Below are 265,795 nucleotides of genomic sequence, written 5' to 3' on the forward strand. Positions count from 1 at the left end.
TGGTGTGATCTTCTAATCGCCCTGGTGTCTGGCTGCGCGTAATCAGCAGCCAGGCGATTTGCCTCAGCCTCCCACCCCGCCATAAAGGTCTCCCCCTTACTTTCACAGAGATTGTGGAGCACACAGCAAGCAGAAATAACAATGGGGAGATTTCTTTGGCTGAGGTCAGAGCGAGTCAATAATGAACGCCAGCGACCTTTTAAACGGCCAAATGCACATTCTACCACCATTCTGCACTTGCTTAGCCTGTAGTTAAACAGCTCCTGACTCCTGTCCAGGCTGCCTGTGTATGGCTTCATAAGCCATGGCATTAAGGGGTAGGCTGGGTCCCCAAGAATAACTATGGGCATTTCAACATCCCCAACGGTTATTTTCTGGTCTGGAAAGTAAGTCCCTTGCTGCAGCCCTTTAAACAGAGTAGTGTTCCTGAAGACGCGAGCGTCATGAACCCTTCCCGCCCAGCCCGCGTTGATGTTGGTGAAACGTCCCTTGTGATCCACAAGTGCTTGCAGCACCATTGAAAAGTACCCCTTGCGGTTTATGTACTCGGTGGCTTGGTGCTCCGGTGCCAAGATAGGGATATGGGTTCCGTCTATTGCCCCACCACAGTTAGGGAATCCCATTGCAGCAAAACCATCCACTATAGCCTGCACATTTCCCAGAGTCACTAACTTTCGTAGCAGCACCTGAGTGATTGCTTTGGCTACTTGCATCACAGCAGCCCCCACAGTAGATTTGCCCACTCCAAATTGATTCCCGACTGACCGGTAGCTGTCTGGCGTTGCAAGCTTCCACAGGGCTATCGCCACGCGCTTCTCAACTGTGAGGGCTGCTCTCATCTTGGTATTCTGGCGTTTCAGGGCAGGAGACAGCAAGTCACAAAGTTCCATGAAAGTGCCCTTACGCATGCGAAAGTTCCGCAGCCACTGGGAATCGTCCCAGACCTGCAACACTATGCGGTCCCACCAGTCTGTGCTTGTTTCCCTTGCCCAGAATCGGCGTTCCATGGATAGAATCTGCCCCATTAACAACATGATCTCCAAAGCACTGGGGCCTGTGGTTTCACTGAATTCTGTGTCCGTGTCCATGTCCTCATCATGCTTGTCGCTGTGCTGCCGCCGCCGCTGCCTCCTCGCCTCGTTTTTCTGGTCCTGGCTGAGCATAAACTCCACGAGAACGCGCGAGGTGTTTGCAATATTCATGAGTGCTGTCTTGACCTCAGCGGGCTCCATGCTTGCCGTGGTATGGAGTCTGCAGTGTTCACCCACCCAGGAAAAAAGGCGCGAAAATGGTTGTCTGCCGTCCGTTGCTTTCATGCAGGGAGGGAGGGAGGGAGGAAGTGAGGCTGTACCCAGAACCACCTGCGACGATGTTTTTTGTCCCATCAGGCACTGGGATCTTAACCCACAATCCCAATGGGCGCGGGAGACTGCGGGAACTATGGGATAGCTATGGAATTGCTACCCACAGTGCAACGGTGCAGAAATCGACGCTAGCCCCGGTACTTGGATGCACACCACCGAATTACTGTGCTAGTGTGGCCGCACTCATTTCGACTTTATACAACCTGTTTCTCAAATCCGAATTATCTAAATTCGGATTAATCCCGTAGTGTAGACATACCCTCAGAGTGAAGGAAAGGACATGGGAGTGGATTCTCTGCACCAGTCAGGTGAAAGATACTTCTAGAAGTAGGACAAGAAGCTGTAGCTGAGAAAGGTTTTAGGAAAGAGATGGTTTGGGGGGAAGGATGGTATAACCTGGAGAAGAGGGAGGTCTGGAAGATAGTATTTGAATTGACATTGTTAGGTTTTTGTTAATAAACATGATCCCAAGAATGGGACTGTCATAGGGAGACTTGGCCCTTTAAGAGGTTAGGGCTCAGCTACACCCTGTGCCAGGCTCAGCCCCCTTTCCCAAGTGAAGGGAATAAGTTCCTGGGTCACATGGTAGAAGATTGTAACACAGAGCCAGACCTGCTGGGATATAAAGGAAAATCTGAGGCCAGGCTAGCGAGGAGAAAGGAGTAAAAAGGTCTTCCTGGCTTTCCTGATAGATAGCATAAGGACCACAATCCTGCAGGGAGCAGGCTAGAAGCCGGTCTGCTGGAGGAAAGCCTCAGCAGAAGAGAGCAGAAAGACTCTCCTTAACTCTCAGCTGTAGGGTTTTGGGGATGAGAATTGCAGGAAGTGGACAGGCTCCTGCAAGAGACCCTGGGTCCGGGGAAAAGACCATGCTTATATGTGGAATTTAGGGCTTGTCTACACTTCCAGCACTGCAGTAGCGCTTAGTGAAGACACTACCTATGCCGACGGGAGAGTTTCTCCAATTAATGTAGGTACTCCCCCTCCCTGAGAGGCGGTAGCTACCTTGACAGGAGAAACCCTCTCCTTAAAAATGTGCATTTATGTGTCATTTTCATCCAAATGCACTTTACATGCTAAACAGATTATGTAAGACACTTATTTTTGCCCATTTCAGGGTTTCTTGTATTAAACATAGCAGCAATTTAATAGTGCACAGGCACAATGCTGAAGCTAAGAACCTTGTCTCAACATAGAAGCTGCACCAGCTGAACTAAATTTGGTTTTAAAAACTGGTTTACTTAAACCACAGCAAATTTCTTTGTGGACATAGATCAGTTTACAGCTGGTTTATATTGATTTAGATTAAAATTGGTAAATCTCTGATGTGCCCATACAAGGGGTGGTACCAGTTTATCTAAATCAGTTTTTAAACTGATTTAAGTTAAAACTGTTGCAGTGTAGACAAAGCTAAAGAAGATGGAGGAATGAAGGAACTTGGTAATAGGGACAGTGGAAGAATGAGTGGAGAGAGAAGTCATGGACACTGATGGAGAAGAGAGGGAGGCAGGTTGGTGATAAAGTTGATGAGGTGGTGGACAGAGAGAGCACTTAGATACTGAAAGGGTAGCCTCTAGTGAAGACAAGGTCAAGCAAGTGATCATTTTGGTGAGGTAGAGTGCTGATTCAGCTTTTAAAAATATCAAAAGGAGGTAGACGGCTAATAGGTCAAATGGGACACGGAGGTGGCAGTTGAAGTCATTGAAGATAAAGTTGTGGGATAAAGAGAGAGCTAGGTGTCAAAGAGGAACGTGGTTGAGGAGTCAGGGAGACAGTAGATTAGGAGTGAAGAGTATGTTAAATGGAGTTGTTTGAAAGAGGTGGAGTTAAAGCTATAAGAACAGTGAAATGCAAGAAAGAAGCAACATGAAGGTAAGGCACAAGACTGGGAGTTAGGCAACATGGATTTTGTTTTTGGCTTTGTCACTGACATGCTGTTTGAACTCTGTGTAGACAAGCTCTGAGGCAAGTCACTTAGCCTCTTTGTGCCTCTGTTTTCCATCAGCGAACTGGGGATATTTACCTGTTTCACAGGGATGTTGTAAAGCTATATTTGTCAATATTTGTAAAGTGCTTTTAGATCCGCTGATGCAAGGACAAAATAATATACTGCTGCTAGATTATGGCAGAATTTAAATTCTTATAACTGAGTGGGGAATGTGTTTTTGTAGTCAAAAGATCTATTTTAAAACACAATTACTATTTTGTCAGCAAAAATTATTTTTAAGAATATTTTTCAGTCAGCCTCTCTATCTTAGGTAAACAAATACGCTTTATGTTTTTCTGCTGAACAATCTACCAGAAAAAAAGCACAATTTAACTAACAAGCCTGTATTTTATGAGGGCTGCCTTTTTTCATTGTTAATGTTACTAGCCAATACAAAAAGAGGTAATGGAAACCAAAAATGCAATGTTATGTTCAATTACATATCCAGTAGGTAAAACAGTGATTTTGATATTGTTAGGTGCTGGACAAAACAGTATAATGTCATTTTGGCTGATCTGGTACAAATATAATCTATTGATGATTGAAATTCAGTCTGTTCAAATATAAAAGTATCTGAAGGCCTAGAGGAGCACTATAAAAGCCTATATATTCCTTTCCCATGATAACCTGGCAGGAGCAGAAAACTTACTTGCAAAAATCTGTGGCTTTTATCAGTTCAATGAGTCCCCTACTTTCTCTTGTTTGTTATGGAGGATAGCAACACTGTGAAGTGGAACCTTCAAAACCTGTGTTGGCCAAGGTCTGCAGAAATACATGTGGACTATATGAATCTCAGACGTAATGAGAACTCCTCTGCCATCTAAACAGGTGGCTTACAAGTAATGGCAGCATGGCTCTCAACGTTGACATGCAGTCCCTATCCTTTATGTATGTAGTCTCTGAAAGCACAGATGAGGAATTAAGGATGTTTAAGGTAATATCTTACAATGTGTTTTGTATCTTATATTCTGCTGCATGGAGAGGGAAACATGATGTGCAACACCCCTCATGAGCTTTGTAGAGCAAAGCTCTTACATAGCAACTGCAGAAAGTCAAAACAAAACAAAAGCTATTCCATAGCGGCCATTCCCCATACACTTATATAGCCTATAACAGTGAGCCTTGAGCCTCAGTATCTACACAAACAACAAGGAATCTGGTGGTACCTTAAAGACTAACAGATTTATTTGGGCATAAGCTTTTGTGGGTAAAAACCTCACTACTTCAGATGCATAGAGTGAAAGTTACAGATGCAGCCAGATGATATAAGGCCTACATAAAGCCTACCAGGGCTACTACCCTGATACTTAGTATCTACACAGCTATTTTTAGCATATTAAATATGAACAATATGAATATGTTGAGGTGGGTTTGGAGACTTGCCACTGTGGGCTGTGTTCTCAGACGCAGCACCAATTAATATTACTAGGGTCCTCCTATTGCCTCCCTATGCGGTATCACATAAGCAGAAAAGAGCACATGGGCCAAAATCCTGTGGGCTAAATGGCAGTAATGGTAGCTGGTCCCAATGTCACGGGACACATTATTATGAAAAGGAACCTGAGCACTTCAGACCTTTCTTTCTGGGGCAAAGATCTAAAGCTGTTTTTCTCCATGTAGCGGGCAACTGTTACTTGTCTTTATTCCCATTGTTAACTGAGGCGGTGCTAAGGGTACATGTACCTTTTCTTCGTGGATTTCCATAAAGAAACTTTTTTTAAAGTTATGTGATTTAGCAAAATTTCAGGATGTACACTCCCAGTGCAGTGTGGGTGAGCGGGTATCTTTGCATTTACTCATGTAAAAGGACTGTTAGATGCTTCCACAAGTGCTCAGCAGGAAAGCACAGCCGCTTCAACCCCAATAGGTTTATGGCCTGACTAGTCCATCTCCCGGACAGAGCGGGGTGGGGACATGGATGGGCAGTAGCGGAGGGTGCAGTGAGACAGGAAAAGCTAGGGGCTGAGGGTGCTGAGGTAGAGCACAGGGATGGGTAGTGAGGGTGGCTGTGAAGTGCAGAGAGATGTAGGGGAGGCGGCTACAGGAGCTGGTGAAGAGTGAGCGGAGGGGGGGTATCGGGGGTGACTCTCGTGCCCTGAGCGGCCCCCCGTGCCCTTTGACCCCGGGGAGGCGGGGCCGGAAGGCGCCGGGCAAGGGGCGGAGGCTGGCGCCGGCACGGAAGGAGGCGGTCGGCGGACGTGGCCCGGCTTCTCTCTGTCTCTCGCGCTCTCTGGGTCTCTCCGCGCCGCCATGGTCGCTGCTCTGTGCCGCGGCGCCTCCCCCCGCCCCGGCCCGGCGCGGCTGCTGCTGCTGCTCGGAGGCCTCCTGTGCGCGGCCCCGGTGCGGGGCGACGCGGACCTGCAGCCGGACCCGGACCTGGACCCGCACGCGCGGCACCGTTACAACGCCGAGATGCTGCGCCACGGCGCCCAGAGCGCCCCGCACTTCGTCATGTTCTTCGCCCCCTGGTAACCGGGCCGCGCGCGCGGCGGCGCGTGTCCCTGTTGACGTGGCAGCGGCCGCGGGGGGCGGCTCCTCGGGGGTCACGCGGGCGGGCTCAGGGCAGGTGCCGGTCGGTGCTGAGCCCGGGATACACAGCTCGCCCCCCCCCCCCCCCCCAGTCCCTCCACACGCACACCGGGGCTCGCCGGGAGGGGCGGGGGCTGCCGCGGGCCGGGCCCGGTGTTGCCTGGCCAGGGCTGGAAGCCACAGCACAACCCGCCCCCACGGTGCCTACGTGGCCTTCCTCAGCACAGGCCCCAGCAGTACCTCCTAGTCCTAAATGTGTCCGTTCTCAACAGCAGCCGCCCCGCCAGTCCCCGTGGTACGGACGGGGGAGCCGAGTCGCGGGGAGGTCAGGTGAGGTGTCTGCACAAGGGGGAGTTCACCTGCAGAGCTGGCCCGGTGGGGCGCTCTGAATGCTCAGCCAGGGCGCCCATGTGGGAAGTGACTTATCCAAGGTCTCACTGGAAGCCTGTAGAAGAAAAAAGAATCGAATCTGGGTTTTTTGAATTCCAGGTTAACACCAGCCCCTGGGCCATCCTTCCTCTCGACTTGTCTTAGCTTTTAGTAACGTCTGGAGACAGGCCCTAAGAGGGCAGTGTAATAACCCTTTTTTTGTGCATCCTGTTTCCTTGAATCACTTTTGAAAGGGGGCTGATGGAGCCTCACTCCTTTTACTCATTAATGTAAAAGTGTAGTAAAAACCATGCTGATAGAGTTGACAGCAGCTGACTGAGCTTCCAAATGAAGTTTTCCAAAACTGACTTCTAATTATTCTGTAGGTTTTCTGTTTCCTCCTTTCTCCACGAATACGAACAAAGTAAATGGCATGCATTTTGTGTGTGGTTCTTAAGAAATACATCATGTTCCAGAGAACTTTTTTGGTATCATGAACTCCTAAATTCTAATCCCAAATTTACCACTGTGTGACATTGGACAAGTCAGGGATGAGCAACCACAGTTACCCTTGACTCTATTTGGAGTTGTGGGTGCTCAGCATCTCTGAAAAAACAGGCCCTTGTCTGTCTGTCTCATTTTACTCGTCTGAAAAATAGGGATAATACTTTCTGCAGAGTTATATTGGGGAGTATTAATGTTTGTGCAGCACTCTGAAAATACGAAGAGCTATATAAGTAATAAATGTTATCTGTTGCTTGTGAATGTCTTCAGTGGGACGCATTGTATTTCATTTTAGTCCTGTTGGGTATTCATATTTGGCTTACTAGTCATTTAATTGGGGGTGCAATGGATGTCTGAACTCTGCTATGGAGTCTTCGAAGGTAGAAGTCAAAATAATAATTATAGACAGTCTTCTCTCAGGACCTCCTTTTTAAAAATGCCTTTTTGTGTCTGGAGTTATTGATCTTTTCCAGACATCAAATGGCTTTCTTCTTGATTAACCACATGATTAATTCATGTGAGAGATGGTCTTGTGCCATCCTCTACATCCAAATCCTTATGTAGACATATTGGCAAACATGTATGGAGAAACCTGCAATATTTACAGAAATATTAGATACACTGACATTTTCAGTGAGTGGGTTTATCTTAGAGGTTAAAGCTTGCAAACTTTGGACTTTATTTTGTTTTTAACATTTGCCAATTCATAGCTCTCTACAGGGTGTCAGTACTTTACTTCATCAGTGAGCCTTTTGACTTGGAGATAACCTGAAAATAGCATTCATCTTGTTGGTCTCCGTAGAGCAGTAGGTCAGGTTGTGCCTCTTGATACTACTAAATTCTTGGTTCTCAAATTCACACTTAGGAACAAAGAGCAGAAGTGTTTCAGTTGCTCTCAATCTACCCTCTTCCAGTAATAGGATATAGGGGAAAGGGCAGTTTTTCAAGAAGCCAGACTTCTTAAGGGCTTATAGATCATAACTAGAACTTTGATTTACATTTGTAAATGTAAGTGGCAAGTCATTGCAGAGCATTGAGAGTAACAGTCGTGCTCACAGCATCCCCGCCCACAGGAGGTGAACAGCAGCAGTCTAGACCAATTGACACTTCTGAGTGATCTTCAGTGGTAGCACTAAGAGCTCAGTGATACAGTATGAAAATGACAGACATATGACCACATAAATACAAGACTGATCAGGATAAGCTTTCTTGAATTTGTGGTCTTTTCTGACTGGACATATATTGTTTCTTCATATTACCACCTGTGCTAAAAGCATTTCGGAATTCATGGGAATAACTGACCAAGGCATGATTAAAATCCATCAATGAGATACCACTACTCCATGTCATAATGAGGCTGCAGCAACCAAAAAACCTGAGGCTGCAGTAGTCAAAAAATCAGTTACATTTGGAGAAGAGCAGGAAAGAGGTGGATGTAAATTTGGGCCCACAATTTATCAACCAACTCCATAATGTTACTTTCTTGTACTGGATTGTCAGTGTGTATGAACAGCTACTGTTTGGTCAATTTTGGTTTACTGACTCAGAGTTGAGCATTGCTTTCTCCTTCCTTTATACAAATTGAAATTTTGAAGTAACTTCAAAGGGGAGTGCATAGCAAACTTCAGGCATTTAGGAATAAAGACATTAAAAGTAGGGGTTTTGTTTTGTTTTCCAAGCCCCAAACATTTAGAATTATGGGAATGCAAGGTTTAGGTACCTCACACAGTATCAGCTCTGTCCTTATATCTGTGTACACCTTCCATTCATTCATAAGATAGGCTTATCACTTGTATCCCTTGCACTTTTGACATTGAGCCATACACTACTAGTACTGTCACAGTACTGTCTTACACTTGAAGTACTAATAAATGCACTAGGCAGCCACTATGCAAGTGTCATCTTTACTAGCAGATTCTCTTCCTCCCTCAAAGAGCTAGGTATACCAATATCCTGCTACTTACTCTTCTTTAGACCACCAAAACCATGTCCTAAATCCAACCAACCTTCTCAGTAATAGTCAAGAAACCACAATGTGTGTACACACTCAGCAGCCAACACCATTCAATATAAACTTCAAAGCCGCAGAAAAGTTATCCTGTCAAACTCCACAGTTTTACAAATTCTTGAACCTATCTGATTGATTCTTTATTAGATGAAGACCTAAGGGAGTACATCACTAAAAAACAACATAAGCCAGTGTTCAATCAATGGATTACAGCCGTGGTTCTCAACGAGGGGTACACCGAGGTCTTCTAGGGGGTACATCAACTCATCTAGATATTTGCCTAATTTTACAACAGGCTACATAAAAAGCACTAGCGAAGTCAGTACAAACTAAAATTTCATACAATGACTTGTTTATACTGCTCTATATACTATACACTGAAATGCAAGTACAATATTTATATTCCAATTGATTTATTATATGGTAAAAATGAGAAAGTAAGCAATTTTTTAGTAATCGTGTGCTGTGACACTTGTATTTTTATGTCTGATTTTGTAAGCATGTAGATTTTAAGTGAGGTGAAATTTGGGGCTACGCAAGACAAATCAGACTCCTGAAAGGAGTACGGGTAGTCTGGAAAGGTTGAGAGCCACTGCCTTACAGAATGGGGAAGCACAGTGAAGAATTAAAGTTGTTTGGGATACCTTTGCTACATTTTCTTACTCAAATTCTCCCTTAATTACCAAATCTCATATGGCATTTGAAGTGTCAGACCTTTTTTGGATTATTTTATAGTTGAGTCCAGAATTAGCCTTCTAATTGAAGCCTTGTTACAGTGTTAACTATGGAGATGCAGCAGTCTCTCTGGGTAAAGATTGAGTAATTATTTAAAATAAATTTTGGATTACATTCTAGTTTGGGGTCTCGATGACTACAGAGCCCCTATAATTTCCTTTTTAGTCCGACAAAGAAGTTAATTTCTTGGGCTACATCTACACTACAGTCAGGATTGACACTCTGAGATTGATCCGCCGGTGGTCGATTTAGCGGGTCTAGTAAAGACCCAACAGATCGCTCTCCAGTCAACCCCTGTACTCTACCCCTGATGAGAAGAGTAAGGTAAATTGACGGGAGAGTTTCACGCCCTCCCCTCCCCCATCTCATCCCTACCCCGGCGGATTTGTGTCTCCAGAGGTAACATGCTTGTTAACAGCAAAAATGTTTTTAAATAAATAAATAATATATAGAGGTGAGAAATAACAGACCTCAACTCTATTGTCCCTCTGCAAATTTGTGTACACAAAGTTAATCTCTTACACCCCTCTAAATGTGCAAAGTTTCAAAAAGTTCAATGAATAGAAGATTGTTGGGGGCGGAATAGATCTGGACAAGTAGAAGAAGTCTGGAGATAAATGTGAGAAGCAAGGGACATATGCTTGTTTTGTTAAAATAATATATGTTTGCTGTTGAAGAAAAAAATCCAGAATACTTAACATTGTTGTTTCAGTTAAATAAAGCAATTTAAATGTCTGTCTGGTGATGTTCTCCTCCTAATACAGCATGGCAAGAAAATCCTCCAAATATTAATGATTAACCTGTTGAATTGGAGATAATTCACCTCCCAGTGACTTCATAAAATATCTGCTTCAGTTACCTTGAAATAATGAAATAACCAAACAATCATTCATTTTCTGATATAGGTGTAATACTAATCTGAAAAGTTTTCAAAATGAATCACTGTTTATAGTGTGTACCTTCTAAAAATGAAACCTACATCTATCTTTGAGTTGTGAAGAATATGTATTAAGGTTATAACAACCAGCAAGAATGTACTTTTATATTGAAAACCATGATTAAATCGAGTCTTCCTGACTAGTGATTTAAATCAAATCCACCCTGACTAGATTTATTGATGATGGAGTTTTCTTTAATTGTACAGTGTTGGTCTTTTATCTTGATGTTCAATAAGATTTCTGCCATCTGGCTAAAATGCACACAACCAAAAACAGTAGATTTAAATGTAACATTTTGGCAAAGGTAATTTGAGGTTTGCATAGAGGCTGGTTAGAGTTCTTTAACCTTGTTAAATTCTGGATTATCTACTATGCTTTGCAGTAAAAAGTGATTGTATCATTCCTCCAAAAGTCAGGTGTTCATTTGGTGTTCATGAAAATAAAGGTTTTCATAAGTACCAGTTAGAGCAAAACACAATGTAAATGGCTCCTGGTGCTCGCTTGTGCAACTGAACTGATTCACTAACTACCTCATACTTTCTAATCCTGCCTGAGGTCCTCTCATCAACTTCTAATCATCCCAGGTAGTTGGTGGCTTCGTGATTTTTTTTTTTTTTTGGTACAAGTATCAACTAGACTAGGATGAGACACTTCTCTCTTCTTTCCCGATTTTCACTTGAGACCCAACTTAGTCAAGAGGTGAAAACAGTATCCAGAGGTGAAAATCTTGACAACTACTTCACCATGCCATTTAGCTATCACAAGCAATGTTTCAGAATGTGTAATTGTACGAGAAGTTTTTAGTAGTATAGTGGAGAGCCTAGGTTTAAATCAGTTTGTTATAACAGAACCTCATGATGCAGGCAAGGTGCACTGTAAGCTGAATGGAAGGAAAAATATTTAAAATGTAAAACTGTCTCATATACACAAATATATATACGAAGTCTGATTACATGAGACTAATTTGCAAACCGTCTAAAAATATTGCTTTCTAGTAAATGGGATTGTTTTTTAAATGGGAGTTCTGTAGGGAGTAAGAGGCAACTGCCTGCAAACTTCCTTATTGTTGTGTTAATTGTTGCATAAAAAGTAGACTTTCCAGGACTTGTCAAGAGCAAACAAAGTTGAGAATATTTTAATTAATCTAATATTTTTTTAATGCCTGTAAAAATCTGGAACAGCAAGATTGGCCATTCAAAATAAGTTGACATTGGTTCCTTTAAATAGTTTACCGTATTTCTGGTGTTAGTGTTTTTGACAACACCAGTTTGTATTTGCCAATAGTATGAGATCTGATTTTCAGTTTTGGGGGAATTGGAATGGTGTTTTCAAGAACTGGTAAATCTCTTGATTGGCTGAACATTTCTAACACTTTAAATTTGAATTAGTATGTTATGGGATGCCAAGCAGTGGGAAAGATTACTTGAATAATTAACTATTCCTTTGAGAGAAGCAAAATAGCAATTATTTGTTCTGAAACCTGTTTTAAGTCACCTTACTTTGTGTGCATATGTTGAATATTTTGAGACTCATAAGATATCACTATGCAAAGGCACTTGTTCCTGTTTATAACATATTAAGATTAGCATCTCTTCAGGACTTTGAAACAGAACTGTTCTACTTCACTGATTTAGGTATTCCATGGGTCCCATGAGTCAAACACAAGTGACCTTATAAAAAGAATACAAACCATTATCTCCTTACCAGACACGTAAAAACATGGTGCTTCCAAATATGTAAAAACATAAAGAACACCAGGTATCCTCTCATGGTGTTCTTAGAAAGTTGAGAAGCTGAATGCTCTCTTTTCAGTATCCTCATTAATGTAATAGTCTTTTACAATGAACCTGGCAAGACTTTGTAATGCAAAAGTATTTCTCTAATCGTCAGGGCTGTTTTTAGATTTTTTTGTGTGAATTTTGTGTCAAACCTGCTTACAAGGTTAGCCTTCTTCAATAAAAGGCAACTCTACAGTATTAACTGTTGCTTAACACAGTCTGTTTTTATATGGAAGAGATTTCTGATTTTTCATTCCTCTAACATGTTTCAAATACATCAGATCCCACCCATGTGTATGTATACTTTTCCCATAGATTCATTCATATCTAGTCTTTATATTTACATTTAAACCTAAATTTGTTAAATATAGAGCATGCATACAAATCAGAACAGTGACCTTATTACTGAAATTTATTTTATCTTTTGCTCATCCTGTTGTAGGTGTGGACACTGTCAACGTCTGCAACCAACTTGGAATGATCTGGGAGACAAATACAACAACATGGAAAATCCATCAGTCTATGTTGTAAAAGTGGATTGCACTATAGATATTCCACTCTGCTCTGAATTTGGAATCCGAGGATACCCCACGTAAGTACAAAAGGATATGTGCTTCTATTATTTTGTATGTTTTTCCACAGTCCTCTGCCAATTTGTTGAGACCAACTTCTAAGTTATGATTTTTGGTGGTTTCCTTTATAGCTCTTCAGTCTTTAGAAGATAAATTTAAGCTCTCATCATGTTACCAAGACAAGATGAGCTATAACGTCTCTTTTTTTACAACTTGGAAGATGGCTATGTTTTAAACAAGGTTCAGAATAGGCTCTCCTCCCCCTCCTCCTCCCCCTCCCCCCGAGAACTTATCTTTGAGATGGTAACATAACATACAGCAGTACAGTACTAGTTCAGAACTATTTTAACTACTTTAAAATAATTTCAGTTATCTAACTGTATATAGCACAACCAATGTAGTGTGTATAAATGGTCTTTTGTGTGAATTTGGTACTCATAAAACTGATAGATTAATAACACCATCTGAAGCCAGGCACATATTGATGCTGGCGCTGTGCAAGTTTCTCTACATGGTTTAGCTTTAACAGGGCTTGAAAAACTTAGCAGCTACTTATGAACTCGAGCACTAAACCTATTATCTTTTAAACATTTCCTATTATGATAGATGAGGGTGAGCAGGTTCCACCAGTAAGGGCCAGGGTAAGGTCTTGGTGAGAAGGCTCGCATCTTGCCTCTGAGCTGCAGGAAAAGAATGTGAGCTGGAATTTCTACCAGATAAACAAGCCTTTGCTTAAAGCGCATCAGTCCAAACTCCAGCACTCCTGCTAGCCTAGTGCTGGACCTCTCTTTAGCAGATTGTCAGTTGTGTAGCTTTGTGAATAAATGTCCTACAATGGTAGGGTAGCAAAAAAAACCCCAAAACCTAAGGCAGCAAGTTTCAGAGTCAGGGTCAACTGACTTGGGCTTGTGTTGCACGGCTAAAAATGTCAGTGTACATGCTTGGGCTGAAGCCTGGGCTCTGAGCCCTCCCCACTTGCTGGGTTTCAGAGCCCAAGCTCCAGCCCGAGCCCAAACTTCTACACTGCTATTTTTAGCCCTGCTGTGTAATCCTGAGTCAGTTGACCCAGGCTTCGAAACCTGCTGCTGCGGGTTTTTTTGGGTTTTTTTGCTATGTAGACGTACCCATAGAGACCCCAAAAGCTTATGGTCAAACCTTAGGGTCCAAATACTAACTTTTCTCAAGAGGGGAAACATCATAACAATTCACTGCTCTGCCTAGTCAGTTGCACAAATATTGATATTTATGAAGATGGATCAGCAGAGGTTAAAAATAGTTTACTGTTTTTGTAGTTCGTATTAATACAGACCTTATACCTTATCAGTGCCTTATAACAATTGACTATTCCCTCTTTCTGAATGGAGTTGTCATCACCACCTCACTGCCAGAGCATTTTAATTAGGGGGTAGGAATTGCAGTAAATATTAGTACAATAAATTTGGAACTGTAATCTTGGAAATAATGGGGCAATAGGGCAAAGTCTAATAGCAGTTGGCACAAAGATGAGTTAGGTCCGAGCTAACTTTGACATACAAATCTAATAAAATGTATGTGATCAAGACTGGCAGGACAAGACTTCGGCTTTCAGTGTTGGCACAAGGAGAGAGAACAATATACCTACAGTGTTCTAAATTCTGCATATAGGACACACCAATAAGATGGTACCTAATTCCTTGTAAATCTGTGGTACACAAAATTCAAGGCAGATTCCATTCCATAAACAAAAAATAAATTTAAAAGTGAACTCGATTAAGCTTCGTCAGGTTTGCTATCTTCTACCACCCCTCCTCTGCCCCACACACAATCCTTAAAAAGCATGGAAACAAATTATGGGACATCTAATAACCCTAATCCTAATAGCCATACAGCATGTTTCCAAAGACACTGACAGATTCCACATCAGGACAAGGAACTGCCTTCTTCCTCCAAGTGATAAAGTAAATACACGCCAAACAGCCATTAATCTCTTCTTCCCACACAACCTTAGTTATGGACTCATGCTTGCCCCATAAACACGTAACATATGCACGCTCAACCTGTGCACATACGTCAATATAATATTTGCAAAGGTATTATTCCTGTAGCTGTAGAGGTCTGAATTGGGGATCTGAAAGTCAAACTTTCATGATGACCCTTGAGGAAGGGTGTATGTCAGTGGCGGGCAAGCTGCTGCTAGCTCATGCCACTTCCCGCTGCTCTCATTGGCTGGGATCGGCAAACCGCGGCCACTGGAAGCTGCAGGCGGCCGTGCAAATGTAAATAAACTGTCTCGCGGCCTGTCAGTAAATTACCCTCACGGGCCACATGCAGGTCGCAGGTTGCCCATCACTGGTATATGTCTTAATGGTTGCACAGAATAGAATTCCTGTTTTTTCCCATGCTCTCTTTTAAATGAGAAAATATCCTTAAAGATTTAAAAAAAAAAAAAAATCAATTATGCTGTCACGTACAACAAAACACTGTTCCATGTTTCAGTCATTTTTCACACATTACAATGGCTTTTGTCGCAAATTGGCAGGTTTGAAGATTGAGAGGTATGCTAGGAAAGTGCTTATTGAAATGGGAGTTCTGTTCCCTGGGAGCAGCTTCAGTCCCAGTGGAAACAATAAGAAGTAGCGGGCATTTTTATTAGGTGCACCATCACTTCCCCACTAGAAAAATAGTGATTATCTTTATTGAGGACATGAGTAACTTCACGGTCATTGGCTCATTAAGTGCTTTTGTAAGTTATGGAAAATGGCATTCATTTTGAGTCAGTAAGTACTAATTATAATGGGTAAGATAGAAGAAAAAAATTGTGCATTTGAGGATAGCTGGTACTGGGCTTTATCTACAAAGAAAGTGTGAATGATAAACCAGCGATTTGTTAATAAAAGGCTTGTTCATAATTACAGGGTGAGCTGTGCCTTAAGCCCCTTTTCAGACTCTCTTGAGTGCACCTCTCGAGGGAAAGGCTGTGTTTCCTTCACCTCTGTCAAGGGTGCAACAGTGCGGTTTAACTACTCTAGGAATGGATCCTTGGGTCATTATGCTGACAAACGATGTTGCTGGATTCTCAGTATCTCCCCTCCTCCCCTTTTTTCCAGTGTGTGCTTTTAACTGTTTATGGTCTTTTGTACCTCTAGGCTTTGGCTTTGGTAAAACAGCTCTGTCACTTTTGGGTAGCCTGGAAAGAACATCTTCTCTATTACTAGCCCAGCTATTGTTCCCTTAGCTCCCTCGATGTTGTTTTTACCTCTAGTTGTCTTATCTCTGACCATTGCTTAATTTCCTGCTTGGTCTCCAAACAGAATACTATCAAGCAGGTAAACTGAGGTACATATATGCATACAAATCCTTGTAATACAGGTATCTCCCTCATTCTCCACAGGGTCACATGATGAAATTTTTAAAGGTCTGATTTTAAAATTAATTTGAACTCTAACTAAGTAACAGATTTAGTTGAAAATCCTCAGGAAATTCAGTCTTTACATATTGGTTGTATACTGTACAGTTGGGGAGGAAGATATGCTGTTATTTTCATACGAAACAAAGAGATTGGATATACAGATCTAAGTGGGGGGAAAAAACTGAACCTCATCTTAATAAAATAATAGAGGTGCTACTACGCCTGTAGGATCATTTAAGCTAACTTCTTGATTTCTGTTAGATTCTACTCCAAACTGTTATCAGAAGATGTATGAAAGGGAGAGATAAGCAATTCAGATTTTATAGTTCTTTTCTTTATTTTCTGTTGACTTCTTAAAGGGACAATATCAACTTAAAAACCACACACCTTTCTGAATGTTTTTTAACCTACTATTGTACAAGCAATGTACAATACTATAAATGAAAACGATAAAGGGAGGATTTTTTCTTATTTTAATTTGTATGAATTGTGCTTTTAAAAACACTATTGCATAGTGGTTTTTTTTAAAGTTATAAGAGCTCTGAAGAGAAAAACAGGAGAGAAACATTTAGAAAAATGTGGTTGTAAAACCACAAAAAATAGCAAGGGAAGTCAAGGACAGGTGTAATAACTGAAATGAATTTTAACTCACTTTAAAAAAAAAAAAAAAAAAAAAAAAAAAAAAAGGGATGGCATCCCTTTAAAAATTCCAGTATTTAAACAAATATGATTTCCAGTTTTAAGTTACACATATATTTAGTGGGAAAAGATTTAGGTATTTTGTTAAACAGATTTTACAGCAAGTATATATTTATATAATCAGAAAGACTGTCTTTGCAACTCCCCACCTATTTTCTCACCTTGTTCATCTGCTTTAAGCTACTTTTAATCAGTTTAATACAGCATGAGAAGTGGCATGTGATCAAGGACATGCATATTTGGCATGGCACAAAAAAGTGTAGAGAAATTCCTGGAACATAAGCTTTTTGTTTTTATGCATACTGAAAAAAATAACTGCTTTTTTTTTTGGTAAACTGGAAAATAGGATTCAGAAGCATAAACAGGGATTAATCTCTGAATTATTCTTTCTAGCATTTTATTCACCATTGTATGTTAATCTAAGGACATCTTGGAATGTTCACACAAAATATGGTATTTCTATCTGTGCTAAGTTTAAAGGAGAAGAACAGAGTTCTGGTTAGTTACAGGGCCCAGTTCTGCATCATGGAAATCCAGGGAATGTTTGATTTTAATGATAGGCTTGAGGACTGAGTATGCTCTGAGCTCAGTTATGATGTTATCAGCAAAAAGTTCACTTATTTCCAAAGAATGTTTCTTGTTTGTATCTATTTGAAAAGTTTTGCCTTACCTCTTTTACTGTTTCAATGTTTCAGCCTAAAGCTGCTTAAACCAGGCCAAGAACCTGTGAAATACCAGGGTCCTAGAGACTTCCAGGCACTGGAAAGCTGGATGTTGCAGACACTAAATGAGGAACCAGCTGTAAGTGAACAGGAAATATTCCCTTCTTCCAGAGTCAGACTGATTTCTTGAACTATAGGGGTTAGGTTTTGCTTTCCAAGAGGAAAACCTCGTAAGAATAAAAATTGGATGATGATAACAAACTGGAACAGTGGCCAAATAGCCGTCAAACACGTGATTAAAACTGGCATCCTTTGGGTTGCCCTTTGTTTCCTGTATTTAAAACCAAAATTCATAATCTTATTTCAAGGAAGTATTAGCCTCTTGACATTTAAGATGGGATGTCCTGGTACAAGTTCAGTTGACACGTATAGGCCACAAGTACTTTGTCTTGACTAGGAAAAGTGGTTTAGCTAATACAAGCTAGGTAAGATCAGCATAAACAATCTTTTTCCTAATGTAAATGCAAGGCAACAATTATTAGCTGGTCATGCTGTAGTTTAAAGCAGTGTCCGCCGCTTGTTCAGGGAAATCCCCTGGCGGGCCGGGCCGGTTTGTTTACCTGCCGCGTCCGCAGGTTCGGCCGATCGCAGCTCCCACTGGCTGTGGTTTGCCGCTCCAGGCCAATGGGGGCTGCAGGAAGGGTGGCCAGCACATCCCTCAGCCCACGCCGCTTCCCGCAGACCCCATTGGCCTGGAGCAGCAAACTGCGGTCAGTGGGAGCCGCGATTGGCTGAACCTGCGGACGCGGCAGGTAAAGAAACCGCCCGGGCCCACCAGGGGCTTTCCCTGAACAAGCGGCGGACCAGCTTTGAGAACCACTGGTTAGAGAGGAGTTAAGGCTACAACTCAACCAGCAAAATTGAGTTACAATGTGTTGCCCTATATCTACACAAGGAAAAAGCTTGAGTTTAGGTCTGGCTCATCTAGCATATTAGATGAGACTGGTGTAAACTTAAGCACTTTTCCTAGTCAAGACAAAGCCACAATGATTGCTGAGCTCAGTTGATTAAAAATACACAGTTCTGCTTAAACAAGATCCATGCTAATGTAACTTTTAAAAATTTAAACATCAGATGCAAAGAAGTTTTAGCAGTGTAGTTTCTAGTAATGTTTTTTTCAGCTCTGAGCTAGTTCCTAGAAAAGTGTCTTTTTTCTGTTAAGTCACTGACTTAATGTTTGTGACTGTTGCAGCTTAGTTATAAGATGGCTAAGTTCTAGTTTGCTCCTTTTCTAATATTGCTGGTTCTGTGGGATTGGGAAAGAGTGCTCAGAGTGGAGTCTTGAATAGCTTGTAAATTATAGATAGCTGAAAGACCTCAAATTTATGTGATGGCACATATGGTTTCTGTGACAGGAGTGGGCCTAATGTGTGATAATTAGGGCTGCAGATTTGTCACTGCATTTAAAAAAATAAATAAATAAAAAATCACAGAGCAGTCATGGTAATCTTAGAAAAAGTCACTGGTTTGGTGACTGCTCTGTGATTATTTTTTTTTTTTTTTTTTTTTAAAAAAGCCCTGACAAGTGAGGGGGCACAGACTACCCACATCTGCACCCTCTGCCCCCATAACACAACCCTAATCCCAGCCTGGTACAGAGACAGGGTCTAAGGAGTGAGGGGTAAGCTTGGGGCTGGAAAGCAAGCCTGCCCTGCACACTCACCCCAGACACAGGCAGCTCCTGTATCCTGTGGGGCTGGGTCCCAGAGTTGAGAGGAAGCCTGCACTCACCTCAGGCATCGGCAATGGTAGCTCCTATGTCCTTTGGGACTGGGACTGGCTCCCTGCTCCATGTGTTGTGACCATGTGGGCATGGTTGCAATGCCATTCATGTTCAGCCTGTGCCCCGTCATGACGTAGGAGTCAAGCCTGAGTGGCATTGTGACCCCATGCACCTGGTCGCAATGTCTGGTGCAGAAAGCCAGGCCCAGCCACATGGGACAGGAGCCTCCACAGGTGAGTCCTGGACACACACATAAGTCACAGACAAATGGGAAAATCACATTGTGACTTTTTTTCCTGCCATGACAAACCTGTAGCCCTAGTAGTAATGTTTTATAAATAGTGTAGGAGCTATTGTGTAATAATCTAAGAAGATTGAGATGTTCTAGTTTTATAAAGGCTGTATGTGATCTGGTCACTCAAGGAGAATTATTGTATATTGAATTGTAAATCTTTCCTGTATTAAGCTACTTGTTGATGTAGCTTAATAGGGGACTGTGGGAAGAACAAACAGGAAGGCAGTGCAATGGATCTTCAAATGAGCAACCTACATCCAGACACTTGGGATGGGAATTACAGGACTATGTGGCATACTTCCAGGCTCCAGTCTGAAGTGACCCTCCTTTCTTGCCAGACTGGGAGCTACAGAGCAAAAGTACGGTAAATAGTTAAAAAGGATTTTTCAGGAAAAGAGTGGATTGAGAGTCAATTGTCAGTGAGCTCTGACAGAAAGAGAAGCTGGAAGGCAGTCTCTGTGCAGGAATCTGAAGGAGATGGACCTTCTCATGTCCAGGTAATGATAAGCCTTAGGGGAAAATAGGCATATGCATAGGCTGGCTTATCAGAGAAAACATATCTTAAAAACAATATGCTTTTTCTGTATAAATAATACTTTGCTTTAAAGAAGCTGACTGCCACTCTTATTGTGCCCTGAGGGAACAGAACTGCAGGTTCTTCTTCGAGAGATGTCCCTGTGGGTGCTCCACTACAGGTGTTGGTGCGTCCCTGCGCCTTCGCCCGGAGATTTTTGCAGCAGTACTCATAGCGGCCACGCATGCTCAGAATCTGCCCCCCCGCTGTGACTCTAGGGTAATAGAACGCATGCGTGGCCGGTCTCCTCAGTTCCTTCTCAACCGTCCCCGGCCTGAGACGGAGCTCAGCAGACTCATTAGAGAATCCTTCACTATTGCCTTAATTATCCTTTAGAAACCAGTTTTTTCTGTCAGTTTTCTCTGTTAAAATAGTTACTTACCCAGTTTATCTTAAAAAAAAAAAAAAAAATTTCCTGTCAGCCGCGGCTATGCCGGGCTCCACCGGTTTCAAGCGCTGTGCTATTTGTAAGGAAGCTATCCCGTCATCGGACGGGCACTCAAAGTGTATAAAATGTTTGGGGGAAGCTCACATTCCCCAAAAATGTGCCCACTGCTGTAAACTCAACTCCAGGGCACGGAAAGACAGGGAGCTTAAACTCAAACTGCTCCTGCTTCAAAAATCTATCGGGTCAGTTTCAGACCCAGGCATTGAAGCCGGCTCCGCTACCCGACACAGCCCCCCCCCCCCCCCCTCAAAAAAGCTCAAGAAGTCTACGAAAAAGGGGCACCTTTCCTCACCGAGCAAGACTATGAGGCATAAAGTTTCTCCAGGCAGATCAACGATCTCTCTGCCTGTGATTCCTCGCCTCAGCAATTTTCACGAGCCAGGCTCCTCCGGAACAGCGCAAAAGCCGCCTGAGGCTTCAGCGCCGCCGAGAAGCTCCGGTGCCGAGGCATCAGGCTTCCAGTTGCCTGCCTCAGGGACGGCACCGTTCGGCACCGCGAATGAGTCGGTGCCGACATTCTACAGCACGCCTCACCCGAGGCAGCCCGACATTTCTCGCCCGGCACCGACCGCGGCACCGATGCCTGCGGGGCATTCTGACACACAGATCACAGCCAGAAGCCCCGATCGCAGGAATGCTCTTGTGCAGCAGCCTCTGTCGGCTCAGCTTTCATCTCCCGCAGGAGCTGCTTTCACTCATTTTACCCAGACAGCTGATCTGCTAGTATCACCTACCTTGCAGTCTCTGCTCATGAATGCATATTCTGTTTCGATGCCTGAGTCAGGATCTGAGCAGTTTTCCTCCAGTGAGGAGGAAGCAGATCCACAGGGAGTTTTTTCCCCATATCATGACTCCCAGCCCCGGACCCAGAGCAATAAGGGCTATGGAAATACTACCTCATCCCACTCTCAGGACCCTGCCCCTTGGGGGATGAACCCCTGGATGGCACCACCTATGCCCTACCCGCCACCATGGCAATACTGGACACCATGGACATCATACCCTCGGGAACACATGCCCCGTGGCCATTCGACCAGGCGCAACACTGATCCAGTGCCGTCTCCTAATGCATATGCTAGTGACACGAGACGCCTGGCAACACAGCCACGTTCCCAGGATAAACCTAGCCCTTCTCCTGGTCCAACAGATCCGGAGTTAGCACCGGAGGAAGCATTACTTCCCCTTCCTCCCACTCCCTCTGATGAATATACAAAATTCCAGGACCTCTTTAAGAGAGTTGCTAGTGACCTGAACATTAACTTGGAAGTGGTTCCCGAACAACAGCATGAGCTAACGAACATCCTACAGCCCCCTTCTTCCTCCAGAGTGGCACTTCCAATTAACGCAGCCCTTTTAGAACCCGCTAAGTCCATCTGGCAGACTCCAGCGACAAGCCTACCTACCTGCAAGCAAGCGGACAAGAAGTATTTTATTTCTCCAAAGGACTCTGAATTCCTTTTTACCCACCCAGCACCAAACTCATTGGTAGTGGACGCTGCGAACCAGAGGGCCAGACAACAGTATTCTCGTTCTGCCCCACCTAACAAGGATAGCAAACGACTGGACCTGTTTGGTCGCAAGGTCTATGCATCCTCCACCCTCCAATTTCGCATAGCTAATTATACTGCAGTCCTGGCAAAATACGACCATAAAAACTATAATAAGTTAATGGACTTTATTGATGACATTCCAGAACAAAGAAAACAACAGTTCAGAGCTATAGTTTCTGAGGGCCAAGCCATTTCACGCACCGCTCTCCAAGCAGCCCTCGATGTAGCCAACACAGCGGCAAGATCTACCGCTACAGCGATAGTCATGCGACGGGGCTCATGGCTCTCCTCTTCCTTTTTTCCTCGCGAAGTTCAGAACACAATTGAAGATCTTCCCTTCGACGGTGACAAACTCTTTGCTGCTAACACGAATGAAGTGCTTCATTCAATGAAAGACTCCAGAACAACCCTCCGGTCTTTAGGTCTCCAGACACCTACGGCAAGAAGACGACAATATCGATACCAACCATACCACCGGCCACGTTATCCCACATTTACACAACCTTCCCATAGACCGCAGGAACAGCAACAGCCGCAACGTCCACGACCAAGATTCCAGCGACGTCGCCCAAACTCTACAGGGGCGCCTCAACCCCCACCAGCTAATAGGCAGATTTGAAAACTTGGTCGAGGGTTTAGAAAGCAATGCCCTCACTTCAGCCGGCACACCAATCTTTGGACACCGCCTACGACCTTTTTTCCAACAATGGAGGAAGATTACCTCCGACAAGTGGGTCTTAGAGGTAGTTACAATTGGATACGTCATCCCCTTCCTCTCCTTACCTCCCACCCACCCACCCTCCCCGTCCCTCTTCAGGGACCCTTCTCACGAGCAGCTACTCCTCCAAGAGGTGCAACATCTCCTTCATCTGGGAGCAGTAGAAATCGTGCCAGAGCGACACAGAGGGAAGGGTTTTTACTCCCATTATTTCTTAACGGAGAAGAAAAATGGGGGATGGCGACCAATCCTCGATCTCAGGCGGCTCAACAGATTCATCAAAAAGCAAAAGTTCAAGATGGTGACCCTCAATACCATAATCCCAGCGCTGGAGCAGGGCGACTGGTTTTCTGCCCTCGACCTACAAGATGCCTATTTCCACGTCACTATACATCCGGCCCACAGACGTTTCCTCCGATTTACCCTTGGTTCCACACATTTCCAATACAGGGTACTCCCCTTCGGACTATCTACAGCCCCCCGTGCTTTTTCCAAACTTCTAGCTGTAGTCACTGCTCACCTCAGGAGACAAGGGGTAATAATATTTCCGTACCTCGACGATTGCCTCCTCAAAGCTTCAACATTCGACGAGGCGCTCCGGTTCACACGACTCACAGTCGAGTGCTTTCTTTCTCTCGGCCTACAAATAAACAGAGACAAATCCACATTACGCCCCACCCAGCACCTTCAGTTCATAGGCGCAGACCTCGACTCTCGGACCGGGCTAGCATCGCTCCCACCCGATCGCTACAATTCCATAAAACAACTGACCACAACTATTCGCAACAGCCCTCAGGTAACTGCCCGAGACTGCCTGCAACTACTAGGTCACATGGCCTCGTGCACTTTTGTCGTCCAGAATGCACGCCTACACATGAGGTGCTTCCAAGCGTGGCTGGCAACGGTTTACAAACCGAATATGCATTCTTTAAACAAGACTCTCTCCCTGCCTACTCCAGTCAAAGACTCGCTACGTTGGTGGACCGTCCACTCCAACCTTTGTTCTGGAGTCCCGTTTCTTCAACAGGCTCCATCACGCATTCTGACCACCGATGCATCTATGACAGGGTGGGGTGCACATATGTCTCATCACACAGTACAGGGACTATGGTCACCAACCGAGACCTCCCTGCACATAAATGTACTAGAACTTCGAGCCATTCGCAACGCGTGCCGTCACTTCCTGCCACTAATCAAACATCATCACGTACGCATAATGACGGACAATTGCTTGCATGTTTTACGTAAACAGGCAGGGCGGAGCTCGTTCCCATTCGCTGTGCACAGAGGCTATGAAGCTCTGGAATTGGTGCATTGTGAACAACATCCGGGTATCAGCTGCTTATCTTCCCGGAATCATGAACACCACAGCGGACGAACTGAGCAGACGCTTCCCATGGGACCACGAGTGGGAGATAGACGAGAAAACCATTCACAACGTATTCAGCATCTGGGGTTACCCAACAATAGACCTCTTTGCAACTGCAAAGAACAAGAAATGTCTCAATTTCTGCTCCAGAGCAGGACTGGGCAAACATTCCCTGGGGGACGCATTCATGATCTCATGGCACCGAAACCTATTCTATGCGTTTCCCCCGATACCAGTTCTCAACAGGGTTCTGATAAAAATACGAACGGATCGAGCCAAGGTGATCCTCATTGCCCCATCGTGGCCCAGACAACCATGGTTTCCCTTCCTCACCAGAATGTCAATCCAACCACCAATCTCCCTGCCGCTTATTCCGAACCTTCTATCTCACAGCACGGTCGTTTTCTCCACCCCAACCTGTCCATGCTTCACCTCAAGGCCTGGTTCCTACGTGGTTCTCCCAACGCGAATTAGATTGCTCCGAACAAGTTCAGGAGGTGCTCCTACATAGCAGAACGCAAGCTACTCGCAAGACCTATCTTCAAAAGTGGAAACGATTCACACATTGGTGTTCTGCCAAACATCTTTCTCCTACCTCGGTACCTCTTCCGTTTATATTGGACTATCTCTTGGGCCTTAAGCGATCCGGCCTTTCTTTCAGCTCCATCAGGGTCCATTTAGCTGCTATTACGACTTTCCACGACAAAATTGATGATACGTCTGTCTTTGCTCACGCTACTACAAAGCGTTTCCTCAAGGGCCTACAAACCTTATATCCAGACATTAAACAACCGACCACCCCCTGGGACCTTCATCTGGTACTGTCTGCCCTAACTCAGCAACCCTTCGAACCCCTAGCCACGTGCTCCCTTTTACACCTCTCCATTAAAACAGCGTTTCTAGTGGCAATTACTTCTGCCAGACGGGCAGGAGAAATAGCAGCTCTCATGGCTCATCCACCATATACGATATTTTTTAAAGACAAGGTTACCCTCAGATTGCATCCCAAATTTCTTCCAAAGGTTCACTCATCATTCCATATTAATGAACCCATACACCTCCTGACTTTTTTCCCGAAACCACATGCAAACTCCTTTGAAGCCTCAATGCATACACTAGATGTTCGCAGAGCCTTGTCATTCTATTTGGATAGAACCAAACCCTTTAGAACCTCCTCTAGACTTTTTGTCTCTGTTGCAGAGCGCTCCAAGGGCATGCCTATTTCTACCCAGAGACTCTCGAATTGGATCTCCCAGTGTATCCGACTGTGCTATCAGATGAAAGGGGTTGCACCTCCAGATGGCATTAGAACACACTCCACTAGATCTCTGGCTGCCTCCATCGCGTTCTTACGCAAAGTCCCCTTGGCTGACATTTGTAAAGCAGCCACCTGGTCATCTGACCATACTTTTGTTAATCACTATGCCCTTATTCAAGGCCCTTTATCTGACATACGCTTGGGCAGGGCGGTACTCTCGACGGCGTTCCTACCAGATCCGAAGTCCCTACCTCCTTAAGATACACTGCTTTTAAGTCACCTGTAGTGGAGCACCCACAGGGACATCTCTCGAAGAAGAAGAGGAGGTTACTCACCCTGTGCAGTAACTGACGTTCTTCGAGATGAGTGTCCCTGTGGGTGCTCCACTACCCACCCTCCTCCCCTCTACTTCGGAGTTGTACTCTACTACTCCGTGGTAGAGAAGGAACTGAGGAGACCGGCCACGCATGCGTTCTATTACCCTAGAGTCACAGCGGGGGGGCAGATTCTGAGCATGCGTGGCCGCTATGAGTACTGCTGCAAAAATCTCCGGGCGAAGGCGCAGGGACGCACCAACACCTGTAGTGGAGCACCCACAGGGACACTCATCTCGAAGAACGTCAGTTACTGCACAGGGTGAGTAACCTCCTCATCTGAGCCCAAGTCAGACCTGCTGAGATAATCACATTTGATACACTGGGAACTGCAGCCAGGGCCTAATTTGAGAATGGGATAAACCTGTGGTTCTCCCACAGGTCAGGTGATAGGTGGAAGTTTGAGGGGATGGGAAGGTACACTTGAAGAGACCAGGATGGTGGATCACCAGGAAGAAAGACCAGGTGCAGTTAGCCCAGTAACTGAGATAGTTGCTTTCTGTATAATAGACTCACATGTCAATTTCAAATAACCGCTTATTACTGTCCACTTGACACAGACCTTGATACAGAATAAAGATGGAGTAGGAAATAATTTGGGGAATTTGAAAATTGACAAATGGGGATTGTCTCCATTTACACTGCCACATGGAAGCATTACACATGGAGCATTATGTAAGGCAGACAAATTGCCATACAATTCATTTAGTGTATATCAGTTGCATAAGAAATAGTAATTACTTTTGTTTCTTTTTTAATAGGAGCAAGAATCTGATCTGCAACCACCAAAACTTCCGGAACCTAAACAGGGAATGCATGATCTCTCAGCAGCCAATTTCAAGATGCATATAGCAGAAGGTAATTTAATTATTTTCTTGTAATGATGATTGGTACAGATATTTAGATCTAATTAGTGAGAAGCCTGCAATATTTGCTTGATCTTGTGAGGTATATGAGAGAAATGGTGGGCTAGTCTTTAAAAGTACCTTTCTCCCATCTTCTTACCCAAAAATCTGTAACAAGTGGAAAGATAACTTACCAAAAAAAACCCAGTTTTATTACATATTATATGCAATAAATATATTAAAGACATTAGGGTTATGAAATCAAGAACTCAAAAGTTAGGAAATCACAGTATTAAGGTTGCACAAGCAATCTTAAATTCATCCTCTGGTGCATATGCATTATGATAGTCTTCAATTACATGATTGCATACAATTTTTTTCCCCCCACAGGATCCTAGCTTCATTTAGTACACAGGATGGACAGTGCTCAATTAATGAGCCACCCTGCACTATTTTGTTTTATGCTCATGGTTCAGTGTGAGAGTCTAGGCTTTATTTACTGTGTATTATTCAAACCCTTCTATGGAAATACAATTATTTATTTCCTCATGGGCTCTTGTATGGCACTCATCACTACAGTATCTGCGTGCTTCACGAGCATTAATTTATCTGTACATATTCTACACAGTCTACATATATTCCAGCTTCTGCTATGAATGGAGAGGTCCTACAGACAACAGTCTCTTTTACTCCACAACCCTAATGCATCCCTAGAGCAAGTACATCCTGTACACCAGGGGTTCTCAAACTGGGGGTCAGGACCCCTCAGGAGATCGCGAGGTTATTACATGGGGGGTCGCGAGCTGTCAACCTCCATCCCAAATCTCGCTTTGCCTCCGGCATTTATAATGGTGTTAAATATATAAAAAATGGTGTTAATTTATAAGGGGGGTCGCACTCAGAGGCTTGCTATGTGAAAGGGGTCACCAGTAAAAAAAAGTTTGAGAGCCCCTGCTGTACACTGAATGAGACAAGCATCTTGTGGAAAAATAGTATGTGATCATGTAATTAAAACCTGTATCATAATGCTTATACACATGGAGGCTGAATTAAAGTTGTCTGTGCAACCTTAATTCTGGGATTTTCTGTTTTTTTTTTTTTACTGGTTGACTTTGCACCTTAACATTCTTTTAATAGTTTGTGTGTACAATTTCCTAGGATTTAAAAAAAGCAAACTGAAAAACAGAAATTCCATCATGTGGGATTATATTGACACTCACTTGGCTCATTGGTAGAGTTGTGATCTTTAGATCCACCACATACACTCCTGTCACTTGAGCTAACAGAGTAATTGATAGCAGTAGTAGGTTGTCATCTTATATGTGGCCCAGCACTAGAAGGGGATGAGACATACACTTTGCCGTTGGTTTCACAGATATTATCTGACCGCAGAGGAATAGTGAGACTCAGGAATCTTGGGTTCCATTCCTGGCTCTGAAGGGGAAAGTTCTCTAGTGGGCACAGACTCTTTTGCTCATTTCTGACAAGCTTGACCTCTTCTGCCCCGTCTCCTCTAATCTGGCCCTCCCCAACGCCTATCTCTCCCCAGCTCAGGCTTCTTATGCTAATCCCATTCTTCCCTACATAGCCTCTGCTTCTCATTCCAGTGTCATTTTCCTTGCCTAATCAGTTCTAGCTTCCCCCCTCTATGTTTGCTGTCCGGTTCCCAGTGCCCCCCTTTCGCATACCGAAGTCCAGTCTTCTAGCTTAAGCAGTCCCACCTCCTAGCTTTTTGTCCAGTCTGTCTCTCCTTGCTCTCTCTCCCCTTCTCCCCCCCTCCCTCCCCCGTTAGCTCTGAGTTCCACTGTCCCTTCCTGGGCTCCTCATCCAATCTCTCTCTCTCTCTCTCTCTCTCTCTCTCTCTCTCTCTCATATATCCCTGGCTTTTTGTCCCAGTATCTTGGTTCAGCAAGCCTCAGCTCTCCCCATGAACCACAGTCCTCATCCCATCTCAGTGTTCCTTTGCCTAGCCAAGTAGTTCCCAGTCTCCGCCTGTCTCCAGTTTCCCTCACCAGCTCCCAGGGTCTCCACCCCATGTTTCCTTTACTGGCTCCTCGTCTCCTTGCCCAGCTAGTCCCAGTTTCCAGCATCCAGTCATAATTCCCCCCCTTCCAAGTCCCACTCTTTCCAGACTCTCTGTGCAAGTCTGCTCCTTTCCCTCCTCTCTGGTCCAGTTTTTGTCCAATCTGCATTCAAATCAGAAGGCTTCCTTTCCTACACTGGTTAGGTGCCAGCAGGATTGAGTCATTGGGACCACGGGAGAGGAGTCCAGTCACATGTAAGAGCTGCAATATGCTCAGTGAGGATAGAATCTTCAGAGATTTTATATTTATTCTATATTTAGGTTGCATAATACTTTCAATTATGAAAGATTCTTGTAACTTTACGAAACTCTCTAGCACCTCCACTGTTTGGAACAGGCCTTTGAAATTCAACACGGACAACACCCTGGGGCTAGAGAGATGACTTTTTCTTGTCCCATGGGATTCCATTCAGGTAGCATTAGAGTGGGCAGTCATGGAAGGAGAGCTAGGTCAGGCTCTCTCTCCTACCCCCCCCCCCCCACCCCAGACACAGCCTATTGCCCCAGTGGTCCATCCCTGCCCTCTGGGGCTATCACGTGGGTCAGGAGTTCCCCCAACTCCATGGTTTGGGGAAGGGAGAGCCAGACTGGGCTCCCCTCAGTCATCCCTGGACCTAGCACACCCTGAGCCCCATGCTCCATCCTAGGATAATAGCCTTCCTCTATTGCTAAGTAATGTAGTTATTTCTGTAGTTCAAGTGATAGAAGTCTGTGATGCAGTGCTGAAGGTTCTGGATTCCAATCGATTTGAAAAACCTAAGAAATTGTAACCTAAATAATTTTTTTTACCTTTACCTTTTTTTTTTTTTTAATACAAAGTCCAGTACTTGAAAGTGAGGAAATACCAGATTTAAGATTGCATTATAAGACTGTTTTTAATTACATGATCACATGGTATTTTTTTCATTGGATGCCTGTCTCTTTCAGTGCAGAGGGTAGACACACAAGGGGGCAGAATTAAGGTTGCATGGGCAACTCTTAAGTTTGGCATTTCCTAACTTGTGAGTGCTTTGTTTTGCAAACTAAATAATCTTTTACTGTGGTTTTATATATCTAACATTGTGCATACACCATAAATTTTTGTTGTTGTTGTTGGGTGCAGTTTTGGTATTTAAAAAAGTAATAATTCTGATTGTACAATCTACATCATCATTGCATTAGCTACTTATTCTAAATGAGAAATGTCAACTTGGTAAACTTTAAAAAAAAAAAATCTAATGTTTCAGTTTGGAAACCACATACTAATTAAACGCTTATATTGTCTGGACAAAAAATACAAATTGATAGTTTTCCAGTAAGGATTGAAATATGCCTCACAGTAATGGCATTGTTTTTTGTGTGCAATTTCTCACCCCTTTTTAAAACACTAAAGCACATTGAAGCTTTCACTGGTTCATCATTTTGTGGGGACAACACAGAATGATGTGAAATGTCAAGTTATTCATGGCTGATGGACCATAAAAGAGAGAACAGGGGGCAGCAGTGATAAGTGGTGGGCACATTTGCTGCACTTGCCAACTCAGAGGTTCATTGCAGATAAAAAGCCACTGGACTGAGTCATTAGATTCCTTACTTTTTAGATCTTTGTTTATATGGTTCCTGGTTAAGAAACTAGACTACAAAGTAATAGTGAGGCTACTAATTGAATAAAAATATGAAAAAGGCAACAATCCAAGACAGAAAGTTGTACCAATAAATCTTATTTTCATCAATCTTTCTCTCTGCCTCTCAGGTTTTCTTTCAAACATTTAAACTAGAATGGAATTACAGTAGAACCTGCCTACAGTGAATCTCCATTTACAGTGAAGTTCTTCTGTTAGTAGGAGCCTTTGCGGGGGGGGGGGGGGGTGGGGGGGGGGGGAAAGGATGGGGGAAGCAGTGAAAGAGACTTCATTATTATAAGAGGTTTCCATCCTTTCGTTTCTCCAGTGACTACACTTTTTCCATGTCCTTGCATTAAAAGCATTTGACGTTCTTTTCTCTGTATTTAGTTCCTTTTTATTCTGTGTTAATATGGAGTTGCTTTGATGTTGTTAGTTCTTCATGCTCCTGACTCTACTGCTACGGCTACACCAGAGAGTTTACAGCAGAGGAGCTGCAGTGATGCCACTGTAAGCTCTCTAAGCCATCGGGAAGAGAGCTCTCCTGTCGGCTTTACTGCTCCAGCCCCGTGAGTGGCGTAGCTATGTCAGCGGGAGAAGCTCACCCACCGACATAGCGCTGTCTACACTGACGCTGCTCAGGGGTGTTTGTTTTTTCACACCCCTGAGCTACATAAGTTACACCGCAGTAAATGCTAGTGTAGACATAGCCTAAAGCACTGAGGCCCGTTTTTTTTTTAAAGTTATTTAGGCATTGCTGTCAGAATGCCTAACTGATTTAGGAGCTTAAATATCATTTTCAGAAGGGATATAGGCACTTAGGAGTCTAAATCTTGTCAACAGCCAGTGGGATTTAGACTCTTGGTGTCTAAATTATTTGTTATTGACAAATCCATGTTTGCTATTACTTATAACCCTAGCTATTTCTCATATCTTTTAGGTGCTTACTAATTGATCTTTTTTTTTTCCAGTATCTATCCGGGTGTCAAAGTTAGGCTGCCTGGTCTATAATTCCCCAGGCCCCCCTTCCCCCCACCCTTTTTAACAATAGGAAATATGTTCGCCCTTCTCAAGTTTTCTTTATCTAAATATTCTTTAACCTGTTTTTTCCACATTTTGACTTGTGTTCCTTCCCCCATTTTGTTAATATTAATTGTGTTGAGTATATGGTCGCTATTAACCTTTTTAGTGAAATAGGCATTAAATACCTCAGCCGCCTTGATGTCCTTATTAGCTCTCCTTCCCTGCTAAGTGGAGAGACCTACGCTTTCCTTCATCTTTCTCTTGCTCCTAATATACTTACAGTACCATTTGTTACTACCTTTTATGTCCCCTGTTAGGTGCAACTAATTTTGTGCCTTAGCCTTTCTGATTTTGTCGCTACATGCTTGTGCTGTTCTTCTGTACTCCTCCTTAGTAATTTGTCCATTTTTCACCTTTTGTGGGATTTCTTTTTTATTTTCAGGTCATTAAAGAGCTCCTGATGGAGTCATGTTGGCCTCTTACCATTCATCCTATATTTCCTTACATCGGGATAATTGGCAGTTGTGCGTTTAATATTGTCTCCTTGAGAAATTGCCAGCTCTCCTGAACTCCTTTATCCCTTAGGTTTTGTTCCCATTGGACCCTATGTACCAGGATTACATGACAGAGATTTTAAAAGTCCTTGTCACAGAGAGCTTGCAATTTTAACTTAAATAAACACAAACATGAAGATGACAGAGGATCAATGCAGGGAAAGAAGGAGAGTTAATTCAAATAGAGTTTTATAGCAACTGAATTGCAGTCACTTCTGTATTTAGAAATGTATTCAATGTTTGAGCTTTCTCTTTAAATTATGCTGTTTACTTTTTGACCTTCTGCTGTTTTCCACTCTTCAGCAGTATAGCTGACTCACGTGAATTCTTGTTAGAATAAGGAATTTTAGCAAATGGTTAGATGAAAATTATTATGCTTTTAATAAACATCTAACTTTGGCAGTGTTTTTTGTGAAGATGTATGGATGGAGGAAAGACACGAACTATGCACTGATGTGCTTGGATATGACATTGAAAAACTAGCTCCTGAAATATTCGTGGCTGTGTTTAGTTTACGACATTTCAAACTAACTGTAAATATAAGTGAAGTACTGTACAATGGATACCATTTACAAATTAATGTTTACTGCACTACAGTATTTTATCTTTACTATTATATTTTCAAAATTACCTGTACTTAGGCTGGGAAATACCATGATAAATTTATAATTGGTGGTAAATAGATAGTCTTTAATGACAGCCACTGTTTCAGGTACATATGAATTGAGCCTTTTTTTTTTTCTTTTCTTTTAAAGGTAATCACTTTATCAAATTCTTTGCCCCTTGGTGTGGCCACTGCAAAGCTTTGGCTCCAACCTGGGAACAGCTGGCCTCAGTTCTTGAGCATTCTGAAACTGTCAAGATTGGCAAGGTAGGTTGAAAGCTCTTATTAAACTTGAAATATACCTCCTTTGGATGAATACATTAGTCAAGTAGCACGCTACTCATCCTATATAGTCTGTAAGCCAAACTTTATTTACTCTGTTTTGTCACTTGATAAATCATTTCACCTTCACAGATCCCATTTTAATTTTGAGCTGGCTATTTCTCTTATATGCTACATGGACCCAGATATTTTATTTATCCTGATGAGATGGCCAACTCTGAATTGACAAGACCTATTCATTTTAAATAAGGGCATGCCAGAAACTTGTCTGTACCCAGATTACTGTGTTTCAGAGGTATGAACCAACAGAAAGGGTGAATACAGTAGATGTTGAGAGGAATATTTTCAGTTTTGATTTTTGTATTGCACTGCCCTTGTCTGTTGTCAGGGCTTCATCAGTTTCAAGATTTATTTTCAGTAGTAAAAATTACTCTTCCTCTTCCAATATGCTGTATCCAACTGGATAGCTTTGTAAATTTTAGACCCAGTAAAGGCATTCATGATGCGTTGTTTCTCATCTATTCATATCCACTCTCCACCCCCCAAAAAAAAAATTAGTATAGACTTTTGGGGGACTTCTGTCTTAAAAACTGATATCTTGTCCTGCTTTACTATTTCCCTTAGGGATGATAACCAGATTCTGTGGTGTATTTACCATGGGAGCTTATTATTTGTTCCTGAAGTGACTTCTATGCAGAGGTATGCAGGTGGTCTGGCAACTGCAGTTACTCACTTTATTTGCTGACCCATGCTGAAGTCATGCTGGTGTCTAACAATCTGAATCCCTCAATGTTATCTGATGGTGCTAAATGTATAGAGACTAACTTTTTTAAACTCTTAAACCTTCAAAGGTATTAACTTGGTATTTAAAGACCGCTGCCATTAACGTCTAAGTAAAACTGTTAATGATGAAGCTGCAGTCTCTCCTTTCTCTCTGTAAGAGTAGACTTTTCTTATGGTGTAGATCAGAGTCTTTTGAGAAATTTAAATATTTTGAAATCTGGCAACACAACTGAGATTGCTCAGAATAAAGTACTAGAGGATTTTGGTCCTTTGATACTATCTGTATGTATTAAAAGCTGCATGTAGTGATTACTTTTTGAGCATCTGGAATGTTTGCGTGAGCTATTTGGTGCAGTTATTGCTTGGTTTAAGTATGTTCTTACTACAGTATTACCCAGTCTCTCTTCACGTAGAGCGTTATAAGTCCATTGTTTTCAAAAGTCCTGTTTTATCCAGTGTTCTATTTTGCATGCTTTAGCATTTTTTATCCTAATAAAGGCAGTCTTGTCTCAATGCCTACCCAGTTTTGTGTAACAGGATGCCATGAAAGTATTAGAAACTTGTTTTGGCTCAGACTCTGATTCTCTAAGTAGGCAGGAAACATGACCTTCATGTAATCCAGGTGAATGTCAGTAGCACCTGTTACTTTTTGCCTGTAGTCTGCTTAGTTGTCCTCACTTCAGTGATCTGTGGCGCAAAGTTCCTAATGTTAACTTTAAAAATCTAAGTGTTATCTCAAGCAGATGCTGAAACCATGCACATGACATGTAGATTATTTATTGGCTTATTAATTGGATTTGTAAATCAGGGTATGTCTACACAGGGATTAAAAAAATTGCTGTCCCAGGTCAGCTGGCTCAGCTTTCTGCTTTGGCTCTGGGCTAAAAAAATTGCTGTGTAGACATTTGGGCTTGGGCTGGACACTGAGCTCTGGGACCCTCCCCCCTCACAAGGTCCCAGAGCTCAGCCTCCAGCCCAAGTCCAAATGTCTACACAGCAATATTTAGCCCCACAAGCCCAAGTCAGTTGACCTGGGCCATCCACAGCTGTACCGCAGGTCTTTTATCCCTGTGTAGATGTACTATCTGTCCTTACAAATTGGCTTGTGGCAAAATTAGAATCTAATTTGAATTCCAGTTGCTCAGCATTTGGAATTTCCCTTGTATTGAAGTCAAGTTACTAGCTGTTTTGCTTTCTGATGTCAGAGTACTCCTGTATGATTTAAAAAAAAACCCGAGCCAGTAAATCCTTGTACTGAAAATTTAGTTTCAAACTCTTAACATATGAGTATTGGGTGCCCTGCTGCCCAGGTTGTAATTTTTTTCACTTTGCAAATACTGAATGCTTGTTCTAACTAGCATATTAAATCATAGTGCCTTTGTTCTTTTCTGCTTCTGCCTCTACCCTCCCTGAGCAGCTTGAGAGAGATTTGAAACACAGACTTAAATGGCTTTCAAGACAAGACTTGTAAATTATTTCAATTAGCTTCTGACAAACCTTGCCTTTCTCTGTAGATACATATTGAGAGATATTAAATATAAAGGGTATGATGCTGTGATTGGAACAGCATGGATTTTATTCCATATGAGTGAATGATTATAACTATTTTAAACTTTAGGTTGACTGTACACAGCATTATGAAGTCTGTTCTGAAAACCAAGTTCGTGGATATCCCACCCTCCTCTGGTTTAGGAATGGTGAAAAGGTGAGGCCGCAAATACAGTATGAGGTCAAACCCTTTCTTCCTCTGTGAAGACAAGCAGGCTTGTAGAACGTTCTTGCATGTTGGGAGAAGTTGGCTTATTTGAATATATTTGAAAGCCTCTTTGTAAGAGATGGAAAGATAGACGATATGAATGGGGCAGTGTTTGGGATGGGGTGATGACTACTTTTGTTTGTGCCATAAATAAAACTTCTAACACAGTTGTGCATTCTGGTCTGCAAATAACCAAAAACAATAGATTGTTCATAAACCAGGGATAGATATCTCAAAACATATTAACTTGTGAGAGAACTCTGGGTATATTTTCATCTTCCAACTTTATCCTTACATGTAAAAGTGTCTGGAAGTACAGATGAAATAGACAAAATACAAAGTTAAAAGAGGGAATCCCCCTTCCCCCCCCCCCCCTTCCCCCCATTTTGCCTCTCCAGATTCACATTCATGGGTATTGCATGGCCCTGGAGTCATCAGCTCAGAGCAGTGCCTGTTGAATTCACAAGTCTGAACATTTGAAGTGAGGTTATAAGAATCCTGTGGCTCCAGTTGCCCAAATTCAAAGAATTGCAAGAAGGACTTTGAAGAGGTTAGGGAAATGAGTGCAGATCTGCAGAGCCAATACATTTGAACAGCACCAAATAAGCTTTACTGTAAGTAATATTTTCCTCCTAGAGAATTGTCTCTGCAGATCTTCACATCTGGGAGATTTACCAGAAGTAACTCTAAAGGAGGACTAATTAAACAAGAATTACAGAACTGCTTTCAAGCATTGGAGTAAGATTCAAATGAGTGAGAATAGTGCTGCATATGAATAGAGCTGAAAGTGTTAGCTTTACAAATTAAGTCATGCTTATGTAGTCTATTAAATTAATCTGCCTTAGAGCTAGTGGAATGAGTTCTAAACTTGTTATTCAGGAAGACATCAACTCGATTGCAACAAGTCTAAACACACAGAATAGCTCATTTCCAAAGTATTTTTAGTAATTCATTTCTAGATTATCAGAAAAGATGTGAACAGCCCTAGGTAACTTTCTAACAGATATCATTGCATCTAAATAGTTATCACTCTGTGTCAAGTTTACGCATCTATTTTCCCCAAGTAACTGGTATTAGGAAGAAAACTGGAAGGTTTGTGTTGCAGTACAAATTAGTCAACTATCACCTTAAGTAAAAAGTTTGGGGTAATGATGTGAATCTTTGTGGAGCATAACCACCAGGGTGGTCATCAAAGCCTGTAACAGAATCTTCACATCTGCTCTGAACTTCTGGAGGGAGAACTACAGCTGGGAATGGTGATTTAAGCTGACTGCTGTCTCCACAGCCCTAACAGCAGAGACCAACACAGCAAAGGCTCTTAAACACAAGGGAACATTCTGACCCTCCAAAACAATTTCCAAGATGCATTATGTTGTTGTTCCAAGAGAGACTATTAGTGTCCTCAAATAATAGTAACAAAGAGTCCTGTGGCACCTGATAGACTAACAGATGTATTGGAGCTTAAGCTTTCGTGGGTGAATACCCACTTCGTCAGACGCAGCTTATGCTCCAATACATCTGTTAGTCTTTAAGGTGCCACAGGACTCTTTGTTGCTTTTTACAGATCCAGACTAACACGGCTACCCCTCTGATACTCAAATAATAGTGTATTTCATCAGCACCACCACACTTTGATAGACATTACAAAGAGCTATGGTCACTTCAGAGTAGGCTTTCCTGACAAGATGGGTCTATTTTTTGAACTACTTATCCATTAGTGAAGATAAAGTTGCTCCTATTCCCTTGGATCTTTCAGCTGCTTCCAAAATCAGAGGCTAAGAAGAAAAAAAATGAAAACTCTGCTGTTATGCTTGGTAAAGATGAGTCTCCTTTTTAGCCACTGCCCTGGTGAATTACAGATCTCTGGCAAGGTCAAGTTGGCCTTTATCAACATCATGCTGTTCCCTCATGCTGAACTCCCCTCAGAATCAGAAAGATGTTTCTTTGGACAAGTATGACAGCCAGAAATAAAACTTCCAACCATTTGACCCAGCAACTCCTGGAAAATTTTATAGTTGTCCAATGGGAAGGTCATAATACTGTTCAATAAGGGGGGGAACTGCTTCAGTCAGTTGAGCATCATTGTCGTCATCTTCCTCCTCATAATAGAAATTTGACATCGTGTCATCAGTACTGGAAAGAGGTAGATAAGGTCTCCAAGGGTGGTGGTGGAGGAAAAAATGGGCAGAGCTCTGCCCTGCTGAAATGGATAAGAATGAGCAGGTACAGACTTCTCATGTGATCTTTGGTGTCCCTGGTTTAGACTGGGGATGTGGGAGGAGGCACAGAAGAGGCCACAGCTATTTGGACATGGACTATATGAATGGCAAAGATAGGTCTGCAGTGTCCACCAAAGGCATAGGAGATGACTAAAGAGGCATGTCTTTTTCATTCTCAGACGGTATAGGAAAGTTTGTAAACAGTACTTTGAAAAGATATTCCAAATCTAAGGTACATCTCATAGCTCACACCTGAGGGGGCTGAAATTGACCCCAAAGACTTCTGGGACTTATTGGAATCTGAGATTCCAAAACTGAAGCCTTGTCAAAGGAAGTATTAGACTTAACCAACAGAACACAGTGACAACAGATCAAACTAAAGCATAGAGACTAAATCCAATAGTTTGCTGTATTTTTTCTTATACGCTGTTTACACACTGAAGATAATCTTTGTAACCCTGAGAGCTAGAAACATGGGCTAACTTCTTTTAGAAATGAGGGGCCAAGATTTTGAGTGCTCCTAATTCCATGTTTTACTCTAGTCAGCTACTTTTTAAAATCTTGAATCTTTCTTTTAAATGAAAGTTTAGGTTCTAAAGTACAAGGGAAGGATTCCATGGCAAATTCTGAATCCTTGGAGTAAACTTAGTGTATATGTTTACAGACCACAGAGCATTTTATTTTGAATATGCATATTACATGCTCTATTACAGATATTTACCATGTTTATCTTTAGATAAAATCTAAAACTTCAGAAAACTCTATTTGCTAAACAAACAATATGTATTTTCACAAATGATTTGATTAATTGTAGGCTGACCAGTATAAAGGAAAGAGGGATTTGGATTCATTAAAGGAATATGTCGATTCTCAGCTACAAAATGCCAAGAAAGCCCCAGATGCTGAGAAGCCATCTGAAGTTCCACAGCAGCCTGCAGAACCCACTCATGATGAGGTAAGTGGTACTGTGCTGTAAAATTGTATCAAAAATCTTTATACCAACAGCTCTACTGCCACTCCGTCATTTACCACAAAGTTTTTGATGGCTAAAATGATAGCTTAGTAACCTGTAAACAATAGCTTTGTAAACCTTGCCAAAAATGTTTGCATGCAAAACTTTTAATAAAGTTAGTATTTAATATTGTAGTTTAGCAGTTGCTGTTGAGAAATGTATAACCTTAAGCCTTTCTGATGCTTTTACTAACCTGATGCATTGGAAAACTCTGAAGAAAAAAATCTGTCCATATGTCATTATAGTCACAGTAAATTGTTTAGCTAGTTGCATGTATATCCATCTATTGATAGATTTTAAAAAATGAACTTCATTTTTTTGTCTACTAAATTGCACCTTGTGTGTCTTTCACATAGTCAGAATCCTTGTGACATCACATTTGGTTGCTGTGGAGATGATTGTCACAAACAGGATTCTGACCTGAAATAGGAAAGAGACAGAAGGAATAGGTGAGCATCTGAAAAACGAAGTTACTGTATTAATAAGGAAAGGAAGGATGGAGGGGAAAAATCCCACAGAAGGTGGGGGAAGAGCAAGAATTGCGGAGGGAAACATGAATGTGATAGTGTGGCAGATTATGGCAGTAAAAGTTTTGAGTTTGGAATGACTGCATTAATTGTGTGTTGGAGCTACAGGGAGTCATGCAGATTGCCAAGCAAATGGTAATAAAAATCCATTACTACTGTATGTGGTCATACTCCATCACTTTAGGTTTTTATCTTTTTTTTTTTAAAAAACAACAACCACACACTTCTGCTTTTCATCTTTGGTTTTTATTGCAACTAATGTGCAAATATCATTGAGAAATTGTAACATCCACAAGTACAGCCTAAGTTGGATTTATATAATATTTGTGGTTTGCGAAATAAGTGTTTGTTATGCCCACAAAATGTGGGATGGTAGTGAACATATAAAATTATAATACATGTGGAGATTATTTGTTCCTCTGGTAATTTATAGGTCAAAGTTTAATATCTAATTTTCAGATAAAATCAAGCTTAATAAAATAATTACATGTAGTTTCATGACCTAACAATATTTTTTGTAAATGTTGTTAACCAACATCTTTAATACTGTAATGTTGAATTTCAATGTTTTATCTAAGATAAGGCTTTAGTGAATTGACTTTTTAGATTTGACTGTTTTAATATAAAAATGAGAAATAGAGAGAGGTTTTTTAATTAAACTTACTGATGTCTTTTCCTCTTTGATTTTTGTTCTCTTAAAGTAAAAGTTCCTTTTTTATTGGGGTAAGAAGTAGTATTGCAAGTTCCCTCTTTCATCTATTCCCAGTTGTAACCTGAGACTTTTATAGAAAGTAGATTTGGTCAGTCATCACAGACTTATCATTTGAAGCTCGCCCTCTCCCGCACACAATTTTTAGAGCAGAGGTTTAATCCTTATTTGGTAGACTGAACTCAGTTTTATGTCAATTCAAACGACTAGACTACACATAAGCAAAATGCTGTCTTTTTTTTTTTTTTTTAACCACTCTCCTCTCACCATTCAGCTACCACTTACTAAAAAGCGTGTATGAAATCCATACTTGGTGAGGGTTTGCATTTTACACTTGACATGCAAATGTTTGTTTCTAGTGACGAGTCTGTTTACATCACATAAAGTAACAACACAGTAGGAGAGCTTTTAAAGATATCAGAATAGCCTAGACAGCTCACTTAATTCACACATTGGTATTTTTTTAACCCTTCAGATTGTTAGCTCAGTGATTCCATAGGAAATTGCATGACAGCATATGAAAATGAAGTTGAAGGTTCATTAGCTGCTAGACACTTAGCCTTTCAGATACTACAACGTTATATATTTGGGTACACTGCATTTTCCAAAAAATGGGTGAAAATGACCTTGAAATATTTTAATTTCTTTGCATATAAGGGAAAGATGTCATTTGGGGGTTAGCAGTGTCCTACACTGCTAATCTTATTGAATAGATATCATGGTAGTGACAGCAACAGGTTTGTGAGTTTCTCTTTAACGTATTTCAGGAATTCAAAGGACTGATTTCTTATACAGTTTTGAATTATGTTTCTCTTAACAGGCTACAGTCCTGTCTCTCTCTGAAAAAGACTTTGACCAAACCATTGCTAAAGGAGTTACCTTTATTAAATTCTATGCTCCATGGTAAGTAGTTTTTGTATAAATTGTCCTGAATTATTGGTATTTAGCTTTTTTTTTCATTATTTGGTGTGGGTTTTGTGCTCCTATATCATTTTTATTTAGATATATAAAATGCATTAAATCTTAACTTGTATACAAAGCTTGAATGATTAAATATTTATAAACAAGCAGAGTGGCAACAAAATTCTTCCATCTATTGTCCCCCGAGAAAGACTGGCAAACCCCACCGTGCTGCATACCCAGAATCAAATCCAGGCTCTGGCAGACATGAGGGGAAAGGAGGGAAGTGACATTTCCTTTGAAGACTCACCACCTAAGAATGCCTTGACTTGGTTTAAACTGGCTGTTGCTTGAGCACCCATGGTGATCTCAGTTTTCTTGGAATCACACCAGGATAGAGGTGCTCTCTGCATCAGAGCAGGGCCCAAACAGTTTAGGACTTCTGAGGTTAGAAACTTCACCTGGAAATCAGTTGGGAGTCAGTGCAGATCATGGAGCACAGGTATAATGTGCTGCTATTGGAGTCCTATTTAATATCTTGTAACCAGAGTGCAGAGCTAGCTGCAATTTCCAGGTGATCTTAAGGTGAAGTTGCATGTAATGCATGTTAGTTACAGTAACTCACCCTTGATGTGACCAGCATGGATGACCGTGGAAAGGCTGCATTAGGGTTGCCAGGTGTCCAGTTTTTGACTGGAATGCCAGGTCGAAAAGGGACCCTGGCGGCTCCAGTCAGCACCACCGACTGGGGCATTAGAAAGGCTAAGGCAGGCTAATCCCTACCTGTCCTGGGGCACCGCACTGCGCCATGAAAGCGTCCAGCAGGTCCAGCTCTTAGGCGGGAGCGTGTCATGGGGCTCCGTGCCCTGCCCTGAGCATTGACTTCGCATTCCCATTGGCCAGGAACCACAGCCAGTGGGAGCTGGGGGGGCGGTGCCTGCAGGCAAGAGCAGTGTGCGGAGCCTCCTGGGCCTCCCCGACTTAGGACCCCAACCTACTGGCCGTTTCCGGGGCGCAGTGCGGAGTCAGGACAGGCAGGGAGCCTGCCTTAGCCCTGCTGACTGGAGCTGCCTAAAGAATGCCTGCTTCCCAATCCCCTCCGCTCCAGCCGTGAGCCCCCCCAAACTCGGAGCCTCCTCCTGCACCCCCAGCCCAGAACCTGTACCCCAACCCACAGTCCCCTCCTGCACTCCAAATCCCTTGGCCCCAGCCTGGAGCGCCTCCTCCTGCACCCCAAACCCCTCATCCCTGGCCCCACCCCAGAGCCCTCACCCCCTCCCACATCTCAACCTGCAGCCACCTCCTGCACTCCAAATCCCTCAGGCCCACCCCCGCAGCCTGGAGCCTGCTCCTGCACCCCTCATCCCCAGCCCCACACCAGAGCCTGCACCCCCCACACACCCCAACCCTCAGCCCTCTACTGCATTCTGAATCCTTCGGCCCCACCCCCCAAACTGGAGCCCTCATTTCTGGCCCCACCCTGGAGACCCGCACCCCCAGTTAGAGCCCACCCTCTCCTGCACCCCAACCTCCAGCCCAGTGAAAGTGAGTGAGGGTGGGGGAGAGCGAGCCACTGAGGGAGGGGTAATGTAGTGAGTGGAGGCGGGGCCTTGGGGAAGGGGGTGGGACCTAGTGTGTTCAGTTTTGTACGATTAGAAAGTTGGCAACTCTAGTCTGCATGCAGTGGAAAAATTCCCACATGCTTAATTGATATTTGGTATCTGCTTGTTACTGGAATGCCCAGCACAGCTGGTTCATGCAACAAGCCCCCAGTGTTGCAAATCTGTGTAACAAGCATATCACTCCTCCCCACACCTGACAGGAGTGACAATTTCATTACTTTCTTCCACAAACCTACAAACTTCAGTCATATCTAGAGTGAACCTCAAGCAGCTAGCTCTCCTTCCTGTCCCCATCTGTTAGTGGGCTCCACCTCACTGGCGCTGTGTTGGAAAAGATGGAAAAAGCTGAATGTCATTGTGTGTAGAAGACAATGTAGTTCAAATTTCCTCACACATCCTCCTATTAACCCCCAAGATGCATTGAACAGGAAGGGGTGATGGAATAAAAAACTATTATACTTGTTGTATTGAAGTTCTAGTAGTTCAGAGCAGTAAGTTAGCCATATGTAGTGCAGCAGTACTAGGCAAATGCAACTAACAATTTAATATGCTCAGCAATCTCAGATTTTACTGTGGTTTATTTTGAGATGAGGAAATACTTTTTGTAAATGGTAAGAATAGCATCATGGAATTTTTAATTTGTACCTAGCAGAGTGAGTGATCACGCCTCTCAGCATGGCACTATTCCCTATTTTTACACTGCAGTTTCAGCACTGGCTGTGAGCTCAAGTCATGGTGTGGGATCCATAATCTACTGACCCTGATACGTGAGAGCTACTCCTGAGCCAGGCTGAGAGTGATGGGGTGCTTCTGCTAGAGGGCCACTAGTGTTACCCTATTATGCATGAGAGTTACTCTAGGGAAGAAGAGAAACACAGTAAATTAAATTGTAAAATCAGAGTAGAACTGCTAGAAGACTTGTCATGGCTTCTTCTTACCCAAAAGATCAGCTTCTTATGCCTATTCAGTATTAATATAGATATTTGTATACTAAAAAACAGTGCTTGCCTTTGCTGTGTTGCCTTCTGCGCTCATTCCCAGCATACTCTGTTGCTACTTTCTTGTATCTTGTCTGAAACCAGATTGTAAGCTCACGGGGCAGTACAGTAATTTTTATACAGTGGTGATTCTTGGCATACTTTGGGTTTTGTAAAATAACTTTCTGACTTCGGTGTCAAAAATTAACTGCTTTTTTACTCATCACTGTAGACTCAATGCAGCTAAGAGGAAATGAGGTGAATTCTATTTAATATATATCATAAGTGGAACTGTCTACTGTTCGGCTTATACCTGTGCAGCGCCACTGAAGGCAGATGAGGTTGCACAGGACCAGATTTTGCCTACACAACCTTTTATGGGCTACGATGCACAAGGAGGAAAGAATTTGGCTTGATGATTCAGAACCCAGATGTAGTTTGCAGGGTTGGGAATTAGTTTTCTGAGCTCAATATAAAGAGAATTGAGACACAAAAGTGGAATCCCAATAAGCCCTTTTTAGTTACTTTTCAGAGTAAAACTGCACTTTAAATACCTTCCCCTTGTCTCACTGGATTCTAAAAAGGGCACTGGTGCATGGGGCAAACTCCAGAAGAATGCCAGATGGCAGTTGAGGAAGGGTGTATTAAACATACACTACAAAGAATCAACCTATTAGCTGCTGCCAGAGAATAGATTGGTTATCACAAAGTTGTAGTTTAGGAAACTGTTTGCTACATTCATGTAGTTGATATCCTATTCTTAGCTCAAAAATCATGTCTGTGTATACAATTGTAGTTCATTGTATATAAATGACCTTTTTCCTTTCCAAGTAGATTAATTTGTGTTTGGCTAAGCAAATACTATTAGGTTGAGATCTACTTTTGCCCTTCAGTTTATTTTAGGTAAATATTAACATTAAGTTGCACGGTAGGTATGAGACCATCTTGTCTTAATTGTTTTTGTGCATGGTCAGTAATGCTTTTACATTCAGTGTATATTAACAGAAGAGTTCAAATATATACTTGTTTTCTGAATTATAGAATTAAAACTCTAGCAGAGACTTATCACCATCTTTGTCGATGCCTGAATCAAACCTTAAGATACTCATGGGCTTCTGTAACCACCAACCTAAGGTGCAACTGAGGCAGAACAAAATGATTAATGCATATGTCTTTAAATTCTAAAGTGCTTTTTTTAGGGATTTGTTTCTTGGAGGCACTATAGAATTCAAGTTCAAAATTTGAACAAAATACTATAATAATCTGGTGGTGGCTATTCTTTTTTTACTTTTAAAATAAAATCTAAGGTAAAGACTTTTATATAAAACCTACATCTAGAGGCCCACATTCTACTGTTATGATAGTGCAAATTAAGTCTCACTTGAATGGAGTTACTCTAAATATACAACTGTGTAATGCAGATCAGAATCTGGCCAGTATGTTACGTTTGTCTGTAGAAAGCAAAAATCACAGGCAAACAAACTGCTTATTTCCTGATTTAGCCAATACTTACAGTGGAAGTGGTAAAAACGATAACCGAAGCAACTGCTATGTGACTTGCCTGAGGATGGTATGGGAGAAGAGAATCAATTTTGCAAAGAGGACAAAGCTAATGGGTGAAGGATTGTTTTTAGTTTTCAGGAAGGTTAAATTTAAGATGGAAAATACATTAAGCTACTTGAGTCCACTTTATTGCAGAGTTTAGGGTTTGAGAAACATTATGCATTTTTCATTAGCATTAATATAGGAACTTCAATTTTACAGTGCCAGGAGGCTACATTATTAAAAGGGGGGTGGGGTTGGGATAAAAACTTTTGCCAGGAAAAGAGAAGTCTCATTTATGTCATAAATTTTGTACAATATGACTTAACAGACACACCCCTTGAGACGTTACTAATCAATCCGTGTCTTGGGTTAGCTTTGATGGGAGAAGGGGAAGTGACATGGTGGAGAGAATTAATGTACTGTACATGCCTAGTAGCTTATTTAAAACTTTAGAAGTGTAACCTTTTAAACAATGTAACAGTTTGTGGCTTGATATAAGCAACTTTATTTAAATATATTCTGTGATCTTTTTCATGATTGCTTTTACAAGCTTCTGGTGGGTGAGAGATGTTCATATGCTATTTCACATAATACTGTACCAGAAGAGACTACATAAAAGCCAGAAACTATTTTAACCTTCAAATCATCTAGCTTATTTCAAATACACCAGTGATCCACCTTGTCCATTTACATAATTGTCATTTTGGCCCATATGATTAAGAAGGTAGGAGAGAGCACATTGTATGGATATCGTGATAAAGCAGCTGGGGCCTACACTGGAAGATGTCTGCTGAAGACATGTCTGTCTGTTTCTAGGTGTGGTCACTGTAAGAACTTGGCTCCAACTTGGGAGAACCTCTCCAAAGAACAATTTCCAGGTTTGACAGATGTCAAAATAGCAAAAGTAGATTGCACCATCGAACGTAATGTCTGCAACAGATTTTCTGTAAGTGTGGATGGTTTAAAATGAATTGGATAATCTTAAATAATTTGTACCCCAGGTTGAAGTCTCCAGTAGTTGGCCCAAGCGGCAGTTCACTGTAAATTTAGTGATCCTGTCACCGCACTCACATCAGAAGTTACTCTTGTCGTGCAGGGGGGAAAGAGAGGGATGGTTGGTTACCTGATCGTTAGGAAAGTCCCTGTGCTAGTGAATATTTAAATATGTTATACAAAGTGGAAAAGCTTCAACAGGCAACAGAGAGAGCCCCACTGCAGTGGTTAGGGCACTCACCGGGAGATGAAGATAGCAGAGCAGGAATTTGAATGCCTTAGTATGCTCAATTCTTTCTTTTTTAGGTACCCAACTCTCCCAAGCAATGTACAGGGAGCCTGGTGCCTAACACAGGGCTGTTCATTCCACTTGATGGCAGAGGGCCTAAAGTTAAGCACTGCGAAGCATACTGTTTGGGGTTTGGCCCCTAGTCTTTAGGGTGGCTGCTGGTGTTGCAAGGATCCTACTGAAGTGACATGTTTTTTGCTTTTTCCCCCCTCTCTTAAAGGTGAACGGTTATCCAACACTGTTGCTTTTCCGAGCAGGGGAGAAAGTCAGTGAACACAATGGAGCCAGAGATCTTGAAACGCTGCATAAGTTTGTTTTGCGTCAGGCAAGGGATGAATTGTAAAACACACATGGATACTTCTGCCCTGACTGTTCTTGTACACTAATGGGGAGAGTTAAATCAAGTTAATGTTATTGATTTTCAAAAGGTGGGGTTGGTTTTTTGTTGTTTTTGAAAACTGAATGTACTGACTTGTGGTATCTTCCTTGTGTGTGTGTGTTTTAAAGCCACACCGTACTGACTTTTTCATTGTTTGTCAAGGAAAACTGGTAACAAGTAGTTACTGTGCAAATTGAGTATTTTCAGCATCAGTATTACTACATTTCTACCTTCCCCTGTGGAGATATAAATGGTTTCCTTTGAGCCTAAAATAGATGAGGAAAATCAAGTTAAGGGACTGGGTAAACTATTTTTGTCTTCAGGTTGAATTTGGGTAAAGGCTTGCTACCAAAGTACAGCTTACAAAGTGCTCACCATTACTAGAAAGGTACAAGCTACAGCTGTACTAATAAATGTTGCCTTTTCAACTGAAGCTAAAAACTCTGTCTTAATATAGCAGCTGGACAAAAAATGGGAGGTTGAAAAAGAAAACACACCCCTTTGGAAGATACCAGGCTTGTTTCTTGTTAATATTTCTCTAGTCATGGGAGGCTGTAGCCATAATGAAAGTAATGGTACTTTTACTATGTGCCTGAATATTACTGATGCCATAGCAGATGGGGGATTTTATAACAGTTCAAACAGGACACTTCTCTTCAATGCTAGAGGAGAGGATGTTGTCATAACAACCACTTAAAGAGGTAGACATCTCTTGGAAAATAATTAACACCTTTAGAAACAAATGGTTGCAAATAATTTTCTGTACCATATTTCTCTTGCCCCAGTTTACTGCTAGAACCACTCATCTGACTTAATCAGCAGGAGCAGATGAACTCATGGTTTATTTAATAAGCAGACTGATACTTCAAAAGTGTTTCTTGTTCCTTAATATGAGAAGCAAAACTCCTCTTCAGTACCACTGCTGTTCAGTTCTTGTTGCTACCTTTGAATGGGAGGACCATACACTTCGTTGCCTTGAATGATGATGACCTGATTGTGTGAGGTGTTCTAATACATTAAAGCCAAAGAATTTACAATGCAGACACCGTTAGTTTGCTAATGTAGTTGTATCTTTTCTTCTAAGGGGCTAAATTCTGCCCTCATTCATTGACATCTCTGGGAATTACATAAGTCAGCACTTTGCTCTAAGTCAAGTTGTTGTTTCGTGTCCATATGTAATAGTGAAAATTCTCTTTACATCAGTAACTTACTTTTTCTGGCAAGGACCACAGGTTCTGTTCAAACTAAAACTGGGTAAGCATGGAAAGTGTACAATGAGGGCTAAATATTGTATGGCAGATGTATTAGATAAACTGTATAGACGTCTGCCTTAAAGGAAGCCTTTATTAATGTTTTTTAAAACTCTTGTGAAGCACAATCTCATGAGTAGCCCAAGCTTTGGCTCATGAGTTTCTTGTATAAAATCAAAGTAGTACAATTGTTTACACTGAGACTTTCTAAATAAAAACTTTTTTTAAAAAGCCCAGTCTTTCTATAAATGTTACAGCACAATGATGACAATTGCAATAAATTATAGCTTGTATTTACAAGAAGCTTTTTTAAATGCAAGAGTTAGAGGTAAGTGCATTTAATACAAGTTTAACATTGATCAGAAAATTCATTGTTACTATTAACATTGGGAATAAAACTAGTCTATTAGAAGCTATGGCTAAAATGTGAATATATCCTTTAAACCAACTTCTTAAATGCAATTTCCTTTTTGGCCAGATAGTTTTACATAAACTGCATCTTCACTAATGTGCCCACTCTCCAACACAGGAGCTGCTTCAAAATTTATGTATAAACTTACAGTTGTAGAACTGTCCTGATTGCAGCCTCCTCTGTGGTGGTACAGTTGAAGAGCAAAGAATGTTTGGAATAAAACAGAACAGGCTTAGTTGATGCATCGTGCAGGAGTTATAGAATCTAAACAAAGTGGGAAGCTGCACAAGAACAAATTTATAAATTCACTGCCTAGTTAGAACATTCATCTCAAAAAACCAGGCAGGGAGTGGCTTTGTCCTTATGTAACTAATACATGGTGCAGTTAAATATCTAGTCAAGTCTATGGTTCAGCATATGTGTTTGGAGAATGCAGAGGGTCAAAGGCTTGCTTTGGCACAACTGAAGTTGCTGTTTATCAGGTTGGCTTCTGGAAGAAACCACTCATACTGATGTAGCAACTATTCTTTAAATAGAAGGCACTTCCTAACGTTGGGGTTGTCCCAACGTAAAATGCATGATGGTAAGGTATTAAAAGCATAATTTCTATATTTTACTACTACAGCTTTGCCTTTTGTCTGCAGGAGACACTTTTTCAAGGCTTATATGTAGCAGATGCTGGTTTGGTAAAACTGAAGTGCAGACTGACCAACTGACGAGGTCAAGCTCCTGTTTTAAGTTTCTGCTACTCTCAGGGGAGTTTAATACCATACAGGGAATGATCGAAGCTAACAAAATTTGTAGGGACTGATTTCATTTTTGCGAGCCTTGCAGTTCATGTTTTTGCAGATCAGAAAGGCTGCCATGCTGTAGATCAGTTTGTAATGGGAACAGGTGCTGGATTTAAAAACTAACAAAGTGAGTACACATCAATGAAGAAGTACCCTGCTGCTTCCTCTCATAAGGCGCACACAGTGTGTTTTAGAAGTCTGTTTCATCTCAAGAGCATTTGTTGACTTTCTCCAAGATCAGGTAGGTGTAATCTAGAAGTTCATGTTAGAATTGCACAGTCAGTCTGGCTGAAGAATGTTTGTGCATCAGTGACATCCACACGCTCTTACTACCATATTCCTATATTTTTTCAAAATGACATTGGAGTTATCATCAAAGTAAAGAACTGATATGGCATTTAGTTTGGTAGGTGCACAACAGGGTTTGGGAACGTATTCAGGATTCATAAGATGAACCTGTTTCAAAAAAAGAAAACAATTTGATTGTACCAACTAATCTGATCTCCAACTTCACTTGTAGTTTAGCACAAGTCTTTCTATATACTCACCAAAGTTTGTACAATGGCATGATTGGTGGCATTCATGTGTGCATTGAGTGGGAAAGAACATTCTCCATCACAGTAGTTTGCTGCATAGCCTTTTGGTGCAATTATCCAATCCTTTGTTAGGAAATAAACAGAAAATATTTCAGTGGAATTAAAGTTGCTTGTTCGATTTTTGTAACAGATGGCATATAGAGGTAACAGTATACAATTAAGCCTGATTAAAACTTGTGTCAACTGTTAATGGAAAATTGGGGTTTTGTCAAAATTGTCACCTTTGCATAGAAAACATTATTTTGATCAAAAACAAAAATTTGGATTAAAAAATGGCACCACACTGCCTTATACTTCCACTCTTGGGGTTGGGCTCTCTAGCTGGAATTGCATCTCCCATGATATACAACAGCCAGGGACTCTTATGCTGCACTCCCTGTACTCACCAAAAGGGGGTGAAAATGTATCCTAGGAAATTTAGTCCAGCCAGAGAACATCCATAGAGAATGGGAGCATAGGGCACCCATCAGCCACTGCAGTGCCATTTTTAATTTGAAGTATTTCAGCTTTTGGCTTCAAAGTTAATTTTTCCATAGAAAACTTCCCACCAGAGTCTTAGTTTTCATTGAAGCTCTGCACACAAAGTTCTGACCACCGCTGTATAATCTGATACTCAAGAGAAGGTAATAAATGTGGCATTTTGAAATGGTAGCATATAATCTGAGTGCTGTAGAACCAAAACTTACTTTTCTCACCCTTGAAGAAACATGATTGAAATGCAGAACTACTGCTTCCTACCTGTACCCCATTTGCTTAAGATATTAACATTGTATAGTAAGTACACACACCAGTTCTATCTTTTGCTCAACATTCAGGAATGCTGCGTTTAAAATGAACCTCATCACCTGTCACCAAATTTAAATGCACATAGTATCACTTTCCTGATACATATTTAAATTCAACTTGTTTCTCCAGCAACCAGCTATTCCAAATCAATATCTACTTTAGTTTGAAGAGACAGTAATACTTATCTAAAAGGACAGTTACCGCTACTGTGGAAGCTACCTGTTATAAATTTGACTGTTGGGTGCTGATTTGCCAAACATACAATTTGCATTAAACCTTGGGCTCAAGGTTTAGAATAAAAATAGTAATGACCTACTTAAGAAGTTACTTGTAGATGTTAACCACTGGCACATGCTTGATCAAGGTATATAGCCTTAACTCTCCTCATCGTGTGAAGAAACCAAAAGCTTTCTTTGTGAAAAACAAGCATCTAGCCCTCATGCGTGTGAAGAGAAACTTAAAAACCATGACCTAAGTATAACAGGTGCAGTGGGAGAAGCAGCAGCCTCCATGACCCAGTGAAGGAGCTACCTGACCTACATCCCCCCCCCTGTAACTCAATCTGCTGGGAGGAGGAGGAGCTTGAAAGCCCTGCTGCTCACACACAGTTCATCTGCCTTCTCTTGCTGCCCTAGGGTCTGCTCCTTCAGCTTCACAGATCAGATTTAAGGGGAAAGGAATGGTACTTGTGCCACCCACCCATAATGCTTAATTTACAATGTCACACTTGGTAACGGTATTCTTCATATTATAGTCCCCCTCCTCAGCTGGTTTTGAGCAGCAGTGAAAGTTAATATTGACCTTTAAAACATCATAGGGTCTGGGTTAACATGACAGTGAGATGAGTTTGGGCAGTTCACACCTCCCAGAGCTACTGTTTCAGGGTGGCTGCAGACTCAGTGTATTGGTTACATGCAGGTCATATGCTGACGGTTTTCTGATAACTTTACTTTTAAAGATAAAGGGGGACTCTGAACAGGATGGCAGCCTCCAAAAGTAGTTCTGGGTTGTGATCCATTCCAATTTAAGCCTTGACTACACCTTAGTACATTGGCCAGCTTCCAGGGTGATGCAGTGCCAGTTGTGGAACTATGCTGGAATTGTGTGCAAGCTACATGATACCCCTTCTATGCTCCCAGGATGAGTACATTTGTGTGTAGGGGTAGGAAGGTTTGAACTGAATTATAGTCTCAAAGATTTTAGCTATCACCAACTAGCCCTTGATTTACATTAATTCTTTACTTCTGTTACAAAAGTGCTCCAAAATTTCAAACAGATAAGAAAAATCTGTGAAAAAAATTTTGAAAGGGTTCCAGTTTGACATTTTGTGGCCTAGGAACAGCACTGATCACAAAAAACTTACATTGGTTTAAAACAACAATTTTAGATAAATCAATCTAGTTAAACCAGTGCAAATCTACTATGTGAACACACTTTATATACAGTTTAAACCAGACTGGTAGTTGCACTAGTTTAACTAAAATCAGTTTTTCTATGTGCATACTGGGTCTCAGACTAGATCTACAAGCCTAATTACTATCCTGCTGTCCAGCAATAGGATGGCTGCATAATACAATACCATGTGAAATATTAAATATCTTAAGATCCCCAAAGGAAGTTTGGTGGTCTATCTAATCTGAAAGCTATCAATATTTGATCTCCCCAATGACTAGTTTTAATGTGGTGGCACAAGGGTCATTTTAAAATGTGCTAGTAGTGTCTACTGCAATTACTATAACATTGTTTAGATAATAATTCATAATAAATGTCTAATTTACTCAGAGAGGAACATCACATACCTGCCATCCCAAATCTTGGAAGCTAACGAAAAGTTCATGCTTTCGGCAAGCTGTTTTTAGGTCACTGCTGTTGTAATCTGTTAGGAGAGAGAAAACAACCCACTTAGAAGGTAAAATTTTGGCAATCAGAGCATCATTCTAAGATGCCGCTGGATACATTTTTCCTTGCACTAAGTGCCGAACTGTGAGAGGTGATGAATACCCTCAACAAATGAAGAGACGAAATTACAGAATTGGATTGGGCTTTTCAAACGAGTCAGGCACCTAACTCCTTTAGGCTCAATTGAAAATTTCAGCTGTGGTGCCAAATTCTCTTGTCCCTGTGAAATACTTTCATAAGTATCTGTTTCCACTAGTAAACAGCACTTGGTAAGCACCTTTTTTGTGCTACCTTCTTGTTAGAGCCTCTAGTTCGTGGATATGTTTATGCAAAAAATATTCAAGATCCCACAGTAATTGCATCCATTATGATTTTTATAAGTGTCAATCACAACTTCAAATATATCCATATTTGCTTTGCATATCCAGGATTGCTAAGCCATGAGACAGCAGTTCTCTGTCCTTAAACAGATAGACAGTAAGGAGGGGGAAAACTTGTCTCTGCTGCTAGCCGTAGTGTATCTAAACCCAGACTTGATAGAGAGTGCCTCTTCGGCTGAAATAGTAATTTAGTCCCCATCTCACCTTTGGTCTGAAAATTACTATCCCAGCTATGGGATTCAGCCTACTCGCCAAACCTCACAATGCTCTTGTTAGGTGTCATCTAGGCTGTAAATGACATGGTATTTAAAGAACTTAATATTAAGTTGTTCTAATTGCTAACAAATTGCAGCTGCAGAGTGGCAGACACTGATCTTAGTGGCAGAAGCTGTAGTAACACAATTTTGGCTACTTAGAGGAGGCTTGAAATGATTCTACAAAATGCAGGTTTTGATTTCCAGTGGAGTTTCACCATGTATATTTAGTAAGAAGTGCTTTTCAGCATGTGAGTGCCTGGAACTGCCGCTCAAAAGAAAATGGAGGAGTCAAGCACTGACAGAGAGGCCTTTCTCTTCCAGCTTGCCAGCACAGATCCAGCTTGGGCTGGAAGCAACTGAAAGTAACCACCACACAAACCAACGTCACAACTAGAAATCTCAGCAATGACAAAAACCAGAATGGGCCATGGAAACAGACCTAACTTTTCCATGTAGGATTGGGACACTTTATGCTGCCCCAGTTACCTGGAGAGACAGAGCAGTTCAGGTTCCAGCCCTGCCCAGGCAGCAACATGGCTAACTCGTGCATTTATTTTTTAATGAAAACAACGGAATACTGAGCTGGTCCTGCTTTCTCCTATGGCTAATGCAGCTTGTTTCAGGGGACAGATAAGGATAAAAAAATGCAGTACTATTTTAATCCTCTTCTAACAGCCGCACCTAGAGGCCCCAGCACAACAGCCCTGGCTAGCCCTGGAGCTAGCACTGTACAAAAAACACAGTAAAAAGACTGTCTGTCGTGTCTCTTATAAGCTCTTCGGGACAGCAACTAAGGACGGGCAGAGAAAATAGCACTATTTCCCCCATTTTACAAATGAGAAACTGAGGCAAAAAGAAACTAGAGGTAAAATTTTCGAAAGTTACTTAAGGCACTTAAATCCTATTAGCTTTCAATAAGTAAGACTTCGACTCCTAACTGTTTAAGTCATATTTGACAATGAGACTTACAGTAATATCTTCAAAAGCGCCTAAGGGACGTGCCCAAGGTCACATATTCAAACTGTGGCAGACCCAGGATTTGAAACAGGGCTTCTGAATACCAGTCCACTAACACTGCCTGAAAGGCCAATGCAGCTTTCCATGCACAGCAGCTGGGATAGAAAAATATTTTTAGTTACTGTTTCCTTGGCTCTGAAGAAGTTTTAAAAACTACAAGTGCAAATATTTATTCAAAAGAAAAACTAGAATACTAAGGCACATCCTAGTGACATTAAGGCAACATAGCGTTACAGCTGGGTCCTGTTAATGCTGAGGTCTCAAAAACCCTACACCTCAAAACAAACCTAGCCTCCAAACCACCTAGAGTTGTTTTTAGATGCAGTTTGGGTTTTACATTTCAGACATTCAGTAGCTTCACTTCACTCAAAAATTTAATCAAGTTAGCAGAGTTCACTAACTGGCTTCTGTAGAATAAACATACTCTATTTCAGCAACACGTTATAGTGAAGACTGAGGTGGTGTTTCTATACAAGTCTCCTCTTTTCAGATCAGACAGACTCAGTAGAAATAATCCATTTATGATAGAAATAAAAACAACCCAGGAAACTACAGACCAGTTAGTTTAACTTCTGTGCCAGGGAAGATAATGGAGCAAGTAATTAAGGAAACCATCTGCAAACACTTGGAAGGTGGTAAGGTGATAGGGAATAGCCAGCATGGATTTGTAAAGAACAAATCGTGTCAAACCAATCTGATAGCTTTCTTAGATAGGATAACAAGTCTTGTGGATAAGGGAGAAGCTGTGGATGTGGTACACCTAGACTTTAGTAAGGCATTTGATACGGTCTCGCATGATATTCTTATTGATAAACTAGGCAAATACAATTTAGATGGGGCTACTATAAGGTGGGTGCATAACTGGCTGGATAACCGTACTCAGAGAGTTGTTATTAATGGTTCCCAATCCTGCTGGAAAGGCATAACAAGTGGGGTTCCGCAGGGGTCTGTCTTGGGACCGGCTCTGTTCAATATCTTCATTAACGACTTAGATATTGGCATAGAAAGTATGCTTATTAAGTTTGCAGATGATACCAAACTGGGAGGGATTGCAACTGCTTTGGAGGACAGGGTCATAATTCAAAATGATCTGGACAAATTGGAGAAATGGTCTGAGGTAAACAGGATGAAGTTTAACAAAGACAAATGCAAAGTGCTCCACTTAGGAAGGAAAAATCAGTTTCACACATACAGAATGGGAAAGACTGTCTAGGAAGGAGTACGGCAGAAAGGGACCTAGGGGTTATAGTGGACCACAAGCTGAATATGAGTCAACAGTGTGATGCTGTTGCAAAAAAAGCAAACATGATTCTGGGATGTATTAACAGGTGTGTTGTGAGCAAGACACGAAAAGTCATTCTTCCCCTCTACTCTGTGCTGGTTAGGCCTCAACTGGAGTATTGTGTCCAGTTCTGGGCACCGCATTTCAAGAAAGATGTGGAGAGGGTCCAGAGAAGAGCAACAAGAATGATTAAAGGTCTTGAGAACATGACCTATGAAGGAAGGCTGAAAGAATTGGGTTTGTTTAGTTTGGAAAAGAGAAGACTGAGAGGGGACATGATAGCAGTTTTCAGCTATCTAAAAGGGTGTCATAAGGAGAAGGGAGCAAACTTGTTCACCTTAGCCTCTAAGGATAGAACAAGAAGCAATGGGCTTAAACTGCAGCAAGGGAGGTTTAGGTTGGACATTAGGAAAAAGTTCCTAACTGTCAGGGTGATTAAACACTGGAATAAATTGCCTAGGGAGGTTGTGGAATCTCCATCTCTGGAGATATTTAAGAGTAGGTTAGATAAATGTCTATCAGGGATGGTCTAGACAGTATTTGGTCCTGCCATGAGGGCAGGGGACTGGACTCGATGACCTCTCGAGGTCCCTTCCAGTCCTAGAATCTATGTAAACTATGCAAGTCTTCAGAGAGCAAACACCTAGCCACAAAATGATTTTGAGTTAACATATTATAGAGGGGGGAGGGATTTTAATTTGATTTTGGTGCTCAGTATTAGTCTTCAATGAGAAATAAGCTCTTTGCTTAGGAAAAATTTGCAGGGCTTCTGCTGATAACAAAAGAGGTGCTGAGCATGTGAAGGCCACCATCTTTGTGACATTTGTGGGTGGACAGAAATGAAAACATTCTTGCCTTTTGTCAAAAGTCGAGAGAAGATGGGTCTGAATCAAATGTAAAAAGGTGGAGGGCAGGAAGAGTGAGAGAATATGAATGAGAACAAAGGCAGAGTTCAAGCAAGAGAGGGCAGAAGCAAGAAATGCTAAATAAAACAATTTCTATGAAGCACAGGCCGTCCTGAATTTTCTCTCTTATTGGATGAGGTCGTCACCACATGATGCCTCACTTATTGTTTATAAATCTATGTCACACTACTATGACCAATAACGCATGTTATCTGATCCATGTCCCTGAAACAACCACCCCCTGCCTGCAAACACAAATTGTCCTATCTTCCCCTCTTCAAAACCTATTTTCTCTTGCTCTCCAACAATGGCTTCTATTCCTGAGCCCACTGCGCTCTCCTCTCTATGTTTCTATTTTAAAATATCAGAACATTTAAAGTTGCAAGGTCTAGGACTCACATTTTCATTTGTTTAACTTTCATCCCGCCTTCTTACTTTCTCATCTCTATATTTGATGTTTGTCTAATTTGCACTTCAGGGCAGGGATCATTTGTTTTTTAGTCTCTTTAGAACATCAAACAAATGATAATGCTACATAAAACTAGGTTTATGAGATGTCCCAAGTTTTTAGGAACAGTCCCAATATTTGGGACTTTGTTTTATATAGGCGCCTATTACCCTCCACCCCCTGTACCAATTTTTCCACACTTGCTCTCTGCTCACCCTACTTAAAACTTCTAATAGCTAGCAATTCTCAAATCTATTATCATTGAATAGTGGCAGTTTAAAGGCTGGATCGGGGGTTGGAAGCTCTAGACCTATTGAGCGGGTCCTCTTGATGAGAGTACAGTGGATTGGTCCACCCCTCCCTTGTGGGAGCCCTGTAGCTAAAGCACAAGACTGAGTCATCAGATTGGGTTCTACTCCCAGCTGTGCCTTAAATTTCTGTGCGACCTTGAGCAAATCACTCAACGTCTGTGCCCCAGTTCCCCATCTGTAAACTGAGGATTCCACCACTTACATAATCTTAGCGTGTGGTGTGTTGTGAAGCTTGATGAATAGTTTGTAAAGTGCTCTGAGAGTTTATACGGAACTCGCAATTGAAACACACAGGAGTGATCTACTCCCCTCTTATGCCCCAGAGCCACACATTACCAATTGCAGGTGAGAACGGCAGGTCCTCATAGAGAGAGATCCACAGGTTTGGATAATTTAGGAAAGCTTTAGATAAGTAGCTAGAAGTTTGGATGGTTAGTTAAACAGGCCTCCATGCCAGAGTCTCATCAAACCTTAAAACCCACATGAGTTTGGGGCCCTGCTCTTGGAGGTTCATCTAGGTCCCCTTTGGGTTTAGCGAGTCTGCCCCTGTGGTTTAATAGTTAATGTCAACTCAGTACTTCCTCAGTGCTGTATTTTATCGCTTTGCAAGCTATTCTGTCTCAGACTGAAATTTAAGAAGCAATTTTTCATTTAAAAATACCTTCTAAGAAGGCACAGTTGAGCAGCAGAGTTGAGGTGGCTTGTTTGCACTGAATGCTCCCTTAGTTCAACCCAGAGAAGCTGAACACAAAACCAACTTTCTGGTGAGCACAGATGTCTCTTTTAAAGCTGGACATTGACATTTTTGTTGTTTAACGGGGAGGGGAGTATATAGTCTGAACCTAATGATCTTCCTCCTACGAATACTTATGCACCAATCTTAGATTTCCTATAACTTCTCCCACGTTAAGTGCTGGCAGAGAATATATAAATATTTACTGAGGTTAATCCTTCTAAGAATACTCTGACTGCTCCCAAGGTGCCAGTTCACTGGATTCCACAGGATTATTAATTGCCACCATGCTTCTAAATGGCTTTGACAGAGGTCTCTGGGCCAGCCTCTTTCTCTCAGTGTTTGACTTTGGTGATTTGCCTAGATAAAGCTGGTGTAAACTGATCATGCAGTTAATAACAACCCACTTAACATGAAAGCCATCTGCTTGGGTGGGATAAGAAAAGATGACAGGTTTAAGTACACACGCACATACACAGACAGATCAGAAGCAGAGAGGAGGTGGGAGAAGTGCAAGCTGTTCTGACTGTGTAAGGCACTCCAGCTGTAATGCAGCTTTCTCCATTGCATGGCTCTCTCCCTCACACAGTTATCTCCAGTCTGACAACATGAATGAATGTTATGCTAATGGGAGATTCTAATGCAAGGCAATCATGTTATTCACAAGATGATACATCTGTGCCATCCTGGACATGTCCGGCCTTATTTGTTGTTTTTATTTAGTGATGCACTAGGAATTAAGTACAAAATTCAGTTCTCAAACACGCATGCATTTTTCCTCCCGAAAGTGAAAGGAGCTGTGCGCTTCAGGAAATGTGTTCCCTGCCGTTCTCATGTTCCCCAGAGGGTACCTACCATGGCCTCTGTGTCTGAAACAGAAGAATGCCAAAATGGGTGTCACATGGGTTAAATTCAAAGTGGGAACTGTTGGCAATAGCCAGAAAATCTTTCAGTGTGACCATTTACAATCTCGGGAAGGCCTTGGGAGCATTCTGTGAGTGTGCTTACCTTAATGGAGATCCCCTAATGATAACACGCTGTTCTGTAGCAAGATCAAAGAGACAACACTTTGCCCTCTGAAGATCCACTACGTAATAAATTCATTAGGACCCTGATCAGACAGCAGAAACACAAGTATGTTTCTGACAGTCGCCATAACTTCCAGTTAAAATTAGAGTCTGCATGGTCTTTGGGAGTCAGACCTAAATATACTGTAAGTGAATTGCTTAGTTTTCGACTCTGATCCTGACAGATGATACGGTCTTAGATGAAAGGATATGCAAGCCCCTCCTACAGCCAGGTATGCAGAGAGACCACCCTCGCCCCGCAGTGCTTTAAGGCAATAGCTGGTGTACAGTTCTCTGCCTTGGCACACAGAAAATACTTATTCTTCTTCGAGTGCTTGCTCATATCCATTCCATTAGGTGTGTGCGCGCCGCGTGCACGATCGTCGGAAGATTTTCTACCCTAGCAACACCGGCGGGTCGGCTGTGGAGCCCCCTAGAGTGGCGCCTTCATGGCGCTGAATATATACCCCAGCCGACCCGGCGCCCCCTCAGTTCCTTCTTACCGCCCCTGACGGTCGTTGGAACTGTGGAGCGCGGCATAGCTGTTCTCCACTCTCCCTAGCTTAGTTAGTTATTCGCAGTTGTAATTATAGTTATAGTTCTAGTGTTTGTAGTTTAATAGTTAAATAGTTTTTAAAGTTGTTAGATTTGTTATAATAGTCCAGGGGACTAAGGGGGTCGTCGCCCCCTTTCTCCCCCGGCCGCGGGCCCGGGCTCATGCCCAGAGCTCCCGGCTTCAAGCAGTGCGCCTCCTGCGCTAAACCTATGCCCACGAGCGACCCGCACGACTCCTGTCTGAAGTGCCTGGGAGAGTCCCACCAAACAGATAAGTGCAAGATCTGTAAGGCCTTCAGACCAAGGACCAAGAAGGAGCGGGACTTTCGGCTCCGACAACTCCTTATGGAGGCGGCACTTAGTCCGGACGCTCCGTCAACGAGTCACTCCCCGGCACCAGACCTCGTCGGCACCGCAAGCACAACAAGTGCCTCGGCGCCGGTCATTATCCCCGGGGCATAAAAAAGCCCATAAGACGGGGACCTCTGTGCCGAAGACGCCGGCTCCCCCAGTGCCGGGGGTAGAGCCGAGTGCGCCGGTGGAGCACCGGAAACAGGTGCCTCCAGCACTGTCGACTCCGGCACCGAGGCCGTTGAGTCCGGTGCAGATAGCGTCTCCACCGAGACCGGCGGTAATACAACTCCCGTCGACTCCGGAGACCTTCGTGGCGGCGAGAGACTTGATAGCTCTCACGGAGCCGGCACCGTGGCACCACTGGCACCGACGGCACCGTTGACCCGCCCGGTCCAGTCAAGGGGGAAACCTGCCCTGATGCGCCCTCCATCACAAGGGCTGGAACCTCGGCACCGGTCCAGGTCCAGAAGCAGGTCCCCACGCCGCTCGCAGTCCCGGCACCGAATATCACCTCGGCACCGGTCGTACTCGCGGCCAAGATCTTCGTCGCGGCACCGGTCTACGTCTCGGCACCGCTATGATCGTCGGCACCGATCAACGTCGAGACGTAGTTCTCGGCACCGCTACGGTCGACGCTCGACGTCGAGAGGCCGCTCCCAGCACCGGGCATACTCCAGGTCCTCGTCGAGGTCCAGATCCGGCTCCCGGCACCGACGAGGTCATCGGCACCGATCGCGGTCCCGGCACCGTTCGCCGGCACCGCACAGGGACCGTTCATCTCCGGGCCGGTACCGTGCGGCACCGCAGCCCACGGGGATCGTTTCATCTCTCTCGGCACCGCCATGGCCGTCAAGATCGGTGTCTCGCTCCTCGGAGGACCTGTCGAGATCGGCATACCCCCCTCAAGGGCAAGCCGAGGAACGGAACTTGGGCCATTGGCAGGAGATGGCAGAGGACCACTCTCATGGACCATCTCACTGGTCATTTTGGACCCCGTGGGCGTACCACCAGGAGCAAGGGGCTCCAATACCATCGACCTCTCGCTCGGGTCACTCGGTTAGAAGGGCCCCAGAATCCACCATCTCTCGGCCTCCGTGTCCACGCCACCTGACACCATAGACCCAAGTACAGGTGATGCTCCGGCCCAAGAGCAGGGGGATCAGGACCCCCCCTTGGATCCAGTACCACCGGAGGCATCTTCCTCCTCCTCTCCGGATGAGGCAGTGGCGGGCACTTCATGTACGGGTCCCCCTCCGATAGATCTTCGGGCTCACCAGGATCTCCTGTGTAGGATGGCCCGTAATATGGGCCTGCAGGCGGAGGAGATAGTGGAAGTACAGGACCCTATCGTGAACATCCTCGGAGCGGATGCCCCATCGAGGGTGGCGCTACCCCTGATCCGCACGATACAAACCAATGCGGATACGATATGGCAAACTCCTGCCTCTATCCCACCCACAGCGAGAGGGGTGGAAAGGAAGTACTTTGTCCCGTCTAAGGACTACGGGTACTTGTATACCCACCCCCAACCGTGTTCACTGGTGGTAGCATCAGTGAACGCACGAGAGCGCCACGGTCAGCAGGCTGCAGCGCCTAAATCAAAGGAGGCTAAGCGGCTCGATTTGTTTGGCCGTAAGGTTTACTCAGCCGGAGGGCTGCAACTTAGAGCGGCGAACCAGCAGGCGCTCCTGAGCCGCTACAACTTCAACTCCTGGAACTCTATGGGGAAGTTTAAGGAGTTGATTCCCCAAGAGTCCAGGGAGGAGTTTGGAGCCATGGTAGAGGAGGGTAAGAAGGTGGCTCGGACCTCCTTGCAAGCCTCCTTGGACATAGCGGACTCGGCTGCGAGGACCATGGCTTCGGGTATCGCTATGCGGAGGATCTCCTGGCTTCAGGTTTCAGGGTTGCCCCCGGAGCTGCAGCAAACCCTACAGGATCTGCCCTTTGAGGGACATGGATTGTTCTCGGACAAGACGGACTCTCGCCTGCAGAGCCTCAAGGACTCGAGAACAATCATGCGCTCCCTGGGGATGCATGTTGTGGGCCCTCAGCGCAGACCATTTAGGCCGCAGCCTCAGCGCTTCTACCCCCCCCCCCGCCTCGTCAGAGACAGGACTCGACCCGGAGGCGAGGGCGAGGTGGTAGAAGAAGGTGGACCGGCCCTCAACCCGGCCAAAACCAAGGGCCACCTAGACCACCTTCAGGCCCCAGGCAGAACTTTTGAAGGTGCGGTCGAGGACGGCGCCCCAGTCATCCCCCAGGATCCAGCCCCCTCCTTCCGGGATCGCCTCTCCCACTTCCACCGTGCTTGGTCCCTTATAACTTCGGACCGCTGGGTCCTCCGCACGGTGGAGAAGGGATACGCTATCCAGTTTTCTTCTATCCCCCCCTCCTACCCCTCTTCCCCGTCCCTCTTCAGGGACCCTTCTCACGAGCAACTTCTTATACAGGAGGTTTCTACGCTCCTGGCCATGGGGGCCATAGAGGAGGTTCCGATAGAGTTAAGGGGCAGGGGATTTTATTCCCGTTACTTCCTGATCCCCAAGTCCAAAGGAGGTCTGCGGCCCATCTTGGACTTGCGCGGACTCAACAAATTCGTAGTAAAGTTGAAGTTCCGCATGATCTCTTTGGGGGCCATTATCCCTTCCCTCGATCCTGGAGACTGGTTCGCCGCCCTCGACATGAAAGACGCATACTTTCACATCTCAATTTACCCACCTCACAGACGCTTCCTGCGATTCGTGGTAAACACGGTGCACTACCAATTTGCAGTCCTTCCTTTCGGCCTATCCTCGGCCCCAAGAGTGTTCACGAAATGTATGGCTGTCGTGGCAGCGTACCTTCGTCGGCAGGAGATACAGGTGTTCCCGTACCTAGACGACTGGCTGGTACGCGGTCGCACCAAAGAGCAAGTTCAAGCTCACGTCCACAGAATAGTGCACACATTCAACGAGTTGGGCATCCTACTCAACAAGGACAAATCCACTCTAGAACCTACCCAGAGAATAGATTTCATCGGCGCAGTTCTAGACTCCAGACGTGCACAAGCCATCCTGCCAGACAACCGCTTTGGCACCATCACGAGCCTCATTCAAGGGCTACAGGCCTTCCCAACTACCACGGTGAGGTCGTGCCTTACCCTGCTGGGTCACATGGCTTCCTGCACGTACGTAACCAGGCATGCCAGACTTCGGCTTCGCCCACTCCAGACCTGGGTGTCATCAATATACCGTCCACATCGGGACAGCCTGAACATGGTGGTCACGGTCCCGAACTCGGTCCTGACCTCCCTCACCTGGTGGCTAGATCACAATGTGGTCTGCGAAGGGATGCCATTTCACGCCCCACAACCCTCTCTGCATCTGGTCACAGACGCTTCATCTCTGGGTTGGGGCGCCCATCTCAACGAACACCATACCCAGGGCCTGTGGACTGCACCCCAGTTAGCCCTGCACATCAATGTTCGGGAGCTGATGGCGGTGCGCCTGGCGTGCCAGGCATTTCTCAATCAACTACGTGGCCGTTGTGTGTTAGTTCTCATCGACAACACCACGGCCATGTTTTACATCAACAAGCAAGGAGGAGCACGTTCGTCAGTTCTATGCCAAGAGGCCATTCGCCTGTGGGACTTCTGCATCGCCCACTCAATCCATCTCACGGCATCGTTCCTCCCTGGAGTCCAGAACACTCTAGTGGACCGACTCAGCAGGTCCTTCCAGACACACGAGTGGTCTATCCGTCCGGACATCATACATTCCATCTTCCGGAGGTGGGGGTTTCCCCAGATAGACCTGTTTGCATCTCGAGACAACAGGAAGTGCCACGTGTTCTGCTCCCTACAAGGTCGAGCTCCGGGCTCCCTCTCGGATGCGTTTCTCCTTCCCTGGAAAGACCACCTGTTTTATGCCTTCCCTCCGTTTCCTCTGGTCCACAAGGTACTGTTAAAATTGCGCAGAGACCAGGCACAGGTAATTCTGATCGCTCCAGCGTGGCCGAGACAACATTGGTACACCACACTGTTGGAACTCTCGGTTCAAACACCGATCCCGCTTCCATTATGTCCGGATCTCATTTCTCAGGACCACGGTCGGCTGCGTCACCCCGACCTGCAATCACTCCACCTCACAGCGTGGCTGCTCCATGGTTCACCCACGCAGAGCGGCAATGCTCGCACTCTGTCCAACAGATTCTGCTGAGCAGTAGGAAGCCCTCAACACGGACCACGTACCTGGCCAAGTGGAAACGGTTCTCATGTTGGTGCGAACAACGAGCCACGCCCCCGTTGCAGGCACCTATTCCCCTCATTTTGGAATATCTCCTCTCCCTAAAACAGCAAGGGTTGGCGATATCTTCAGTCAAAGTTCACCTGGCTGCTATATCAGCCTTTCACCCAGGGGAATTCGCGTCCTCGGTATTCTCTAACCCGATGGTCGTTAGATTCCTCAAGGGCTTAGACCGGACGTACCCACAACAGCGTCAGCCCGTCCCGACGTGGGACCTTAATCTGGTTCTCTCCAGACTCACAGGTCCTCCATTTGAACCACTAGCCACCTGTTCACTTTTGTATCTATCCTGGAAGACAGCCTTCCTCGTAGCCATTACCTCAGCAAGGCGCGTTTCTGAACTCAGGGCGTTTACATCCGAGCCCCCTTATACAGTTTTCCATAAGGATAAAGTGCAGCTTCGTCCACATCCTGCCTTTCTCCCTAAAGTGGTTTCTCCATTTCATATCAACCAGGACATATTTCTCCCGGTCTTTTATCCCAAACCACATGCCACTCGCCAGGATCAACGTTTGCATTCCCTGGACGTACGAAGGGCCCTGGCCTTCTATATTGACCGCACAAAGCACTTTAGAAAGACGACGCAACTCTTCGTTGCAGTGGCCGACCGAATGAAAGGCTCACCGGTCTCCTCACAACGCCCATCCTCCTGGATTACGTCTTGCATCCGGACTTGCTATGACCTGGCAGGCGTCTCAGCACCGCACCTCACCGCTCACTCCACGAGGGCCCAAGCCTCCTCGACTGCTTTCCTGGCACATGTTCCGATACAGGACATTTGTAGAGCGGCGGTTTGGTCATCAGTCCACACGTTTACAGCTCACTATGCACTAGTGCAGCAGTCCAGAGACGATGCTGCATTCGGGTCAGCGGTTTTGCACACAGCAATGTCTCACTCCGACCCCACCACCTAAGTTGGGCTTGGGAGTCACCTAATGGAATGGATATGAGCAAGCACTCGAAGAAGAAAAGACGGTTACTCACCGTTGTAACTGTTGTTCTTCGAGATGTGTTGCTCATATCCATTCCAAACCCGCCCCTCGTCCCCACTGTCGGAGTAGCCGGCAAGAAGGAACTGAGGGGGCGCCGGGTCGGCTGGGGTATATATTCAGCGCCATGAAGGTGCCACTCTAGGGGGCTCCACAGCCGACCCGCCGGTGTTGCTAGGGTAGAAAATCTTCCGACGATCGTGCACGCGGCGCGCACACACCTAATGGAATGGATATGAGCAACACATCTCGAAGAACAACAGTTACAACGGTGAGTAACCGTCTTTTCCTCAACCCTCCCCCCTACCCCTGCCAGTGCATCCTCTCTTCTGCAAAAGGATAGTGTTTGGCCCAAAGCACAGATTGTTGGAGGATCTCATGTCAAAGCAAATACTCATCTCTGTACATTAGTACCTTCTCCCCATAAATTCAGTTCTGCTTTATAGGTCATAACATGTTTATAATACAGAGGAACTAACATTCTTGGAGGGAAAAAACACCCTTTTCTTTAGGTTCTTATACCATACCCATCACCTGGGTACTGAGTCCTGAACAACATATGAACATCAGAGAAAGCACATGAAGGCCCCAATCCTGTATTTGATAGTACAGGAGCAGACTGCTGTGCCTGCATGGACCCCCACTGATTTCAATAGGGCTCAGTGCCAACACAACCGTGCACATCATGAACTATCAGTTGCAGGACTGGGGCCTCGAGGATTGAGCTGCATGTGACAAAATTATTATGCACTCTGATTGAAACTGACAAGCTCCTTGCCAGTAGTGGTGGTAAGTACGGGAAAAGGTGCAATCCACTATAAAGACACCAAACCAAACATGTTAAGACTAAGTTGTTGAATGTATCAACTTCACCAGGCCTAGCAACTTCTCAGCTGCCGTTTTAAACACTGATCAGAAGTTGCAGTAAGAGGGTGCGGGGAAGCAGAGAAACCAAAGGGGAGAATGAGAAGAGAATCACAAGAGGAAGAAAGCAACCCCAAAGATAATACATTACCCTGGAAATGGACTCGAAGGAACTAGCCTAGTGACATGAACTCACCATTACGTCCAGATGTGACAGTGCTTTACATCGGAGGCTCCATAATGCTAGGAGATCTCAGGATAGCAGGAGAGCACAGGGTGGAGAGGAAGCCTTGGCTCTGAAGTCTCCTGAACTTTGGTCCATTTACACCATCATCTTTTCTTTAACAATTTAGACCTAGTTCAGCAAGGTGCTCAAAACACATGCCTAACTTTAAGCAGGTGAGTCATCCTAGTGACTTCAATGGGACTGGTCATCTACTTACGTCATTAAGACCTGCTTAAAGTTAGACATGTAGGTAGTACCTTGCTGAACCAGGGGCCTTAGTTTGGTGAACTACCTATTCTAGTCTCCTCACAAGCCTTTAAAAAAAGATCCATGTAACAGAGTTTGCAGAAGAAGAATAAAAGTCTGAAATTACATGAGGTTCAATACTGTTGAGAGCCATTAGAGTTTAACCGGCTGGGATGGTAACCCTCAAAGTTTGCTATCGCACTTAGGGTGACATCCAGGGCTACATTCTCCTTCTGTACCCATGGGAGTTCTCCCAATCTCATTGCATGTCAATACATGAGAAAAGTGCAGGGGCACGATTGCAAAGATTTTTTTTTTTTAAACCATAGCTTTTAAACCTTTCACTATTAATCATGGACCAAACCATAAAGCACTCCCTGGGTAGTCATTAGATTCTATCATCTTAACACAGGCTATTAAATCAACCGTGGATGAGGAACAATAGACTAACAGTACTACACTAGAAAGAATTTCTCTCTTTCTTTTTCAAATAAGCCAACCAACATCTCAGTTTTAATTTTTCCCTTTTTTTGAAAATCCACAAAGGTTCAACATTACCTTGTTGACTACTAGTCTGCCAAACCCCAGGTTTTAAATTAAAGTTGGCTTGAGCTAAAGTGCTCAAAAAAGCATTTGAAACCACAAAATGACTAGTTATTTTTTCCCTTTTGTCATTTTATAATCTGAGTGGTTATAGTCAGAAAAGCGATTATGTAAAAACATCCCCCTTTTGCCCAATATATCTGCTCCCTCTGGGGCTTTGAATCGCATCTTCTGATTTTAAAGTAGTAAAAGCTTGTTTTTGTCAGCCAGCTCGGCAGAGTTAATGGAAGTGAAAGTGGAGTCTTTTCTGCCTCAAATGTCATCAGCATGAAATATCAGCCAATTTCCAATTCTAGAATGAGACGCTGCACTTAACATTTCAAATGTGCTGTACAAACATTAACAGCCCTCACATCATCATTGAGAGGGAATGAAAAACCTGGCTCTATCTGAATATATTAATTATACACTTTGTGCTAAATGGCTGAGCCTACTGCTTTTAAAATCTGTATGAATAAGATGTGCTTACTTACATTACTGGGGGCAAATTGATCACAAGGGTAACCTAGTGAACAAGCATGACACATACTTTTGCAAACAGTCACTGAGGAACTAAAGCTGGTTCCAATGGAGCCAAGTCCAATGATTATACCTGTGGGATTGGATGTGGCTTCTTAAAGGGGATACAGCCTTACAGCCCTGCATGGTGGAAGCTAAAGCACAGTATGTAAGCAAGTTGTGATTATCAGGGCTGATGAAACGCCAATATGTTAATGCACTCTTGAGCGAGTGACCCCGGAGAGAGAATTCTTGGATTCTCTCTCTCACACACACACACACACACACACACACACACACACACACACACACCCTCCATAGCACTAACATCAGATGGGCTGGAGGCAGCTGGCTGAAAACGTTCTCACCTTCTGATATAAAGCTTTCATTGTACCTAACCTGTATTCCTGTAAGTAAACTTTCAATCATGTTAGCTCAGCTTTTCACAGTGATTAGGCTTTGTTTAGGATTTCTCTCATTATCTGTGTAACATAAACATTGCTTTTATTTAAGTAACTGGAATTGGCAGGGTAGGTTATTACATGGGGATGCTTATAGTCTGGGATGGGTGGGGGTTGCTCTTTAAGAAGGAAACTGGCCTTTGACCTTAAGGAAGGCAGAAGCAGGCAAGGGATTTGCAATGCCCTCCCTCAAACAATGCAGCTGCAAACCAATGGGTTCCCCCATAACCTACAGACTTCCCAATTCTCCTACCAGCCTGCAAAGAAAATACCTAGTCTATGAGGAAATCCCTGTCTGATTGGCTGAAGTGGAAGCATAGGGGAAAGAAGCCAATCAGAGCTCCCGCACATGCTGATGGATAGCCTAATTGTCATTAATGATAATGGTTACAACCCTATTGCAGGTCACCTTTTAGTACACGCTTTTAGGATTCTAAAAGTTAATGTAACATGTGGGTTCTTCCTAGCAACTGGCCGCAAGTTACTGGGCTCAATACAGGATAACTGGCTAAAATGTAATGGCCTGTGATATTCAGGAGTAGATGACCTAATGGTCCCTTCTGGTCTTAAACTCCACTATCTATGAATTACATTTTAAGCACAAATTCAAAACCCAGTCTAGCTGTTACAGCAAAACAGGGAGTACATGGACGTTTCTAAATCACTATCGTGTGTGCACTGTTGTCTCCAAGGAGCCCACTGACTGACATTAGTTAAGTTTCAATAACATTCACTAAGTTTCACAGTTTTTTCTGAAGATAAATGAATCTATTGTGAGTTTATTTTGGAGTACAGTAAAAAAAAAAAAGCTAAGGAGTTTACTGTGAAAGAAGGGGGCAGTATAAGCAAAATAATCAATCTCAATTGCTCCAGAAATGCTACAGTTTGATCAGGGAGCAAAAGAGATGCTCAGTACATTCACCATAAATATATCCTAAAAAGGAAGGACTTTCAGCTTTATGATACGATGCAGAGCTGGTTGGAAAACAAAAGATATTTCCTCAATTTTCATCCAAATTTCAGAATTTTCCAACCAGTTTTAATGAGACAGCAAATGCTTTTCTCTTAAGCCCGTTTTTCAACCATTCCTATGTGGCTTACAACTCATGCCAGTTAAGAGGTAGGCAAGACTGCATGTGTGCGCTATGATGTTCAAGCTAGACTTTTTTTAAATGAACAAAATACCATTAACTGATGGAAAGATGGGGATATATTGCAAAACTTTAAAAATAAAAAGTCAACACTGGTGATAAGATGCCTGAGATCAAATTTAAATCTGTTAGCTCTCCCTTTGTATCATCGAGCAGCTCTAACAAGAGTTTAAAAGGCACACCCCATCCTTCCATGTGCACAACTCACTTTCACACTGAGAAACCTAGCAGCATATTGCCTTGAAGTCTAGCCTAATAATGTGATTCTTAGGGTAAAAACTGCACTACACTACTGTGCTTTTTCTGAATTAAAGAAGAGAATCCATCATCGCTTCTTAGTCAGACCTGGACTAAAAATACACGCATGGAGTGGTGTAAATGGTAGTGTTTCAGTACTTAGAGATGTTTAATACCTGATATTTCATGCCAGCAGCATACTTCTAGGCAAATGTTACTCTGCAGCAGATCACTGGTCCAAAGGATCGGAGATGAAATCGTGGCCTCATTGAAATCAATGGCACTGATTTAAATGAGGCCAGGATTTCACCCATGGACTTAGGAAGTCCCTAGTAAAAGCAAATGTTACATGAACATTCTTCTCTCAGGCTCTTGTAAATGTAGCCTGCTCCTCTGTGCTTATTTCATTTTATTTTGGCTATGCCCCTTTTGTGCTTTTTCACATATCAAAGCAAATGGAAGATCTTAGAAGAGAAAAGATGTCTGATCTCCAGAGAAAAGAGATGTTGCAAAAATTACCTGTAACACTAGATACCCTGGAAACATCTTGAGACTGAGTGGAGCGGTTTCGATTCTGCTGCCTGCGCCTGCTTGTGGCTGACCTAGTGGTCCGAACATGAACCTCACTCACTTTGAAAAAGGCCACCATGAAAGGCTGCTTGTCGTAAGGGCCATTTCGGCCTATCAGGCCTGCTGCTCTAGGGTTTACATTGAGACCTTCAAATGGAACAAAACAAAAATAAAAAAGGTGTGTTAAAAAATCAACACAGTCTTGAATAGTTTTTGCTAGCAACACAGACGCTCTCCCACAAGTAGCATTCCCTTTCCCCTTCTTTTCAGTTCTCTCTCCTCCTTTATCCCCTCCACCATAGCCTGTTGTCTTCTTCATGACATTCTCTAACTTGGACTGTGAGCTCTCCAGAGCAAGGACGTTTTGAATTCTTATAGCATCTCTAACGCTGTGTATAGGCATTGGTATATTATACATATATAATTAAATGCCTAAATCTGTTGTAAAATTAGTGATGACACTTCTGAGCCACCAAGAATAGAGACATTAAGGAGAAAACCCTGGGAAATTTTGAGGGAAAAAAGGCTGGATACCTTTCCCTTAAAGAGCTTAGAGTTTGGGCATAGCATCATATCAGTAGCTCATACAGATAGGTGGACACTAGCATCCCACATTTCTTTTGGCAAAACAGACACAGGACAGTCTCTGATCTCTTGCTTGAGTTTTATGGAGGAACTCAAAATAGGATGAAGAAAACGGAAAAAAGTGGAAGGCAGACATGATTCCACACCACTCCATGTTGTCATTCCAGTCTTACATTCTCCTACATCTCCTCCTTCCCCCATCTTCCATCCTTTTCTTCCACCTTCCCACCACCAACCTCCCTTTATCCATCTTTCAAAGTTGCCATGGATTGTAAACATTACTATTTCTTCTGCAGCTCTCAGTCCCACAGTCCGCAAAGCCATTCCCACAAGTGGAATCTGATAAATTGCATCTCATGGTTAGAGTACTACACTGGGAGACAAACTCATGGGTTCTATCCCCAGTTGTGCTACTGACACTCCATGTCATGCTGGACACTCTGCATCTGTGCATCAGTTTCTCCATCTGTAAACTGATTACCATAATACTGCCGTACCCCACAGCACTATTGCAAGGCTTAATTAGGATTTGTAATGTGGATCACAAGCGTTAGTGCTTTTCATTCATGTTAGTGAAAATTCTGCTGCTGCTTCTTTCTGGAGGCAATGCTTTTATCAGCAACTGATAGACTGAAGGCAGTGGGTGAAACCCTGGCTTCACTGGAGTCAATGATAGATGTGCTTTAACCTCTGATGTTTTTAAGGCTAGCTCAGTAGTAGGAGGGATTCTGAGGTGGCAGAAACAACAATTGCAGCAAATCTAGCATCAGTTTTAAAGCCATTGCACATCTTAAATGTGGACCTCTTTTTTAAAAAAAAGTTACACTGGAAAATGTTTCCATCAGTTTGAAAAAATAAAAGAATAAAACTTATTTGGCTGGATTTTCAGAGGTGCGGAGGTCAATGGGAGCGTCAGAAATGGAGAGCATCTGCAAACTAGGCCACTTGTGTATGGGGAAAGTGGCATTTCTCTGCGCTAACTATGACAGGATCGACATATGTAATACATACAACAGAAAGAACTCAAAGTATTTTAGAGAGATACATAGAAGACCAGACAGACAGACAGTAAGTAGCCTTCAATCTGTGCATTTGAAAGCATTGCCTAGTCTATCACATCACAGTTGTACACTTGGATACATTACCTAGACCATCACCTTAGGGCTGATGGCTATAAACAATTAACAAAGACAATCACCTGCCAGATGAATCAAGTAAGTTGGTCTGTAACTTACCATCCCTGGTCACCACACTCAGCTGGAGCCCCATGTTGTGCTGAGGGTTCATCACCCACATGTTACTGGTGGCAGTGATGTCAAACTCCAGCCAACCTTCTTCTGAGGCCCACACTGCTCTGGTATCCAGCAAAAACAGATCAGAATCTCTGCAAAAGAGAACAGGAACATGAGGGGGGTTCCAGATTTCCCCACGTGCTTCCACTATCACAGTAGTGGGAAGAGTCGAAATTAAAATATTGCTCATTTGTTACTATAATTTCACCATGAAAAGGCATGTGCTTCTGCACATAAAGTTCAAAATGTTACAAAAATGTAGCTGTTTTCTAGGCTTGTGGAACCCATGCCAGCTACAGAAATGCTAATACTTAGGATTGTGTGTTGGTAACTGCATTTTAAGCCTTACCCCAGTGAGGCCTGAATGTACAGAGAATCTAGATTGTACAGTGGCCAAAAGTTATTACCATGTCTCTCTGTTTCCTAATATGTATCCCTATTTATGTAAAGGGCTACAATTCTTATGTATGATGAGCCAATATTGCAACATTAATTTGGATCTCTGACACCAATCCTCTCACTATTTCTTTTGCAAAAACACATTACAATTAATAAGAGCATAAGGAAAGTAAGAAAACAGGCTACCTGTCCCCCTTTTCCCATCAAAGATTAATTACAGAAAAAGTTTTGTTTGAGTTACATTTTATTTTTGGCCAAATGCTATGTCATATTGCCCAGTAGTTTGGTTTACATGAGATCACACATGGAAAAATAAGCGTGTCAGTATATTGGGGCTCTTAGTGCAGCTACTTTTTATAGTGGAAAGGCTTTGCTCCTCCCTCTGCTAGTAACCACACTCTGTGGTTGACTCAGCAGCCTTTCCCACAGGAGTCTTTGCATCTTCCCTTCCAATGGGAAAAGTGTTTCAGGGGAAATTCTGTGACCTTCACCTCCAGTAGCAGCAAGTGGTCGGGCTAGTTAGCTGCTGTATGCTTTGGAAAAACTCTATGGTTGCAAGATTTGGGCTTCACCAGGCATGCTGTGTACCCTGGAGCACAACAACTATAGAGGGATTAACTGCTGAATCAGCCCAGAGTCTTAATAAATCTTCCAGATTGGTCCCTGGCACCCTCTGAAGTGGGCTACACAGGTGCAAGTGGGTCCTCTCAGTCCCTGCACTCTGTCTCTCCTCTGAACTTCCCTCTTCAATCTTCTTCCTGTAAACCATCTCTGCCCTCCTCCTCCCTAACATGCTTCAGCCTGCCTTCCTCTAACCCCCAAACCCTAAATAACTGACACATTACTTCCACCCAAATAGGTTTACAGATTATTCAATAGGCCTGAGTCAATTTTTTAAATTGTACCAAAAAAAAAAAAAAAATTCCTCTAAAAATTCTCACCATTTTCCAGCCAGCACCACTATTCCACTAGCTCTTCTCCTTGGTACGGTTTATGAAGCCAACTATTGAAGTATTATTCCACAGATGTTATAGGTGACACTAGTAGAAGCACCTATAGTTAAGGTAGCCTGATACTTACCACTATAAGGCCTGTTTTCAGCTGTTGTAACTTTATCAAAATAACAACTTGTGCTGACATTTTAATTTTCAGGAAAAAAAAATGGTTTAGCTGTTTCCAGGAACAAAATTAGGAGAAAATGTTTTCCTCATGTTAAAAAATGTTTCCAGTCATTTCATAGAGAAGCCCTAACACTTCATACTTTGGAGTGGGGATTTGAAATTTGGCAGAGGCCTGCTCTAAGTAAGGATGTGCCTTTTGCTTTCCCTGTGAAAATTTACCAAAATTTGTCCATGTTCAGTAAAGACTCAGACTTTAGCAGCTAAATTCTCTGGAAGAGTCTGTGATGGGTTGGAACACAGAAACCCCCTTGGGAGCTGCAACCTAATGTGCAAAGACTACCCCTGCTTCTGTTTTCCCTGCCACCTCAGGACTCCAGCACCCTGTCTTGCTGAGCCAGACACTCCCGTCTGCTCCAACACAGACCCAGGGTCTGAATCACTTGCTCCAAAGCTGCAAGTTTATCTGAAAACAGCTTACAGAAGTGTGCTTGTCTTTAGCACTCAGATGCCCAACTCCCAATGGGGTCTAAACCCAGATAAATCCATTTTACCCTGCATAAGGCTTATGCAGGGCAAACTCAAATTGTTCGCCCTCTATAACACTGATAGAGAGAGATGCACAGTTGTTTGCTCCCCCAGGTATTAATACATACTCTGAGTAAATTACTAAATAAAAAGTGATTTTATTAAATACAGACAGTAGGATTTAAGTGGTTCCAAATAGTAACAGACAGAACGAAGTAAGTCACCAAGCAAAATAAAATAAAATGTGCAAGTCTATGTCTAATAAAGCTAAATACAGATAATCTCACCCTCAGAGATGCTTCAGTAAGTTTTTCTCAGACTGGACACCTTCCAGGCCTGGGCACAATTCTTTCCCCTGGTACAGCTCTTGTTCCAGCTCAGGTGATAGCCAGGGGATTCTTCATGATGGCTCCTCTCTCACTCTGTTCTCTTCCACCCCTGTATATATCTTTTGCATAAGGCGGGAACCCTTTGTCCCTCTGGGTTTCCCCCCCCACTCCTCTCACTGGAAAAGCACCAGGTTAAAGATGGATTCCAGTTCAGGTGACATGATCACGTCACTGCAAGACTTCATTGCCCACTTGCCAGCACACACATATACAGGAAGACTAACAGGTAAACACAGCCATCTGCAGACAATGGTCCTGGTTAATGGGAGTCATCAAGATTCCAAACCATCATTAATGGCCCACACATTACATAATTACAATAGGCCCTCAGAGTTATGTTTTGTATTTCTAGTTTTAGATACAAGAGTGGTACATTTCTACAAATAGGATGATCACACTCAGTAGATTATGAGCTTTGTAATGATACCTTACAAGAGACCTTTTGCACGAAGCATATCCCAGATGCATTATATTCACTTATTATCAAATCTTTATAAAACTATCCCAGTTACATTATATTCACTTATTATCATGTTTTTATAAAGCCATATAGACTGCACAACGTCACAGAGTCCATCTGCACCAACGATGCTTCATCTCCACATAGCTCCTACATGGCAATCTGACTGTTTGTATGCCATCCCCACAGAGCAACAGAGCATGCACCGGCATATGGCTACACGGCAGAGCAGAACTTTCCCTGCAATTGCTCCTCCTGTCAGCTGAAGGCCACTGTGGATCCAGGTCCCAAAACTACAAGCAGCCTCTCCTGTGCTTTCAGGCTCCCCTGCTGGCATCCAGGCAGCATGGAGAAGAAAGTCTAACTGAAATGCAGAAGGGTAAGGAGTGAGACGGACTGAGAAAGGGACAAGCTGGAGTGGTCAGGCTTGGGGAAGATGGGAACAGAAAGGGGTCTGTAACCACTACAGCACATTCCCCTCGAGAAACCAGTATTAAGCCCAGGATTCCCAAGTCTCAACATTCCTCTGCGGTCTGAAAATATCTGTGAAACCCACTGGCACAATGTGCATCTGTCTCATCATCCTCCTGTGGTCACAGACCCCCATAGAGAATAATAACCTACTACTACCACCACCAATTATTCTGTAAACTCAAATGGCAGAGGTCTGTGTGGCAAATCTAAAGGTTCTAACCCTGCTGATAGCTCATAGGGTGAAGGGGGATAAATATGGTTCTCCATGAATAATTTTCTACATTTTTGCAAAAGCAAACTGAAAAACCTCACCAATGTTAAGATTGTACAATCAAGCACTTGAAACTTAAGAAATGCCAAAAATGAAGTTGCCTGCGCAGCCTTAATTTTGTCCCTGTCTGTGTATGCATGGTGATTGCTCAGGAATTAATCTGGGTTGTGTAGCAAACGAGGCCGCTGTCCGTAAGCTCCTTGCCTCATTTACGGAAGAAGTTGGAAGGTGTGTAGTGAATGAGGCAGGGGATTGCAGGAAGAGAAAGGAAGGTCTGATGGTTAAGGCAGCTGAAAGCTGCCCTGGGGAACAGGATTCTATCCCTACCTCTGCCACAGAATAGTCACTGACGCCAAATTTTTCACAGGTGGCCACTAAATAGGTTTTCCTCATTTCCTGGGTGCCAAACTTTGTGGAAGCGCTGAATACTCACAGCTGCAATAGAAGTCAATTGAGCCCAGTTCTGAATATCTGAAGGGCTGCAAAATGCTAAATACGCAGAAAAGTCAGGCCCTTAACCATCTCAAACTGGGAACCCAAAATGAGTGGACATGTTTTACTTTAATCTGTCGGTGCCTCGGTTCCTCATTTGTAAAATTGGGGTTGTGAAGATTGATTAAGGTTTGGTGAAACACTCAGATTCTATCATGAGGAGTGCTATAAAAAAAGCCGATGAGAAATATTAATTCGGTCTTCAGACCAGGGCTTTGAATAGTGTGCCAGGAGTAAAGCCTTGGGCCACACATTGAACAATGAGGATAAAACAAAATATTCAATAGCGAGCCATTCAGTGAGCACCGTCCATCCTGTGCCGTGAATGAGGTAGGGGTCCTGTGGAAAAAAGTAGTTTGTGACCATATTATTAAAAACTGTATCATACTTTTTGCATTTAGGAGCAGCAGAAAGGTAGGAATGGATAGGGGACATGGACCAGGCAGAGAAGACTGGAGGGGAGCGAAAGAGAAAGACTGTTAGTGGAGAGTCAGAAATGGGCAAGAGGTGGTCTGAGCAAGCTACCTATGACCTGATAAGACAGACTCAAGACAGACAGAATCTGATGCTATCACTAATCCACGCACAAACTTCTCTTCATTTCAAGGATACTATGTAGTCTCCTGCAAGTCCTAAAAGAGGACTTTTTAATTCAGTATATAGAAGTGAAGTTCCAACACCATAATGAACCATTTCTTAACACTTAGTTAAATTGTCCCTAGTATTTTATATCCATAAGCAGTTTTCCTTTTCTGTATTTACACTGTGCTCATCATCACTGTGATATCTGAGAACTTAATCAAGATTTTAATCATACTTAATACTCAAACTCCTGCAAGTAGTTAATTCAGTAATGTTTGTGCAGCCCATTAAACACGTAAAACACTGTATAAGTGATAGGTTTGTATTATTATGGGGAAGTAAATAAATGGGGGAAACTGGGGCAGTGAGGTGAAGTGATTTTTCCCAAGACTACACTGCAAGCTGACTGGAGAGATGAGAGTCAGGAATTCCTCACTCAGTTAGGAGCTCATTCCTCTAGACCTCACTTTATGGGTCTGACTCAAAACTCACTGAAGTAAATGGGAGTGTTTCCATAGCCTCCAGCCGACTTTGGATCAGGCCCTGTGAACAAAGGTCAAGACAACAATTGCAAGTGGCTGAAAGAATCAGACAGTCTAAGGGAGAAGTATGATTTGTCTGTGTGAATCATAAATTCTGCCCTAACTCCAGTACTCTGGAAGCGAATCCATTTATAAATATCCAGATATAAATATCAACTATAGCTACTATTCTTAACACCAGAATCCTGGCCATGTAGTCAGGACATTTATGGGAGGAATAGTTTGCATCTAATTATGGTGTTTTCCCCCGTAATTAAATATTTCGTTAGCTAAAATCTCACTAAACCTTTCAACAAAATGTCTGTGGGTGTTAATTCATTTTAATTATTTAACTAAACACTAATTAGCTTATATTTTAGTCAAGTGGTTAATCTTTGTTACTATAGTTAGTGAAATTGCCAGATTAAAATAATTTCACTCTGTCCTGAGTACACATTATAACATGGAATTTTGCCACAGGAAAAACACCAGTGCTATAAAAAGCTGAATTTTACGAAGTATATATTGGAAAAAGGTTTTCTGTTTTCCCAACAGTCCTCTTTCTCCCTCCGTGTCCCGTCCCTCCCCCTCCCCAACTAGGCAGAAGTTTTCCCAAGAAAGCAGTGAGAATAAATAGAGCTCTCACCTTCAAACGACTAAGTTAAAGTCCTCTTATTTTAATTACGGATGAGGAACAACATTTTTGGCTCAGCTTCAAAGCTCACAAGTACCCAGGTGTTTAAGGGATTGTTACGCATTGACAGCCATTTACTGAGGCATTAGTTACTATAAGTCCCTAAAACTTTCTTCAGCTGAACATTTTTATTTACTTTTCTTCAAAGACAAGTTGACATAATAGTCTAGACTGCATAACGTCAACCTCAAAGGAGATTTTTGCACAGAAATGTGAAGGGTTTTTACTGCTTTATTTTTAAAAATTTATATCCTTTCTTAATACTTTTTTGTATATCACACTCAATCTATAGTTTGCACTTCTTCAGATCTCCAGAAAAATTATTCTGGGTGTGATACTGCTGATTCATCATCAAGATCTTTTCTTCTGAACAACCAACATGAATAGAATGAAAAATTGTACCCACCATAAAATGTAGTCTTACAGAGTCAAGATTTTGAAGGTACAGCCTAGCACAACTGTAAATCAAATTATTTCAGTATGTTATTTTTAGTGTTGCCTAGATAAAAATCTTAAAGAGTTTGCTGACATGCAGGATATACTGTATAAATTGTGTGTAGAACATGATGTATGCAAAGTTGTAACATGGAATATTAACAACTTTGCATTTTTAAAGCACCTTTATTCAACAGATCACAAAGCACCTCACAAAAGTTAGGAAATTGGAACTGGATCCTGCAAAGAGCTCTATCCAAGGGAACCCCTGTGCCTGTGAGAAACCAAAAGAAAGTCAATGGGCTCTGTGTGGGTGCAGGGTCTCTCGACATGGAACTCTTTGCAGGACCAGGTCCTTAACCCTCATAACCCTTACAGGTAAGTATTATAGTATTATTTCCATTTTACAAATGGTTAAACTGTGAAAAAACATTGCCCAAGCTCACGTAAGTAGAGTCTGTCTCTCCTGACTCCTAGTCCAGTACTTTAATCACAAGACCAATATACTCTAAATAGACAATGTCTCATCTCAGAATTCAGTTGACTTTGCACCAACAGGGCTTTTCTTTGTCCTTAAAAAAAGGGGCAGGGGGAGCTAAAGAAGTTTCCTTTAGATTCTGGAGGAAAAGGTAATTAGCTACAGGACTCAACATTTATCTGCTAAATTCACCCCAGAACATTTTGATTTTTAAACCACTTTAAACACACATTCACACCCACCCACCCCTCCCACTCAGGAGTAAATATATGCACACTATATACAAATCTGACCTTAGCTTGAGTCAGATTGATGTTAGCTTTGCCATTTGTTTTGAACAAGCCAATTCCAATCCAGTTGGGGACAGTTATTTTCTAAACTATAAACACTGCATGCAAATCAATTTTCCCTTTAGATTAGAAACTCAGATAGTATTTGTATAAATATCTTGTTGCAAAGAGAAAGACTTTACTACCACTAACTGACAGCTAAAAATAATGACAGTTTTAACCCTTAATGGAATAACGTTCTGTTGCAGGAGAACACACTATATAAATGGGAGAAGTGAAGGACATACCCCACCCCAATTTTATCATGTGGGAGGAATCTTTCTACACACATCAAGTTACCATATTTCATTCTTGATATGAATGAAATTGTTTAATAAATGTTGACCATTAAGGCACCATATCCTTCCTTTGATCTTCAGCTCAAGCCATTGCTTCTTTTTTTTTTTTTAAATAGATTAGTTGTTTGGACAGTGTAGGAGGGTTCTGAGGTCTGTACTAACAGGATATTTACACTTGAAAAAATAATAATCATCCCAACCAAGGGTTGACATCTTTGATCAACACAAATCCTCTCAGCCCTCCCACTCCTGACCCAACACTTTGCTGAGAGAAAGCAAGAACATTTCTGAGCAAAAAATATACATAACAGTCTGTTTCCAGAAATAAATCTGTTTCTTCCCTTCACTTTTTCATGTCTCCCTTAAATGGGTAACCCACTTCCAAATAGAGTTGAAACTCAAATTCCCTCTTCTGCTTCTACAAACTCAGCATTCTATATGTATTTGAAACACAAATGTAAATAGGGTTGAATTCCTCTCTGTTCTGCCTCAGCATAAAAGGTTGCATTACTACAGTCTGCCGTGTTCTGTGAAGTAGAATGTCTCTCCCATTTATAATGAAGCTGGTCACAAACATTTGGAAGTCAGTGAGACTTGTGTCCCCTACATTCGTTTGGTGCTTTTGACAATCTCTCTTATTTCGTGTATTTAAAAAATGAATACGCTGGTGCTGAAAGAACCCAGGGACAAAGAATAACCTCTCGGGATATGTCTACGCACCAATCACGGGGTGTAATTGTACCTTGAGTAGACCTACCTGAGCTAGCTTTAATCTAGCTAGCTTGGGTGACATAGCTGTGAAGCCATGGCACCACAAACTTCAGAGAAGGCTAACCACTGAAGTCTTGAGTATTCTGGGCAGGCTTGTACAGACCGCACGGAAGCCCGTGCTGACGACGCTTCAATGCTACTGATATCTGAGCTAGCTAGCTCAGGTGTGTCTACATGAGCTGCAGTCACATACTATGATTGCAGCATAGACATAACCTCAGTCTTTGAAAATTTAAAGGCTGAAAGGAAGCAGAAGCTGATGGATGTATTGTTTTATAAAATGTTTCATTTCCACCTCCTAACCTCAGACTAGCCTACAATTTGTTTCAAAATTTAGACTGCTACATTCAAAATAAGTCCAAAGTTACTTCAAATCTGTTTTACAAGACTGTTTTCTACACAATCACAAAATCTATATTAACCATTCAAAGGGGATGCTTAAGGTAGGTCAAATTTCTTGGCCAAACTTAAGTTTAATTAATCTTTTCTCAATGTTCTGCTGACATCATCACTGGTTTTTGTAATGAAAAAAAAGTAGTCTGTAACAATAATTTGATTTTAATCAGAAATTCAACAACTTAGCACTGTTTTTAACCTTACAAAGGACTGGGAGGGGAACCAAAACATTGCTGACACTATTGAATCAGTATAAAAATGTTTTCTTTTTTAAAAAGAGAATGTGCTTAGATCACACTGCCCTGATGCCTGCCTCAATGTCTCCAGGTGCCATGAGTATCATTTTTACTTTTTGATTGCTTTAAATAAAGGCAATGTGAAATCACTCCACAATGATTTTATGCTATTTTAAGAAGAACTGATATGACCATTCACTTCCTTTTTGGTGCTTTCTCAGTACATGCCCAAATACAGAATTATAGAGCATTCATCTATGAGAATTTCAGTGCAAGGTCTGTACATTGTAACATCTGTAAGCTTGTCATCAGCCACAATTGTCTACAATGGCAAAAATAGGACCCATTATTCAATAGCGGTACAGTTCCATCAATAGTAAACAACAGAAGCCATAGTACAGACAGGGCTCAAAAGTAGGGTATTTTTGTTTGTTTTTTAAACCCCTATGTCATCTAACTCCACTCGGGAAGGGTTATTAGCACTGTCATACAGTCCTAATAAGCAAAACCTCTATGAAGTCAGTCAGCGTTTTTTTTTTTTTCTTCTTAAGAAGAGCTGAATAAGAGTTTTTATTACATGCTTCTGAACCAATGGACACCTGCCCCCCCCCCTCCGCCCTGAGTCCTGAGCAAACCTTTCTCCTTACCAAGTACCTTTCCTAAAAGACTTGTTCCTATCTTCAGAGTGTGTGTGTAGGGGGATTAAGGTTGCATCCAGTGGCTCATTCTTTTCCCTGGTAACTTCAGGGGCACCTTTTTGGGGTGATTCACTTATTTTTGTCCCCCTCCCAGGTCTCTTCCCTGCAGTTTCCCCTTTTCTCTTTCTTGAGACACTCAATCTTCTAATCTGTTTCATTCATTAACTGAGGCTTCATCTCCCCAAATTCATGGATTCTCCCCTCCCGGTACATTCATGACTTTTCTTGCTCAAAGATACGCAGAGCTTTTCACATTTCAGTGACTCGCTCAAATCCAGCCCAGATCAGTAATCACCAACAATTATCATCACTCAAAGGTGTTTCATCAGCCTATAGAAAGGAATTGTTCCTTTTCCTAGCAGATTTGTGTCTGCATCATAAAAGCCACTGTTAAACTGGCACCCTTGTTGGCAATCTCAAGAGGAAAGATCAATGACTGAATGGACATCTTATCTCAGATCTAAAGGTGAATCCTCTTGATCAGGGTTGAGGAATAATATCTGGCAGCAGAGCAGTGTGAAAAAGGTGCTGCTGCAGCTTCTTGTGCTGTATCTGTTTTAGATGGATAGATAACTGCAGTTTTGTCAATCCACCGCCTTGCACACAAGCACTAAAATTCATTTTTGTTCACCCCAAATCCAGCTAGAATTTCCCCATACTTCTCTTCAATTTAGCTGAGTTAAAGATCCATGGCTAGAATTCAGGATGTCTACAGACTCTTCTTCATTTAGTACAATGTCATCAAATGTCAGGAAATATCAGGTCCTTATTCAAGCCATTAGTCTAAAGGAAGTGTGACAACACAACCTTTTAAGTAAAAGGCAGCTGTTCTTTTTTGGCTTATAAGTCAGCTGCTGGAACTCAGTGCAGGCCTTACAAACGTTTTGCTGGCTCCCTTTAAAAAAAAAACTATTGCTTTTTTGCTTTTGAGCCATAAAACACTGTTCCCAATAGGCAAAGAAAACAATATATTCCAAATGAATCACTAAAGCAAAACTTTAGCCACAACTTCCGCAGATGTATTTTCATCACAAGGAAAAGAAAATAAGCGGACTGATGATCAAAGGATAAAAAGTTACTCAAAGCAAGTGTATTTCAAACTTCACGTAGGGCATCCAAAGAGACTTCAAGACAAGAGGATGGGATGTGTTTATGTGTGGACTTTTCTAGGTACAGATGTTGGCGAGCACCTGTAAACAAGTACCCAGTCTTTGTCTTTAAGAGAGCCTTACAGTGTCAAAAATGCAAACCTAAAGTTGCAGAGTGGCCAGAAGCTTGCGTTTCTTGCAAATCAGTATCTATTTTAAAAAAAATGAAAAAATCCACAACTACTTAAGCTAAGAGCAGAAGAAATAAAGTGTGCTCTCTAATGACACTGAGAATATATGGGCCTAATTTTTCCCTTGTCACCAGAAGCCCAATCTGTGTAGACAAGTCCTGGGCATGCATCCAAACTGCATGTTTCTTTAGCTAGAACTCTTTCTCCGCCCCACCCCCAACATAAACACATTATATATAATGTGTATGTGTTTATGTTGGGGGCGGGGCGGAGAAAGAGTTCTAGCTAAAGAAACATGCAGTTTGGATAGATAGATAGATAGATAGATAGATACCTCTACCCCAATGTAACGCAACCTGATAGAACACGAATTCGGATATAATGCAGTAAAGCAGCATTCCGGGGGGGTGGGGCTGCGCACTCCGGCGGATCAAAGCAAGTTTGATATAACGTGGTTTCACCTATAACGCAGTAAGATTATATCGGGGTAGAGGTGTGTGTATGTGTGTGTGTGTGTATGTGTGTATGTGTATATATACACACACACACACACACACACACAAATTCCTTAAGGGAACAGATGAGTAAGGGATTAGTAAAGAGCTATGGAGATCTGGGTCACCAGTTCAAATCTAGCCCATGTTAATAGTGACTGAAAATTGCTGTCTGTTTGGCCTAGATGAAACTTCTTTAGGATTCTCAGTTCAGATTCTGGCATACACCTCACTACAGGCACCCTTGTCGGCAGTAATCAACAGGAAAACACCACTGAATGGAGAGACTTGAATTACTTTCTTGATCACTCCAATTCCATGTTGAGGTGCTGCTGGCTGCAGGGTACCAGTTGTGTGACTAAACAGAGGGCTGCAGTAGCCAGGACTGTCAATCTTGCATGAGAACTAAATTCCTAATAAAAAGGTACATTTATCTCCCAACTCAACCGTGCAACCTACGTTCAGGCACTGTGTTTATTAAGATATTATTTGAAATATAGGTATGACATGTCAATAACATCATATATAAAACTACTAACAACCACTTTGAAACAAAGACTTCACCAACCTCTAAGATATGGGAGTATTAATTGATAGGGCCATATCAGAGTCCCATTTGTCTTCACTAGTTTTTAAGTTATAATTCTTTACTCAATTCACTCTACTATAATGTTACATACAAACAAAAGTTATCAATGCCCCGTAGTGGAAGGAATGTCAGACCTGCTGAAATATGTATTACTATGCCTTGTTCAAGTGACTGGTGCACAGAAGCTATATTGAAGGCCTAAAACTACATTAGTTAACAGAGATTCTCCTTCAGCTCCTGTGATGGAAACATGTATTTGTGGAAAAGTCCTGGGTTTTGGTCTTTAAGTCTGTGTGGTCACAATGAACAGAACAGCCTACATGTCCATGGAATTTCTACCATTGCTCTCCCCACCCCAGTCTTCCATATCAGCTCATATATACTTCTAGCTAGCAAACATGAGATTCCAGCAGACCACAACTTAGAAAACCCAACATTATTCCCTTCAAACATATCAAAATCCTCATTGACATTATGCATCCAATTATTTCACTCCTTTTCTACAAATGCCACTCCTCTCAGCTTCAATTAGTGAATGGTTGCTCGGTCTTCACAACATTTATTCACCTAAGGCATGGCCCCAAAAATGACATCAATGGAAAGTCTGAGAAAGAAACATCACAAAACACCACCACCTTGCAAACCATCACAAGGAAAAGAAAATATTTCCTTTTAATGCTGTAGTTTGCTGCATCTTCTCTTTCCTTTTATTATAGGAATAGCATCACTAGACAGTAAATTGCTTATGTGGCTCAGATTTACTTTGACATTTAACTGACCATTAATCTCATTTTTGTCTTGATGCTTCCCTGCCATGAATGTTATCCCTTAAATATAGCAAATTGTTTCATATTTCTTATAATTTTTGTGCCACAAGGTCTATCTTCCCTATCTTTGCCCTCCACATCTTATTTGACACCAGTGGCCTACCAGCTGTCACCGTACTGGTTGCAAATTCTACGAAGTATCAACATGCAGCAAAGTCCAGGGCTTTCTCGTAGGCAGTAGATTGTCTATATCACTATATTTTGAATGTCCATTTGTCTATTAGATTCTAGTTATACAATAGTCACAGCTTCATATAGACAGGAGAGCCTATGGCCTGATACAAAGCCCAATGAAGTTAATGGAAAGACTACTATTGATTTCAAAGGGCATTGCATCAGGCTCCTACTCAACAGTATTGTTCAACATATGTAATATACATATATATATTTTATATATAGTATAGTCATATCTGAGGCCCCAAATAATAAGAATAAACTTATATAGCAGGAGACAAAAGCCCACAGGTAAGTCCAAAACATGGAGACCTAGGTGAAGGGTCAGAATCTGGGGCCAACATGGAGAATCACAGCAGGAGCAAAGGAGAGACAAGAGGAAATACAGACGGGAAATCTAATGATCATAGATGTCTGTATAGTAAGGTAAGAAGTATGGGGAATAAACAGGAAGAATAAGAAATACTAGTGAATAATCACAATTACAGCCAACTAGTATCACAGAAACTTGGTGGGATAAGTCACATGACTGAAATATTGGTATAAAATGGTACAGCTTGTTCAGGAAGGACGGGAAGGCGAAAAAGTGAGGAGGTGTTGCCTTATATATCGAAGATGTATACACTTGCAGTGTGGTTGAGATAGAAGTGGGAGGCAGACCTATTGAAAGTCTCTGGGTAAGAATAAAAGGGTTAAAAACAAAGGTGATATTATGGTAGGAGGTCCACTATAGATCACGTAAGGAGGAAGAAGAGGTGGATGAGTCTGTTTTTTTAAACAATTAAAAAAATCATCCAAAACACAAGACTTGATAGTGATGGGAGACTTCAACTACCCACACATCTTTTGGGAAAATAATACAACAAGGCACAGATTATCCAGGAAGTCCGTGGAATGTATTGGAGACAACTTTTTATTGAAGAAGGTGAAGAAAGTGACTAGGGGAGAGGCTGTTCTAGATTTGATTCTGACAACAGGGAGGAACTAGTTGAGAATTTGAAGGTGGAAGGCAGCTTGGATGAAAATGATCATAAAATGATATGTTCATGATTCTACAGAATGGTAGCAGGGAAACAGCAGAATAAAGACAATGAACTTCAAGAAGGCAGCTTTTAGCAAACTCAGAGAATTGGTAGGTAATATTTCATGGGAAGTAAGTCTAAGGGGAAAAAGAGTTCAGGAGAGTTGGCAGTTTTCTTAAAAAAAGGAAACATTATAAAGGACACAAAAGCAAACTATCTTAATGCATAGGAAAGATAGGAAGTATGGAAACTAGGACAAATTATGAAGGATGAATACAAAAAAGAACCCCACCCCACAAGCATGTAGGGACAAAAAAGAAAGGCCAAGGCAAAAAATGAGATTAAACTAGCTAGGGACACACGGGATAACAAGAAAACATTTTTAAATACACTAGAAGCAAGGAGAAGACCAAGAACAAGGTAGGCCCATTACTCAACGGAGGAGGAAAAGACAATAATAGAAAATGCAGCAATGGCCAAAGTCTTAAATGCCTTTTTAGTTACTGTTAACTTATTTAGTGAAAATTGTGATTGGATTATTAACATAGTGAACATCAGTATAAATGGGGTAGGATCTGAGGGTAAAATAGGTAAAGAACAAGTTAAGAATTACTTAGACAAGTTTAATGTCTTCAAATTGGCAGGACCTGATGAAATACAACCTAGAATACTTAAGGAACTGGCTGAAGAGATCTCTGAGCCATTAGTGATTATCTCTGAGAATTCGTGGAGGACAGGAAAGTTATCCGAGGACTGGAAAAGGGGCAAATATAGCACCTATCTATAAAAACGGGAATAAGGACAACCCAGCTTGTCAGCTTAACTTCAGTGCCCAGTAATATAATGGAGCAAATAATCAATTTGTAAGCATCTAGAAGAAAATAAGGTGATAAACAACAGTAAACATGGATTGTCAAGAACAAACCATGTCAAACCAACCGAATATTCTCCTCTGACAAGGGAGCAAACCTTATGGGTAAGGGAAGAAACAGGTGATGTGATATATCTCAGTTTTAGACTATCAAAAGCCTTACTCTCATGAGCTTCTCATAAACAAACTAAAATAATATAGCCTATAGAAACCTACTATAAGAGGGGTGCACAACTGTTTGGAAAACCGTACTCAGTAGTTATCATGGTTCACAATTGAGCTGGAAGGGCATATTGATTGGGGTCCCACAGGGATCTGACCTGGATCCAGTTCTATTAATATCTTCATAAATTATTTGGATAATGGCACAGAGAGTACCCTTATAAAGTTTGTGGATGATATCAAGCAGGGAGGGGTTGCAAGTACTTTGGACAACACGATTAGAATTCAAACTATTAGAAAAATAGTCTGAAATAAATAGGATGAAATTCAATAAGGACAAATGCAAAGTACTACAAATAGGCAGGAATAATCAACTGCACAAATATAAAATGGGAAATGACTGCCTAGAAAGAAGTACTGCTGAAAAGGATCTGGAGGTTACAGTGGATCACAAACTAAATATGAGTCAACAATGTAATAGTACTGCAAAAACAAGCGAACATCATTCTGGGATATATTAGCCAAAGTGTTGTAAGCAAGATACGAGAAGTAATTTTTCCACTCAGCACTGATAAGGCATGAACTGGAGTATTGTGTCCAGTTCTGGGCACTACACTTTTGGAAAAATATGGACAAATTGGAAAGTCCAGAGGCGAGCAACAAAAAAATTATTAAAGGTCTAGAAAACATGACCTAGAAGGAAAGATAGAAAAAATTGGGTTTGTTTAGTTTGGAGAAGAGAAGACTGACATAACAGGGGGACATAACAGTCTTCAAGTAAATAAAAGGTTGTTATAAAGAGTAGGGTGATAAATTGTTCTCCTTAAACACTGAACACAGGACAAGATGCAATGGTCTTAAATTGCAGCAAGGGAGATTTAGGATAGACATTAGGAAAAGCTTCCCAGCTGTACAGGTAGTTACGCACTAGAACAAATTACCTAGGGAGATTATGGTATCGCCGTCACTGAGGGGTGGGGGAGGTGTTTAAAAACAAGTTACACAAATACCTGTCAGGGATGATCTAGGTCAGTGATACTAGACTGAGGCTCAGGAGACACAAATGGCTCTTTAATGTGATTTAATTATTAACCAATCCAAGTTAGTAAAAGCATCCTAAGTGGTCAATATTTTATTAACCAACTGTAGTTGATAAAATAATAATACTTGGCCAGTAATTTTGTTGTGAGAATTTAGATTAGATAGATAGATGCTCGATTAGACAGTAAATGAAACAATGAATACACACTGCTGTGGCTCTTTTGGATAATGTTGATGGCTAATTTGGCTCCTGAACCACAGATGTCTGAGTATCACTTGTCTAGCTAATTCTTAGACCTGCCTCTGTGCAGGGGGCTGGACTAGATGACCTACTGAGGTCCCTTCCAGTCCTACATTTCTATGATTAGATTATCAACTAACCTTTAACAGAGGGATTTCCTGGAGAAAATAACCTACATAGTTTTCCAAGTGTATTGAATTTGATCTTCCTGTAAAAGTAAAGCATTTTTTTTTTTAACCTATCAAGATATAAAGTTCAGCTCCTGTAATTCTGGGGCTGTCTTCTTCTCCTTCTCATTTTCCTTGGTGTAACTCACCTAAAGTCAATCAAGTTACTGTACTTCTGATTTACAAAGGTGCAACTCGGAGGAGAATCAGGACTACATTGCTTAGCAATGTTTCTGTAGCAGTTTTACACTACATTTCCAGGATAGGCTCTATTACATATCCTTTTAGTATCTATTTGAAATGGAACATACCCATTTTAGTGTGCATGAATGTTAGCAATATAGAATCTTTAGTCTAAAATTACATGGCTTCATCCTAGACTCTTGTCTTACTTTAAGTCAACAAAGTTATACTCCCCAAATGATATTCTGGACTAAGTTACTGTAGAGTTTTTTCAGTCCATATCCATTTTATATTTTATGAAGTCTACTTCCCAATAAATGAAACCTGAACAGTAACAACCCCTATTAACCTGGACAAAAAATGTTCTACTAAGTGATTTCTGCACCTTCTGAATATTCCCACTTCCTTAAAAAAGGAGCCCTTCACCCCAGGCTTCACAGTTGCTGTGGTTAGTGAAAAAGAGTGACTGTCCTTTATGTACCTGTTCTGATGTTCTTGCAGGACTTGATAGATGCTGATAAGAAAGGTTTGATTTTTAAAACTCCCCATGACACAGTCCTTGTAGATTCGGAATTCCGCAGCAGTAACTGCCTCCCCCTCTGGGATCTGGGACAAGTTAAACTTGAACTCTTTGTGGTGTCGTTGGTGAGGTGTGAACTCTTTGTCATATTCAACTAAAACATTAAAAAACAAAACAGATTGTGACAAATTGAAATTAATAACAGGAGTTTTCTCACACATTCTGTTATCTCACAGCTCTTTACATCATTCATTAAGCCCCATGTTACCCTGTGAGAGAGGAAAATATTTATTTTCTCCATTCTGACGATGGGGCTATTGAAGCATAGAGAGGGACAGATAAAATTAAGTGAGCTGCACAAGCCCAGTAAGTCAGTGGCAGACCCAGAAACACAACCCAGATCTCCTGAGTCTCAGGTTTATGCTTTAAGCTTCCAATCAAAATAAAATAATATTTGTATGACATTATGTCCAGGGTTAAAATTAACCAAAAACACCCAGTTCCTCTTCCCTTTGTGGAAGCTTGCTTTAGCATGAGAACTGCAAGCCAGTGGCCTCGGTTTTGGTTAGGTGTCTCTGGTTCCTCCAGCCACACTGACACTCATAAATAGGTACAAGATATGTACGGAAAGTGAGACCCAAATCAGGCCACCTGCATTTATTCAAAGACGTTTGCACCTTAGGATTTGCATTTTCTTCCCCAGAGGTTTTTCCTTTAATTTCTCTTCCCTTGTATACCTTTATTGTGCCTTGTTTGGGTTTTAACTTAATCCATTGTCATTTTGTCTTTGTTCCCTGGAATTTAATTTTATAATAATTTGTTTTAAAATGTTTATAAACTACAAAGACTTTAAAAAAAAAACAGTAAAGGTGCTCTCACCAATGGAGCTGAAACAGGAATTATGTCAGTAATAAATAAGCCAACATTATAGAAAAATCATGGAACAGGTCCTCAAGGAATCAATTATGAAACACTTAGAGGAGAGGAAAGTGATCAGGAACAGTCAGCATGGATTCACGAAGGGGAAGTCGTGCCTGACTAACCTAATTGCCTTCTATGATGAGATAACTGGCTCTGTGGATGAGGGGAAAGCAGTGGATGTGTTATTCCTTGACTTTAGCAAAGCTTTTTGATACGGTCTCCCACAGTATTCTTGCCACCAAGTTAAAGAAGTATGGGCTGGATGAATGGACTATAGGGTGGATAGAAAGCTGGCTAGATCGTCAGGCTCAACGGGTAGTGATCAATGGCTCCATGTCTAGTTGGCAGCCGGTTTCAAGCGGCGTGCCCCAAGGGTCGGTCCTGGGGCCGGTTTTGTTTAATATCTTTATTAATGATCTGGAGGATGGTGTGGACTGCACTCTCAGCAAGTTTGCAGATGACAGTAAACTAGGAGGCGTGGTAGATACACTAGAGGGTAGGGATCGGATACAGAGGGACCTAGACAAATTAGAGGATTGGGCCAAAAAAACCCTGATGAGGTTCAACAAGAACAAGTACAGAGTCCTGAACTTAGGACGGAAGAATCCCATGCACTGCTACAGACTAGGGACCGAATGGCTAGGTAGCAGTTCTGCAGAAAAAGACCTAGGGGTCACAGTGGACGAGAAGCAGGATATGAATCAACAGTGTGCTCTTGTTGCCAAGAAGGTTAACGGCATTTTGGGCTGTATAAGTAGGGGCATTGCCAGCAGATCGAGGAACGTGATTGTTCCCCTTTATTCGACATTGGTGAGGCCTCATCTGGAATACTGTGTCCAGTTTTGGGCCCCACACTACAAGAAGGATGTGGAAAAATTGGAAAGAGTCCAGCGGAGGGCAACAAAAATGATTAGGGGTCTGGCGCACATGACTTATGAGGAGAGGCTGAGGGAACTGGGATTGTTTAGTCTCCAGAAGAGAAGAATGAGGGGGGATTTGATAGCAGCCTTCAACTACCTGAAGGGGGGTTCCAAAGAGGATGGAGCTCGGCTGTTCTCAGTGGTGGCAGATGACAGAACAAGGAGCAATGGCCTCAAGTTGCAGTGGGGGAGGTCCAGGTTGGATATTAGGAAACACTATTTCGCTAGAAGGGTGGTGAAGCACTGGAATGCGTTACCTAGGGAGGTGGTGGAGTCTCCTTCCTTGGAGGTTTTTAAGGCCCAGCTTGACAAAGCCCTGGCTGGGATGATTTAGTTAGGAATTGGTCCTGCTTTAAGCAGGGGGTTGGACTAGATGACCCTTGAGGTCCCTTCCAACCCTGATATTCTATGATTCTATGATTATCAATGTGAACATGTAACTATGGATCAGTGGTGAAGGGAGGATTTTCCTTTTAAATCAGCCTGATGCTTTTTCCCTTTAACTTGTCAACTTGCTCCTGCTCAACAAGAAAGACCATACCGTTCCCACCACCCCATCTTCCATCATCTTTTGATTACTTCCTATCTACATAGGAATTTATATGGCCTTTACAACAACATCTGAGTGCCTCAAAATGTTCATGAAATTATCCCCACATCATCCTACAGGGTAAGGAGAGATACCCATTTTATAGATGGGAAGCTGAGGCAGAGAAGATTAAGTGACTTGTCGAAGGACACAGGAAATCTGTGGCAGAGTAGGGAATTGGGCCCAGGTCTCCTGTGTCCCAGTCTAGTGACTTATCCTCAAGCTCACTAAGAAAAGAAAAGCCACCTCGCTGTTCTCAATAAACACACTTCATAGATAGACACTCCTCAACCTTTCATTTCTGCCTATTTACCCCCCACTCCCAACTCCAATCTTGGCTTCCTCTCTGTCCTCTCCCTATTACTTATCTGCAGTTGAAAGCTGTTCTTTCATTTGTGGTGCCTCATCTAGCTGGAACTCTATTGCGGATCCCTTCAAGACACTTAGTCATTTCCTTCTCTTTGAAGCTTCCCTGGAAATCTTTTCACCTACAACTAACTGTGCACAGCGCACTTTTTAGTACTATGCACTAAGGATACTTTATAAAAGTTACGATATAAATAGGTGAATTTGCAAATTGTGGTCACAGATAAAGGACTATTAATTTTGGCACCTCTACATCATTAAATATTGGCTTGATTAGTTTAGAATTTACGCAAATGAGAGTACAGGCTATTGAGTCTAAGACAATGGTTTTCAACCTTTTTACATTTGCAGACCCCTGACAATTTTCAAATGAAGGTGTGGATCCCTTTGGAAATCTTAAGACAGTTTGTGGACCACTCAGGGGTCCACGGGCAACAGGTTGAAAACCACTGGTCTAAGAGCTTCCAGAAAGAGGGCTGGGTTGCCCATTGTTTTCCTTCACCGATTGTACAAGTAGTGGTATCATTCCTTTCTAATGCTTCAGAATACATTTGTTCAACAACTGTATCCTTCTGGTCTTCTTTATTGGCAGGTGTTGCTTTTAACCAAAGGTTTCATTACACTATAGATAGGAATTTTTATTTGAGATTGCAATCGTTGTATCATACTGATGGTCCATGTTGCCACTAAAGCATCCCATCTAAAATCAGCTTTCAAGGTGGAATGATATAAGAGATTGATATACAGCAATAGTAGTAGGCCTTTATTTATTTGTATGTACTCTGTAAAAGGGGCTGGAATATCTGGTTATTTCTAAGAACATTGCATCTATTTTCATCCCCTGAAGAAAGTGTAATGGAGCATACTTTTATAAACACTATGTTGGCATATTTCATAAGCATACAAGAGTCCAAGCAAGAAAAAGGAGGGGGTTAAGATTAAAGAGACAGAGACCAAGATCTGAACATCTGCTACAAGATATGCAGCTGTATGTAGTGACTGGTGATGGAGTGGCCTGAATCAGCTATTGGGGGGATCGGAGGGGGAAGAATGAAACAATAATTCTTGCCTGGGAACTTATTAGAGCCGCATGTCTCATTTAGCATGTAACTTTTATACCTCTACATGTTCCCAGATTCTGCCAGAGCAACAGATCTGAGCTCTACTCCCCACTCTGTCCACTACACTTGCCACATAACGTGGGACTGAATCAACATTTTGCTAAACAAATCAGCGTGGGGGGAAAAACTACATAGAAAGATTCCTTTTTCCAAGATTTGTTGCAAAAGATGAGGTTGGACGAGCAAAGGTAGATGGAGAAAAGAACGGAACAGAAATCTAAAGAAGGAATGGGGAGAAAACTAACAGGACAAGGAAGAGCCCCAAGAAAGGGTGCTGGGGGAAACAAGAGAGAACAGGAGAACAAGAAGGAGACAGTAAGACGTAAATCAGACAAGGAGAGAGACAGACAAGAAACAAATGAAGGAAACATTCCATGTCTCTTGCCAGTCACAGACAGGAAGCCCTGCCTCAAGATCTGACTCAGCATCAGTAAGCGTAGGAGCAAAAGGAAAGTGCTGTCCCACCCGACATGTGGTAGAAACACACCAAATATGAAGGGGGTCAGTTTTTTCCCATTAAAATGTATCCAGATTTCAATTTGAAGAAGTGGTGTGGTATAGAAGTACCTCCTCCCCACCTCTGTTCCAAAATGTGCACTTAAAAGGGATACAGTCAATGTGAAATCTAGTCAGTTTTTAAAAGAGTACAAAGTAATTTCAAGTGCAATACACACCCCGAGTTCTCATCTCAGTTTTTATGATCTGACAAGCACATTTTTACAATGTTTGCGTCTATCACTGTCATGGTGCGAAAGACCCACACAAACAGGGAAAGCTGACAAAAATTACTACAGGGGAAATTATTAAACTGACTGTACTCAAAGTGCTGTCAGAGTAAAGTAATTGAAACAAAGGGAAAAAAAAACTTTTGTTCTCCAATCTCTTTCAGCTACAGTAATCATAGACGTTAGTCATTACAGCAGCGGTACAACAAATTCAGAAAGAAGCGTTATTTTTAAGTTGATTTTGTCCCTCTAAAATGAGTCCAGAAAGTATCCCTACAATGTCACAGGACTGGGAAAAAAATTAAATCAAGTTTGTATGAAACTAGCATAAAAGTTTAACTGTTTAGTTGGAACTGTTTAGTTCCCATAATATAGTGCAGCATGATGTTTCTCCTTGTACGGGTGGGTTTGGTGGGATATTTAAATTGTATATATTCATTACTGTCATGCCATCAAGTTAAGCATCAGTTGTTTTCATTCGACAGGAAAGCTTTAAACATAAAATCCCAACAGCTGTTTGCTGTGGGGCTTTTTACCATGATTTAGAAACAGTTCAATTAAACTAAGAACTCGTGTTGTAAAACCCACAGTAAACACCTAAAGGCAAGATTCTAGCTGCTGGTTATTACACTGCATCAGGTGACCCATTATTCAAAGAGCAGACAGTGCACACCAAAATACCAACAAGCGGTCAGAAGGAAAAAAACAACGTCTTCTGCTGCTTTCCGATCTTTTTTCAATGTGAATTTGTTCAGGCTGGTCTGATCAGTAGTTTGTGAAAGTCCAAACTTCTAACCTAAAGCTTCTGTATGTATCTGAGCTTTATAAACTGATGGCAGAAGAAAAAAAATAAGGGAATCTTAACAGTCAACAGGTTGAAAATGAGCTTCACATTGCTGGTAATCTTCAGGCTCTGAGTCTAGCCAATGCTGGCAGAGAAGAACAGCAGAAGATACTCAGGACTATGACAAAAATTACAGCCTTATACAAAAGTTATCCTCTAAGTCACAATATATTATTCTATTTTTACTAATTTATTATGGAGTTTCTTAGGTACAGTACTGGCCTGTAGTATCACAAATAGAAATGGGACTGAGCTGTGAAGTTTGGGAGTGTTTGCATTTGGGATTTTGGTTTGGGCTAATTTCTGGACATGGCTATTGTTACAAGAAATGTCTGTCTGTCTGTATGTGTGTGTATATATTAGTTAATAGAGAAGATGCCAGTAGCATGTTACATCAGCTCTTAACAAATAGTTAAATTACTGTATGAATACAACACTATGAATATATATTTAAAAGTCAGGAAATTCAAAGTTAGGCTTTTTGTGGATTTTAATTTTGTGCATTTTAATTCTAAACCAATGTTGCAATAGCTATTTTTGCACAGAATTTCCATGATTTAAAAATAACCTACCACTTGTAACACACTTCCTAATTTTAAAGCACTATATAAGAAAGCTAATTAAATAAAAAAAGAAAGATCACACAATTAAAGAATCTAACCAAATATATTTAAGTGATTGTACCATTATACTTTCATTTGAATGTCTCACATGTATCTTGCAGTGTAGTAGCCATGTCAGTCCCAGAATACTAGAGACACAAGGTGGGTGGCTCTCTGTGGCTCGAAAGCTTGTCTCTCTGACCAACAAAAGTTGGTCCAATAAAAGATATTACCTCACTCAGCTTGCTTCTCATACCTGTCTTGGAAGACAGTGAAGCGAAGAATAGTGACAGTCATTAAAATAAATTCTCCTTGGGTAACTGATTTTCAAGTGCTTCGCTATTTCTCCATAAAATCATTTCAAACATAACCAAGGCATTAGCCTTTATTGAGTAGAGTTGCCAGCCCTCACTATTTTATTGTAAGTCTTGCCATATTTGGCAGGGTTGGTTGGTTTTTTTCGTTTGTTTTGTTTTGTTTTTTAAAGTCCCAGCTCCCAGAGTCAGGTGATTATGTGACAGACAGCTCTTTTAAAATTAGTTTCTAGCCCTTGTGGTTGCAAAGAAAAGCATGAAGACATGAACTTGAGTGTACCTACAAGCTCAGAATTCAGAAGGCAAAACAAAAAAGGAACCTAAAAAAAGTAATATATTTTAAAAGTCATGATTTTTAGGCCAATGTCATGACTTTTGGGGGCCTAGACTCGTGATTTCTGAACACTTGGGGTTGGCAATACTATATTCATTATATCCAAAGCCTGAAATCTGAAGTTTAAAAAAAATTGCATCCTGACAATTTTAAAGAAATACTTACTCATGTATGTAAAATCACACTTTTATCTTTAATAAATATGATTTATTAAAATTAAATTTAAACAACCATAATTCCAAAGCAAGTTTCACTTTTTTTATGGCTACAAACATAAGGAATCTCAGCTCCAAGAGGTTCCCCCTTTCCTCTCACCCCCCAAAATTACAAAGCCCCTGAAAATAGAGGCCACTTAGAGTCCCTCTTCTGCCACAACTATAGCAATACTACTAAATTGAAGGGCCAACTCTGCACTTCATTAAAGAAGTTTTATGCACTAAAATCAGTGGGGTGACACTTTTGTAAAACTGTCATTATGATCAGGCCCTTAGTATTTTAGCATCAGTATGCCTCATGAAACACACAAACTATGTGGCTAACACTGTTGGAACCATACAACCACCTCTGACACCTATGCAATAATGGGTCTGCACAGGATAAAACTAATTGGAGCTTAAGAAAAAACTTGTTAGATTTTGTGCAAGATGGAACAGAATCCACCTCACTCAGCCATGGTTATATAAGAAGATGTAACAATGAATAAAAAAACCCAGTCTGTTGAGTAAAGAGATGCTATTTTTAACATAAGCATAGCGCAGAATAGGACAAAAAATCAAAGGGGTTTTTCCTCCATTTTCCATTTGTGAAGAAGCAACTTTGTGAACATCTACATGAGAACTTGCATTCAAGTGTTAAAATCTACTAACTGGACATGCATGTGTAAATGACAGAAAAGTTGCATGCATACAAGTAGAAGTTACTTAGAACATAAGACTCATAGACATTTACATTTACTTCTTTTTGTTGATGTTCATGCCATATTTTAAAAAAATGTTTAGGTTTAATTAGGAGCTCGCTTAGAAATTGGATTAAGGTCAGAAGGACCCACTAGTTCATCCAGTCTGACCTCCTGTATATGACAAGTTACCAATATTGCTGTGACGTTGCACCCCATAATGCTTTATAGAAATATGCTTATGAGTGTAAATATGACATAAATGGAATATGTTTTATACTATATATGCCATGTAATGTATCTTTGCAAAGGTTATGTTCTTCTGCATGTATTCATCCTATTTGTATGCATGTATCATTTTTTATATCTGAAGTTATGAACGTTGGCTCTATGCTTGTATTTAAAGTGTTTACTGTAGAAAGAACCTAAGGCAGATTTGGTCAACATAGCGTGAAGGGGTTATTCAAGTAATTGGGAGTACTTGGTTAACAATGACCTTGATAGATGCCAATCCATATCTGAGCTTTCCTGGAAACTCCTGTAGAAAACTGGGTCATTCATGGACATGTGACTTGCCCATGTGACTCCAAAACTCCATTTTGTAGCTGGATTCTACACAGGGGAAGAGGGGGGTTTCCACCTACAAGAGAGAAACTATATAAACCCCTGGTTACCCCTCCATTTTGTCTTCAGCTGGCTCAAGAGATAGCCTCTCCACCCCAAAGAGATGCCGGAAAGAAACTGGAACAAAGGACTGTAACTACAGGAGTGTGAATGATTGCTGGACCCAGACTAGAAGGAGGTTAGTCTGAAAAAAAGCCTCTTGAAACATCTCTGAGGGTGAGATTTACTTGTATTCAGTTTTCTTACTGTATGAGGCTTAGACTTGCATGTTTTATTTTATTTTGCTTGGTAATTCACTTTGTTCTGTCTGTTATTACTTGGAATCACTTAAATCCTACTTTTGTATTTAATAAAATCACTTTTTACTTATTAATTAACCCAGAGTATGTATTAATACCTGGGGGGGGGGGGAAACAGCTGTGCATCTCTCTCTATCACTGTTATAGAGGGCGAACAATTTATTAGTTTACCCTGTATAAGCTTTATACAGGGTAAAATGGATTTATTTGGTGTTTGGACCCCATTGGGAGTTGGGTATCTGAGTGCTGGAGACAGGAGCACTTCTTAAGCTGTTTTCAGTTAAGACTACAGCTTGTGGGGGATGTGTTTCAGACCTGGATCTGCGTTTGCAGCAGGAAAGCGTGTCTGGCTCAAACCAGGCAAGGGACTAAGTCCCAAGCTGGCAGGGAAAGCAGGCTCAGAGGTAGTCTAGGCACATCAGGTGGCAATTCCCAAGGGGGGTTCTGTGATCCAAACCGTCACAACCACCCACACACTAAACCCAACAACTGAAGAGAGACCAAACTATTACAGCCCACAGGAGACTAGACTATTATGTACCTCAGCCAAAGAACAAGAAGGATCGAGGCACAAGGTCACTGCCAGTGTGACCTGGGGGGAAATTTCTTCCCCGCTCCATATAAGGTGATCAGCTAGACCATGAGCATGTAAGCAGAAGCAAGCCAGCCAAGCACTTTAGAGAGAATGCTAGGTGCCCCTCAGAGCCCTGGCCCACACGTCCAATGTCCTATATCTCCAGCCATGGGCATCTGTGATGCTTCAGAGAAAGGAGGTTACAAAACCCTCCCAGAATACACTGACAGTGGCCGACTGAAACCCTGAAGCATGAACTTTAGGAACACAAGACAAACTGGAAGTGAGCCTCATGGCTATTAAGCCCTTCCTTCTACCATCTCAAGCAAGCCTGTCATACAAATGCACTCATAAATATATCCATCTCTTTCTTAAAGCTAATTAAGCAGTTTACCCCCACAACTCCTACTGGAAGGCTGTTCCAGGATCTCACCTCTCTAATGGTAAGAAACCTTCCTCTAATTCCAAGATTGAATTTGTTCATGGCCAGTTTATATCCATTTAGTCTTGTGCCAACATTGTCCTTTATCTTAAATAGCTCTTCATCCTCCTTGGTATTTATCTCCCTAATGTATTTCTAGAGAGCAATCATATCCTCTCTCAGTCTTCCTTCTGCCAGATTAAACAAGTCAAGCTCTTCCAGTCTCCTCTCATAAAGATAGGACTCCTCTGTGACATTATCTGATAAAATATGACCATGTAGATCATAGTTGCTACCACTGTTCTATAATTGCAACAAATCTTGTACAAAGTATGTCAAGTAAGGTGTCTATGGAAAGGTTATGATTTGCTGGATGTGACTATGCTATTTGTATGCACGTATTATTTTTGTATCTGAAGTTACGAATATTAACTATGTACTTCTGCATCACACTGTTGACTCATAGTGGACCACAAGCTAAATATGAGTCAACAGTGTGATGCTGTTGCAAAAAAAGCAAACATGATTCTGGGATGTATTAACAGGTGTGTTGTGAGCAAGACACAAGAAGTCATTCTTCCGCTCTACTCTGCGCTGGTTAGGCCTCAACTGGAGTATTGTGTCCAGTTCTGGGCACCGCATTTCAAGAAAGATGTGGAGAAACTGGAGAGGGTCCAGAATAGAGCAACAAGAATGATTAAAGGTCTTGAGAACATGACCTATGAAGGAAGGCTGAAAGAATTGGGTTTGTTTAGTTTGGAAAAGAGAAGACTGAGAGGGGACATGATAGCAGTTTTCAGCTATCTAAAAGGGTGTCATAAGGAGGAGGGAGAAAACTTGTTCACCTTAGCCTCTAAGGATAGAAAAAGAAGCAATGGGCTTAAACTGCAGCAAGGAAGGTTTAGGTTGGACATTAGGAAAAAGTTCTTAACTGTCAGGGTGGTTAAACACTGGAATAAATTGCCTAGGGAGGTTGTGGAATCTCTCTCTCGGGAGATATTTAAGAGTAGGTTAGATAAATGTCTATCAGAGATGGTCTAGACCGGGGTCGGCAACCTTTCAGAAGTGGTGTGCCAAGTCTTCATTTATTCACTCTAATTTAAGGTTTCGCGTGCCGGTAATACATTTTAACGTTTTTAGAAGGTCTCTTTCTATAAGTCTCTATTATATAACTAAACTATTGTATGTAAAGTAATCAAGGTTTTCAAAATGTTTAAGAAGCGTCATTTAAAATTAAATTAAAATGCTGATCTTACGGCACCAGCCTGCTCAGCTTGCTGCCAGCCTGGGTTCTGTTCACCTAGGCCGGCAGAGGGCTGATCAGGGCCTGCGGCCGGGACCCCAGACCTGGGGGGGGGGGGCGTGTTTCAGGGGTCAGGGCAGAAGGTGTGTGTGTGTGTGGCAGGGGTTCAGAGATCAGGGCAGACAGCTGGGGGTATGGGAGGTGCAGGGCAGAAGGCTGAGTGTGAGGAGGGTTCAGGGCAGAGGGATGGGGTTCTGGGGGTGCAGGGCAGAGGGATGGGTGTGTGTTGGGGTGGGGGGTTCAGGGCAGAAGGCTGAGTGTGTGTGGGGGTGCAGGGCAGAAGGCTGAGGTGCTCCCAGCCCCCTGCCCTGAGCGGCTCAGGGCAGGGGGCTGGAAGGGATATGCCCTGTTCCACCCCCTTCCCCCAGGCTCCGTCCCTACTTCTCTCTGCGTCCTCTATGGAGCAGGGAGCACGCTGCCGCTCTTCCCCCTCCCCCTCACTAGGGCCATCAGCTGACTGGCGCAGGGAAGGAGAGGAGGAGGGGCAGGAAAGCACCGCTGGGGGAAGAAGCGGGGGAGGGGGGAAGCTTGGCTGCTGCAGAACCAAGCTTCTGCCTCCTGCCCCAGCAGGGGAGAGCGGTGGGGGGGGGGGGTGCTGACTGGGGCTGGGGACGTGGCAGGGAGCTGCGTGCCACTCAGAATTGGCTCGCGTGCCGTAGGTTGTCGACCCCTGGTCTAGACGGTATTTGATCCTGTTATGAGGGCAGGGGACTGGACTCGATGACCTCTCGAGGTCCCTTCCAGTCCTAGAATCTATGAATCTATGAAACCTGTATTTTGAATGTTTGCTGCTGTGGTAACACTCACAAGGGTGCAATCTTAGCCCGCAATTTGGAAGGGACTATTCAAGTTAAGTGGGCCATCAAGGAACACTTAACTCACAATAGACCAGGACTTTCCTGTGACCGGTCTAACTAGAGTATGGGTGATGGTGTCTACTATGACTAAGCGAAGCAGGCATGGACATGTGACTTGCCCATGTGACTCCAAACACCATCATGTTCCCTGTAATTTTCCCAGAGTGAGAACAATGGGTTTCCCTTCACTTGGCAGAACCTATAAAAGGCCCTGGAAATATCTCCATTTTGGCCTCTTTCCTGTTCAAACCTCTCAACTATGAACTTATTCTAATGGGAGCATTCTAACCAAGGGACTGAGGACCTTCCAATGATTTGGAAGCAACCAGAGACTTAACAAGCCAGCAGTTTATTCCATCACTACTACAAGCCTGAACCAAGAACTTTGCAATTACTGTATGTATTTGATTCCTTTAAACAGATTTAACTCACACCTTTTTCTTTTTATAAATAAATCTTTAGCTATTAGATACTAAAGGATTGGCAACAGCGTGATTATTGGGTAAGATCTGAGTTATATATTGACCTGGGTATGTGGCTGGTCCTTTGGGATCAGGAGAACCCTTTTGTTTGATGAAACTGGTTTTAAATAACCACTCATCATTAAGTCTAGTGACTGGGTATTGAATCCAGGACTGGAATACCTAAAGGCGCTGCAATTCTGACTTCTTGTTAGTCAGTCTGGTGAGACAGAAGTTTACTTTTGTTGCTGGATTGATAGTTTATGGGAGAATAACCACTGGATTTGGGGTGTGTCTGCCCTATTTCTCAGCAGTTTGTTCTGAATTTGGCATTCTCAGTTGTAACTCCTGGAGGCACAGTGACCCCCTCCATTCTCCTAACCATCCTAATAGCTCTTCTATGCATCTGTTCCAGTTTGAATTTATCTTTCTTGAATTTATCTTCTATGATGGGTAGGACCCTTAGTTGTCAGTTTTTATTTAATTTAATTTTTCCTGGGAATTTATTGGTGTTTATTACAACAACAAAAACAGCTAAAGATCAGTGTAAAAAACTATTAATTTTTCTGGATAAATATTGGGGTTTATTTTGGTGGACAGAAGAACAGATTTTCATTTTCTTCCCATTTTAGTGTGTCAAATCTTTAAGCAGTTATCTGCTAACTGCTCAAAATGGTATGTGGTGGGCATGAGATTCATCAGTATGTTCAGATGTGCATGCACTTCAGAGCTTGCATGCATGCCTGTTTGTTTGCTTATTGTATGTGTCTTCTAGACTAATACATGGCCTTACTTCAACAGGTACTTTCCATATACACACAGACTAATATATTATCATAATATATGTATCTCATGCAATGTATTGTATTTTACTAATAAAACAAGTTATTTTTTATATATTTGAATGATACAAAAGTAGGGTGAAAAATCAGAAAAAAAACAAATACTTTTTGTAAAACCTGGGTGGGTTCGGTAAAAATCGGTTTAAACTGAAAACGAAGGGGCTTAAACATGGGTGACCAGAATGGTACACAGTATTCCAGATGAAATTTCACCAAGGCCTTGTACAATGGCATCTCTCACACTCTCTCTCTCTCTCTCTGAAATGCTTCACCTAATACATTCTAGGATGACATCTGCCTTTTTCACAGCTGCATCACAGTTGTAGCTCAGTCATCCTGTGGTTAGTGCACACACCCAGGTCTCTCTCCTCCTCTTTCACTTCCAATGGATTGGACCCTAACTTCGTGACCTGGCCCTAGTTTGAATTTCATCCCATTTCTGTCACTCCAGTCTTGAAGGTCATCCAGTCCTTCATGTATAATATTCTGATCCTCCTCTGTATTGATGATGTCTCCCAACTTTACATCACCAGCAAATTCCAACAGCACACTCCTACTTTTCATACCAAGGTCATTAATAAAAATATTACCCAAGATTGGTCCCCAAAGTGATCCTTGAGGAATTCCACTAGTAACCTCCCTCCAGTCCGATAATTCAGCTTTCAGCAAAAACCACGTCCTGCTCCCCTTTAGTCAATTCCCTGTCCACTTTACAATGTTTGTACTGGTCCTCATCTTCCCTAATTTAACTAATTTCCCCTGTAGTACCATGTCAAATACTTTACCCAAGTCCAAGTATATCAGATCTATTGCACGAAGGCTTCCCTTATCTTAAAAAAAACAAACAACAAATAATCATTATTTCCTCAAAGAAGGAAATCAGGTTAGTCTGGCATGATCTACATTTGGTAAACCATATCGCATTATATTTTTTAAATCATTTACCCCATTACATTTAATTTTTCTTGTTGTTGTTCATAATTTGTTCTAAAACCTTGCCTACTACTGAGGTCAAATTAACATGTATGTAATTACCCGGATCACTCTTCCCTCCCTTTCCCCCCATACCCCCTTCTTAAATATAGGTACAACGTTAACTGTTCTCCAATCACATGGTACTACACCCAAATAGACAGATTTACTAAAAAACCTTACTACCAGAAAAGCAATCTCATGTGCCAGTTCTTTCAGCATTCTGGGATGGAAATTATCCAGCCCCACAATTTGAACGCAGTAATTTCTTTAAGATCTTCTTCCATCTCAGATGTGGTAATTTCCATTTCTTGACACTCATTTCCATCAGCTGTACTGCCTTCATGCCCATGTTCCATATTATCATCCTTACTGAAAAACCAAGACTGAATGAATACTTTGTTTTTGGGCCATACCTAGATTATCTTTAATCTCCTTCCCATCCACACTGCATAGAGCCCCAATCTCATTACTCCTTATTCTCTTTTTATTTATATAATTAAAAACCCTCTTATTTATTTTAATTACCTTGGCAAGAGCTAATTCAGCAGTTCTCACTTTATCCCTACATTTTCCAACTGCCACGATGTAGCTTTCTTTACTAATCGAATGCCTTTTTCCATTCCCTATCTCTCTCCTTACTCTGCTCTCTGTTTACTCCTAATACCCTTTTTGAGGTGATTATCCATCCAGCTGGATCTGGAACCTTTCCCTATAGGTTTTTTCCCCCCTTTCTTGGGATGCAAATTTCGGACAGTTTTTGTATAGTTGATTTGAAGTAATTCCAAGCTTCCTCCACATTTAAGACTTTGAGCTCTTTGGTCCAGCTGACTTCTTTACCTAATTCCCTTAATTTCCCCAAATCTGCCCTTTTGAAATTAAAAACCTTAGCTGAAAGAAAACCCAGCCAGTGAAATTTACTAGTGAGGAAAACCTTTTGCTTTTAAATTCACATAGCTTGTTAAGTTAGGTATTAGCTTGCATTTTACTCTTATTTTCTTTTGATGTAACCAATCATGACTTTTATGCATCATCACTCATAATCACTTAAAATCTATCTTTCTGTAGTTAAACTTATCTTATGGTTTTATCTTAACCAGTGTGTTTGGATTAGTTTGTGTGGGAAACTCAATTTGGGATAACAAGGCTGGTGCATCATCATTTTCCTTTGATGAAAGGACGGATTTTCTATGAGCGTCTACTGTTCAAAAGGGTACTGAGCAGTACAAGACACACATTTCTGGGGAACAAGGCTGGGACTAAGAATTTGCGGATTTCTCCCTGTACGTAATTCATGAGTGACAGGCCAGAGTACTCATGTGTTTAGTTGGGAGTGAATTTTCATGCTCAAGACTGTGCGACACCGCTGTTCAACCGTCCAGATTGTATGCTGGAAAATGTCACAGAGTCTCCCATTATGACAATTGCCAAAAGCATTTCTCTCTCGAATATTAAAAGAGATCTCTACCCATATCCGGGTATGACCCTAAAGATCTATAGCAGACCCCTAGCACTATCCCAACGGAACCTCTTTTACAATCCTTTCCCAAATTGATTATGATCCAAACAGATTCTGTTTTGGCCATTGTGTCACTTTGTATTTCTTTACAGTTTACTGCTGCACTGATATACAACAGTATCCCACCGTCTTTACCTTTATTCCTCTCTCTTCTAAACAGCATTTTATTCTTCAATATCTGTATTCTAGTCAGGAGTGGTAATCCACCATGTTTCTGTAATCTCTATAATATCTGGGACTCAGAGTTCCAGTTCCTCCATTCTATTGCCCAGATTTCTTGCATTCGTGTACAAGCATTTCAGTTGTTTCCTCTCGGATCTCACCCAATTTTCTAGCTTGTGGTGTTTTGTTATCCCTTACTATATCTTCATTTAGCTGATTTTCCTGCTCCCACGTATTGAAGCTACGTGTGAAGATTTCGTGAGTCTCTCCCAATCTCCTCCCCTAATCTCCTAGTTTAGAGAGTCTTCTAATCATGCCAGCCTTGAGGTTAGAAGAGTAATAGCCCAGATATGCAAGTGGTGTCTATCAGTCAAGAAGAATTGTCTTTCTGTAAATATTAGGCAGTGGTCAAACATCCCAAAACCTTCCTCATTGCACCAATCCTTGAGCCATCCATTGATCTTCATTATCTTGAAACGCCTTAACCCTCCTTCTCTAGGGATAGGAAGTATTCCACTGAAAAATCACCTGAGCTTCCACTTCTTTAAGTATCTTATACAGCCACGTGTGGTTATCCTTGATCCATTCCAATGGGAACCTAGCAGTGCCATTCATTTTGACTTGCAGCACAATCAGTGGATGCTTCTCCACTCACATGAGGATCCTTTTCAGCCTCACATTCACATCTTGTATCCTTGCTCCTGGCAGACAGCACACGCTGTTGTTCTCTGGTTCTGGTCTGGTGCAAGCCTGTTGAGTTTTCTGAGCATGGAGTCCCTGATCACATAGACCTGTCTCTTCTTGAGGTTGGTATGACTCTGTCTTATGTTCTCTCTCACAGTCCGCTGTACACCATCCTTATTTTTCCTTAGGCTCTGCTCTCTGGCTATCTCCATCATCTCTTCCACAGCTTCCCTTCTTTTCTTCCTTGCCACACCATCTTCTCCCTGTTTCTCCTCATCATTCCCCTGGCACAAGCCTGTTACTCAACTTGATTTCATCACCACTAGCTGGCCCCTTCCTCTGCCTTGTCCTCATGGTCACATTCTTCCATGGATCACCCTCCTGTTCTGGCAATCTTCCCTCCATGTACTTGTGTTTGGCAAGTGTCTGCAAATCTTGAGTTGTCTGTACCACCACCTCCTCTCTCCTCTCCTGCATTAAACCTTCAAATCCTCATCTGAATTCTATCATTTTCTCCAGCAGCATATCTAATCCTTCCATCTTCTCCACCGTGAGCTCTATCAGGTGATATTTCATAGATAAGTAGCTTCCCTCAGATACTCCCCCTCAAGGATGATACCTATCCAGCAGCTTCCGCATCTTCATCGCCTCTCCTCGAGTCACTTCTAGTGCTGTCTCGGTAGCCATCATAGTCTTCTCTCCCTATTCTTGAAAAAAAGAAAGGGAAGGAGGGGGGAAAAAAAGTCTCCCATCTCCATCCTGCAGTGAAGCCATAATGAAGAACAGGTGTGCCAGGAGCAGCAGCAGCTAAGAGTATTAAGAATTATGCTGGCCACAAATATGAGCTTTTAATATTAAAGGCTGTCGTCATCGACATGCATGCTGAAAAGAACACCCTATCTTTAGGATGAGAAAAACAATGAAATTCAGACGCCATTTCATCTTTAATTTGTCCCATTGTGCCCTATCTAGAAGTTTTTTTACATGCAGGGGAGATGGAGTTTCCACTTTTTTAAGAAATATCAGAAAAGTCAAATCATGTCTGTCTTGGTTTGATAGAAAACTCCTCTATTGAGTTTGAAGGACCTATGCCAATTTACATCAAATGAAGATCTGACCCTACATGAAAAGCTGGAGGTGCTAGAAAAGAATGATTCAGACCATAGCCAGTGATTAATTTGAGCCCAGTACAGTTATGGAGATTACATTTAAGAATAGCAAACCAATCTCTTTTTACACAACTTTCTATAACATATCTTCAATAGGGGGATGAGCCTTTTTACCACAGAAAACATTAACTGAGTTGTTCCTCTGTGCTGGGAAGCAAGCTGGAACCAGCTAATAAAAACAAGATTAAGATCAATAGTTACACAACAGCTTCCTTCAGATTCCTGAATCAAACAGACAGTTTTAAAAGAAAATCATGCACCCATCAAATTCACAACATCTACAGGATACCAGAAATTATGACAAACCATTTTCATATTATCCACTGAGACACTTACTCTACAGTCAGGATGCGGCACATTAAAACCCTATCAACATCTTGGACTCGTTTCACTAAAGCTGGCACAGAAAGGCCTAAATTACCAGTGAGGGAGGTCAGGAGAACCAGCTGTAACTCCTGTTGGAAGCTCCATAGTAGCTAAGCAAATGGAAAAGGTCACTGAATCAACAGACTCCAGCAATACCCTCTTCTCAGACAGTGCCATGCACTTTGGGGGCTTCCTGGCTCTCTACAACCACAATAGCATAGGAGAAAATGAGACTGCTTTGGGACCACAACAGTCCAGTCTAAGGCAGACTTTCCACAACAGGGACCTTTGTCAGTGTAAATATAGATGCCCTGTGGCCAACTTTCTCCACAGCCTTGGAACATAACCAGTAACAAAACCTGGCTCTTTCATGCATTGGATGACCACACCTACAAAAGATCTACATCACACCGATACAGTGTAAATACCACTGTACATGGAGACAAGAAGGTTGATTTGAAGGTGTCCAACTGGTATATCAAAAGAACCATTGTTTGTATTTTTATAGCAATAGACCAACTGCTACTTCCCCCATGAGTTTATTAAGATTGGTTATTTATTGGATTGGAAAATTTTCTATTCAATTTCAAAATAAAATGTGATAAAATTACTATTACACCATTCAAATGGCATATCTATACTTCATATTCAGGTTTCATATATACATATGTTTCTTGAAGGAATCATTGTCAGCCTGATGATACCTATCAAGATAAGAAGCTCAGAGCTGCAGCCAGAGACACAAAGGGCAGGAGAACATTTCTACAGCTTCTGTTTTTTGCTGGTTTTTCTTTGTTTGCTTCTGCACGTATATCCATATAATACTTACATATCTCACCTAAAGCAATCTGCGGAAATCTCCTACTGTTCCCCACATTCCTCCTCCTCCAGGCTTGTTACATATCATGCTGTATTTCCTGCTAAAATCATCATTAAAATGACAGCTCCCTGGGATTACACAGCTGCCCAAATCATATCAATAGGTATTTTGAAACATATTCAGGAATTTTTACATACTATGTTGCAATTTCCTGGTTTACCTCACACTGTCTGTGAAACTCTCTGTAAGAACTTAAGGCAGTCCAAGTAAGTCACCACAGTTTTGATTTAAATTTTAATACACCAGTTGTGCAAAGCAGAAAATGTTTTGTTTATGTCCTTTTCTCTCTCCCCCTAATTCACTAGGGAGCTTTAACATTATTAGTGTAACTGTGAATCTATCAGCAGTAAACAGGAAAGCCAGCCGTTTAAAAAATGTTTGCAAATTAAGTTATACGCTTTTCATTCTGTTGCGCACTAAGCTCTTGGCACTGCATGCAGGTTTGGGTTTTTGTTTAATAGCCCAGCTGAGAGAGATAATTCTAGGACACAATACAATCACACACTGTAACAATATTGTAGAGGGTGTTTAACATTTTATAAATTACTGCAAATGTTTGATCCAGCATTCAAGGAAAAACGTCAGTGGAGTAAGTACAGAAACTATGTAGGAACAAGATATTATCCTTGAAAATTTGTTAAGCTGTGACAAAATCCTGTCCCACAGTCTACATGGAACTGGAATTGCAATCTTCAATGTAAGGTTTGAGATTCATCAAATCACAATCTAATTCTTTGCTAGATTTTTTGACATTATTAACCTGTATAAACTTGACCCTTTCTGATATAATATCCCATTTTCCAAGATGATTGTACTGCAAATGTTTTCAACTCACCTAACAGGTATAGTCCAGCAATACAAGATAGCGAACGTGGGTATATAAGTAGGTGAGATGCTTTGTGCAAAACAGGCAATAAGAGGAAGACACAGGGAAGGAGCAGGTCAAAGAAACCCAGGAGTGAGAGAACAAGAATCAGCAAGGACAGAAAGAGAAGTAAGATGAGAATGTAGGAGACAGAAGACAGAAAAAAGTCATCCCTCAAAAAGACAGGACGCAGAAAGTGACAGGAGTGATAAGAAAGGCTAAAGTCACTTCTGCTTATCACGCAACAAATATCACACCTTTAACATTTAGGTTCATAGATTCCAAAGCCAGAAGGGATGTTGGCTTTATTTTATTTTATAAAATAATGTATTATTTTTTTCAAATAGAACAAATATACCAAAATACGATATTCATCATGATGCACAAAGTAAGCAAAGAGGGAAGGGAGAGGGAGCAACATATCTATCTCAGGGCCTGCACTAATCACAGACCTTTAGAAAGTCAGCCCAAATTGCTTTGAATTTTTCAAGCATTCCCCTCCGGAGGAATGCCAGCTGTTTATTAGCTGTGAGATCAGCCATATCACTGAGCCAGGCATCAATGTTTGGTGGAGACTGACTTTTCCATTTTTGTGGGATTCATTTTTTTAGCAAACAAAGCTGTATGTTGGAACCATCCCACTTTGTTATCTAGGTAACCTCCAGGTAGCAGGAATATATCCAAAAATGAAGATTTAAGGGGGAGGGCTCCAGCTTAGCATCTAATATCAAATCAGTCCTTTGACTCATCTCATAACAGAAATTCTTGATACGGGGCACTCCCAAAACACATGAGCTAACGTAGCTCAAGGGAGTTACATTTCCAACAGCAGTCAGAATGTATGAGGCCCATTACCATTAGCTTATATGGGAACCAATATATTATTTTTAAAAAGCATCTCTTGGTGAATAAACTGTAGTCTCAGGTCTATAGTTGCTTTTTCAAACATTAGATACAATTGTATCCCATTGAGTCAGAGATAGTTATATATCTAAATCTCTATTTCAAGCAACTCTCAAAATTATCAATCTTTGGCAGAATTTTTTGGGCCAGAAAATTGTAAAAGGATACCACTGTCCAAGTAAATCCAGGAAGTTTCCTCCAAAATATTAAAAGTTCTGGAGGACCCTCACACATGCATCTAGTCCAAATACATTCATAAGGTGATGCTTTAAGTGGAGATGTTTACAGGCTCTGGAGCAGAGCAAGCCAAATTGTTGCTGAAGAGCAATGGATAGACAATGATAAATGTAAACTATCCGCTGTGACAGTTGTAATTCCTCTCTCCTTCCAACCTTTCCACATCGAGTTTTGCCATCAATTTTAAGAACAGGATTACTCCATAGGACCCCTTCTGCATGGAAGAATGGATGAAAACAGAACTTTCTAGCCATGTTTGACCAAGCTTGCCTCACAGATCTTATATTGGGGGACCTCTGGAATCATAAAATCTATAATAAATCAATTCTACCATGCCAGAAAGTGGGAGAGGGGTATACCAATTCTCATTCAATCTGAACCCAAGGTGGGATCTGTCCTGTCATATCTAACAACCACAAAGAAGCCTGGCTTATCAAAATGGGAAATATGACCATTTTTTAAGTTGGAAAAATGAAATGCCCCCAGAGATAGGGAGAGCTGTAATTTGTTCAGACTGAGTATAGGTTTCTTCCCTGTGCCCCAAAGGCACAGTCTGAATTTCTTAAAACAAGTTTTAGGGTAGAAATAGGAAGACAGGACATTTGTAGGGCTGCCATGTGGTCTTCAGTTCACACGTTCACCTTGCATTATGAGATTATGAGACCAGGGAGGACGCCGGGTTCAGCAGGGCTGTTCTCCATCCCGAGACTTTGTGAGCTCCTTCCCACCTCTAACAGATATAGCTTGGAATCACCTATTGTGGAATACACAGGAGCAATCACTTGAAGAAGAAGAGACAGTTACCTTTTCCATAACTGGTGTTCTTCGAGATGTGTTGCTCATGTCTATTCCACATCCCGCCCTCTTTCCCCTCTGTCGGAGTTGTCTGGTAAGAAGGAACTGAGGGTGGGGGGAGCGCACAGCGCACCTTATACTGCGTCTTGGAGGCGCCTCTCCGGGGGTTGCCAGGGCGCTCCCCTACGGGTACTGCTAGGGGAAAACTTCTGACACCCGGTGCATGTGGCGAGCGCACACACCTATTGTGGAATAGACATGAGCAACACATCTCGAAGGACACAAGTTATGGAAAAGGTAACTGTCTTTTTTTCCTAGTACTAGCTGTTTGCTTTCCCTAGTATTGTTCTACTACAGAACTATAATTATTTTTACAGCGCGTACTTATATTGACCATAAAATAATGTATTGATGTCAATACTGCAGCCATTTAAAGTTGCAAAGGCTTTGTTTAGTGGACTAGATTGGCTTGAAATGAATGCTAAAAGAGCAGTGCTGCAGATCTGCATGACATTTGACCCATGCATTTCACAAAATGCTACACCTTACAAGCCAATCAGAAAAATACGGTGAATGATAGTACTATGGCACTGGTGTCAGTCCGCTACTGTGGGTCAAGGACGCGTGGGTGTCCATTCCCTTGGAAATGAGAGAAAAATCATTTAGGAAATGCTGCATTAGCAATGTGCTCGACGGGTCAGAAGACAATGTCATAATTGATGATGACACAACAGAGGCTGATGATGAGAAGGAATCTGAATCTGAAAACGACACTGCCGACATCTACGATGACAATGCAGGTGCAGCTGTGACTGAAGCCGAGTTTAATGAACTGTTTGATGAATCGGAGACTGATTCAGACTTTGAAGGATTTTAAGACTTTTTAAATAAGTACCTTAGAACAATATGAGACTTTAAAAGCAGTAAATGGATATTTAAAATATTGACTAATTTTGAAGGTGAATACATATTTGTTCGGCGAACTGTGGCCAGTGGAAGCTGTGGGGCTCCGTGCCTGTGAAAACTCCAGGTAAATAAAACATTCCGGCCCACTAGAGAGTGCAGACCCAAAGGTATATTGTCTTGAGTTGTTTAGAAAAATCTTCACAGCGCAAACTCATAAAAATTTGCCCTCTTCCTCAATGTGAAGAGAGATATGCACAATTTCTTTCCCCCCCGCCAGATATGGATTGCACCAACTGGGTTATGTTATAAACAAGAAATAAGTTTATTAACTACAAGAGACAGATTTTAAGTGATAATAAGGGATAGCAAATGGAACAAAGCAGATTACTAAACTAATAAAACAAAACACACAATCTAAGCTTGATTCACTATAGAAAAAGGTTACAAAATGTAATTTCTGACCCTAAATGTGGAGTTAGGCAGAATGCAGAGTTTCTGTAGCTTAGAGTTCCAATTATCTCTGCTTACAGACTGGACCCCTGCCTCAGTCTGGACTCACCCCTGACTTTCCCCTCAGGTACTTTCAGCAGTCTTTCTTTTTGGGTAGGCAATGGAAGAGAGTTCAGATCAACCCCCTCCTCAGCTCTTAAAAAGGATTTACCTAAGGCGGGAATCCTTTGTTTGATCCCATCCCCCTACAGTGTCCAAGGGGTATTTTTCATCAGGTGACATGATTACCTGACCTTGATGTGTCAATGCAGCATCCTAGGAAGGTGGGAGATTAGCATCTTCAGAGTTCTATCGTCCTTCTTAAATGGGTCATTCAGGAGGCTTGCCACTGTCTGGGGGGCGTTCCCCCCCAAGTACACATACAGATGTAATTGTTACATAGTCAATATTCCTAACTTTAGATACAGAAATGATATGTATACAAACGGATAATTACATTCAGTAAATCATAACATTTCCAATGATATCTTACATGAGCCATCTTGCATAAAGTATATCTTAGTTATGCCATATTCATATCTTAAACATATTTTTATGAAGAATATGGAGTGTCATGCCACACCAATCTTATTTAGCACTTTCATTAATGACCTTGGCACAAAAAATGGAAGCATGCTAATAAGTTTGCGGATGACAAAGTTGAGAGGTATTGCCAATAGGGAGAAGGAGAAGTAAATCATACAAGATCGGGAAGTCCTTGAAAACTGGAGTAATAGAAATGGAAAGAAATTTAAATAGTGCAAAGTCATACACTTAGGGATTAACAAACAAGAATTTTTGCCATAAGCTGGGGACATATCAATTGGAAGAGACAGAGGAGGAGAAAGACCTGGGTATATTGGTTGATCACAGGATGACTATGAGCCACCAATGTGAGGCAGCTGTGAAAAAAGCTAAAGCAATCCTAGGATTCATCAGGTGAGATATTTCCAGTAGAGATAATGAAGCATTAGTACCATTATACAAGGAACTGGTAAGACCTCATCTGGAATACTGTGTGCAGTTCTGGTCACCCATGCTCAAGAAAAATGAATTCAAACTGAAACAGGTGCAGAGAAGGGCTAACAGCATGATCAGAGGAATGGAAAACCTACCTTATGAGAGGAGACTCAAAGAGCTTGGCTAGTTTAGCCTAACCAAATTAAGGCTATGAGGAGATATAATTGCTCTTTATAATTACATCAGAGATAAATACCAGGGAGAAAGAGGACTTAAATTAGGTTAACCCTAACCCAAAATTGACAAGAACAAATGGATATAAACTGGCCATCAACAAGTTCAGACTTCAAATTAAATGGTTTCTAATCATCAGAGAAGTGACATTCTGGAACAGCTTTCCCAATGGGAGCAGTGCTTCAAGACTGAGCTTGATAAATTTATGGAAAGGATGGTATGATTAGGTTGCCTACAGTGGCATGTGGACCATCTGTGACTGCTAGTAGCAAATATCTCCAATGGCTGGTGATGGGACACCACATGGGGAGGGCTCCGAGTTACAACAGAGAATTCTTTCCCAGGTATCTGGCTGGTAGGTCTTGCCCACATGCTCAGGTTTCAACTGCTTACCATATTTGAGGTCAGGAAGGAATTTCCCCCCAGGTCAGATTGGCAGAGACGTTGGGGGGGGGGGGGGTTCACCTTCCTCTGCAGCATGGGGTCTGGGTCACTTGCAGGTTTAAATTAAAGTAAATTGTGGATTCTCTGGAACCTTAAGCCTTTAAACCATGATTTAAACCATGATTAAACCAGGACTTCTGTAACTCAGCCAGACGTTATGGGTCTATGACAGGAGTGGGTGGGTGAGGTTCTGTGGCCTGCACTATGCAGGAGGTCAGACTAGATGATCACAATGGTCCCTTCTGGCCTTAAAGTCCATGAGTCTATTAATTTTACCCCACAAACTGAGGATTAACGAACTCCATATCCCCAAATCATTAGCCACTTGTGCAATAATTGGTTATATATCTTAGGGATGTCCTGAATATTATTGGGAATCAGTATTCCTAAATATTCCATTTGATTGCCACTGAAAGTTCCAATTTGAGAAAAGGCCTTTGTAGGCATATTTGTTAATGCCTAGGATTTCTGATTTACCCCAATTAATTTTATAACCGGAAAAGTGTCCAAACTTACTAATAGCAGTTAAAGGGTTAGAAGGAACGATAACCTCAGGCTTCGGTGCAAATACAAGAACTTTATCTGCATAGAGCATAAAGCTGTGCTCTTTTTAGCCCATCCTCATATCATTAATATGTTGATTTGCATAGACAGCAATGGCTAAAGGTTCTAGAGCTAAAGCAATCAGAAGAGGAGAAACAGAGCAGTCCTGCCTCATACCTCTCTGTAAGGGAAATAGGGCAGAAATAATACCAGTGGAAGTTAGGTTAGAGTACAAATCTTAATCCAAGCAATAAAGTGGCTACCAAATGTGAATTTTGCTAATACATGAAACAACTAGGCCTTTGACTGCACAGCCTGGAACTTTTCAGCATCTAAATAAATAAATAAATGGAGATATCCCATCTCCTAGAACTGGAAGGGACCTTGAAAGGTCATTGAGTCCAGCCCCCTGCCTTCACTAGCAGGACCAAGTACTGATTTTTGCCCCAGATCCTTAAGTGGCTCCCTCAAGGATTGAACTCACAACCCTGGGTTTAGCAGGCCAATGCTCAAACCACTGAGCTATCCCTCCCCCCAAATGACAGCTAAGGGTTCTTTAGAATCTCTTGAAGTAGCAGTAATATCAATCAGTTGACACAAATGATCTGAGCCATGTCTATTATAAAGGAAGCCTACCTGATTTATGTGTATAATGTGTGAGATAACTTTGTCCATTTGCATAACAAGAGCATCAGCTAAGATCTTAGCATCACAACTGATTAGAAAAAGTGGACTATAACTACTACATAGTCAAAGGACTTTCCCAGGTTTAGGAAAAACTGAAATTACAGCTTCTCTTCAGTAGGCGGGAAAGTTTGCTCATTCTTAGCCTCACTGAACCTATTCAATAATCTAGGTGTTAAATGGTCAGACAACTTTTTGTAAAATTCAACCAGGAACCCATCTGCACCAGGAGTCTTTCTGACCTTCATTTCTTTTATAGCCTGAATCAGTTCCATGATTTCTAGATGGGCATCTAAATGTTCTGAGTCAGATCTGTGGCAGAGGCAATCTGCTAAAAACAGGAGTACTTGTGGCACCTTAGAGACTAACAAATTTATTAGAGCATAAGCTTTCGTGGGCTACAGCCCACTTCCTACAGCCACAAGTACTCCTGTTCTTTTTTATTTGGGCATAAGCTTTCGTGGGTAAAAACCTCAATCTGAAGAAGTGAGGTTTTTACCCACGAAAGCTTATGCCCAAATAAATCTGTTAGTCTTCAAGGTGCCACCAGACTCCTTGTTGTTTTTGTAGATACAGACTAACACGGCTACCCCCTGATACTTGATTCCTGTTCTTTTTGCAGATACAGACTAACACGGTTGCTACTCTGAAAACTGCTAAAAACGTTTCCTATGGCATCTGCACTTAATCCCTCTTCAGCTAAATATAGTTTTGAATGAAACTGTTGACATTGTTTATTAATACTAGACCGTTTTGCATATTATTTATTGCTACTATTATGATTAGCAACAATCTTATTTCTCAGAGGGGTAGCCGTGTTCGTTTGAATCTGCAAAAAGCAACAGAGGGTCCTTAAGTGAGGTTCTTACCCACGAAAGCGTATGCTCCCAATATTTCTGTTAGTCTTAAAGGTGCCACAGGACCCTCTGTTGAATCTTATTTCTGTTAGCCTTTTGCTTAAGTCTAAATGTGGACAGCTTGCCAGCTCTCTTGCCAGCATTTTCAATATTTTTGCTTAAGAAGAATAAAGCAAACTCAGCCATCCAGGGACAGAAGTATGGTGATTGGGTAGGTCTACACTGGCAAGTTTCTGTGCCACAAGTTATACCACTTTTATTAAAATGCTGGAATTGAACTATTGTTGCATGTCCACACTGTGCTCATGACGCTGGAGTGCATCCACATTAGCAGCTCTTGCAATGGCAAAGAGAGCAGTGCATTGTGGTAGCTAGCCCACTGTGCAACTGGCTGCAGGGTGCTTTGGGAAGGGTTTGCGAGGCCTCAGGGGGCAGGCACAGCGTCACATGATGCAGGTTTCCCAATCCCATTGTTCCATGGGCATCCTACTACATTGCCAGCTGCTTTACAACTGAAGTCAGGATGGGGGGGAAAAGAGTGTGTGACAGGGAGTGTGTGCGAGTGGGGGGAGGGGGGGGGGAGACTGTTTTGGGGGACAGAGTCAGCATGTCAGCATGCTGTCTTGTAAGTTCAAACAGTGGTAGGAAGCAACCAGCATAGCCTACATCCAAGGTCTTAATTTCCTTCTCAAGGGAATTAATTCTATTACTCTCACTGTCAAAAACATACACCTTAGTTCCAGTCTAAATTTGTCTAGCTTCAACTTCGAGCCACTGGATCACGTTACACCTTTCTCTGCTAGAATGAAGATTCTATTATTAATTATCTCCCCCATGTAGATACTTAGATACTAAGTCACTCCTTAACCTTCTCTTTGTTAAGCTAAACAGATTGACATCGTTGAATCAATTATAATAAGGCATGTCTGCCACGGGCGGCATGTGAACCCCCCCTTCAAGGAGGCTAGTCCCCTGGTCCTGCCTAGGGTTGCCAACTTTCTAATCACATAAAACTAAAAACCTAGCTGGCCTGCCAGAGGGTGCAGGTTAAAGCTGAAGTTGATACTTGTTCTTGTAATGAAGTGGGGATGCAGCTACTCTGTGCTGCCAATCCAACTACTTTGTGACAGTCAAGTGCTGTTTTGCAGTGCAACTGCTCTCACTCAAACTAGGCTAACCTGAAAAGAGTTAGCTTGAGTGATCCACACTCAAGCTAACACTGCAGTAAAGGCAAACCCTTAGACCAGTTCTCTATTTATCCACACAGTAAGAATGATTTGGCCAGCAGCTGTCAAGTTTGCGCTCACAATTCTGTGAACAAGTGCCTTAGTCTTGAAATGGAGAGAACCTTACCCTACTGTACCTAGTAGAGTCGAGAATTCAGTCTTCATGTCTATTCCATCCTTTAGCTTTCTGCTGATCATACCTGCAAGGGTTCAAACAGTGGTGGGGGCTTTGTTGTGTGAAAACCTGTCCAGCAGGAACTGAATCAAGACAACTAAAATCATTTTACTTGGGCAAAATAATCATCAGACCTGAACAACTTTCAATCATTATTGCCTTGGCTGCAGTTGAACTAGTGAGCTACAACAGAGGTAAAAGGATCATTAATCCATTACGTAGGGTTACCATACGTCCGGATTTTCCCAGACATGTCCGGCTTTTTGGGCTCCAAATCCCCGTCCGGGGGGAAAGCCCAAAAAGCCGGACATGTCTGGGAAAATCGGGACATGCCGGGCCGGCCGTGCGGGTGCTCGGGGGCTGGGGGCTCCGGCGGGGCCGGGCCGGGGGCTCGGGGGCTCCGCTGGGGCCGGGGGCTCGGCCGGGGGCACCGGCGGGGCCGGGCACTCGGGGGCCGGGCCGGCACCGGCGGCTCGGGGGCCAGGCCGGCGGTGCCAGGCCGGGCCAGGGGCTTGGGGGCCAGGCCGGCGGGGCCGGGGGCCGGGCTGGGGACCAGCAGTGCGGTGCCAGGGGTGCTTGGCCGGGGGCCTGGTGGCCGGGCACCGTAGTGCTGGGCGGGCCGGGGGTGGGCCGCGCCTCCTCCCCCCACACTCCCCCTTACCTGCTTCAGGCTTCCCGCGACTCAAATGTTCGCGGGAAGCAGGGGAGGGGGCGGAGACTTTGGGGAGGGGCGGAGTTGGGGAGGGGGCGGGGCCGGGGCCCCGTGGAGTGTCCTCCTTTGGGAGGCACAAAATATGGTAACCCTACATTACGTATCCCCCAGCCATCCAGTTCCCAACCAGATATATCTTTTAAAAGAGACATTTAAGGATGAAATTCATCCCCATGCAGAGTTAGGAGTTAAGTGGTGCATGGGCCTTGCGTAGGGCTTCTGCGGCAGGGGGGCTGAAGAAGGGGGAGGGTGATTTTCACCGTAAGAACAAAAATCTTCCAGATTTGAAAATATGAAGACAAATTTTTGTTAAAAAAATTAATATCCCCCAATGACTAGAAACATACTTAGAATGTTTCATTTCATCTGATAAAGAGATTTGGAGACTGCAGTCCAATTTCAGATACTTTTACTGTAAGATATGTTGGCTTCTCCTTCCGAATGAAGCTCACTATTTCCAACTCCATTAAGAGATGAGGAGAGGATGCTTTGGGAATAAAAGACAATCTTGATCTGGATGTAAAGTTAGGGGATAAAATAGCATCTGGGAACAAACTATTGCTAAACATTACTATAAGAGGATTCACAGACAGATTCTTAGTCCAAATAGTTGGCTTAATTTTAATACAGTAGCATAGCTGGGTAGATCACCTCAAGAGTATCCAGCAGGACAAGGAATAGTCCCTGCAAAGTTCCTGCTTCCTCTCTCTCTCTTTTGTATTTGATGAATGGAAAAAACAAAAAAAGTTACACTCCAAAGCCAGATGATTAAAAATAAATGTAACACACACACAGTCTTGAAATAACAGCACAGACATTGACCTGGAAAATCTCAGGTTGGGTAATGGGAAATTAATAAAACTTGGCTGGTTAAAAATAAAGATGAAAGATCCCTAAACCTGGCTTTCAGTTTATCTAGAGCATTTCCCCCCAATGATCAGATTCCTGAGGATAAAATTTAAAAGGAACCACCACCACCCCCACAAAACACTGTGTGCTAAGATTCATCACAAAGCTGCTTGTCCACAAATTAGTCTTTAGACATTTGCCTCGTATATTTTTGCTTTGCACATCCCAGCTGTTTGGTGATTTGAGAATTTTTCTGCCGCACCCAGTTCTTATAATTTAACCTTGTCATCAGTGATCTTATTTTTCCTCTCTCTCTAATGCCCTCATCTTTTGCCTTGGTTGGTCGCCTGCCATCTTTTTCCAAGCTTTTTCCAACCTAAACTATTTATATTTTTAAATAAGATAACAATAGCCAACTCCAACTTTTTGTCTGAGGTCAAACTTAAAGTGTCCCTATGTGTCAACAAGTGAATTGCCCAGAGATTTTAATTTTATGACTCAATGGCAAACAAATTGGTTATAAACAGTATGGCTTTTTTTTATTGTTATTGCAACATAGTAATACTATATATCTGACAGAGATGGAAGGACTCCAGAGAGATGGTGAACAACACCTGCTTACTTTTTTTTTTTAAAACTTAAACTATTTTGAAAGCTTCCAATGTTTAAAAAGCCAGCCCATTCATCTATCTTCTCATTTTATTATTCCTCCCTCTAGATGCTTTTTATATATAATGGTTTGATTATGTTAAAGAAAAATGTTTTAATGCATATTTATGAATTTCTCTTTACCTCTGGGTGCTCTTATTAAACTACTCTACTGTGTAGGGTTTTGGCAAGTGTGTGTTTCAGAATGGCAATAAAAACAAACATTTATGGAGAGCAGAGCCAAAGCTTTATACTGTTGCACATAAAAAACAAAAAACAAAAACAAAAAATTCACAAACCAGTCTGGAAGCATTTGCTACCCCCTGCCTCAGCGTTGCCTTCTGCAAAGAGAGAGTCAAATACATTGCATGCCACAGTGATGAACTTCCTCTAGTTAGTATTGGAGAAAATGATCTTAAAATGTGTGACTTATATAATTCATGTTATTAGCTCCAGCTGCTATCATGCTTGGAGGAATCTGCAGTTTAGAAACAGCAGTGATGAAATGCTCTGAGAGTGGCAGTAATATGCTTGATAATAAGGGGGGGAGTGAAAAGGATTCTAAAATATGTTCTTTCTGGCATAATGGCCTCCTAGAGCATTTCCAGTTATAAGACACCACAAGATACTGAAACAAAACACACCACATCTAAAGAGTTCTCCATTAAAAGGAAAAAAAAAACATTTACTTAATCTATTGCTTGTGTGTGTTGTAACAAGACTGGGGACATCGAAAGCTCTAATCAGTAGGTGTACGAACAGATATTTTTGATTCATTCCAACTCTTTGTGGTTTGTAAATCTCCCAAGAGGCAGTGGGGGGAGAAAGCAGCAGAGCAAACTAGTCTAGACCACAGATTTTGGCTATTTTATGCTATTTAAAAAATTACAGGAAATAGGCCGACTACAAAAAACACCCAGCAATATCTGATGCATGTCCACTTGTGTGTAGTTTACAAGGAATCTTTTAGACAATAGCCATTGTAGTATAGAATCCCACATTTTCAGTGTTTTAATGAGATACTGATACATACCCCTTTTTTAGTTTTTGTTGGCCCTTACTTTATATCCTTAAACACCTGCAACAGCTAAGTAACATTAGTTTTATACTTTATATGTAAAATGAACTTTAAAAAATTCTAAATAATTCTGAGGATTTTTCAGAACGATTAATACCAACCCGGTTATCTAAAAGGGTAGGGAATCTCTTATTTTTTGACCAGTATCGATTTGGGACTGGGGACAGTTCTGGACGGGTTGTCCCCCTTACTGTGGAGAGTTCTTATCTTTAGGTGTCAGATAGCTTTTACTTCCAGGCTTGGACTTTTCTTTTGGAACTCAGCGGAAGTAGCAGGGCTGTATCAGGGTAAGCACAAGGCAGTATTGCTCAATTCCTTCTACTGTTTTACAAAGTAAAGGGAGGCTTTACGGCTCTCAGATCCTTACCATGGCCTACACTACATGGTTAGGTTGATGCAATGCAGCTTAAGTCGACTTAGCTGTGTATGAGTCTACACTTCAATTTCTCTCTCGCCAACCTAACTGCCCTGCTCTGCTGACTTAATAATACCACCATCCCGAGTGGCATAGAGTCAAGGTCTATGTAGTTAGGTCATTGCGGTGTCAGTTGCAATGTTACGTACCTCCTGGAGGCTAGCAACAGTTGACATGTCCCATAATGTCCCAGGGTGGCCACTCTGGTCACCATTGTGAACTCTGCTGCCCAGGGGCCAGGCAGCTAGGAAGCTGCTCCTCTCCGTTAGAGCCCCATAACATTTTTGAAATACCTTTTCCTTTGAAATTCCTGCTTGGTTAGCACACCTACCAATTCTCCATTGTTGTGTGCAACTGCCCAGCTAACATGTCAGCTGCATGCTGCAGACATGCTCCTGCCTGAGTAGACAGGAGATATTGGATCTCCTGGGCTGGTGGAGAGAAGAGGCTGTGCAGACACAGCTCTGATCCAGCCATAGAAACATCGACATCTACAAGCAGATTGCTTGGAGCATGCAGGGGAAGGGCTACAACAGGGACCAGCTGCAGTGCTGCGTAAAAGCTAAGGAGCTGCGGCAGGCGTACCAGAAGGCCAGGGAGACCAACAAATTGATCTGGTTGTAGTGCCACAGACCTGTCACTTTTACAAAGAGCCATATGCCATCCTTGGCAGACACCCCTCTACCACCACCCGCAAGAGCACCAAAGATAACTTCTGAGAAGCCCGAATCACAGGTCCCTGACATGAGCAGCGAGCAAGAGGAGGAGGAGTATGGGGGACAGGCGAATCAGGAGATCCAGCTGTGCAGCAAGCCAGGACAGATTTGTGACTCCACCACAATCCAGCCAGTCCCTACAGTTGAGCATAGGTGAACCTGATGCAAGGGAAGGAACCTCTGGTAAGTATGCAGTTTGCTTTGAAATTACAGGGATGAAACCCCCACAGTAGCAGGACACCTATGTTGATTTACTCTCTTTTACTTGTGCTCAAAGAGGAAGTGGAACAACCTAGAGAGGTAGAGTTGCTAACTGCTTTTCATTTCCCTCTAGAGTTCGGCAGAGGGGGCCACGCAGAGCAGTTTGTTTACGTGCACCAGGATGTCCCATCAATCCTCAGCAGAGATCTCAATGAAACTTTCATGGAGGTACTCTACAATCCTCTTTCAAAGGTTTCTGGGGAGGACTGCCTTATTTCTTCCTCTGCAATAGGACACCTTCCCACGCAATTCCGAGATTCCTACATCAGGCACCATTGCAGCACACAGATTAGCAGCATAATGGCCTCTAGACAGCATTGGGAGGCTAGCAGCAGCTGTGGTCTCTCTGCCTCTATTACCCTTAGGAGTGAGATATCAGCTAAAACCACCACCGCCTGTGGAAAACGGTGCCAGTATTCAGTTCCATTGCCCTACACACACAAACACACACACACACACAAACACACTCATGCCCGTGAGCTGTCCCCTACTCATTTTCCCAACCCTCTCTGCCTCCAAGGGCCATACTTACCATTGCTGGCGCTGTGACTGGTGTAGTGTTGTGTCAATCCCAAGGAGATGTGAGAATGTAGTGCTCACAACTTTCTGAGATCAAGGGGAGTAAGTTCAGTATCTTAAGTTTTTATTTGAGTTGTGAATACACTGGCACTGGTACCTATGTCTATTGTATCTGTAGCTGCTTGGATTGTGGCCTGGAGGGTCTCCTGCTCCACACCTACAGAACACCTGAGCCAGATAAGGATGAGAAAGTAGAGGACTCAGGATGACGTTGCAGAAGATGTTGCAAGCCATGCTGCATCAGAGAATGAGACCAGAGCCTGGAGAATGACCCTTGCAGACAGCATGGAGAAGGAAGAGTGGAGAGAAGAAAGGCCTGGAAGTCCATGCAGGAAAAGAAGAGGGAGATGCACCAGAACATAATGTGGCACCCTCAGGCAGCAAACAGAGATGCTGAGGAATCTGGTTGCCCTGCAGTTCCAAGAATCCCATGCTCACCTCCCTCTGCAGCCCATAGACTACGCAGTGTCAGGATCTCCCTATACCCCCACCTCAACTGTCCACATGGCATCTGGGGCCGCTGCACTACCCTTACCACTTCACCCAGGAGACGTTAAAGACAATCACAGCTGCATGTACACCAACCATGTCTTTCACAGGTCAGTGTAGGTGTACCTGAAATGGAAATGACTGTTCTTTCACCTTCATAAGTTGTGTTCCCTTAATTCATTCAGTTTTATAAAGCTCTAAATGCTTTTTTATTTGCCTGGTTCGTGTTACAGAATAAATTCTATTTTTTGGAACATAATTCATCTTTATTAGTTCACAACATGTGCGGAGCAGATCTGATACCCATCAATTTCCTGTTACTTCATTTTGTCACAGAACCCATAACATCATTCTCAGACAAGATTAATAGGTGCCCTGGCATTCCTTCACACACAGCACTCACTGCAAGATTCAAAGCAGGCTGCAAAAGAGCAAGGCCTGGTAGAGCACACTACTTTGGCTCACTATTAAAATGATCTTTCAAAGCCTCCCTGAGCTGTATAGCTCCCTGTTGAGCTCTTCTTATAGCCCTTGGATCTGGCTGTTCAAATTCAACAGACAGCCGCTCGATCTCTGCCCACCATCCCAACAGACACTTTTCCATCTTTGCATCAAAGATATTATGCAGGACACAGCTATAACCATTGGGATATTTTTTCTACTGAGGTCCAATCTCTTAAGTAGACAACACCAGCCATCCTTCAAATGACCAAAGGCATCATTCAACTGTTATTCTACACCTGCTGAGCCTGTAGCTGAAGTGCTCTTTAGTGCTGTTGAAGTGGCCAGTGTATGACCTCACGAGCCATAGGAGCAAGGAGCAGGCTGGGTCTCCCAGCATCTCTATTGGCATTTCAACATTCCCAAAGGTAATTCACCAGATGGGAAAGAAAGTTCTTGCTTGCAGCTTTCTGAACAGTCATGTGTTCTTAAAGATGCATGAGTCATGCACCTTCCTTGAACAGCCCACACTGATGTCGGTAAAGTGTCTCTGGAGATCCACCAACACTTACATTACCATAGAAAAGTAGCCCTTTCTGTTGATGTACTTTGTGACAAAGTGGTCTGGTGCTAAAATAGGGATGATGTAGGCCATCTATCACCCCACCACAGTTTGGGAACCCCACTGCCACAAAACCATCCACTATGTCCTGCATATTGCCCAGAGTCATAGTCCTGTGTAGCAAGAAGCAATTAGTGGCCCTTCACGCTTGCATGACAACTGCCCCTGTGGTGGATTTCCCAACTCCAGATTACTACCAGTCAGTCGGGAATCAATCTGGCATTGCAAGTTTCCACAGTGCAATCACCACTCACTTCTCAATTGTCAGCATGTCTCTTATGTTGGTGTCCCTTCGCTAGAGGGCTGGGGTGAGTTCAGCACACAGATCCAGGAATGTGGCCTTGCAGATTTGAAAGTTCTGCAGTCACTGATCATCATCCGAAGCCTGCATGACAATGCAATCCCACCAGTCAGTGCTTGTTTCTCAGGCCTAGAATCGGCGCTCCCACATCTGCAGTTGCTCTGTGAATGTCACCAACAACCTTGAATTGTTTCTCTCTTTGTAGAACAACAATCCGTTCCTCCAAGGAATCGTCAAATACTGCAGGATCAGGTGCCCCGTTGTGCAATGCTCATGACAATAGTGCAGGACTGTGTAGGCTCCATGCTTCTATCAGAGATTGTGGACAGCAAGGAGAAATGCATGGATTTGCAGAAATTTCGAGAAGAGGAGAAAAGCATTATGAGATGCAGATGAAATTATGGGATGGAGAATACTGCATTATGGGAAGTTGAATCCATTCTCTCAGTCACTCCTGGTGATTTGTTTCGGCCCCATGAGCCATTGCAAAAGCTTCCCAAAACACCCTCTGCTGCATGGTGGTGAGTTGCACAGTGGGATAGTGCTACCCACAGTGCACTGCATCAATAAAAACGCTCCTGGTGAGAATGCATACTGCCGACACAAAGAGCATACATAGTGCGCACACACACAAGCGATGCAATACCTGTGGCAGCTGTTTACCAATGTAACTTAGATCAACATAATTTTGTAGTGTAAGCATGGCCTGTGATAGGCACAGAAAGATAAGGTAGGATATGTTTAAGATATAGGTAAATGCTATGAATTTTCCACTAAAAATTTTGAACAAGATGAAAACAATAGTTTCTTTTGAATTTTTCAATTAAATGAAAGCAAAATGAAAAAAAGTTGTTTTCAGATTTTCCCTCCCTCCCCTCTCCTTCCCAGAGAAGTGTTTATTAAAAGGAGGTTCAGCTGAAAAATTCTGCATTTCAGTTGAAAAACAATTTTTCATTGAAAAAAGTGTTTTGACCAAAAATATTTGATCCACTCTAGACACAGCTCAAGTACACCACCACCTGTGATTCACAGTAGTAATAAATGATGCCCCTCTCTTGATTTCTATAACAGAGTCCTGCCTGGATGATGTGGCAGTATACCCTTGTAAACACAGCTTGTTCTGGACAGACATTTGAAACAGCAAGCACTGAGAGAGGATTGTGGATGTGCTGTGTCCAAATTACTCAAAACTAAAAAAGCTCATCAGAAAAAAAATATAAATAAAAATTTACCCATTGCAAGAAAGAAACTTTTTTTTTTTTTAATGCTGTGTTTGAGTTTCCAGTTTTCTGATGAAAAGTCACATTTTCAAGGAAAGAGGACACTTTCCACAACAAGTTTAATTTGGTCAAAATCCCAGTTTTCCATTAAAAAATGTTTAAACAGAAAATTTTCTATCAGTGCTAGAATCTAAAGTTTGGATGCAGGAGGTACCCTACTCTAAATATAGTTTCATTTGCATACATTCAACATGGGAAAAGTCTTGATATACAGGCTGTCCAGTTGATCACCTTACACTACCCAAAGACTTGTCCACACCTTCAGTGGGCCTGGCCATAAGGAGCAAATTTTTCTAATATTCTGCAGATTTCACTAACGTTTTGTTGCTTTCCACAAGTTGTTAATATTGAGCTTTGAAGCCCAAATGGTCTGGGTCCTAGGTCCCTAAGAGAACATTTTTTATCCCCATTCACCAGTACAGAACTTGGGATCAGCTGAGACCAACATTACTTGACTATGAATGTCTGGGCGCAGTGGCAGTGTTTTCAGATCAAGTACACCATAACATTAAGAATCTGCTTCCTTCATTGGTCTGACAGAGTCCAAGTTAGTTAACTTTCAGGGCACAGGGCAAGGCCTATTTTACTCAGACTTTTGCCTGACGTAGTGAGGAAGAGTTAATTAATCTTTTTAATGGACTTATTTTTCCATTACATTACAGAGCAGCAGCAGCTACTCTACAATTAAGGTTGCAACTGAACTCACATTATAAGCTGTTATTCTTTCCCTGTCCCCTTTAAAATCCACCAGAAAAGTCATAAGGTTCAAAATTGGTAGAACACAGCAGATTTAAGGCAGAGATAGAATTTTTCTACCAAGTACGATGTGAATCAGAGAAGGGGTTCATGAACTGTAGTTAAAAAAAAAAAAAAAAGAAAGAAAGAAAGACAAAACTCACATTGCTAGACTTCCTTAGTTGACATGTAGTGTACAGAATCCAATGTTACTTAATTAAATCAAATATGAAAGATTAATATATTTTAAATAGAAACATTGCTAGCGATCATCAGCGTCAATAAGATTATTTCTTTGCAATATAGTAGCTCATCTAGCAACCCCGGAAAGATCAAAAGCAGAAATCACAGGAAAAAAAGGTGAAAAATCACCCCCATTTGACATCAAATTAAATTAAAATTATGTTCTGTGGTGCACAATTTCAATACTATGCATACGAAAGAAAGGAAGATGTTAGACTGGAATTTCTGTAGGATACACTAAAGACACTGTCTTCACTTACATTTCCATAATCTCAAAGGTTTGAGTTTCTTGTAAATTTAACCTAAACTCTGAGTTTGCTGGGTATATAATTTTTCTTTTTTAAAATCTAACATTCTTGAAAAGTTAGTATATACACAGTACACTCAAATCACTGATATGTGCCTGCAATCTTCATTTCACCTTAACTAAGCATTTGTGTATGAGACCTTTTCACGTGTTCCAAGTCCATTGAGATGGATGTATTTTAAAATTTAGGATAAAAAGAATATATTCTGCATTTTACTCTGTATTCCTTGGTCAGTGAGATACACACTAGAAAGTCACAGCTACCAGCTTTAAGGGATTAAAAGAAATTGCTGTTAAAACCTTTCCAATTTAACTTCCTTTGCTACTTGAATTAACAGTTCTCTGGTTTCCACATCCTTAGAAAACATGGCTGTTTCTTTATACAGCAGTATTTTTCTTAGTCTTCCTCCAGTTAGTTTTATACATTACAATGCTCATAGTTTGTTCAGATTTGTTAAGTTAAAGAGGTGTTAACTGTATGCCATATTGTTCCAACCAGTAGCTAAAAGTCTTAAATACTGTGAGCAAAATTTTCAAGAGAGAGTGTTTAAATTTAGGCTCCTAAGTCCATATTTAGGCCCTTTAAAAAGTTTTCACAAGTGCAGAGCAAATTTAGAAATGTAAATTTAGGCACCCAGTGTTAAGAGCTCTACGTAAAAAGCTGCATACAAGATAAATGATGGAGATATATTTCTCTCTCTCCTAGAGCTGGAAGGGACCCCGAAAGGTCATTGAGTCCAGCCTCCTGCCTTCACTAGCAGGACCAAGTACTGATTTTGCCCCAGATCCCTAAGTGGCCCCCTCAAGGACTGAACTCACAACCCTGGGTTTAGCAGGCCAATGTTCAAGCCACTGACCTATCCCTCCCCCTTGATGATAGTTGCAGTGGACAGCAGCAAATGTATTGGTCTTACTGGACCTATGCTACATATTCTTGATTACCATCTATTGACATCATAGCTATTTACCTACCTACATACAGACAGAACACTCCTGTAACACCCACTTTGGAAAATCTTGGCCTATATAGTTAAAAATAGCAAGACAACACTAGCTGTGAAAAACACTGGCATAGGGAAGTGAAGGTCATGTCATTTGTTCCTCCTGTACTGTTGTCTATCATGTCTGCACTCAGAAAGATGGTGGGGGAACTCCCTGCAGTCCTACCAAAGGGCTGGTCCACACTAACCCCCCACTTCGAACTAAGATACGCAACTTCAGCTACATTATTCACGTAGCTGAAGTCGAACTATCTTAGTTTGAACTTACTGCAGGTCCACACGCGGCAGGCAGGCTCCCCCGTCGACTCCGCATACTCCTCTCGCCGAGCAGAAGTACCGGCGTTGACGGAGAGCACTTCCGGGATCGATTTATCAGGTCTAGACAAGACATGATAAATCGATCCCAGAAGATCGATTGCTTACCGCCTGACCCGGAGGTAAGTATAGATGTACCCAAAAAAGAAATGAACTCAGTTGCAGACAAGACCCAGAGTATAGTGGGACAGGACCTCAGGTGCCCATGCATCATGCACATATTCAATGAAGCTGACTCTTATGCTGTGGTGCAGACAGAGGCAAGGAGCACAGAGAGCCCTGTGCAATTTCAACAAAATAAGTGCTCTTATTAGAGACAACCCAGAACCTAATAGTCAGTACTACATAGGTATGTATGCAGTGAGACCTTCCAGATTAACCTATGAAGAGCCTACCAGCACTCTGACAATTACCCTAAACATAGAGAGACTAAAATGCCAATCCCGCATCCAGCTCTGCTAAGGCACAAGGGTTAGGATCAAGACAAGAGTGGCTTAATTCAAGCAGTTCCCTGTAAGTAGGGACACTTCAATAGAAAACATGGCTTATCAAGTTGCAGTATAACTGATGTAACACCAATACACTCTGCAAACCTGAAACAGTTTTATAAAAAAAAATAAAAAAAAATAAAAAAAAACACACACACACACACACAATTCATCAATACACTTATGTGTTTGTTTTTGACATAAAAAATGCTAAGAATTCTGAAATCCAGATTGGAAAGTACTTAGTGTAAATGCTTTGCTGAATTCATGATGCTTTTCCTTTTTTAAAATAAAAACCATTTGGGGGGGGGGTAATCTTTGACAAATCTATATTTTAAACACTAGTAGCATGCTGTGCTAGCAAGACAAATTAATGCTAGAAATTATTTGACTTGATTTCCCTCATTTCCCAGTAAAATTAGCTGAAAATATCTCTATGAGAATTTATCATTATAGCATATTGCTGCCAAGTGAAGTCTGACATTTTTGCCTTTTGCACTGTGTGAGTTACAAATAGCTTTGAAAGGATTCGGTTTTATTTCATTTCATTTTGCATTTCAGCAGATACTAGTGGGGGGGCATGGAACAGTGTTCATGTCATACTCCCTATTAGCCTGCGCCGGAGAAGCTAAAAATCCAACCAGCAAACCAAATTCGATGATGAAACCTGGTCATATGCCACCTGAGGCAGGCTGCACATACGCTAAAAAGGCTGATATTAGTGTTTATTTCCAAACAATTTGAATGAAATTTTGCAATTGCAGGAAGTAAAATTCTGACCACAAAGTTATGTGCATCAAAGCATATTAACTGTAGAAGTCAACATTCGTAACAGATTTTTTTAAAAAGCATATTTGATAATCAGATACTGCATAATACATTTCTTTATTAGCAAGAAATGCAAGGAGCTTTGCTTTGCTGAAGAGCATTAAACCACAATGACAGAGAGGAAATGCACAGGCTGCAACTCTCTCCTCAGTTTTAGTCCATTCTTAAAACCCACATCTGCTTCAATGATGTTAGCATAGAAGTTAGCAGAGATATCTATTTTAAATTTGTTTAAAAAATGATACAACTCTCCTCCCCTTTTGCACACCTTCTTTATCATGTTATGCACTAGCATTTGCCAATATCTGAAACCACTGATCTTAGTACCTTTTTCCCCCCTCTTCCCCGTCTTTAACTCCCTTGTTAGCGTCCAGTACTTATGGACATCTGTAACTGTGCTCACCTGAAATCAGTAGCACTACTCAAGTGTTTGCAGGATCAGGCCCTAAATGTGTAAGTGTTTGGGGAGTGGAAGGAAGCCCTTCACTCTGTTTTGGGTGCCATTAGAAGCAATGCTTCCACTGCCACAACACTCAGAGTGACGTATACCATGTACAAAAAACCTTGCTATGTCATTTATGTTCTTTTGAGACATGAATGCTAGTGATGTCTGACTTCTTGTCAGTGGGTATTTATACTCCCACTCCTAAACTGGTCCCAATGGGCATTTATGCGTGTGATAACTATTCCTTCAGAGTAAGTTATTTTGTTTAAAAAGAAATATGCACCACAGAGAGAGAGAACATAGGGGGAATTTTTTCCCTAGTCAGTTTTTGTGGTGAGAGAGAAATTGTCAGTTACAGTTTAAAATGAGTCTTTCTAAACTAGATGTAAGAGTACAACAAAATTATTTCAAACCTTTAATATACTGACTTCTGATCTCTCAGTACAAGAGTAATTTGTGGTGTTAGGGTTTTTCCTTCCTCCTTCCCGGGCTCTTTCTATATTCTCAGTTTCAATTAACCTTTATTTCTATAAACAGTTTATTTCAATCCTTAGGGACAATCCCCAAGCATTCAGGATAGTTTGGCCACTCTGAATATCAAGTCTCTTTCTGCTTTCCCTGTAAGCCCAAATGAAGTTCCCCTAGTTCACACACAAATCAATTAATCATCTGCAAAAGTATAAAAATATACCCATAATAAACAACCCTTCAGGAAACAATCTCTTGTCTTAGCCTTTCCTTATGGATTCTGAAAATTCCTACTGGGTGGTGGGTGGAATGCGGTCAGTGGTCAGCAATGTCTCCTGCATTACCGTTTTCTGTGCAGTCCTCAGAGGAGAACAGCAGTTGTCTGAATTTAATTTTTTAACCACATTTCATCCTTTGCTGCCTTCACACAACCACAAAGGAAAACAACATCCATGCTGTGCATTTTTTTCCCTACTCTTGGGCTATTCTTCCATTCCTGCTAAGGACAGCTAATCTTCTACAACACTGGACAGCAGGAGCTACATATACATCTCACAAACTTTAATAGTATAAATCAACTAGGATGTTAACCATTGGAACACTGGCAGTTTTGGACTGCCAGCTAAATTAATGTTTGTGGGGACGGAGATCTATTTCTGCAGTCTACAAAGCGTTATACATTTAAGCCACTTCTGAAAGCCCAATTTAAACCAAAGTTGGGGGAGAGGGGGGAGTGGTTTCTAAAGCCTTTCCCAATGTATGCATCAAAGAGCATCGTGTATATCCTGTAATTGTTTGAAAGGGATGGAATTTTTGCCAAATACTGTGTGGTTTTCAAAACTGACTATAAACTTTCTTTATGGTTTCAAGATTTCAAAAGTTTAAGGAAGCATCAGAATTAATGAAAAATGGATGATGCTGATTACTGTGGTTCAGTCAGTTGTCCGATTCTCTCAGTCTCCCAAGGTAAATAAGAATAGACATGCCGGGGGGAGGGGAGGGAGAGCGGGAGAATATTAAAACATTTCTTACCTCTCTTATTTCGAAAGAATTTTTTTTTAGATTCAAAACAGAGAATTAAAAATGGAAGCTAAATTGAGTTATTTGCTGCATTAAAGTTCCAGGCAATAGATTTTGATACATGGGTTATAGTTTTAAGAGACAGAGCAGTTTCTGAAATAAAATACTTAAAATGTTCATATCCTCATTTCAGAAAAACCTACTTGATCAGAATTATTTCTCTGACACTCAGATTAGTGATGAGGGACATTTAAGAACCAAGACAGAGGGACACAGATGAAATTTGTTTCAAAAATACATTTATAAGGACAATGTTAAATGTTAAAGTTTTAAGATCTTCTTTGATTATTCACGTTTCTTTTTATTTCTCTATTTAAAAATAAACAAACTGCAATTTAATTCATATATAGTAACTTAACTCTTCACTATCCTGCTATAGACATTGTAAGTGGCAAGTTCTATAGCTATCTATGACTTTTTGAAAGAAAAGTCCATGGGCTGATTTCTTTTGGATTTTTTTTAAACAAGTTGTGTGTGACCACTGTAAAATCTATCGCTTTCTAAAAGCCATTTGCTGTCACTCATGTTTTAAACTGCACATATTCTTTTAAAATTATGGAATTCCTTTGATTCTCAGTTGCATCTCCAAAGAGGTGATTTATTACTTTTACCAGTTTCTTATTCATCCATTTTTTTCTGAATCAATGATCTTCAGTGATATTGCTATTTCTTAAGTAAGCCATGTCTCACTACTAAAAAGACTGGAAGATTCTGTTCACCTTATTTATTGTTAATAGATACAAAAAACTTGGCCTAGAGATGAGTGTCTAGTAATTTTGGGGGCCTCCATTTTTTGGTGTCCAACTTGAAACACTTTAAAAGGGTCTGATTTTCAGGAAATTCTGAGCATCCACTCTCTGAAAATAAGGCCCTATGGAATCTCATATGAAATACTGAAAAATCACTAGACACTTTTGACAATCTTGGCCTTGAAATTCAAGTGGTTGTACTGCTTGAGACGGGTCTTATTGGACTAGCTTTAGAAAGATTTAGGGTCCAGTTATGCCATCTTTAGAAACATTTATTTAATCATACTTTATTTTACAAATAGAACCATTAATTTCAAGGGGGCTTCTTAGAATAGGGGGCTACTTAGAATAGGGGGCTACTTAGAATAGGGGGCTACTCAGTGTGTGTAAGGGTGACAGAATTTGGCCCTTATGTATCTAAGGAAAACCTATAACTTTTTTCAAAAATTCAGTCTACTGGATTAATTTTCCAATCATTTCTACACCATCCAGAACTTATTAAATAAAATCAACAATAATTCTAATCTAAAACTCCTGTAAATAGATCAGACAGACAGAGGTTTCTCAAGTGTAAACGGACTACAACAAAGTGACAATGCAGAATTGGGGCACCCAGTGTCTAAAATACAGAGTATTGGAACAAGTGGCAGTCACCCCACTCTTTTTCCTTGTTAAGAAACTGTATTCTTCTGTGCAAACAAGGAGTCACTCATAATCAGAATAATATGCCCTTCAAATACATCAATTGTGACTACTCTAGGAATTAGATTTTCTGTTGTATGTTGTAAAACTTCATACACCGTTATATCAACCTTTGGGCCTATCAGGACACTTCTTGTAATGTTCTCCAGTGAAGGCAGCAGACTAGAAATCTCTTCCCCCCACCCCCGCAATAACTTTCTTTTTCAGGTTTTGGTAATTAGAAAGAAAGATTTGGAAAGACGAAACTTTTCCCTGTTTGGCTGAGCTTCAAGACTTGATCTCTCCTCATTCTCCACACCTGACACATTAGTAAAATATCATTCTTCTCAGTGGTTTGAGGATACAAAAGCACACTATCAGGAGTGCTTTGGGAAAAATAATGAGATTAAAAAATATATATATGCTTTTGGTTTTGTTACCACACCTCCCTGCCAGCAGTGGTTGCATATCCTATTCCTTGCAATGGGATGAATACTACAGAATCCCAACTTCTGATATCAAGGTGGTTAATTTTGTATTTTCACAGGCTTAGTGTAAAACATATTAAACATTAATCTTGTACAATGCAGTGAGCCATAATGCTGACCTGACCCATTAAAATACAGCAATTCTTATGGGTGACAAGCCTGCAGTCTTTTCAAGCTGACACTTTACACTTCAGCAGTAATGAGACTAAATTCTAATATAGTCATGTGTCACTCTGGTGATAAACAGACCTAATTTTGCTGTACTTTATGACCTGCCAGAGTGTGGGAAGGCTCACTCAGAAATGTTTCACATACGACCATGTCTAAGACATTGAAACACTTGTGACATTTTTCATTGTATAATATTTTATGCTCTTAGTTGAGCTATTTGATTATCTTCTCTTGGGTTTTATTTTGCCTTACGAGGCTCTGTGAATGCTTTTCTGAAAACAAAAAGACTTTTGAACCCAATATTGATGCCATGTTTGTTTTCTTCAGTCATAATGAAATATATTGTAATTGATTCATATTCATTCTTGTTACATGAAACTACAACAAAAACCCTAATTAGGGAAAGATCTGGTTTCTCTCCAGAGTATCTGATACATCTGCACAAAATTCCATCCATCTTGAACCATTTAAAATAAGACAGAGATGGGTTCAATTTTTATAGCCTAACTGAGGAATGTGAAAAATATTAGCATCTGAATGTCCCAACTGTGTAAAGCTATAATGGGACACTAGTTAATTCCAGTCTACTATTTAAGTTAATTGCTGCTCAGATAATCTCATCTGTGTTGAATGGATGCAGAGCACTTCTCATACCTGTATGTCAGTGCATGATTTCATAATCCCCTCCCCCCCCCCAAAAAAAAGGGTATGAACTACATTGTTTGAGATATTTACAATGAACTCAGTTGAAACAAGTATCAGGGGGTAGCCGTGTTAGTCTGTATCTACAAAAACAACAAGGAGTCTGGTGGCACCTTAAAGACTGTTGTTTCAGTTGAAACATTTCAGCACAATAGTGGTTCAGCACTGACAAAAGTTTGTTTTTAAAGAGGACCCTACATTTACCCCCTCCCACCTCTCAAGGTGGTAAAAAAGTGCCCTTAGATACAACTTTTAAGAGATATTTTGAAGTTTTACTATCAGTTTGTACTATCAGTGCCTTCTTCCACTAAAGTAACCATCTATGTCCAGTGTCTTCTACAGAAAGGATGAAGCGTTCACTGCTTATGAATTACTTAGAATTGAAACATTTGAATTATTTTTAACACACTACGCTTCTGAACAATTCCTTTGACTAGATCACAACTCATGAGGTAGACCGCCATTATGATGCTAGCACAGTTGTGAAAATTAACATTTGTTTTAAAAACATAATTCACATAGGTGCATGGGGCATAGTCAAGATTATGAATTAAACCTTTGAAATGTTATTCTTGTTTCTTAAAACTAAGAGGCATTGGACTAGATTCTCTAGCCTCTTCTACTCGTTTTGCACTGCCTCAATGTCTTGGGAACTCCCTGGTCAAAAAACAAGCAGAGAGTCTATTAACTCAAAGTGTTTAGTTCTGTATATAAAGAAGTGTAGCTATTCCTAACGATGATTGGAGTGCCACATACTCAGGTTTAGAATCAGGACAAAAACTAGGGAGGGCAATAATTTTATCCTAATGGAAACCTGACAGTCTCTGCGATGAGAACTAGAGCAGAGTAAAGAACCCCTGTATTTTTGTGAACTATTCCCAAGGGAGGTTATAAGACAGAATGGCTAGTTTTCCAGCCCACATGGAAACAAGAATAGACTAGGTACTAGGAAAAACTAAAGGTTTTATTGGAAAGCCAGAAAGGAGACCAGTCTATCTGCTGTAGGTTCAAAAGGGGAAGATCCAGGCATTTCTTAGCACAGATAAGTGACATACCCAAGGCCACAGTGGGAGTCAGTGTTAGAGCTAGGAGCAGACCACAGGTATTTCTGGCGCCCAGTCTTCTGATATAGTCTGATTAGAAGGATTTTGCCTTTAGGTTTCTCCAGGCTAAGGAATGGTTGGCTAACTATGTGCCCTTGAATTCCTCTCTTCTTTTTCCTCTCATAGCATTCGGGGCAAGTTTTACCCAGGACACTCCATATACCCATAATGGCTAAATTGGTGCAGCTCCATTGCACCCTAGGAAGGCAGAGGATGATAGGCTGTGTAGGGGATTGTACCTCATGTAGAATGTCTAAGGAGGTCTCTAAGCTCCCCAGAACCCAAGGAAACATGGGGTCAGGCCAGAGATAAGGTAGGGCCAATGAATCCTCAACATACAAATCCATGGCTAGACCCCCCCATGGAAAGGCAGGGGTGCGCAGCAGCCATCCAAGGCTGCAATAGCATCTGAAGGGCATCTTTTAGAAAGAAAAACATTTTCTGGGAATTTACTTGCCAAAAAAAAAAAAAAAAAAAAACTTCGCTATTTGGAAAAAAACACTGCCCGCGCCCTGCAAGAGATTTTGGATGTGGACGACTTCCTAGAACTTAATAAAGTGGAAAATTAGTCTCTTTGGAAAAACCTAATCTCTTCAGTCTCAGCAGCCCGCATGCCAGTCCATCAAGGCTAGAGTTCTTGGGGTTTGAATGCAGCACTCTGCAGTTGAGGAGACTGGAAATTGGGTAAGAAATATTAGTCCATAGCACCTACTGTTCTCTATTTAATGGATGTAATTCAAAGTCTTACTATTAGTGTTTATTTTTAAGAGGTTCAAATGGCCAGGGCACCTGAGGGGACCATTTATCAGCATATGTCCCACTACTGCAACGAAGAATAGCAGAGAGAGATCCCCTGGCTACTTCTACTACAGGTGCAACACAGAAAATTGAGAGCCTATGTCTGAGGGTCTGGCTCAGGAATGCTCTTTTTCCTCATCATTCAGTGTACAATCTGTAACTTTCAACTGGTCTAAAAACAAGCCTTTATTTCCTTTTCAGGCTGCTCATTTGGACAAGGGGGAGAGGAGACAATGTTGTTTACATGTAACAATGGTTTATAATGGAGTGTGACTTCGGCACTTCTTTTCTACTGCTCTTGTACATTATTTCAGTAAATGTCTCATCTATGATAGGATAGATCATAGAGTGTCATTCTGTGCAAGGAAGAACTGGTGACAGCCAGTATGAAATCTTCCCTGTGATTCTATCATTCCCACTGTGGAGGCCATCTCTCCTGGATCTTGGAGAAGGCCACGTAAGGTTGCACTATCAGGAGAGGAAGCATCTCCCAACTTTGTACTGAACTTCCCCAAGATGTACCAGCTTTTGAATTGATGCAAACTTTTGTCTACATTTACTATTTGTCTCAAATTAGTAACTGTTTGCACAATTGAGTTATTTATAGTGTTGCCAACTGGAAAATGAGTATCAGCAATCACTGTTATAAGGTAGAATGGTTAGGGTCTTCCTTCCCGAAGGCTTCTGAAACCAGTAACAATAATTTGGTAAACACTTTCAAAGCAATGGAAAGACCTAATACTGTTACAGATATCAGAGAGAAACCAGCAGTACTAGATAGAGATACCATCCTGCAAGCCCAGAGGTGACATGCAATATCCTGGACCAGTAAGAAGGATCACTGGGTTAGGAGCTTCCATCTCAAAATATTTCTACATAAGCCATTTTATGTCTCAGGACTTTTGTTGTTTTTGACACAATAAAACAAAAGGAATATAATGCATTATCCTATTTCCATGATTGGAAAGAAGTGGAGAAGGGCATTGTAGATGGGACCTTTTGATCATGCAATTTCCAGACAAGTTCCCTAAGACCCACTAGCCTGTAGTGACCTATACCATTTGATTTTGGGCATAAATACATGTTGCCTTGTAGGCAATACCTTCAGCCCAGACTTTGTTAAACAAGCAATTATAAAATAACTTCTCCCATTGCCACCTATAAAGAAGAAAGTCATTCTCCCTATGGAATCCTGCAGGGACCATAACTCATTGGATTTGCAAGAAGATGAGCAGATTTTTCTATTCTATAACATATTTCAAAACTTGGTCTGTTTTTTGGGTGGGGGCAATAGTGAAAAGAGAGAGACTAACCTTAATGCAGTAGATACATTTGATGAACACAAAGTTAGAAAATTATGAACATCTACAACAGGAATGTATACCTTTGTACTCAAACAGCAATGTAATAGAGGCTGGATTGAAAAAATATTCCAATATCGAGGCATAAGGAGTGTAGGGTATCACATTAGTTGCATGTTTTTCTGCTTCTTTCTGGGTCTATGCAAATGCCACTATAACTAGACAACAGAGGATTCTGTCCTTCACTTGGATATGGCATCTGGGACTGCTTGAAAGAATAGGATAGGATACCAATTCTCCATTTCTGACTAAGCTAAACTATCTAATTTAGTTCTTTCCAGGAGAAAAAACTTCTTATAGGTCTTTGAAATTCTTGACACTGCTAGTGACGCTAATTGACATACACAGAACGTCATCCTCTTTGTTTTTGGTAAAGAGCAAACAAGATAGCTGTCAGCAACAATATTTACAATCAGCTACTAACAGTCAATGACCCGGGAATGTCAAATGACCTATGAATTCAAAAAATGTGTTTCCCATGATGCTACCAGATTACTTTTATTAGTCTACCTCAAACTTCCATCTGCACTTGACAGTATCTATGATTAGGACCCAGCGAAGATTCCAGCATTTCCCTCAAGTGAAACTATATTGTGAACATGCTAATTACTGCTTGGACACAGCAGCCAGTCAGTTTTAACAGTGTTGGTCTGGGAGTCTTACCTAGGTCGGTTATTTCAGACCAATTAAAGAAATCTTCCTACCCACTTGTGAAGATGGCTCATGGAGGTATTTGATATGAATAGTAATTCTCTCCTTGACAAAAAGGTCTTGAGGACCCTTGTGCAGGTTGGATGAAGTCTCTCTCAAATATGTTTAATAGAAAAAGAAACTATTTCAATTTTAAAAAAAAGAGTAAGTTTATTCCTGAAAATTTTCACATAGAGTTCATGCCGTTTTCTGACCAGCTCTATTTTCTTCAAATTTTGCACTGGCACTACAGACAGGGCTGGATTAACGCCAGGGCTTTAGGGGCTGCAGCCCAGGGCCTCAGGCTAAAGTGAGCCCTGCAAAAATAAATCCATAATTATATACAATTCAGAGGTCTCCAACCCATCGATCACGATTGACTAGTCGATCCTGGAGCCTCGGCCAGTCGATCGCAATCTCTGGGCCGCTAAAAGTATAGTGGCACAGCAGGGTTCAGGCAGGCTGCCTGCATGCCATGGCCCCACACCACTCCCAGAAGTGGCCGGCTGCTGGCAGGTCCCTGTGGCCCCTGGCAGGGTAGGGGGGCAGGAGGAGGCGTGGGCAGCACACAGAGACATGCTGTTCCCCTCCCCCCAGGGGCGTGCAGAGATGCATCAGCAGCTGGCTGCTTCTGGGAGCAGCGTGGGGCCACACCATGCAGGGAGGCAGCCTGCCTGAGCCCTGCTGCACCACCGGCCAGGAGCTGCCTGTAGTAAGCACCTCCTGGCCGGAGCCTGCACCTCACACCCCCTCCTGCATCCCAATCCCCTGCCCCAGGTCAGAATTCCCTCCTGCACCAAACTCCCTCCCAGAGCCCACACCCCTCACCCTCTCCTGCACCCCAAAACTCTGCCCCAGCCTGGAGCCCCCTCCTACACCCAATCTCCCTCCCAGAAAGGAACTAATATAACAGCTGTTCTAAGGTAAGAAGTAGGGTATTTTGAATTAACTATATTCTGCATGTTTTAAGACTGAAATGTAACCACAGAATGGCTTTATATTAATTAAAAGCCAAGTTTAATATACCGTTAATAGTTTCAATGCCATAATTATGATCATTTTATTTTAAATTTGGAAAAAACTTGTATACAGGGGCCCCACAAAATCTAATAACCGCGGGCCCACAGAAGAGTTAATCCGGCCCTGACTACAGAGTCTACTCACATTCAAAGTTCCCCAATTTGTGATTTTGCATGTTCCTTGTGATGCTCATTCATTTGCTGACACCCTATCCCTTGGTGACATCTTCCTGATGCAGTCATACAAGTTAGAGATAGAAATGACTTACTAGGTCATCCAGCCCATCATCCTACGTATCCATCTTTGAACACTATCATCTTCTGAAAGAACTCCTTCCACTGCACGATGCTTACTTTGCATTTCTATTCCCAGTTTGCTCCATTGCTCCCTGAATGATCTCTAGATAGCAAAACTCCCTCATGAAACAGAGGTAGAGTTACATTTAAATACCAAGCTAATACATGGTCAAACTTCTATCCAAGGTAGCAGATTTGGCAGGTATTCCATACAAATTGTGGACTTTCATTTTTCGGAAACTCTTTGTATTTAGACCATGTCCAGAATTCATCCAACACCTCCATTTAACTGTCTGGAGTAATCAAAACCATTCCAGAAGATTGTATCCTCTTCAAATTCCAAAGAGAGTTTCTTCTTGATCCAAATTAAGATAATCCTGTTCAATAATCCTGTTACTGAATTCATTCATCGAACTACAAATTCTACTTATTTCAAGGGGACCACCATCAGCAAGTTTTCTTTCTGTAAGTGCCAAGCAGTTGCAGGTGATGTGAAAGGCAACCATGCAGGGAATTAAGTCCTGAAATTCATCTGGTCATTTCTAAATTATGTCTAGTATTTTGGTATAAATTGCCCAAACAAAACAAAATCCACTATGTCATCCTAATGGAGTTTTTCAAGACATTTCTTGCAACCACTTAAGAACATTAAAGAAAACAAGTCTGTAGCTAAAGCATGACTTGGCAATATCTATTTGTACTCTGCCTCAGTATTTAATCATTCGGGAACTCAGCACTGAGGCCCAAATTCTGCCCTCAGATATGCATGCAACTCAGGGGGAGTTGCACATGTGTATCTGAGGGTACAGTTTAATCCTGAAAGTTGACCAAGAGGAAACGATTTCCTATTCACCTGAATTTGTTTCTAATTAAGAAACATCCAGATCCAACCAGGCAAGTGCAGCTTTGCCACGTCAGTTCTTGCAGATGTGTCTCTATCAAATTTCAGTGCGTCTGTAACCAATGATGAACAGCTTGATTTAAGTCTAGCAATGTACAATAATGCCAAAAATAAGAGTATCGGGGATTTAGGAGAACAAAAACAAGGTGACTTATAGCAATTGCAAGACAGATTTATAAGAGGACATGATGCCCATCATTTCAATACACACATTCATAAGATTGATATGAGGTTGCAATATTAGTTGCCCTACATTATAATTTATTTATACAGAAGTATATCTGCAAATTGCCCACTTTTATTCCTTAAGGTGCTTCACAATTGACTGATGAGAAAAATCTATTTCTAAAATATTTTCTGCAAAGTGAGTCTATGAAGCAAAAATTGTTTTTCCTCCCCAACGCTTTTGGGGGTCGGGGAAAAGAAAAAAAGTCTTAGGTTTGGTCTTCATCTGGAGAACCATAAAAGAAATTACCATAAAAGAACCATAAAAGCTGAATTATATTTTCTTTGCAATCATTTAGGGGCTAAAGATGGTGTGTTTTCTCCTCCGTAGGTCACTACACTGCAATGTTTTAAAGTAGAGAGCCCACTATTGGGCAGATAAATGCAGCGGGCATCTATAAAATGTAAGTTTTGGGATAGTGCCCACTACCAAGGTATGTCCCTCGGCCCACGCAGCTTCCAGCAGCTCCCATTGGCCTGGAGCTGCAAACCGCGGCCACTGGGAGCCGCGATTAGCTGAACCTGCGGATGCGGCAGGTAAACAAACCGGCCCAGCCCGCCAGGGGCTTTCCCTGCACAAGCGGCGGAACAAGTTTGGGAACCACGGTCCTAGGCTTTCAGTTAAGCCACAGGTGGATGCTGTGTTAGGGAGGCCTTCAGACTACTGGAAGGCAGAGAAAGGTGTGGAGTCTAAGAAGAAACCTTTTCTGCCTAATTATCCCCTGGCCTGTCTATCTTATGTGACCCACTTTCTATCACTGCTGGTTCCTGGTCCTCACCTCTAAGGTCCCATTGACTAAAAAAAGTTAAGTTTGCTCATGCTCTCCCTCATGAATGTGTAAGAGGGAACCACCCAAGATTTAAAGAGACAAATTATGTATCAACAAAAGAAAAGTACATGACAATTGCAGTGAGTTTTGCCTTTGGTTTCTTTTAGTATTGGCAAAATATGTTTACACATTTTTAAATATTACTCTGATCTCCAGTTATTACCTTGAAGCATCTTTCTGAAATCTCTCTCTCAACAGTATATCATGCTATGTTAAAAAAAAATTTAAAAGGCAATTGTGAATATGAGATTTAGCACATACATCAAGTAATGTGAAATTTCCTCCTCTTGTCATCTTCAGCATACCTACATGACAAACAACCTGAAATTACTGGGGGAAATTTCTAGCAGTTCTCACAAATATACATAATTATTGGCATTACTATATCAAAACATGCCCTGAATTAGTAATCTGCGGTTAAAATGTTTGTATCCATTCATTAAGTGGGTAGTATGTGAAATGGGATTGGTGTTCTCAGTCCGAGGTCAAGAAGAAATGACAACATCTGGAAACCAACACAATCCTTGTTGCCAGTCTCAGTCGAAAGGCTATGCACTAAATAAGCACAAAGACTCAACTACCCTCTGAATCCTAAAGATGATATCTCCAGGTCAGGGTTACAGAAGACTGGTGGACCAGTATAGGGAAGCTTGGGCTGCAGCTGCCCATGCTATACCTGTTCTGTGAACTGATCTGTAACTTCATTTTTTTTTTTTTTTTGGGGGGGGGGGGTTCAATTCAGCAACTTTCCTGAATATATTCACTTTTTTAAAAGTGGAAACATTCAGATAATTAGGGCTTGAATCATGTCTGCCGGTGCCACCAGCTGCACATTGCACCTCACTGAACCAGGATGGGGGATTCATCTCTGGGAGAGAACACATTTTAATTGTGGTCAGAAGTAAATGGGGGTGCCACTGGCAAGGACAATCAGAGCGGTACATGAATCCTGTGGCCATGCTCCTTCTCCAAACTGAAACACTCATTTTGGAGGCTGCAATGTCCAGCTACAGAACCCTCGCAGAGTGGGCTCCAGTTGTCTTGTACTGGTACAGCCCCGACCAATTGGTCTGTCTGCCAATGTAACCCAGGGCTAAATGTGGCCCTATAAGTCCTGTTGCTAGATTAACCCAAAACAAACCAGCAAAAACAAACAGAGCAATGGATTCCAAAATACCAGAAGGTATATTTTTAAGACATTTGTTTAGAAAAACAAATATAAATCTGAAGACAATAAAGCACTATATTTTACCCTTTCCCTATCCTCTGTACCCAGTTCCTTCTGACTATTAGATAAAATCTGGATTCAGAACACGACTAACTCTGTGTCCGTACAGCACCTAACATGACAGTCCCAATCCTGATTGAAGCCTCCAAGTGCTACCGTAATACAAACAACATTTACATGTAAATGTTTACATTGGTATGAGTAATGATTAAACAGATGGGTTAGTTCTAAAGGGGAAAAAGTTATTTGTACCTAAACTTTTTTTCACATATTTAGCCAGGAAAACTTCTGCACTTGCAATTGTATGCCTCATAAAAGTTAAGATATTCCTAAGAGTTGCTTGAAGACTTGGGAGTGGCAATTTACACCTTCATAATTTTACAGTTGTCAGATGAAGTGTTCCTAGCTAGTTAGAATGGATACAAACCAACATAAATCAAACATACTGGAGCATACATCAAACTTTAATGAGCTTTCAGAATCAAGTTGTTTGGAAATGTAGCTTCCAAGTTTATATTTAATATACTCTAGTGTTTCCAAGAGGGAATAATATTTTTCTGCTCTAATTCTATTATATAAAAAATAAATTTTCTCTGCCAGTAAAGCATATGGGACAGTTTTTATGTTGTTAATAATAACTGAAGTCATGCACTGCAGATTTTCACATTTAGTATTTTCTATGTAAGCCCATTTTGGTCTGAAGCTTGGCCAAAAATAATCCCAAATAGACATAAAATTAATTGCTTTCCAATCATTTGCACTAGGTGAGAGTTTACATAAAGTAGTATTTTTTATAAAGTAATGAAAAGCAAATATTGAAGGCTACAAACCTTTCATGTGTAGATCTCCCACTGAAGTCAGTCAGTGGCTGTTCTCTGAGCAGATAGTTGGCAGAATCAGGCCCCCAGGACATGTTTTGTTTCCCCTTCAATTAAGAAGGGGTTATCTGAACCTTTGCAAAGCAGCAGCACACAGAAAGAATTCCCAATATTTGCTCTGTCGGATAGTTAATATCTCAGTCCTGCAAAGATTTATTCATGAGCTTAACTTTATGCACCTTGCGTCATCCCACTGAAGTTATGCAAGACTATGAGCAGGGTGTAGAGTTAAGGACACACCTTTTGCAGGATCAGAACCTAGATCAGCTGTAGCCTGAGTGACATTTTGAGGAGGGGGAGAAGTGGCAAATAAAATTCAAGCTAACATATGTGAAAGCTTACATGTACTAATAACTTTTGAAAAATTAAGCCACTAATTTAGTCACATAAATATAGATTTAGGAGCCTAATTTAAGAATTTTTAAAAATTCTAGGCCCACGTTATTATTCAACAAGACCGTCACACAGAGTTTTGCTTCATTTAAAAAAAAATCTCTAAAAAGGCACTTGGCTTCTGTATTTGCAGTTTTACAATTTCATATAATATTTGATAATAGGGTGACCAGATAGCAAGTGTGAAAAATTGGGACGGGGGTTGGGAGTAATAGGAGCCCATATAAAAAAAAGCCCCAAATATCGGGACTGTCCCTATAAAATCGGGACATCTGGTCACCCTATTTGCTAAGGTTACAAATACAGTATTGTACAAATTACAGAAGGAAAGGACCAGCTGATCTTCCCCTGCCAGTTCAGGACTGTACCCTCTGTGCCAACTCTCGAGAGTTTGTAGCAAAAGTAATAAAGCTGTGAAACAAATGTATTGCTATAAATTGTGCTTGAAATGGGGAAGGAGACCTATAAAAAGGGATAACAGCTACTGCCAATACACATCTAGCTAAGTACACAGTTGAGTTAACTGGCAAGGACAATAGAGATTTATGACTTCATGGCTAAATATTCAAAATCAACTTGTATTTATTTGCCTTAAAACAGCTCAGAGCTCTCCTGGGGCTCTGTATGAACCAAAAGGGATTTGGAATGTGGGACCAATAATATGATGCAGCAGCTTACAAGGAGAGCCTTAAAGATACACGTGAAGCATTTCAAGAAATGCCAACAGCAAGCAAAATGAAGATGGGAAGAGAAACAACTAAGCCTGGCAGCAGAGGGATAAAGACCAAATAAACCTATCACAATTTTTTTTTTAAATCCTGTCAAACGGAGGTAACGATTTCTAACTATCGCAGTCCTCTCTAGAGCACACTCTGGAGCCTGATCCTGGATCAAGCCCCTCTAAAGATATGCACTATGACAAGTGTTCAAGTCTCACTGCAGTAGTGTGCGGCAAAAAACAGCAGAAAGGATCCAAGAGATTTCTCTCTGAGCCCTTTCACCTCTCCTCCTACAAAACTGTGCATTCCCTTACTAACAAAACAGCTCAAAAGCATGGCCCATCTGCATTTGCAATAACAGACACTGGTAAGTTAAAATAAGAATACATACATTAAACTAGAAACGTTTGGATAGTGCGGTGGGCTCTTTTTTTGCTTTGTTTTTAAGAGAGGGGAGAGAGAAAGAAAGTGGTTTCAAGCCTTCCAACTCCAGACAAAGCTCACCCCTGATTATTGTGGTCGGTTCATCATAATATTTGCTTTCCAGGACTGGACTGACATTTTATTCCACGTAGGAATTCAACCAAATTCCAGCCAAAAGTTCAATATGCAGCTTCAGCTAAATAGTCTTCCAAATATTTAGTGGAAGTCAAATACCGTGGGTATTCATAAAGCTTCCTTTTACAGTTAGCAGTATCCTCCATTGTAAATACAGGGAATAGCCGCTCATATGGGCATAAGAGCATAGGATGAGAAGGGACCTCCTGGGTCACTAAGTCCAGCCCTCTGCTGTCACAGGCAACCCAATCATATGATCCTATTCATAAACTTATCAAACTCCATCTTAAAAATAGTAAAGTTGTTTACCCCCACTGCTCTTGCTGTTGTAAGGCAGTTTCAGGACAATGCCTTACATAACAGTGAAAGGAAACATGTTATGGGCACCAGTGTAGTTAAGGAGGTGATGCCTCTGCCCCATATTACCTGTAACATGGCAGGCTTGGCCATTCATCCTTCCCTCTTTCTCATAGGCAGTTCTGATCATAGCCCAGCAGAAGTCAGAGGAAGTTATGAAGAGGCTCCAATCCCTTCTGATCCCTCACAGTGGCAGTAGATGTGTCTTCTCCCCTTCACCTGACCAGTTCATGCAAGATCCTTCTCCCCCGCCCCCCACTATTTATTTCTGGTGAGGGAATCTTAGTGATGATGGAAGTTCTTCCATGAATCTAATTGTTTTCACCATTATTCTGATCACTGTAATACAGAATTCCAGGTGCCAATGTATATAATGGTATTATATTTTCTTTTCCCCCCTATCCCATTGTTTATACAGATGAACACTTTATAGATCTTCTCCAGCATGAGAACAATGGCAAATTAGTGGTTACATTTCTATATTAATAATGTTTGTTTTGTGAGATTAACTTGGTATTGGATTTTATTACTGAAATCCTGCTATAAAAAAGAATCACTTGCAATGCAAGTGGTTGTATCATTTGTTGCTTTATTCACAATACAGCTAATTCAGGTACCTTCTCCAATTTGGCAAAATATGGTTAGGCATTCGATATGCTCCTAGTTTATACTGCTAGATTTTTTTTAATAAAAAAAATTAACCTTATTAGAGTTGCAAAATTGTCATGAAAGGCATACAAATTTTTCATCCACCCTGCACCATGATGACAACAAATTAGCTAAAGGGATTTAGAGAAGCAGATACATCTAGGCGGACCCAAAACACTACATACAAACACCTTCGGATCTTGGTGGTGTTTTAAAACTTGAACCCATCTTTCATCATAATATAGCAACAGGTTAATGGCCTTACATGACATGAAACAAACAAAACAAAAAAGTATAACTACACGGAACTCCTTTAAGTTGAAGGTTAAGATTCAAAAGGGAAGTAGCAGACAGAGCTATTCATTTTCTTTTTTTGCACACAAGCAAATAGCACAGTGGTAACCTGATCAAAGAGGGGGTGGGAAGAGGGATTCATCTTTGGATTTTTTTTTTTTTTAAGTCTACAGAAATGTGTCTGTTGAAGAAGAATATGAATGGGAAAAATCCAACATATGAGCCAAGGACTCAGCCACAAATACCTTTGAATTTTTCACAGCTGGCTAAATAGGTCTTCATGACTTCTTTTCATTCTTTTTTGTTTCCTATTACCTGGGTTCTAAACATTTTATATCCATTTAGAGTAAACATCTGTACTTTAGGGCCCAGCTAATGATTTACAATGTCAGAGTGCAAGTGCACATTTTCAACCAAGATGACAGATGTGGTGTGGGGGGAGGGTGAGTCTGAATATTCTAAATCATCTAGCTCACTTAAGTACCGGAAGTGGGATAAAAGTTATTAAAGTGGCATGCCTTAAGGAAACGCTTGGCTTAGACCTTTTGCAGGGATGCGGAGCCATGGCGTCTGCTACACTCACTAAACATTTTCTCCATTTGTGAATGAGTGCTTTCCCATCTTTTTCTAAGTTGCTTTATGAAATGCTAGATATGTCAGGCTTTTCACTGGGGGCAGACAGTTCTGAGGCTGATTGAATCCACAGAATCTTGACACACACACAAAATCCCTGAAGCTCACAAGGACAGCAACCTGTTATATCAATAAACCTACTGTAGTAACAGGTGCTGCTTGTGAACATGTCACTGTGGGGTATGCAAGGGCTTTCACTGAGGAAACAATTGCCAGGGTTGTGAGCTGAGAGCCTTCCTGAGGGATTTGATAAATAAAGGAAAAAACAGACTTAAGAAGGGGAAAAGCAGCTGTCTGGAAGTGAACTGTAAAAACATCTGTAGTGCACCATCAACCTTCTCTAAATCCAGTCATTAAGAATTTTAGAGGGACATTACCTTACCACAGAGGAACTTCTATCAGTCTGACTGTAAAGACACACCAGTAAAAAAAAATTTCAATGTTAAGCTGTCTGATATAAAGTGAAGGAAGGAAACAGACACTGAAGCCACTGTTTACTCGTGTTAAGCCATGCAAAAGAAGACAAGAACTTAACTTTAGATGAAGCAGTCTATTATCATGCCACAATGCGTCTATACCAAACCTGATTCTTTTAGACCATGGCGCCTTTACACCGCGCAGGCAGTTTAGAGAGTGCTTAAAATGTATTGTAAGTTTACTATTGCATAGAAGCTGCTCTGACCACTACCGGAAGTGGTTAGTCACACACAAATGAACGCCATAGCTGACTGCCCCATGCTAGTTTGACAACATACCAAAGAAACATTAAAATCAGTTTATTTGGCTTCAGCATGCATCATTCCAACTCAATTTTATGCATTAGCTTGAGACTTGGCAGATTTGGGGGGTGGGATTAAGGTTCAAGGGTTTAAGTAGTTCAATTTATTTTTCAGTAACTAAGTTACCAGAAACTTGTAGCAAGATTGTATTTATTTTCTGAACAAGGCTCCAAGTTGGCAGAGATGTCTTTGGAAGTACATATTTCTTCACGTTCTCTTGATCTCAGTGCGTGGAGATTTGCTTAACAGCTGTTTTATGTACAAATGTTTTTTCAGGCATGTCCTCCCTGACCATGAACAGATTTTTAAGAAAATGGTCTTAAAAGAAGTTAAGAAACAACAAATGGCTGAGCCTCTTTGCACCAGCCCCACAAACTGAAGATGGATAAAGCCTGGAGAGCCTTCAAATTGCACAGTTTCCATTTAATATCTATTGGGATAATGCTTCCGAAACAAAAAGCAGCATTATGCCCTCTGTATACCCCCAAAACAACAACCACACTCACTGAGAGGGTCAGTAAACCCATGTGTGTGATTTTATGTGCCTACAATCATTACCATCTATATAAATTCTTGAACTAAGAAAAAAGATTTTTGGCAATTAGAAAAGGACAGAAGACACTGCAATTTTTGGTTCAAAGGGGTGTGAAAAACAAACTGATAGCACATCAAGCCAAATTGCTACCACAAAAATTTAGTTTATGGGAGGAAAAAAAAAAAAAAGTCCAAAAGTGCAGAGAACTTAAATGCAATGTTTTTATGGTTTGGTAGGACAGAGCTTTTTCCCCACTCCCACAATAGCACTTTTGATAATTTTATTAACACCCTGCAAACACAAAAAATCCTACTAAAAAGTAACCCTGTGCATAATGCTTGTAAATTTTTGTTTAAGAGAGAGACTAGAAATATACATTATGCATAAAACTCTTGGAAAATTTTCAAGGCAAACAGATAATTTGTGACTCTAAGGAGAGAACACCATTAATTCCAGCAGGGGATGATAATGACCAATGACATACGCAAGATTTTTTTTTTTTTTTTTAGTACCAAAAGGAGAAGAGAAGGGTGAAAGCAGGTCATATTTTGAAAAGCATAGTAATCAGCAACAGAAGATACCCATGAGATCATCTGAACACTGTGCCTCTCCCTATGCACTGCCTCCAAGATAGCCAGGATCCAATGTATAGAGATGCTTTATAGCTCAATGCCAACATTTTGACTTGTGAACTGATGTGAACAAGTAGCCAGTGAGCTGACAAGGAACTGGTATAATCTGTTCTCTGTATTAATATTATTACTGCTTTTGACCCAAGCGGACTGTTTTGCAGACTCTTTCTGTTAGGAGGAGAAATTGATGAGAGAATCAGGTATTTCTTTGATGCAATAATTGTTATTCACAAAGATTATACACGAAGTCCTGTTTCCCTGAGCAAAGTAGGACTCAAACAGGCTGAGTCCCCATCCCCCACCTCCCCAGTGCCCTCTCCACCAAAACAATACTCAGCCCTCTGCATTTGCATTCAGCCCCCAGTGAAACCCCTCCACATTGCTGAGTTCCTGACTGACCTTTCATTTAACACGTGTAAAGGGTGGTGGCTCTTATTGTTTTGTCTTTCTTAATCCAAAAAGGAGATTAGCTGCTTCTTACATTTATCCAGAAGGAAGGGTAGCTGTTAATGACCACCAGTTTCAATGAGATTCACCCAACCGCCAGCACAATGATACTATGAAAGTGGGCAGGCCTGTTTTGCCCATCTTCTCGGATAATGCCACATAATGCACATGGTATAATTTCAATATAGCCCCCATAAAAAGACACAACAAGACCCAAGTCTGAGAGAAACAAATCAGAAACCCTTACTAGGTACAGATGGAGGAAAGAATTCTTGCCACCTCAGATTCCAATAGCAGATCAGTGGAGGAGAATGGGCTATAATCAGGCATTGGTGAGTAGGAATCTTTTCCTAGTGAGTGTGGGTGAGGACGAGAATAAGTCATTACAATATAGACTTTTGATCGACAGGTTGAAACCAGACAGACAATTATGCTCTCGAATGAACTTCCATGGGGGAGAGGTGAGAGACACTAAAAATAAAAAACACACTGTCTCACCTCCGGCTGAATATTTTTCACTATATCTGACCTCTCAGTCCAAATCCTCATAGGAAACCTGCCCGACACCTTCAAAAGACAAGCCTGGGAGCTTAAAGTATCCCAACTACGGAGATGGGTGCTCAGGAGAGCAATTTAGCACAGTTCAGAGAACAGCTGTGCCAGAAGGCTGCATCTGCCCTAGAAGCATGAAAAATAGCATAGCACTGGGGAAAAGAGTGCACAGATGACTAGGAGACAGCTTGATAAATATCTGCAATGGGTGTGCTCCTAAGCAGGGGCAACAGAGGTGGATGGTGTCCTAGTAAAACGGGCAGTGACCCTAGCTGGGGGATGCACTCCAGAAGCTTTGTATAATTTCAAAATACACCCTGAGACCCATTTACCACCCAATACAACCTTCGGGTGGTATGAGAGTCTTCAAGTGGAAATAGAAGCTCCTTTTATACTGTCTATAAAAGGAACAAAAAAGCTTAAGGGGGGCTCTGAAGGGCTTAGACCTCTCAAGGTAGCATCCTTCTCGCATCTAGAGTGTGAAGACTGGCTTCTTCCCTTGAAGCATCAGAGTCGCAAAGTTTGGAGCAGAAGACTGGCAACTGAATGTCCTGGTTGATATGAAAGTTTGATGAGACCTTGGGAAGGAAGAAAGGATGGGAACGTAGACTCATCTTGTCCTGATAGACTACAGTATGGGGTGGATCTGCCATAAGGGCTCCCAACTCCCCCACCCTTCTAGCCCAAGTGATGGCTACATGGAACGAGGTTTTGAAGGCTAAGTGGAGAAGCGAACAGCTTCCCAAGGGTTCAAAACATGGTTTCCTTAAAGGGTTGAGGACTAGATTAAGGGTCCAAAGGCGAGTAGGCTCTCTGACATGAGAAAAAGTTGCTCACACCCTAAATGAACCTTGAAGTCATAGGATGTGTGAATGCTGAAAACTGCTCAACTGGTAGCCTGTTGTAATGACTTCTAGTATCCTTCTGCCTGATGTGATGTGCTCTCAAGCTTTCTTGGAATGGGAGAGATGATCCCCATAGGATGAGTAGAGGATAGAAAGGTGGAGCGGGATAAGATCCATACTGTGGGATGGTTTGAGACTCCCGGCTCATAATGGTCACTCAGAAGAAATCGTGACTATAGATGATGGGCCCTTCTTAGGTGGTTCCATAGTTCTTTGCAAGGTTTGGTACTGGACCAAGTGAGACTGTTAAGCTGTCTGTGAACTGCTGAATTTTCTCTTGGTTGCAAACTTGTAGATGCCCAAGGATCAGAGGGTCGCTCTAGCATCCCATAACATGTGAAGGAATTTGCCCATGGCATCACCGACGAGCCTGGGCCCTTTGAAGGGAACATTCTTCACTGTATTCTGACCATCCCTAAGGGTCCAGAAAACCGTAGCCATGAAGCACAGCACATAACTAAAGCAGTTGCCATACAATGAGAGGTTGTGTCAGTAGAGCCCTGCAAATCTGCTGATATCCACTTTCTATCCACAGACCATGTCTGCAGATCAGATGCGGATAACAAATTTTGTATCTGCGCTGGGCTCCATGTATCAGTCACATCCAAAGAAGCTTTGGCAATCATGTGGCCTTTGGTAAAGAGGACTTGAAACTGGTTCTGGTTTTGGGGCAAATATTCAATGAAGAGGGAGAACTTGCCATAATTTGTAGTCATACTTCGCCAACAGGGCACAAATAGTCTGATACCTTGAATGGCCAAAGAGTGGCCGAAGAGTGACTATTGCAGCCAAGAAGGTCCAGGCATTTAAGCTTCTTGTCACAAGGAGTCAATCTGGAATGATGTGACCATTAATGATAGGTATTAGGCATCAACTACCATGGAGTTTGGGGTGGGATGGGAGTTTGATAGGTACATAGTACTTGTTAGCCTTCTTGCACCTGGATGGGATGGTCACCAATGTTTGCCATATTATTTCTCTTTTGAAGGCTTCAACGTTTCTGATGCAGCACCCTGTCTCTTTGCTCACTGGCATCAGAGTCGTAAAAGTTGCCAGACTGCTTGGGGTGGCAGAAGCTAACGTATGGGATGGGACGGGGGAAATCAGGCCCCAAAAGCAGTAGTGGGTCTCAATGAACACTCCATAAAGGAGCAACTTGAGCCAGTCCTCTGTTTCCTAGATCTGCTCTTAACCAGTGCAGACCTTACTCTTCTACGGGCTGTGAGACTCAGACAGCTGGAATGCCCGTCGCTGAGGGGAAGAGACCTGAAGCCTGGGGCTTGGGGCATAAACCGAGAAGGGGCCAAGGGCAGTGGGGAGGGGAAAGTAGGGGTGACCATGAAAACAAAGATGAAGGGGGAGGAACACCCCCAGAAACACACAGCATGTGGGGGGGGGGGGTGATTAAAAACAATAAACGAATAAAAGATTTAAGAAAAAGGGAGAAAAGTAGAAGCTAGTCAAGCTAAGCAAATGGATACTGCAAGACTCTGTCTCTAGCCACAGACGGCTGAGAAGGAAGTGGAGAGGCAGCGGGTTCGCCCTCCCCTTGGACCGGGGAACGAGGATGTGTAGGATACAGGCATAGACATAGCAACATTGCTACCTATAAATCTCCAAATGAAAGTGCACAGGTGTGTGTACATGTAAAGTAAAGCACCTACAGCGACAACTACTTGAAGAATGGTTTAGTTTTAATTGACACAGATCACATGGACCTCAAACCTACAACCATGCCCTATCTAACTTTCGTCACAGATGCAGTCCCATTAAAAACACACACACTCACATAGCACATCTTTAGCACACACAAGGCTTTGCGGGATCATGGACATAGTATACTTCCATTCCTGGATTCAGGGAGTAACTCATCAGGTTTCCAGTGCAAATACTCATTCTTTCAAATTCAAAATTCACTTTGTGCAGTTGTTCTCCAGTATTCCCTTAAATGTCACTCTTGCTACAAATATACTTACCAATATACTTATTTGACAGAATATTTGTGAACACCAAACTTAAAAGGGGCACATACACAGTTGAAGTAAGTTTCCTTAAAAATATATTTATAAAAATGTATTCTGCAACTTTATCCAACTCTAGTTTCAGCCACTGTGGTCAATAGCAAGGTATTTTAAAGGAATCATTATTAATATATAAAAACCCATAATGTCATTTTCCAGAGCAAGAATATAATTCAGAATCAAACTCCCAGAAACTATAGTAGGCATCAGTGCAGTGGCATTTATCCATGCAGATGCCTGACCATTGGCTCAGTTGACTAAAACAGTGAATGAATTAGTCTCCTAGGACCAAGAAACTACACAAGAGATAGTCTTGCCCCAAAAATACAATACACAGTGTGTGGACTGAAGCCAGTTTAAACAGACCTACTGTACAACTTGAACTTTGCAGACTCACTGGGACTGTTCTACATGGTCAAAGTCGGTGGTAGCGGGAAGTCAAAACAATCAGAACTTTACATACACATTGGGAAAATTCCATTCACTGTGTGATCTGGCCAAGACCCCAGCCTGCTCCAAAATGTAGCTTGCAACCGTAGGACAGTGGTATCCACCAGTGCGACCATTATACTGTGTCTCAGCATTTCCATTACAAGTCATTTTCAGGGCTTTCTAATTCAGCCTTGAATTAGAACTTGGCATATAAAATATTAAACCAGGACTTGATATTTTTATTTAAAAAAACAAACAAAATCTGTTTGCATGTTTTGAGTTGTATGGGTGTTCAAACAAAACAAAAAGAAGCCACAAAAGGTTCCTAATTCTGTGTCTTCTCATAACACAAAGTGAGGATAAATAGATACAATTAAATTTTACAGCCTATAAACTGGGTATGTGACTGAAAAAAAACCACAGAAAAAAACTTGTGTCATTAACATTTAAATATTGGTTGCTGGCACACACATATAGTAAATGCTCTCATCTGCACTGGCCAGATCCTCAGGTGAGATGTTGCCAAACTGCTTACTGCTGCCCATGTATTATAGCTGCAAAACCTGTCTAAGGCTACGTCTAACTTTTGAGCTGGGAGCATGATTCCCAGCTCAAATAAATATACAAACCTGCCCAGTCTGCATGGATACATACTCAGGGCAGCTAGCCCATGCCACCGCTCACAACTGCCTGTGCTACCATGGCTACACTACTATTTCTAGCACACTAGTTTGCTAAGAACTAATGCGAGTAGGTCTACGTGAACTGGGTATCACACCCACAGCTCACAGGATAGATGTAGCCTAAATGACCCAGGGAGAAACCCAAGGGCAAGAGTGATCCAATAGTGGTGAACAGCTGATGAAGGTGTTTGTTCTTCACACATCCACTCTCAGCATTACCAAGTCCAGCAATTCTGTCATGAGTCTTTTGGTGTTTGGTATTCTGAAAGCTCAACTCCTGGAGTCAATTACCTAAAAATCTCAGTTGTCAACAACAACAACAACAAGCAGTAAGTGTCTAGCCCTCTTGGTTGCCAAGAAAAGCATGAAATTACAACCACTAAAGGTTCAAACATCAGAAAGCAAATAAAAAACGTGAATGTTATTATTCATGATTGGTTTAAATCTCTCATGATTTGGGGGGCCTGACTTTTTTTTTTTTTAAATTAAAGAAATACATAGGTTGGCAATACTGCCCTCTGCAGCCGCATAGTGGGGGACGGGGGTGAGGAGAGAGAGGTCATAATTAGGATTTCCCTATACAACACTGATCCTGAGCTTTCTGCCACCATAATCAATTACAGGCTGGTGTAAATTAGGCTGCTTTAATACAGCACAGGGAAGAAGGTGTGCACAGAGCAGCACCAACTGGGCAGTACAAGGGTCAGCTTTAAGCCAGCTATGCATGCCACTCACTGATATGTGCTGTGTATATGGCCAAAATGCACAAGAATTGTGCCCCGTTTTAATATTTCTATTAAAATACACTTTCATTGAATGTGTCTAGTTATTACAGCAGGAAATCGAGTCAGAGCTCGTCCCTAGGCTCTTTAGCTAGCTCTGACAACAATCTATTGCACCTCATTGGACAAGTTGTTTACAGGCAACCTCTGTGCCTCAGTTTACCCATCTGTAAAATGGATCTCAGTAAATATTTACATATCAGGGCTTTGAGATTCTTAATTATTTGTAAAGTTAAATTAAATTAAATTAATGGAGATATCCTATCTCCTAGAACTGGAAAGGACCTTGAAAGGTCATTGAGTCCAGCCCCCTGCCTTCACTAGCAGGACCAAGTACTGATTTTGCCCCAGATCCCTAAGTGGCCCCCTCAAGGATTGAACTCACAACCCTGGGTTTAGCAGGCCAAGGCTTAAACCACTGATCTATCCCTCCTTCCCCACTATTCTGATATCTTAGAATAGAAGGTACTATATGACTGCAGAATATTAACAATCACCTCTATTAAGCAGGGAGGATAAAATCGATGTTTTTAAATTAAAAAGCAGATTTTTTCATTTAAATTAAAGCAGGTTTCTTTTTTAAAAAGAAAAACCTATTTAAATTTGTAATTATGACCATCTATATTAGGGCCTAAACCTACCATACTCTATTAAAATCAATTCATTAATAAAAAGTAATCTTTAAGCAGTACATTTGGTGCCAAGTCACTGGCTAAGCAGCTGGATCCAGTCTGTTGAAATGCTAAACCACTTTTTGAGAGCAGTAGCCCCTTTCTCCAGGTGCAGAGAGAATATTTTTCCTCATTTCAGCGCCGAGAGGGAGGTTGTAGACATGCCCGGGGAAGTCTTCGCCCACGAAGTACCCTTTGCAGGTGAGAAAGGATGCCTTTTTTTGAGGGTTTCTTTTCTTTCTTTGAGGCGGGGGGTTGCGGCACGTAGCGGAGTCGGCACCCGGGTCTGAAGCTGATCCTAAGGACTTCTGGAGGAGGAGCAGTTTTAATCTCAGCTTCCTGTCCTTACGTGCCCTGGATTTTAGCTTGCTACAGTGGGCACATTTTTGGGGGATGTGGGACTCCCCCAAACATTTTATACATTTTGAGTGGCCATCTGAGAGGGGGATGGCATCATGGCAGGTAGAGCAGCGCGTAAAGCCTGGGGAGCCAGGCATGTCGGAAGCAGCTGCCGCTGACAGAAATGAGAAGTTTGGGAGGGGGGGGGGGTTGGTTTAAAGAGAGAAAAAGATAAGAGAAGTGGTATCTAAATACTACTGGAAAAAACAACTAACAAGGAAGGTATTTGAACAAAGTGAGAGAAGTCTCTAACGAGTCTGCTGAGCTCCGTCTCAGGCCGGGGACAGTAGAGAAGGAACTGAGGAGACCGGTCGCGCACGCCTACTATTAAGGCACACTAAGCGTGGGACAGGCTCTGCGTGTGCATGACTGGTATGAGTACTGCTGTCAAAATCTCCGAGCGAAGGTGCAGGGATACACCAACACTTGGAGTGGAGCACCCACAGGAACATCTCTCGAAGAAGAATCTAAAAGTTACAAAAGCTAAACAAAATTAAAATTGATTATTTAAATCATGGCTTTCGGCTTGCTGATTTAAATCATGATTAAAATCAGTGATTTAAGTCACTGATCTAAATCAATCCACACTGCTATTAATCATTGAAATGGTTCATACTACAAATGGACAAGACAAAATAGGCTAACTTCTACCCTCAAATACACAATCAGTTTGCAGGGATGACCTGCTCTCATATCTGGGGACTTAATAGAACCCTAAAAGTAGACTTTTGTGGCAAGTATAGTTATAGCTTTAAGCCTCTTAACTTCATAAGTTCCTCCACCACTTAAAAAAAAAAAGCCAACATGAGTGAATTTGGTGCTGAAGTAAAGGACTCCAGTTTTGTACCCTCATGCTGCCAACAAACCTCTCATACTGCGGCTGTACTTCACTACTCCTACTATTAGAGAGAGACCTAGACTTCTGAGCAAAGATTTACACCAATCTGTAAACTTATTTTGTAAGGCGCACACATGCGTAATTGCATCAATCTCATTTAAGAAAAAAATGTTTTGGTGCCCATAAATACAAACACAGCCTAACACAATGACATAGGCACTGCAGATTATTAAGTAAATAAAAAGTAGTAAATATATCACAATTGATATATAATCCATGAAATTGATACAAACACTAATATATCTAAAACAAAGTGCAACAATTTTCAAACAATAATGACACAGTGTGATCAATATTATGACACAAGTGGTCATATAAGACCAATATTCTAATCACTTTTAATATGATCCAAGAAATTCCACCAAAACAGCATTTGTATCCTTGTAGCTTATTTTATCTTATAAAATAATTTTTCAGAACATGAAGCATCAATTAAGTCAACATAAAAAATCTTTGCCTTATTCATACACACCTTCACTAATTTCTCATTGTGCAACTACATTAGATGCAAATTTCCTACAGGATCCTGTCAGGCTGCATATTTTACAAGTTTTGCTCCTCATCTTGCAATTCACTGTACATGTACATTCTGCTGCAAGTCTTTGCTCCCGATATTGCAATTGGGTCTGCGTGGGCAGACACGTGCTCCTGTGCAGAACTCTATCCATGCTCAGTATATTTTAGATGGTTCTCCCACTATGGCTCCACTTGTGCAAACAGATCTAAAATGACCTTGTTATCCATTCAGACACACACTGACATAAACAGGGCGCTGCACAGATACAAGGGTTCATATATGACACCCAATTGTAGGATCTGGGCCATAGGGAACAAAACCACCCAAAATGTAATAAATGAGGGGGGGTTTCATTCCTCCAAACCTTTTCTTGACTAACAGTTGGCCTTTTTCAAAAACAAGCAGTTTTTAAACAAAAATCCACTAATCTTTTTTCTGACATTTCAAACAAATGGGAAAAAAGACCTTATTTTTGAAACAGAAAAGTTTCTACTTATTCAGTTCTATTTTTTCCCTTTTCTCCCCCCTTTTCTTCTCTATTTCCCTCTTTCAGAGGCAAAATGAAAAAAAGGGAGGTAAAAATAATATAACTAAAATCAACCTTAACACTTGCAGGTTTTTTTTAAATAAAAAAAGTTTTGGATGTTTTCCATGAAATATAATTTACCATTTTTGATCAGCTCTAATACAGAGCATGCAGAGTGCAATTTTCAACAGGTCATAACTCTGAAATCAAAACCAACATTTGCGAGAACACATCAGAAAGGCACATCCCACCAATGAAGGTTATTTCCAAGCTAAAGTTTCAGCTTTCTACCACCAATTGTTTCTGTACTAGGACTGTTCGGAAAAAAAGTCACTAGTAATATTCACCTGGAAAAAAAGATCAGCACACCTGTTTTGCTGGGTTTTTTGGGGGGGAGGGATATTAACATTTGAGAGACAAGTCTGGTTTGTTAAATATTGTAATCAGAGATTTCACTCAATTTATTAAAGTCACCAGAAATTAAATGTAGTGTAAGAGTGCTCACTCTGTAATATAATATGCTGTTAAATTTGGAAATCTGATTATTGTATTACTGTATAATGTTTCTGTAAACAAGAGCTCAATGTTGTAATGACTATTATTTTGTCTCGGATAACTACATGGCAAGGATTTGTAAAACATTAAAACTTCCTAAATAAACAGTAAAAAGAGTCACAAGTATTTCTTGTCCCTACTCTCTGTGCTAAAAAACTTAAATAATTTTTGCATAAACTTTAACAAATTTAAAAAATAAAAATCAGGCAGACACCAGACTGAAAATTTGAACCCAAAAGGAAAAACATTTCACAAAGTCATAAGCAAATAAGAACTGACCTTAACTATGGGAGATGGTCCTATTACATTATCTCCAGCAATAACAGATAAAAGTCCTTAGATACTAAATTACAAAATTGATCTGTAGGAAAGGGGAAGGGGAGTGAAGGGCAAACAAATGGTTCCAAATTCAGATTTGGTAGATGTAATGGGCAGAACTTACCACTACCGCACCCGCTCAAGCTAGAAAGCAGCATCACAGGGGTTGTTCTACTCTAGTGCCCCCTACTGTCTGCCATTCTGTTTCTACAGCAAGTCTGCAGCTTTCATGGCCCAGCCAAATCACCTTTCAAGTTCAGGCCTCTTCTGGAGTAATAGAAAACTCCAAAAACAAAAATACAAAAAACAAAAGTCTAATGGCATGTATTCCTGGCCTTTGGCTTCTTTGTCTCTTCTAATCCTAAGGCTTTTACTTACCCTCTTGCTGCAGGATGGGGAGGGAAAATCAGGCCCACCCTCTTCTCTGGGTTCCAGCCCAGAGATCCTGTGTTTGGCATTTAAGGACTGCTCCTTACAAACCCTGGCCTCGCTGTTTCCCTGGGCTGCTACTTCCTCCTTGTTCATCAGTGTCCTTCACAGGGCTGTGGCCTCCATGCCTCTCACTCTGGAGTTCTGTCTGCTTGTGCAGCTTCTTCCCCAGCCCACTATGGAGCAGCAACTCGAGGCCACCGACAGCCTCTCTGACAGCCCCCCAACTCTAGAATCCTCCTTACTTTGCTTCAGGCTTATGGACCCGTCTCACTTCTCAGCTGGACCTGACCCATCTGACAGATATAACCTAATAGGCTAATTATGCCCTAAGATGCCCATTAATCCTTTATTTGCCAGTGTGGGGCATATACCCCACCACAGTGAAAGCAGTGAGGTCAATGCAATTTCACCTGAAGTTGCCCCTGCTAACACCAGGTCTGAATTTAGACCCATGGAAATTAAATGCAAACGACTGTTCCTGGCTGTTACATAGGAGCATAGGGAGGGGGCAAAGGATGGGTTCAGACAATCCCCTCCACCTAGCACAGCCTACATTATGGACCAGGGAGAATTAGACACTGAGCACAAGGACAGCTCCTTTCCTGCTCCCCTTGGATTTCTAGTGCTCCAAAAGGGATGGGGCAGAGAGGCAGGATCTGCTTCCATGCCACAAGAGCACAGGCCAACAGGCTCACAGAGCATGCCAGAGGGAGGGGCAGAGTATGTATCTGATTCCTGGCTCCCAAGAAAAATGCCTCCTAGCAAGGATCCACATTGCCCACAGTGCAGGGCTGTATCTTACAGGAGCATGTGAGCTCTATATATGAGTGATATTGGGAGTAAACAGTAGCAAAACTACAAAACAGCAACTGTTTTTGGAAACAAAAAATTAATTCTTATAATTTTGTTTATGTTAATTTTAAGTACATTGCAACTCTAAGAGCTCTTTACGTATTTTTTTTTTAGCATTTGTGAATACACATTATAATTTCTTTAAAAATGTTTAAATTTTATATTTCTCAAGTAGATTTAATTCTTTACAGAATATGGTTACCATGCATTTCACTCCAGAATGGGAATACATGAATTCTTATCTGTAGTGTACAGCAGTTACTGATGCATTTGGCTATGTACTGTTCCCTTTGTAAGATAGGCAGCAGCACTCTGGCACATAGATTGAAATGTAACCTGCCTAGACACCACTCAGTCAAGCTACTTTACACATTCTTCCACTCAGTTACTCATCCACCAACGTATTCATTTTGCAATGTTCTTTTGTCTCCCACTCATTTACTCATCTGTTTACCCACCCTGTCTACAGACACATTCCCATTCACTCACTCCCCCAACATGGGTGCGTGATCCCACTCCCTGGCCAGTCCGTAAGCCTGGCTCACCACAGCTCTCTTTACCACTACGACATGTAGACCAGATTGTCACTGCCTGGATTCCACTAGCTTCCACGCCACAGGAACACAGTTTAGAGCTGTCTGCCATCCAGCCCATCTCCCAAAATCCACAAGGGCCATGCAGTTAGTCAGTGCAGACAACAAAATGTGCTGACCAGATTAGGGCAGGCCACCTAATTAAGCCCATCTTGAACTCTCACCAGATTGTTGTGGACGATGGCTCTCTTTCTGGAAGTGAATCCCCACTTGCTCCAAAAAGAAATTCAGAGATAAGACTAAACACACTGGGCCCAGTTTTGCTGCCCTAAGATACGCAGGTGCAATTTCTTTCAATCTCGCTGGCCAAATTCCATGTGTGCCACAGAACTGAAATAAAGGCCACTGCCCAGTGATGCAAGGCAATAACAAAGGTACACCTAACGGACACTAGGGGAACTCCCCATTGCACACGGCTATCCTGGAGCATTCATTCAACATAGCAGGTTCTCCCACATGGTGTAAAGCCAGCTCCACTAGCTCGGATATATTGCACCAGAAAAGCTCCTGCATGGGGGAGCATTCCAGAGGCAGGAGGGGCACGACCAGGATGGTTCTGTGCCCCAGTAGTTCCTTGGTGTCACAAGGTTTATAACAGCTATTGCAGCAAAGAGGGAAAGTTAGACCATGCTGGAGCACCCTGCAGCCATGAACCCTTATTTAAGGGAGGTACAAAGGCTCCCTTTTATCCCTGCTCAGGCTTTGCACTGAGGCAGATATGAGCCCCTCTCCCAGTGTTTTTAATTCACCAAACTGTGGATAGGTATGGCAGGGATCTCCAAACAGTAGGTGTTTCTACATAGCATACCCTACAGTCTACATTATATAGAAAAGATACAACTATGTTATTGCACAACTGAATTTGTCCCAGCACTCTCCATTGTTCGGGGAATTTTAAGCTTTCCTTTATTTACTTTTTTATGATCTAATATTATGTGTCCAAGATAAAGTGGGTGATACTTTAGACCATATGATTGACTTCTATGTGGCAACATATGCTCCCCGTGCAGAATTGGGAGTCAGAACTCTCAATCTCTAAGTCACCACCTCTCTACCTCGGTTTCACCATCTGTAAAATGGTAATAATACATACCTGCCTCACAGCAGCATTACAGGAATAAATCAGCTAAGATTTGAAAAGCATTAAATATTACATGCTCATAACAGTGAGACCCACAGTATGTGTAAACAAAAGTTTGCCTGATTTACATTTTTGGCTTTTAAGGCCAAGAAATCTACTTTGATTCCCTGCCTCCGCCCCCCTTTTGATTCTCCCTTCCCCCATTTTTCCTCTCTTTTTTTTAAATAGTCCAATCTCCAAATCTGAGCTGGAACACTAACATACAATTCATACAGGTGCACAAAGGCTTTATATGTTAATGATACTTCACTTACTATGAGTGTGAGCAGACATCCATTTCTCTGTTAACAAATTGAACAGAGTTTATCTTGTCCTCGTACCATTCCCTACCCCTTTTGTCTCCCTGCTGCATCCTGTGAGCTTTCTGGGTCAAAGACTTTCTTCTTTGTTATGTATTGGTACTACACTTACCACAATGGGGCCCTGATCCTTAACTACGAATCTTAAGTACTACAGCAATACAAATAGGAAAAATGCTTCTAAGGAGGACACAAAACATACATAAAGACAGTGAAATATATAAAAATGCTGGTTTCAAATTGTCCATTACTGCACATTCTAGAGACCCAAAGAGCCTTTACTATTTTATTATAGATTTTTTTTATGGTATGCAGGGACAGGAGAGGAAATATGACATCACTGGGGGCCCTTAATCAAGTGCATATTCACCTACAGGGCATAGATTAAATGACTAGCAACTCACATTAGCAAATATTCAAAATACCAAAACGTGTGTTGTTGCTTTCTAAACCTCAGCTCACCTGAATTTCAGAAGACTTTAGAGATAACACAGTTGTGCTTACTCACCATTTTTCTGTTTCTTGCATATTACCAGTATGCACTGTGATTCCTGCTTCCTGGGTGGTGACTGATCACTTCTGAGACATTTCTCCACAGCACCCAACAAACCTATATCCACCAAGAAAGTGTATTGCGATGAATAGATCTATTAATACCAGCTTGACTCCTCACCACTTCAGACTACGGAAACTTAATGGAAGTACCTGGCTTTGGCTCTATATTGAGATTGTGACTCTGGAGTTTTACAACAGAAAGGCAGAGGAAACATATGTATTTTATTGTAACATTCTGGCACGCGTTCTATAAAGAAGAAAATCCAGTTGATCAGAGATCTGATTCTACAGCCCTTAAAAAGGGACATAAGGTCTTGTGAGTAATTCCTTCACACAACCTTTTACTTCCTATTTGGCATCTTCTCCAGTGTGTGTGTGGGTCTCAGTTTCCCAGCCCCAAAACACACACACACATACCCTTGCACTGTCAGCCTGATTGTCACTGTGCCTAGGAGGTCTTCTTTTTCCTGATCACTCTGCCTTCTAATAGCCAAATGCCAAGATCTGAGGGTACATTTACACAGCAATTAGACACCCACAGCTGGGCTAAGGGCCTGTTTAACTGTGGTATAGATGTTCAGACTCAGACTAGAGTCCAGGCTCTAGGACCCTGCAAGGGAAGGGTCCCAGAACCTGGGCTCCAGGTCAAGCATCTAACCCGCAATTAAACAGCCCCTTAGCCCAAGCCAGCTGGCATGGGCCAGCCGTGGGTATCTAATTGCAGTGTAGACATACCCTGAGTAAGCTGTGGCCTAATGGCTTGCCTAGGTGCATTACCCAGTAACAAGCCAGCAGGGTCATTGCAGTATTTTAGGGTATGTCTACACTGTGGGGGAAGGAGAAGGACCTGTGGCAGCAAGTCTCAGATGCTGGGTCAACTGATTTGGGCTTTCACCACAGGGCTAAAAATATCAATGTAAACATTCTGGCTCAGGTTGCAACTCTGGCTCTGAAACCCAGCTGCCAGGGGCGGGGGAGGCTTAGAGCCCAGGCCCAAACATTTGCACTGCTTTTTTAGCCCCATAGCATGAGCCCCACAAGCCCAAGTCAGTTGAGCTGAGTTCTGAGGCTTCCTGCCCCAGCTCTGTTTTGCAGTGTATCCTACGTAATAAGCTATCCCAGGGCACTTCTCACACTACCCTGTAAGCAGTTCTACTTAACCTGTTTTTGTAGTACCCTAGTCACAAGCACACACCGTCTATTTCTTTTTCACCACATGAACCTTTAGCTTCAGTTTCCCAACAACATAGCAGGACACAGCCCAGCTATACAGCAGAAGGAATCTTCTACAGCTTTCTGAGCTTCTCTTTTACTTCTTGCTCCTTCCAATTATGTATCCTCCCCATTACTAAGCCAATTACCTAATTAACCCAACCATTGCTTCCAAGTGTCCATAATCCCCACCAATAACAGGCCGATTGATTCCAATTAAGCCTGTATCTTTCTCTGTGCTGCAGCAACTTCAGTGATCATGTGTTACAACTAGCACTTAGTCACATTATCCTATTTTACCATCATAATAGTTTAATGGCTCCTTATTACACACCAACTCATACAATACCTTCTCCCCATCCCTCAAACTCCCTCCTTAGCATTCATTTTTGTGAAGGCCAAAGCTGTTAAAATGCTGTTTCCCACTGACATAGTAGTAACCCAGAAAAAAGTTAGGAGAGATTTTCTTTATCTCACTAGACTGCAAGCAATTTGGGATAGGCACTGCATTGTCTTCTGTCTATCATACGGTGCTTAAAAAGTTTTGCTTGCATTGCAGTAGCTTCTAGAGGCCTCCGATTGGTTGAGCTCCATTGTGCTATGCACTTTACCAACACACAGCAAGAGACCCAACCCCTCCCTCGGTATGTGGTTTGTCTCTTTCACTAATTAGACTATAAGCTCTTCAGGAAAAGGGAAGAGGCCAAAGAAGTAACAACAATTCAGAAGATCCTAATGAAACATTGTACTGGAGAATTGTGAAGTAGCCCTTCAAGATCGTGTGTGGCATTTGCCCATTCATTTCAGTCTCTCTGTTTGGGGAGAAAATATACCATACATTTTTCATTAAGGGCTTATTTGACTTCCAGTACTTTTCAATTATGAATGCCCCAGATTTTAAAATAGCTAGATAGTTGGTTAAAAGGAAAGTCAACATATTACAGCTAAAAAAGCCCCACACAGTAATCACTTCATGAAGGACATAGACCAAAAACAATGGCTTATGCTCTTGTTTACCTTCCTCAGCTTTCATATGCCCCATGTGATGGAGCAAAGAAAATCAAAAGTAAATGACACAGGGACACTGCAGCAACAATGCACTCCATTCTGTAGGAGGAAGAAGAGCAGATGCTAATCTTGTTCTCGTACAACACAACGTGTAGGCTCAGTATAATAGTGTGGGAGAAAGCAAATATAACAGGATTTTTTTTTTTAAATAGCCCACACACATGAACAACTATTTATAAATCTGTCATTACAGGAAAATGAAGCAGTAAATTTTCTCTGTTGAAGGTCAATTGAAACTGCTACCAAAAAGGGTCAGATACAAATCCCATTAGGGTCAACTTCTATCAACTTAAAAAGTTAGAGCCCAGAGCATGTAATTTGGAAAAAACAAACAAACATTACAGCCCTGTGTTGTCATGCTGCCCCCTTACTCTCCTTTCCACTCAAAGTGAGGTAGAAACTGCATTACTGAGCTTTTTAAGTGATTGGCTGATACGCACTGAAGTACTTGAATGGAATATTGTTTCCAGGACTTAAGGAATTCTCAGCAATGCACTCCAGTAAACAGGCTGATTTTAGCATTACCAGGAATCTCATCCTAGGGTGATGAGCAATAGGTCTGCATACAAATTCAACAGTTTTGCTTATTCCTCTTTTGTGCAAATATTATAAAAATTAAGATCTGGACACTTAAAACATCAGTAGCAGCTGTTTAATTTTACAGCATGGCCCAGCTCTTCTTATTATTCCCACTTGCTGCAGCAACATCACCACCTGTTCAGCTTCTCTCTCTCTTTAGGTAAAAGGTAGTGAGCATTAGATGTCAGGGAAGGCAGCATGAGCGAGCAACATTCAAATCCTGTATTCTAAGAGAACTATTAAACAGCCAGGATCTAGAAAAATTCAAGGCTGTGACTACTCCACTTTTTCTAGATCAGGCTACAGTGCCATTAGTATTGTTGGCTCTGAGCCAATAGAAGTGAGAAAAAGAGCAACTGGACACTCACAAAGAATGACCAGATAAAACTTTTACATCTACACAAACAGAATAAAACGTCTGGCTGGGATCACCATATCAATTGCACCAGTAAAAATTACAATGCTATTCCAACTATTCCAACCGAGAAAAGCCTCAAGCTCAGACTGGTTCCAGAATTCTGTAAACATTTTGTGGGCATTTTGGCCTCTTTCTTAGCAAAGTTCTTCAATTTTAGACCACCAGCATTTTCTAGAAGGAGCTATTGCGAGGCCTATAAAATTAACTTTTCCCTTGTCATTTCAACTGATGGTAGTCTTCACTTCCTGACTTCAGTGTCAGTGCCTGGTCTTATAGAGAGGTGCTGTATGGCAGGAAGGCATAAAATTGACAACTAATTGCTAAATTCAACCATGAACCTTAGGATAAGAGAGCGATTGTCTCACTGTTGCTGGTACCATACACTCATCTTACTTGGGACATATCAGTGGAAGGCCTATTACTGTCCAGATGAAGCAAGTTGTGACGATGTATCCCATAATGCTTTATGAGAATATGACGTAACAGGAATATGTTTTATGCTACATGTGCCGTGTAACATCTCTCTGTAAAGGTTATGGTCTACTGAATCTATTCATCTTATTTGTACACTCCTTCCCTTTCCTGTTAATTGCGGCCGAGGGAATGCTGGGAAATGTAGTTCTTTCCCTGCTCCAGTGCTGGCTCTATAGGCAGGGAGCTAACCAAGGAACTACAGCTCCCAGGGCTCCCTGTTGGTTCTCAGCTCTCATGCTGGATTCTTGTGCCCCTGCAAATTTGCCGCCCCAAGCACCTGCTTGCTTTGCTGGGGCCTAGAGCCGGCCCTGCCTAGAAATTTAAGTAACTGACAACTGATAAAAATCAAAACCTTTTTGTTGATAATTCACAAAGAGAATAAAGGGTCAAATTGGTAGATAAATTCTGAGTAGAACTGAAGACTTTCCTTCTAAATGGTTTCTTTAGATCCCCAGTTAGTCTGAATGCCCTGGAGGCCTATAGAACCAGACAAATAGGAGTCTTCTCCTTGATTCCCTTCAACTTCTCTGAAGTTGCTGGCATAGTAAGAAGTAATAAAATTAATCCTGAAAGAAGACCGAGGCAAACTCAAGGCAAGCGCTCTTGGCAATCAGGTCTAAGGTCTGACTGCATGAAATTCTGAGGCTTCACCCATGGTGGATTTCTGCTTCCTCTCATTGTCAGTAAGAGGGTTGAGGGAGAACTGAAATGGATAAATAACATTATTTCTGAGGATGAGAAGGACTGGCTTCTTTCTGGTCAATATTATCTGGAAATTGTAGATAAATCCAACCCCTATCTTGCTTTTGTTTGCACCTGCTAAGGGGTCAGATTCTGCCACTCTTACTCATATTGAGTATTACTTTATTCCTCAAACAGGATCAGTTACATCAATGGGGTTACTTGCAGAATACAGGTGCTGTAACTCAACAGGAACAAAAGTCCAAAATGTGACCCTAAAAAGTATAGTTTTTATCAATCCAGAAATACATTCTAAACAGTAAGCCAGCCAGCCAAGTATTTACACTTTGATTTTCATTAGTTCTGTTGATTTAAAATAAAAGATGGCTGAGAAAAGAAAAAAAGAGGAGTCCTGATTTATTCAGAGTCCTTTAATTTTAATCAACTATTAAGAGAACCAGTGGTATACAACCAAGTTTTCCCCATTCTAAATTGGTAAGGTCCAAAACCAAGAATACGTACATTGCTAGTTAGAAAATAAAGTGCCAATGATCATTAACTTAATTTTGGACAGTCAACTATATGTTATTAAAATACAGATTCAGTAGTGAGAAAAGACAGACTTCAGCTGTTTCAGGATCCCAGGGCATCCACACTCCAGGGTGAATAAAAATCTATGCTTTTTTTTTTTTATAAAAAAAAGAAAAGATTTTTTTATATTTAAATTGGAATTTTTTATTTTGTTATTTAAATTATATTTTTTTTCCTTTTTAAAAACTAATTTGTTTAATGTGAAATCTGAATTCAATACAAAATATGTTAAGGCCTAAAATTATAATCTCTTAACATTTAAATAAATATGTTGAATTCATAAGCCTCTATCAAAATTGATAGAAAGACTGCTTGTCTACATAAAGAAAGAATCCAGGGGAAAATATCTAACTTTTGAGGTCAAGCTTTATAAATATGGCACAATAGGTCAGCCTAAGCAACTGAGGAGATGGTCTCATTTTCAAGAGACTTAGGTTATATCTACACTATAGCTTATGTCAGTGTAGCTTATGTCGCTCGGGATGGGGTGATTTATTCACCCCTCTGAGTGAGGCAAGTTACACTGACATAAGCGCCAGTGTGGACAGCCCTATGTCTGTGGGAGCGCTTCTCCCACTGACCTAGCTATCACCACTCACAGAGGTGGTTTTATTATACCAATGAGAGAGCACAGAGCATCTTCACCAGATGCGGTGCAGCTGTGCCACTGCAGCGCTATATGTGTAAACAAGCCTTTAGGCAAGCAGGAACTTAAGCTCCAGTCACTTTCACTTAACCATAATTGAACATTTTCCCAGGCTGACCTGAAATAATCAGTTTAATTCACTGGCTACAGTTAATCCCTCTGTTTAATAAATCATTTAGTTGTAAATGTGAAACATGTTTTGAAAAGAGAAGTTTATATAGCCAAAACATTTAATGTTTTAACAGAAATAAAGATATATGCAGTTTTGTGCGTTTAATTAAATTCCAGTTACCATCCTAATACAGCTTGACATAGTTTATGACCAAAAAGTTAATTATCTAGTAAATAAGAAATACATCATTCACCATTTTTACATACTAAAATGTGTGATTAATAAGAATCTGAAAATATTAAGCTATAGAGTTGCTTAAATAAATGTATAATTATAGTGTCCCTGGTAGAGCTAGCAAAAAGATGTACCAAACCTAGTATAAAGGCTCTATTTAGATGTAAATCAACATGTTTTAATGGTTATATCAGCCAATGAGAATGCACCTTTCTTAGACAGTAGCTTAAGTACAAATGGAAAAGCTGATGAAAATAAATGATTTAAGTGAGTCCAGCCTGCCAGGCTCCCTGCCATCTTGCCTGGCAAGAGACAGAAGAGCTGAGATGCTGGAAGCCCCATTCTACAGCAGCTGCCCAGGTAAGCTGCAGAAGAATCCCAGGGCTTGGAAGCCAGGGCTCCACAGCAGATCACCAGCTGAGTTGTTGAGGAGCCTGGCAGGTTTCCAAAACCTGCTTGGTTTCTGTTGCAGCTATGTCTAAAATAAAACTCTCTCAGTCAAACATTTCTATTTTGATTCATCAGCATTCCATCAGAGATTTTTCAAACAGCTTTATTTCAGGCTCTACCAACCTGGGGTGGATTCGACTTGGTGATCTATAGCCTGCCATAATTACTCTCCATTTCCCTCTACCTGAATTATATAGCCCCCAACCTTCCTTAGTTTTCTTAAACTAAGTGAGGAAACAAATTAGAATCTTCAATCCTCTGTAATGAAAAGAAATGCACAATGGTATATAGCACATGCATTTTATCATTATTTATAATTGTCTTGTGGTAGCACCTAGAAGCCCCGGTCAGGAGTAGGGGCCCCAGTGTTCTAGACACTGTAAACACATAATACAATAATTCCTCTGTAAATAACTGAGGTGGCAGGAAAAGAAAACCTCTTTTCTACTGCAGCAACTGAGACCATCCTCAACTTTTTCAGAGCAATTAATCAGCACAGGGATGTCAAAACATGTAACTGGGCTTCAAGACAAATTACAGTGTAAGTGCTGTTGCATTTGCCAGTGACCTCGCAGACTTGACCCCGAGGTTTCTAATGCTCTAATTCTCGTGTCATTTATTTGGTGACACAGGATTTTAAAGGTGGAACGACAAATGAAAGTTACACAAACACACACAGCACTTGGGGGAGGAGGGGGGGCTATGAAGCAATGAAGAATGAATTGATAGCATATTTATAGAAGAGAAATAATTTCAAAGGGACTCTAATTCAGACCCTTCTTCAAAAGTTCAGAATTATCAGATCAGTCAATACTGAGTTAATACTCTGACAGTCTCAGCTGAACAGCCTGGGAAGTATAAACATCTTCACAGTCAAGTTAACCTATAATATCATAAATATATGAAAACATATAAACAGAAACAATTAATCAGAACTGAGGATAGACTAGAGCCGTGCTGCAGCCTCATATGTTACATATTTTTTCTGCTACGATCTCATTAGCAATGCATCACTGTTTTTACCACTTTGAACACTGATCCTGCACTCAGCAGCTGTGTTTGTTTACAGGGCTACAAATTAACACAGGACAAATGGACTTCAGCCAACAGATTTTTCTTGGCATTTTCCACTATACTTTGCAATATATTGGTCCTCATAGTCCAATTATAAATTTGCCACTGATGCTAGCCAAAGGGGGTGGATAAGCAAAGATGGTGCTCACTAACAGCACATGGGGAAGCTTTTTTTATTGCTTCAAATAAAGGCTCACTAATTACCAGGCATGGTTTAGGCATTTACAGTCAGATAAGGCCATTACTATATTGCCCATACTTGACTTTTTTCACCACAAACATAAAGAATGTCATCATCTCCCATCTTGCAGTTTGCACTATGCCAGTCTAGTAAAAGTGATGAAATCCAATGATATTTTATGTGAAAAGGCCTGCCAGTGCCATCCACACATGTAATGCAGATCCCAAACACCAATTCTGAAAGACTGTAAACCAAACTTTCATATTGCATCTGACAAATCAGTCTTAAATTAATTTTCCGTTTAAATCCCTGTATGCTTTTTCAGCAGGAGTGATCTAAAAAACAGAGAAATCAATCCCCCACCCAAAAAAATCCCACCACATCGACTGCAGCCTATATATTTTTAAATTAAACTAGTATTTTTCCTAGCCCCCTGATCTTTCACTCCACATCAAGGCAAAAAAAGGAATCTTTCTGCTGAGAAAAACAGTCAAGAGGGGTGTTACTGTTTTTTACATCTTTGAATGGTATGCGATAATGAACATTCCTGCCACTGTCCTCACATACATTTACAGTAAATATATGTATTTTTAAAGTCTGTCTTATTTATTCAAACTATTTTTGCAAAAAACCTCTACTTATGCTAGAAGTTACAGAACAGATAAACAGAATCTGCATTAAGTTGTAGTTTGCAGGCTGTTTATATCTTCCAAGCTGTTAAAAATGTTTCAGTTCCCTCTTGTAAACTGTATTGTACAGAAACAACCAAACAGTCTCCTGGACAGCTGTAGCATTCTGGTAGTCAAGCAGCTTTCCATACAAATATTCAAGACTCTCCACTAGTTCATTAATAGAACCTAATCAAATACCTATTAGCAGAGAAAAAATTAACAGCATTGACCCAGATTGGGTCAACATTTATTTGGGCTTTAAAGATCTAATTTTCAGTAGTTACAGGGCATTTAATTCCATTTTAACTGTATTTATATATATATATGGCTTTTTTTTCAAACTTGGTTTCATACAATGAGGTGCTTATTTATCTGACAACTTAAAATAAGAGTAATTCTGATGTCTTGCCATTATCTTATAAGACACATGGAGAACCCTGTCAAAATAATATATTGCACTTTTCTGTGTAATTATGTTATGTTGGATGAGAGTGTTGGAAAACTTAGTATAGTCATTAGCTGAGTGCTGAATGTTTTGATTGTCAGACAGGTTGTATATGATGCAAATATATGACTCAGAAATGATTTCACATAAACATTTTGGTAACAGTAATCTGACTCATAACCTCCAACATAGAAAATAACAAGCTTCACAAAACATCTGTGCACTACAAGCAGTTCAAATTCCTTAACAACTCTTTAGAAATGTTGTGCAGCATACAGAATAAGGATTTCTGGTGTTCAAGGGCCCAATACTGGGAGGTGCTGAAAATTGCAGCTTCACATGACATCATCCTCTCCGGACAAGGGTACAGATCCTCAGCTGATGTAAACTGTTAACTCTAATGGAGTCCAACAGAGTTATGACAGGTTACACCAGCTGAGGATCTGCCCCCGAGATCTTTATTTAGCTTATATGCACACTTCACACTGATTAAATATATTGTTAAATACTCAGTGTTACTCTACTCAGCGTTTTTAAAGTTTCAACTAAGATTCAATCATTTTCTCATTCGTTAGAAGATGGACATGTCTGCTTGGAACTGGCATGCATCTGAGTCTGAGCAATTCAAGGGTGTTACTGTGGGGCATGGGATCTGAGAGCTTCTGACACCCAATAGAAGGCAGCATTCAGGACGAACTGAGGAAAGGCATCCACTGAGCGGAGCCGCCACTTGTTCTCATCAATTTATCTGTTGTTTTCCAATGAGCCCTTTGGTGGTTTTAGCAGGGGATGGAGCAGTGGTATTCCTGGTTCTGCCACTGCCTCACTGTGGGACCACGCACTGATCATATCACCGCTTGGTGCGTCAGTGTCCCCAGCTATAGAACAGGGCAAATGGTACATGCCTTGGGGCAGCTGGGCAATGAGGGTTATCATTAATGTCTGTAAAGTGCTTTGAGATCTCCAGAGAGGGTTAGAGTTGTCATTTAATGTGTAACACTTGTCCATCACTCCCTCAGCTGCATGTGTCCCTCAGGGATGCCAAGTGCCATCACACCACCCTGATAGAACAAGCAGTCACTGCAAATGTCCAGGGACAAGCAAAAGCCTGATATTGGCTTCCTACACTGGAGTCAATGTAGGGATTTTCTTTAAGCCAAATGCTGCTTTCTCCCCATTCTTGTCTGCTAGTGGAACCCTGTGTATCCATGTAAATGAGCACCCACTACTGGCTTAATATTGCAAAATAATTATTTGGCAAATATTGGTTTGCATTTGACGTGTGTGTGTGTGCATGTGAGAGAGAGAGAGAGAGAGAGTGTGTGTGTGTATTTTGGGTTGGCTTTCCAAGACCCTTCTACTGCTCTAGCTCTGCTAGGGCAAATACTCAGGAGTAATCAGTGTTTAGCTACCATGTAGAATGGTATAATTAAACAGTGCAAATCTGACATGAAAGTCTGTAATTCAAAATTCACTCTTGATTAGTGGCATAACTCGTCCAATCAGGAGACAGAAATGATGGCATATGATTTCTGTAGCTACCCAACCCCATAGGCACCAACTTCCCCTCTGCCTGGTGGGTGCTCGACCTCCCTGGCCCTGCCCCTGTCTCATCTCTTCCCATCCCTACACCACCCTCACCCCACCCCTGCCCCAAAGTCCCCACCCCACCTTTTCCCACCCCAGCCCCGCCCCCTTCCTGCCCCCATTCCACCCCCTTCTCTCAAGTCCCCGCTGCTGCCCTGCCTCTTCTCCACCTCCTCCCCCGAGCGCACCGCAACCCCGCTCCTCCCTCTCCCTCCCAGAAAGTCCTTAGCACCGCCAAACAGCTGTTAGGCATCGGGGGGGGGGGGAAATGCTGGGAGGGAGGGAGTAGTGGGGACATGGCGCACTGAGAGGGGGGAGAAGGAGACGAGGAGGGGGGAGCTTGGCTGCTGGTGGGTGTGGATCACCCACTAATTTTTCCCCGTGGGTGCTCCAGCTCCGGAGCACTCACGGAGTCGGCGCCTATGCCCAGCCCAGAAGGTATTTGGCAGATAAAATTCAATGTTGATAAATGTAAAGTAATGCACATTGGAAAACAATCACAACTATACATATAAAATGATGGGGTCTAAATTAGCTGTTAACACTCAAAAGAGAGATGTTGGAGTGATTGTGGATAGTTCTCTGAAAACATCCACTCAATGTGCAGCGGCAGTCAAAAAAGCGAACAGAATGTTGGGAATCATTTAGAAAGGGATAGATAATAAGACCGAAAATATCATATTGTCTCTATATAAATCCATAGTACGCCCACATCTTGAATACTGCGTGCAGATGTGGTTGCCCCATCTCAAAAAAAGATATATTGGAATTGGAAAAGGTTCAGAAAAGGGCAACAAAAATGATCAGGGGTATGGAATAGCTGCCATTTGAGGAGAAATTAATAAGACTGGGACTTTTCAGCTTGGGAAAGAGACGACTAAGGGGGGATATGACAGATCTATAAAATCATGACTGGTGTGGAGAAAGTAAATAAGTGTTATTTACTCCTTCTCATAACACAGCAACGAGGGGTCACCAAATGAAATGGATAGGCAGCAGATTTAAAAAACAACAAAAGGAAGTATTTTTTCATACAACGCACAGTCAACCTGCGGAACTCCTTGCCAGAGGGTGTTGTGAAGGCCAAGATTATAACACGGTTCAAAAAACTAGATAAGTTCATGGAGGATACGTCCGTCAATGGCTGTTTGTCAAGAGGGTCAGGGATAGTGTCCTTAGCCTCTGTTTTCCAGAAGCTGGGAAAGGGCAACAGGGGATGGATCACTTGATGATTACCTGTTCTGTTCATTCCCTCTGGGGCACCTGGCGTTGGTCACTGTCGGAAGACAGGATACTGGGCTAGATGGACCTTTGGTCTGATCCAGTATGGCCATTCTTATGTACCTTTATATTTTGTCTCTGAAGACAAATGTAATGTTTTGAGTGACAGCAGGAATTAACTTTTTTTTCAGATGAGCTTTGCAGGGTTTATCCTGGAAAGTGCTATGAATTAATGTATTATCTCTTCAGGTTTTAGGGAATCAAAGCTGCCAAATCTAAAGATTGCTGCCAGGAGCAACAAAGTGTTTTTTTGGGACCTCATAAAATTGTTTTTATCGAGGCAGACAATAGTGAACGTATCAGATGGTCCCAATTCCAATAGTTCCTGCAATATAAAGGAATTATTATTTTGGGCTACAATCATTGCGCTATATGTTATTTAAATATAAACTTTCCCATAAAAAGTAACAGTCAACATAAAACTTATTACTATTGTGACAAAGTTCCTCCTTTACCTTGGTGGGTCCTGTACTTATTGGCAGATTTGCTCGCTTCGCAGATTCACCCTGTGGGTCAGGAAACAGTCCAGAGACCTTCCCCTCTGGTAGAAGCTATAGTCCAGGTCAATTCCTCCTGTGTTTGATCAGGAGTTGGGAGGTATGGGGGGAACCCGGGCCCACCCTCTACTCCGGGTTCCAGCCCAGGGCCCTGTGGACTGCAGCTGTTTAGAGTGTCTGCTGGTACAGTTGCACGACACTTACAACTCACTGGGCTACTTCCCCATGGCCTCCTCCCAACACCTTCTTTGTCCTCACCACGGACCTTCCTCCTGATGTCTGATAACGCTTGTACTTCTCAGTCCTCCAGCAGTACACCTACTCACTCTCAGCTTCTTGCGCACCTCTTGCTGCCAGTTTCTCTCTCACACACACACACTTCTACTCCCTGGCTGGACTGGAGGGAGCCCTTTTATAGCATCAGAGGGGCCTTAATTAGAGTCAGGTGCTTAACAGCCTCACCTGACTCTTAGCAGGTTAATTGGAGTCAGGTGGTCTATTAGCCTGGAGCAGCCCCTGCTCTGGTCACTCGGGAACAGAAAACTACTTATCCAGTGGCCAGTATATCTCCCTTCTGCTACTCTGCTGTTCCCAACTAGTCTGGGTCTATCACACTATACTTAAACTTTTAATCTTCTTTCAGCATGAACATTGCTTTGTCTAAGTGTGCCTCTTTCATTGTCTCAATAATTGACAAAACCTTCACTTTAACCACGGGCTGTATGTATAACTCCTCACTCAGTAAGAGTTTATCCAATACCTTTCAAGTTTAAAGCGTTTGCTCGATCAGTTACCTCTTCTAGTTCTAAATTCAGCTCTTCTCAGAAATCAAGAAAGTTGCATTTTAAGGAGTATGTAAAAATAGAACTGGCTGGAAATTACAGTTCAGTAGTTTGGCAGCACAAACAGAGACTAGATAAGGCCAAATTTCAGGTCTCCACACATTGGTATCCACCAAGAAACCCATAGGACAGAAGATGTCCACACTGAATCTGACTTCTTCCATTCCAGGATGGCTTTTAGCAGGCAAAGCTTCACTTTTACATGCATATGCCCTGTGACCAAACAAATGCACTTGTAGATCCTGCACAGATTACTCCCACAGGATATGCAGGGGACAAAACATTAGAGCACACTGATGCTGCTTTCATAGCATATACTTATTTCTGTTTTTTTTTTGGCTAACCTGCATGTTTTCAGACAGTGGCTCCCAGTGAGTACTGAAGTTCATCACTGACCTGGCACCTATCAACATGAATGATCAGGGCCGTTCCTAGGGGGGTGCAGGGCCTGGGGCAGAGGTGACAGATTTGTTTCTTCCGGGACCAATCACACCAACCCACAGGGCCCCCGAAAGTGCAGAGCCCAGAGCCATTGCCCTGATTCACCCTACCCAAGGGATGGCTCTGTGAATGGTTAATATCTACTCCTTCCCTCAAAACTTACCCATGACCCATATTACATTTGGCCAACGTTTTGTTTCACTCTGTAATTCAGTTTGGGATGTTTTGCATATGAAAAGCACTGTAAAAATTTTATTATTTACTCCTCTAAGCTTCCCTGATTTCAGACTCTTTGCTATTCTTTGCATTATAGTAATAACTAGAGACATCCTTCCCACCCACAACCAAAATCGGAGCCCCATTATATTAAGCAGCTACTACTCTGGTAATATGGGGCAGCTTCCTTGCAACTCTCTAACCATCAGTCTATAACCACTGTAATTAAATGTCTTTTTTCTTTTTATATCAGAGACTTGAAGAGTAGCTGTTTTATCATGTAAAAAATTGGCACTTTTGGCAAATTGCAGTAATCAATATGAATGGACTTTGATATTACAATAGTGCCCAGAGGCCCAATCAGGATCAGATCTGAGTGCAAAAGCAATTTGTAAGAGTGCCTCTACTCCTATCAGTCATGTCTAAGAAGTAGTCATAGTATTCATATAGCGGGTGAATAGACTGTACACTATTTGCAATAGTGCTGATAAATGGTTTGCCGTGCAACTGGAGTAAGGTGTATATTATCTCCCCACTACTGTTTGCACTGGTCACTGATTATGTCATGAGGAAAGTAACCACAGATGGTAACCAAGGAGTTCTATGGACAAATGATAAAGCACAATTGGATGACCTTGTTTTTGCTGATATTGTTCTGCTTATTGCAGTGTTGTTGTAACCATTTTGGTCCCAGGATAGGAGAGAGACAAGGTAGGCGAATTAATATCTTTTATTAGACCAACTTCTGTTGGTGGAAGGTACAAGCTTTTGAGCTTCACAGTGTGCATGATGCAGGAGAGGAAAGCTCGGGTAAGTGATCTTTTTGAGTAGATGCTGCTTGGTTATATGAGGTAGAGCTTCTCTTTGCTCTGTACAGTCTAGAAGTGGGTGAAGGGATAGAAATGTTCAAGACTAGCTGTGTTTATGTGTGCTCCACATTCCCTTCTGTAGCTAAGCAGTGTGGCAGAACAGTGTGTTAATGCACACTGATATTTCATGGGAATCCTCCAGAGAGATCTCTAAGAAACTTTCCTGGAGGTACTCGCCAATCCTCTACTGAAGGTTCCTTGGCAGAGCTGCTTTGTTCCTTCCTCCATTGTAGGAAACTTTCCCGTGCCAATCGGCAATCACTTATGCAAGGACCAAAGTGGCACATAGGCAAGCAGCATAGGGAATGGGTCCGAAGCCGCACGTGTGCAGGAGATGCACCCTTGCTTACCCTCAGGAATGAGATATTGGCTTCAATGCACCCCACCTGTGAAAAATGGTGGCAGAATTTAAAATAATGTCTCTAGTTTCCTGCAGTGATACCCTTAAAAAAACACCTAGACTATTTGCCCCATCTTTAGCACCCAACACCCACACACATACATGGGCCGAACTCACCATGTCTAGGGTGTTCGCCAACATGTGTGCTTGTCAAGGGACAGCAAGAAAGTGATTGGTATGTAAAAAAGAGGTGTATTTTACTATAATGATTCAATGCTGTGCATGAACTAACAATCATACTTTTGTGCATTGTTTCTTATGCTTTGGCAGATGTGGCCTTCAGGGGAACCCCCTACGCACCAGCAGAGCACCTCCACCAAATAAGGAAGCGACCAAGAAGGAGCAAGGAGGACATGTACCGAGAGGTACTTCAATCCTCAAAAGTGGGAAAAAAGAGACAAGGGAATGGAGAGAGACCCTGAAGGAAAATTTTAAAATAGAAAGGCTGGACAGAAAGGAGAATGAGGAGTGCATTGTAAAGGAACAGGAGCGGATGATAAAAGTGATGGAGGAGGAAACAGAGATGTCGAAGTCCCTAATCACGCTCCAGCCAGAACACATGCACGCTCACCTGCCCTCCTTCCCCCCCGGAGCCAATACAGAACTGCTTTCCAAACCCTTCCCAAACTCCTCTCACACATTCCTTGCAACTTCCTGGAACGTCTCGGTACCCCGTTCACTCCACCCCTTCAGCAACTTCCAAAATTACAGCTAGACTTAACCACAGCTATGAGAGTCTACACTGCCCTGCACTCTTATCTTCCTTCCCACCAAGCCTTTTGTGTATGTTGTTAATTGGTATTTAATAAAAACAAAGTCTGTAGGAGACAAATAGAGATTGGTTGTTGCTGCTGGTAGTAATACATAGTGGCAATTTTTGATCATTTGCTGACTACAAATCACAGTCAGGAATCATCACAATTTTCATGCAATGCAGCAAGTTAACAAAGCATGATAAAGTGCTGTATGGAAAGACACCTTACAGGTGCTCATTGTCAAAATGATGTCTCAAAGCCTCCCTGATGCAAATAGCCCCTCATTATGCTGCTCTAATAGCCCTGGTATCTGGCTGCTCAAATTCAGCAGCCAGGCAATCTGTCTCTGCGCTCCACCCCAGGCAAACTTTTCACCCTTAGCCTCACAAATATTATGGAGCACACAGCAGGCTGCTATGACCACGGTAATATTTTCCTCATATAGGTCTAACCTGCCATACAGGCAGCGTCAGTGTGCTTTTAATCTGCCAAATGCACATTCAACTGTCATTTTGCACCTGCTCAGCCTATTGTTGAAGCGTTCCATGCTGCTGTCCAGGTTTCCTGTGTAAGGCTTCATGAGCCATGTGAGTAAGGGGGTACGCCAGGTCTCCCAGGATGACTATGGGCATTTCAACATCCCCCACTGGAATCTTCTGCCCTGAAAAGAAAGTCCCTGCTTGCAGCTTTCTGTACAGGCCTGTGTTCCTGAAGATGCATGTGTCATGTACCTTCTCTTCACGCACAAGGTCAGCTCCCAGATTGCTGCACTGGGCAGTACAGCATGGGGAGAAGGTGACCAACCCTCTGTGGAGAAAGAAGTGGTTCGGGACTATTTAGAAAAACTGGACGTGCACAAGTCCATGGGGCCGGATGCGCTGCATCCAAGGGTGCTAAAGGAGTTGGCGGGTGAGATTGCAGAGCCATTAGCCATTATTTTTGAAAACTCATGGCGATCGGGGGAGGTCCCAGATGACTGGAAAAAGGCTAATGTAGTGCCCATCTTTAAAAAAGGGAAGAAGGAGGATCCGGGGAACTACAGGCCAGTCAGCCTCACCTCAGTCCCTGGAAAAATCATGGAGCAGGTCCTCAAGGAATCAATTATGAAACATTTAGAGGAGAGGAAAGTGATCAGGAACAGTCAGCATGGATTCACGAAGGGGAAGTCGTGCCTGACTAACCTAATTGCCTTCTATGATGAGATAACTGGCTCTGTGGATGAGGGGAAAGCAGTGGATGTGTTATTTCTTGACTTTAGCAAAGCTTTTGATACTGTCTCCCACAGTATTCTTGCCACCAAGTTAAAGAAGTATGGGCTGGATGAATGGACTGTAAGGTGGATAGAAAGCTGGCTAGATCGTCGGGCTCAACGGGTAGTGATCAATGGCTCCATGTCTAGTTGGCAGCCGGTTTCAAGTGGAGTGCCCCAAGGGTCGGTCCTGGGGCCGGTTTTGTTTAATATCTTTATTAATGATCTGGAGGATGGTGTGGACTGCACTCTCAGCAAGTTTGCAGATGACACTAAACTAGGAGGCGTGGTAGATACACTAGAGGGTAGGGATCGGATACAGAGGGACCTAGACAAATTAGAGGATTGGGCAGAAAAAAACCTGATGAGGTTCAACAAGGACAAGTGCAGAGTCCTGCACTTGGGACGGAAGAATCCCATGCACTGCTACAGACTAGGGACCGAATGGCTAGGTAGCAGTTCTGCTGAAAAGGACCTAGGGGTCACAGTGGATAAGAAGCTGGATATGAGTCAACAGTGTGCTCTTGTTGCCAAGAAGGCTAACGGCATTTTGGGCTGTATAAGTAGGGGCATTGCCAGCAGATCGAGGAACGTGATCGTTCCCCTTTATTCGACATTGGTGAGGCCTCATCTGGAATACTGTGTCCAGTTTTGGTCCCCACACTACAAGAAGGATGTGGAAAAATTGGAAAGAGTCCAGCGGAGGGCAACAAAAATGATTAGGGGTCTGGAGCACATGACTTATGAGGAGAGGCTGAGAGAACTGGGATTGTTTAGTCTCCAGAAGAGAAGAATGAGGGGGGATTTGATAGCAGCCTTCAACTACCTGAAGGGGGGTTCCAAAGAGGATGGAGCTCGGCTGTTCTCAGTGGTGGCAGATGACAGAACAAGGAGCAATGGTCTCAAGTTGCAGTGGGGGAGGTCCAGGTTGGATATCAGGAAAAACTATTTCACTAGGAGGGTGGTGAAACACTGGAATGCGTTACCTAGGGAGGTGGTGGAGTCTCCTTCCTTGGAGGTTTTTAAGGCCCGGCTTGACAAAGCCCTGGCTGGGATGATTTAGCTGGGAATTGGTCCTGCTTTGAGCAGGGGGTTGGACTAGATGACCTCTTGAGGTCCCTTCCAACTCTGATATTCTATGATTCTATGATTCTATGATTCTATGATTCTCTGACCACCCTGCGTTGATGTCAGAGAAACACTCACGGTGATCCACAAGCAACTGCAGTACCATAGAGATGTTCCCCTTTCTATTGATGTACTATGTCACAAGATGGTCTGGGGCCAAAATTGGGATGTGTGCCGCCTATCGCCCCACTGCAATTAGGGAATCTCATTGTCACAAACCCATCCACTATTTCACGCACATTGCCAAGAGTCACAGTCCTTCATAGCAGGAGGGAATTAATGGCCCTGCACACTAGCATTAACACAGCTGCCTTGGTGGACTTCCTGACTCTAAACTGATTTGTGACCAAACAGTAGCATTCTGCAGTCACCAGCTTCCACACAGCAATCACCACGTGCTTCTCTTCCGAGAGGCAGCTCTCATTTTGGTGTCCCTGTACCACAATGCTAGGGCGAGCTCCGTACACAGTGCCTGGAAGGCGGCTTTCTGCATCAAAAGTTCTGCAGCCACTGCTCATCATCCCAGACGTGCATAACAATGTGATCCCACCACTCAGTGCTTGTTTCCCGAGCCCAAAACCGACAGTCCACCGTGTTCAGCTGCACTGTCAATGCCAAAAGTAATCTGGTGTTGTTTCTTTCCATGGCAACTCTGATTCCCTTTCAGATTGGATGCTCATGATATATTGCATGACCAGCTGTGATGTGTTCATAACAGTGACCCCAATAGTAGAGAATGGTGCAGGATCCATCCTTTCAGACAGAAATGGTGGATGCACAATAACACGGGCATTTGAAACATGCCCTCAAATGCAATCGGAAGCCCATGGAATGCTGGGACTGCATAATGTGACATTGAGCCCGCACCCATGATGCACTGCGATCTATTCTGCCTTCCCACAACTCCTAGCTGCAGAAGGTGGAGAGTAGCACAATGGGATAGCTACCCACAGAGCACTGCTCTCACTGCCAATGCTAGAGCAGCAACTGTGGACACGCTCCGCCAACAGAAGGAGCATTGTGTGAACATGCACAAGCAATGTAATTATATCAGTTGACAAAACTGTGTAGTGTAGACAAGGCCATAGCAAAACAAGTCAATTTGTTCATCAGCAAGGAGAAAACAACATATCTGCCTATCACTCTCCCAAAAGCAACCATAAGAGTGGAGGGAGAAACTCTAGAACTAGTAAGGCATTTTACCATCTAGGGAGTGAGATGTGCAATGATGGTAATACTCCATGCTTGATATCAAGAAACAAATATCAAAAGCAGCAAACAATTTTCATAAACGTGAAAAGATTTAGAAGAGTAGCATGATTGGCACGACACAAAGAGTCATTGAAATCTACAATGGAAACTGAAAAGAAGAAGATGAACTCATTCCAAAGTAAATGCCCGCAAAAGATCTTCAAAGTTCATTGGAAAGGGTTTCTTGCAACATCAGAAATTCTAAGGAAAGCAAATCAATCTAAAGAATCAAACATGTATGATGACAACAGATATATTTAGGACATGCTTTAAAGTTGCCACCAGCACAACTTGCACATCAAGTGATAATAAGGACACCACCTGGAAGAGAAAAAGAGGGTGACCTAGAGAACCATTATGCAGAACAACAGAGAAAGAAGACAAATCCATCAACAGGACACTCAGAAGCCTGAAGAGACCAGCACAAGGCTAAAATAAACGGTGGAAATTGGTGCACAGGAGGAAAAAGATGTTGTAAGAATGAGTAATGAGAATTCCTGTTTTTTTTAAGACCTTCCAATAAGTGACATTAGGAATTGAAGGTAGATTATACAGTTCCACTGGCTTGCCATTGTTTACAAGTCTTTTGCATACCTGCCAATACAATTATGGGGAGTGTGGATCAGTGGTTAGAGCAGGGGTAGGCAAACTACGACCCGGGGGCCGCATCCGGCCCTCCAGACATTTTAATCCAGCCCTTGAGTTCCCGCTGGGCAGCGGGATATAGGGTTTGCCCCACTCCACAGGGCTCCTGGAAGCAGCGGCATGTCCCCCCTCCGGCTCCTACACGTAGGGGCAGCCAGGGGGCTCCGCACACTGCCCCCACCCCAAGTGCTGCCCCCGCAGCTCCCATTGGCCGGAAACTGCTGCCAATGGGAGCTGCAGGGGTGGCACCTGCGGACAGGGCAGCGTGCAGAGATGTCTGGACGTGCCTCCATGTAGGAGCTGGAGGGGGGACATGCCCCCTCTTGTGCCCCAACCCCCTTCCCCAGCCCTGATTCCCATCCTGCCCTCCGAACCCCTCTATCCCAATCCAGAGCAACCTCCTGCACCCCCAACCCCTCATCCTCAGCCCCACCCCAGGGCCCACACCCCCAGATGGAGCCCTTCCCCCCACACACACCCTAATTCCCTGCCCCAGCCCAGAGCCCCCTCCCACACCCTGAACTCCTCATTTGGCCCAACCCCAGAGCCCGCACCCCCAGCCAGAGCCCTCACCCCCTCCCGCACCCCAAACCCCAATTTTGTGAGCATTCATGACCCACCATACAATTTCCACACCCAGATGTGGCCCTCAGGCCAAAAAGTTTGCCCACCCCTGGTTAGAGCATAGAACTGGAAGTCAGGACTTCTGGGTTCTCTCCACTGCTCCGCTACCAATTTTCATGGGTGATCTTCGGCAAGTCACAAACTCCATGCCTCAGATTAGCCATTTGGAAATGGAGTATAATAGATAGTTATGTTCCTCAGAGCAAGTTGTGAGGCTTAATTAAATGTTTGTGAAGTGTTTTGAGAACCTTGGATGAAATAAAGTAAGATCCTGAGACTTTCTAGTAAGTAATAAACTTTCTACACATTGCAAGCTGGAACATTTTGGATTGGATTGCTGTTACAGTCACTAAGCATAAAAACCACTACACACCTGAAACGAAATATAGACATCTCTAAATGCGAACTATCCTTTATTGTACTACGTGAGTGTATATTTTGTTTCTGGCTATCCCCTATAGCATATTAAATAGAAACCTCATTAAATATGAAAGATTTTTCTCCCCTGCAATTTGTTTTATTTTTAAAGGGAGAAACATATGAAAGGGGAAGCCAAGAGAGTCAATCATTGAAGCTTGCAGAGAACATAAAGCAAATGTTGGCAGGACACACATGTTTATCCTTCTCATATACTGTTTAAATTATTGTTATAAACAAATCATTATCTCGTAAAGCCACTGCTTGGTCCCTTTCATGTCAAAGACTTTTGATGTTACAGTAATTAACTAAGAAGGTCTGTAACTTTGCATTCAAAAGAACGGCCATGAGGATGGAAGGGCTAGAGGGTTTGCGGGAGATGAAAAATTGCCTTTTTGCAACTGAGACTTCAATTTTCAAACTTCATTGTCCAAATTAGGCACTCATATTCTATGTTTGGTAATCACGTCTATGCTTAGGCATTCAGATATCATTTTTATATACATAACTACTGATTAAAATGTCCAAATTTGTGGTATTTTGTATTAAAATCGAAGCCTGCTAGATATGTAATGTGACCAGGATAGCACTCTTGATGATCAGAAGCTTTACTAGGTCAGTTCCAACTTCATTGTGAAGAAGATGCTTATAAAGAAAACCAAACACACACACAGACACAGATCCCTTTTGTAGTTCAAATATGCAACTTGGATTGGGAATTCTATTTTTCCAAAGCCATTATTAAAGTAAAAATAATAAACAAATAATTAATCATAATAATAATTAATAATAATAATAAAAAATAAAAGTTGGCCTGGTAGCTCTATGCTTTAGTATTCTTTGCTGCCATGCAAAAGACACAGGTTTGATCCCTTCTCTTCCACAGTCCATGCAGGACTGGGAGCATTATGGTGACAGCATGGTATTTCCCTGGGAAAGGGAATGCCTGGTATTGCTCTGCAGCAACCTAGTGGCTGTGCTAGATGTCCTATTTATGGGCTTCAAAGGGAGTCTCATCTAGCCCTCCTCATTCAAGACAGGTCACCATAATGCAAGTCCTTGAGGGACAAGATGTCCATTCTGGAGGAGCCCCTTGTTCACAAAGCTAGATGAGAAGTTTCAGTCAATGTTGTGCAATAATGAAAATCTGTACAAACAAAATGTGCATAGTAACGCTGCATTGGTAACTGTTGTCGCTCTCTCTTTTGTTATTTAAATACACAAACACACTTTGCCAAGGTTAAATGGGACTGAAACAGCATCATGGGGATCAGTAGGAGGGAAGAAACAGTGCTAGAAAAAATCTATAGTGAAGTGATGTCAAAAGAATTACTTATACAGCCCCCCCCTTTTAATTTGTGCATATTCATTTGGTAACACCCAAATCCACTTTTCTCAAGGAGAGAAATTCTGCTGATCAAAACCACATTCAAATGGCATTAAAAAAGCAATTGTTACTTCATTTCAAGGCACAGGTCTGTACTTCAGACACTGCACTATGTTTGAAAAATATTAAAGTCACACTACAATGAGCGTCCAATTCTACACAACTTCTATAATGTAGTCTATAAAAAGACAGGTAGACTAAGATTTCTCATCTTGTATGTGCTTGCTACAATTTAACCTTTTTCCTAACTTATTTGGACAATTTTCAGCAGGCTTTCTGAATTTGCTGCTAAAAAATTTATTCTCACAGATTCATTTCTCAAACAGTCTGGAAACTCAAGGGATTCTGGAGATATAGTGATGCAATTATGCACCTCTGTTTCAGACAAACTAGAGCCCCTTTTCTCAAACACTTCTTTGTTCATGGCTGTGAATATCGCAAACTCTCTCTGAGCTTTGATCTGTTTTCATTTTTAAGTGCTCCTTGTTGCCTAGTTTGGAGCTCAGTGACTTTGCTTCAATAGACATTATGTCACCCTTTAGCACATACGTAAACAGAGTGTCTAACACCTTTATAGTATATGCCAGGCAAGTGTAATTCAAAGAAACTGACAAGATACGTGTGCATCTGCACCTGCATAACATAGTATACTACTAATATGAACACTTATGTTGTATAAATTTTTAAATGCACTTTATGACAAAGAAATTGTGACTCATAAAGGAAGATTTTACCTTCATTAAATATATCTTACGTTTACACAGAGACTAGAAATAACTGATTCATTCTGGTCTTCTTATTGTAAAAGAAACATTAGAAAAAAGATGAAATGATATGTCTTTGCAGTACTGTTTAAAACACTTTCTCCTTTAATACTGGCAAATCTTGATTCCTGCAGCACAAGTGTTCAAACTGTCTTGATTAATTTGCAAAGTCACTCAAGCTGTACAGTACATGTATACACTGCACAGATTTCAAATACTGTGCTTCTGTATTCTAAGTAGGCATTTTCACAATGATTCTATTTATACACAAATATTTGATCCACCAATATTCTGAATTTATACGGAGCCAACTGTTCTGAATTCTGGTTTTACTGGGCATTAGTGAAGAACATCAGGTAATACCACTGAAAGTTTTTAAGGGGAAGTTCCTAGGGAAATGGTTATGTATTCTTGAGATTAACACTATATTGGATCAAGACTAACACGTGCAGGACTCTTAAAAACATAGCTACTGTTTCAATTTGCAGAACACATAGGCTATGTCTACACTAGACTTTTTTGCCCCCAAAAAATTCCCACTGTTGCTACCACTTGTTTGGTTCTATCATTGTTAGCCACAGTGAGTGTGCTAGTATAGGAAGGGCTCCAGGAAACCACTGAGTTGATTAACCATGCTCACAGCAGGTACGGACAACATGGGATTAAAACACCATGGCTGCCAGCATCTTGGTTACTTAGTCAATCCACCATTTCTGTCCCCAGTGAAACTGAACTCAGTAAGGTTGCAGAGGGGTAATTAACTATCTTCACTGGAGTTGAGCAAAGGAAACTGAAGGTAGTATTTGGCCCTGCAACTGGAACTGGGTTAACAGTTCTGTGGGAATAGAATTCCACTCACTGTCAGAACTGCTCTACTTGCTCCTGCTCTACTTGGGACCCTAAGTCTCATTCAAACGCAATGAGATTCAGGCTCCTCAAGCTCTGATCCAAAGCTCATTGAAGTCATGCACCTCTCTGCCCCAGCCTCAGATTCTAGACATACTCCCAAATAAAAAGGGGCTTAATCCAAACAAAATGCCTGGCCATCAAAAGATCAAAATCTGTTCTTGAAAACGACAAGTGTCAAGCAAGTGGAACGGTACCTTAATGATTTCGTGGAGGTCAAAAATGGACAGCTCAGACAAATCAGGGGACATGGACCCATGAATTGGCAAACCAGAATGTTTAGATCATTTTAAAAGTGTTTGCAGAATAACATGGCATAGGTTTCAGCGCAGATGCACCTGCTTAGGTCAGCAGTACATTTGGACTAAAATCTGAGTGAATACTGTAACATTTTGGGGATCAACCAGCCCAGTAAGGGGTTCTGTCATCGCCTGCCTTGTTACTTTGGGTGCCTTAATGCTCTGCGGCTATAGCTCAGAACTCTGATACCAGTAGCCAGCCTTCAAGCATGAAGGTCTCATCTTGGCTTCCATCCACCTACTTACTCCTTGCAGGATGACCCCAAAAAGCCCTTCTGGTCCCATGTCTCCTCAAATGCATCCCCCAAATTCTTAACTACCAGACACTCAGACTTCTCCCTTTTGATTCATCGTTCATCACCGAAGGAGTGAATCCTACCCCTAGTCATCAATCCGCTCAGGGCCGCACACTGCACCCAGATTGCACAACAGAGACTTGCTTAGGGTAAAAATACACCAAACATTTATTTAATAGATAAATCTCACAGATTCAAAGGTGAAATAATAAAGACAAAAACGCATACAAGTTACATAGAAGACCATAAAGACAAAAGCTCAGGCTTTTCACTTCTATGTTAGCTAAATTCCCTGCTCTAATACAAGTTACCAACTGCCTCTGAACAGTTTCCTAGCATGGCCTCTGTCCTAGAGGAGATCCAATGTTTCAGGGACAGCACCCCGCTTTGGCCCTCAGTTTCTGGTTAGCCTCTACTTCAAACCTCTTCCCTTTTAACAGGGTTTGCAGGTTGGAGGGGGAGGGATGGGAGGAATTTGTTTTTTTCCTTTCTCTCAGACATGGTAATTCATGATTAAACAGAGAGGGGAGGAAAACTCCCTCCTCCCTTTGTTTTCCACGACTGAGTTTTTCTTTTCAGTTTCAATGTCTTTCCATTAATTTTAATGGTCCACAACTGACTTTCCCTGGATTGTACAATGCTACGTGCTTGGAGTTCGTTTTGTGTAAACAACTAGATTGGGAGGTGCCACTCCTTGCCTGATTGCTTCCCCACACTGCTGTGAGGTGATGCTGTAGCTGCACCCTGGTTACAATAACAATTTTCTACACATATATACTGTACACATGCATAACCACAGCCTGTACACATATCTCCTAATGACCGTCAAGTTCAGAGCATTACCCTCTTCCATAAAAGACCTTATTTAACATATATTTATACACAATAACATTGTACACAACCAGCTAATTCAATTGCTTATTCTTTGGGGTTCAGACCCCCTGTTCTCTCCTTTGGGTGTCTGGACTCTGATTGTCACAAATATTAAGAGCACAAAAGCCATGAACAATATCACTGCAATTACCAGGCGCATTTTTAATAAATGAGTACAGATAAGAAACAGTTCCTGATGGCTGATACTGCCGCCTTAGGGCTTGATTCTGTCACGTTTACTCAATTTGACCTCACTTTTGAAAAAAATCAAGCTTAAGTAACAGTTCCTTAAGAACTTGCACTTGAGTCCGCCAAGCAATCCCAAGATTCTCAATGGAAACAGCAAACAAGAGAGCTCTCCTATCAAACTACAAGCCAGGAAAACTAACCCCACTAATCCAGAAATTTGGGCCTATAAAAGACAGATCATAACAAATCTTATGTCCAGCCATCCAAGAGTAAATTTCAGATAGGCAACTTGACAAGAAGGTCATTATTCCAACATACTGTAAAAAATGACTAATTTAAGAATCATCTCCATAATGGCATCAGCCCAGATCATGCCACCTAATAATGGCAAAAGCAAAAGGAGTTGGAAGGAAATCTAAATTGGGAACAATTGCAGTTCAGTACTCAGTGGCCAGCTATTGGTGTAACTACATCACTGCTGACCCCTACATATAGACAAGAGCAAGCTGGGGTTTGCACTACTTTAGTTATTTGAGGCTATTCTCATTAGAAGAGTGCTCTGCTCTATGTTAATAGATATGTAAATAGTCCGTAGATAATGTTTAATTAGCTAGTGCTCAAGAATATGTAGCAGAGTTCCTGGGTTTTCTGGAACCAATAAAACTTGATGTTGGGTATTGCAAATGGACTGTTTTTGTGCAGCTCTTTTCATCAGCTCTTAGCAACAAGGTTACACAAGTGTCGACAATTTGCCTGGAGTTAGATAGTTTCCAGTTACATAAAATTTGTTGTGTGATGGTAGAACAATAAAACTTCATTGTTATAAGCACTGCTATGGGTACCCGCATGGCCCCACAGTATGCCAACATTTTTATGGCTGACTTAGAACAACGCTTCCTCAGCTCTCGTCCCCTAGTGCCCCTCCTCTACTTGCGCTACATTGATGACATCTTCATCATATGGACCCACGGAAAGGAGGCCCTTGAAGAATTCCACCTGGACTTCAACAATTTCCACCCCACCATCAACCTCAGCCTGGACCAGTCCACACAAGAGATCCACTTCCTGGACACTACAGTACAAATAAGTGATGGTCACATAAACACCACCCTATACCGGAAACCTACTGACCCCTATACGTACCTACATGCCTCCAGCTTCCATCCAAGACACATCATACGATCCATTGTCTACAGCCAAGCCCTAAGATACAACCGAATTTGCTCCAACCCCTCAGACAGAGACAAACACCTACAAGATCTTTATCAAGCATTCGTAAAACTACAATACCCACCTGGAGAAGTGAGGAAACAGATTGACAGAGCAAGACGGGTACCCAGAAATCACCTACTACAGGACAGGCCCAACAAGGACAATAACAGAACACCACTGGCCATCACATACAGCCCCCAGCTAAAACCTCTCCAGCGCATTATCCACGACCTACAACCTATCCTGGAAAATGATCCCTCACTCTCACAGACCTTGGGAGGCAGGCCAGTCCTTGCTTACAGACAACCCCCCAACCTGAAGCAAATACTCACCAGCAACTACACACCACACCACAGAAACACCAACCCAGGAACCTATCCCTGTAGCAAACCTCGTTGCCTACTCTGTCCCCATATCTACTCTGGCAACAGCATCAGAGGACCCAACCACATCAGCCACACCATCAGGGGCTCATTCACCTGCACATCCACTAATGTCATATATGCCATCATGTGCCAGCAATGCCCCTCTGCCATTTACATTGGCCAAACCGGTCAGTCCCTCCGCAAAAGAATAAATGGACACAAATCGGACATCAGGAATGGTAACATACACAAGCCAGTAAGTGAACACTTCAATCTCCCTGGTCATTCTATCACAGATTTAAAAGTCACTGTCATTGAACAAAAAAACTTCAGAAACAGACTTCAAAGAGAAACAGCAGAACTAAAATTCATTTGCAAATTCAACACCATTAATCTGGGCTTGAATAGGGATTGGGAGTGGCTGGCTCACTACAGAAGCAGCTTTTCCTCTCCTGGAATTGACACCTCCTCATCTATTATTGGGAGTGGACTACATCCACCCTGATTGAATTGGCCTTGTCAACACTGGTTCGCCACTTGTGAAGTAACTCCCTGCTCTCCATGTGTCTGTATATAATGCCTGCATCTGTAACTTTCACTCTATGCATCCGAAGAAGTGAGGTTTTTACTCACGAAAGCTTATGCCCAAATAAATCTGTTAGTCTTTAAGGTGCCACCAGATTCTTTGTTGTTCAAATAGAGGTGCTTATTGGTAGTAAATTAATCATACTTAAAGAGGTTTACCGATTTGGAAACAGCAGAGATAATCAATGGGGCTTGCTTCTTTCTCTTAAGGAATGAGTACTTTGCTCTAACTTCTTAAATTGTTCAAATTAGTGAAGATGTAAGATTCCGAAGCACTAACTACCCCTCTCGATTACTTGGGTAGTCTGGGTCTCTCTCTTCCCTTATTTAAGTTAGAAACACAATATACAATGTTTACATTTTAAAATAAATGCAGGAATATTGTTGTTTTGATAGTGCTGGACTAGATTCAACAAGGACTTACACCAACGTAAACCCTGGTGCAATTCCCCAGCGGCAGAAAGTCACCTATAGCCAGGTGGCTTCAGCGCAAGACATTCACAATCTCCTTCATGGCACAGCAGCCATAAGGGTCCAAGGCAGCCCAAAAAGAGATCAAAGCTGGCTAGGAAATGGGCTTGATCAGAGCAGCCAACAAATTTGAAGATTCAGTGCCCCTCCTCATTTTGCTCCGGAACCTTGCCCCCCACCTTTTATTTTGGAATGTCCACATTTAAAAAATGTAATAAAAGAGCATGAAGAAGGATTTCTTCACAGGACTTGTCTAGGAGAGGTGTTTGAAGCTCAAAGAAAAGTAACGTGTCGGACATTGTCCAGGTTCTATCTCACTGCCACAGACAATCAGAGGTATCTAAGGGAGGATTGTGGCCACTCTACCTTCTGTGCCCTCACACAGGAGCACGAGAAGATGGAACAGGACACAGGCATTTCCTGATGGACACTGTTAGTAAAAAAAAAAGGTAATCTTGCATGCACAAGACATGCAAGCACCTACAATAGGATCCACACTCACAGAAGAATTTATATTTCTGATTCTATTAAAATGACTCTGAAGGACACTCCAATTTCTTTTGTAGCCACTATTTTACCAGTAGTCAAAAGACAACACCTTTAAAAAACATTGACAACGCTGTTCAGAAGTAACCTTTCTATTTAGTCAGCATCCAGTCACTGGAGTCCTGACTACAGGCAAGTACCAGGAAAATCATTTTGGTGATGACTGCGGGTGAAGAGAATTCAACTATGAGTTTTGGCAGTTTTTTGGTATATACCTCATAGGAGCACTGAAAGACACTGAAATCCTGTACATTTTTGCTGCTTTTTCCTAGGATATACCATACCGACCCCCATTTTTATAAGCAGTAATTCAGGCTGTCTTTCTCCCCTCAGAACTTGTCTCTATCTTATGCTATATCAGTAAGCTTCCTGTTATTTTGCATTATAAATTATCATTCCGTTGAAAAGAGTAGTCATTAGTACATTTGCAAGAGACCAACACATCCCAAGAGGCAATAAATGCTACACCAATTGGACAATCTCAGTCTGTTGATCTATGAACAGTTTAATAACAGACAATGATTATAAGTGACATTATCTTTTATGACTAGCAACTTGGATGTTGGTGAGAAATTTCTAATGTTGATTCATACTTCCTGATACTCATAGCTAGCACTTTAACTGTTATTTCAATACATTACATGAATAATTTCCCCTGGTTATTATATAAGTGTCTTGATCCAAATTATTTGAACTGATTTGAACCTAATGAATGTTTTTGCTCACAACAGAAACCAGTGCTTTTAGTGTAGAGAGGGGAGTATCATCCTCTCCAATAATTTTCCCCAAAGGCTTTATCCAGCAAAGTGCTAAACAACTTGCCCAAAGTGCCCAAAATTCCCACTGAAGTCAGTAAGTGTTGCCAGTGCTCAACACTTCTGGGAATTTGTGAGCACCTTGCAGGACCAAACTCATAAGCCAAAATGTATAAAAATAAGGTGGTGGAGGCAATGTGGCATCCTCCCCTCTACTCTGCAAAGCTCACCTGCCTGAACTACATGCAGTCAGGCTTCTGTGGATTTGGGAGAAGCCCAGCTGGTTGGAAAGCAGATGGAACTAGAAAAGCGTTACTCTCCACAGCATCCTTCTTCTGGAATTCCTAGAGTAAAATAACCCTGACCCTGTACTCATTAATTTACACACACTCCTGCTATATGACCTCGAGAACCCTAGTGGCAAGGAAAAGAGCCAGCAATCGTTGGGAATGCCCTGGCAGCTGACAGTGTTGCCAAAGCAGACTGGGCAGGCAGAAAATGGCGGGGAAGCTCTGAGCCACTGCATATTTGCCTGAAATTCCATAGAATTTCCTCACCAATTTCAGAGCATCCAGAGTTTAAGAAGGCCACGCCCACTGTCTGCTCCTTTGGTGGCCAAACTCTAACAAGCAATCACATAAGGGGGCGGAAACTCCACAGTCTTAAGCCCATTGATTTTTCCATCTAACTTTGGCCTAAGAGTTTCTGTGAGTGTGCATCATTCAGGCCTTGATTCAAAAAACACATGTATCTTTCTGTGGTAATACTTTGACAGCTACATTTTAAAATTTTAGTTAACATATCATTGCTGTAGATTAGGAAACTCATGGAATGCTTAACAGTCTGTATTTCAACAACCCCATCTCTGAACCAATCTCTTCCTGGATAAGAGTCATAGTTCTGCTGCTTAACTCTAGGATCGACATTTATCAAAACATCTATTTTAAGATGACATTGAACCGTCCTACTGTGAAGTCTAAACTTTACAGAACTTCATTAAAAATGGAAAAGCACTTTGCACATTGAAATGTATTGGAATAATATTGGTGTTTCATTCTTCTTCACATTAAATGGAGTTTCACTATATCAGTTCCTTACAATTGCATTCCACTGTATAAAACTTATTAAAAAGTGTTTTCTGTTTTTCCATTGAAATTCTCTCTTTGGTGCATGGCACATTAATAACATTCTGAAAATGAGCTCTGTTTAAAAATAAGGTTGATGTCTAATAGAATTTATTTTAGCATCTCCCCATTACATATACCTTCCTATTGTGTTCCAAGTGTCTGTCACCATTCTTCTGGCAGAGGACTGGGTACTCTTCATAGCCAGACCACACCATTTCATAACCAAACAGAGGGATCACAGCTGAGCAACTCAAGGCAGTCTTTGCTCCTGGCCCAGGACTATGCGTGCACTGCCTGTGCAATACTGCTGGTTCCTGCCACAATTTGGGTGCAATTGACTACCATTTATTTCATACAGTCATAACTATGTCTTTATTTAGCACCTAAAACAAAGTGGCTTCAATCCAAATTAGGGCCTTTGGACACTATCATAACAAAATGTTAAATGATAATAAGCGATATTTAGTTATATGAGGCCTAAGAAGACGGGATACATCTCAATTCTGTTTGTTTTTATTGGAAAAGATGGTGTTGAATTTCAGTGTCCATACAACTCTAGTCTGTCGGTTTTGTTGTATCACTGGCCAAAAACTTTCAGGGGATGGGCAAGTGTTATACAGATTTGCACCACATCCACAGCTCTGGGTACATCTTCACTACCCGCCGTATCGGCAGGTAGCAATCAATTTATCCGGGATCGATATATCAATCCCCGAACGTGCTCACCGTCGACTCCGGAACTCCACCAGAGCGAGCGGCGGCAGCGCAGTCAACGGGGGAGCCGCGACCGTCGATCCCACGCCGTGGGGACCCCAGGTAATTCGAACTAAGATACTTCGACTTCAGCTACGCTATTCGCGTAGCTGAAGTTGCGTATATTAGATCGAGCCACCCCCCCGCCCCCAGTTTAGACCAGCCCTCTGTCAATGCAATCCTTACCTGCAGAATGACCCTTGCTATTCTACTACTAGAGGATCTGGAGGATGGCGTGGACTGCACCCTCAGCAAGTTTGCAGATGCAACTAAATATATAAATAGCCGATCTCCTAGAAGGGACCTTGAAAGGTCATTGAGTCCAGACTCCTGCCTTCACTAGCAGGACCAAGTACTGATTTTGCCCCAGATCCCTAAGTGGCCCCCTCAAAGATTGAACTCATAACTCTAGGTTTAGCAGGCCAGTGCTCAAACCACTGAGCTATCCAACTGGGAGGAGTGGTAGATACTCTGGAGGGTAGGTCCAATCCTCTAATTTGTCTAGGTCCCTCTGTATCCCATTCCTACCGGAGGGGGCCCCGCAAGGAAGGGGGCCCCTAAAAGTGGCAAAAAAAAATGTAAGGTATAACTAGGTAAGTGACATTTATTGACGCTATTGCACAATCCATGTCGGTTTTACTGACAAAACCATGATACATCATAATGCTATTGGCTACATCAGTTGTCTGTCGGTCAGTTTCGAATTTTAGTTGGACCCATTCAAAGAATGTGTATTTGCGTTCATAATGGCGGTCGGCGGATAAATGTTATTAATTTAGTTGTTTAATTTTTATCGTTTGAAACGATTCCTTTCCAACACAGAAGCATGCTTTGTGATGTCTAAGAGAACGTATAAGAGCAGAGCTAGTAAACAAAAGGCAGCAAAAGATGCTGAGAAGGAACTTGAGAAAATTCCAAAGTTGTCAACATATTTTGCGCTGCAATCCAACGTACAGGTACAGGCACATGAAACGGACAGTGCTAGCAGCGACGAATCGTATCCAGAAGTGCTTCAAGTGAGGTCGAAGGTGAAGCCAGTTGTTCTACCAAACAAACTGTGACAGATATTCCAGCTGCTGCCAGGAAAGAAGTATCTGAATCTGAACCACTGACTGATGATCCAGGAGATTGGCCGTCTATAATATCGGACAGGCAAGTGTGTGACATGGTTGCACGTGGCCCACCGCAGCAGAATGAAAGTTACGAATTTCCATTTAACGAGGAAAGACGGAGGTTCACAAGTACTCATTTCTATCGAACCATGGCAAATGGCGAGAAAATAAGACGTTCATGGTTAATGTACTCAGTTCAGAAAGATGTCATTTTTTGTTTTTGTTGTAAATTATTTGGCACTGGCGACATACCGCTACGTCGTGGAACATCTGCTTGGAAAGCACTGTCAAAAAGACTTCAGCAGCATGAAACAGGCAAAGGTCATCAAGACTGTATGGTGACATGGTTTGACCTTCAGTCAGGCATAATAAACCGTACATCTATTGACGAACTCGAATTGCAGGCTTTTCTGAAAGAAAGAGATTTCTGGAGAAATGTTGTCAAACGCATGGTTGATGTCGTTATTTTCTTATCCGAAAGAAACTTGGCATTTCGAGGAAGTAATGAAAAGCTCGGCGATCCTTCGAATGGCAACTTTTTGGGACTGTTTGAATTGCTTGCAAAATATGATACTGTCCTCAGCGAACTTTTACAGAGAATTAAGAAGGCAGAGACACATGTTCAGTACCTCAGTCCACAGATCCAAAACGAGCTGATTCAACTTGTTGCCAGTAACATTCAAGAGGCCAACATAGCACAGCTTAAAAAAGCAAAATATTATTCAGTTATTTTGGACTGTACTCCCAACGTGTCACATGAAGAACAGATGTCTGTGGTGTTACACTTTGTTGAATGCAACGGTGAAGATGGTGTCAATATTCGTGAAGCGTTTCTTGGTTTTCTTAATGTTCATGATACAACTGGCGAGGGCTTATTGGAAGCGTTTCTTGAAAAGGCAAACAACTTAGGAATAGACATTGCTGACATGAGAGGCTAAGCTTATGATAACGGCACAAATATGAGAGGAAAGAATAAAGGAGTTCAAGCCCGCATGTTAGAAATAGATTACCGTGCCCTGTATGTACCATGTGGAGCTCACACTTGGAATCTTGTGATCTCAGTCGCGGCAAAGTCATCGAAATATGCCGTTGACTTTTTCGGTCTGATTAACAGAATATACGTTATCTTTTCTTCTTCACCTTCAAGTTGGGATATACTTCAAGAACATATGCCAATATCTGTTAAAGGATTATCGGACACTTGTTGGGAGTCGAGAATTGATGCTGTGAAGCCATTGCGTTATCACCTTGAAGAATTGTGCAATGCTTTGTCATCTTTGCGAGAATATGTGCTCGAAAAGAAAGATGGCAATACAGCAACAGAAGCCGGTGCGCTTTTAGACCATGTTACTACGTGGCCTTTTGTTCTGACTGTGTACACGTGGTACGATACACTATTTCACGTCAATAAAACCAGCAAATTAATTCAGTCACCAGATGTGTCAATTGACGTACTGCAGACAGAAGTCGGTGCTACAAAGAAGTTTTTGGAAGACTATCGAAATACAGGATATATCTCTGTGGTCACAAATGCACATGAAATAGCAGAGCATATGGGTATTGAGCAGGTGTTTCCAGAAACCAGGGTGCGACATAAGAAGAGAATGTTTGATTACGAATGTGCTGATGATTCGAGTCGTCTTTCTGCCGAAGAAAAATTCAAATCGCAGTTCTTTCTTGTTTTCACTGATCAGGCCATATCTTCTGTTTCGTTGCGATTTGACCAACTCGTGGAGTGGTATAAGTTGTTTGGATTTCTGTACAACGCTAACAGCCTGAAGCAGTGTCACAGAGAAAATGAACTGGAGAATCACAGCAAAAATTTTGAAAGAAAAATGGGAGACATTGATGCCAACGAACCCATAATGGAATTGAATCGTTTTATTTATGTCATCGAGAAAGAGAGAGGACTTGTCATGGCAAACAATTTTTTAAATGTACACATACAAGAACAGCCTTCAGGAGATGTATCCGAATCTTTGCATTTGCATCAGAATTCTTCTGACCACACCAGTTACTGTCGCTTGTGCTGAAAGGAGCTTCAGCAGAATGAAACTGATCAAGAATATCCTGTGCTCAACCATGACAGATGACAGGCTTTCTGCGTTTGCACTTATTGCAATTGAAAACAAGATTGCCAGATCTCTGGACTACGACGCATTGATTAACCAATTTGCGGAGAACAAGGCTCGAAAGAAGCACTTTGCGTAAATACGGAATACATGTACACTGTAGGCCTATGTATACATAATATGAACCCTGTATATTGTATAAAATAAATACTGCATTCCAGTTTCTGCATTGTAACGGGCCCCGCCCAGACATATGCTCGGAGGGGGCCACGTTCTTTGTTGCTACGGCCCTGAAAAAAACCCACAACCCGTTCCCCCCCAAAAACCCAGTTGCCCATCATTTGCTACATTGAATGTGCACTATGTTCCTAACATAGGATTGTAGCAGATAAAGGTGGAAAGGTTCTAACAGATCATTGAATCCATCTCACTTCAAGTGGACAGTGTAGTCCCCAGAGAAAGGAGGTATTATTAAAGTGATGCTGCACTTGATATAATCCAGAAGGCCATATCATAATTATTTTAAATTCAATAAGATTAAACAGGCCTTTGCTATTTCACTTAATTTTGAAGATGATTTTCAAATTACATTTGGATAATCTGATACATGCACCAACTTGATGATTAACTTTTTTCCCTCAGAGAAACCCTCTGCTGTTGGTTGGTTGTTTTCTATATGTGTAAAATAATGTGAGGTGGAAGGACATTAGGTACCCTTAAAGTTTTGGACAACTTAAGTCACAGTTTAGGAACGCCGTTCATAGAATCATAGAATATCAGGGTTGGAAGGGACCTTAGGAGGTCATCTAGTCCAACCCGATGCTCAAAGCAAGACCAATCCCCAACTAAATCATCCCAGCCAAGGCTTTGTCAAGCCTGACCTTAAAAACCTCTGAGGAAGGGGATTTCCCCCCCCCCACACCCAGGTAACCCATTCCAGTGCTCCAACCTAAACCTCCCCCACTGCAACTTGAGACCATTACTCCTTGTTCTGTCATCTGCTACCACTGAGAACAGTCTAGATCCATCCTCTTTGGAACCCCCTTTCAGGTAGTTGAAAGCAGCTATCAAATCATTCTTCTCTTCTGCAGACTAAACAATCCCAGTTCCCTCAGCCTCTCCTCATAAGTCATGTGCTTCAGCCCCCTAATCATTGTTGCCCCCCCCTTGCTGGACTCTTTCCAATTTTTCCACATCCTTCTTGTAGTGTGGGGCCCAAAACTGGACACAGTACTCCAAATGAAACAGAGGGTCCTGTGGCACCTTTAAGACCAACAGAAGTATTGGGAGCATAAGCTTTCATGGGTAAGAACCTCACTTCTTCAGATGCCACAGGACCCTCTATTGCTTTTTACAGATTCAGACTAACACGGCTACCCCTCTGATACTCCAAATGAGGCCTCACCAATGTCGAATAGAGGGGAATGATTGCATCCCTCAATCTCCTGGCAATGCCCCTACTTATACAGCCCAAAATGCCATTAGCATTAGCCTTCTTGGCAACAAGGGCACACTGTTGACTCATATCCAGCTTCTCATCCATTGTAACCCCTAGGTCCTTTTCTGCAGAACTGCTGCCTAGCCATTCGGTCCCTAGTCTGTAGCAGTGCATGGGATTCTTCCATCCTAAGTGCAGGACTCTGCACTTATCCTTGTTGAACCTCATCAGATTTCTTTTGGCCCAATCCTCTAATTTGGGGATCATTGCAAAATAAATAAATAAATGGGGCAGCCTATGTGTGCACATTCACATGTACAACTGGCAGCCAAGCCTGACTCTCCTGCCCCAGGCAAAAAATGTCAAACAACAACAACAAAAAGCGCCTATCCCTACCAGCTCACAGTCACTGAATGTTTTGCTGCCCTTAACTAATTAGCATTTGAAGACGCAAAGTGCTAGGTGAGTGCTCTCCTGCAGGAGCAAAAGAGGAAAGCCCACCATGGAGCAGATCCCAGGGAACGCTGAGCTGGTGCTTAGGTAGCACCTCGCCCTGGGATGCAGTGAAGGGCCAGTACGGTGTCTAAGCAGCGGGGCCGTCTAGCGATGTGCTAGGGAGAAGTTGAGTCAGCTATAGTCAGATCTCCGCTACCCCGGGGAGAAGCACAGCCTAGCGCCGAGACACACCGATGTTCTTATCCCGGATTAGTAACCAAGAGCCTCCAAATGTGGCTGCCGGCCGGCTGGCTCTGCCTCCCGAGCTCTCCCGCTGTGCCCACTTTCCGATGCCACCTGCTTCCACCTCCCAGACCGCGTCTCCCCCTTGTCCCGCCCCTTGCCCCACGCGGCCGCCTGACACTCACCCAGGTTCACAAAGCTCATGACCATGTCCGCGTCGTTGAGGAAGGCGCTGTCCTGCGAGCTGGCCGAGGGGGAGCCGCCACTGGGTCCCGGCTGGGGGATGAGGGTCTTGCGCTGCAGGGTGTGAGCGGTGGGGGGCTGCAGGCGGCGGCGCTCTGCCCCCGGCCCCTGCTCCTGCTCCTCCTCGCTGGACAGGGCATTGTACAGATCCAGCATGAAGAGAGGAGCCGAGTTGAGCCTGCCCGGCGGGGGCAACTGCTGCTGCTGCTGCTGGGGAGGAGGCGGCCGCGGCTGCAGCCCGTGCAGCGGCCGGGGCCGGTGCGGCAGCCCCAGCACGGACAGGATCTCCTTCTGCATCTCCCGCTTCTCGTGCGACTTGAGGCGCCGGTAGAGGAATCCCGGCGAGGAGGCGGCTGGAGGCTGCGGCTGCTCCCTGCTGCTGTCCGCCAGCAGCGCCCCCCCGGCGGGCAGCAGGGGCAGCACGGGCGGCGGCGGGGAGTAGCAGCAGCTGCACAGCAGCCCTCCCCACCAAAGCCAGCCGAGCCTCAGAGGCATCGCTCCCAGCCGGCTGCTGCTGCTGCTGGCTCGCCTCTGAGGCAGACGAGGGATGCCCGGCTCCTTCTGTCCCCGGGCTCTGCTGCTCCCCCCCTCGGGAGTTAATTCATGAGTGGGGGGGGGAGGCGAAGGGGTTAAACCTTCCCTCTCTCTCGCATGGTCACTCTCTGCCCCCTCCTCCGGCTGCGCAGGCAGACCCCGAGGAAGGGCTGCGGTGGCAATGGGGGGGGGGGAGAAAAGAGCTGCTCAGGTGCAACCGGTGTGCGCCCCGGGGTGGGGGTGGGCGGCTTCCCGCCCCCACAGGCAGCAAACGCGCCCCGCTGCTGCCCCGCTCGCACAGCCCGCGGGGACTCACCGCCGGGAGCCGCTCGCTGCGCGCAGAGCAGCCCCCGCTGCCCAGCCCCGTGGGACACGCGCCGCTCGCAGCCCGCCCCGCGCTACCCAAGCCCCCGGCGCGAGCCAGCTGCGGAGTTGGCAGGGGCAGGAGCCTGTAAGGGGTTGGGGGGGTCAAGAAAAGGGGGGGATAAAATAAAAGCAAACTTTCTCTAGGAGGCAAGTCCCTGCAGGGGAGCTGGAGGCTCCTGCTGCTGCTGCTAAAGTCCCCCGGGGTCGGCTGGAAGGGGTGATGGTGGGGCCAAAAAAAAAAAAAAACCACATGCGCGGGCGCTGCTCTTCCTCCCGGGACAGACAGCCTTGACTCACTGAGGAGAGCAGCGCTCCGGCAGGTACCACACTCCAGCTCCCCGAAGCGCCCGCCCACCCCCTTGACAGACAGCGAAAGCCGCTATTCAAGAGGCTCCTCCCGCGTCCATCGTGCGAGTCTCCCCACCCCGAGCCGGCTGCAAGCGGGGGTGTTGCCGTCTGCAAGACTGGCTCTGGGCTTCCCCTGCTGCAGACTGGAAATAAGCCGTGGAAGGGAGGGGGTGTCTCGCAGGAGGAGGATGTGCGGGACACAAGGGGCAAGGGGTGGAAGGCAAGGCCCTGGCTTTGCTGCTGCCCTGGCAGTAGTTTAATGTTAGGCTGGATGGAATACGTGGTTTAGGGTGGGAGGCGGCGGGGGGGGGGGGGTTGTTTTTAAATTGTTGCTTCCTCTTTAGTTTCTGAAACTTTGGCTTTTGGCAGAAAAATGGTAGAACCAGATTAAAATACCATGTAACCTCTAACTGGTACAAGAGAGTGATGCTAACCGGGTTGTAGTCACAAATACAAAAGCGTTCATTTGGTTTCCTTTGATATCCTCACTGAACTGAAAAATGACAAGGGCAGCATCGTTTTGGCTTAGCTGGGATGTAAAAGGGCCCCAAAATGATGCTATCACAACTGGTTCAGGCCTCCTGGTTGTCATCCCACTCCTTCCCACCCAGTCCCTTCCACACCAGGGGCTGATGTCTGACAACTATGTTGTGTTTTATTTGGGCCTGCAATTAGTCTCTTGTGCTCACAGAGAGCCCTGCTGAAGTCATTATTTTATTCTTAAATGATACCAATCAAAATGGAATCAATTTTATTTATTAGCAGTATTGCATTGGTACCCAGGAGTCCCTCTCATGGACCAGGATCCCATTGTGCTAGATGCTATACAAACACAAGAAAGACAGGCCCACCCCCAAAAAGCTTACATATTTAGAATTTTTAAAAACTAGTCAGTTAATGGGGCTCTGCAAGGATCCTCCCCTGCAGATCCGGCTGCGGGATTAAAGCATTGTAAACTCCTCAAGGATTGTGTCTTCCTATATGTTGTAAAACATATGGTACTATAATAAAACCTCTGGCTGTATACATCTATACTGCACTGTGATTACCCTTGTACTGTGGATTTGCTAGTAGGTGTGAGGTTGGTTTTCTTAGTTTTTAAATTTGTTTTTTGCAGGGTCAAGGTACAGTATTAATCTCTGTCTGAATCTGGAAAACACCTTCTGCAGGATTCAGAATGTTGACTGGCAGGCATATCATGAAAGAGAGAAACTTTTCACCAATCAGACCTAAGCAGCTTATACACTTGCATAGATAGTCATGAGTTTTCCCTCATTAATTTTAATGGAATCCTTCAAACTAAAACAATGCATCTGTTATTTTATAATTACAGTAATTCAGAGGAATAACTTCTGAATAAATTAATAGGAAGGAAGCTCGTGCACAGTTGCACTTACACATTTTTAAAATAAACCATGTTGTTGTTGTGCTCTGTTGAAAGAGCTCTTTCATATAATAGCTAAGTTAGCTCTACTTGCAAGGCTTATAAAAGAAAAAAATAAATGGTGTATTGAAATTATCACCTGCCTTTTTTGTTCATCCTTTCTCCAATTTATACAACCTATTTAAATTGCCTAGAATGTAAGTATGTTACTTTCAGTATAATCAAATTTACTTCCAGATCATTTTGGTTCTTAAAGAATGTCATATCTAAGGTAATTTTAACAGGGTACAATATAGTACAATATTCTTACAAAGAGACTTACAAAGTGGCACATACAGCATCATTCAGGTGGTGGTCAAACCAAATAATCCATAATGGTCTCTTCTGGCCTTAATCTATGAACAAGTAGTAATATGTACACAAACTGCTTGAAAACCTTATACAATCTTATTAAAAATTATTTCAAACCTTAGAGCAATGGATGAAGAATACTTCTAACTCCAGCCCCTATTTATTACTGAAAACAAAATTAATAACCCCTGTCAAACAGACCAGTGGGAGACATTCTATATAATGGTCTCTATCCTTATGGGTTGTAGCATGCTCTCAGTTACACTGGTAAATTTAGGCTCATTCCACTAGTAAATCCAGGCTACCTCCACTGAAGTCAGTGGATTTACTCTGTATATATACTGGTGTAACTGAGTAGAATTTGGTCCTAGAAGTCAAATGCTGATCCATTTGAAGTCACTGGAAATATTTGTTGACAGTCTGAGGATCAGAATTTGGTACTATATTCACATTCAGTCTCCCAGAGCATTAGCTGGGACTATTAAAGACAGAAGACTTATTTTCAGAAGTTTAGAAGACAATGAAAATGTATTCCGAGGAAAGCACGCTTTAACACTGGTATTTTAACTATGACAATGAAGGAGAATCCATTATTAACATTAGTTCTGTTCTCCAAAAAAGACCATGCCCCCTCAAGAAGTCCATGCACAGATCTCATCTTTCCCCCCACAAAAGGCTTAGTTAGCTTCCTCCCAAAGCCATGGAGAGGTTATTCTGTATGCCTTTTATGACAAACTACAGAAGGATATTCCAAAAGCTGATGATGTAGATGTTAGGGGCTGTGATTTGCCTGCATACTTATCCAGTACCTACAAACACCCATGCAAGTAATCATTGGAGAGGTGGGCTCAGAAAGGAGCAGCTACTTTCACGATGTTAATTTATTGGGCCTGATTTTTCACTCTTCAGGTATAACAATGGACCTGACTTTCCACTGTATGTTTGCAGTGCTGTTGACGTGTTGGACATTAGAGAGACAAAGTAGATGAGATAATATCTTTTATTGGACCAACTTCTGTTGGTGAGAGAGACAAGTTTTCAAGCTTTCACAGAGCTCTTCTTCAGGCCTAGGAAATGTATTCAGAGTGTCACAGCTAAATAGAAGGTTGAACAGATTGATTAGCATAAGTAGATAACGCATATTTCAAGGGACCATTCAAAGTGAAGTGTCCAGTCCCCGGGGTGGTGGGGGGGGGTGGGGGACGGAACACAGGTTAGTGGGCTAAACATAGTTGTAATAAGCCATAAATCCACTGTCTCTGTTCAATCCATGATTTTTAGTGTCTAGCAGTTATGAATTTAGGTTCCCAGGCTCATCTTTTGAAGGTATGGTGCAGGTTTTCTTTGAGGATGAGGACTGACAGGTCAGATATGGAGTGAAGGTTTTGTGAAAGTAATGTTCAGCAACAGGTGATGTGGTGCTTTTGTCTTTGATCATCTTCCACTGTGATGCATCCGAAGAAGTGGGTTGTAGCCCACGAAAGCTTATGCTCTAATAAATTTGTTAGTCTCTAAGGTGCCACAAGTACTCCTGTTCTTTTTGAGGATACAGACTAACACGGCTGCTACCCTGAAACCTTCCACTGTGAGTTCATTCAAGAGCATGGTGATCGTCTGGTTTCATTTCACCCACATCATTGTTACTGGGGCATTTAGTACACTGGATGAGGTACACCACATGTTGTGATGGGCATGTGCAGGACCAGGGATCTTGAAAGGTGTGTTTTGGGGGGTGTTAAACATTGAAGCAATGCAGATCTGTCTGCAGGTTTTGCATCTGTTGTTCTGACAGAGCCTGGTGCAGCTTTGAGTTGGTGTGTCCTGATCTATAGGGAGCTTGCTTCTGATGATCTTGGAGTGCCTGGGGGTTGTTTGAAGACCAGAAGAGGGGGTTCAGGAATGGGGTCCCCATTGAGTATGGGTTGTAGTTGTTTGATACCCCATATAGGTTCCAGTGTGGGGTGGCAGGTGACAACTAGGGGTGTGCGGTCGGAAGGGGTTTTATTTCTGTATTGAAGCAGGTTCTCTCAGGGTATTTGGGTGGCCTGTTTCATGATGCAATCTACTTCTCTAGCAGAGTGTCCTTGGTTGGTGAAGGCAGTTTTAAGTGTGTTCAGGTGTACATATGTGTTAAGGTGCTGGACTTTCTCCTCTGAGCATATTCTGTGGTATCTGAGTGCCTGGCTGTAGATAACAGATTTCTTGGTGTGTTTGGGGTGGTAACTGGATCTGTGAGGTATGTGTGGTGACCTATGGGCTTCTTGTATATAGTTGTCTGTAGGGTTCCATTGCTGAAGCTGATCGTGATGTCCTGAAAGTTGTTCTAGAGTTTAATGGATGGGTGGCAGCGGTTGAGTTGTGATGGAAATCTGAGGGAGTTTAGATAGTCCTGTATTGGGGAGCCATCCTAGCACCCATGGCTGTTCCCATGGTTTGGTCAAAGTGTTTGTTGTTGAATTAAAAATTGTTTTGGGCAAAAATTAAATGAATGAGCTTGGCGATGTGTTTGGGGTGGATATCTGAGTGTTGTCCATTAGCTTGTAAATATTTGAGGCAGGCAACAATGCAGTCGTGGTGAGGGATGTTGGTGTCTAGGGAGGTGACGTCCATGGTGGCAAGGATGGTGTTCTGAGGGAAATTGTGAATGTTGCAGAGTTTCTGGAGGAAGTTGGTAGTGTCCTAGAGGAAGCTGGACCTTTGGGTGGTGAGTAGTTTGAGGATGATTTCTATGATGCCCGATATTCCTTCAGTGAAAAATGCAGTGGCCAGATATGATGGGTCTGCCCGAGTTCCCTTGTTTGTGTATTTTGGGAAGCATGGGGAAGATCCCTGGGGTGGGTTTGTGGGGGATGAAGTTGTAAAGTTTCTCTTAGAGTTGTTTAGGGAAGAATTTAATGATTCTCCCCTCCACCCCCATGAATGGAGGGTGTTAACAGGCCACTTCACCTTGAATGTTCCCTTGAAATATGTTAATTACATCTACTAAACAATCTGTTCTACCTTCTATTTAGCTGTGACACTGAGTACATTTCCCAGACCTGAAGAAGAGCTCTGTGTAAGCCTGAAAACGTGTCTCTCTCCCCAACAGAAGTTAGTCCAATAAAAGATATTACCTCACCCACCTTTCCACTGTATGTCTGTTTAGGGGCAGTTTACATCACTTTCTCCACAAGAGTCTTATAAATTCTGCTTCATATTTTGGATACTACAGAAGGAAGTGTCACATTTTAAATATATATATTTTCCAGAGTTAACTATGTAGCTTGAGTGCCCTCATCTCTTCTTGAATCAACTTGAGTTGAAAGTGTTCAGCACCTTTTAGGATTGAACCCTGGGATAGTTGTCACGGTAGTGAACACTGCTTTTCTGATGATCCATAACAAGCATACAACATCTACGCTTTTTTATTCTTAAAGTAAAATATTGAGTTTTGAGTATGTGTCATTGTAATATAGCTATAGAAGTGGCAGTGTTTGGGCACCCCAGGACCAATGCAGTGTCGGGATACGGACACATTGAACTTTCCAGCACCGCTCTGCTAAATTACCTCAGTCTTATTATGGTAGACTTTCTATACAAACCAGCATGATGACTTAACCTCTCCATAACAAATAATCTGGACTCTTTGCTACAGTACTGTAGCTCTGGGTATGTCTACACTACCCACCGGATTGGTGGACAGCGATCGATCCAGCGGGGGTCGATTTATCGCGTCTAGTCTAGATGCGATAAATCGACCCCCAAGCGCTCTCCCATCAACTCCTGTACTCCAGCTCGGCGAGCGGCAAAGGCAGAGTTGATGGGGGAGCGGCAGCAGTCGACCTACCGCAATGAAGACACCACAGTAAGTAGATCTAAGTACGTCGACTTCAGCTACGTTATTCACGTAACTTAGATCAATCCCCACAGTGTAGACCAGGCCTTAGTCGCAGGCCTTTCTTTAGTAGTTCTTACCAATGATGTAGACTACTTCCCTAGGGTTCCCGAAGAGCTGCCACGATCACCTGAATCAGAATGCCTTGTTTTGGATTCTGACCATGTTATCAGCACTAGACAAGCCAACACATTGCTTTGCTTCGTCAGGAACTCACTGGAAGGGATGAAAGATTTAGGTCTTCTTAAAGAGGTTATACCACAGCTTCAAATTTCAAACAAACATGTTTGAAAAATTGCACATTTCTAAAAAGGATAAAGAATAGAGAACAATACCTAGTTCTCTGGGTGAAGGCAAAAGGAAAGGCATGTATGTAATCTGTTGCAGACTATGACAAACACTGTAAGAGTTAAATAAATACGTTCGTGCTACTGAAAGAATTTTTCACCTGCCAGAAAGCCTCCACAACAAACACACCATCCAAAATTCTGTGGTAACATTTGCTTTCACTCAAACTTTCCTTTCACTGTCATATCTTCAAAAATGTTGTAGACTCAGGCTTCAGAATATCTTTCAGGTCATCATATTTTCCTACTCCTGGAGGACATCTGGTGGTGAAATGAAAAGCTCGTGCATAACTGTTTCTGAAAGACATCCATACTGGAAAGTTAGCAGTAAAATGGTTTAATTTTTGTTAACTTCTTTTAAATTATTGCCCATAAGCCAAGATCCAGGCTGTATGAGAACTGAGCAGGTGCAGGTTTTCTTTGTCGCTAATATACTGTAAATAGTTCCATGAACAGATCTGCTACCAGAGAATTGTGTTTCAAGATATGGAGTTTTGAAAATAAGAATTAACTATAGTAGTTAATTTCTTCTGGCAGCTCTAGTGTTTAGGTTGTAAGTAAATAAAGCTGTGCCTAAAAATAAGTAGTTGGTTTTTGGTTGTCTTCATTTGGCAAATCAATCGGCTTTGTTTACATAAATTATGTTACTGCCATGCATTTTTAGTAGTGCTATACACTGGTTATGGGAAGCAATTCCTTTTTCTTTTAATAAAGACTAATGGCTAAAATACTCAAATAAAAAAAAATGTAAAAGAATTAGCTTTACTTCAGGACTGCAGAACAAAAGTACAATAAAAATTGAAATTTTTCATTATGACAATGATTTTTAGATATAAAATATATTAACACAGGGTATGTACATAACCCTTGCTAACACAATTATGTATACAACTTCCCATACATCAAGATTATGTACCCTAGAGTAAATTATAAATTTTGAATTTATATAATAATTTTTTCAGGACTTCCATTATTTTTGTAAATTCAGTAGACTTCTACTGTTTTAATTATTAGTAAACCTTTTCTACACGCAGAAAATATTTGACTTTTATAACTTTCCTCCACGTCCCACCCCTAAGCTGAACTTTTTAGCACCAGGGACAGACTCTTTGGAAATCACTTGCAGACCGGTGTCAAACTCAAACTGCAGGGCTTCTGTGAATGAGGCGGCATCAAAGACACTGTAATAAGCAGAACTTCGGTCTCCTCGCATGCATTGTTGAGGAAAGGCAGAGATTTGTTTAGCAAGCTCAATGGCACACTGAAGGGCTACAAATAGAAACATAAAAGAATATTTTAATAGTACTTAAAAAAATCGTACACAACTTGCAGATATAAGAAATAACAGGTATGTGATATGGGCTGTTTATAACATGATGCATTTGAAAACAGGATATTAAAAAGGCAAAACATGCACAGTAAATTTAATATTGGCTTGCAAGGTCTACTTATGAACTGGGGAAGAGTAGTTTAGTGTAAACTTAGTTCAAAGATGGAAGCAGACTAAAACCAATATTTGCTATGTATGCCCAACTTTTTTCCTCTCATTTGATGAATGCAGTTTCTTTAATGCAAGTAGTCTAGCAGAGGCATTTAAAAAATAGTAACATCTTATTACACACACACACACACACACACACACACATGGACACACATACACACTACTTTCTTTACCTAGAAATATTTTCTAAAAATATGTAATGCAGATTTATCAGATCCAAATCTTTGTGAGAGAAATGGTTGTATATAAATACCTAATTCAGTAACAACATTACTATACCACTATCGTTATAAAAACAAACATCTGAAAGTGAAGAAATTCATAGTAAAGGTTCCTCGAACAATCACAACTCTGTTCCAATTTTCATGTCCACCATCTCCATAACAGAAATATACTTATATCCTATTGATTACTGTTTAAATTTATGAGTCAGCAATTCAAATATTTTTAAAGCCACAGCTTTATCCTGGAATCTAGCCCATTTAAGAAGAGTTAAAAGTAGTTTGATACTACATTTGCCCCGACCCCTTCGGACAATACTTGTTGGTTTACAATAACATTTTCCTATTTCAAAAATGTTTTTCTCTCCCTTGTTTGTATATGCAAGATGCAGGCAAATAGGGGAAATTAAGTAATTGACTATATATGGGAAAACCCCTGAAACCCACTACACAGTGCTGTGAAATGTCCTTAGTAAACAAATTTGAAAAGTGATTTAGCCTCTCTCAGTTCAAGTAATCTAGAGGTCTTACTTAGAAGTATGAAACATTTAAGACAACATGACATTTTTAAGGCAATGGTGTCTCTTTAACATGTCTATATCTGTCTGGTAGAGGCTGTGACATATATGGGCTGCATGAATATTGACGGTACAGTTGGGTTTCCAGTTCATATAGCAAACTTTGATAGGTCTCCTACTCATAATGGATTAGCAGAGAGGAGACTATGCTGTTTCTGGACTATGAATAAGATGTAAGATGCTGAGGGAGAGGGCTGAATTTCTCCCAAGCTCTCTGCTGCTTAAGTGGGTGAAACTTCAGTGAATTTTCACCCAATCTCAACAGCAGGCCCGCTGAGCAGAAGAAACTAAATGACAGTGTTTATAGCTCATAATAGGAAGGTGAACTAGAAGATTGCCTGTGGACCATATTTGGTAGGTGACTTGTAGCCCCTATTGAGCATATATAGGGAGATATGGTAGTTGGATATAAAAGGCTTCTAGGCTATAGGTTGAGACTGGAAGAGATATGGGGCAGAGGCTTAAATTACTAATTTTTCTCACTTTAAAATGTTAGCTATAACTTGTGTTATGAGTACTTGATTTCATGAATATTAACTCCAGTTTTTGTTTGTGAATTAACTTCATTTTTAATAGAAGCCAGAAGGCAACAGAAAGCTCTTCTGTAAGGTCAGTAGAGCTTTAAACCCTATCAAATGCAACAATGGATAGTGTAACAGAAAAGCTCTGTTTCAAATGTTCCATCCATAAGAGCTATCATTTCTGCCAGATATTGCACTTTTGGAGCTTATAAAACTATCTGAAACTAGTAAAGAAACACAAAGGGGGGAGGGGGGGGACGACGACTTTGCATGCTTTTAAATATTGTTACAAACCCAGAACATGCTGCAGTTTACCCAGCAAGAGTTGACTTCAGCAGGTTTAGGGGAATGTTTCATGGCACACAGTCCCTCCAGATGGGATCTATTAAAAGGAGTGGTGTCCTAACTCCCACTTTAAGTGTTGCTATCTTCTGGGTAAGAAGGTGAGTCAGGATAGTTTACAGCCAATACTTCCCCTCTCCTCCAGTGTCTCCAGGGAGCATAAGCTTGCCTCCTTGGCTATGACAGGGATAGGAATGGGAGGCTCACCTATACCTAATTGAAAGGAATCTGGAAGAAGGGTGAAAGTTTTGTTGGGGGGTAGAGTCCTGCTCCAAGGATCATATTTACCCTTTGCTCAGAGACAGTCATGGGAGCTGCTTCGTGTCTGGGACTCAGAGACCCGGGATCTGAATCCTCAGGGGCCTACTGTAACTTGTGAGAGTAAGGAGCGCTTAAGAGTCCCCCAGGATTCTAACGGCAATCTCAGCATTGGGTTGTCTTTTTTGTTTTGTGTTTAATGTAGAGAGGATAAATGATGGTGTGGTGCGGCACAAAGGTTTTAATCAGCATGAGTTTGGGATCACAATGTTTTCTCAAATTGCTTGTGAGCTATACAGGTCACTCCAAATGATTGCTAATAGCTACATCTCTTACAGTTTATTCATAGTCCAGAAACAACATAGTCCCCTCTCTGCCATTCCATTATGAGTAAGAGATTTATCAACATTCTCTTATGAATTACTAATAGCTACATCTCTTCTATCCTACATATACACACACTACAGAAAATCAGCTACAACATACTTTAGAGTTATCTCTCTTTATTTGATCCATCTATGACAGCTGGTAGAGATTAGACATCCAGCACACCACGGCTGCAGAGAATGCAAGACTATCTTTATTGCCCTTTTTACAGACCCACACCTCCTTGCTCTATGCCCCTATGTTCATAACTATCACCACCATTTTTACAGGAATTACTAGTGAGGAATTATGGGCCTTGAACCTGGGCCTGTAGGTCACCAGACAGAACTCAGGCCATGGTTGCTACCTGGCAGCTCACCCAAACCCCTGGAGAAGAGGGCTTCTGGAACGTTAGCTCACAATGGGCTGTGCCCACAAAGCTCCTGACTGTGCGAGACACCAAGCCCCACCGATTGGCTGGGTTGCACTATTTAAGCTAGACAGAATCATGGGAAGTTGTCTGAGCAACTAGGTGAATCCCTGGCTGGCTGCTACTACGGACCCTGCCTACTTGTCTGAAACCTGAGCCATGACTCCCAGCCTGTTCCTGGTGCCTGACCTCTTCATCCTAAGCCCCTGTCTGCTCCCAGTTCCTGTTTTCCTCCCTTGCTTCAGGTCTCTACTCCTACATCCACCCCAGACACTGACCCTGGCTTGACTCCTGACTCTGATCCCAGCTCCAAGCCTGGATCCATTTCCAAGCGTCTGACTAACCATTAGGCTAGACACACCCCAGACCCTCCACTACTGTTATTATCCTACAGCCTGTGAAGCCAGATGCCTTAGTTACCAGTCCGATGGCACTAGTCTCAGAAGGGCCCTAAAAACCTCTAAAATGCATCTAAATAGCTTTTCTGTTAACATTTTAGGTATAAGTTTAAGGTCTGATATCTTGCAACCTCCCAAGCCTAGAAGCAAGTGCTAGGTCCCATTGGAAACTGGGATTCTCCCCTTTCTAATGGTGTAAAGTTAGGCAGGGCTTCAAGATATCAAAGCTTAAGCCTGTCACTGGAGCAGGATCAAGTACTGCCTGTCCTGGATCAATAGCAAGTAATTTTTAAAGGGGAAACTTCTCTATTTGGGAGGAAGGAAGAAACATTTTTATGGCAGGTTTATTTATTCTTTAAAATGGCACCTGTGAAGCTGTTCAGAGATCTGGAATGTCAGGATGTGTCTAAGTGAGATGGATTAGAGGACAGAGAGCATGAGCTGGTCAAAAGTGCATGATCAAGTATACAACCAGGTGATATGTATTATTGGTTCTGCAATTAATCATATGTATATCACCGCTACATATGTGGAGTTTTAGGCTATTTACAATAAGACAGAATTGTCCCAAGCATACTTTGAGCACACACTGATTTGTAGGACACTTAATTGACCTCCCATATTGTTTCTGAATACTGTTTCTTTTAATGGATGAAAATGTGAGACCCGACATTAACAAACTAGGTTGCAATATAATAGAAATATGGCTGTGAGCTATCGGCCTCACCCCACTTTAAAAAAAAAAGTCATAGGCACACACAAAACTAGCTAACAATGTTAGGGTAATGAATGGTTGTGCTACTGAAATAAATTAACTTTCTAAGTATGCGAAGACATTTAACACAGTGTATTTTAAATACTAAGTTTTATTGGGAAAATTTATATGAAACATAAAATGGAAACCTTTTCAATGCTGAAAAGAATAAATAAGCAAAAAATTAAGGAGCGAGAATGGCTGCTAGAACTGCTAACAAATATTGCAAGATGAGACTGGAAAATCTTTTCAATATAGAAGAGGCAAGAGAAAGGGGTGCCGGAGTGTTACTAAGGTGAAAAATCACCCCCCTGAGTGCAGCAAGTTTGAGCGCTTTAAAGCGCTAGTGTGGACAGGCTCCAAGCACCGGGAGCCATGCTCCCAGCGCTCAGAACTATTCCCCTCGTGGAGGTGGATTACCAGCGCTCTCCCAGCGCTCACACGTGACCACACTCACACTTCAAAGCGCTGCCGTGGGAGCACTCCCGCAGCAGCGCTTTGAAGTTTCTAGTGTAGACGTAGCCTTAGAAACACTCTGATGTGCTCTATCACTCCAATGCACCTTCAGCGAGCAACAAAACCACAAACCTATTCAAAGACATTTTATTGTAGTATTGTGATAGCCTGAAGTAGCACTAAGCCATACAGGTTGGTTCCTACATTTTCCCTCTCTACCTCTAGCCCAAGGGCATAGCCAACTTCCCAGTGATCTTCTGCTAGCATATCAGTCTTCTGGGGCCCCAGGCAGGTGAGAGATGTTAGAGCAGACTCTAGGCTGCTTTATTCTGTTCCAGGGAAGCAGATCAGGGAAGAATTGCTCTAAGATACAGGAAGTGTAAAGGCAGTTTGTGTACCTCTTCTTCAGCTCAGCCAAGCACATCTCAATTGTAGCTGAGGATCAGGCCCAAGGTCTTTCATGACACTAGAACGTCCTACCACGAGGTTTTCTTTGCTTTATATCTAGCTCTGTAATCAACAGGTTAATGCTAACTGCCAGGGTAAAACACACTTTACAGAATTCTCATTTGCTTACAACACATTCAGTAAATAAAAATTGGTTTCATTCACATTCACTTCTAAGGTGCATCATCCAGCGCCAACCAAAACACTCATGTTTGAAAAAGGAATCAGGATATCAGAATGCACACAGTACGACAGCAAGTCTATGGAGACGTTAGTCACTTTTTGGACTTGAAAAACGGCGGCAGCTTCAGGAGGTTTGAATAACCTCCTGTGTTATTACTGACCTCCTCGCCTTCCTTTCACACTCCATGATCAAAATAACCTACTTTTCTCACACACACACACACGTTTGTACCTTTTTGTCCTAGCTAATTGACTCATGGCTAATTTCCTTTCAAAAACTCTCAGACACACAAGCTTTAAAAAAAAGAAAAAAAAAAGTCATTCCCAAAGCCCATTTAGATTTAAAAGTACATGTTGTAATCATTTTGCTAACTAGTCAGGAGAACAGGCTACAGTAAGCAGCAGTCATATCAGTTTAAGTTGAAGAGAAGCAGCTGCTACTGTGCATTAAACCAATTTCCAGGCCAATTCAAAATGAGGTAACTCAGTAGAGCGTCTTCCTTTTTCCTTCTACAGGAAATGTTAGAGACTGCTTAAAAAGGTTTTCTACATTTACCTTACGGGGGTAGTTCCCTATACTGGACAGAGGTTAACAGAAGAAACGTTTTTTGTTTTTTACAGAATACACCCGTTATTGGGAGGAAACCTCTTAAAATCTATTTCCATGTTTTCAACTCTCTCTAGATTAACAAAAAAAATCCAGGTTATACTTCCTAAATTGAATAAAATTGATAAATAGCAGCAGCTGTCGGTTATGGAGAGCTTAACGTTTTTAAAATGACAAAAAGCACACTTGTAACACAGGGCTTGTTTTCACTGCACTGTTAACTAGAGCTATAACTTGAGTGTTACCCAACAGACTCCACTGACCCCCAAAAGTCTTTAGCTTGAATTAAATGGCACTTTAAACATGAGCTAGCTGGCCCATCAGTGCAACGGGATGAAGCCCAGATTCTGCTGCCACTCGAGCCAGTAGCACAGTGGGTACGCAGTCCATTTGTGCTACTGATACAAGCACTGTGCGGAGCTCAAGAGTCATTTTGCAGTGTGAATGCGCTTTCTCCACTAGGCTAACACGACGCGAGAGAAGTTAACTCCAGTGCAGATACCTCAAGCTAAGCCTGCAGTGTAGACAAGTCCACGACCATGCTACGTGACTCTGAAAGGATCTAGTCCTGGCGTCCACAGACCGTTCCATGTAAGCAGTATGGGAGGAGCCAGGCAGCTAAATTGCTATGTTCTCACTAGCTCTCAGTATCAAAGGAGAGAGGATAGCGCTTTCAAGGGTTGGAAATGGTAGGCATTCTGAAAGTATTAAATAGGAAAATAGGAAAGAGTTACATACATTAAACAAAAAACAAAACAAAACAAAAACCAGAAAATAGGACTAGCTTAAAAACAAAGGCCCAGTTCTCCCAGGGTATGGAAATACTTTAGTTCAATTCCCCCAGTTCAAAATTGCCTTAAAACAAGTTTACTGGATCACATGAGGATACTCCCAGCTCAAGGGATCCCTAAGTGTTGGGGAACTACCACAGTAGCACCTATGCCACTCCCTCCTTGTGGAGTATGGTGAAAGTGGGTGTAGCTGGAGTGTCCTTGCACCCCAACAATATCTGGCTGACGTAATGGCCCCTTTGGGCTAAATCCTAATGGCCTAAGATACAAATTAGAGTGGTCTTCGGGCTGCTCTACCTTGTGCCTGGCACTCCACTGGAAAAAAGCTGCCCCAAGATCAAGCAACTGCAAGGCTGCTTAAAGCCACTTGCACACACACTTTCTTGAACTGCACTAAGTGTTCTCTGGCCAGACACTAGGGCATGGCCCTAATAAAGAAACTAACCAAGGGTTATAATATAAAACAAAAAGTCAGACAAACATACAAAAACCCAGTAAACTGTTAGAAACAAGTAAACAAAAATGCAAATTGGCATGAGTTAAAAAATAAAGGCAGATAAGCATGGCCGGCTCCAGGGTTTTTGCCACCCCAAGTGGCAGGAAAAATAAAAAAAGCAGCGATCGGCAGCAATTCAGCGGTAGCTCCACCTTGCCACTTTCTTCTTTGGGGGCAGGTCCTTCCCTCCGAGAGGGACCAAGGCATCCGCCGCCAAAGAGCCCGACGTGCTGCCCCTTCCCCTTGGCCGCCCCAAGCACCTGCTTGCTGAGCTGGTGCCTGGAGCCGGCTCTGCAAATAAGTAAAGGTTAAAAAAATAAAACCTACAAGGATTAAGAAAAGGGAACGCTAGAACTGGAAGAAGAAGTCTTGGGTTGTATGCCTCCTCCCACCACCCTTTTCTGTATATATGTATTTTGTCTATTAAGATTTCAGCCCTGCAAGATGCTGAGTGAACTCAAAATCTGGTGAGCCCTTAAGGCCTGATCCTGGATATACTTACTATTAGGTATAGTGCTTATTTCCATGAGTGGCCCACCTGATTTCAATAAGCATTATACTTAGTAGTAAGCATTTGCAGGATCAAACCCTTAGACAGTAACATCTGAACATTACATAATATTTACGCAATGCAACTAAGCTCATCTTTACTGGCGAGACAAGTATAAAACGATACTACAGTATGAGAAATATTTGAGAATAATGAATTAAGGGAGTGGCGGGAATAAAGGCAAGATCCTGAAAACCCTTGATCACTCACCGCTACTCTCATTTAAATCAGTGGGATCAGTTGCCCAAGGAAAGACTACTCATGTGAATAAGCGCTTGCAGATTTGGGCCCTGAGTGAGCTGCTGTTTGAGTCCTTTGGATTCTAGCTTAACAGAGTCGGAAAGCATTGCTTCTCTTGGGCCAGAGCTGTGATCCATGTTAGCATGGATCAAAACCACCACAGTTGACTGCAAAGGTTACCAGGGTTTGTGGCTAGCTTTTTATGACTGCACAGCAGCACCTTTCTTTTGAGTGGAAACATAACATTTAACTTGTAAAGGAAATCTTTCTAAAGTAGATTCTTGCCTCAAGTAATTTTAGTTCTTCACACGATCTTTGTCTCTAGGCTTCGGAGAGATGGAGTACCTAATTAGTTAGAAAGGAAATAAAAAAAAACCTTCAAGGAACTGGACAGTGGCAGGACAAGACTGATTCACAAGCAGAGAAACTGGAACATATGCTTGTTTTAGTGTAAAAGCAAGTGCTACGTCTGACTTCCATTAGAAAAACTTCTATTCATTTCCCTTGCCCAAAATATAAGGAAGCCCATTTCATTTTTTTAAACCATACAGCAACATTTGGAAAGTTTTGTTTCCCTCCATTTAAAACAAAATAAATTAATAAAATATGATGGCAGCCCATCAACTAATGTTCTAGTTTCAGCTGTGTGATGTTACAAAACATTTACAATAAAGGGAATGGATAATTGGATGATGTATTCTTGTTAGCAGCCTGCTTTAAGATCTACTTTAAACATGAATAATAACTTAATAGCAGTGTAGCAGTAAAAGCAAATGTGACGGATGTCGGATGTCCTCTCTGCAGTGTGTCAATCCTGTGCCAGATGTATATTTTAATTTATTATTTGTATCATGATAGCACCACAAGGCCCCTGCTTAGGGAGCAGGGCCCCATTGTTCCAGGCACTGTACAAATATATATTAAAACATGGTCCCTGACATAAGGACCTTTTAATTTTAATCATAACCAACCCAGGGGCATGTGCAGGACTTTAAATTTGACTGCTTTTGGAGAGGCACATTAAACACATACAAGTGAAAGGCTCATGTCACACACACACACACACACACACACTCTCTCTCTCAGATTTCCCAGGACGCCTCTGGCGAGGAGGCAGCAGCACTCTCTGTGTCCCTGCAGCCTTGGGAGGGAGGAAGCAACAGGACTGCTGGCTGAGCTCCTCCTCCTCCTCCCACCCCTACAGCTGCTGCTTCTCCTTCCCTGCTGCTGGAATCCCAGCACTGCCACCTGGTTTGCAGATCACCTGCTGAGGTGAGTCAGGGGATGGAGGCAGAGGCAACACCTGGGACTCCAGCAGCAAGGAAGGAAAAGCAGCAGCTGTACGGGTGAGGGGAGGAGGAGGAGCTCAGCCAGCAGCCGCTACTTCTTCCCTCCCCAGGCTGCAGGGACACATGGAAAATTTGGGGTGGGGGGCCATGCCCCTGCTTGCCCACTCTTGTGCACACCCCTGTAACCAATTCTGTTTATTACAAAAATCATGATTATTTTTGTGTTAACTAGTCTTCACAAAGACGGACAGACAGATAATAACACTATCAAACGATTCACATTTCAAACCATTTCCTACACTGTTCATTAAACACTAACCTTGGCCATTGGGGACTATTCGATTGGCTAGCCCAAACTCATATGCTTCTTGGGCACCAACAGGACGACCAGTTAGAATGAGATCTAAGGCTCGTGAGAGACCAATCAGTCGAGGTAGCCGTACAGTGCCACCATCAATCAATGGAACACCTGTGAAGACAAAAACCACAGGATTAAAAGAAAACCCACATGTTTATATTTTAAAACAATTTTTTGGCCTAATCCTGCATGACTTTACTCGAGTATTCTAGACCGCTTATTTGCATTTAATTAATGTAACACAAAAGAGTATTTCATTAGTAAAGGTTTACAGGATTCTCCCTTTAATTTCACAACTTTGAAAGACAGTTATCTAAAACTGTAAGTGCAATTTGATCTACCCTGAAAAGTGACTCTAAAAACAGCACTCCTGGCTTCCATGTTTTTTCCTTGACGATTTCTGTATCAAATGTGCTCACTTTACAAGTAAAAAGGTTTGGGTTTTTTTCCTATATGTCAGCTCTGCAAACTGCCTAGTCTCTGAGAATCAAGCTAGGCTCTTTCCTACTCTAGCTTCATCACTAATAAATATGCTTTTATAGACCAAATTATGCCCTCAGTGGCACCTGTGTAAACCTGGTGCCTTTCGTGAGTTTGCACAGTTGTTACTGGATGGGCCTCTAATTTAAGTCCTGATTGGACCATAATTTAGTAAACAGTTTGATTGATGCACAAGGAGTACAAAAATCCAGCTCATTCTGTTTTGCTGTGTTGACTCTGCAGGGATCTCAGAGGTCAAAAGTAATATTTGTCACAGAACAAATGTGACTAAGCACAGTGAGCAGATTTACTTTTACAAGTCACTTTTCCGAACAGATCTGCACTTAAAGAAGTGATTTAATGTTGTTTACATGTTTATTAGAAATGTGCTGATGTTGTCAGGACCAATTCCCAAAGACCAGCGTTGAAAGATTTGCTTTTATACAGAAGCTGTGTGACTAAGGCCCAGATCTACAAAGGGATTTAGGTGTTATCACATTGAACTTCATAATCCCTAACTTTTAGGAAAAACCACAGGACCCACACTACTATTTATAAAGCTGATTTAGGTGCCTAAGTTCTCTATACAATGAATAGGGAGAGACAGGTACCTAAGACTGAGATCCACAAAGCCAGCTAAGCAAGGAGCCGCTTAAGCTAGCCAATGCAACATGCTGACCAGAGCAGGGCGTGCTAAGCCCTCTCACAGAGAAAAGCGCCTAAGTCTGGGCTGCATTGGGTTCCTAACTCTGCTTGCAATCCATGAACCACAGGAAGATAGGTGTTTGAATGCCTAAGTGCTGTGCAGGACCCAAAATAAAACATCGGGGGGCATTACCTCCATTATAACCTTTAGCCTAGTGGATAGAGTATTTACCCTGGATATGTGAAATCTCCAGTTCAGGTTCCTCCTCCCCCTAGATGTAGAATATTCTGAGGTGGGGGTTCCTTCACTCGCCTACTGACCTTGTTCTACTTTAATTAAATATTAATTGGGTCAGCAAAAGCGTTGGAATGACTCTATAGCCTAGTGCACTCACCTGAAAGGTGTCAATCCCTGTTCAAATCTTTTCTTCCCCTCAGGAGGAGGTGGTATTTGAACCAGGGATCTTCTAAATCCTGGGTGAATAGCCTAACCCTTAGGCTAAAGGTTGTAAGGGAGGGCCTTCCCACCCTCCTGCTGTTTTTTGTGAACTCCCGAGGGGCCCAATCCAGTAGGCAGCCTCTGAGCATTGCTACTGGATCAAGCCCCCAGATGTGACTTAGGCAGCCGAACACCTATCTTCCCTGGTTTGTGAATTGCTCTTGGGCTTAGGCAGGAGGTGAGCGTTCAGATGCCAAGAGCAAGGCTGCAGTGCACATGCAAAAAATTAGGTGCCAAGTCAATTTTTGCACCTACTGGTTTAGGGGGCAAGCAGGAGTTTTAAGGATCACAGTGGTGCCTAAAAACAGGACTTAGGCACCTAAGTACTTTCATGGATTGCACCATAAATAATTATACACTTTGCCCCAATATACAGAAACCTAGAACTAGATACAGTAAAAGCTTTGTTATCCAGCATGTTGGGGGAATGGGGGGGGTGCCGGTAAGTCAAAAATTCCGGTTCACTAAGAGGGAGGGAATTTGGGTGTGGGAGGGGGCTGGGGTTTGGGGCACAGGATGGGGTGCAGGGTATAGGCTCTGGGAGGGAGTTTGGGTGCGGGAGGGGGCTCCGGGCAGGGAGTTGGGGCACAAAGAGGAGTTTTGGGATGCCGGATCCAGGCGGTGCTCCCCTCGAGCAGCTCCCCGCAAGCGGCGACATGTCCCTGCTGCTCCTAGGCGGAGGCACGACTAGGCAGCTCTGCACGCTACCTCCACCCGCAGGCGTCGCCCCCCATAGCTCCTACTGGCTATGGTTCCCGGCCAACGGGAGCTGAGGCACCAGCGCTCGAGGCAGGGGCAGTGCACAGAGCCCCTGTGGCCAGTCCTCCGCCTAGGAGCAGCAGGGACATGTCACTGCTTCCAGGGAGCCATGCAGAGCCAGTTAGGGAGCCTGCCGGACCTGCACCAACCAGACTATAAACTGGACTTTCAATGAATATCAGAAATGCTGGTTTATAGAGCTTTCCGGTTGGTAAAGTGCCAGATAACACAGCTTTTACTGTACTCTGGATAGTTACAAACAGAAAGCCACCCGCCACTCCAAAACTCCCAAATGCAGCTTGATTAGGAGGGTAATTATATATATTGTTAGAATTGGAACGCTATTCATGTTCTTATATGGCCCTTTCATCACCATTGTAACTGAGGCCTGGTCTACACTAAAAAGTTAGATTGACCCAGCTCCTTCACTCGTGAAAAATCCACATCCCTGAGCGGCATAGTTAAGCCAACCTTACCCCCGGTCTACACAGCACTGGGTCAACAGAAGAATTCTTCTGTCAGCCTAGCTACCGCCTCTCGGGGAGGTGGATTAACTATGACGACAGGAGAACCCCTCCCATCAGCATAGGTAGTGTCTACACTGAAGTGCTGCAGCTGTGCCACTGTAGCATTTCAAGTGTAGACACTTCCTGAGTCTCACAAACATTAATGAAATTATCTTCACAACACCCGTGTGAAGTAGAGAAGTATTGTTATCTCTATTTTACAGATGGGGAACTGAGACACAGGAAGATTAAGTAGCATGTCCGAGGTCACACAGGAAGTCTGTGGCAGAGTTAAGAATTGAACGCAGGTTCTCTGAATCCCACACCAGTGCCCTAACCATAAGTCTATTCTTCCTCTATAACCGGGTGCTCTCCCCTAACAGATTCAAGATGTAACAGGATGTAGCCATATGAATTTATTTCTATGAAAGGTTTTTAAATATTCACATTTAGCTCAGACATCACCACCATATTTCTTCATGGAGATGCTCTAAACTGGTTTAATAAAAATCAGTCATGATCTGAAATGAACTAAAAGGGAAATTTGTTCCCAGATCTTTACAGCTACCATGTGAATAAGTGGTCAGGGTCAAAGTATAGATTATATGACAACAGTGGCACATAAAGCAGATTTTAAGAGTGGTGTCTTCTCTCCAAAGACACACCACCCACTCACTTTAAAAAAAAAAAAAGCAAAGCACCACATGAAGCACTGTGTTCTCAAGTATTTAAAATGGGCCAAACTACAATAAGCACAATACTGCAGCAGATGCTAAAGAAGCATGGTGCAAGTGTGTTGCATTCCCCAGACATTCTTAGCACTGCTTTTTCTCTCACAGCAAGGGTCAAAGTATTAGGGTAAACCATGCTATTACAAACAGTAGTTTGCATGAACCTTGTTCAACAACTTGCTTTACAAATAGGCCTGCCTGTTGAATATACTAAAATGTCAACAGTGAAATCCACTGCTACTTCAGACAAAACTATTAGGGCTGTGAAAATCCAGTTGCAGCACATCTGCTATCTGCAAGAATTTTAGCACAAGTTGTGCATGAGTCAACCAGAATTCAAGTAAGTGAGACCAGTAGAGTCACTGCAGCTGTTAAGGGCTGAAGCTTAGCATTCCCTCCCTGCCATACCCCCACAACTCAGAGGAACTTTCTAAAACAAATATCTTGCCATATTCCCCCTTCTTGATTGTAATAAGAAGTTATTACTTTGGAGGTATGTCTACACTGCACACTCCTTTCAGCTGCCTGTAGAGTACCTACACTACATTTCCCCTAGTACAGGTATAAATAGCAGCATAGATGGTGAGGCACTGCTTAGGTAAGTAAAGACGTGCCTGAACCCTGCAGGTATGTACCCTACAAAATTCTCTTCATGCCCAAGCACTGCTTCCCTCATCTTCTCTGCTATCTTTAGCAGTGCAGTGCCCTGCTGCTGGAGTCTTTCCCCGGAGCTTTTCCTCACTGCCTCCCCCTGGCTGAGCCTTTCATGGACATGTGTATCTACACTCCACAGCGTGGATGAACCTGGCTTTTCACTGCAGCATGTAGCTACACGTACCCTATATGCTGCAGCAAGCGGTGTGCAGACTAGACATAGCCTGAGCATCTCAAAATATAGTTAAAAGAGTTATAAAGTTTCCCATTAAATTCTTGAGATGGAAGGGACCTACTTGGGAATAGGCTTTTAGTGGCATCTCATAAGTCATAAGTCTAGATATAGATTGGTAGAGGCTAAAAGTTACTATCGTTGTTGGTAGCCTCACTCCAGTTCCTGGCGAAAAGGTCTCCACATCCCAAAAACAGCTCTCTTGTTTTGCAGTCTTTGCAGAGAGGCCAAGGATCTGAATGGCCATGGAAACTCAACTACCCCAACATCAAAAAGTTTGGAAATCCAATCAGTTCCCTGCTGCCACAGGATCTTTCAGCACTCACTAGCACACCACCCTAGTAAGGCACTAATCCTGCCAACAATTAGGCCACATCTACACTACAGCACTTACAGCAACGCAGCTGCGTTGTGGCCGAGATGCTCTAAGCCCACGAGCGAGAGCTTTCCCATCAGCTTAATAAGTCCTGCCTCCATGAGAGGCAGTAGCTATATCGGTGGGAGAAGCTCTCCCGCCAACATAGCGCTGTCTAGACAGCACTTAGGTGAGTATAACTTACATCGCTCAGGGGTGGGAATAATCCACACCCCTGAGCAATGTAAGTTATACCGAAGTTCCCTGTAACGTAGACAAGGTCTTACTTTTGCTTAACTTTACTTCTACGGAGTAGTCTCATTGAAATCAACAGAACTGCTCTTGGTAGTAAAGTAAAGCACATGTAATTGTTTGCAGCTGCACAGCGTACGCCTCATCTGCCATTTTAACTTTGTAAACCCTTTTTAGGCATCTCCCCCTGCTTCCCATGCCTAGAAAAACGTGCCTCTCCTCAACAAGGCCAACAAAATAATATTTGGAAAAAAGATTTTATTTATTTCTTTAGATTTCCTAGGAAAATCTCTTCCCAAGACTGATGTGGTATCTGAAATTTCAGGGCAATTGATTTGCTTGTTTCTTAAATAGGGCTTAGAATGAGAAGCAAGCTTTCATCTTAACTATGGAGGAGCTATCATCATCCTTCATACTAACTAGAAAAATATTTCAAAGCTCTACCGCATGCCTTTATTCCACACTCCTCTATCTAAATACATTGAAAAAAACTTACTTTATTAGGAGGAAAATGATAAAATCTTAAAATTCAACAATGTTTTATCAGCAGTAACTATAGTAGATATTTATAGCTTTATTAAAATGTAACATAATAATCATTCATAATTATTATTTACATAAATGAACATAAGAACAGAATAGCTATACTGGGTCAGACCAAAGGTCCATCTACCCCAGTATCCTGTCTTCCAACAGTGACCAATGCCAGGTGCCCCATAGGGAATGAACAGAACAGGTAATCACCAAGTGATTCATCCCCAGTTGCCCATTCCCAGCTTCTGGCAAACAGAGGCTGGGGACACCATCCCTGCCCATCCTGGCTAATAGCCATTGATGGACCTATCCTCCATGAATTTATCTAGTTCTTTTTTGAACCCTGTTATAGTCTTGGTCTTCACAACAACCTCTGACAGAGTTCCACAGGTTGACTGTGTGTTGTGTGACAAAATACTTCCTTTTGTTTTAAACCTGCTGCCTATTAATTTCATTTGGTGACCCCTAGTTCTTGTCTTATGAGTAAATAACACTTCCTTATTTACTTGCTCCACAACAGTCATGATTTTATAGACCTCTATCATATTCCCCCTTAGTTGTCTCTTTTCCAGGCTGAAAAGTCCCAATCTTATTAATCTCTCCTCATATGGCAGCCGTTCCATACCCCAATCATTTTTGCTGTCCTTTTCTGAACCTTTTCCAACTCCAATATATTTTTTTTGAGATGGGGCAACCACATCTGCATGCAGTATTCAAGATGTGAGCCTATCATGGAGTTATATAGAGGCAACACAATATTTTCTATCTTATTATCTATCCCTTTCTTAATGATTCCCAACATTCTGTTAGCTTTTTTGACTGCTGCTACACATTGATTGGATGTTCGCAGAGAACTATCCACAATGACTCCAACATCTCTCTCGAGTGGTAACAGCTAATTTAGACCCCATCATTTTATATATATAGTTAGGATTATGTTTTCCAATGTGCATTACTTTGCATTTATCAACACTGAATTTCATGCTATTTTGTGGCCCAGTCACCCAGTTTTGTAAGATCCCTTTGTAGCTCTTTGCAGTCTGCTTTGGACTTAACTATCTTGAGTAGTTTTGTATCATCTGCAAATTTTGTCACCTCACTGTTTACCCCTTTTTCCAGATCATTTATGAATATGTTGAATAGGACTGGGCCCAGTACAGACCCCTAGGAGAGACCACTATTTATTTCTCTCCATTCTGAAAACTGACCATTTATTCCTACCCTTTGTTTCCTATCTTTTAACTAGTTACCAATTCATTAGAGGACCTTCCCTCTTATCCCATGACAGCTAAGTACACTATATCCACTGGATCCCCCTTGTCCACATGCTTGCTGACCCCCTCAAAGAATTCTAGTAGATTGGTGAGGCATGATTTCCCTTTCTAAAAACCATGTTGAGTCTTTCCCAACAAATTATGTTCCTCTATGTGTCTGACAATTCTGTTCTTTACTATAGTTTCAACCAACTTGCCCAGCACTGAAGTCAGGCTTACCGGCCTGTAATTGCCGGGATCACCTCTGGAGCCCTTTAAAAAAATTGGTGTCAGATTAGCTATCCTCCAGTCATTTGGTACAGAAGCTGATTTAAATGATAGGATACAAACCACAGTTAGTAGTTCCACAATTTCACATTTGAGTTCCTTCAGAACTCGTGGGTGAATACCATCTGGTCCTGGTGACTTATTACTGTTTAGTTTATCAGTTTGTTCCAAAACCTCCTCTAATAATAACTCAATCTGGGACAGTTGCTCAGATTTTGTCACCTACAAAGAATGGCTCAGGTTTGGGAATTTCCCTCACTTTCTCAGCAGTGAAGACTGAAGCAAAAAATTCATTTAGTTTCTCCACAATGGCCTTATCGTCCTTGAGTGCTCCTTTAGCATCTCAATCATCCAGTGGCCCCACTGGTTGTTCAGCAGGGTTCCCGCTTCTGATGTACTTAAAAAATTTTTTTGCTATTACTTTTTGAGTCTTTGGCTAGCTGTTCTTCAAATTCTTTTTTGGCCTTCCTAATTATATTTTTACACTTCACTTGCCAGAGTTTATGCTTCTTTCGATTTTCCTCACTAGAATTTAACTTTCACTTTCTAAAGGATGCCTTTTTGCCTCTCACTGCTTCTTTTACTTTGTTGGTTAGCCACGGTGGCACTTTTTTGATTCTCTTACTATGTTTTTTTAATTTGGGTATACATTTAAATTGAGCCTCTATTGTGGTGTCTTGAAAAAGTTTCCATGCAGCGTGCAGGGATTTCACCTTTTAGTTTCTGTTTAACTAACTTCCTCATTTTTGTGTTGGTCCCCTTTCTGAAATTAAATACTACTGTGTTGGGCTGCTGTGGTGTTTTCCCTGTTACAGGGATGTTAAATTTAATTATATTATGGTCACTATTACCAAGCAGTCCAGCTACATTCACCTCTTGGACCAGATCTTTACATATGGTAGTAGTGTTGTAAATTAGCTAATTAAGTGTTTAATTTACCAAAACTTATAATCTTTTTCAATTTTGAAAGAATGAGAAGAAGAATAAAAGGACAGCAAGATACCATGCACCTAAAAATGGGAAAATATATATATAAAATAATAGCTTCCAGTCTGGATACAGCATCTGTTACTTGAATTTGAAGACAATATCTGTACAATTGATCACAATGTATATGTTTATTAGCAGTAAATGCCAAACTGTACAAATTATTATTAATTATCCCTGGATAGCAAATAAGATGAAAATAAAACATAATAGCAACTTTGGACCAAATTTTTAAAAGGTATTTAGGCACTTAACCCCCACTGAAATCATTTCAGAAATCAATTTTATTTCAGTGGGAGTCAGGCTCCTAAATATATTTAAAAATCTAGCCCTTACGGACAATTTCAATTACACTGCAAGGACTTTTTAATATAGTTTCCTTGCACCTGCTGTGGCACTTCAGTGTAGACCAGGGGTAGGCAAACTATGGCCTGTGGACCACATCCGGCCTGCCAGCCTATTTAATCCGGCCCTCACGCTCCCGCTTGGGAGCGGGATCTGCAGCTTGCCCCGCTCCACACGCTCCAGCTCTCCGGCTGGCTGCTCCACACACGTGCTCCAGTTCTCTGGGGACCACTCTGCGCACATGTGCTGCGGCTCTGCGCAGCTCCTGGAAGCAGCGGCATGTCCCACCTCCAGCTCCTATGCGTAGGGGCAGCCAGGGGGCTCCGCACGCTGCCCCTGCCCCAAGCACCGCCCCCTCCAGCTCCCATTGGCCACCTGGACGTGCCTCTGTATAGGAGCCAGAGAGGGGGACATGCCGCTGCTTCCAGGAGCTGCTTGAGGAAAGCGCTGCCTGGAGCCTGCACCTCACAGCCCCTCCCATGCCCCAACTCCCTGCCCCAGTCCTGATCCCGTCCCACCCTCCTGCACCCCTCGGTCCCAGCCCGGAGCACCCTCCTGCACCCCAAACCTCTCATCCCCCGCCCCACCCCAGAGCCTGCAGCCCTAGCCAGAGCTCTCACCACCCCCTATGCCCCAAGCCCCAGCCCAAAGCCCCCTCCCGCACCCTGAACTCATTTCTGGCCCTACCCCAGAGCCCACACCCCCGTCCAGAGCCCTCACCCCCTCCTGCACCCCAATTTCCTAAGCATTCATGGCCTACCATACAATTTCCATACCCAGATGAGGCCCTCGGACCAAAAAGTTTGCCCACCCCTGGTGTAGACACTACCTTCACCAATGGGAGGGATTCTCCCATCAGTGTAGGTAATCCACCTCCCCAAGAGACAGTAGCTAGGTTAATGGAAGAATTCTTCTGTCGGCCTAGTACTGTCTACGCGGGGGGTTAGGTTGGCTTAACTACGTCACTCAGGAATGTGGATTTGTCACACCCCTAAGCAGCATAGCTATGGCAATGTAAGTTCCCAGTGTAGATGAGCCCTTAGTTGGCTAACAGTTTTCTAATTTCCAAACTTGCCTGTAACATCTGGCTATAAAGAAAGCAGGCAAAGAGAAAGGGATCAGGGCCCAATTATCAGATCAATCTGTAACCATGTGCCTGCAAACTGTCTGCATACAAACCAGAAAATTGTGGGTCTATGTACCCAATTCACATATACAGATATAGGTTTCACACTTGCAAGAACTGGGAGTGCAATTCTAAAGGCATTTTTTAAAATCTGGTCTCTGCTATCTCCGTAGAGATTTTGTATGAAAACATACCAAAGCGTCTGCAGAACACTCCAAAAATGGCACTCTGCTCCACAACACGCAGGTCAGCCAAAAGAGAGAGCTCAAGACCCCCGGCCACTGCATATCCACTTACTGCAGCAATCACCGGTTTGGAAAACTTTATTCGGGAAGGACCCTATCAAAATAAAAGATATATTAACACATTCATACCACAGTGCACATACCAAAGACCCAATCCTGCAAACACTGTTGGATGTACTGCTTAATATAGGATGGAGGTTTATGGACTTCAGCAGGACTATGCCTTGTAATAAGCGTTTACAGGATTGGGCCATATCTAAGATGGTTGCAACCAGCACATCAGCTAATGCACCCATATATACTAACTTCGAATTATTATCTTGATTTTGCTGTGATCAATTTACATTTTTATGATTACGGTCTACTCAGTTTACTCAGGATTGCTTTACTGGGCCATATCCCTGGGTACCTAATTAGCCTAATGATAGCTGTTTAATAAGGACAGCAGTAGGAAAAATGAATAAGACATTTTTCCAGTGCTAGTGAGTTAAAGCAGATGTTCACAGTAGTGAAATTCTAAGCTGCAGTCACAGAAGTTGTCCTGTATAGATTATGTAAAGATGCAAACCAAATGATGACCTTAGATACATCTGTACAACTCCATGGTCTTCCAAAGTTTACTTTAAATTTGAGCTTGTACCACTGAGGCATAATCTGAAGGCAAAAAGGTTATACAGGTGCAGCCAAAGGCACAATTTGGCTAACAGAACCTTTATTACTGGTTATGATGTGCAAGGCAGAAAGAACCCAGTTACACTTTCAGAGCCCATGTTGAATTTTTACGGCTGACAGTAAGAAAGACATTTTACTTGTCAGCTGAGCAAGTTTTGATATCAGGGAGACAGTACACATGGAAGGAAGGAAATTCACTTTTTAAAGAAGGCATTTCATCCTTGATTTGTTTCCAATGTGTTCAAATTTCATGGTACACACTGCAATCATGTAATATTTGAATGCCATAATTATGCATATTAGGACTGTACTAAGGATCAAGCATCAGTAATTTAGAGAAGTAGTCCGTATGCTAACAGACCAAATGTATCCCACAGCTGTCAGCATTAATACAAAGGCATGCCTCTGAGAGACTATTGGGCTCAGCAAGTGAAAGACAGAGGACTGCATACTGTGACCCATAGCTTCTGTGGCTGTCTTTTAAAAACATGTTGCTCTTAAACCACATCTTTCATCAGAGGACCTCAAACTACTTTAGAAGGGCTAATAAGTTTTGTTATTTATATTATAAAGATGGAAAAATTGAGGCACAGTTAAATAAGCTATTCACCCACTCAAATTACTACTCTTTCATGAACACAACAATTCAAACAGCAGGATTATTTTGTTTGTATATGTTGAGTCTCAGACAAGATTCTCAAAAAGACTCTAGAATAACAACTTTCAGGAAGAAAAGATTTCATTCTATTTGAGTTATACACCCTCATCTGTCAAAATGCTAAATAAATTTACAGATATGAGAAGCAGCAGCAAACTTCAGACAGGAATGTGCACTACTCTATCCAGTGAGACTGATACTAGGTTTCTCTGGTTGAGACGAAATCAAGGTAACTTTATTGACCTTCACACTACCTAAGGTAAGAACAAAACTGACTCAATGTATGGTGAATGAATTCTGATACCCAAGTAACTAATTCAACATTTTGTTTCCTGAGACTACAGATTTTATCAACACATCACCACTAATGTACTTCTGGCAAATGTGCTCTATATGGAAACACATACCGTATATACTCGTTCATAAGCCGAATTTATTTAGTAAAAAAGGGAAGCACCAGAGAAGGGGGTCGGCTTATGAACAGGTATAGAGAGGGAGAGGTGGGACACAGCCCTTCCTCCCACCATAGGAAGCAAGGAGAGGCAGCAGAGCCAGAAGGGAAGATGCGGGGCCAGAGTCTCTCCGCTTCTGGCCACGCCCAGCTTTAGAAGCAGCTGCAGCTCCCGGGCTGGCAGGCTGCAGCAGTGCTGCTTGGCCCTGCCCCCCAGAGCAGGCTATGGCCGTGCCGCCTGGCCTGCTGGAGCATGCTGAGGCGTGCCACCGGGCCCAGCCCCTGGAACATGCTGCGGCTGCGCCGCCCAGCCAGGCCAGAGACATCCTCCCCTGGCCCTCCCCAGATAAGGTGGGAAGGGATGGGATGGGGATAGTGTGGGGGTCCCGGACTAGGAGTGGCGTCACGTGGGGGATGGTCACAGGGGTTATTCCCCTGATCCCCAGCTTCCCCCCAAAAACAAACAAACAAAAAAAAACATTTCCCCACCAGTTGCTGTCCCGGCCCATCAGGGTAAGCAGCTGGTGCGCCGGGACACTTTGTTTACTTAGGTTTACCTCCGTGCCTGTGGACACTCGATGTAAACAAACCATCTTGGCCCACCAGTGGCTTATCCTGATGGCACAGGAGCTAAAGTTTGCTAACCCCTGAATTATAGGGTCGGCTTATGAATGGGTCATAAAAATTTTCCATTTTTACTTATCCATCTTGGGAGGGTCGGCTTATAAACGAACTGGCTTATGATCGAGTATATATGGTAAATCTCTCAGTGCCCATATAAAGTGATGTTCAAAGCATTGAGCACAGCCATCTAACATACTGAAAATAAAACAGTTACCTAACACATCCACCTTACAAGTGGTCCATCTCTAGCAAACTTCCCAGGTGAACCTGAAGTTCTTATGTTTTCATATGTACCACTCCCCCACCACCAGCCACAGCAAGTACGAATATAGTCATTTTTAGAAGGCAGAATGATTATGAAGTCAGAAGAATCTGTCTGTTTCTGAGCAAAACGGTGAACTCCTGCACCAAAGTCTTCATGGTAGAGATACCATGCAAATGGAGAATGACTGGGATCATATTAACACTGGTGAAAATCCAGCTTTCCAGACATGACTCAAGAACCTACATATGACACTGGGCCAAAGTTTTCTTTACCATTCAGCTTAAAGAAAAAATGTTTGATATACCATGCTGGAAAATAGTTAATAGTAGATCTTTGGATCCTGTCTATCCCTCAACAGTCTCTGCCTACTATATTTTCATTTGAACTACAAATGACCCTGTGCACATAATCATGTAATTCATATTTATATAAACAGAGGGTATAGTACATATAATTTCCAAGATGTCTGGGAGGTGATGCATCATAACTAAACTCCTACTTTTCCTTTGGGGAAACAATCCCATTTGATTTTAGTTAACTTCAAAGACGACAAGTATTTTTTCCCTTTTTGTGTCTGCAAGTTAACAGAAATTTGTCACTTGTTTCCATAAATCAAGATTTTAAAGTTTTTTTTGTCTGTTAAAAACAAAACAGCTGCCTCTCACACATATAGCAAAACAACTGAAACACAATGATATGGTCCTGCAGCAATTTCAAGCCACAAAAATTGACTTCAGTTTCACTGAATTGCAAAAACTTCTCCATGCTGCACAGTTCTGTTTCCAAGTACGTACCATGGGACCAGGACCTTTGGTGACATCTTGTTCCAATTTTATTGAGGTTGGGTTGTGGGCCAGCTCTTTCAAATCATAACCAGCGCAGAAATTACCTCCTACAAAACACCGCAAAAATTAGACTCCGCAGTGATGAATTCAGGAAAGCATCAGTGTGGGGTCAGTGGAGCTCCAAATATTCACATTTTTTCCTTGAGGTTTGTCCAAGAGCTGCTTTTGGGGTGGCTCAGGGGACCATTTTCTTTTATTCAGAAGCTTATTTCACCCTGAAAGCCTTGCTGAAAGTCTGCATTAGACCATTTTTTGCACACATCTAAGGAACAGCTCTGGATCAGAAAATGTATACATAAATCTCAGACAAACATCATTTCTATATTTCTGTCCATCCATTTAGTGACAGCAGCATTTCGCTACAACTTTCAAATGGGATTATTGATAGTGAAAGTGTAGTCACACCTACTGTTAAAGGTGCATGAAAATTTCCATTCTCAAGGGGTCATTTTCAGCTCCCTACCCAGTGAAGCTGGTTTCTGGGTACATTATGCCAGCCCAAAGTGGCGTATAATGTATAGTAGATCCATCCAGTTTTATGAGAGACACTTAGGCTCAGATCCAAAAAGATATTTAGCCCCTTAACTTCCACTGATTTCAATGGAAGTTAGGAGCCTAAATAGCTTTCTGGATCTAGGTTCTTCATTTATTCTACCTTTAATTTTTTCTGATTCATTTTGAAGTTAATATTGTTATCAGGACTTAATGGAGTCTTCGTCTATGACTAGGGCTCATATATCCTAGGGTGGTAGAAAAAATAATAATTATTGTTATTATTACAAACATAAGGCCAGATCTTCAGCTGACACAAATTGGTATAGCTTAATTGAAATCAGTATAGTTGTACCAATTTACACCAGCTGAAGATCATAAATTTTAATGATATCTCAACAGGAAGTAGCTCTTCCATTATACCTGTCTTTTTCAGTTGTATAAAGGTAAATCAATGAAGACAAAGGATCTGATTCTCATTTATACTAATGTCCCTTTTCATCACTCTGGCAGCTCAAAAGGGCCTTGAAGTGGGTGTAAAGCATATCTAAGATGGCAGAAGAAAAAAGTTGTATGATAGTCTGAGAAATTTGCTAAACAATGTAAGGCCCAACAGTACCCACTGCCTGAAAGGCTACAACATGCCAAATGTGTCCATAAGATTGTCTTTTTAAAAGTACATTGAACTATTTGTTTGAAAGCTAGTGGCGGTCATATTTTAAAACACTAACATGCACAAAAGGAGGCAGAGTAAAAAATTGTCCAGGCAACCTTAATTTTACCATCTCATGACCTGAGTGCTTCCCTTTAGGCTCTCAACATTCTTTTAATGTCATTGTTTCTATTGACTACAGTTCAACCGGGTACTGTTGAGTCACATCACTAATGAGGGGGAAAGACTTCTTAATAGTAATGTAGGTTGATTCTCCAAATGGTTTATTTCCTCCACAGAGGCACGTTATTTGGATAAGCACATGTATCGATACATGGGATGTGGGATCCATGAAACATAGACTTAGAAAGCTTTAGTGTGCATTTCAACAACCATCCCAAGCAAACAGTTCTTTTTCAAGTATTGGGCTAACATCACCAACTCAGGACCATATCCTCATCCGGTCCTCCATTAATGTCAATGGAGCTACATCAATATTCAGCAGTTGAGAATCTGGCCCTCAGGTTTGTGGACTGAGATTTGAATTTAAGATCTGAGGCAATGAGGAGGAAGAGGGAGACTATGAGCGTGTGGAGAAGATGAACTTATCAGAGAAGTTCATTTACTGATAAATCAGCCTGTTTTCTCTTTAATGGGATCACTTCCACAGATCCCATCTGTTATCAACAGTAAAGCAACACAGTGAGAGAATGGACACAGATGATCTGAATTGCTCTGTGGAAGAAAATGTCCATGCCAGGCAGCAATGCTTACAGAAAGCAGAAAGGGAGAGTTTAAGTAGCAGGTCTCCTGATTCAAAGTGGCTATGAAAATTCAAATAATAAATAACAATAGTAAGAGAGATGACATCTCACATGAACAGCAGACCACAATTTGGGAATGTAGGCTACAAATAGCAGATCCAATTGATGAAAAAAGAACAAGTTTAGGGTGAGGCTGAAGTCTCTTTTTATTTTATGAAGAATGACTTCACCAATGGACAAATGATGTCAGGGAAAGAAAGCAGATAAAGGGCTTAATTGTGCCTTATCGGGGAGGGCACTGCAGAGCCACACTGCCCCAGAGAGAACACTCAAGAGGCATTCTGCCTCAGAGAAAACATTCTTCCTGTGTGTACAGAGATAACTGCTATACACGCTATAGGGAGCTCCCCTAGTCAGTGTGCAGGGATACAGTCATGATCCTGCCTAGTCCCTGTAACCTCTGGGACAGCATGTACACTGCAAGTAAGGATGGAGCAATCTTATCACTCCCCTACGCACAGGAAGTGCAATTTAGGTTGGGCCTTGCCAGGGTAGTGGAAGAATGGGGAGAGGATATTTGTGGCCTCACCCACACTGTGCACTCACATAAAGCTGGGCAGAATTTAGAGCCTTGGGTGCTGAGCTATTTATATAATAAGATACACATGCATGTGTATATTTTAACTAAAATAATTAAACTGGAGCAAAATATAGATCTCCAAACATAGTGGTGATAAAAGCATCTCTGACTACTGAGAGCTATTAAGGCAGGCCAGGGAACAGGGAATTAGAGGAACGCACAAAAAGTTATTAAAATAATAGGAGCAATTAGTTATAAATACTGATCCTGCAGAAGTAAATGGGAAGTGACTTGGCCAGGATTTGACCCTGCAAATGTAAACTGTCTTTAAACTGGTGTGTCAGCCACTGCTGGAATTGCTACTAAATGTTCTAACTGTAAACAACTAACATGTTATTTCCACCATGAATGTGAATGTTTTCCTCCTCTCTGGATAATGACAAGACAGCTATTTCTAATTAAAGTTTAGCAATGTGTCTCTTCTTATTTTGCTACCTCCATCTGACAATTCACACAAGTACTTTCATTTACTCTTTGAAGTTTAGGGTGGGGTTGTTTTTTTCCAAGTGCTGGATTTTATGTCTCAGTCATCCTAAATTCAACTGCAGTGCTTCCAAGATAAATGAATAAAGCAAGAAAAAACTACACATGCATCTTAAATAATATGCATGTTCTCATTTCCTGTTTTGATTTTCAAATACATGTTCCTTGTCTTACCCTCATCCATGGGCACAATAAGTCATTTGTATTGGACAAAATAAGTCATCGGGGGTTGTTTTTTTTTTTTGTCACCTAGAGTAGAATAATCTCAAATATAAAAGATTTCTCAAAAGTCACACAGCACCTGAGCAGTATAATTACAGTAAAAAACCTCCAACAGCCAGATTTTCAGTTAATGAAAATCAATGGAGCTATGTTGTTTTATACCAGCTGGGTATCTGACCCTCAAGCATAATTGTCATGATATTATACATATTTCAAAGAACAAAAACAGGAATTTGTCTCTAGAGTTTCTTACTAGCTTATAAACAACTATTACTCAAGGACACATTTTACAACAAGCATCAAATGAATTCAGTTAGTTGTATCTAAAATATTTTACCTCTTCATAACTTTAAGTTCAGTGTATAAGTGAACATGTACATTGACACCGTCAAGAAAGCGTGAGTAAAAAAGCCTAGCAGCATCTGGGAACAGCTGCTATTTTGCTGAAAAGGCAGCAATATAAACAGTGATGTTTATTAGAGAAAAGAGACTCTGACCAAAATCAGGTTATAATTAACCACTTCACTGCCTGTGAAGGTATACCATTGCCAAAATGTTCAACAGTGGTCATTTATTTTGGGTTCCTCCATTTTTGAATGCCAAGCCTGAGACAACTTCGGACTGATTTTCCAAAGTGTTGAGTACTCACAGCTCCTCTGGAAGTCAGCATGAGCATCAGAGGTGTGAGCAGCACCTCTGAAGTTCATGACCAACATGTGTCAAGCTGGGCACACAAACTATGAGGCATCCAAAAATCAGTGTTCACTTCACTGTCTGTGAAAATATAGCATGAGTTTCCCCCTCCCCCCAATTTTTTTTTTCATACTTGTGAGTCTGTAGGAGCAAGACCCTAATTAACTTTGATCCTGCAAACATTTTACATACAAGTTATTCATGGGCATAAAGTTACTCACGTGTGCAAGTGTTTGCAGAATCATGCTTTTGGATGTAAATCATACTTCACTATTCATTTATTCAGTCGTGTGTTTAGATTGATAAGAAGACATGCATGGGTTAAATAAACTCAAAAAGGCTTTTTCATCACCTACTGTTCAAACAAGGTAGAGCCGTGTACCAGACCTCTCTGTAGAAATTAATAATTCCATTTTTTTTTAGAACTGTAGAAGATTAATCTCAGGAGGAAGAGAATAGCCTTGTGACAGTTTGGAGAATATGTTTGGATAAACATATAAATCCCCAATATCATTTATGGTTGTAACAGCCATTGTGAATTAGATCATCCATTTGGTGGCCCTGGCATGTAGTGAACAAACTATGTCTGGAGAAGTAAAATAGGGCCATCAACAACTGAATAGCTTTGCCCTGAATGGCCAATGGAGGTTGTTACAAGCAGAACCACTGAGTTTTAAAAACTCTTTGCCTAGCAAGCCTTGGGAGATTGGGGCACAGAAAATCCCTGGCACAAGGACAGAAAAAGAAAAGATGTTACAGATTGCTTTTTTAAAAGAGATGAGCACTTTGGGCAAGACAGTCAGCCTGTCACAAGAAATGAAGGACACAGGTGGAAAAGTGGGCACAGAACGGGCTTTCCCTTCCCCCAAAGAAACTGACCAAAACCCTAAAAACTCTCTGAAGCAGTGAGGACTCTGGCCTCTGGGGGGGGCAGGAGAGGAATTTCATTCATGTGTTTATTGTTTTGCCTACATCTGTAATTCTGCTGTGCTGTCTATGAGTAAAGTATATGTGTTTAAGAAGTTCCTTTATAAAGTCTGTGTTCCCTACTTTAACTGACATGTGTCTCCAAAGAGTTAAACTATAAACTAGAGCTATGAGGAAACCATGCACAGACAGAAGGGGAGTTTCAGCACTGGTCTTGAGGCTGAGGGCAACTACACTGAGGAGTCCCACATCCCAAGAAGAGGGCCAGACAGGGAGTCTGCATGCCAGGAGCATGCCCTAAAGGCTCAGTCAGACAGTGACTGGACTCTATCCAGATCCAGATGGCTGGAAAGCACGTTGGATTCAAATGTTGGGTCTAATTATAACAGCCTGGTGACCACCCGCTGAGGGGGTTGGAGGAGGGAGGGTTCCAGCCAGGGCTATAACAAATCTCACCTATTCCATGAAGTACAGAGACAGTTAGTGAGGTATCATCTTCAAATGAGGTGAATGCCTGCAGAAGCATTGCTGCAGTCTCCTGATTCACAGCATTCCTGGCTTCTGGCCTGTTAATCCCAATTGTCATGATGGTTCCATGTCTTTCAGTGACTACATTCTTCTTCCCTGCGTGGGGGAGAAGAAAAACAATCAGCGTAAAAATGTACTTACATTCTTTTTAGTAAGTCATTAATATATTAAAAAAGGGATCTGAAAGGCTTAAAATGTTATTATTATTATTAGACGACAGAGACATTTAAAATAAACAGAGGTAAATCCAACATATTATTTTTACCACTTACATCATTCCTTCATGAACATTTTTAAACATTTTAATATACAGTATCTTTGCCAGGCTTGTATTTAAGCAACAGTAAATAAGGACAGAAGATATTTCCCGAGAATAACAAAGACCAGCTGTGAAGAGCGGACGGTTTCAAACACAGCTGGGGCATCACTCTTCTGGGTGAAATGCGCTGTGATGTCATTGTTATTGCTAAAAAATGAAGGAAAAATGTTATTTTTAAATGCAAGAGGTAGTTTCAACTGGTATTGGAGGTACAAGAAATTTCTACAGAATTAATGTTAAGCAAAGCAGGCAATCAGGTTGCTTAAAACAGCCCTCAGTAACCCATTTTACAATAAACATTAACTTCTAACAGGATTAATTGTTGAAAGTAGTAAATAATCATATTTACCTCAAGATACAGTAACTCTCTCTTTCTACCAAAATAGAAAACCAAGGGGTCCAATTCTGGTCTCAGTATAAGAAGTTGGATTTACTCTCTGGGGTTTCTTACTAAGTGTGCGTACTGTACCCAGTACAACGGGGTCTCAGTCGTAGCTGGGGATTCTAGGCACTGCATGAATTTACAAGGAGATATTCCAGAACAGCAGCAATGAAACTAAGAGCAGAATTTGGCTCAGTACCTGTAATTTTACATATATTCTAAATGTTTTCATCGTACGTAATTGAAAATGTGACAGTTTTTCCTTTAAAGCAGTAGTAGTCTATAGGGACCTGAAGTCTGAAGTCCAGAAAAAAAAAAAAAAAAAACAGTGTGACAGATTCTCAGCTGGTGTAAATTGGCCTCATTTCCCTGGTCTCAATAGAACAAATCCGATTTACAAAAGCTGGAGATCTGGCCCAGTTATTCACTTCTCATGGGACAGTCAGGAAGACCTTTATACCTGAAAGATCACATTTTTCCATGTTCCACTACCACAGCTGTAATTTGCAGAGGTTCTTCCATGTAAAGGAGAAAGGGGCGGGGTCTCCCAGCAGGATATTTGCTGTGAGGAGCCCTCAGCTTTGGAACCCAATTCCCCCATTGGTTCAAAACAACCTGAGTCTGTGAACAGTCAGGGCATACTGCGTAGTTATCTGTTTACACAAGTTTGGGGGGATATAAGGGATGATGTTTGTGCAGGAAGGGGCACTTGGGGGGCTTTATTTTATTACTATTTGGGGTGCAGGAGAAGCTGTTGGCTATGCTTCTAAAGTTATTTTAAGCTATTGGCATAGGCTCCTAGAGTCCAGGATAGGTGTTATACATTTTACATTGAAAGAAATAAGAACTGCTGTTGGATCCGCTAGAGACAGATAGTTTTTACTAACCTCAGATGCATCCACTCAGGATGCATTTATTTGTTTGACATATGTGATTTGATTGATTAATATTGCTCTAGATCTCAATATTGCTCACCGCTGAGGAGCCTAGACAGCAGAAGTCTACTAACTCATCACATCACTGTTTTAGCCAATTATGAGCCAGGATTTTTCCCTTGGGATGTAACAACAGCAATAAGACACTCCACTTCCAAGGGACTGTTACATCCGTAGGGTGATTAAAGTAAAATCAGCCTTTATTCTCACTGTTTATGAAACATATTTATGGCAGTCTACAGCCACCCCAAACTGCAGATAGCATTTAATTTTAAATGCATGTTCATCTATCTATACTTCTAAAGCTTGACCCTTTCTGAGTGAAATTCAACTGTGTGATGAGTCGGCACAAATCCTCTGACCCATACAAATCCCACTTAAGGTCTCAGAACAGGACTTCACCCTTCATGAAGCACAGGGGTTGGAGAAGAGAGCAGAATGGGGCTTTAGAATCAGGAAATTCATTGCTATTCAAAAATGAAACAGCAAGCTAGTGACAGGGCTCAGTCAGTAGAGCACTACCTCCAATGGCAGTTCTTTAAGACTGCAGCACCCTTAATTAAAAAAAAAAGAAGCAGCAGCTTGAGTCACCTGCTGTATAATTTACCATTTTTTCATCAGTTTCATTTTGTCCAGTGCAAGGTGAAGACTTCTCTCTAGGCAAAGCATCTATCTCGTGAAGGAAACATAAGCAGAGGTCCTGCGTCATCACTTCTCCAACTAGGATGCTATCCTTTAGTCTCCATTCTGTTGTATGCATCTTCCGGTCAGATTCACTGGTACACTCACCAGCTTTGTGCCACTCTGATGACACAAGGGGGCCATAAACCTGGCTGAAGTGGGTTATCAGCTGCTCTGCAAGGGGGCAAAGCCGGCAGAGGGTAACACCAAATCTGAACCATTGTCTTCAGCTTAGGGTACGGCGGTTTTTCATGCTGAGGTCAAATTGCCAACAAAAGAAATGGAATGTCATCAAGCCACATGAAAACTTGGGGTCCCCAAATAATCAAGAATTCCTATTTTGGTTTTCAAGTTTAATAAATAAACTGCCCAGAGCCCCCTATAAATCAGCTTAGGCTCTGCAGCTCCCACACTGGGACACATTACTCAGAATTTAATGCTGATCCTTCCTAAATGGTCATTTGATAGGACCCAAAAGCCTCTCGAAGCGAAGGGAGTTATTACTGATCAGCGCGTAAACCGTGGCAGTTACTAAGGGCCATGGGGTGAGGGGCCTCCTAAAAACCACGCAGGCTCCCAGACGGCTTGTAATCTAGCAACGTGGTCGCGACTGCAGGCGCGAAGCCGCAGGGAGGGTCCGGCTGGCGGCTCTCGCACTGCAGCGAAGGGCACGGGGTGGCTTTGCCGCTCCCATGCGCGGGAGGGACGGCAGGCGAGTCGCTTCCACATCACACGCTCCAGTGTGCAGCAGCAGCCGCCTCGCTGAACCTCCCTCCCTCCGCCCCGTAAGTGTTGTCCCGTCAGCAGCCCAGTGAGCATTGCCCTCTGCCGGGGACGCAGAGACACAAACCTTCGTGTCCCGCTGTCCCTGCTCCTGCTGCAGCCGAGGAAGAGGAGGAGGTCTCCCTAGCAGAGGCACCTGCTGCTGTTGCCATCTGGTTCCTGCCCAGGGCCCAGCTGAAGAGGAGGCGCGCAGGGTTGCGCATGAGCTGCCTGGACATTCCCCCCAGCGCGGGCAGCAGCACGATTCCGAAGCCGGGCTCCGCGCACCGCTGGCCCCGGCCACTCGGATGGTGCCAGCGCGCAAGGCGCGGCGCAGCGAGACCCAGCTGTGACACCACGCACTGACCAGCTCCCTCGTGGGCTGAGCGGCTGTTGATCTCTGCTCTCTTTCAAAATGGCCACGGTCCCGTTGTTCCCTCCCCCTCCCATTTGCCTCGTCACCACTGAAGCCGCAATCCGGCCTGAGAGAAGATAGCCACCTCTTCAGCTGTCAGGGGGCGCGGAGGGTCATTGTGGAGGCAGCTGCAAATGGAGCCAGTAGGTGCTGATCTCTGGCATGTAACGGGGTATCGACCATTGTTAGCCCCTGGACCCAGATCATGAGATCGTCTTTGGGCCAGGAAATACAGAGTCCAGTCTTCTACTGGCTGTGCCAGAACTTATTCCAGCCCGGCTGAAAGCAGGGGAATGTGCTCCCTGTCAATATCCCCGGCAGAACTGCCCCCTGTTGCTGCTTTAGGTGCCATCTTTGTACTAGGCACTATAACAACTGCATGACACTACATTGGTGGCAGTGAGGCTTCATGAACTCTAGGGAAAGTGACTGGGATTAAATATTAATCTTTGCAAGTCAGACAGACATTGCTGGTTTTTAATCTCTGTTTGTATTGTCCTCTGAAACCTTTACTTGATGAAGGGGTTATGTCACTTTAATTATACCAGGAAAGTTAAAGCAGTGCAACCCCACCCTCTATTGTAGACACAATTATTCCAGTATACTATTTCCTCTCCTAGAAGAGCAATAAGCCGTAGCAGTAAAACAGCATCTTTGTACCACTATAACTAGGAGTTTGTCTTTGTACTGCAACACTAGGAGTAGTATCACTATTCCAGCTTTGGTGCTGGAACAATTTTTATAGTGGGGGTGCTGAGATCCATTGAACCAAACTGTAAATCCTATATATGATGGAAACCATTTCAAGACAGGGGGTGTGGCAGCACCCCTAGTTCCAGCACCTAAGTTAATTCCAGTAAAAATCACACTCCTAACACATGTAGTTATCCTGATTCAAAATTTGTGCATAGACCAGACCAAAATTGTGTTTTGTCAAGTGCAAGGCATAGGAGAAGATTTAATCAGGTATCTGCACCAGTATGCCCTGTAAGTTACTCATGAAATACAGTTCGTTCAAATAATTAAATGTAACAGTTGGGAGTAAGGGATTTTGATGTGTATCTGTCTGTAATCACTAAGCTCGTTCAAAGTGACATACTTTTTCAAGAGCGCACTGCACACACACTCATTGCAGTGAAACAGGTCAAAAACAGGAAACTGGTAATATTTAAAAAAACTATCAAACACTTGCCAGGCGAAAATTGTATGCTACCTTCATGTCTTCTCTAAGAGCAGCAACATAGTCCTCAAACACTGTAAATTTGAAACTTTGTGGCAATGTTCTTGCACACTGGATGTTAATCGCATATCTCTATTTTCTGTTTAACTCCGAGTTTTGTAATGGCATTAACCCTGAGCACTCATACCCATTGTGATCATTTTCCATACTTTCCATTTCTGATCAGCTGTTAAATTGATGGAGTCAGCCTCTCCATACTACTCATGTCTGCATCAGTCATTCAACTACTAGCTCCATTACAGTCTATAGGTAGTATTTCCTACTCCACATCTCCTTTGTCTTACTTATATTTCCCTAATGTGCTATCAGAGTTTTGCTGAGTCCTTTGCACTGTTTCACCTGTATCAGTGATGAGCTGCCAAAATCTTAACATCCGGTTCCCTCCTCACCCCACGAGGGGGTCGTGGCCCGCCGCCCGGGACTCCCGCCCCATCCAACCCCCTGCGTTCCTTGATGCCCCTCCCGGAACCTGTGCCCCATCCACCCCCCACGTTCCTTGACACCCCCCCGGGACCCCTGCCCCATCCACCCCCCTTCCCTGTCCCCTGACTGCCCCCTGCCACCTCATCCAACCCCTCCTCTCATTCCTTATGGATGACCCCTGCCCCATCCAACCACCCCTTCTCTCTGTCCCCTCACTGCCCCTGGAACCCCTGCCCCTGACTGCCTCCCACCGCCCCATCCAACCCCTGCTCCTTCCTGACTACCCCCCCGGGACCCTTGCCCCCATTCAATCCCCCGGTTCCCCGCCCCCTGACCACCCCAACCCCTATCCACCCCAGCACCACCACCCCAAACTCCCCTGTCCTCTATCCAACACCCCCTCCCTGCTCCCTGCCCCCTTACTGCGCTGCCGGGAGGTGGCTGGTGGCACTACAACCGCACCGCTCGGCTGGAGCCGGGCCATGCAGCCGCCATGCAGCGCCTGGAGCACCAGGTCAGGTCGAGCTTGCAGCCTACCTCCCAGAGCATGCACCGGCGGCAGGGCAAGCTGAAGCTGCGGGGGAGGGGGAACAGCCGGGGACTAGCCTCCCCAGCCGGGAGCTCAGGGGCCGGGCAGGAGGGTCTCGTGGGCCACCGTAGTGGGTGCCCACCCTGCCCCACCCCTAAGAGCCAGAGGGACCTGCCGGGGGTCGAGGTGGGGAGTCGAAGTCCCGGCGGTGCTTACCTGGGGTGGCTCCCGGGAAGCATCCGGCAGGTCCCTCTGGCTCCTAGGGGTGGGGTAGCGTAGCTAGGAGGAGAGCAGGGGGTTACCTGCCACAGCACGGGCTGCCCTCCTCGCACCCCCCCACACCCCAGCTCACCTCTGCTCCGTCTCTGCCTCCCTGGGCCTGAGCGTGAAGCCGCCGCTTGCTTCTCAGCTCTCCCAAGCTTCCCATGCAAACAGCTGATTCGCGGGAAGCGGGGTGGAGGAGAAGGTGGGCAAAGTGTTCAGGGAAGGAGGCAGAGGTGGAGCAGAGGTGAGATGGGGTTGGGGGCGGGGAGCTGCTGGAGCACGGAGTCAGCACCTAAGGCGCCACTTTAAATTTAAAAGCCCTTTTAGAATCGGTTGGACAACCGGTTCTCAAAGGGCTTCTAAATTTAACAACCGGTTCCCGCGAACCGGTGCAAACTGGCTCCAGCTCACCTCTGACCTGTATTAGTCACTGTGGCTAGCCACAGATCCAGTTCTACAAGCCTTATTCTTGTGTGGTCATTGGAACAGTTGCAGAATGGACTAGGGGGAAGTCCAGCTTTTCTTTCCTTTGGTTTTCCCCCATCTTTGTCATAAAACAGTGCTTCTGTAGTCAGAGGTAGCCAGCTGGAAGCTATCACTGAAATTTTTAACAAGTTTAGTGTTGTTACCCTGGTTACCCTGCTGAGCTTTGTCACACTCATCAGGTGATTGTATCAACTGAGCAGGTGACCCACATCTACCATTTAACTGGCAGGCAGCTGTTCAGTAATTATAGTAATACAGAACATTTTAATAACATGTAGGTACATTGCAGCCTGGTTCAATGGAAATTGTTTATTAATTAAATTAAAATAATTATTTAGAGGTTGGGGGGGATGAACTTCTGCTTTCAGTTTATTCTGATAGTCTACATATGTAATAGCAAACCATAGGAGAATATGCTTTCATGCAGTGCTTCTACATTAGTGACATATGAACACTACTGCTAAACAGCCACTACTCTGAGTTCCTCTCTCTGTTACTGCATGTAATGGGAGTGCCAATATAGGCTTTTTGGTGAATAATTTTGAAATGGGAACTCCTCTGTGTTAATGTAGATTGTATATATGTAGGATGTAGATATAGATAACCAAGTAATGCTGTTTTCCTAGGACCCAAACTGTTCGTTTTAAAGTGTTGCTAGTCTTTTATTTTGAATTGATTACCAAATAGTAATTTTTTACATCCTTTAGCTACAGGCAAATATTGGTTTAAATGGCTATGCCTTTTAATTATATGCCTGTGTTAACTTTCTTCTTAATGGAAAGTGACAAGGATGGCAGGTGGTCACAAAGAAGGTCTATCATACTTGAGTGCATACCCAGCATGACAGTTGTAGATGGGCTGTTTCTAGCCTCACACTAGGTTTACACTAGTGTCACTGCCTTGATGACTGTGGAATCACTACAGATTTCTGCCAAATAAGTGAAATAAGCATCAAGCACAAAGGGTGCAGCATTTCTGGGGGATAGACCTGAGTGACCTGCTAAATGGAGTCTTTGGACCCTTTATAAGGCATGCAGAAATTATTACCATGTTTGCAAAAGAATCTATTATCCCTGTCTGTAATGGAAAAATGAGTGGCTAGGGATATAATTAATGCATTATGTCCTAGTCCTCTCTGTGCTGCCATCTGCATGGTTTCCAAAAAGCTATGGTTTCCAAACATCTTGAATTCTCCAGTATTTTTCCCTCTTTGCCAGAACATAAGCAATGGGTAAAAGAGGGTTTTTTTATGACTGTGATGTTGCACTCCATATGATTTTATGAAAATATGCTAATGAGTGTGAATATAATGTAACTGGAATATGCTTCATGCAAAAGGTCTCTTGTAAGATATCATTCGAAAGCTTATAACCTACTGAGCATGGTCATCCTATTTGTATAAAAGTATCATTCTTGTATGTGAAACTAGAAATAGGAAATATAACTCTGAGGTCCTATTGTAATTATGCAAAATGTGGGCCATTAATGGTGGTTTGGAATCTTGATGGCTTGTAAATGGCTCTGTTTACTTGCAAGCCTTCCTGTGAGTCAGACTAGGAAGAATGAAGGCTTGGGGTCTCACAAGACATGTGACCATGTCACCTGGTACTGGAATTCATCTTAAACCTGGTGCTTTTTCATTTAGAAGGAGGAGTGGGGACCAAGAGAGACAAAAGATTCCGGCCTTGTGCCAAAGCTATATAAGGGGGTGAAACAAAACAAAGGAGGTTCCAGTCATGAGAAATCCCCTCGTTACCACCTGAGCTGGAGCTAACAAGAACTGTACCAGGGGAAAGGATTGGGCCCAGACTAGGAAAGTGTCCAGTGAAAGAAGCTTATTGGAACATCTCTGAGGGTGAGATTTTATCTGTAATCAGTTTCTTAATGTATTAGACTTAGACTTGCGTGTTTTGTTTTATTTTGCTTGGTAATTTACCGGTACTTTGTTCTGTCTGTTATTACTTGGAACCACTTAAATCCTACTTTTTGTACTTAATAAAATCACTTTTGATTATTAATTAACCCAGAGTAAGTAATTAATACCTGGGGGAGCAAACAGTTGGGCATATCTCTCTATCAGTGTTATAGAGGGGGGACAGTTTATGAGTTTACTCTGTATACACTTTATACAGAGTAAAACGGATGCATTTGTGGTTTTGATCCCATTGGGAGCTGAGTGTCTGGGTGCTGGAGACAGGAGCACTTCTTAAGCTGTTTTCAGTTAAGTTTGCAGCTTTGGGGTGCATGGTTCAGACCTTGGGTCTGTGTTGGAGCAGACTGGTGTGTCTGGTTCAACAAGGCAGGGTTCTGGAGGCCCAAACTGTCAGAGAAAATGGGCTCAGAGGTAGTCTTAGCACATCAGGTGACAGTCCCAAGGAGGTCTCTGTGACCGAGCCCGTCACAAAGACATAGGAGGATTTCTTAATATGCTTGATGTTACTGATTGCCCACAAGTGGTGATACAGACCCCACTCCTGAGATGGGAGGAAATACAGCAAAACAGAAAGCAGTGCTTCAGTATAAATATACACCTGGACAGTGATGCTATGCATTTGAATGCAAACCTGAGAGCAAGTTCTTCATACAACTTTTTCATATTCAATGCATTGGCTTAAAAGGCAACTCTCGCAGAGTGGCCAGTAATAGATTATTCTAATTATGTTTCCAATAAGGATGACTAGCTTTGCTATGCTTGTGAAATCGAAGCAGCTTTGTGTGTTGTACATTGTTTGACAAATGTGCCCATGTTATGACACTTGGCAATAAGTTTCTTCTAACAGATGTTCACATTTAGGTTAGTGTACTTAGTTATAGTAATTTTTTATTTAATCTTGGGACAAGTTTGTGGGGTAGCTAGTGTCATGGTTACAGGGCTAGCTGTACTTTGTCATCTTTCTGGGTGTACTGCCTCAGGCATCATCTTTTTACCTAGCTTAAGGTGGAATTCTGCAGTTCTGCCATTTGTAGACCAGGCCTTTGGCCACAAGGGTCCATGTGTCAACTATGGTCAGGTCAAACTGAGTTCAGGCACCTGTGGTTCTTCTACCTAGAGGTCTGTGACCAGTGGTGTGCAGAGACAAAACAACTTTCTTCAAACCAATGTATTATTTATTGTAACAGTAGGAAGAAAGCATTTAGAGAAAGAGGATTTTAAAATAAATCTACGTGCATACTACCGTGGGGCATATGCTCCTCTCTATGACTGTAACTCCCTACAGGGAAACCCCAAGAAGTTGCATATTTTATAACTGCAGTGGGCCCCAATCTTTGGTTTTCATGATTTTGTGTGTGTGTGTGTGTGGGGGGGTGTTAATGGTCCCTGTCTTGGTGGTGTTAAAGTCTCTCTGTAACTGCAAGTCAATCCTGAATCACTAGAGATCAGCATGCACCCCTACTTTCTGATCATAATAGAAAAACAGAATGCTTTCATCAAATAACCATTCTGCTGCTCCTTATAAAGGACATTAAGTTTAGCTAGTACTTCAAAAATGTAAAGCTATTTTCAATATCTTCCTGTAAATGTTCTTTATTACAAAATATGTACTCTACCCTGGGACAAGTCTGGAATTTTTAAAACCACTGAATATCTTTAGGTACCTCTACAATCCTTTTGTAAAGCACATTGTAAGTGGGGAACTCCCCAATAGAGCATTCCATCATGCCAGGGCACAGCATTACAGAAGTTCTTCTATTCTAGCACCCCCTATTGGCTGTTGTTCCAATCCTGTAGCAGCCTACATGGCCCATATCTCCATCTAATAAACCTTTCAAGTTCAGTTCCCTTCCAGGGTAACAAAAGATCAAACAAACCAAAGGGAAATACATGGATGTATGTATACAGTACATGGAGATACAATAGATGGAGCTACTATAAGGTGGGTGCATAACCGGTTGGAAAACTGTTTCCAGAGAGTAGTTATCAGTGGTTCACAGTCAAGCTGGAAGGGCATATCAAGTGGAATCCTGCAGGGATCAGTTCTGGGTCCAGTTCTGTTCAATATCTTTATCAATAATTTAGATAATGGCATAAAGAGTACACTTATGAAGTTTGTGGATGATATCAAGCTAAGAGGGGTTGCAAGTGCTTTGGAGGACAAAGTAAATTCAAAATGATCTGGACAAATTGGAGAAATGGCCTGAAGTAAGTAGGATGAAATTCAATCAGAACAAAGCCAAGTACTCCACTGAGAAAGGAACATCAGTTACACAGATACAAAATGGGAAATGACTGCCTAGGAAAAAGTACTACACAAAGAGGTCTGGGGGTCATAGATCACAAGCTAAAGATGAGTCAACAGTGTAACACTGTTGCAAAAAACCCAAGCATCGTTCTCTATTAGCAGGAGTGTTGTAAGCAAGACACGAGAAGTAATTCTTCTGCTCTACTCTGTGCTGATTAGGCCTCAGCTGGAATATTGTGTCCAGTTCTGGGCACCACATTTCAGGAAAGATGTGAACTAATTGGAGAAAGTCCAGAGAAGAGCAACAAAAATGATTAAAGATCTAGAAAACATGACCTATGAGAGAATATTGAAAAAATTGGGTTAGTTCAGTCTGGAGAAGAGAAGACTGAGAGGGGACATAACAGTTTTCAAGTACTTAAAAGGTTGTTACAAGGAGGAGGGAGAAAAATTGTTCTCGTTGACCTCGGAGGATAGGACAAAAAGCAATAGGCTTAAATTGCAGCAATGGCAATTTAGGTTGGATATTAGAAAAAGCTTCCTGGCTGTCAGGTTGGTTAAGCACTGGGAATAAATTATCTAAGGAGGTTGTGGAATCTCCATCATTGGAGATTTTTAAGAGCAGGTTAGACAAACACCTATCATGGATGGTCTAGATCAGGGGTGGGCAAACTTTTTGGCCTGAGGGCCACATTGGGGTATGGAAATTGTATGGTGGGCCATGAATGCTCACAAATTGGGGGTTAGGATGAGGGCTCCGGCTGGGGGTGCAGGCTTTGGGGTAGGGTCAGAAATGAGGAGTTCAGGATGTGGGAGGGGGCTATGGGCTGGGCTGCGGGGGGTGTGTGAGGGCTCTGGGGTGGGGCTGAGGGGTTTGGGGTGCAGGAGGGGGCTCCAGGCTGGGACTGAGGGGTTTGGAAGGTGGGAGGCGGATCAGGGCTGGGGCAGGGATTTGGGGTAAGAGGGAGGAGTGTGAGGGCTCTGGCTGGGGGTGTGAGCTCTGGGGTGGGGCCGGGGATGAGAGGTTTGGGGTGCAGGAGGGTGGTCCAGGCTAGGACCAATTGGTTCAGAGGGCAAGAGGGGGATCAGGGATGGGGCAGGCTGTTGGGGCACCGGGGGTGCGGGCTCTGGGGTGGGGCTTAGGATTTGGAGGGTGGAAGGGGCACAAGAGGGTGCTCAGCTGGGATCGGGTTTGGAGGGTGGGAGGGGGATCAGGGCTGTGGCAGGGGATTAGGGTGCGAGCTGGTCTTAGGGATGCAGGCTCTGGGCGGCGCTTAGCACAATCAGCTGCTGGAAGTATGTCCTCCCTCCAGCGCCGATTCGCAGCCAGGTGTCTGTGTGCTGCCCCGTCCACAGGCGCCACCCCTGCAGCTCCCATTTGCCGGGAACCATGGCCAATGGGAGCTGCGGGGGCGGTGCCTGCGGACAGGGTAGCGCACAGAGCTGCCTGGCTACGCCTCCGCGTACTACATAGGAGCCAGAAGGGGGTCATGCCGGCTGCTTCCTGGGAGCTGTGCAGAGTGGGGCAAGCCCCCGACCCTGCTCCCCGGCTGGAGGGATGGAATGGGGCAAACCCCCGACCCCACTCTGCAGCAGGAGCTGAGGGCCAGATTAAATGGTCTGACAGGCCGGATGTGGCCCACGGGCTGTAGTTTGCCCACCCCTGGTCTAGATAATACTTACTCCTGCCTTGAGTGCAGGGGACTGAACTAGATGATCTCCCAAGGTCCCTTCTAGTCCTCAGATTCTATGATTCTTCTGCCTTTCTTGAACTATTCTTCAGTCCACCTTTTAGGATCAATTCTTGACTCCTTCTGGTCTACCTTTAAGCCATTCCCTCCTCTGTTGTAGAGCACTGACTCCTAGGCTGCTTTCCCTAGAGTCCCTCTCATAGTCTCAAGTATCAGGGGGTAGCCGTGTTAGTCTGTATCCACAAAAATAACAAGGAGTCCTGTGGCACTTTAAAGACTAACAGATTTATTTGGGCATAAGCTTTCATGGGTAAAAAACCCACTGTTGCATCTGAAGAAGTGGGTTTTTTACCCACGAAAGCTTATGCCCAAATAAATCTGTTAGTCTTTAAGGTGCTACCGGACTCCTTGTTGTTCTCATAGTCTATCACTCACTGAAGTTCCCTGCTCTGCACCCCTATTCCCAGGCCCTGCAGAATTCTTCTTTGCTCTTTTATCTGAGCCCCATTTCCCAGGGCTTTCTCCCTAGAGACTCTTTTTCCTGGTAGGTTCCCACTAACTCTAGCAGCTTCTCCCAAAGCCCACCTTGCTTCCTGCATACCCTACCTCAGAGCCCCTTTGCCAGGCCCAGAGCCTAATACAGCCTATTTCCTGTAGTTCCTCTCTCCGAGTTTGCTCAATGTTTTTTATGAAGCACAGGTGTTGATCAGGCTAACGCCTACTTTATTTGTCCAGCCTCCAGGCTGAGAGGCAGCTAATTATGGAGGGGACTAACTTAATAGGGCAGACTGGTCCAAGGCCTCTTGACCCTTAAAGGGGCAGGCTGTCCTGTTAAACACACATTCATCTTACCCAAAGTTATAGGAAAACTCCACCTCTTAGGATACCTAAAATTTGCTACACGGGCTCAACACATTTTTATTTTGAAATACTAGGGTCCCTTAAGAATCTTAATATGCCTTATGTTAATTTACCTATTGGTCCAGCGGGTCTGGCTAATCCTATATATCCTTCACCTTTTGAGCCTGTCTTGTCTCTATACCCAATCACCTATGAACAAAACGTAGATGGTGAAATCCTGGCTCTGCTGAAGTCAATGAGGGTTTTGCCATTGACTTCAATGGGGCCAGGATTTCATCTGGAGTTATTTTCTTCAATATGACAAAGTAAGTGGTGCAATTACCATATACAGTTCATTGCCTGGACTTACTTGTTTGGCTTGAGGAGACTATTTTAATCTTTTAAAGCAACAAAAGAACACAGGTTATTCTTTACTGCATAATTAATATCATTACCCTTCTTGGCAAATCATAAGGCCTTTCTAATTACTTCTGTTTTATTTTGGGATAGATTATATATCTCCAAGAAAACTATTTGGCTAGTTTTTAAGTCTACAGAATTCCAATAAGTAAAGGAGTCGATGATGAATAACAGAGATGGTTACAGTAGCCTCTGTTCACTGTTTGTAGAAACCCTCAGAGCTTATTTGCAAAGGCCCTGGCCATGATCCAGAGCGAAGCTTTGAAAGCGGGGAGCCAGCTGCATATCTAACTTGGACTAATATCTGGTCCCACGGGAAGTGATGTAAGAAAGATATTTACCGCAGTGTTTTATTTAATATGGATATGAAAAATATTAGCAAAGCAGCAATGAAAACAGCTCCTTACCAAAAAAAAAAGTGACAGAAGCCTGGGTTTATCAAAGGGATAATGAGTACTGCAGATACTTCTCAAATTGTAATGCAATACAAAGTGGTTTTCAGAGTGATGCATGAGGTTTTATGTAGCCACTCAGTGTGCAATAAAATCAGAGGAAATCATATGGCTAAACCCTCAAGGCCTAGATTGTGCTTTACTATCATGCCCATGCAGGGAAGTTGGAGTGAAAAAGGATTCCATCTTATTCAACCCATGTAAGGACTCTTCAGATAGCAGCTCCAGCTCTCAAAGAAGCACAGGGTCTGCACCTTAGAAGCTTCTCCTTTGGAGAAGCTGAGTTGGGGAACAGAATGAGCTCAGCCATAGCTGCACCTCCATGCCATGGACTGGCCAGGAGAGCTGGCTGACCCTGTGTGGGAGTATGCTCTAGGTCTGAGGAGATATGGCAAGACTAGTGTGCTGTAAAAGGTGCCAAGTTGACAGCGTGAGAGAATAAAATTTTCTGTGTAGCTACAGATCAGGCAGTGGCACCCCTGGATCAAAATTGTGAGTGGGGTGCTCTGAATTGCGACTTAATGGGACACACACACGAGTTTATTATTTAAAGGTACTTTTGAAAATGGTCCTCAGCACTCTTCTGTGGTTACTGAGCTATTCACTACAAAGCTGCTGATTTGGAGCCTCTGACTTGAATGTGCACATTCCACCTATACGGTCCAGGGCACTGAAACCGCAGCCCACTATGGTTCCTTCATCTGGAAAAGCTATTCCATTAAACATCAGCGACTGGTGAAGAAACTTAAGATTAAAGTAATTTTATTGTACATTAATTTTATTTTCTTCTATGTGGGGCAGTGGCCCACTTGTTCCAGTGTCAAGCTTCCTTTTGAGAACAGCACAAGCTGTACTATGGCAGTGCAACTCTCCATCCCTCATCCCTGAGTAGAAGAATTTTTAAAGTGATAGGAGACTAGTTGAGTCTCAGTATCCACTCAGTCCTTTCTTTCTCTGCCAAGACAGAAATTAAAAGGATGCCATTAATGAGAATAATTAGAAGGAACTCCATTTTCACTATTTCAGTGTGCAAATTTTTAATGTATTCAAACTTTTTTTTGATCTGGGGATTTCACTGACTTGTTTAAATGGCAAACTGAGTCAATTTTGTTAATTGTTGATGTCATTATTTAATGTGTTTCATATGATGTACAAGTGCTCGGAGAGCCTGATAGGTGCATTTTACAAACCAAAAGCTAAATAAAAATAATAAATGACAATATGCAGCACTGCATAAATTATTCAAAACTGCAAAAATCAACTTGCTTGTACCAGGTTTCCCTTCTTTCCTCAATCTCCAGCATCCTGCTGGAAAACATCATAATTAAACAGTTGCATTTCAAGTTACTTTCAGTGTCAGTTAATTTATTTTGTTCTATTTTTCTCCCAGCCATATTTCAGCCACATGTCTAGAGTTTTTGATTTCTAAATGACTGTGGTCAACTCCCCCAGGCATGCTTATAGGCCACAAGTTTTAAAGGGAAACATTTTTAATTAAAGGTCATGTGAGCAGAACTTGGAAAAACATCTGCATTTTGCTTTGCAAATATTCTGTGGTGAGCTGAAATCTTCGGCAAACTTTCATGGGAAAAATCTTTGCTGTTTGAAAGTTTTCCCCATGAAGAGTATCCTCACAAAGAATGCTAGCACTTTTCAAAGAAACTAGAGAGTTGCATGGTGTGGGAATGTGTCAGCTTCAAGCATGTATTTATGGTTCATGATTTGGTGCAGCAACAGAACCAGGATAAAATAATCTCTTCTTTATCCATCTGGCCTCATACAAGTGAAGTGTCTGTCATTTCAAGAGAAGTTACTCCTTTTAGTCCCAAAGTCACCTGCAACTACACAACTGCGGGTCTCCTCACTTTTATTATGAAAATTATATGCATTAGAAATGCATAATAATAAACTGAATTTATAGAGTTATTTACATCGAAGGAATGATTCTCGCAACACTTTGTTTCCTGCTTGAATGATTTTTGCATGACCTTCATTTTGGGTTTTGGTCACAAATTCTGTCATACATTTAGGTCTGGCAGGTTATGAAGTACTTCTGGCTTCCCATTACCATGGCATCTGAGTGCCTCCCAAGTTATTAGAAATAGATATTACAACAGCATGAACATGTTAATTGTATAAATAGTGTATTTCTCAATATTATGCCAATAAATGACCCCACACCAGGAAAGCATCCATACCCAGACAAACACTTAAGTACAGGTTTAACTTAAAGCACATGCTTAAGTGTCATTGAAGTCAATGGGTCTGAGGCGTATGTTTAAAGTTAAAGAAAGTACTGGCCTGAGTCATGGCCAATGTCATCACACTGCACTCATTCACAATCTAGCTTCACATGATACAGTTTTTAAAAAATTAATTACCATTACAAATGTTGACTACAGTGAACTCTTTTAGGACCAATCACTCTTTTCATGTAGGTTCTAAATTACTGTGATTGGTTCCACTTATCTTGCAGAGCTAGTGTAGTACAGTAGAAAGGGTGAAGGACTGGGACTCAGGGAACCTGGTTTCTACTCCTAGCTCTGCCATAGAGCTGCTGGGTGACCCTAGCTAAGTTGCTTCTTTTCTCTGTCATCAATCAGGCAGTCCCCTAGGAGACTGAGAACTCTGATTTCAATCCAAGAACGGCAGGCCTGGCCAGCTGGTTTGTCAAAGTACCAATTTCACATGTTCTATGGGTCTGCATTGCCAGCCCTGACTAAGGGGGGAAGGAAGCAAGTTCTGCTAACCTTGTGTCTTCTTGTCAAGTTTGTATCTGTGATGATTTAGCTGATCTTCACTCTCTGGTAGCAAGTGCTGTCTCCCACTGCCACAACAGAGCTGCATAATGGGAGCTGGAAGTGGATCTGCTATTGATTCCAACAGCTGGAGAAGAACCTGGAAGAAATAAAGAAAGTTAGAGGTGGGAATGAATACAAAGTGGTCTTAACATTTAAACATAGATTTAAAAAATGACTATAAAGTTTTGAGAATGCTCTGTGGTCTTCTGAATTTTAAAATTTTATGATTCAGTCATATTGAATTATTACTACTCTTTTGCCAGCTGCGGCAAACAGCCTACACAGTAGAACCTCAGAGTTACGAACACCTTGGGAATGGAGATTGTTTGTAACTCTGAAACATTCGTAACTCTGAACAAAATGTTATGGCTGCTCTTCCAAAAGTTTACAACTGAACATTGACTTAATACAGCTTTGAAACTTTACTATGCAGAAGAAAAATGCTGCTTTCCCTTTTTTTCTTTTTTTTTTAAGTAGTTTACATTTAACACAGTACTGTACTGTATTTGCTTTTTGTTTTTTTGTGTGTTTTTTTTGTCTCTGCTACTGCCTGATTGTGTACTTCTGGTTCCAAATGAGATGTGTGATTGACTGGTCAGTTAGTAACTCTGGTGTTCTTAACTCTGTGGTTCTACTGTAGTCAAAACTGATGAGTTCCATTGGGAACTAATGCCAATTTAAAGATTCAAAAACACAACCACTAACAATTAAACATTAGGAACCCACCTAACTCACACGGCACAATTAATTCACTTAATGCATTTTAAGATTTAAAATGTTATTGCTTGATTTGTGTTTTGTTTACCTTTCAACCAAACTATGGTACTCTAGCTAGAAAACTATGGGCCAGATCCTCCGCTGGTGTAATTTGGCATAGTTCCATTGACTTTAAATGGTGCTTTGCTACACCAATTTACACCAGCACTGAGGATCTGGCCCTGTAACTTTAGCTTCAGTTGTTTCAACACTACAGTTCTCTGTACTTTGTAAGAGAATAAATGAAATTATCCCCATGTGTTGCTGCTGCACTTTAAAAAAAAAATCTATTCAAAGATCCATTTGTTGATTTTATTTCCACTTTCTTTTCATAGCCAGCTGCACCAGCCATATTAACATCCAGACTTCTGTGGGCATTTGAACAGTGGGGATCGTCTCCCCATTCTGCACAGATCTCGAGGCCAAGCTGAGCGGCACTCTTTACTTTTCACATTCTATGCTGCTGAATGTGAATAGTTGCAATGGCCTCTTCAATTGCTGTCTGAACTGAGGGGTTGGGGTCCTTCTGCCCTGTAATAAATTCAGTCAAATGGAACTTTGTTTTGCTTTGATAGACAATCTCTGCTACAAGCCACTAGAGGGCACCTTAAGGACATTATTCTGCACATTGTACTTGGCTGTTTAAACATTTCAGCCTAAACGACATGGTAAATTGCAGAGCTATGTGCTAAATTACCTCTACTGGGACTTACTCTAAACATTCCAAGCTCCCAAGCATCATCACACAGCTGACAAAAATATTTCCATCTTTCTGCCAAATGCGGATTCCCTTCCCCCCCCATGCTCACGCGTACCTCTCCAAATCCTCTGAAGCCCAGACAGTCAATGGGCAGTGACAGGTTTAAGGTCTGACATCGCACAACCTTGCAGAGCTTGAAACAGGAGTTTATACCGTTGAAAGGGGAGATTCCCAGCATCTGGATGGAAAACACAGCACTTGATTCTAGCCTGGGATCTGCCTGAGATATCACATTTTCAAGTTATGACAATTTGTGGCCAGAAAAGCTATTTCAGGTAATGTTCAGGGGAGTTTTACACACGTTAGCTAAACATGTCTTCTTTCTGTGCGCTGCACAACTGGGCTAGTAGTAGCTAAGGCACCTGGTTTTGTAAGTGAAGGAATACAAAAAATAATTTACGTTGTAAATTCTTCAGGGCAAGGACCGTCTCTATTATATGTTTGTATAGCACTAGCACAATGGGGCCCTGACCTGACTGAGGCCTTTAAATGCTACTGCAATATGTTACTAAGTTATTAATAGTGCTAACAACAATTTTCATAACAACAAAGGGTCACAGGTCTGAGCTGATTAGCTAGTGGACATTTAACCAACATGTTTTCCGCCAGAGATGGGAACATGTAACCAATGCAATAGATGTCAAGAATCTGTTTTGCCTCTTCATGTAGGTTTCAAGACAACAAGATTATGTAAGGCATCAGAAATAAAAAATTCAAGGGTTGTATTGTGTTCATATCTTGTTCAACAATGGCAGTTTTACTTTGTGCTTCATCACTTGTGCCAGCTATCAGAGTTTGCAACATCTCTTTCGTCATGGGACCATGGCCAATAACAGCTGCCACCAAATAACCTAAGTCTTAGAATCACATGCAAAGTGTACTCAGGACCATTAAAAAGAAACTAGAGCTCATATGGGATTCACCATCTGGGTTTTCGCAAGAGTGCAGGGATAGCACCTATGTAAGGGATGCAGGCTTGCAGCTCCTAAGGGATTTTCTTTGCCTGGTGATGGACCTAGTATCACAGGCATAGCACCATGCCAAGATCGGGAATCCATGAAAGCAAGTATCCATTGCTATTCTGTGCCTTCTTTACAGGTACTGGAAAGTTAACACTCTGGGGGAAAGCACTCACAGTTTAGAACCTTGCACTTCAGAAAGGGGGCAGGAGATTTTAGATTCATGGACTAGGCGAGGCAGGCACTGCATTTAATTTAAAGGACTGCAACTCCACTCCAGTGAACCAATATATTTCTAGTGGTATATTGAAGTCTTACGAACTAGGGTACCATCTGTTTAATCAGCAAAGACTAGGATCTTGCAGATAGGTAAATTCCTCTGATCTTCACTGACGTTCCTTCACTGACCCATCTACTTCCTGTGGCAGCCTATTGTAGATAATGGACTCCTGTGACACCCTGTGCCTCAAAGCAGCACCCTGGAACCCCTGTATTCATCATTCATATAGTTATGATATATTTCATACAAAGCATGCCATGTAAGATATAAGAAAGTCCATGATCTGCTGTAACCCATGGTTCTGTCCAAATATGTATTCATTAGTGTGTATGAAGTTATGAGTTTTGCTGTATGGTTGTTACTGAAATATGCTGTACGTTTGCTAGTGACATACAAAGGACCCACGCCTAGGAGGGTGCTCAATAACCATTAATCAGTAGGGGAGTTGTAATCAAGAGATCTACAATCCAATGACAGTTGCCCAAGCACAACACAGTGGGGACTGCTCAACTCTATGACTCAGTTGCACAAGACCACACCCAGGGGATTGCCCAGCCCAGTGACTCAGCAAAGCCCACCAGGACATATCTTCTAGGCACATGGTCCAAGGATATAAAATAGGACACTGTGACAGCATGTTTTTGCTTTTCTCCTCCCCCACCTCCAGTGAAAGCAACTGGAATGAAGAGAAGATGAAGGTCATCTGAGGAAACTGGTCCAGGCTTAAGGGGAAGCCTGCGTATTAAGAACTGTAACATCCTGTGAGATGAGAAAATTGCTGATCTAAATATTGCCTAGTGTAATAAGGTTTAAGAGTTAGATTGTACATTTTTCTTTTATTTTCTTTGTTAACTTTCTTGGAACTTTTCTGCTTACAACTTTATAATCACTTAAAATCTCTCTTTCTGTAGTTAGTACATCTGTTTTATACTTCACCTAAAACAGTGTATTTTCTTGAAGTGCTTGGGAAACCTCAGCTCAGGTACAAAAGCTGGTGCATGTCCTCACCACATGGAGGGTGGGTGGACTGGGTTATAAATTTACACTGGTCAGGGTGCAAGGCTGGGGAGCTGTGGGGGAATTGGCTGGAGCCTCTCTATTGTTAGTTCATGAGTGGCTGGGAGCAGTAGTCATGTAACTCAGCTGGGTGTGTCCCTTCCTGTGGTTGTCTGTTTAAGTGCAGTACCTGCCAGAGGTTTGCAGCTTGTCAAAGCATCAGTGTGAGAGGGAGCCTGGGACAGAGGGCTCAATGGTCTCACAGTTCAGGTTGCACCCCAGGGATCCTATCACAACTCCCTGCCTTGCCCTCCATCCTTTTGCACATGTCTCTATACCCAGAAAGTAATTTATCATGTCATTAAGTATATTTTACAGCACAGTGATCATTAAAGAACTGACTCCCATTCAAAGCTTATTCCCCTTTCCCTTCCCCATACAGTTATGGAGTTCTGTTCTATGGAGAGAACATGATTAGGAACATTCCCTGGTTAAGTTTATTCCCCATGGAATTGAGTTCTCCTCCTTTGCTAAGTGTTACATTCTATTCACATTAGCTGTTTAGGCTTCCCTGACTCAACAACTTCCCCATTAAAAACACTGAGGAATCCTGAAGCCCCTCCAGACAACATCTTAGATTCATTCTATAGTCTGAGTCACTTTCTCTTTGGCTGAGGGACATACACAGTTCTTAATTTGTAACAAAAGAGGTGCCGGGGCTCACGCAATTGTTTTACTTTCATAATTAACATAGCAAGCCCAGAGGTGCTGGAACTATGACCTGCCAAGCCTAGAGGTGCCAGGACTCAGCACTGGCAAGCCCTGGCATAAATTAAACTCTGGACATACACCTAACAATGAAAAGGGCAGTTGCTTCCTAATATTTCAGATGAGCAATGTGCCCCCTCATGGAGCAGCATGCAGAAAAAAGAAGCAGGGGCCAGAGTAAGGAAAGTTATTCTCTGTAAACTGCTAATGGATTATTTACACTGATTGTTCCATTGTCAGGGATAGAACAAATGGCCAGAGCAGAGATGCAGCTAGTTGGTACTGTTTTCTCCTCCAGATCCTCCTGGGGTAGGTTTTCCTTCCAATGTAGCTGCAAAACAGAAGCACAGTTTCTTAGCAGACGAGTCTTGTGGAATCAGTTAGTCTCTGCACAGGCAGCTTACATACTGCTCTATCAATGTCTTTATTACTCCCAGTGCACAGTGTCCTGAGGCGCACCTAACTGTGGAGGCAGAGTCTAGAGCTGAGAGTGTTTTATTGAACAATGCACAGTGTCCCTCTGCAACATTAAATTCATCCAAAGCTGTTGAGCAATTTATTTTTTCCATTTTCCTCTTTCCTATTCAGAAGGGAAGGCCCCACAGACTCAACCTAATGGAAATAAGCTCATTGGACCACATTCATCCCTTGTCTAACTCCATTGCCATCAGTTGGTTTACACCAGGGATGAATTTGGCCAGTATGTTGAGGGTGCTGCCTTTGTTGTTTCTGTAGGAGAAACTACTGGTCAGTCTGACTTGTGAATGAGCTCTGGGATCCCTAACTAACAATAGGAAAACATCTGTCTTGTATCTTTTTATAAGCTGGATGAGATGGAGAAAAGAACTGTCTACCAGGTAAGCAGCAGGAAGTCATTTTATGACAACATATAGGTTGTCATTCTCAGCATATTCTGTCTTCTCCTCTCACATGGCATAAAGTCAGAGAAGCCAGAACAAATAACAAGGCCATGAAGAATCAGTCGCCATTTTATTTTCTGTGAAGCCTGTAAAATAAGGTCAGGTTTTCAAAAGCACTTGCCACGTTGGGTGCTGAGCTATCTGAAAATTTATCCACATGTATCACAGTGGAGACTTGTGGGTGCTAAACTCTTTTGAGAACATGTACTTACCTGTAGAGGCATAGAGATTAAAGCCAGAAGGGACCACTATGTCACCTAGTCTAACCTCCTGAATATCACAGGCCATCAACACCACCTAACACCCGCACACTAAAGCCAACAACCGAAATGAGACCAAAGCATTACAGCCCACAGAAGACTAGACTATTATGTGCCACAGACAGAGAATAGGAGGGACTGAAGTGCACCAGTGCTCGAGGCCCCTGCAATGACAGGGAAATGATTAAATGAGATATACCCAGATAATCCTGGCAAATAATCCACACCTACCCACTACAGAGAAAGGCGAAAAATACTCAAGGTCATTGCCAATCTGACCTTGGGGGAAAATTCCTTCCAAACAGCACTGTGATTGGGTGTGTACCCTACACAGGATCTGCAGGGGTTAATGTGGGTCTTAAAGGCCAATTAACATACCTTGCAACACCTGGAAAAGAGAGAAAGCCAGGCTTAATTGATGAAGTCCAATTGGGGAGGGCCTGAGTGGAGATTATAAATCCAGGAAACTTGCAGCAGAAAGGGGCTGCAGGGAGAGTCTGCAGACACTCTCTGGAGGATAGAAGAGGTAGGAAGTGGTCCAGGGAGGCAGCAAGCAGTCTGAGGGGTAGACATTGGCTGCCAGCTACAGGGTCCTGGGGCTGGAACCCAAAGTAGAGGGTGGGCCTGGCATCCCCTACCAACCATGGGAGAAGTAGCATAAAGCCCCCTGATGTAAGGGATAAGGATATTCAAAGCCTTAAACCAAGAGGTTGTACGACCATGGAGCCCAGAGCTGGGGGTGAAGACCTGTTGTAAAGGCATTGGACTGGTGTTTGTGGGACTTTGTTACCCCAGAAGGGGATAACTATATAGTGACCTGGGCGGAAGGCCAAGTCATGAAGAGGAAGCACCCCAATTTGCAGGGGGGGATCACATCATGAGTAACTGATGGAAGGGAGGGTGCCAGATGAAACAAAAGCTAGTCCCCAGATGTAGCCACAAGGAGGCACCACACCAGTGAGTGTACCCTGTGTGACAGACCCAGACCAGTGGGGTACAGGAGTCTGGTAGAGGGCAAATATACTGGTCACTGGATGAGTAGTTTTCTGTTCCCTGAGTGACCAGAGCAGGGCTGCACTAGAGTAATCAGGAACCTGCTAGAACCTGTTAAGGCAGGCAGGCTAATTAGAACACCTGGAGCCAATTAAGAAGCTGCTAGAATCAATTAAGGCAGGCTAATCAGGGCACCTGGGTTTTCAAAGGAGCTCACTTCAGTTTGTGGTGGGAGTGTGAGGAGCTGGGAGCAAGAGGCGAAAGGAGCTGAGAGTGAGAGAGTGTGCTGCTGGAGGTCTGAGGAGCACAAGCGTTATCAGACACCAGGAGGAAGGTCCTGTGGTGAGAATAAGGAAGGTGTTTGGAGGAGGCCATGGGGAAGTAGCCCAGGGAGTTGTAGCTGTCATGCAGCTGTTACAGGAGGCACTATAGACAGCTGCAGTCCACAGAGCCCTGGGCTGGAACCCGGAGTAGAGGGCGGGCCCGGGTTCCCCCCAAACCTCCCAATTGACCTGGACTGTGGGTTCTTCCAGAGGGGAAGGTCTCTGGGCTGTTCCCCAACCCACATGGTGAATCTCTGGGGCAAGAAAATCCGCCAATAAGCGCAGGACCCACCAAGATAGAGGAGGAACTTTGTCACACCTGTTACACCCACATATGATGATCAGTTAGACCCTGAGCATGTGAGCAAGAACAAGCCAGCAAAGAGAATGCTTGGTGCCACCTCAGATCCCTGGCCCACCATGCCCAATGTCCCATCTCCAGCCATGGCCATCTCTGATGCTTCAGAGGATGGAGATGCAAGACAAACAAAAAACACAGTCAATTAGTAAAAATTACTCTACTAGACCAAGGTGCTAATGTAAGAGAATTTGGGATAGCAGCAGTTCCATGAATGACAGTGAAGCATTACTCTCTAGACAGACTAGCAGTCAAATTAATGCTTAGTTTACTATGGACAAAACATTTCTGTGCAAGGTCAGGAAAGTCAAAGATCTCCCATATACTAGCTTGTGATGTTGTTTTAAGGAACTGTCTGTGGTGCTGAAACCATAGTTTGGGCAGCCAGTGGCACAGTGACATTGACAGTGACATGGCCCAGTGAGTAATTGAAGTGCATATGCGTGTGTGTGTGAGTGTAAGTGCATGCATGAACATCCAGAGGCATGGGAGTTGCAGTTGCAGTTCCAGATGAGGCAAGCGGCCTCCAGCCTGTGTTTGTCGTATCACACTGTTTATAACACATGACACTGAGGCCAGGAGGTTAACATCTCCTTTTCTTGTGATGAATGCCCATACTATAGGATTTATAACAGATCCCTTGTCAATATGGGAAGCTTTTGCTCTTATTTGTACTTTGTCTACTGTACACTGAATGCATTTTCTACCTCTGCAGGTTAAGGTGGTAGTTCTTCAGATCCTCAGTGAGATGATCAGACAGGAAAATTTAGAGGGAGATGGAACATGATGTAATCTATCACCAGGGAGCCATCATATCATACAACAACCTGATAAAGACAAAAATGAACACTTATGGCCTGATCCTCAGCTGGTGTAATTTAGTGCACCCTCAGTATCTAAATCTGACTGTTGGAGTGAGCTGTATAAATGAGGCCATGACTAATTCAAGCCACTGATCAGTTACTTAGTTGGTGCAAATCAGTATAGCTCCATTGACTTTAATACAGCTATGTCAGTTTATACCATCAGAAAACACAACCGTTAGAGAGGTACAGAAGTACCCAATACATGCAGTGTACCAGATCCTCACAGATAGTGCTTTGATAACAAATCCTAAGGAGGTTCATTTCAAACAGTTCAATCATGCTCCCAAACATAAACAATAATGGAGAACTATGTTCAAAGTATCATTCAAATATGATGATTCCTTAAATCTTTGACTGGAAAGGGCTACCATACCCACTCCCTTTACACCCCTCTGTAAGGCACACAGGTATCCACCCTGATATGATCTGCTCCCACAGACAGTACATTGACATAATCCACCCACTGCTGGTTATAGACAGGGGACAGATTGCTGCATAGTTCATGAAAGTGTAACAATCTGCTCTTCAATTAAGATCTTGAGATTTAACAATAAAAATCATTTATCTGCTCTTTTCCACTTAGTCAAGTTTATTTTAAATGAAAAGAACAATGAAAACAATTAAATGGAATAATGATGTCAATGCAACCATAAGGTTGCTGGTTTAAAATAGCCAGGATATGCAAAAGGTGAATCCTCCAAGAACATTTACTTGACCACATTGCACAGCTCAGTGGGAGGTGGGGTGAGGGTTGGGGTAAATTTTAAAAATGTAGGTCCTGATCCTGAAAATACTTATTCACAAGTTTAACTTTAAGCACATGAGTAGCCTTATGGGTTTGCAGGATCAGGTTAATAAATAATAAAATATGAAGCCAGCGATTCTCAAACTGTGATCCACAGAGCATTTACTAATAGTCTGCAGAGAGCTGGCAGGTCACATTGTCCTGGCTCTTGATACAATAATGGAAACGGAAGCAGTGGAACAACTTGAGGAGGAGAATGGCAATCAAATCAATGGACCAGGAAGATGAGTTTAGCTGTAGCATTTCATATAGACCAGAGTGAAGCAATGTGGGCTTTACAGAGGCCAGAGAGAAAGGTGTTGCAGTAGTCAACATGGGATTTAAACAGTACCTATTAAGATGTGGTCAACACCACAAAAAAGTTTTAAAAGACCAATATTCAGTTATACATTCAACCAAAAGAAGAATAGCAAATACTGCATAGGTGAGTTAAAATTACTCTAGGAATTTTAACTATGCTTTGCCCTCTCATTTTAACAGGGTGAGCTTAACATTCCTTTTATATAGTTTTACACTTATTATTTAAAAGGAAAAAATGATGAGAGTTGCAAAAGTGCCATGTACTGTTTAAATCACAAATCATTACAGGGTGAAGGCTGGATTGGAAGGAGAGGACAAAGAGTAGAAGTTGAAGGCAGTCAGAGATATTTGCATTTGGGAGTGGGGTATTTCTCACCACTTTGGGGATTGCTATAGGCTGCCCATGGCTTTCTGAGATCAGCATGTGCTAGATGGCAAACAGGAAGGCTGATGGAATCTTGGAAGTGTCACTTCACTGAGCTATGAAGAGGAAAAGTCAAGGAAGAGAGAGAAAATATGCAGAGACACAGCTCTGAAAAGGAAGAATTAAGGGCAAAGTGGGTTTGTTACCATATCTGTAATTGCTGGTACATATCTGGACAGTGCTTTTAGGGGTTAGCAACTGGAAAATTATGGCAGACTTGTGTACAAAGGTACAGTCAAATCTTTCTTCTCCCCCAACCCCAACCTCCATTGCTAATTTTCAATCATTGTCTTTAAGCTCAGTTCTCAAAATTTTATTAGCAAGATAATTTAGCTTTTAAAATAATGTCTGATGGGGGGGGCATGAGGTACTTTCAAGAGATATTTTCTGAAATGTACTTTATATGTATATGTTTGCGGACATGTTTCACGGATATCCATTTCTGAGTGTCGTGTGACCAAGAGGTCATGTTCCTTCCTATATTCATTAAATCACTGCTTATGAAATCTGCAGAACTGCATGATGGTAAGTTGGATGTAAGATATTTGCTTAAAATGAATTTAAAGGAAAGATATTCTGTACTTTGTCCATGAAAGGGTAAACAAAAACATTTGCTCTGTGGGGTTTTTAAAAGCCATAGTAATATTTAAAAGAAATGTGAAAAAGCTGTAAATGCATAGTACTTTTTATACTCTCCTGTTTTAGAGGGAAACAATTATAAGCAAAGGCTCAAAGTCATTCACTAATGTGGACTTTCCATAGGACAAAATCCATCTTCTTTTGAAATCAATGGAAAGACTCCAATTGTATTCAATAGGAGACATAGGACTTGGATCTGTAAGGTGCTGAGAACTCTGGCACTGATACAGAAAAGGACTTAGCATGTGCTTAATTTTAAACACTTGAGCAGTCCTACTGACTTCAAGGCATAGGTTCTATTTGGGGTTTACTCAAATAGACCCAGTTGAAGTCAGTGAGACTGCTTAAGAATTTGCATGATCGAAGCCCTGGATGCTGGCTCTTTTTGTTTCCTGCTGACAAATGTAATTAAAAGACAACTGGAAATACACACATACTTCCTCAATATTACTTTAACATATAAGTAATTACTATAGTTTCCACAACATTGTTTTGGGTTTGTGAATTGGAGGCAATCCATGAAACAACTGTTCTGTTTAAATGTGGTCTGCTCCAAGAAAAAGTTTAAGAACTCCTACCTTGGTGTTTTGCTTGTCTGGTTAAACAGTCACTCTGTGAATAAGCAAGAAATCTACCAAACATTTCCTTAAATGATTTTTACCCCAAAACCTGCTACAGGATAGTTCCTCCTGTTGATCAGAGACATGCTCTGTAACTATATGTTTAATAATTCATTTTTTCACATCAGTGCCAAATATTAAGCTTTACACCCTGATTTGAGTAACTTTTTCCCATTTTACAATTAAATGGAAACCTCTCATGGGAAAAGTTTGTGTCATTTTTGGAGAACTACCCAGCAGGAGTAAATCATTAGCAAGACAAAATTACAGTGTACAGATTACCACAGTATATGTGCTCACTCCTGCAAACACTACACACATGAACTCAACTGGCCTACTTCCACGAATAGTTACTTATGTGTCTGTTGGTAAAAATCAGGCCCTGTGTTAACCATTGTTGTCATGCGTAATGTTTCTATTTTTTAGCAACCTGGATGATAACATGTTGTCTACTGAAAAATCAAATATCTTTGCCTGAATAAATACACTGGGCATTAGTGCAAACTCCTACCCCCCCGCCCCCCGAGTCCTGCGGCTTCCCCTGCAGGAGTACGGTATGATGCCATATGGTATATGTAAAATGAGAACCGATATCTTGTCTAAAACAAGATTTGGAAGGAGGGAGAGGTTGGTGGCTTTTGCTTTGTATTTAAAACAAGGCTGCTTAAAATTGCCAACAGTGAAACTGCCTTTCTACTTAGCAGGGTAATAAGAAAACTCACTGGCATTTGAAGATTGTATAGTTATAATCTGAATAATTTGCCTTCACAAATTATGGTTTGTTTGCCCTTTAGAGGAAGTATTTTGGTGATAATCTGACTATTCAAAATTACCGTTTCATTGAAGATGCATGTTTTCATTACTACACTGCTCTGTTGTCATTTAAGCACTGATTCTGTTAAGCACTTAGGCACATGTTTAAAAATCCCATTGATTTCAAGTTGAAAGTTAAGCGTGTGGTTAAAAGCTTTGCTGAATCAAGGCCTTAAAAAAGGGGGAGGGGGAAGTCAGTTAGGTCTTTTATGCTGAAAACAAATCCCAAATCTCATTCAGGATTCTTTCTGGATGAAAAAGTCTTCAAAAGTTTAAAAAAATATATGAACTGGCATAAATCTAAAACCCACAAGGTCAGAATCTCAGATCCATCCCTCCATTTGGTATACTAACTTACACCAGCCAAGGATTGGCACAAAACCACAATGAAATACACCCTAATGATTTTTTCCTAATATATCATATCACTCACATTTTCCCCTTGGTACTAGGTTATATAGGCTTATAGTTACATTTCTATAATTCTTAATTATATTAATGTAATATTCTAAAATATTGTGTCTTATTGTGCATTATTTTGTGAAGTAGGGAGGTATTGTTAACTCCATTTAACAGATAGGGAACTGAGGAACAGAGAGATTAAAAGTAATTTGCTAAAAGTCAGACAGGAAATCTTGAACAGAGCTAGGAAATGAACACATCTCCTGAGTTCCAATTCCATACTTTAACTACAAATCCATTACCCTTCCCTCACAAGAAATGAAGGGTACACCAACACTGCAAAAAAAGACCCACAGCAGCAAGTCTCAGGTCAGCTCACTCGGGCTTAAAAGGCTTATGTTAC

General features: G+C 42.2%; 3 protein-coding genes and 1 long non-coding RNA gene across 6 annotated transcripts; 1 reads left to right on the forward strand and 3 right to left on the reverse strand.

Moving 5' to 3' along the window:
• The first annotated feature begins 5,507 nt into the window (after window positions 1–5,507).
• Window positions 5,508–47,646, forward strand: TXNDC5 (thioredoxin domain containing 5). Of its 2 annotated transcripts, none has more exons than XM_054017037.1 (10): window positions 5,508–5,819; window positions 12,655–12,804; window positions 17,567–17,672; window positions 26,664–26,760; window positions 32,764–32,879; window positions 35,296–35,382; window positions 38,467–38,607; window positions 40,721–40,803; window positions 45,761–45,890; window positions 46,447–47,646. In XM_054017037.1, the coding sequence occupies exons 1-10, from the start codon at window positions 5,602–5,604 to the stop codon at window positions 46,567–46,569; spliced, it is 1,251 nt and encodes a 416-aa protein (XP_053873012.1). In that variant the 5' UTR covers window positions 5,508–5,601; the 3' UTR covers window positions 46,570–47,646. The 2 variants fall into 2 exon arrangements, with proteins under 2 accessions (XP_053873012.1, XP_053873013.1); XM_054017038.1 differs by lacking the exon at window positions 5,508–5,819 and adding an exon at window positions 6,043–6,210.
• LOC128831014 (uncharacterized) lies at window positions 22,295–24,119 on the reverse strand. Its single transcript, XR_008443724.1, has 2 exons — window positions 23,455–24,119; window positions 22,295–22,617 (listed from the first exon to the last, which is right to left on the reverse strand). It is a non-coding gene; the product is annotated as an uncharacterized LOC128831014 (long non-coding RNA).
• A 285-nt stretch (window positions 47,647–47,931) lies between the features above and the next one.
• Window positions 47,932–200,671, reverse strand: BMP6 (bone morphogenetic protein 6). The gene is made up of 7 exons (XM_054017035.1): window positions 199,475–200,671; window positions 88,755–88,947; window positions 71,597–71,745; window positions 69,726–69,923; window positions 52,240–52,316; window positions 49,607–49,717; window positions 47,932–49,514 (listed from the first exon to the last, which is right to left on the reverse strand). The coding sequence occupies exons 1-7, from the start codon at window positions 200,025–200,027 to the stop codon at window positions 49,365–49,367; spliced, it is 1,431 nt and encodes a 476-aa protein (XP_053873010.1). The 5' UTR covers window positions 200,028–200,671; the 3' UTR covers window positions 47,932–49,364.
• Window positions 200,672–207,474: 6,803 nt separating this feature from the next.
• LOC128832992 (enoyl-CoA hydratase EchA19-like) lies at window positions 207,475–239,822 on the reverse strand. Of its 2 annotated transcripts, none has more exons than XM_054020783.1 (6): window positions 239,497–239,822; window positions 236,258–236,425; window positions 230,878–230,975; window positions 227,363–227,507; window positions 217,484–217,633; window positions 207,475–208,005 (listed from the first exon to the last, which is right to left on the reverse strand). In XM_054020783.1, the coding sequence occupies exons 1-6, from the start codon at window positions 239,645–239,647 to the stop codon at window positions 207,785–207,787; spliced, it is 933 nt and encodes a 310-aa protein (XP_053876758.1). In that variant the 5' UTR covers window positions 239,648–239,822; the 3' UTR covers window positions 207,475–207,784. The 2 variants fall into 2 exon arrangements, with proteins under 2 accessions (XP_053876758.1, XP_053876759.1); XM_054020784.1 differs by lacking the exon at window positions 207,475–208,005 and adding an exon at window positions 215,519–216,220.
• Between the last annotated feature and the right edge of the window lie 25,973 nt (window positions 239,823–265,795).

This window comes from Malaclemys terrapin, chromosome 2 (assembly GCF_027887155.1).
Source record: "Malaclemys terrapin pileata isolate rMalTer1 chromosome 2, rMalTer1.hap1, whole genome shotgun sequence".
NCBI classification, from domain to species: Eukaryota; Metazoa; Chordata; order Testudines; family Emydidae; genus Malaclemys; species Malaclemys terrapin.

What these genes read in the sequence shown, in the direction of transcription:
- TXNDC5 (XM_054017037.1), top strand. Translation starts at nt 5,602, where the DNA reads ATGGTCGCTGCTCTGTGCCGCGGCGCCTCCCCCCGCCCCGGCCCGGCG. An exon ending in CACTAAATGAGGAACCAGCT is followed by an intron (nt 17,673 to 26,663) that starts GTAAGTGAACAG and finishes CTTTTTTAATAG; the next exon opens with GAGCAAGAATCTGATCTGCA. An exon ending in AAACTGTCAAGATTGGCAAG is followed by an intron (nt 32,880 to 35,295) that starts GTAGGTTGAAAG and finishes TTTAAACTTTAG; the next exon opens with GTTGACTGTACACAGCATTA.
- BMP6 (XM_054017035.1), bottom strand. Translation starts at nt 200,027, where the DNA reads ATGCCTCTGAGGCTCGGCTGGCTTTGGTGGGGAGGGCTGCTGTGCAGC. An exon ending in CTGCAAGAACATCAGAACAG is followed by an intron (nt 71,746 to 88,754) that starts GTACATAAAGGA and finishes TCTCTTTTGCAG; the next exon opens with AGATTCTGATCTGTTTTTGC. An exon ending in CAGGGTATCTAGTGTTACAG is followed by an intron (nt 52,317 to 69,725) that starts GTAATTTTTGCA and finishes CTCTCCTAACAG; the next exon opens with ATTACAACAGCAGTGACCTA.
- LOC128832992 (XM_054020783.1), bottom strand. Translation starts at nt 239,647, where the DNA reads ATGTCCAGGCAGCTCATGCGCAACCCTGCGCGCCTCCTCTTCAGCTGG. An exon ending in CCAAAGGTCCTGGTCCCATG is followed by an intron (nt 227,508 to 230,877) that starts GTACGTACTTGG and finishes TTATTTTGATAG; the next exon opens with GGTCCTTCCCGAATAAAGTT. An exon ending in AATAGTCCCCAATGGCCAAG is followed by an intron (nt 208,006 to 217,483) that starts GTTAGTGTTTAA and finishes TTCTATTTGTAG; the next exon opens with CCCTTCAGTGTGCCATTGAG.